Below are 288,358 nucleotides of genomic sequence, written 5' to 3' on the forward strand. Positions count from 1 at the left end.
GAGAGGGGTGCCGCTTGAGGAGGCTCCATTCACATCTGTCACCCACATGGAGGAGGAGGAGGCGGAGGAGGGTCAGGAGCAACCCATGGGCAGAGCAGCGGCTCACCTGGCTGCTCGTGAGGCCAGGAAGTCACTGATATGTGAACAGTTCTCCTAACATCAGACAGTGTGAAGAGTCCAGTCCTCACACCACCTGGACAGAGGAGCGGCCACACCAGCTCCACCCCCCACCCCTCCCTGCACGGAAGAGTCCTGCAACTACACATTCATCCACTGTAAAGTGACCCAATGGGTGGCATCAAGTGTCGCCATTCATGGTGAACCTCATGAAAGGGCCCTATTACAGAAGCCAGTCAAGAATGGCCAAGACGTGGCAGTAGTGGTGTCAGTAATAATATTTAATGTGCATTTAACAAAAAGCTAGTATAAATAAAAAACATGACCAACTGTCAAACACCCTTGTGCATCCCCTTCGTGTTTACAAAACCTTTGCCTTACACTTCTGACTACTCCTTCGTGGTGCTTCCCCTGTGGCTGCAGCAGAGGTAGTGGCAGGTTGCTCTTGTTCATGCCCTGACCAATTAGATGTTTTGGGCCTACGCCCTCTGGGTTTGGGTGTCCGTGAGGGCCCCTCCAAAGACTGCTCCACCTGCACCTTGACCACCTGGAGAGGAGAAAGCATTGCGGGTACTGGTTGAGAGGGGGGCAACGGGTGAGACGTGGGAGCACTTTGAGTGACGTCCCCACTTCCATGTCCCGTTTCGCCATCATCCTTCCCCTGTGCCAGGCCCACATCACTCTTACCACTCTGCTGGACAACAGTTTGGAGGACACGTGTGAAGCCTTGTAAGGCCAGTGCCTGCCTGTTTAAGGTGGCAGAATGTTGTTCACTGTGAGTCCGAATGGCCATTGTCAGGGCCTGAATGGACTCATCTGTGAGCCATGCTTGAAGCTCAATGGAGGCTAGCCTTCCCTCCATCGCAGACATTCCCGCACTTACCCGTGACAGTATCTCAGAGAGTTGCTCATGTCCCTGTGACACTATCTCAGAGATTCCCTCCCGTATCTGTGCCACCATTCCACTCATGCAGGAGTTGGACTCCTCCATCCTCTGCGCAATTGTGGAGAGTGTGCGTGGCACCTGTTCCTTGTAAACGTGCTGCTGCCCCTCGATCATTCTCCTTTTAAAGGATTGCCCCCAGGGTTCAGCTCTCCGTAGCTGCCCCTACCACCAGTGTCTGCTCGTGCTCACGTGTGTGGTAACTCACCAGGTGCCAACCCAACTAAATGAGGACTAGGACCCACCGAGGTATTAGTATCCGCACTGGTGGATGGCTCGTTCAGATGTGACTCTGAGGAATTGCTCTCTGCCGTCACAGCGGTCGCTGAAGACCCTGTAAGAGAACAGAAGGCAATATTAAACACGATCACAGATGTGTCAGGTTGCGATGAGCATACTGAGGTGCTGAAGATGGCAAGGCATGGCAAAATCAATTCATATTGTGTGTGCTGAATGTTAAATTTATGTCACCAGACGTTTGTCGGGTGCCAGTCTTGGCATCCCCGAGGGACAGGCACTTGAGGGGTCGGCTGAGCTCCAGTGCATCCTGCTCCGCATCTGTGAGGACGATGATTTGTTGCGGCCCCCCGCCGTTCCTCGCCCTCTCCCGTGCATTCTGGGCTCTCTTCTCCCATAAGGGGAGAAAGTACAGACGTGTGAGTGAGGGATGGTGACGTGGCCAATCGATGAATGCATTGGTTTGGGTGAGGTTGACCGTGAAAGAGATGCATCAGAGGGTGAGTATGAGACAGAGCCATGACATTGGATGAGGATTGGGTTGAGTGGTAGTGGTGGGGTGGTGGGGTGAGTACTGGGGAGGTGAGGAAGTGCAGGTAAGTTGAGGATGAGGTTTGAGTGGGTGTGAGGAGTGATGGGATAGAGTAGTGTTGGCAGTGCATAAGGAGTTGGGAGTGGGTTCAGTGATGTGGAAGATGGAGTGTAGGAGAATGAGTAAGTGTACTCACTTTGGCTGACCTAGTTAGGTCATTGAAGGGCTTCCTGCACTGGATCCAGGAGCGGGAGTTTTTGCTGCTGCTGGTGACCTCCTCTGCCACCTCGAGCCAGGCCTTCTTGGTGGCAGAGACAGGCCACTTCCTCCCGTCCGTGGGGTAGAACACATCCCTCCTCCTCCTCACCCCATCCAGTAGCACCTGGAGTGAGGCATCGTTGAATTTTGGAGCAGCCTTTCCCCTCTGCTGCTTCATTGTGTTGTGTGGGTGTTTGCTCCAGGAGCAGCCATTGGTGGACTGCCCCGTTAAATGGAGCTCCTCCAGCTGACAGCCTGTGATGCGGGTGCGCAGTCCGCCCGCTGCACAGCTTTTGGACGGCAAACCGGGAAGCCACGTTAAGTGACTCCAATTGACTCGCGATCGCGTGGGAAACGGACATTTTTTATTGGGTGGGTTACTCACGTGCCCAATCACCGCCCCCCCCGCTGCCATCCTGCCGCCACGCTAATATCGAGGCCATACAGTACAAAAGTATGGAAATCATAAAACACTGGTTCGACCACAACTGGAGGATTGTGTCCAGTTCTGGGCACCGCACTTTAGGAAAGATGTGAAGGCCTTAGAGAAGGTGCAGAAGAGATTTACTAGAATGATTCCAGGGATGAGGGACTTTAGTTATGTGGATAGACTGGAGAAGCTGGGGTTGTTCTCCTTAGAACAGAGAAGGTTGTGAGGAGATTTGATAGAGGTATTCAAAATCAAAATCATGAAGGGTCTGGACAGAGTAGATAGAGAGAAACTGTTCCCATTGGTGGAAGGGTCAAGGACCAGAGGACATAGATTTAACGTGATTGGCAAAAGAACCAAAGGTGACATGAGGAAAATCTTTTTTACACAGCGAGTGGTTAGGATCTGGAATGCACTGCCCGAGGGGGTGGTGGAGGCAGATTCAATCATGGCCTTCAAAAGGGAACTGGAAAAGTACTTGAAAGGAAAATAATTGCAGGGCTATGGGGATAGGGCGGGGGAGTGGGACGAGCTGGATTGCTCTTGCATAGAGCCGGCGTGGACTCGATGGGCCGAATGGCCTCCTTCCGTGCAGTAACCTTTCTATGATTCAATGATTCTAAGAAAACAACTGCAGCCTATCCGAAATAAGAACAGAAAATTCTGGAGAAGCTCAGCAAGTGAGGCAGCATCTGTGGAGAAAGAAACAGAGTTAACGTTTCAGGTCAAAGACCCTTTGTCAGAACTGGAAGATGTTAAAGTTTTTGAGCAAGTACAGAGCCAGGGAAAGGGGGGTGAGGGGAGAGAAGGAAAGAACAAAAGGGAAGGTCTGTGATAGGGTGTATGGCAAGAGTGATGAAATGACAAAAGGGATGATGGTGCAAGGCAAGGAAGGTGGTAATGGGACAGGTTAAGAAACAAAAGATTGGTTTAGAGTCGCTGTAAATGGCAACAGCAGAACCATAACCAGCAGCTGCGGTCCAATAAATAATAATTTTTTAAAATGGGAGCAGTGGTTATGATCTGATGTTACTGAAATCAGTGTTGAGTCCGGCAGGTTGTAAAGTGCCTAATCGAGAGATGAGGTGCTGTTCCTCGAGCTTACATTGAGCTTTATTGGAACAGTGTAAGTGGCCGAGGACAGAGGTCAGAGTGGGAGTGGGATGGGGAATTAAAATGGCAAGCGACCAGCAGGTCAGGGTTACGCTTGCGGACAGAGCGGAGGTGTTCAGCAAAGCGATCACCCAATCTGAGTTTGGTCTCCCCAGTGTAGAGGAGACCGTATTGTGAGCAGCGGATACAGGATACTACATTGAAAGAAGTACAAGTAAATTGCTGTTTCACCTGGAAGGAGTGTTTGGGGTCCTGGGCGGTGGGGAGGGAGGAGGTGAAGGGGCAGGTGTTGCATCTCCTGTGCTCGCACGGGAAGGTGCCGTGGGGAGGAGAGCAGATGTTGGGGGTGGTGGAAGAGTGGACCAGGGAGATCGCTTTGCTGAACACCTCCTCTCTGTCCACAAGCGTGACCCTGATCTGCCGGTCGCTTGCCATTTTAATTCCCCGGCCCACTCCCTCTCTGACTTCTCTGTCCTCGGCCTCCTACACTGTTCCAATGAAGCTTCAGATCATAATCACTGCTCCCATTTTTTCGGACAGCAGGTGCTGGTAATGGTTCTGCTGTTGCCATTTACTCCAGCTCCTCTAGACCCATCTTTTGTTTCTTAACCTGTCCCATTCCCACCCTCCTTGCCTTGCACCATCATCCCTTTTGTCATTTAATCAGTCGTACCCTCCACCCTTTCACAGACCTTTCCTTTTGTTCTTCCCTTCCCTCCCCCTCCCCCCCTTTCCCTGGCTCTGTACTTGCTTAAAAACTTTAACTCTTTATCATCTTCCAGTTCTGATGAAAGGTCTTTGATCTGAAACGTTAACTCTGTTTCTTTCTCCACAGATGCTGCCTCACTTGCTGAGTTTTTCCAGCATTATCTGTTTTTATTTCAGATTTCCAGCATCCGCAGTATTTTGCTTTTGACCCAGCCTATCCAATCTTTCTTCATGGAGAAAATTCTCCAGTCCTGGTAACACCCTTGTAAATCTCCTCTGTACCCTCTCTAGTGCAATCACATTTTTCCTTTTTTTTTATTCGTTCATGGGATGTGGGTGTCGCTGGCGAGGCCGGCATTTATTGCCCATCCCTAATTGCCCTTGAGAAGCTGGTGATGAGCCGCCTTCTTGAACAGCTGCAGTCTGTATGGTGACCAGAACTATACTCAGTACTCAAGCTGTGGCCTAACCAGTGTTTTATACAGTTCCAGCATAACCTCCCTGCTCTTATATTCTATGCCTCGGCTAATAAAGGAAAGTATCCCATATGCCTTCTTAACCATCTTATCAACCTGTCCTGCTACCTTCAGGGATCTATGGACATGCACTCCAAGGTCCCTCACTTCCTCTACACCTCTCAGTATCCTCCCATTTATTGTGTATTCCCTTGCCTTGTTTGCCCTCCCCAAATGCATTACCTCACACTTCTCCAGATTGAATTCCATTTGCCACTTTTCTGCCCACCTGACCAGTCCGTTGATATCTTCCTGCAGTCTACTACTTTCCTCCTCACTATCAACCACACGGCCAATTTTTGTATCATCTGCAAACTTCTTAATCATGCCCCCTTAAAAACACCCGTCGGGGCACAGATAGGATGGATACTAAGGAGCTTTTTCCCTTCGTTGAGGGTTCTATAACAAGGGGACATAGATTCAAGGTAAAAGGCGGGAGGTTTAGAGGGGATTTGAGAAAGAACTTTTTCACCCAGAGGGTGGTTGGAGTCTGGAACTCACTGCCTGAAAGGGTTGTGGAGGCAGGAACCCTCACAACATTCAAGAAGCATTTGGATGAGCACTTGAAATGCCATAGCATACAAGGCTACGGACCAAATGCTGGAATATGGGATTAGAGTAGACAGGGCTGATGGCCGGCGCGGACACGATGGGCCGAAGGGCCTCTATCCGTGCTGTATAACTCTATGACTCTATGACTCTATGACCATTACCCTTTGTTTCCTGCCGCTGAGCCAATTCTGGATCCAACTTGCAACTTTCCCTCGGATCCCATGGGCTTTTACTTTTCTGACCAGTCTGCCATGTAGGACCTTGTCAAAAGCCTTGCTAAAATCCATGTAGACAACATCAAATGCGCTACCCTCATCAACCCTCCTTGTTACCTCCTCAAAAAATTCAATCAAGTTAGTCACACACAACCTTCCCTTAACAAATCCATGCTGACAGTCCTTGATTAAGTTGAGTATAATGGGCCTATACTCTCTGAGGTGATCTCATTGAAACATATAAGATTATAAGAGGGCTCGACAGGGTCGATGCTGAGAGGATGTTTCCCCTGGCTCGAGAATCTACAACTAGAGGGCATAATCTTAGGTTAAGGGGTCGGACATTTAGGACTGAGATGAGGAGGAATTTCTTCACTCAGAGGGTTGTGAATCTTTGGAATTCTCTACCCCAGAGGGCTGTAGATGCTCAGTCGTTGAATATATTCAAGGCTGAGATCGATAGATTTTTGGACTCTAAAGGAATCAAGGGCTATGGAGATCGGGCAGGAAAGTGGAGTTGAGGTCGAAGATCAGCCATGATCTGATTGAATGACGGAGCAGCTCGAGGGGCCGTATGGCCTACTCCTGCTGCTACTTATATTCTTATGTTCTAATAGACTTCAAGAGGACTTAGACAGACTGGTGAAATGGGCAGGCTCATGACAGATGAAATTTAATGCAGAGAAGTTTGTAGTGATACATTTTGGCAGGAAGAGTGAGGAGAAGCAATGTCACTTGAAGGGTACAATTCTCAAGGGGGCTCAGGAACAGAGATCTGGGGGTATATGTGCACAAATCTTTGAAGGTGGCAGCACAGGTTAAGAAAGCGATTAAAAAAGCAAAGGGGATCCTGGGCTTTATAAATAGAGGCACAGAGTATAAAAGCAAGTAAGTTATGTTGAATCTTTATAAAACACTGGTTCGGCCATAGCTGGAGTATTGTGTCCAATTCTGGGCACCGCACTTTAGGAAGGATGATAAGGCCTTGGAAAGGATGCAGAAAAGATTTACTAGAATGGTTCCAGGGATGAGGGACTTCAGTTACATGGATAGACTGGAGAAGCTGGGGTTGTTCTCCTTAGAGCAGAGAAGATCTGATGGAAGTGTTCAAAATAATGAAGGGTTTAGATAAAGTACATAAAGAGAAACTGTTCCCATTGGCGGAAGGGTCGAGAACCAGGGGATACAGATTTAAGGAGATTGGCAAAAGAACCAAAGGCGACATGAGGAGAAACTGTTTCATGCAGCGAGTAGTTATGATCCGGAATGCTCTGCCTGCAAGGGTTGTGGAAGCAGATTTAATCGTGGCTTTCAAAAAGGAATTGGATAAATACTTGAAGGGAGAAAATCTGCAGGACCACAGGGAAAGAGTGGGGGAGTGGAACTAACAGGATTGCTCTTACAAAGACCGGCACGGGCTCAATGGCCTTCTTCTGTGCTGTAACGATACTATGATTATATGATTCTTTGACGCAGCCGCACTGCTGACACTGATCCTTCCCCACCCACACTTCTGACCCTGACACTGACCCAGCCACACTCCTGACCCTTACCCTGACCCACCCACACTCCTGACCCTTACCCTGACCCACCCACATTCCTGACCCTTACCCTGACCCACCCACACTCCTGACCCTTACCCTGACCCACCCACATTCCTGACCCTTACCCTGACCCACCCACACTCCTGACCCTTACCCTGACCCACCCACACTCCTGACCCTTACCCTGACCCACCCACACTCCTGACCCTTACCCTGACCCACCCACACTCCTGACCCTTACCCTGACCCACCCACATTCCTGACCCTTACCCTGACCCACCCACACTCCTGACCCTTACCCTGACCCACCCACATTCCTGACCCTTACCCTGACCCACCCACATTCCTGACCCTTACCCTCTCCCACCCACACTCCTGACCCCGATACTGTCCCACCCACACTCCTGACCCCGATACTGACCCACCCACACTCCTGACCCCGATTCTGACCCACCCACACTCCTGACCCTGACCCTGTCCCACCCACACTCCTGACCCTGACCCTGTCCCACCCACACTCCTGACCCTTACCCTCTCCCACCCACACTCCTGACCCCGATACTGTCCCACCCACACTCCTGACCCCGATACTGACCCACCCACACACCTGACCCCGATTCTGACCCACACACACTCCTGACCCTGACCCTGTCCCACCCACACTCCTGACCCTTACCCTGTCCCACACACACTCCTGACCCTGACCCTGTCCCACCCACATTCCTGACCCTTACCCTGACCCACCCACATTCCTGACCCTTACCCTGACCCACCCACACTCCTGACCCTTACCCTGACCCACCCACATTCCTGACCCTTACCCTGTCCCACCCACACTCCTGACCCTTACCCTGTCCCACGCACATTCCTGACCCTTACCCTGTCCCACCCACACTTCTGACCCTGACCCTGACCCACCCACACTCCTCAACCCGATTCTGACCCACCCACACTCCTGACCCTTACCCTGTCCCATCCACACTCCTGACCCCGATACTGACCCATCCACACTCCTGACCCTTACCCTGTCCCACCCACACTCCTGACCCCGACCCTGTCCCACCCACACTCCTGACCCCGATACTGACCCACCCACACTCCTGACCCCGATACTGACCCACCCACACTCCTGACCCTTACCCTGTCCCACCCACACTCCTGACCCCGATACTGACCCACCCACACTCCTGACCCTCACCCTGTCCCACCCACACTCCTGACCCCGACCCTGTCCCACCCACACTCCTGACCCGGACTCTCTCCCAGCCACACTCCTGACCCTTACCCTGACCCACACACACTCCTGACCCTGACCCACACACACTCCTGACCCTGACCCTGACCCACCCACACTCCTGACCCGGACTCTCTCCCACCCACACTCCTGACCCTTACCCTCTCCCACCCACACTCCTGACCCTTACCCTGTCCCACCCACACTCCTGACCCCGATTCTGACCCACCCACACTCCTGACCCCGATTCTGACCCACACACACTCCTGACCCTGACCCTGACCCACACACACTCCTGACCCTGACCCTGACCCACACACACTCCTGACCCTGACCCTGACCCACCCACACTCCTGACCCGGACTCTCTCCCACCCACACTCCTGACCCTTACCCTCTCCCACCCACACTCCTGACCCTTACCCTGTCCCACCCACACTCCTGACCCCGATTCTGACCCACCCACACTCCTGACCCCGATTCTGACCCACACACACTCCTGACCCTGACCCTGTCCCACCCACACTCCTGACCCTGACCCTGACCCACACACACTCCTGACCCTGACCCACCCACACTCCTGACCTCGACTCTGACCCACACACACTCCTGACCCTTACCCTGACCCACACACACTCCTGACCCTGACCCTGACCCACCCACACTCCTGACCCTGACCCACCCAAATTCCTGACCCTGACCCTGACCCACCCAAATTCCTGACCCTGACCCTGACCCACCCAAATTCCTGACCCGTCCCCCGGCCACACCCCTGACCCTGACCCTGACCCACACACACTCCTGACCCTGATACTGACCCACCCACACTCCTGACCCCAACTCTGACCCACACACACTCCTGACCCTGACCCACCCAAATTCCTGACCCTGACCCTGACCCACCCACACTCCTGACCCTGACCCACCCAAATTCCTGACCCATCCCCCGGCCACACCCCTGACCCTGACCCTGACCCACACACACTCCTGACCCTGATACTGACCCACCCACACTCCTGACCCCGACTCTGACCCACACACACTCCTGACCCTTTCCCTGACCCACACACACTCCTGACCCTTACCCTGTCCCACCCACACTCCTGACCCCGACTCTGACCCACACACACTCCTGACCCTGACCCACCCACACTCCTGACCCTGACCCACCCACACTCCTGACCCTGACCCACCCACACTCCTGACCCTGACCCTGTCCCACCCACACTCCTGACCCCGACTCTGACCCACACACACTCCTGACCCTGTCCCACCCACACTCCTGACCCTTACCCTGCCCCACCCACACTCCTGACCCTGACCCACCCACACTCCTGACCCTGACCAACCCACACTCCTGACCCTGACCCTGTCCCACCCACACTCCTGACCCCGACTCTGACCCACACACACTCCTGACCCTGACCCACCCACACTCCTGACCCTGACCCACCCACACTCCTGACCCTGACCCACCCACACTCCTGACCCTGACCCACCCACACTCCTGACCCTGACCCACCCACACTCCTGACCCTGACCCACACATACTCCTGACCCTGACCCACCCACACTCCTGACCCCGTCCCCCGAGCCGAGCGGAGGGAGCGTCCGATAAAAGGCGGGATTTCAGAGCGCTGAGAGGAGCCGAGCCGAGCGGAGGGAGCGTCCGATAAAAGGCGGGATTTCAGAGCGCTGAGAGGAGCCGAGCCGAGCGGAGGGAGCGTCCGATAAAAGGCGGGATTTCAGAGCGCTGAGAGGAGCCGAGCCGAGCGGAGGGAGCGTCCGATAAAAGGCGGGATTTCAGAGCGCTGAGAACAGCTGAGAGGAGCCGAGCGGAGGGAGCGTCCCATAAAAGGCGGGATTTCAGAGCGCTGAGAACAGCTGAGAGGAGCCGAGCCGAGCGGAGGGAGCGTCCGATAAAAGGCGGGATTTCAGAGCGCTGAGAACAGCTGAGAGGAGCCGAGCGGAGGGAGCGTCCCATAAAAGGCGGGATTTCAGAGCGCTGAGAACAGCTGAGAGGAGCCGAGCCGAGCGGAGGGAGCGTCCGATAAAAGGCGGGATTTCAGAGCGCTGAGAACAGCTGAGAGGAGCCGAGCGGAGGGAGCGTCCGATAAAAGGCGGGATTTCAGAGCGCTGAGAACAGCTGAGAGGAGCCGAGCCGAGCGGAGGGAGCGTCCGATAAAAGGCGGGATTTCAGAGCGCTGAGAACAGCTGAGAGGAGCCGAGCCGAGCGGAGGGAGCGTCCGATAAAAGGCGGGATTTCAGAGCGCTGAGAACAGCTGAGAGGAGCCGAGCCGAGCGGAGGGAGCGTCCGATAAAAGGCGGGATTTCAGAGCGCTGAGAGGAGCCGAGCGGAGCTGCGACCGAGTTCGAAGTGACGTCAGGAATCAGATCGGGACGCGACACAGGGGAGGCACCTGATTGGTGAGTAGGTTCAGGTGAGTATTTCTCCTTATCTACAGTCACTGAAGTAAAAGGAAAGGGAAGGTCTGCAGGTCTTATAGGAAGTAGCGTTTATTTTTTAGTGAATCAAGGTCCCCAGTGTAGTTAACATTCTCTAAATTGAGAACAATTTAAAGGAGTAAACTCCTTAAAGGGAGTGGTAAGTAGTTTTTCTTTCCTTTTTTTTTCTCTTGACATTGTAGTTGTTCTTAAGCTAATTTAAGGGTTAAGTCATGGCAGGAGATCCCAGCACCGTGTCATGTTCCTCTTGTGGGATGTGGGAATTCAGGGCTCCTTCCTGTATCCCTGATTCCTTCACCTGCGGGAAGTGTGTCCAGCTGCAGCTATTGTTTGACCGCTTGACGGCTCTGGAGCTGCGGATGGACTCACTTTGGAGCATCCGCGATGCTGAGAAAGTCGTGGATAGCACGTTCAGTGAGTTGGTCACACCGCAGATAAAAATTACTGAGGGAGATAGTGAATGGGTGACCAACAGACAGAGGAAGAGTAGGAAGGCAGTGCAGGGGTCCCCTGCGGTCATCTCCCTCCAAAACAGGTATACCGTTTTGGATACTGTTGGCGGAGATGGCTCACCAGGGGAAGGTGGCAGTGGCCAGGTTCATGGCACCGTGGCTGGCTCTGCTGCACAGGAGGGCAGGAAAAAGAGTGGCAGAGCTATAGTGATAGGGGACTCGATTGTAAGGGGAATAGACAGGCGTTTCTGCGGACGCAACCGAGACTCCAGGATGGTATGTTGCCTCCCTGGTGCAAGGGTCAAGGATGTCTCGGAGCGGCTGCAGGACATACTGGAGGGGGAGGGTGAACAGCCAGTTGTCGTGGTGCATATAGGCACCAACGATATAGGTAAAAAACAGGATGAGGTCCTACAAGCTGAATTTAGGGAGTTAGGAGTTAAACTAAAGAGTAGGACCTCAAAGGTAGTAATCTCAGGATTGCTACCAGTGCCACGGGTTAGTCAGAGTAGGAATGACAGGATAGCTAGGATGAATACGTGGCTTGAGAGATGGTGCAAGAGGGAGGGATTCAAATTCCTGGGCCATTGGAACCGGTTCTGGGGGAGGTGGGACCAGTACAAATTGGACGGTCTGCATCTGGGCAGGACTGGAACCAATGTCCTAGGGGGAGTGTTTGCTAGTGCTGTTGGGGAGGGTTTAAACTAATGTGGCAGGGGGATGGGAACCTATGCAGGAAGTCAGTGGGAAATAAAGTGGTGACAGAAACAAAAGGCAGTAAGGGAGAGTGTACAGAACATGACCGGACAGATGGTCTGAGAAAGCAGGGCAAAGACCAAGGGAAGACTAGATTAAACTGCATTTATTTCAATGCAAGAAGTCTGATGGGCAAGGCAGATGAACTCAGGGCATGGATGGGTACATGGGACTGGGATGTTATAGCTATTACTGAAACATGGCTAAGGGAGGGGCAGGACTGGCAGCTCAATGTTCCAGGGTACAGATGCTATAGGAAAGATAGAGCAGGAGGTAAGAGAGGAGGGGGAGTTGCGTTCTTGATTAGGAAGAACATCACGGCAGTAGTGAGAGGGGATATATCCGAGGGTTCGCCCACTGAGTCCATATGGGTAGAACTGAAAAATAAGAAGGGAGAGATCACTTTGATAGGATTGTACTACAGACCCCCAAATAGTCAACGGGAAATTGAGGAGCAAATATGTAAGGAGATTACAGACAGCTGCAAGAAAAATAGGGTGGTAATAGTAGGGGACTTTAACTTTCCCAACATTGACTGGGACAGCCATAGCATTAGGGGCTTGGATGGAGAGAAATTTGTTGAGTGTATTCAGGAGGAATTTCTCATTCAGTATGTGGATGGCCCGACTAGAGAGGGGGCAAAACTTGACCTCCTCTTGGGAAATAAGGAAGGGCAGGTGACAGAAGTGTTAGTGAGGGATCACTTTGGGACCAGTGATCATAATTCCATTAGTTTTAAGATAGCTATGGAGAAGGATAGGTCTGGCCCAAAAGTTAAAATTCTAAATTGGGGAAAGGCCAATTTTGATGGTATTAGACAGGAACTTTCAGAAGTTGATTGGGAGAGTCTGTTGGCAGGCAAAGGGACGTCTGGTAAGTGGGAGGCTTTCAAAAGTGTGTTAACCAGGGTTCAGTGTAAGCACATTCCTTATAAAGTGAAGGGCAAGGCTGGTAGAAGTAGGGAACCTTGGATGACTCGGGAGATTGAGGCACTAGTCAAAAATAAGAAGGAGGCATATGACATGCATAGGCAGCTGGGATCAAGTGGATCCCTTGAAGAGTATAGAGATTGCCGGAGTAGAGTTAAGAGAGAAATCAGGAGGGCAAAAAGGGGATATGAGATTGCTTTGGCAGATCAGGCAAAGGTGAATCCAAAGAGCTTCTACAAATACATAAAGGGCAAAAGGGTAACTAGGGAGAGAGTAGGGCCTCTTAAGGATCAACAAGGTCATCTATGTGCGGAACCACAAGAGATGGGTGAGATCCTGAATGAATATTTCACATCGGTATTTACGGTTGAGAAAGGCATGGATGTTAGGGAACTTGGGGAAATAAATAGTGATGTCTTGAGGAGTGTACATATTACAGAGAGGGAGGTGCTGGAAGTCTTAACGCGTATCAAGGTAGATAAATCTCCGGGACCTGATGAAATGTATCCCAGGACGTTATGGGAGGTTAGGGAGGAAATTGCGGGTCCCCTAGCAGAGATATTTGAATCATCCACCGCTACAGGTGAGGTGCCTGAAGATTGGAGGGTAGCAAATGTTGTGCCTTTGTTTAAGAAGGGCGGCAGGGAAAAGCCTGGGAACTACAGACCAGTGAGCCTGACATCTGTAGTGGGTAAGTTGTTAGAGGGTATTCTGAGGGACAGAATCTACAGGCATTTGGAGAGGCAGGGACTAATTAGGAACAGTCAGCATGGTTTTGTGAGAGGAAAATCATGTCTCACGAATTTGATTGAGTTTTTTGAAGGGGTAACCAAGAAGATAGATGAGGGCTGTGCAGTAGACGTGGTCTACATGGACTTCAGCAAAGCATTTGACAAGGTACCGCATGGTAGGTTGTTACATAAGGTTAAATCTCATGGGATCCAAGGTGAGGTAGCCAATTGGATACAAAATTGGCTTGACGACAGAAGACAGAGGGTGGTTGTAGAGGGTTGTTTTTCAAACTGGATGCCTGTGTCCAGCGGTGTGCCTCAGGGATCGGTGCTGGGTCCGCTGTTATTTGTTATTTATATTAATGATTTGGATGAGAATTTAGGAGGCATGGTTAGTAAGTTTGCAGATGACACCAAGATTGGTGGCATTGTGGACAGTGAAGAAGGTTATCTAGGATTGCAACGGGATCTTGATAAATTGGGCCAGTGGGCCGATGAATGGCAGATGGAGTTTAATTTAGATAAATGTGAGGTGATGCATTTTGGTAGATCGAATCGGGCCAGGACCTACTCCGTTAATGGTAGGGCGTTGGGGAGAGTTATAGAACAAAGAGATCTAGGAGTACAGATTCATAGCTCCTTGAAAGTGGAGTCACAGGTGGATAGGGTGGTGAAGAAAGCATTCAGCATGCTTGGTTTCATTGGTCAGAACTTTGAATGCAGGAGTTGGGATGTCTTGTTGAAGTTGTACAGGGCATTGGTGAGGCCACACTTGGAGTACTGTGTACAGTTCTGGTCACCCTATTATAGAAAGGATATTATTAAACTAGAAAGAGTGCAGAAAAGATTTACTAGGATGCTACCGGGACTTGATGGTTTGACTTACAGGGAGAGGTTAGACAGACTGGGACTTTATTCCCTGGAGAGTAGGAGGTTAAGGGGTGATCTTATAGAAGTCTATAAAATAATGAGGGGCATAGATAAGGTCGATAGTCAAAATCTTTTCCCAAAGGTAGGGGAGTCTATAACGAGGGGGCACAGATTTAAGGTGAGAGGGGAGAGATACAAAAGGATCCAAAGGGGCAGTTTTTTCACTCAAAGGGTGGTGAGTGTCTGGAACGAGCTGCCAGAGGCAGTAGGAGAGGCGGGTACAATTTTGTCTTTTAAAAAGCATTTGGACAGTTACATGGGGAAGATGGGTATCAAGGGATATGGGCCAAGTGCAGGCAATTGGGACTAGCTTAGTGGTATAAACTGGGCGACATGGACATGTTGGGCCGAAGGGCCTGTTTCCATGTTGTAACTTCTATGATTCTATGATTCTATGATTCCTTCAGGAGCTGGTAGAAGGTGGAAGCCCTCAGGTCTCATTTTTCCCCTCTTTGATCCTTACCTTGCACCACCACTTCCTTGAGTCCCAGGTGATGTTGCACTCGCTTTACTGAAGAAAAACCCCTTCTTCACCAGCAACCACGTGATTAAGCTCACAATCGGCAGTGTCAAAGCTGGAGCCATGATTGCAGCGGTCAACATAGTCAGGTCAGGCACAACTAGGGGAAGGAAGGAGAGATGGGTCAGACTGCAGCGTACCCAACTCTAGTGTCCAGGCACCTGCCCAGGTAGCAATATCCTTCCTGTGATTAGGTAATGGAGCTGCACACAGTGCTTCAGATGGGGCCTTATCAGTGCCTTACATATCAACTGTCAACCTCTTTAGATCTGTACCCCGCGCCGCTTCTAATGGAACCCACAAACTTATTTGCCTTTTTGAATGGCAATTAAGTAGATATTTAACCACGATAATCCCTCATCTCTTTCCTAATCACTCACTGCGCCACTATTCCATTTAACACAAGATACAACCCTATGATCTCTCTCCTGATGAACACACTGTCCACTATCCCATTTCACACACACGAAAACCCCTACATTACAACAGTGACTACACTTCAAAAGTACTTCTTCGGCTGTAAAGCGCTTTGGGATGTCCTGAAGTCGTCAAATGGGCCATATGCCCATTCTTCCATTTTTCTGTAACACACACTATAACCCTATGATTTATCTCCTGATCACACCCTGTCCCACTCAACACACACGAAAACCCCGAGAGCTCGCTCCTGATTGGCGCACTGTCCAACACATCCCATTACAGTGAGTGCAGTAAGGAACATTTCCCATTACAGTGATTGCAGTATGGAACATAATTCATTACAGTGAGTGCAATAAGGAACATTTCCCATTACAGTGATTGCAGTATGGAACATAATTCATGACAGTGAGTGCAATAAGGAATATTTCCCATTACAGTGAGTGCAGTATGGAACATATCTCATTACAGTGAGTGCAGTATGGAACATACCTCATTACAGTGAGTGCAGTATGGAACATATCGCATTACAGTAAGTGCAGTATGGAACATATCGCATTACAGTGAGTGTAGTATGGAACATATCTCATTACAGTGAGTGCATTATGGAACATATCTCATCACAGTGAGTGTAGTATGGAACATATCTCATTACAGTGAGTGCAGTATGGAACATATCCCATCACAATGCGTGCAGTATGGAACATATCCCATTACAGTGAGTGCAGTATGGAACATATCCCATTACAATGAGTGCAGGAAGGAACAGATCCCATTGCAGCAAGTGCAGTATGGAACATAACCCATGACAGTGAGTGCAGTATGGAACATATCGCATTAGAGTGAGTGTAGTATGGAACATATCTCATTACAGTGAGTGCAGTATGGAACATATCTCATTACAGTGTGTGCAGTATGGAACATATCCCATTACAATGAGTGCAGCACAGAACATATCCCATTACAGTGAGTGCAGTAAGGAACATATCCCATTACATCAAGTGCGGTATGGAACATATACGTTACAGCAAGTGCAGTAAGGAACATATCCCATTACATTGAGTGTGGTATGGAACATATCCCATTAGAGTGAGTGCAGTATGGAACATATCCCATTGCAGTGAGTGCAGTGTGGAAAATATCCCATTACAGTGAGTGCAGTATGGAACATATAGAATCATCGAAATTTACAACATGGAAACAGGCCCTTCGGCCCAACATGTCCATGTCGCCCAGTTTATACCACTAAGCTTGTCCCAATTGCCTGCACTTGGCCCATATCCCTCTATACCCATCTTACTCATGTAACTGTCCAAATGCTTTGTGAAAGACAAAATTGTACCCGCCTCTACTACTGCCTCTGGCAGCTCGTTCCAGACACTCACCACCCTTTGAGTGAACAAATTGCCCCTCTGGACCCTTTTGTATCTCTCCCCTCTCACCTTAAATCTGTGCCCCCTCGTTATAGACTCCCCCACCTTTGGGAAAAGATTTTGACTATCGACTTTATCTATGCCCCTCATCACTGTAATATCCCATTGCAGTGAGTGCAGTATGGAACATATCTCATTACAGTGAGTGCAGTATGGAACATATCCCATTAAAGTGAGTGCAGTATGGAACATATCTCATTACAGTGAGTGCAGTATTGAACATATCCCATTACAGTGAGTGCAGTACGGAACCTATCCCATTACATCAAGCGCAATAAGGAACAAATCCTATTACAGTGATTGCAGTATGGAACATATCCCATTACAGTGAGTGTAGTGTGGAACATAGTCCATTACAGTAAGTGCAGTACAGAACATATCGCATTGCAGTGTGTGCAGTAAGGAACATATCCCATTACATCAAGTGCGGTATGGAACATATACGTTACAGCAAGTGCAGTATGGAACATATCCCATTATATTGAGTGTGGTATGGAACATATCCCATTGGAGTGAGTGCAGTATGGAACATATCCCATTGCAGTGAGTGTTGTGTGGAAAATATCCCATTACAGTGAGTGCAGTATGGAACATATAGAATCATCGAAATTTACAACATGGAAACAGGTCCTTCGGCCCAACATGTCCATGTCGCCCAGTTTATACCACTAAGCTGGTCCCAATTGCCTGCACTTGGCCCATATCCCTCTATACCCATCTCACCCATGTAACTGTCCAAATGCTTTTTGAAAGACAAAATTGTACCCGCCTCTACTCCTGCCTCTGGCAGCTCGTTCCAGACACTCACCACCCTTTGAGTGAAAAAATTGCCACTCTGGACCCTTTTGTATCTCTCCCCTCTCACCTTAAATCAATGTCCCCTCGTTATAGATTCCCCTACCTTTGGGAAAAGATTTTGACTATCTACTTTATCTATGCCCTTCATCACTGTAATATCCCATTGCAGTGAGTGCAGTATGGAAAATATCCCATTACAGTGAGTGCAGTATTGAACATATCCCATTACAGTGAGTGCAGTATGGAACATATCCCATTGCAGTGAGTGCAGAATGGAACATATCGCATTACAGTGAGTGTAGTATGGGACATATCCCATTGCAGTGAGTGCAGTATGGAACATATCGCATTACAGTGAGTGTAGTATGGAACATATCCCATTACAGCAAGTGCAGTATGGGACATATCCCATTGCAGTGAGTGCAGCATGGAACATGTACCATCACATCAAGTGCAATATGGAAAATATCCCATTACAGTGAGTGCAGTAAGGAACATATCCCATTACAGCGAGTGCAGTACGGAACCTATCCCATTACAGTGAGTGCAGTATTGAACATATCCCGTTACAGTGAGTGCAGTATGGAACATAACCCATCACAGTGAGTGCAGTATGGAACATATCCCATTACAGTGAGTGCAGAAAGGAACAGATCCCATTACAGTGAGTGCAGTACGGAACATACCCCATTACAGTGTGTGCAATACGGAACCTATCCCATTACAGTGAGTGCAGTATGGAACATATCCCATCACAGTGCGTGCAGTATGGAACATATCCCATTAAAGTGAGTGCAGTATGGAACATATCCCATTACAGTGAATGCAGTAAGGAAAATATCCCATTACATTGAGTGTAGGATGGAACTTATCCCATTACACTGAGTGCAGTATGCAATATATCCCATGACATTCAGTGTAGTAAGGGACATATCCCATTACAGTGAGTGCAGTATGGAACATATCCCATTACAATGAGTGCAGTGAGGAACAGATCCCATTGCAGTGAGTGTAGTATGGAACATATCTCATTACAGTGAGTGCAGTATGGAACATATCCCATTAAAGTGAGTGCAGTATGGAACATATCCCATTGCAGTGAGTGCAGTATTGAACATATCCCATTACAGTGAGTGCAGTACGAAACCTATCCCATTACATCAAGCGCAATAAGGAACAAATCCTATTGCAGTGATTGCAGTATGGAACATATCCCATTACAGTGAGTGTAGTGTGGAACATAGTCCATTACAGTAAGTGCAGTACAGAACATATCGCATTGCAGTGTGTGCAGTAAGGAACATATCCCATTACATCAAGTGCGGTATGGAACATATACGTTACAGCAAGTGCAGTATGGAACATATCCCATTATATTGAGTGTGGTATGGAACATATCCCATTGGAGTGAGTGCAGTATGGAACATATCCCATTACAGTGAGTGCAGTATGGAACATATAGAATCATCGAAATTTACAACATGGAAACAGGCCCTTCGGCCCAACATGTCCATGTCGCCCAGTTTATACCACTAAGCTTGTCCCAATTGCCTGCACTTGGCCCATATCCCTCGAGACCCATCTTACCCATGGAACTGTCCAAATGCTTTTTGAAAGACAAAATTGTACCCGCCTCTACTCCTGCCTCTGGCAGCTCGTTCCAGACACTCACCACCCTTTGAGTGAAAAAATTGCCCCTCTGGACCCTTTTGTATCTCTCCCCTCTCACCTTAAATCAATGTCCCCTCGTTATAGACTCCCCCACCTTTGGGAAAAGATTTTGACGATCTACTTTATCTATGCCCTTCATCACAGTAATATCCCATTGCAGTGAGTGCAGTATTGAACATATCCCATTGCAGTGAGTGCAGTATTGAACATATCGCATTACAGTGAGTGTAGTATGGAACATATCCCATTACAGCAAGTGCAGGATGGGACATATCCCATTACAGTGAGTGCAGAATGGAACATATCGCATTACAGTGAGCGTAGTATGGAACATATCCCATTACAGCAAGTGCAGTATGGGACATATCCCATTACAGTGAGTGCAGCATGGAACATGTACCATTACATCAAGTGCAATATGGAAAATATCCCATTACAATGAGTGCAGTAAGGAACATATCCCATTACAGAGAGTGCAGTACGGAACCTATCCCATTACAGTGAGTGCAGTATTGAACATATCCCATTACAGTGAGTGCACTCTGAAACATATCCCATTCCAGCAAGTGCAGTATGGAAGATATCCCATTGCAGTGAGTGCAGTATGGAACATACTCCATTACGGTGAGTGCGGTATGGAACATATCCCATTACAGTGAGTGCAGTATGGAACATATCCCATTACAGTGAGTGCAGTAATCTTCAGGCGAGACAGAGGGGGAGGTATAAGAGGTATAAGAGGAGGGGGGGGGTCGCAATATTAATTAAAGAATCAATTACTGCCATAAGGAGGGATGATATATTCGCAGGTTCCTCTAATGAGGCCATATGGGTGGAGCTTATAACCAAAAAGGGGGCAAGCACTTTGATGGGAGTGTACTATAGGCCCCCAAACAGTCAGGGGGAGATAGAGGAACAGATATGGAGGCAAATCTCAGAAAATTGTGCAAATAATAGGGTAATAATAGTGGGGGATTTCAACTTCCCCAATATTAACTGGGATACTCAGAGTGTAAAAGGCTTAGAGGGTACAAAATTCTTAACGTGCATCCAGGAGAGCTTTTTGAGCCAGCATGTAGAAAGTCCTACAAGAGAGGGGGCGGGACTGGACCTTATTCTTGGGAATGTGGCCGGCCAAGTGGAAGAAGTGCTAGTCGGTGAGCACTTTGGTGACAGTGACCATAATTCGGTGAGATTTAAGGTGGTCATGGAAAAGGATAGGGAGGGGCCGGAAATAAAGGTTCTAAATTGGGGGAAGGCCGATTTTAATAGGATAAGGCAGGATCTGGCCAAAATGGACTGGGATCAGCTGCTTGTAGGAAAATCCGCATCGGAGCAATGGGAGTCTTTCAGAAGGGAGATTGAGACCATACAATGGCAACATGTTCCCGTAAAGGTCAAGGGTGGTTCCAAGAACTCCAGGGAACCTTGGATGTCAGGGGATATACGAGAATGGATTCGGAAAAAAAGGAGGGCTTTTGGCAGATACTAAAGGCTAAAGACGGAGGAAGCCCTAGAGGAGTACAAAAAGTACAGGGGGATACTTAAAAAAGAAATTAGGAGATCAAGGAGGGGCCATGAAATAACACTGGCGAGCAAAATAAAGGAAAATCCTAAGATGTTTTATAAGTATAGTAAGGGTAAGAGGATGACTCGGGAAAAAATAGGGCCCATTAGGGACAAAAATGGCAATCTGTGTGTGGAGCCGGCAGATGTAGGAGGGGTTCTAAATGAATTTTTTGCATCTGTTTTCACCATGGAGAAGGATGATGCAAACATAGAAATACGGCAGGGGGACTGTGATATCCTCGAACATATTAACATCGAGCGGGAGGAGGTATTGGCGGTTTTAGCAGGACTAAAAATGGAAAAATCCCCAGGCCCGGACGAAATGTATCCCAGGCTACTGTGTGAGGCAAAGGAGGAGATTGCGGGGGCTCTAACACATATATTCAGAACCTCTCTGGCCACAGGGGATGTGCCAGAGGACTGGAGAACCGCTAATGTAATACCATTATTCAAGAAGGGGAGTAGGGAAAAACCGGGGAACTACAGGCCAGTGAGCCTAACATCAGTGGTAGGAAAATTATTGGAAAAAATTCTGAAGGACAAAATTAGTCTCCACTTGGAGAAGCAAGGATTAATCAGGGATAGTCAACATGGCTTTGTCAAGGGAAGATCATGTCTGACTAATTTGATTGAATTTTTTGAGGGGGTGACTAGGCGTGTGGATGAGGGTAACGCAGTGGATGTGGTATACATGGATTTCAGTAAGGCCTTCGATAAAGTCCCCCACAGGAGACTGGTCAAGAAGGTACGAGCCCATGGAATCCAGGGTGCCTTGGCACTTTGGATACAAAACTGGCTTAGTGGCAGAAGGCAGAGGGTGATGGTCGAAGGTTGTTTTTGTGACTGGAAGCCTGTGGCCAGTGGGGTACCACAGGGATCAGTGCTGGGTCCCTTGCAGTTTGTGGTCTACATTAATGACTTGGATATGAATGTAAAAGGTATGATCAGTAAGTTCGCTGATGATACAAAGATTGGTAGGGTGGTAAATAGCGAGGAGGATCGCCTCAGTCTGCAGGACGATATAGATGGGTTGGTCAGATGGGCGGAACAGTGGCAAATGGAATTTAACCCGGAAAAGTGCGAGGTGATGCACTTTGGAGGGACTAACAAGGCAAGGGAATACACAATGAATGGGAAGACCCTAGGCAAGACAGAGGGTCAGAGGGATCTTGGTGTGCAAGTTCACAGATCCCTGAAGGCGGCGGAACAGGTAGATAAGGTGGTAAAGAAGGCATATGGGATACTTGCCTTTATTAGCCGAGGCATAGAATATAAGAGCAAGGAGGTTATGATGGAGCTGTATAAAACACTGGTTAGGCCACAGCTGGAGTACTGTGTGCAGTTCTGGTCGCCACACTACAGGAAGGATGTGATCGCTTTGGAGAGGGTGCAGAGGAGATTCACCAGGATGTTACCAGGGCTGGAGCGCTTCAGCTATGAAGAGAGACTGGGAAGATTGGGTTTGTTTTCCTTGGAGCAGAGGAGGCTGAGGGAGGACATGATTGAGGTGTACAAAATTATGAGGGGCACAGATAGGATGGATACTAAGGAGCTTTTTCCCTTCGTTCAGGATTCTACAACAAGGGGACATAGATTCAAGGTAAAAGGCGGGAGGTTTAGAGGGGATTTGAGAAAGACCTTTTTCACCCAGAGGGTGGTTGGAGTCTGGAACTCACTGCCTGAAAGGGTTGTGGAGGCAGGAACCCTCACAACATTCAAGAAGCATTTGGATGAGCACTTGAAATGCCATAGCATACAAGGCTACGGACCAAATGCTGGAATATGGGATTAGAGTAGACAGGGCTTGATGGCTGGCGCGGACACGATGGGCCGAAGGGCCTCTATCCATGCTGTATAACTCTATGACTCTATGACTCTAGTATGGGACATATCCCATTACTGTGAGTGCAGTATGGAACATATCCCATTACAGTGAGTGCAGTGTGGAAAATATCCCATTACAGTGAGTGTAGTATGGAACATATCCCATTACAGTGAGTGTAGTATGGCACATATCCCATTACAGTGAGTGTGGTATGGAACATATCTCATTACAGTGACTGTGGTATGGAACATATCCCATTACAGTGAGTGCAGTATGGAACATATCCCATTACAGTGAGTGCAGTCCAGAACATATCGCATTACAGTGAGTGCAGCAAGGAACATATCCCATTACATCAAGTGCGGTATGGAACTTATCCCATTACATTGAGTGTAGTATGGAACATATCCCATTGCAGTGAGTGCGATATGGAACATATCCCATTGCAGTGAGTGCAGTATGGAAGATATCCCATAACAGTGAGTGCAGTATGGAACATATCCCATTACAGTGAGTGTAGGAAGGAACATATCCCATTACAGAGAGTGCAGTATGGAACATATCCCATTGCAGTGCGTGTTGTATGGAAAATATCCCATTACAGTGAGTGTAGTATGGAACATATCCCATTACAGTGAGTGCAGTATGGAACATATCGCGTTACAGTGAGTTCAGTATGGAACATATCCGCAGTCAGGAACATATCCCATTACAGTGAGTGTCGTAAGGAACATATCCCATTGCAGTGAGTGCAGTAAGGAACATATCCCATTACAGTGACTGTGGTATGGAACATATCCCATCACAGTGAGTGCAGTATGGAACATATCCCATTACAGTGAGTGCAGTAAGGAACATATCCCATTACATCAAGTGCGGGATGGAACATATCCCATTACAATGAGTGTAGTATGGAACATATCCCATTACAGTGAGTGCAGTATGGAACTTAACCCATTACAGTGAGTGCAGTATGGAACATATCCCATTACAGTGAGTGCAGTATGGAACATATCCCATTACAGTGAGTGCAGGATGGAACATATCCCATTGCAGTGAGTGCAGTATGGAATATATCCCATTACAGTGAGTGTACTATGGAACATATCCCATTCAAATGAGTGCAGTCAGGAACAGATCCCATTACAGTGAGTGCAGTATGGAACATATCCCATTACAGTGAGTGCAGTATGGAACATATCCCATTACAGTGAGCGTGGTAAGGAACATATCCCATTACAGTGAGTGCAGTATGGAACATATCCCATTACAGTGAGTTCAGCATGGAACATATCGCGTTACAGTGAGTTCAGTATGGAACATATCCCATTACAGTGAGTGTTGTAAGGAACATATCCCATTACAGTGACTGTAGTAAGGAACATATCCCATTACAATGAGTGTCGTAAGGAACATATCCTCTTACAGTGACTGTAGTATGGAACATATCCCATCACAGTGAGTGCAGTATTGAACATATCCCATTACAGTGAGTGTACTATGGATCATATCCCATTAAAATGAGTGCAGTAAGGAACAGTTCCCATTACATTGAGTGCAGTACGGAACCTATCCCATTACAGTGAGTGCAGTATGGAACATATCCCATTACAGTGAGCGTGGTAAGGAACATATCCCATTACAGTGAGTGCAGTATGGAACATATCGCGTTACAGTGAGTTCAGTATGGAACATATCCGCAGTAAGGAACATATCCCATTACAGTGAGTGTCATAAGGAACATATCCCATTACAGTGAGTGTAGTATGGAACATATCCCATTACAGTGAGTGCAGTATGGAACATATCGCGTTACAGTGAGTTCAGTATGGAACATATCCGCAGTAAGGAACATATCCCATTACAGTGAGTGTCGTAAGGAACATATCCCATTACAGTGAGTGCAGTAAGGAACATATCCCATTACAGTGAGTGCAGTATGGAACATATCCTATTTCAGTAAGTGCAGTATGGAACATATTCCATTACAGTGAGTGCAGTATGGAACATGTCCCATTACAGTGAGTGCAGTAAGGAACATATCCCATTACATCAAGTGCGGTATGGAACATATCCCATTACAATGAGTGTAGTATGGAACATATCCCATTACAGTGAGTGCTGTATGGAACTTAACCCATTACAGTGAGTGCAGTATGGAATATATCCCATTACAGTGAGTGCAGTATGGAACATATCCCATTACAGTGAGTGCAGTATGGAAAATATCGCATTACAGTGAGTGTAGAATGGAAAATATCCCATTGCAGCAAGTGCAGTATGGAACATATACCATTACAGAGAGTGCAGCATGGAACATGTACCATTACATCAAGTGCAATATGGAAAATATCCCATTTCAGTGAGTGCAGTACGGAACCAATCCCATTACAGTGAGTGCAGTATTGAACATATCCCATGGCAGTGAGTGCACTATGAAACATATCCCATTACAGCAAGTGCAGTATGGAAGATATCCCAGAACAATGAGTGCAGTATGGAACATATCCCATTACAGTGAGTGCAGTATTGAACATATCCCATTACAGTGAGTGCAGTACGGTACCTATCCCATTACAGTGAGTGCACTATGAAACATGTCCCATTACAGTGAGTGCAGTATAGAACATATCCCATTACATCAAGTGCGGTATGGAACTTATCCCATTACATTGAGTGTAGTATGGAACATATCCCATTGCAGTGAGTTCAGTATGGAACCTATCCCATTGCAGTGAGTTCAGCATGGAACATATCCCATTACAGCGAGTGCAGTATGGAATATATCCCATTACAGTGAGTTCAGTATGGAACATCTCCCTTTACAGCGAGTGCAGTAAGGAACATATCCCATTACAGTGAGTTCAGTATGGAACATATCGCGTTACAGTGAGTTCAGTATGGAACATATCCGCAGTAAGGAACATATCCCATTACAATGAGTGTCGTAAGGAACATATCCCATTGCAGTGAGTGCAGTAAGGAACATATCCCATTACAGTGACTGTAGTATGGAACATATCCCATTACAGTGAGTGCAGTAAGGAACATATCCCATTACAGTGAGTGCAGTAAGGAACATATGCCATTCCATCAAGTGCGGTATGGAACATATCCCATTACATTGAGTGTAGTATGGAACACATCCCATTACAGTGAGTGCAGTATGGAACATACCCCATTACGGTGAGTGCAGTCTGGAACATATCCCATTACAGTGAGTGCAGTATGGAACATAACCCATTACTGTGAGTGCAGTATGGAACATATCCCATTGCAGTGAGTGCAGTGTGGAATATATCCCATTACAGTGAGTGTAGTATGGAACATATCCCATTGCAGTGAGTGTAGTTTGGAACATATCCCATTGCAGTGAGTGCAATATGGAACATATCCCATTACAGTGAGTGCAGTATGGAACATACCCCATTACGGTGAGTGCAGTATGGAACATATCCCATTACGGTGAGTGCAGTATGGAACATATCCCATTGCTGTGAGTGCAGTATGGAACATATCCCATTACTGTGAGTGCAGTGTGGAATATATCCCATTGCAGTGAGTGCAGGATGGAACATATCCCATTGCAGTGAGTGCAGTATGGAATATATCCCATTACAGTGAGTGTACTATGGAACATATCCCATTAAAATGAGTGCAGTCAGGAACAGACCCATTACAGTAAGTGCAGTACGGAACCTATCCCATTACAGTGAGTGCAGTATGGAACATATCCCATTACAGTGAGCGTGGTAAGGAACATATCCCATTACAGTGAGTGCAGTATGGAACATATCCCATTACAGTGAGCGTGGTAAGGAACATATCCCATTACAGTGAGTGCAGTATGGAACATATCCCATTACAGTGAGCGTGGTAAGGAACATATCCCATTACAGTGAGTGCAGTATGGAACATATCCCATTACAGTGAGCGTGGTAAGGAACATATCCCATTACAGTGAGTGCAGTATGGAACCTATCCCATTGCAGTGAGTGCAGTATGGAACATATCCCATTACAGTGAGTGCAGTAAGGAACATATGCCATTCCATCAAGTGCGGTATGGAACATATCCCATTACATTGAGTGTAGTATGGAATATATCCCATTACAGTGAGTTCAGTATGGAACATATCGCGTTACAGTGAGTTCAGTATGGAACATATCCGCAGTAAGGAACATATCCCATTACAGTGAGTGTCGTAAGGAACATATCCCATTGCAGTGAGTGCAGTAAGGAACATATCCCATTACAGTGACTGTAGTATGGAACATATCCCATTACAGTGAGTGCAGTAAGGAACATATCCCATTACAGTGAGTGCAGTAAGGAACATATGCCATTCCATCAAGTGCGGTATGGAACATATCCCATTACATTGAGTGTAGTATGGAACACATCCCATTACAGTGAGTGCAGTATGGAACATACCCCATTACGGTGAGTGCAGTCTGGAACATATCCCATTACAGTGAGTGCAGTATGGAACATAACCCATTACTGTGAGTGCAGTATGGAACATATCCCATTGCAGTGAGTGCAGTGTGGAATATATCCCATTACAGTGAGTGTAGTTTGGAACATATCCCATTGCAGTGAGTGTAGTTTGGAACATATCCCATTGCAGTGAGTGCAATATGGAACATATCCCATTACAGTGAGTGCAGTATGGAACATACCCCATTACGGTGAGTGCAGTATGGAACATATCCCATTACGGTGAGTGCAGTATGGAACATATCCCATTGCTGTGAGTGCAGTATGGAACATATCCCATTACTGTGAGTGCAGTGTGGAATATATCCCATTGCAGTGAGTGCAGGATGGAACATATCCCATTGCAGTGAGTGCAGTATGGAATATATCCCATTACAGTGAGTGTACTATGGAACATATCCCATTAAAATGAGTGCAGTCAGGAACAGACCCATTACAGTAAGTGCAGTACGGAACCTATCCCATTACAGTGAGTGCAGTATGGAACATATCCCATTACAGTGAGCGTGGTAAGGAACATATCCCATTACAGTGAGTGCAGTATGGAACATATCCCATTACAGTGAGCGTGGTAAGGAACATATCCCATTACAGTGAGTGCAGTATGGAACATATCCCATTACAGTGAGCGTGGTAAGGAACATATCCCATTACAGTGAGTGCAGTATGGAACATATCCCATTACAGTGAGCGTGGTAAGGAACATATCCCATTACAGTGAGTGCAGTATGGAACCTATCCCATTGCAGTGAGTGCAGTATGGAACATATCCCATTACAGTGAGTGCAGTAAGGAACATATGCCATTCCATCAAGTGCGGTATGGAACATATCCCATTACATTGAGTGTAGTATGGAACATATCCCATTACAGTGAGTGCAGTATGGAACATATCCCATTACAGTGAGCGTGGTAAGGAACATATCCCATTACAGTGAGTGCAGTATGGAACATATCCCATTACAGTGAGCGTGGTAAGGAACATATCCCATTACAGTGAGTGCAGTATGGAACCTATCCCATTGCAGTGAGTGCAGTATGGAACACATCCCATTACAGTGACTGTAGTATGGAACATATCCCATCACAGTGAGTGCAGTATGGAACATATCCCATTACAGTGAGTGTCGTAAGGAACATATCCCATTACATTGAGTGCAGTATTGAACATATCCCATTACAGTGAGTGTACTATGGATCATATCCCATTAAAATGAGTGCAGTAAGGAACAGATCCCATTACATTGAGTGCAGTACGGAACATACCTCATTACAGTGAGTGCAGTACGGAACCTATCCCATTACAGTGAGTGCAGTATGGAACATATCCCATTACAGTGAGTGCAGTATGGAACATATCCCATTGCAGTGAGTGTTGTGTGGAAAATATCCCATCACAGTGAGTGCAGTATGGAACATATCCCATTACAGTGAGTGCAGAATTGAACATATCCCATTACAGTGAGTGCTGTATGGAACATATCCCATTACAGTGAGTGCAGAATTGAACATATCCCATTACAGTGAGTGCTGTATGGAACATATCCCATTACAGTGAGTTCAGCATGGAACATCTCCCTTTACAGCGAGTGCTGTATGGAACATATCCCATTGCAGTGAGTTCAGTTTGGAACATCTCCCTTTGCAGTGAGTGTCGTAAGGAACATATCCCATTACAGTGACTGTAGTATGGAACATATCCCATTACAGTGACTGTAGTATGGAACATATCCCATCACAGTGAGTGCAGTATGGAACATATCCCATTACAGTGACTGTAGTATGGAACATATCCCATTACAATGACTGTAGTATGGAACATATCCCATTACAGTAAGTGCAGTATGGAACATATTCCATTACAGTGAGTGCAGTATGGAACATATCCCATTACAGTGAGTGCAGTCAGGTACATATCCCATTACAGTGAGTGCAGTATGGAACATATCCCATTACAGTGACTGCAGTGTGGAACATATCCCATTACAGTAAGTGCAGTATGGAACATATCCAATTACAGTGAGTGCAGTAAGGAACATATCCCATTACATCAAGTGCGGTATGGAACATATCCCATTGCATTGAGTGTAGTATGGAACATATCCCATTACAGTGAGTGCACATACCCCATTACGGTGAGTGCAGTATGGAACATATCCCATTACAGTGAGTGCAGTGTGGAATATATCCCATTCCAGTGAGTGTAGTATGGAACATATCCCATTGCAGTGAGTGCAATATGGAACATATCCCATTGCAGTGAGTGCAATATGGAACATATCCCATTACAGTGAGTGTAGTATGGAACATATCTCATTACAGTGACTGTGGTATGGAACATATCTCATTACAGTGACTGTGGTATGGAACATATCCCATTGCAGCAAGTGCAGTATGGAAGATATCCCATAACAGTGAGTGCAGTATGGAACATATCCCATTACAGTGAGCGCAGTATGAAACATATCGCATTGCAGTAAGTGTTGTATGGAAAATATCCCATTACAGTGAGTGCAGTATTGAACATATCCCATTACAGTGAGTGCAGAATTGAACATATCCCATTACAGTGAGTGCAGAATTGAACATATCCCATTACAGTGAGTGCAGAATTGAACATATCCCATTACAGTGAGAGCAGTATGGAACCTGTCCCATTGCAGTGAGTTCAGTATGGAACATCTCCCTTTACAGCGAGTGCAGTATGGAACATATCCCATTACAGTGAGTGCAGAATTGAACATATCCCATTACAGTGAGTGCAGTATGGAACATATCCCATTACAGTGAGTTCAGTATGGAACATCTCCCTTTACAGCGAGTGCAGCATGGAACATATCCCATTACAGTGAATGCAGTATGGAACCTATCCCATTGCAGTGAGTTCAGGATGGAACATCTCCCTTTACAGCGAGTGCAGTATGGAACATCTCCCATTACAGTGAGTTCAGTATGGAACATATCGCGTTACAGTGAGTTCAGTATGGAACATATCCGCAGTAAGGAACATATCCCATTACAGTGAGCATAGTGGTTATGTTACTGGACTAGTAATCTAAGAGGCCTGGACTGATATTCTGGAGTCATGCGTTCAAATCCCACCACAGCAGCTGTGGAATTTAAATTCAATTAATTAAATAAAAATCTGGAATTAAAAAAAAACACTACTATCAGTAATGGTGGCCATGAAACTACCGGATTGTTGTAAAAACCCATCTGGTTCACTCATGTCCTTTCGGGAAGGAAACCTGCCGTCCTTACCCGGTCTGGCCTATATGTGACTCCAGACCCACAGCAATGTGGTTGATTCATAATCACCCTCTGAAATGGCCGAGCAAGCCATTCAATTGTTCAAGAAGGCGGCTCACCACCACCTTCTCAAGGACAATTAGGGATGGGCAATAAATGCCGGCCTCGCCAGCATCGCCCACATCCCATGAACGAATAAATTTTTAAAAAAAATCCCATTACAGTGAGTGCAGTAAGGAACATCTCCCATTACAGTGACTGTAGTATGGAACATATCCAATTACAGTGAGTGCAGTATGGAACATACCTCATTACAGTGAGTGCAGTATGGAACGTATCCCATTTCAGTGAGTGCAGTATGGAACATAACCCATTACAGTGAATGTAGTGTGGAACATATCCCATTACAGTAAGTGCAGTATGGAACATATCCCATTACAGTGAGTGCAGTATGGAACATATCCCATTACAGTAAGTGCAGTATGGAACATATCCCATTACAGTAAGTGCAGTATGGAACATATCCCATTACAGTGAGTGTAGTATGGAACATATCCCATTACAGTGCATGCAGTATGGAACATATCCCATTACAGTGAGTGCAGTATGGAACATATCCCATTACATTGAGTGTTGTATGGAACTTATCCCATTACAATGAGTGCAGTACGGAACCTATCCCATGAAAGTGAGTGCAGTACGGAACATATCCCATTGCAGTGAGTGTACTATGGAACATATCCCATTAAAATGAGTGCAATGCGGAACATACCGGGACTTGATGGTTTGACTTACAGGGAGAGGTTAGACAGACTGGGACTTTTTTCCCTGGAGAGTAGGAGGTTAAGGGGTGATCTTATAGAAGTCTATAAAATAATGAGGGGCATAGATAAGGTCGATAGTCAAAATCTTTTCCCAAAGGTAGGGGAGTCTATAACAAGGGGGCACAGATTTAAGGTGAGAGGGGAGAGATACAAAAGGATCCAGAGGGGCAATTTTTTTCACTCAAAGGGTGGTGAGTGTCTGGAACGAGCTGCCAGAGGCAGTAGTAGAGGCAGATACAATTTTGTCTTTCAAAAAACATTTGGACAGTTACATGGGGAAGATGGGTATCGAGGGATATGGGCCAAGTGCAGGCAATTGGGACTAGCTTAGTGGTATAAACTGGGCGACATGGACATGTTGGGCCGAAGGGCCTGTTTCCATGTTGTAACTTCTATGATTCTATGATTCTATACCCCATTACAGTGAGTGCAATACGGAACCTATCCCATTACAGTGAGTGCAGTATGGAACATATCCCATTGGAGTGAGTGCAGTATGGAACATATCCCATTGCAGTGAGTGTCGTGTGGAAAATATCCCATTACAGTGAGTGCAGTATGGAACATATGGAATCATAGAATCATAGAAGTTTACAACATGGAAACAGGCCCTTCGGCCCAACATGTCCATGTCGCCCAGTTTATACCACTAAGCTAGTCCCAATTGCCTGCACTTGGCCCATATCCCTCTATACCCATCTTACCCATGTAACTGTCCAAATGCTTTTTAAAAGACAAAATTGTACCCGCCTCTACTACTGCCTCTGGCAGCTCGTTCCAGACACTCACCACCCTTTGAGTGAAAAAATTGCCCCTCTGGACCCTTTTGATTCTCTCCCCTCTCACCTTAAATCTATGTCCCCTCATTATAGACTCCCCTACCTTTGGGAAAAGATTTTGACTATCTACCTTATCTATGCCCCTCATTATTTTATAGACTTCTATAAGATCACCCCGAAACCTCCTACTCTCCAGGGAAAAAAGTCCCAGTCTATCTAACCTCTCCCTATAAGTCAAACCATCAAGTCCCGGTAGCATCCTAGTAAATCTTTTCTGCACTCTTTCTAGTTTAATAATATCCTTTCTATAATAGGGTGACCAGAACTGTACACAGTATTCCAAGTGTGGCCTTACTAATGTCTTGTACAACTTCAACAAAACATCCCAACTCCTGTATTCAATGTTCTGACCAATGAAACCAAGCATGCTGAATGCCTTCTTCACCACCCTATCCCCTGTGACTCCACTTTCATAGAATCATAGAATCATAGAAGTTACAACTTGGAAACAGGCCCTTCGGCCCAACATGTCCATGTCGCCCAGTTTATACCACTAAGCTAGTCCCAATTGCCTGCACTTGGCCCATATCCCTCTATACCCATCTTACCCATGTAACTGTCCAAATGCTTTTTGAAAGACAAAATTGTACCCGCTTCTACTGCTGCCTCTGGCAGCTCGTTCCAGACACTCACCACCCTTTGAGTGAAAAAATTGCCCCTCTGGACCCTTTTGTATCTCTCCCCTTTCAAGGAGCTATGAACCTGTACTCCTAGATCTCTTTGTTCTCTAACTCTCCCCAATGCCCTACCGTTAACGGAGTAGGTCCTGGCCCGATTCAATCTACCAAAATGCATCACCTCACATTTATCTAAATTAAACTCCATCTGCCATTCATCGGCCCCGGCCCAATTTATCAAGATCCCGTTGCAATCCTAGATAACCTTCTTCACTGTCCACGATGCCACCAATCTTGGTGTCATCTGCAAACTTACTAACCATGCCTCCTAAATTCTCATCCAAATCATCAATATAAATAACAAATAACAGCGGACCCAGCACCGATCCCTGAGGCACACCGCTGGTCACAGGCCTCCAGTTTGAAAAACAACCCTCTACAACCACCCTCTGTCTTCTGTCGTCAATCCAATTTTGGATCCAATTGGCTACCTCACCTTGGATCCCGTGAGATTTAACCTGATGTAATTATGTCATCGGCAAATTTCGATATGAGACTTTCTATGCCTTCATCTAAGTCGTTAATAAATATTGTGAATAATTGAGGCCCCAAGACAGATCCCTGCGGGACTCCACTCGTCACATCCTGCCAATGTGAGTACCTTCCCATTATCCCTACTCTCTGTCACCTTTCGCTCAGCCAACTTCCGAACCAAGTCCGTACTTTTCCCTCGATTCCATGGGCTTCTATCTTAGCTAACAATCTTTTGTGTGGGACCATATCAAATGCCTTCTGGAAGTCCATATAAATAACATCCATTGACATTCCCCTGTCCACTACTTTAGTCACCTCTTCAAAAAATTCAATCAGGTTTGTCAGGCACGACCTACTCCTGTATTCAATGTTCTGACCAATGAAACCAAGCATGCTGAATGCCTTCTTCACCACCCTATCCATGCTGGCTCTCCCTGATTAACTGAAAATTCTCGAGGTGTTCAGTCACCCTATCCTTAATTATAGACTCCAGCATTTTCCCCACAACAGATGTTAGGTTAACTGGTCTATAATTCCCTGGTTTCCCTCTCTCTCCTTTCTTAAAAAGCGGAGTGACATGTGCAATTTTCCAATCCAGAGGGATAGTTCCTGAATCTAGAGAACTTTGAAAGATTATTGTTCGGGCATCTGCAATGTGCTCACCTACTTCCTTTAAAACCCTGGGATGGAAACCATCTGGTCCTGGGGATTTGTTACTCTTTAGTGCTGTTATTTTCTTCATTACTGTTGCTTTACTTATGTTAATTTTATCGAGTCCCTGTCTCCCATTCAATATTAGTTTTCTTGGGATTTCCGGCATGCTATCCTCTTTTTCTACTGTAAATCCTGACGCAAAGTAATTGTTCAACATGTCCGCCATTTCCCCATTGTCAATGACAATATCCCCACTTTCAGTTTTTAAGGGGCCAACACTGCTCCTGACCACCCTCTTTTTCCTAATATATCTATAAAAGTTCTTCGTATTGGTTTTGATATCCCTTGCAAGTTTCTTTTCATACTCTCTTTTTGTTGCTGTTCCTATCTGTTTTGTGACCCTTTGTTGATCTTTGTATCTTTCCCATTCGCCAGGATCTGTGCCATTTTTTGCCTTTTTGTATGTCCTTTCCTTATGTCTTATACTGTCCCTTACCTCTTTAGTTGTCCATGGCTGTTTTTTTTGGTAAGTAGAGTTCTTGCCCCTCAGGGGTATAAACCGATTCTGTATCATGTTAAATGTTTCTTTTAACTTTTCCCACTGATCATTAGTCGTTTTACCCATTAACAGATTTGCCCTGTTTACTGTGGACAGTCTCTGTCTCATCCCATTGAAGTCGGCCTTACCCAAGTCCAGAATCTTAGCAGCTGACTCACTTTTTTCCCTTTCAAACATTACATTGAACTCGATCATGTTATGATTGCTATTGGATAGATGTTCGCGTACAGTTAAGCCGATAACTAAATCTGGTTCATTACTCATTACTAAATCTAGTATGGCTTGCCCCCTTGTTGCCTCCAGGATATACTGCTGTAGAAAACTATCCCGGACACACTCAAGAAATTCACTACCTTTCCGACAGTTGCTGGTCTGCTTTTCCCAATCTATGTGAAGGTCAAGGTCCCCCATTAAGACCACTATGCCTTTCTTACACGCTTGTCTAATCTCTGCATTTATACAATCCAGCACTTCAGAGCTGCTGCCAGGGTTCCTATACACAACTCCCACTATAGTCTCAGATCCTTTCCTATTTCTCAATTCAACCCATAAGGTCTCTGTTGGCTGCTTACCTCTCATTATATCCTCCTTTATCATTGAAGTGATTTCATCTCTAATCATTAAGGCTGCTCCTCCCCCTCTTCCATTTTCCCTATCTCTCCTGTAGACCTTATAACCTGGTATATTTAGTTCCCAATTCTGACCATCCCGCAGCCAAGTCTCAGTAATAGCTGTCATGTCGTACCCTCCAATTTGAATTTGAACCTGTCGTTCATTTAATTTATTCCTTATACTCCATGCATTTGTATATAGAACTCTTAGTTGGGCCACACACCCTAGCCTGACCTTCAGCTTTGATGTTGGGTTAATTGCCTTACACCTTCTAGTTTTCACTTTATCTGTCGTGTCTGAAGTACACTTTCTTTCTGCTGCTCTACGCTTTTCCCTTTCATTTGTTCTTGAACAACTGTTTGTACTATTTGTATTGTAAATTTCCCCTGGGTCTTCCCCTCTCTTGCTGCTCTCAACTTTACTCCCTTCTGACTCCCCGCTCAGGTTCCCATCCCCCTGCCACTCTTGTTTAAACAGCACGAGCAAACACCCCCGCGAGGACATTGGTCCTGGTCCTGCTCGGGTGTAACCCGTCCCGCTTGTACAGGTCTCACCTTCCCCAGAACTGGTCCCAATGTCCCAGGAATCTAAATCCCTCCCTCCTACACCATCCCTGCAGCCACGCATTCATCCTGTCTATTCTCCTGTTCCTATACTCACTGGCATGTGGCACTGGTAGTAATCCTGAGATCACTATCTTTGAAGTCCTGCTTTTTAATTTTTCTCCTCACTCCTTAAATTCACCTTGCAGGATCTCATCCTTTTTTTTACCTATGTCGTTGGTACCAATATGGACCACGACTACTGGCTGTTCACCCTCCCCCTCCAGAATGTCCTGCAGCCGCTCCGCAACATCCTTGACCCTAGCACCAGGGAGGCAACATACCATCCTGGAGTCACGTTTGCGGGCACAGAAACGTCTATCTGTTCCCCTTACAATTGAATCCTCTATCACTATAGCCCTGCCACTCTTCTTCCTCCCCTCCTGTGCAGCTGAGCCACCCATGGTGCCATTAACTTGGCTCTTGCTGCTTTCCCCTGATAAGCCATCTCCCCCAACAGTATCCAAAGTGGTATATCTGTTTGAGAGGGAGATCGCCCCAGGGGACTCCTGCTCTACCTGCCTAGTCCTTTTACTCTGTCTGGCAGTCACCCATTTCCTTTTTACCTGTGGTGTGACCACCTCACTGAACGTGCTATCCATGATAGTCTCAGCATCACGGATGCTCCACAGTGAATCCACCCGCAGCTCCAGCTCTGAAATGCGTTTCGCCAGTAGCTGCAGCTGGACACACTTCCTGCACACATGGTCACCAGGGACACCTGTAGTGTCCATGACTTCCCACATAGTGCAGGAGGAGCATATCACAGGTGCGAGCTGTGCTGCGATGACTTGCCTTAGATTTACCCTGCGTTCACCTCTCAAACTCCCAAACTGACAGTGAATGGGTCACATCTGCACCATTCACTGTCAGGGTAGAGAAGATTTGGTTTTACAAGTACCAACGGTTAGTTTGAAGCAGTGAAACAGAGTTGTTGACTCTTTGGAAACTCTGGTCAAGTCGCGTGAAGTGAGAGGAGCAAAGGATTTTGAGCTACAATACTATGCCAATGTGAACTTAGGAACAGGAGGAGGCCATTCAGCCCTTCGAGCCTGCTCCATCATTCAATTGGATTATTTCTGATCTGTATCTTAACTCCATTTATCTACCTTTGTTCCATATCCCTCGATACCCAACAAAAATCTATCGATCTCAGTCTTGAAAGCTCCAATTAACCCCCAGCATCCACAGCCTTTTGGGGCAGACAATTCCAGATTTCCACTCCCCTTTGTGTGAAGAAGTGATTCCTGATTTCACCCCTGAACGACCTGGCTCTAATTTTAAAATTATGCCCCTTGTTCTTGATTCCCCCAACAGAGGAAATAGTTTCATCACACCTACTCAGTCGAATCCTTTTCACATGTTAAACACCTTGATCAGATCACCCCTCAATTTTCTAAACTCATGGGAATGCAAGCCAAGTTTGTGCAATCTATCCTCATAATTTAACCCTGTAAGCCCTGACATTATTTAGAAGCAAGACACAAGAGATGGATAAATCGTTAACGCCGGAGTGATCAACGGGAGATGCCCCAGAAACAAGGTTATGTGAGACTTGTGATAGACAATGTCTAGCATGTAATGGCCTGAATAAGTCATCAACATATTACTCAACCAACATGAATTTATGCTCCCTTCATTGTTGGCACCATCATGCTCGAGTACGAGGGACACACTCGTAACGTCTCCATAGGTCAGCAATGCAGCATGCCTGCAAAGAGGTGGAGGGAGGCTGGAGTCTGCAGCTGACCATTACAGTCACTGGCTGTGATACCCCCGTGTGGTAGGGTAGTAAAGTTAAGTGTTCGCAACACGTGAAAATTCTGCAGTAAAGTCACACAGGTGAAACCAAGTCTGGACATGAATATAATAATTACTTCATGACCTTGCTTAGATGCAGAGTAAGCGAACCACAAAACCAGAAGAACTTGTACTATTCACCTCTGCTGCTCGTTGTGATAGACACAGTCGCGCTTAGTTCCGAGCTCTGTCTTCTCAGTTTACCTCATTTGGAGTTGTTTTTTGTCTTCTTGACATAATTTTGTGATGAGCATATGCACCGAGTTAACCGTTAAGGGGTTAACCGTTAACCTCTACAGTCTGTGTGGTGAGGGTGCTCCCACAGTGCTGTTAGGGAGGGAATTCCAGGACTCAGTGGCAATGAAGGAACAGCAATTTCTGTCCAAGTCAGGATGGTGTGTGACTTGGAGGGGAACTTGAGGTGATGATGTTCCCATGTACCGTCGTGAGACAGGTTAATTTTACCCTACTGATGATGTGTTGTTGCAATAGTAATCCTGCTCAGTACGAGAGGAACTGCAGGTTCAGACATTTGGTGTATGTGCTTGGCTGAGGAGCCAATGGTACGAAGCTACCTTCTGTGGGATAATCGCTAAACGCCTCGAAGTCAGAATCCCCCCTAAATGGATATCCTAGCGCCGCGGATCACCGGTTGGCCTGGGATAGCTGATTCTGGTCGGTGTGTAGTGCCGCTTGTTTCGGGGCTGGAGTGTGGACGGATGGGCACCGCCTCTCTCCTGTTAACATATAGCATGTTCGTGGAGAACCTGATGCTAAATCATTCGCAGATGACCTGATTCTGGGTCAGGATTTCGTTCGTAGCAGAGCAGCTCAAGGGATATGGGGATAGGGCGGGAAAGTGGAGTTGAGGTTGAAGATCAGCCATGATCTGATTGAATGGTGGAGCAGGCTCGAGGGGCCATGTGGCCTACTCCTGCTCCTATTCCTTATGTTCTTCTGTTCATATGTTCTTTCCTGCTGCCCTTGTCCTTCTAGGCGATGGAAGTCGTGGGTTTGGGAGAGGTAGGTGTCTCATTTGTACTGGGTCAGGACAATAAATGGAGCACCTCAAGCATTTCTATCTGCCTTATCAATATTCCCACACAGCTGAGGAAGGCATTTCCATCCTGAAAAAATGAAGTTGTACCTCTGGCCGTACTTGGATCAAAGTCCTCGTACCCTGAATGGTGATGTGAAAAGTGACTACAACTGTTCTTAATCTCAGATGGAGGACACATGGTGGTGAGCAGCACAGAGAAAGACAGAGCAGGGAGAAAAATGACCATGAGTAAAACCACAATAAACAACTGAATCTACTACCTTTGTGTGTGTCAATCACAGGTCCGCTGTCGATACTGCCACCTTCCCCACGGGAAGTACAATTGGGAGGAGCCCAGCCAATGTCACAATGACACCGATCATTATTGTTACAAACCTGAAACAAAATCCACAGCATTTAAAATTCCTTCTGTGGTATTAAACAGATTGACATAAAAGGAAATGGTGAAGGTTTTTATAAACACATAAAAAGTAAAATGGGGGTCAAGGGGAAAACCGTCCAATAGCTGAAGTAATACCTGACATATCGGAAGATGGTTGTGGTTGGTGGAGGCCAACCATCACAGCTCCAGGACACCACTGCAGGGAAGTGTCCGAGGCCCAACCATCTTCAACAGCTTCATCAATGACCTTCCCTCCATCATAAGAGCAGGGGTGGGACTGTTCACTGACTATTCCACTGTGTTCAGCTCCACTCACAAACCCTCTGATCATGAAGCAGCCCATGCCATCCTACAACAGGCTCTGGATATTATCTAGACATGGACTGACAAGTGGCAGGTAACAGAGAAGAGCTACACGGATGATCCCAGAACTTAAGGAATGACGTATGAGGAAAGATTGACAACTCTGGGTCTTTTCTCTCTTGAGGGGGGACTTCATAGTATCATATTATCACAGTAGGTACAGCACAGGAGGAGGCCATTTGGCCCATCAGCCTCACATTTGCCCCCTGTCTGATCCCTCCTATTTCTGAACTATTCTTTACTCTCGTGCAATTTGCCTCTCCCAGTCCTCTGTGCACCTTGTTTCTCCTCTCTAATGTTTCATCCTGGTGCCCATCCCCCTGCCAAATTAGTTTAAACCCTCCCCCACAGCACTAGTTAACCTCCCCACGAGGACATTGGTCCCAACTCTGTCGAGGTGCAACCCGTCCATCTTAAACAGATCCCTCCCGACCCAGAACTGGTCCCAAAGCCTCAGGAATCTGAAGCCTTCCCTCTTGCACCATTGCTCCAGCCACACATGGATTAGGAAAAAAAGGAGGGCTTTTGGCAGATACAAAAGGCTAAAGACGGAGGAAGCCCTAGAGGAGTACAAAAAGTGCAGGGGGATACTTAAAAAAGAAATTAAGAGATCAAGGAGGGGCCATGAAATAACACTGGCGAGCAAAATAAAGGAAAATCCTAAGATGTTTTATAAGTATATTAAGGGTAAGAGGATGACTAGGGAAAAAATAGGGCCCATTAGGGACAAAAATGGCAATCTGTGTGTGGAGCCGGCAGATGTAGGAGGGGTTCTAAATGAATTTTTTGCATCTGTTTTCACTATGGAGAAGGACGATGTAGACATAGAAATACGGCAGGGGGACTGTGATATACTCGAACATATTAACATCGAGCGGGAGGAGGTATTGGCGGTTTTAGCAGGCCTAAAAATGGATAAATCCCCAGGCCCGGACGAAATGTATCCCAGGCTACTGTGTGAGGCAAAGGAGGAGATTGCGGGGGCTCTGACACATATATTCAGAACCTCTCTGGCCACAGGGGATGTGCCAGAGGACTGGAGAACCGCTAATGTAATACCATTATTCAAGAAGGGGAGTAGGGAAAAACCGGGGAACTACAGGCCAGTGAGCCTAACATCAGTGGTAGGAAAATTATTGGAAAAAATTCTGAAGGACAAAATTAGTCTCCACTTGGAGAAGCAAGGATTAATCAGGGATAGTCAACATGGCTTTGTCAAGGGAAGATCATGTCTGACTAATTTGATTGAATTTTTTGAGGGGGTGACTAGGCGTGTGGATGAGGGTAACGCAGTGGATGTGGTATACATGGATTTCAGTAAGGCCTTCGATAAAGTCCCCCACAGGAGACTGGTCAAGAAGGTACGAGCCCATGGAATCCAGGGTGCCTTGGCACTTTGGATACAAAACTGGCTTAGTGGCAGAAGGCAGAGGGTGATGGTCGAAGGTTGTTTTTGTGACTGGAAGCCTGTGGCCAGTGGGGTACCACAGGGATCAGTGCTGGGTCCCTTGCAGTTTGTGGTCTACATTAATGACTTGGATATGAATGTAAAAGGTATGATCAGTAAGTTCGCTGATGATACAAAGATTGGTAGGGTGGTAAATAGCGAGGAGGATAGCCTCAGTCTGCAGGACGATATAGATGGGTTGGTCAGATGGGCGGAACAGTGGCAAATGGAATTTAACCCGGAAAAGTGCGAGGTGATGCACTTTGGAGGGACTAACAAGGCAAGGGAATACACAATGAATGGGAGGACCCTAGGCAAGACAGAGGGTCAGAGGGATCTTGGTGTGCAAGTTCACAGATCCCTGAAGGCGGCGGAACAGGTAGATAAGGTGGTAAAGAAGGCATATGGGATACTTGCCTTTATTAGCCAAGGCATAGAATATAAGAGCAAGGAGGTTATGATGGAGCTGTATAAAACACTGGTTAGGCCACAGCTGGAGTACTGTGTGCAGTTCTGGTCGCCACACTACAGGAAGGATGTGATCGCTTTGGAGAGGGTGCAGAGGAGATTCACCAGGATGTTACCAGGGCTGGAGCGCTTCAGCTATGAAGAGAGACTGGGAAGATTGGGTTTGTTTTCCTTGGAGCAGAGGAGGCTGAGGGGGGACATGATTGAGGTGTACAAAATTATGAGGGGCACAGATAGGATGGATACTAAGGAGCTTTTTCCCTTCGTTGAGGGTTCTATAACAAGGGGACATAGATTCAAGGTAAAAGGCGGGAGGTTTAGAGGGGATTTGAGAAAGAACTTTTTCACCCAGAGGGTGGTTGGAGTCTGGAACTCACTGTCTGAAAGGGTTGTGGAGGCAGGAAACCTCACAACATTCAAGAAGCATTTGGATGAGCACTTGAAATGCCATAGCATACAAGGCTACGGACCAAATGCTGGAATATGGGATTAGAGTAGACAGGGCTGATGGCCGGCGCGGACACGATGGGCCGAAGGGCCTCTATCCGTGCTGTATGACTCTATGACTCTATGACATTAACCTGGGGAGTAATCCAGGGATTAGTGCCTTTGAGGTCCTGCTTTTTAACTTCCTCCCTAGCTCCTGAAACTCTGACTGCAGGACCTCAATCCTTTTTCTTCCTATGTCATTGGTTCCCACATGGACCACGGCTTCTGGCTTTGCCCCCTCCCCCCTCAAAATGTTCTGCATCCTCTCAGTGATCATAGAATCATAATAAAAACAGAAAATGCTGGAGAATCTCAGCAAGTCAGACAGCATCTGTGGAGAAAGAAACAGAGTTAACCTTTCAGGTCAGTAAGCTTTTGTTAGAACTGGAAGATGTTAAAAGAATTAAAGTTTTTGAGAAAGTACAGAGCCAGGGAAAGGGGGGAGGGAGGGAGGGAGGGAGGGAGGGAAGGAAAGGACAAAAGGGAAGGTCTCTGATAGGGTGGAAGGCACAAATGATTAAATGACAAAAGGGATGATGGTGCAAGGCAAGGAAGGTGGTAATGGGACAGGTTAAGAAACAAAAGATTGGTCAGCAATAGCTGTAAATGGCAGCAGCAGAACCAGGCAGCGCTGACCGAAAAAATGGGAGCAGTGGTTATGATCTGAAGTTATTGAAATCAATGTTGAGACCAGAAGGTTGTTGACAACATGCTGACAAGGGCGGCGCTGTTGTCGTTGTGGCGAACAGACCTCTACCTTGCAGATGCTGAACGCCAACTCTCCAACACTTCCGACTACCTCCCCCTGGCCCATGACCCCACCTCCAAACATCAAGCTATAGTTTCCCAGATCGTCACTGACCTCATCTCCTCTGGAGATCTTCCCTCCCACAGCCTCCAATCTCATAGTCCCCCATCCCCGCACTGCCCACTTCTACCTCCTTCCCAAGATCCACAAACAGGACTGCCCTGGGAGACCCATTGTTTCGGACTGTTCTTGCCCCATGGAACTTATTTCTTCCTTTTGTGACACTATTTTTTCTCCCCTTGTCCAGTCTCTTCCGACCTACATCCGCCACTCTTCTGTCGCCCTCTCCACTTTATCAGTTTCCAGTTCCCCGGCCTTAACCGTCTCCTTTTCACCTTGGGCGTCCAGTCCCTCTACACCTCCATCCCCCACCAGGACGCCTTGCAGGCCCTCTGCTTCTTCCTTGAACGGAGGCCCAACCAGTCTCCATCCACCACCGCCCTCCTCCGCCTGGCTGAACTTGTTCTTACATTGAACAACTTCTCCTTTGACTCCACTCACTTCCTCCAAATAAAAAGTGTCGCTGAGGGAACCTGCACGGGCCTAGCTATGTCTGCCTTTTTGTGGGTTACGTAAGAACATAAGAACATCAGAAATGGGAGCAGGAGTAGGCCGTCCGGCCCCTCGAGCCTGCTCCGCCATTCAACAAGATCCTGGCTGATCTTCTACCTCAATGCCATTTTCCTGCAACATCCCCATATTTCTTGATGCCTTTAATATCTAGAAATCTATCGATCGCTGTTTTGAATGTACTCAATGACTGAGCCTCCACAGCCCTCTGGGGTAGAGAATTCTAAAAATTCACCACCCTCTGAGTGAAGAAATTTCTCCTCATCTCAGTCCTAAATGGCCGACCCCTTATTCTGGGACTATGACCCCTGGTTCGAGACTCCCCAGCCAGGGGAAACATCCTCCCTGCATCTACCCTGTCGAGCCCTGTAAGAATTTTGTATGTTTCAATGAGATCACTTCTCATTCTTCTAAACTCTAGAGAATACAGGCCTAGTCTACTCAATCTCTCCTCATACGACAATCCTACCAACCCAGGAATCAGTCTGGTGAACCTTCGTTGCACTCCCTCGATGGGAAGTATATCCTTTCTTAGGTAAGGAGACCAAAATCGTACACAATACTCCAGGTGCGGTCTCACCAAGGCCCTATATAATTGTAGTAAGACATCTTTACTCCTGTACTCAAATCCTCTTGTAATAAAGGCCAACATACCATTTGCCTTCCTAACTGTTTGCTGCACCTGCATGTTAGCTTTCAGTGACTGGTGTACAAGGACACCCAGGTCCCTTTGAACATCAACATTTCCCAATCTCTCACCATTTAAAAAATACTCTGCATTTCTGTTTTTCCTACCAAAGTGGATGACATCACATTTTTCCACATTATATTCCATCTGCCATGTTCTTGCCCACTCACTTAGCCTGTCTATATCCTCTTGAAGCCTCTTTGCATCCTCCTCACAACTCACATTCCCACCTAGTTTTGTGTCATCAGCAAACTTGGAAATATTACATTCGGTCCCCTCATCCAAATCATTGATATATATTGTGAATAGCTGGGGCCCAAGCACCGATCCCTGCGGTGCCCCACTAGCCACAGTCTGCCAACCTGAAAAAGACCCGTTTACTCCTATTCCCTGTTTTCTGTCTGTTAACCAATTCTCAATACATGACAGTATAATACCCCCAATTTCATGTGCTCTAACTTTGTTCACCAACCTCCTGTGTGGGACCTTATTGAAAGCTTTCTGAAAATCCAAATACACCACATCCACTGGTTCCCCCTTATCTATTCTACTAGTTACATCCTCAAAGAACTCCCGATAGGTTTGTCAAACATGACTTCCCTTTCATAAATCCATGTTGACTCTGCCAAATCCTATTATTATTTTCTAAGTGTCCTGTTATCACATCCTTTACAATAGATTCCAGCATTTTCCCTACTACTGATGTCAGGCTGACAGGTCTGTAGTTCCCTGTTTTCTCTCTCTCTCCTTTGTTAAATAGTGGGGATACATTTGCTACCCTCCAATTTGCAGGGCCAGATGGCCTCCTTCTGTGCTGTAATCGTTCTATGATTCTATCTTGGAGGGCTGTAGGGCTGGAGGAGGTTACAGATATAGTGAGAGGCGAGGCCCTGGAGGGCTTTGAAAACAAGGATGAGAATTTTAAAATTGAGGCGTCCCTGGACCGGGAGCCAATGTAGGTCAGTGAGCACAGGGGTGATGGATGAATGGGACTTGGTGCCAGTTGGGATATGGGCAGCGGAGTTTTGGATGAGCTCAAGTTTATGAAGGGTGGAAGATGGGAGGCCGGCCAGGAGAGCAATGGAATAGTTGAGTCTAGAGGTAACAAAGGCATGGATGAGGGTTTCAGCAGCAGATGAGCTGAGGCAGGGTCGGAGACGGGCGATGTTACGGAGGTGGAAGTAGGCAGTCTTGGTGATGGAGCGGATATGTGGTCAGAAGCATATCTTAGGGTCAAATAAGACACCACCATGGTCTGGTTCAGCCTCAGACAGTGGTCAGGGAGAGGGATGGAGTTGGTGGTGAGGGAACGGAGTTTGTGGCGGGGGAACGGAGTTTGTGGCGGAGACCAAAAACAATGGCCTCGGTCTTCCCAATAATTAGTTGGGGGAGATTTTTACTCATCAAGTACTGGATGTCGGACAAGCAGTGTGACAAATGAGAGACAGTGGAGGGGTCGAGAGATATGGTGGCGAGGTGAGGCAATATAAACTAAATGGTACAATTTTAAAGGGAGTGCAGGAACAGAGGGACCTGAGGGTGTGCGTACACAACTCTTTTTAAGTTGAGAATGCTCTTAAAAAAGCCTACGGATACTTGACTTTATAAACAGAGGCACAGAGTACAAAAGCAAGGACGGTATGCTAAACCTCTATTAATTACTGGTTAGACCCCAGCTGGAGCATTGTGTCCAATTCTGAGCACCACACTTTCGGAAGGATCTCAAGGTATTAGAGAGAGCGCAGAGGAAATTTATGAGAATGGTACCATGGATACGGAACTTCAGTTACTTGGAGAGATTGGAGAAGCTGGGATTGTTTGCCTTAGGGCAGGGAAGGTTAAGGGGAGATTTGATAGAGGTGTTTAAAGTCATGAAGGGTTTTGAAAGAGTAAACAAGGAGAAACTGTTTCCAATGGTAGAATGGTAACCAGAGGACACAGATTTAAGGTAATTGGCAAAAGAACCAGAGGTGAGATGAGGAGAATTTTTTTTACGCAGCAAGAGGATATGATCTGGAATGTACTGCCTGAAAGGACGGTGGAAGCAGATTCAATAATAATTTTTAAAAGGGAATTGGATAAATACTTGAAGGGTAAAAAATTGCACAGCTATGGAGAGAGGGCAGGGGAGTGGGACTAATTAGAGAGCTCTTTCAAAGGGCCAGTACAGGCAGATGGGCCGAATGGCCTCCTTCTGTGCTGTATCATTCTGTGATTTTATGGTAGAGTGTTTAAAATGATGAAAGGTTTGGACAAATTGGATCCAAGTAAACTTTTCTGTCAGCTATAGAATTTAAGCATATGGGGTAATATTTGCAAAAGTTTTTTTTGAGTAAAACGATGGTAAGTATGTTGAACAGATTACAGGTATAGGTGGTGGAACAAGGACCTTAAATGGCTTTCATGAAGGAACTAGGCAGGTTCTTGTCAACGAATGGGATTTGGCCGTATTAGAAATGTACCAAAGGAATACTGTAGATAGATGGGCTAGATGGACCGAAGGGCTTCCGCTGCCTGAAACTCTCACTAAAGATTCTCACCATATAAGTACCAATTAATGACTGCTCTTTCCCCTTTGGGCCTGGGTTGAAACCCACCCAGATGGATGGAATGAAAATTTCTTCTCTCTGATGGCTGTAAGGAACGCTGATGGGCAATTAACCGACTCAGGGAGAGAGGGAGGGAGGGTGGAGGTGATAAATCCATCAGCTCTGCAGTGGAGTTGAACCAAAAGAACACTGTAAAAGGAGGGGAAAGACACTCTTCTCGCCTTGGCTTGTGAATGGCCTCCAGTGATCCCTTCTGTTAATTGTACCCATGTGATTTATATCGGTTATAGTTAATTGTATTCAGGTGGTGTGGATCAATTGGGAACTCTCTTGTATCCATTGAGAAGAGAGCTGATCGAGGGCGTGGTGTGGGTGTAAATGTGGAGCTTTATGAATAAAGGCTGGGAAACAATGTAAGACCAGGCCCTAGTATTCTAACCTTCACCACTGGGCAATCCAATTTATAACATGGTAGCAGAGAATGGTTGCCAAAAGGTGGAAGTTGGAAACTACATTTTGTTTTGGACTAAAAACAAACCATGAAAGCCGAGTGGCCATTGCAGAAAATGGCAGAAAGTAAGTTCAAATCAGCGAGGTATGGTTTCCCTCCGATGTTCTTGGAGTTTGAACCATTTGAGCAGTGGAAGAATGAGGTTTATATGTGGACACGGGTTACTACTCCACCAAAAAGAAAACAAGGCATAGCCTTGGGACTATTGTTTCCTGAACAAAGTAAAATCAGAAGTACAGTATTTTCTGAGATGGATACAGATCTCTTGGACAATGATGGGCGAAGGGACAGGAAACAGAGAGTAATGGTGAACGGTTGTTTTTTGGACTGGAGGGAAGTTTACAGTGGTGTTCCCCATGGGTCGGTGCTGGGACCACTGCTTTTGTTGATATGTATGAATGACTTGGACTTAAGTGCACAGGGCACAATTTCCAAATTTGCTGATGATGCAAAACTTGGAAGGGCAGTAAACAGGGTGGAGGATAGTGATAGACTTCAAGAGCAGTACCAGGCATAACGAAACATGAGGTGCCAACCTGGTGAAGCTACAACTCAGGACCACATGCATGCAAAACAGCAGAAGCAGCCTGCTACAGACAGAGCGAAGCGATTCCACAACCAATGGATCAGATCAAAGCTCTGCAGTCCTGCCATATCCAGTCGTGAATGGTGGTGGACAATTAAACAACTAATGGGAGGAGGAGGCTCTGGAAACATCCCCATCCTCAATGATGGCGGAGTCCAGCACGTGAGTGCAAAAGACAAGGCTGAAGCGTTTGCAACCATCTTCAGCAAGAAGTGCCGAGTGGATGATCCATCTCAGTCTCCTCCCGATATCTCCACCATCACAGAAGCCAGTCTTCAGCCAATTCGATTCACTCCACATGATATCAAGAAACGGCTGAGTGCACTGGATACAGCAAAGACTATGGGCCCCGACAACATCCCGGCTGCAGTGCTGAAGACTTGTGCTCCAGAACTAGCCGCACCTCCAGCCAAACTGTTCCAGTACAGCTACAACACAGGCATCGACCCGACAATGTGGAAAATTGCCCAGGGATGTCCTGTCCACAAAAAGCAGGACAAATCCAATCCGGCCAATTACCGCCCCATCAGTCTACTCTCAATCATCAGCAAAGTGATGGAAGGTGTCGTCGACAGTGCTATCAAGCGGCACTTACTCACCAATAACCTGCTCACCGATGCTCAGTTTGGGTTCTGCTCCAGATCTCATTGCAGCCCAGGTCCAAAAATGGACAAAAGAGCTGAATTCCAGAGGTGAGATGAGAGTGACTGCCCTTGACATCAAGGCAGCATTTGACCAGATGTAGCACCAAGGAGCCCTCGTAAAATTGAAGTCAATGGAAATCAGGGGCTGGAGTCATACCTAGCACAAAGGAAGATGGTAGTGGTTGTTGGAGACCAATCATCTCAGCCCCAGGACATTGCTGCAGGAGTTCCTCAAGGCAGTGTCCGAGGCCCAACCATCTTCAGCTGCTTCATCAATGACCTTCCCTCCATCATAAGGTCAGAAATGGGGATGTTTGTTGATGATTGCACAGTGTTCAGTTCCATTCGCAACCCCTCAGAAAATGAAGCAGTCCGTGCCTGCATGCAGCAAGGCCTGGACAATATCCATGCATGGGCTGATAAGTGGCAAGTAACATTCGTGCCAGACAAGTGTCAGGCAATGACCATCTCCAACAAGAGAGAGTCTAACCAGCTCCCCTTGACATTCAATGGCATTACCATTGCCGAATCCCCCACCATCAACATCCTGGGGGTCACTATTGACCAGAAACTGAACTGGACAAGCCACATAAATACTGTGGCTACATGAGCAGGTCAGAGGGTGGGTATTCTGCAGCGAGTGACTCACCTCCTGACTCCCCAAAGCCTTTCCACCATCTACAAGGCACAAGTCAGGAGTGTGATTTTTAAAAAATTATTCGTTCATGGGATGTGGGCGTCGCTGGCGAGGCCGGCATTTATTGCCCATCCCTAATTGCCCTTGAGAAGGTGGTGGTGAGCCGCCTTCTTGAACCGCTGCAGTCCGTGTGGTGACGGTTCTCCCACAGTGCTGTTAGGAAGGGAGTTCCAGGATTTTGATCCAGCGACAATGAAGGAACGGCGATATATTTCCAAGTCGGGATGGTGTGTGACTGGGAGGGGAACGTGCAGGTGGTGTTGTTCCCATGTGCCTGCTGCTCTTGTCCTTCTAGATGGTAGAAATCGCGGGTTTGGGAGGTGCTGTCGAAGAAGCCTTGGCGAGTTCCTGCAGTGCATCCTGTGGATGGTACACACTGTTGTTGGAGCTGCACTCATCCAGGCAAGTGGAGAGTATTCCATCACACTCCTGACTTGTGCCTTGTAGATGGTGGAAAGGCTTTGGGGAGTCAGGAGGTGAGTCACTCGCCTCAGAATACCCAGCCTCTGACCTGCTCTCGTAGCCACAGTATTTATATGGCTGGTCCAGTTAAGTTTCTGGTCAATGGTGACCCCCAGGATGTTGATGGTGGGGGATTCGACGATGGTAATACCGTTGAATGTCAAGGGGAGGTGGTTAGACTCTCTCTTGTTGGAGATGGTCATTGCCTGGCACTTATCTGGCGCGAATGTTACTTGCCACTTATGAGCCCAAGCCTGGATGTTGTCCAGGTCTTGCTGCATGCAGGCTTGGACTGCTTCATTATTTGAGGGGTTGCGAATGGAACTGAACACTGTGCAATCGTCAGCGAACATCCCCATTTCTGACCTTATGATGGAGAGAAGGTCATTGATGAAGCAGCTGAAGATGGTTGGGCCTAGGACACTGCCCTGAGGAACTCCTGCAGCAATGTCCTGGGGCTGAGATGATTGGCCTCCAACAACCACTACCATCTTCCTTTGCGCTAGGGATGACTCTAGCCACTGGAAAGTTTTCCCCCTGATTCCCATTGACTTCAATTTTACTCGGGCTCCTTGGTGCCACACTCGGTCAAATGCTGCCTTGATGTCAAGGGCAGACACTCTCACCTCACCTCTGGAATTCAGCTCTTTTGTCCATGTTTGGACCAAGGCTGTAATGAGGTCTGGAGCCGAGTGGTCCTGGCGGAACCCAAACTGAGCATCGGTGAGCAGGTTATTGGTGAGAAAGTGCCGCTTGATAGCACTGTCGACGACACCTTCCATCACTTTGCTGATGATTGAGAGTAGACTGATGGGGTGGTAATTGGCTGGATTAGATTTGTCCTTCTTTTTGTGGACAGGACATACCTGGGCAATTTTCCACATTGGCGAGTAGATCCCAGTGTTGTAGCTGTACTGGAACAGCTTGGCGAGAGGCGCAGCCAATTCTGGAGCACAAGTCTTCAGCACTACAGCTGGGATGTTGTCGGGGCCCATAGCCTTTGCTCTATCCAGTGCACTCAGCCGTTTCTTGATATCACGTGGAGTGAATCGAATTGGCTGAAGACTGGCTTCTTGATGGTGGGGATATCGGGAGGAGGCCGAGATAGATCATCCACTCGGCACTAAGAATCATGGAATCATAGAAGTTTACAACATGGAAACAGGCCCTTCGGCCCAACATGTCCATGTCGCCCTGTTTATACCACGAAGCTAGTCCCAATTGCCTGCACCTGGACCATATCCCTCTATACCCATCTTACCCATGTAACTGTCCAAATGCTTTTTAAAAGACAAAATTGTACTGGCCTCCACTACTGCCTCTGGCAGCTCATTCCAGACACTCACCACCCTTTGAGTGAAAAAATTGCCCCTCTGGACCCTTTTGTGTCTCTCCCCTCTCATCTTAAATCTATGCCCCCTCGTTATAGACTCCCCGACCTTTGGGAAAAGATTTTGACAATCTACCTTATCTATGCCCCTCATTATTTTATAGACTTCTATAAGATCACCCCTAAACCTCCTACTCTCCAGGGAAAAAAGTCCCAGTCTATCTAACCTCTCCCTATAAGTCAAACCATCAAGTCCCGGTAGCATCCTAGTAAATCTTTTCTGCACTCTTTCTAGTTTAATAATATCCTTTCTATAATAGGGTGACCAGAACTGTACACAGTATTCCAAGTGTGGCCTTACTAATGTCTTGTACAACTTCAACAAGACATCCCAACTCCTGCATTCAATGTTCTGACCAATGAAACCAAGCATGCCGAATGCCTTCTTCACCACCCTATCCACCTGTGACTCCACTTTCAAGGAGCTATGAACCTGTACTCCCAGATCTCTTTGTTCTATAACTCTCCCCAACGCCCTACCATTAACGGAGTAGGTCCTGGCCCGATTCGATCTACCAAAATGCATCACCTCACATTTATCTAAATTAAACTCCATCTGCCATTCATCGGCCCACTGGCCCAATTTATCAAGATCCCATTGCAATCCTAGATAACCTTCTTCACTGTCCACAATGCCACCAATCTTGGTGTCATCTGCAAACTTACTAACCATGCCTCCTGAATTCTCATCCAAATCATTAATATAAATAACAAATAACAGCGGACCCAGCACCGATCCCTGAGGCACACCGCTGGACACAGGCATCCAGTTTGAAAAACAACCCTCTACAACCACCCTCTGTCTTCTGTCGTCAAGCCAATGTTGTATCCAATTGGCTACCTCACCTTGGATCCCGTGAGATCTAACCTTATGTAACAACCGACCATGCGGTACCTTGTCAAAGGCTTTGCTAAAGTCCATGTAGACCACGTCTACTGCACAGCCCTCATCTATCTTCTTGGTTACCCCTTCAAAAAACTCAATCAAATTTGTGAGACATCATTTTCCTCTCACAAAACCATGCTGACTGTTCCTAATCAGTCCCTGCCTCTCCAAATGCCTGTCGATCCTGTCTCTCAGAATACCCTCTAACAACTTACCCACTACAGATGTCAGGCTCACCGGTCTGTAGTTCCCAGGCTTTTCCCTGCCGCCCTTCTTAAACAAAGGCACAACATTTGCTACCCTCCAATCTTCAGGCACCTCACCTGTAGCTGTCGATGATTCAAATATCTCTGCTAGGGGACCCACAATTTCCTCCCTAACCTCCCATAACGTCCTGGGATACATTTCATCAGGTCCCGGAGATTTATCTACCTTGATGCGCGTTAAGACTTCCAGCACCTCCCTCTCTGTAATATGTACACTCCTCAAGACATCACTATTTATTTCCCCAAGTTCCCTAACATCCATGCCTTTCTCAACCGTAAATACCGATGTGAAATATTAATTCTGGCTGAAGATGGAATACTCTCCACTTGCCTGGATGAGTGCAGCTCCAACAACACTCAACAAGCTCGACACCATCCAGGACAAAGCAGCCCGCTTGATTGGCAACCCATCCACCACCCGAAACATTCACTCCCTTCACCACCGGCGCACAGTGGCTGCAGTGTGTACCATCCACAGGATGCACTGCAGCAACTCGCCAAGGCTTCTTCGACAGCACCTCCCAAACCCACGACCTCTACCACCTGGAAGGACAAGGGCAGCAGGCACATGGGAACAACACCACCTGCACGTTCCCCTCCAAGTCACACACCATCCCGACTTGGAAATATATCGCGTTCCTTCATCGTCGCTGGGTCAAAATCCTGGAACTCCCTTCCTAACAGCACTGTGGGAGAACCTTCACCACACGGACTGCAGTGGTTCAAGAAGGCGGCTCATCACCACCTTCTCAAGGGCAATTAGGGATGGGCAATAAATGCTGGCCTGGCCAGTGACGCCCATGAATGAATAAAAAAAAGAGGATATAGACAGGCTGGTGGAATGGGCGGACACGTGGCAGATGAAATTTAATGCAGAAAAATGCGAAGTGATACATTTTGGTGGGAAAAACGAGGAGAGGCAATATAAACTAAAGGGTACAACTCTAAAATGGGTGCAGGAACAGAGAGATCTGGGGGTATATGTGCACAAATCATTGAAGTGGCAGGGCAGGTTGAGAAAGCAGTTAATAAAGCATACGGGATCCTGGGCTTTATAGATAGAGGCATAGATACAAAAGTATGATGATGAACTTTTATAAAACACTGTTTCAGCCACAACTGGAGTATTGTGTCCAGTTCTGGGCACCGCACTTCACGAAAGATATGAAGGCCTTAGAGAGGGTGCAGAAGAGATTTACTGGAATGATTCCAGGGATGAGGGACTTTAGTTACGTGGATAGACTGGAGAAGCTGGGGTTGTTCTTCTTGGAACAGAAACAGTTGTGAGGAGATTTGATAGAGGTATTCAATGCCATGAAGAGACTAGACAGAGTAGATAGAGAGAAACTGTTCCCATTGGCAGAAGGGGCAAGGACCAGAGGACACAGATTTAAGGTGATTGGTAAAAGAACCAAAGGTGATATGAGGAAAAACTTTTTTTACGCAGCGAGTGGTTAGGAACTGGAATGCACTGCCTGAGGGGGTGGTGGAGGCAGATTTAATCATGGCCTTCAAAAGGGAACTGGAAAAGTACTTGAAAGGAAAAAATTTGCAGGGCTACAGGGGAAAGGGTGGTGGAGTGGGACTAGCTGGATTGCTCTTGCATAGAGCCAGCGTGGACTCGATGGGCTGAATGGCCTCCTTCCATGCTGTAACCTTTCTATGATTCTATGTTTTACTTTTCTAATAGAATTTCTGGATCAAATCTACAAGAAAGATGACCTGTTAAGTGCCTATGAGACCTGGTCAGCGTTTGATAGACTTCAGAAAACGGACGGTCATTCAATGGAAGATAATATCATGGACTTTAACAATTGTACAGGAGGTTGACAAAGTTCAAATTGTGAACCCCTAGATCGGTACTAGCGTTTAAATTACTAGATTGTGCGAAGGTGTCTTCTCTGGACAGGCAACTGGTCCTAACTGGCGTCCAGTTCTTGGAAAAGGAGACTCTGTTGGATCAATGTCTGCTGCCTTAAAAAAATTCCTGGGGAGACAGCCAATCCCTTCAGCCTTGATGGAACAAATGAGACCTTCCGCTGTGACACAAAGAATGGACGATTCGATGGTAATTAGGTTTCGAAATGTTCCAGATACTAAAAGCAGGTGCCAGTCCAGGTTTCAAAATTTTCAAGAGTCCGGATGCAGGGGTCAATATGACGGAAGGATTAGAGATCGCCAGATTGGTGATGAAAGCAGGTACAGAAAATCCAGTTATATCAACAGAAGACAAAACTGGGACAGTAATAACGGGCGAATGAATTCCAGGAATGCCGAAGGAAAAATCAGGAGCTGCTTTAGATGTGACTCTAAGTATCATTATGAGGCGAATAGCCCAGAGTGAAGATACAGGGTCTTTGAAATGACGCAGGAAGAAAGTAGTTCTGAGGGAGAGGATGGAGAGAATGATGAACATGAACAGATTATACTGATCACAAGGAGTTTTAATCCTGTGATGAATGTATTAGGCGCGGATTCCTTTAATTGTGTGGTGTTAGATAGTGCATGTATTTTAACTGTATGCGGGGTAGATTGGTTAAAATGTTATCTTGATTCACTAAGTAGAGAGGATCAATGCACGGTTAAGGAATATAAAAGCTCTACATGTTTTAGATTTGGAGATGACAACACCTTGAGGTCACTCAAGAGAGTGGTAATTCCACGTAAGATAGCTGGATTAAGCCATTTTATAAATACGGGTGTAGTCTCTAGTGAGATACCTACGCTTTTGGGTGAACCTTCCATGAAAAAGGCAAAACTGAAACTAGACATGGAACACGATGAGGCAATCAGATCTGCACTTTACCCAGTCAGGGCATTATTGTATCCCCTTAATAAAACCTGATGTTTCTCATCAGTGTGTTAGACAAGTATTAATGGCATCAGGCGATAAGGATAAGCTTGGAAAAAAACAAATTGTCTTAAAGTTACAAAGACAATTTGCCCGCCCTACTTGTCAACATTTAAAGATCCTGCTAAAAGATGCAGCTGTAGTTGATCAGGAATATACGAGGCTAATAGAAGAGATTATTGATAACGTAAAATCTGTAAGAAGTATGGACTGATGTTCCCGCGTCCTATTGTAAGTGTTCCATTAGCACGTGAATTTAACAAGGTAGTTGCCATGGATCTAAAGGTATGGGATAAAGACAGAAATGTTTTCATCTTACATTTTATTGACCTGACTATGAGATTTAGTATTTCTACACTAATATATAGTAAGGAGGAGGAGGTTATTTTCGATAAAATTATAGAAAAATGGATAGGAACGGGCCTTGGGACACCAGCAAAGTTTTTAACCAATAATGGAGGTGAATTCACTAACACGGAGTTCAGAGATATGTGTGAGAATATGAATATAATTGTCATGAATACAGCAGCTGAGAGCCCTTTGAGCAATGGTCTTTGTGAAAGGAATCATGCTGTGATTAATAGCATGGTGCATAAAATGTTGGCTGATCGACCAGGGTGTAAATTGTCAACTGCCCTAGCATGGGCAGTTCATGCAAAGAATTCTCTCCAGATGGTTGGAGGATATGGTCCTTACAAACTAGTTTATGGGCGCAATCCCAAATTACCTTCTGTTCTTTGTGACAATCCTCCTGCTCTAGAAGGTACTACAATTAGTGCCATTTTCTCTGAGCATTTAAATGCTATGCATGCAGGGAGACAGGCTTTTATCAAGGCTGAGGTATCAGAGAAAATTCATAGAGCTGTGAGGCATCGTATTCGACCATCTGAGGCAGAGTTCAATTCAGGAGATTTGGTATATTATAAAAGAGGGTCATAGGGAATGGAATGGTTCCAGGTAAGATAATAGGTCGTGATGGTAAGGCAGTATTTGTCCAATAGGCAATCAAACTGTGACGGTTCATTCTTTTTTGCATTAATTAGAATTAATTATAAAATCTCAGACTCTGAGCAGTTGCTGGAAGTAAACGAGGCACCTTGTGCCTCAGATGTTCATGATTTTTTTGATGAGGTTCCTGAGGGACAGACTGAGGGAGATCAAGGACTGGACAGTGATTATGTTAGCGATCATGGAATCATCGAAAAGTTACAGCACGGAAGGAGTCATTTCAGCCCATCGAGTCCGTGCCGGCTCTATGCAAGAGCAATCCAGCTAGTCCCACTTCCCCGCCCTATCCCCGTAGCCCTGCAAATTCTTTCCTTTCAAGTACTTATCCAGTTTCCTTTTGAAGGCCATGATTGAATCTGCCTCCACCACCCCCTCGGGCAGTGCATTCCAAATCCTAACCACTCGCTGTGTAAAAATGTTTTTCCTCAGGTCACCTTTGGTTCTTTTACCAATCAACTTAAATCGATGCCCTCTGATTCTTGACCCTTCTGCCAATGGGAACAGTTTCTCTCCATCTATTCTGTCAAGAACATAGAAACAAAGAACAGCCATTCAGCCCTTCGAACCATTCAATATGATCATGGCTGATCCTCCATCTCAATACCATATTCCCGCTCTCTCCCCATACCCCTTGATGCCTTTTGTGTCTAGAAATCTATCCAACTCCTTCTTAAATATATTCAGTGACTTGGCCTCCACAGCCTTCTGTGGTAGGGAATTCCACAGGTTCACCACCCTCTGAGTGAAGAAATTTCTCCTCATCTCAGTCCTAAATGTCCTACCCCGTATCCTGAGACTGTGACCCCTTGTTCCGGACCCCCCAGCCAGGGGAAACATCCTCCCTGCATCCAGTCTGTCTAGCCCTGTCAGAATTTTATATGTTTCAATGAGATCGCCTCTCATTCTTCGAAACTCCAGTGAGTACAGGCCGAGTCGACCCAATCTCTCCTCATACGACAGTCCTGCCATCCCAGGAATCAGTCTGGTGAACCTTCGCTGCACTCCCTCTATGGCAAGTATATCCTTTCTTAGGTAAGGAGACCAAAACTGCACACAATACTCCAGGTGTGGTCTCACCAAGGCCCTGTATAACTGCAGTAAGACATCCTTGCTCCTGTACTCAAATCCTCTTGCCATGAAGGCCAACATACCATTTGCCTTCCTAACTGCTTGCTGCACCTGCACCTGCCTGTTTGCTTTCAGTGACTGGTGTACAAGGACACCCAGATCCCTTTGCACATCAACATTCCCCAATCTATCACCATTTAAATAATACTCTGCCTTTCTGTTTTTCCTTCCAAAGTGGATAACTTCACATTTATCCACATTGTACTGCATCTGCCATGTATTTGCCCACTCACTCAACTTGTCTAAGTCACCTTGAAGCCTCTTTGCATCCTCCTCACAACTCACAATCCCACCTAGTTTTGTGTTGTCAGCAAACTTGGAAATATTACATTTGGTTCCCTCATCCGAATATATTGTGAATAGCTGGGGCCCAAGCGGTACCCCACTAGTCACCCTGAAAAAGACCCATTTATTCTTACTCTCTGTTTCCTGTCTGTTAACCAATTTTCAATCCATGCCAGTATATTACCACCAATCCCATGTGCTTTAATTTTGCACACTAACCTCTTATGTGGGACTTTATCAAAGGCCTTCTGAAAATCTAAATAAACCACATCCACTGGTTCTCCCTTATCTATTCTACTAGTTACATCCTCAAAAAACTCCAGTAGGTTTATCAAACCTGATTTCCCTTTCATAAATCCATGTTGACTTTGTCTAATCCCATTGATATTTTCTAAGTGTCCTGTTATCACATCCTTTATAATAGACTCTAGCATTTTCCCTACTACTGATGTTAGGTTAACCGGTCTGTACTTCCTTGTTTTCTCTCTCCCTCCTTTTTTAAATATTGGGGTTACATTTGCCACCCTCCAATCTGCAGGAACTGTTCCCTAATCTATAGAATTTTATATCTATAGAATGCATCCACTATTGTTTGACCGCTTGACGGCTCTGGAGCTGCGGATGGACTCACTTTGGAGCATCCGCGATGCTGAGAAAGTCGTGGATAGCACGTTCAGTGAGTTGGTCACACCGCAGATAAAAATTACTGAGGGAGATAGTGAATGGGTGACCAACAGACAGAGGAAGAGTAGGAAGGCAGTGCAGGGGTCCCCTGCGGTCATCTCCCTCCAAAACAGGTACACCGTTTTGGATACTGTTGGCGGAGATGGCTCACCAGGGGAAGGTGGCAGTGGCCAGGTTCATGGCACCGTGGCTGGCTCTGCTGCACAGGAGGGCAGGAAAAAGAGTGGCAGAGCTATAGTGATAGGGGACTCGATTGTAAGGGGAATAGACAGGCGTTTCTGCGGACGCAACCGAGACTCCAGGATGGTATGTTGCCTCCCTGGTGCAAGGGTCAAGGATGTCTCGGAGCGGCTGCAGGACATTCTGGAGGGGGAGGGTGAACAGCCAGTTGTCGTGGTGCATATAGGCACCAACGATATAGGTAAAAAACAGGATGAGGTCCTACAAGCTGAATTTAGGGAGTTAGGAGTTAAACTAAAGAGTAGGACCTCAAAGGTAGTAATCTCAGGATTGCTACCAGTGCCACGGGCTAGTCAGAGTAGGAATGACAGGATAGCTAAGATGAATACGTGGCTTGAGAGATGGTGCAAGAGGGAGGGATTCAAATTCCTGGGCCATTGGAACCGGTTCTGGGGGAGGTGGGACCAGTACAAATTGGACGGTCTGCATCTGGGCAGGACTGGAACCAATGTCCTAGGGGGAGTGTTTGCTAGTGCTGTTGGGGAGGGTTTAAACTAATGTGGCAGGGGGATGGGAACCGATGCAGGAAGTCAGTGGGAAATAAAGTGGTGACAGAAACAAAAGGCAGTAAGGGAGAGTGTACAGAACATGACCGGACAGATGGTCTGAGAAAGCAGGGCAAAGACCAAGGGAAGACTAGATTAAACTGCATTTATTTCAATGCAAGAAGTCTGATGGGCAAGGCAGATGAACTCAGGGCATGGATGGGTACATGGGACTGGGATGTTATAGCTATTACTGAAACATGGCTAAGGGAGGGGCAGGACTGGCAGCTCAATGTTCCAGGGTACAGATGCTATAGGAAAGATAGAGCAGGAGGTAAGAGAGGAGGGGGAGTTGCGTTCTTGATTAGGGAGAACATCACGGCAGTGGTGAGAGGGGATATATCCGAGGGTTCGCCCACTGAGTCCATATGGGTAGAACTGAAAAATAAGAAGGGAGAGATCACTTTGATAGGATTGTACTACAGACCCCCAAATAGTCAACGGGAAATTGAGGAGCAAATATGTAAGGAGATTACAGACAGCTGCAAGAAAAATAGGGTGGTAATAGTAGGGGACTTTAACTTTCCCAACATTGACTGGGACAGCCATAGCATTAGGGGCTTGGATGGAGAGAAATTTGTTGAGTGTATTCAGGAGGAATTTCTCATTCAGTATGTGGATGGCCCGACTAGAGAGGGGGCAAAACTTGACCTCCTCTTGGGAAATAAGGAAGGGCAGGTGACAGAAGTGTTAGTGAGGGATCACTTTGGGACCAGTGATCATAATTCCATTAGTTTTAAGATAGCTATGGAGAAGGATAGGTCTGGCCCAAAAGTTAAAATTCTAAATTGGGGAAAGGCCAATTTTGATGGTATTAGACAGGAACTTTCAGAAGTTGATTGGGAGAGTCTGTTGGCAGGCAAAGGGACGTCTGGTAAGTGGGAGGCTTTCAAAAGTGTGTTAACCAGGGTTCAGTGTAAGCACATTCCTTATAAAGTGAAGGGCAAGGCTGGTAGAAGTAGGGAACCTTGGATGACTCGGGAGATTGAGGCACTAGTCAAAAATAAGAAGGAGGCATATGACATGCATAGGCAGCTGGGATCAAGTGGATCCCTTGAAGAGTATAGAGATTGCTGGAGTAGAGTTAAGAGAGAAATCAGGAGGGCAAAAAGGGGATATGAGATTGCTTTGGCAGATCAGGCAAAGGTGAATCCAAAGAGCTTCTACAAATACATAAAGGGCAAAAGGGTAACTAGGGAGAGAGTAGGGCCTCTTAAGGATCAACAAGGTCATCTATGTGCGGAACCACAAGAGATGGGTGAGATCCTGAATGAATATTTCACATCGGTATTTACGGTTGAGAAAGGCATGGATGTTAGGGAACTTGGGGAAATAAATAGTGATGTCTTGAGGAGTGTACATATTACAGAGAGGGAGGTGCTGGAAGTCTTAACGCGCATCAAGGTAGATAAATCTCCGGGACCTGATGAAATGTATCCCAGGACGTTATGGGAGGTTAGGGAGGAAATTGCGGGTCCCCTAGCAGAGATATTTGAATCATCCACCGCTACAGGTGAGGTGCCTGAAGATTGGAGGGTAGCAAATGTTGTGCCTTTGTTTAAGAAGGGCGGCAGGGAAAAGCCTGGGAACTACAGACCAGTGAGCCTGACATCTGTAGTGGGTAAGTTGTTAGAGGGTATTCTGAGGGACAGAATCTACAGGCATTTGGAGAGGCAGGGACTAATTAGGAACAGTCAGCATGGTTTTGTGAGAGGAAAATCATGTCTCACGAATTTGATTGAGTTTTTTGAAGGGGTAACCAAGAAGATAGATGAGGGCTGTGCAGTAGACGTGGTCTACATGGACTTCAGCAAAGCATTTGACAAGGTACCGCATGGTAGGTTGTTACATAAGGTTAAATCTCATGGGATCCAAGGTGAGGTAGCCAATTGGATACAAAATTGGCTTGACGACAGAAGACAGAGGGTGGTTGTCGAGGGTTGTTTTTCAAACTGGATGCCTGTGTCCAGCGGTGTGCCTCAGGGATCGGTGCTGGGTCCGCTGTTATTTGTTATTTATATTAATGATTTGGATGAGAATTTAGGAGGCATGGTTAGTAAGTTTGCAGATGACACCAAGATTGGTGGCATTGTGGACAGTGAAGAAGGTTATCTAGGATTGCAACGGGATCTTGATAAATTGGGCCAGTGGGCCGATGAATGGCAGATGGAGTTTAATTTAGATAAATGTGAGGTGATGCATTTTGGTAGATCGAATCGGGCCAGGACCTACTCCGTTAATGGTAGGGCGTTGGGGAGAGTTATAGAACAAAGAGATCTAGGAGTACAGATTCATAGCTCCTTGAAAGTGGAGTCACAGGTGGATAGGGTGGTGAAGAAAGCATTCAGCATGCTTGGTTTCATTGGTCAGAACATTGAATGCAGGAGTTGGGATGTCTTGTTGAAGTTGTACAGGGCATTGGTGAGGCCACACTTGGAGTACTGTGTACAGTTCTGGTCACCCTATTATAGAAAGGATATTATTAAACTAGAAAGAGTGCAGAAAAGATTTACTAGGATGCTACCGGGACTTGATGGTTTGACTTACAGGGAGAGGTTAGACAGACTGGGACTTTATTCCCTGGAGAGTAGGAGGTTAAGGGGTGATCTTATAGAAGTCTATAAAATAATGAGGGGCATAGATAAGGTCGATAGTCAAAATCTTTTCCCAAAGGTAGGGGAGTCTATAACGAGGGGGCACAGATTTAAGGTGAGAGGGGAGAGATACAAAAGGATCCAGAGGGGCAATTTTTTCACTCAAAGGGTGGTGAGTGTCTGGAACGAGCTGCCAGAGGCAGTAGTAGAGGCGGGTACAATTTTGTCTTTTAAAAAGCATTTGGACAGTTACATGGGGAAGATGGGTATCGAGGGATATGGGCCAAGTGCAGGCAATTGGGACTAGCTTAGTGGTATAAACTGGGCGACATGGACATGTTGGGCCGAAGGGCCTGTTTCCATGTTGTAACTTCTATGATTCTATTCTATGATTCTATTTCCATGGCTGCCTCTTTTAGTATTCTGGGATGCAGATTATCAGGCCCTGGGGATTCATCAGCTTTCAGTCCCATTAATTTCTCCAGCACTATTTTTTTTTACTAATACTAATTTCCTTTAATTCCTCCTTCTCACTAGTCCCTTGGTTCCCTGGCATTTCTGGGAAGTTATTTGTGTCCTCCTTTTACAGTCCACTTTTATGTTTCTTGCAAGTTTACTCTCATATTCTATTTTTCCCCTCTTAATCAATCTCTTGGTCCTTTTTTGCTGAATTCTAAACTGCTCCCAATCCTCAGGCTTGTTACTTTTTCTGGCAACTTTATATGACTCCTCTTTGGATCGAATACTATCCTTAATTTCTTTGTTAGCCATGGTTGAGTCGCTTTTCCTTTTGTGTTTTTGCGTCAGAAAGGAATGTATAATTGTTGCAATTCATGCATTCGTTCCTTAAATGTTAGCCATTGCCTATCCACCGTCATGCCTTTTAATGAAGTGTCCCAATCTATCATAACCAACTCACTCCTCATACCTTCATAGTTTCTTTTGTTTCGATTTAGGACCCGAGTTTTGGATTGGACTACTTTACTTTCCATCTTAATGAAGATTTCACTCCATCGGGATCCTCCCCGAGCGACCCTTCATGATTTTGAATACCTCGATCAAATCTCCTCTCAACCTTCTTTGTTCCAAGGAGAACAACCCCAGCTTCTCCAGTCCATCCACGTAACTAAAGTCCCTCATCCCCGGAATCATTCTAGTAAATCTCTTCTGCACCCTCTCTCAGGCCTTCAAATCTTTCCTAAAGTGCGATGCCCAGAACTGGACACAATACTCCAGTTGTGGTCGAACCAGTGTTTTATAAAGTTTCAGCATGACTTCCATACTTTTGTACTCTAAGCCTCTATTTATAAAGCCCAGGATCCCTGTGCTTTTTTAACATAGGGTCCAGAACGAGGGGTCACAGTCTCAGGATATGGGGTAGGACATTTAGGACTGAGATGAGGAGAAATTTCTTCACTCAGAGGGTGGTGAACCTGTGGAATTCAACCTGTGGAAAGGCTGTGGAGGCCAAGTCACTGAATATATTTAAGAAAGAGATAGATAGATTTCTAGACACAAAAGGCATCAAGGGGTATGGGGAGAGAGCGGGAATATGGTACTGAGATGGAGGATCAGCCATGATCCTCCATCTCAATACCAAAATTAGTCTCCACTTGGAGAAACAAGGATTAATCAGGGATAGTCAACATGGCTTTGTCAAGGGAAGATCATGTCTGACTAATTTGATTGAATTTTTTGAGGGGGTGACTAGGCGTGTGGATGAGGGTAACGCAGTGGATGTGGTATACATGGATTTCAGTAAGGCCTTCGATAAAGTCCCCCACAGGAGACTGGTCAAGAAGGTACGAGCCCATGGAATCCAGGGTGCCTTGGCACTTTGGATACAAAACTGGCTTAGTGGCAGAAGGCAGAGGGTGATGGTCGAAGGTTGTTTTTGTGACTGGAAGCCTGTGGCCAGTGGGGTACCACAGGGATCGGTGCTGGGTCCCTTGCTGTTTGTGGTCTACATTAACGACTTGGATATGAATGTAAAAGGTATGATCAGTAAGTTTGCTGATGACACAAAAATTGGTAGGGTGGTAAATAGCGAGGAGGATAGCCTCAGTCTGCAGGACGATATAGATGGGTTGGTCAGATGGGCGGAACAGTGGCAAATGGAATTTAACCCGGAAAAGTGCGAGGTGATGCACTTTGGAGGGACTAACAAGGCAAGGGAATACACAATGAATGGGAGGACCCAAGGCAAGACAGAGGGTCAGAGGGATCTTGGTGTGCAAGTTCACAGATCCCTGAAGGCGGCGGAACAGGTAGATAAGGTGGTAAAGAAGGCATATGGGATACTTGCCTTTATTAGCCGAGGCATAGAATATAAGAGCAAGGAGGTTATGATGGAGCTGTATAAAACACTGGTTAGGCCACAGCTGGAGTACTGTGTGCAGTTCTGGTCGCCACACTACAGGAAGGATGTGATCGCTTTGGAGAGGGTGCAGAGGAGATTCACCAGGATGTTACCAGGGCTGGAGCGCTTCAGCTATGAAGAGAGACTGGGAAGATTGGGTTTGTTTTCCTTGGAGCAGAGGAGGCTGAGGGGGGACATGATTGAGGTGTACAAAATTATGAGGGGCACAGATAGGATGGATACGAAGGAGCTTTTTCCCTTCGTTGAGGGTTCTATAACAAGGGGACATAGATTCAAGGTAAAAGGCGGGAGGTTTAGAGGGGATTTGAGAAAGAACTTTTTCACCCAGAGGGTGGTGGGAGTCTGGAACTCACTGCCTGAGAGGGTTGTGGAGGCAGGAACCCTCACAACATTCAAGAAGCATTTGGATGAGCACTTGAAATGCCATAGCACACAAGGCTACGGACCAAATGCTGGAATATGGGATTAGAGTAGACAGGGCTTGATGGCCGGCGCGGACACGATGGGCCGAAGGGCCTCTATCCGTGCTGGAAAACTCTATGACTCTATGAATGGCCGAATGGCCTACTCCTGCTCCTATTTTCTATGTTTCTAACCACTTTCTCAAACTGCCTTGCCACCTTCAATGATTTGTGCACATATAACCCCAGATCTCTCTGTTCCTGTACCCCTTTTAGAATTGTGCCCTCTCGTTTCTTTTGCCTCTCCTCGTTCTTCCTACCGAAATGTATCACTTCGCATTTTTCTGCATTAAATTTCATCTGCCATGTGTCCACCCATTCCACCAGCCTGTCTATATCCTCTTGAAGTCTATAACTATCCTCCGCACTCCTTACTACCCTACCAAGTACCAACCAACGGATCAGATCAAAGCTCTGCAGTCCTGCCACATCCAATTGTGAATGGTGGTGGACAATTAAACAACTAATGGGAAGAGGAGGTTCTGTAAACATCCCCATCCTCAATGATGACAGAGCCCAGCACATGAATGCAAAAGACAAGGCTGAAGCGTTTGCAACCATCTTCAGCCAGAAGTGCCGAGTGGATGATCCATCTCGGCCTCCTCCCGATATCCCCACCTTCACAGAAGCCAGTCTTCAGCCAATTCGATTCACTCCACGTGAGATCAAGAAACGGCTGAGTGCACTCGATACAGCAAAGGCTATGGGCCCCGACAACATCCCGGCTGTAGTGCTGAAGACTTGTGCTGCACAACGAGCTGCGCCTCTAGCCAAGCTGTTCCAGTACAGCTACAACACTGTGGCATCTACCCAACAATGTGGAAAATTGCCCAGGTATGGCCTGTCCACAAAAAGCAGGACAAATCCAATCCGGCCAATTACTGCCCCATCAGTCCACTCTCAATCATCAACAAAGTGATGGAAGGTGTCGTCGACAGTGCTATCAAGTGGCACTTACTCACCAATAACCTGCTCACCGATGCTCAGTTTGGGTTCCGCCAGGACCACTCGGCTCCAGACCTCATTACAGCCTTGGTCCAGACATGGACAAAAAAGCTGAATTCCAGAGGTGAGGTGAGAGTGTCTGCCCTTGACATCAAGGCAGCATTTGACCGAGTGTGGCACCAAGGAGCCCGAGTAAAATTGAAGTCAATGGGAATCAGGGGGAAAACTCTCCAGTGGCTGGAGTCATACCTAGCACAAAGGAAGATGGTAGTGGCTGTTGGAGGCCAATCATCTCAGCCCCAGGGCATTGCTACAGGAGTTCCTCAGGGCAGTGTCCTAGGCCCAACCATCTTCAGTTGCTTCATCAATGACCTTCCCTCCATCATAAGGTCAGAAATTGGGATGTTCGCTGATGATTGCACAGTGTTCAGTTCCATTCGCAACCCCTCAAATAACGAAGCAGTCCAAGCTCGCGCGCAGCAAGACCTGGACAACATCCAGGCTTGGGCTGATAAGCGGCAAGTAACATTCGCGCCAGACAAGTGCCAGGCAATGACCATCTCCAACAAGAGAGAGTCTAACCACCTCCCCTTGACATTCAACGGCATTACCATCGCCGAATCCCCCACCATCAACATCCTGGCGGTCACCATTGACCAGAAACTTAATTGGACCAGCCACATAAATACTGTGGCTACAAGAGCAAATCAGAGGCTGGGTATTCTGCGGCGAGTGACTCACCTCCTGACTCCCCAAAGCCTTTCCACCATCTACAAGGCACAAGTCAGGTCTCTGATGGAATACTCTCCACTTGCTTGGATGAGTGCAGCTCCAACAACACTCAAGAAGCTCGACACCATCCAGGACAAAGCAGCCCACTTGATTGGCACCCCATCCACCACCCTAAACATTCACTCCCTTCATCACTGGCGCACATTGGCTTCAGTGTTGTACCATCCACAGGATGCACCACAGCAATTCGCCAAGGCTTATTCGACAGCACCTCCCAAACCCGCGACCTCTACCACCTCGAAGGACAAGAGCAGCAGGCACATGGGAACACCACCACCTGCACGTTCCCCTCCAAGTCACACACCATCCCGACTTGGAAATATATCGCTGTTCTTTCATCGTCGCTGGGTCAAAATCCTGGAACTCTCTTCCTAACAGCACTGTGGGTGAACCTTCACCACACAGACTGCAGCGATTCAAGAAGGCGGCTCACCACCACCTTCTCAAGGGCAATTAGGGATGGGCAATAAATGCCGGCCTCGCCAGCGACGCCCACATCCCATAAACGAATTGGATACTAAGGAGCTTTTTCCCTTCGTTGAGGGTTCTATAACAAGGGGGCATAGATTCAAGGTAAAAGGCGGGAGGTTTGGAGGGGATTTGAGAAAGAACTTTTTCACCCAGAGGGTGGTTGGAGTCTGGAACTCACTGCCTGAGAGGGTTGTGGAGGCAGGAACCCTCACAACATTCAAGAAGCATTTGGATGAGCACTTGAAATGCCATAGCATACAAGGCTACGGACCAAATGCTGGAATATGGGATTAGATTAGACTGGGCTTGATGGCCGGCGCGGACACGATGGGCCGAAGGGCCTCTATCCGTGCTGTATAACTCTATGACTCTATGAATTAAAAAAAAGTTTTGTGTGAACTGCAAATTTTGAAATTATGCCCTGTACACCCAAGTCTCGGTCATTAATGTATATCAAGAAAAGCAGTGGTCCTAGTACCGACCCCTGGGGAACACCACTGTACACCTCCCTCCAGTCCGAAAAACAACCGTTCACCACTACTCTCTGTTTCCTGACCCTCAGCCAATTCTGTATCCATGTTGCCACTGCCCCCTTTATTCCATGGGCCGCAATCTTGATGATAAGCCTACCGTGCTGCACTTTATCAAACGCATTTTGAAAGTCCATATACACATTGACTGCATTGCCCTCATCTACCCTCTTTGTTACCTCATCAAAAAACTCTATCAGGTTAGTTAAACACGATTTGCCTTTAACAAATCCGTGCTGGCTTTCCCTAATCAATCCACCCTGATCCACGTGACTGTTAATTCTGTCCCGGATTATCATTTCTAAAAGTTTCTCCGCCACTGAGGTTAAACTGACTGACCTATAGTTGCTGGAAGAAACACATGACAGAGCGATCACATCCACGGAACAATTACCCAAAGTGGATTCAGAAGACAGAGGGTGGTTGTAGAGGGTTGTTTTTCAAACTGGAGGCCTGTGACCAGCGGTGTGCCTCAGGGATCGGTGCTGGGTCCGCTGTTATTTGTTATTTATATTAATGATTTGGATGAGAATTTAGGAGGCATGGTTAGTAAGTTTGCAGATGACACCAAGATTGGTGGCATTGTGGACAGTGAAGAAGGTTATCTAGGATTGCAACGGGATCTTGATAAATTGGGCCAGTGGGCCGATGAATGGCAGATGGAGTTTAATTTAGATAAATGTGAGGTGATGCATTTTGGTAGATCGAATCGGGCCAGGACCTACTCCGTTAATGGTCGGGCGTTGGGGAGAGTTATAGAACAAAGAGATCTAGGAGTACAGGTTCATAGCTCCTTGAAAGTGGAGTCACAGGTGGATAGGGTGGTGAAGAAGGCATTCAGCATGCTTGGTTTCATTGGTCAGAACATTGAATACAGGAGTTGGGATGTCTTGTTGAAGTTGTACAAGACATTATTAAGGCCACACTTGGAATACTGTGTACAGTTCTGGTCACCCTATTATAGAAAGGATATTATTAAACTAGAAAGAGTGCAGAAAAGATTTACTAGGATGCGACCGGGACTTGATGGTTTGACTTATAGGGAGAGGTTAGACAGACTGGGACTTTTTTCCCTGGAGAGTAGGAGGTTAAGGGGTGATCTTATAGAAGTCTATAAAATAATGAGGGGCATAGATAAGGTAGATAGTCAAAATCTTTTCCCAAAGGTAGGGGAGTCTATAACGAGGGGACATAGATTTAAGGTGAGAGGGGAGAGACACAAAAGGGTCCAGAGGGGCAATTTTTTCACTCAAAGGGTGGTGAGTGTCTGGAACGAGCTGCCAGAGGCAGTAGTAGAGGCGGGTACAATTTTGTCTTTTAAAAAGCATTTGGGCAGTTACATGGGTAAGATGGGTATAGAGGGATATGGGCCAAGTGCAGGCAATTGGGACTAGCTTAGTGGTATAAACTGGGCGACATGGACATGTTGGGCCGAAGGGCCTGTATCCATGTTGTAAACTTCTATGATTCTATGAAATCTTGAAAATTAAATGGCTGGATTCAAGCCTTCGAATGTCGGATTGTTTTAATAAAAGAAATACATGTACGAAGAAATTATTAGGGACCCTGTAGAAGGGTTGCCTCACAATATATCGCTGGGGATTGTTTAAGTTGTGCAGAGTATGGAAGTTTTTGACTTTTGAAATTTTTGTTTGTATTGTATATATAAAGTTTAATTTTGCTATTTAAAAAGAGAGAAGGGAATCTGTTAATTGTATCCATGTGATTTATATCAGTTATTATTAATTGTATTCAGGTGGTGTGGATCAATTGAGAATTCTCTTGTATCCATTTGTCAGAGAGCTGATCTATGGTTGGTGTGGGTGCAGTGTGGAGCTCTGTGAATAAAGGCTCTAGTCTTCTATCCTTCCCCACTGGGCTATCCAATTTATAACACCTTCAAGTCTTGATAGAAATGGGTAGAACATTTGTGGCTGTCCACTTGCAGGTTTGCCTGAAAAATGCATTGTGTGGACGGGTGGTCCAGGGGCAGACTCCCGTTGAATAGTTCCCCAAGAGTCTCTTCATCACAACCTCCTGTTTTGCACACCATCAATCCCTGTGTGGACGCTGAAGTTAAATGATATAATTACCCCATCCACCCCTCAGTGAATATATCAGCCCAACTGAAAGGAGAGAGATTAATTTCTTACCCCCTTGTTATTGCAGGTGTTGTCACACTTTTGTACTTTGAACAGCGTCACATCCTGACACTTGGTATCAACGCAGGCCTACGGAGTAGAGAATTCAACATTATCGTCATCACTGTCATTAAGTTTTAAAAATGAGCCAATCACGGTTGGGGCGATTTGACTCCAAACACTTTATGGATCAACTGTTGCTGCTGGTACTGGACGGCAAAAAATTGCCTTCCGTGGGTGCTGTGCATCAGGCTAATCAACAGACTGAGTCCATGGATTACACACTGGTCAGTCCCACTCCTCCTCACTCAATGGATTACACACTGGTCAGTCCCACTCCTCCTCACTCAATGGATTACACACTGGACAGTCTCACTCCTCCTCACTCAATGGATTACACACTGGACAGTCCCACTCCTCCTCACTCAATGGATTACACACTGGACAGTCCCACTCCTCCTCACTCAATGGATTACACACTGGACAGTCCCACTCCTCCTCACTCAATGGATTACACACTGGACAGTCCCACTCCTCCTCACTCAATGGATTACACACTGGACAGTCCCACTCCTCCTCACTCAATGGATTACACACTGGACAGTCCCACTCCTCCTCACTCAATGGATTACACACTGGACAGTCCCACTCCTCCTCACTCATTGGATTACACACTGGACAGTCTCACTCTTCCTCACTCAATGGATTACACACTGGACAGTCCCACTCCTCCTCACTCATTGGATTACACACTGGACAGTCCCACTCCTCCTGAGTCAATGGATTACACACTGGACAGTCCCACTCCTCCTGAGTCAGGGGATTACACACTGGACAGTCCCACTCCTCCTCACTCAATGGATTACACACTGGACAGTCCCACTCCTCCTGAGTCAGGGGATTACACACTGGACAGTCCCACTCCTCCTCACTCAATGGATTACACACTGGACAGTCCCACTCCTCCTGAGTCAGGGGATTACACACTGGACAGTCCCACTCCTCCTCACTCAATGGATTACACACTGGACAGTCCCACTCCTCCTCACTCAATGGATTACACACTGGACAGTCTCACTCCTCCTCACTCATTGGATTACACACTGGACAGTCCCACTCCTCCTCACTCAATGAATTACACACTGGACAGTCCCACTCCTCCTCACTCAATGGATTACACACTGGACAGTCTCACTCCTCCTCACTCATTGGATTACACACTGGACAGTCCCACTCCTCCTCACTCAATGGATTACACACTGGACAGTCCCACTCCTCCTCACTCAATGAATTACACACTGGACAGTCCCACTCCTCCTCACTCAATGAATTACACACTGGACAGTCCCACTCCTCCTCACTCAATGAATTACACACTGGACAGTCCCACTCCTCCTCACTCAATGGATTACACACTGGACAGTCCCACTCCTCCTCACTCAATGAATTACACACTGGACAGTCCCACTCCTCCTCACTCAATGAATTACACACTGGACAGTCCCACTCCTCCTCACTCAATGAATTACACACTGGACAGTCCCACTCCTCCTCACTCAATGAATTACACACTGGACAGTCCCACTCCTCCTCACTCAATGAATTACACACTGGACAGTCCCACTCCTCCTCACTCAATGAATTACACACTGGACAGTCCCACTCCTCCTCACTCAATGAATTACACACTGGACAGTCCCACTCCTCCTCACTCAATGAATTACACACTGGACAGTCCCACTCCTCCTCACTCAATGAATTACACACTGGACAGTCCCACTCCTCCTGAGTCAATGGATTACACACTGGACAGTCCCACTCCTCCTCACTGAATGAATTACACACTGGACAGTCCCACTCCTCCTCACTCAATGGATTACACACTGGACAGTCCCACTCCTCCTCACTCAATGGATTACACACTGGACAGTCCCACTCCTCCTCACTCAATGAATTACACACTGGACAGTCCCACTCCTCCTCACTCAATGGATTACACACTGGACAGTCCCACTCCTCCTCACTCAATGGATTACACACTGGACAGTCCCACTCTTCCTCACTCAATGAATTACACACTGGACAGTCCCACTCCTCCTCACTCAATGGATTACACACTGGACAGTCCCACTCCTCCTCACTCAATGGATTACACACTGGACAGTCCCACTCCTCCTCACTCAATGGATTACACACTGGACAGTCCCACTCCTCCTCACTCAATGGATTACACACTGGACAGTCCCACTCCTCCTCACTCAATGGATTACACACTGGACAGTCTCACTCCTCCTCACTCAATGAATTACACACTGGACAGTCCCACTCTTCCTCACTCAATGAATTACACACTGGACAGTCCCACTCCTCCTCACTCAATGGATTACACACTGGACAGTCTCACTCCTCCTCACTCAATGGATTACACACTGGACAGTCCCACTCCTCCTCACTCAATGGATTACACACTGGACAGTCTCACTCCTCCTCACTCAATGGATTACACACTGGACAGTCTCACTCCTCCTCACTCAATGGATTACACACTGGACAGTCCCACTCCTCCTCACTCAATGGATTACACACTGGACAGTCCCACTCCTCCTCACTCAATGAATTACACACTGGACAGTCCCACTCCTCCTCACTCAATGAATTACACACTGGACAGTCTCACTCCTCCTCACTCAATGGATTACACACTGGACAGTCCCACTCCTCCTCACTCAATGGATTACACACTGGACAGTCTCACTCCTCCTCACTCAATGGATTACACACTGGACAGTCCCACTCCTCCTCACTCAATGGATTACACACTGGACAGTCCCACTCCTCCTCACTCAATGAATTACACACTGGACAGTCTCACTCCTCCTCACTCAATGGATTACACACTGGACAGTCCCACTCCTCCTCACTCAATGGATTACACACTGGACAGTCTCACTCCTCCTCACTCAATGGATTACACACTGGACAGTCCCACTCCTCCTCACTCAATGGATTACACACTGGACAGTCCCACTCCTCCTCACTCAATGAATTACACACTGGACAGTCTCACTCCTCCTCACTCAATGGATTACACACTGGACAGTCTCACTCCTCCTCACTCAATGGATTACACACTGGACAGTCTCACTCCTCCTCACTGAATGAATTACACACTGGACAGTCCCACTCCTCCTCACTCAATGAATTACACACTGGACAGTCTCACTCCTCCTCACTCAATGGATTACACACTGGACAGTCTCACTCCTCCTCACTCAATGGATTACACACTGGACAGTCCCACTCCTCCTCACTCAATGAATTACACACTGGACAGTCCCACTCCTCCTCACTCAATGGATTACACACTGGACAGTCTCACTCCTCCTCACTCATTGGATTACACACTGGACAGTCCCACTCCTCCTCACTCAATGAATTACACACTGGACAGTCCCACTCCTCCTCACTCAATGAATTACACACTGGACAGTCCCACTCCTCCTCACTCAATGAATTACACACTGGACAGTCCCACTCCTCCTCACTCAATGAATTACACACTGGACAGTCTCACTCCTCCTCACTCAATGGATTACACACTGGACAGTCCCACTCCTCCTCACTCAATGAATTACACACTGGACAGTCCCACTCCTCCTCACTCAATGAATTACACACTGGACAGTCCCACTCCTCCTCACTCAATGGATTACACACTGGACAGTCCCACTCCTCCTCACTCAATGAATTACACACTGGACAGTCCCACTCCTCCTCACTCAATGAATTACACACTGGACAGTCTCACTCCTCCTCACTCAATGGATTACACACTGGACAGTCCCACTCCTCCTCACTCAATGAATTACACACTGGACAGTCCCACTCCTCCTCACTCAATGGATTACACACTGGACAGTCCCACTCCTCCTCACTCAATGAATTACACACTGGACAGTCCCACTCCTCCTCACTCAATGGATTACACACTGGACAGTCTCACTCCTCCTCACTCAATGAATTACACATTGGACAGTCCCACTCCTCCTCACTCAATGGATTACACACTGGACAGTCTCACTCCTCCTCACTCAATGGATTACACACTGGACAGTCTCACTCCTCCTCACTCAATGGATTACACACTGGACAGTCTCACTCCTCCTCACTCAATGGATTACACACTGGACAGTCCCAGTCCTCCTCACTCAATGAATTACACACTGGACAGTCCCACTCCTCCTCACTCAATGGATTACACACTGGACAGTCCCACTCCTCCTCACTCAATGGATTACACACTGGACAGTCCCACTCCTCCTCACTCAATGGATTACACACTGGACAGTCCCACTCCTCCTCACTGAATGAATTACACACTGGACAGTCTCACTCCTCCTCACTCAATGGATTACACACTGGACAGTCCCACTCCTCCTCACTGAATGAATTACACACTGGACAGTCCCACTCCTCCTCACTCAATGGATTACACACTGGACAGTCCCACTCCTCCTCACTCAATGAATTACACACTGGACAGTCCCACTCCTCCTGAGTCAATGGATTACACACTGGACAGTCCCACTCCTCCTGAGTCAATGGATTACACACTGGGCAGTCCCACTCCTCCTGAGTCAATGGGGATAGGGAGGGAGGAAAGTTATGGGGCGAGGGAAGGGAAGAAATGAAAATGATGGGGAGAGGAATGGAGGCAACTGAATGGGAGACAGAAGGGGGAAAGTGAAAGTGGAGAGGGAAGGGGAAAGTGATGGAGAGAGGGAAGGGGAAAGTGATGGAGAGAGGGAAGGGGAAAGTGATGGAGAGAGGGAAGGGGAAAGTGATGGAGAGAGGGAAGGGGAAAGTGATGGGGAGAGGGAAGGGGAAAGTGATGGGGAGAGGGAAGGGGGAAAGTGAAAGTGGAGATGGAAGGGGAAAGTGAAAGTGGAGAGGGAAGGGGAAAGTGAAAGTGGAGAGGGAAGGGGGAAAGTGAAAGTGGAGAGGGAAGGGGAAAGTGATGGAGAGAGGGAAGGGATAAGTGATGGGGAGAGGGAAGGGGGAAACATAGAAACATAAAAAATAGGAGCAGGAGTAGGCCGTTCGGCCCTTCGAGCCTGCTCCGCCATTCATTATGATCATTATTCTCGATCTCAAAACCATATTCCCGCTCTCTCCCCAGACCCTTTGATGCCTTTTGTGTCTAGAAATCTATCTAGCAACCTTTCAAATATATTCAGTGACTTGGCCTCCACAGCCTTCTGTGGTCGAGAATTCCACAGGTTCACCACCCTCTGAGTGAAGAAATTTCTCCTCATCTCAGTCCTAAATGTCCTACCCCATATCCTGAGACTGTGACCCCTCGTTCTGGACCCCCCAGCCAGGGGAAACATCCTCCCTGCATCCAGTCTGTCTCGCCCTGTCAGAATTTTATATGTTTCAATGAGATCCCCTCTCATTTTTCTAAACTCGAGACACAGCCATACTCACAGAATCATATCTTTCAGCCAAAGTCCCAGACTCTTCCATCACCATCCCTGGGTATGTCCTGTCCCACCGGCAGGACAGACCCACCAGAGGTGGCGGTACAGTGATATACAGTCAGGAGGGAGTGGCCCTGGGAGTCCTCAACGTTAACTCTGGACCCCATGAAATCTCATGGCATCAGGTCAAACATGGGCAAGGAAACCTCCTGCTGATTACCACCTACTGTCCTCCCTCAGCTGATGAATCAGTCCTCCTCCATGTTGAGCACCACTTGGAGGAAGCACTGAGGGCAGCAAGGGCACAAAATGTACTCTGGGTGGGGGACTTCAATGTCCATCACCAAGAGTGGCTCGGTAGCACCACGACTGACCAAGCTGGTCGAGTCCTGAAGGACATTGCTGCCAGACTGGGCCTGCGGCAGGTGGTGAGCGAACCAACACGAGGGAAAAACTTACTTGACCTTGTCCTCACCAATCTACCTGTCGTAGATGCATCTGTCCATGACAGTATTGGTAGGAGTGATCACCGCACAGTCCTCGTGGAGACGAAGTCCCGTCTTCGCACTGAGGACACCATCCAACGTGTTGTGTGGCACTACCACCGTGCTAAATGGGATAGATTCAGAACAGATCGAGCAGCTCAAAACTGGGCATCCATGAGGCGCTGTGGGCCATCAGCAGCAGCAGAATTGAATTCCAGCACAATCTGTAACCTCATGGCCCGGCATATTCCTCACTCTACCATTACCAACAAACCAGGGGATCAACCCTTATTGAATGATAAGTGTAGAAGAGCATGCCAGGAGCAACACCAGGTGTATCGAAAAATGAGATGCCAACCTGGTGAAGCTACAACTCAGGACTACATGCATGCGAAACAGCGGAAGCAACATGCTATGGACAGAGTTAAGCGATTCCACAAACAACGGATCAGATCAAAGCTCTGCAGTCCTGCCACATCCAGTCGTGAATGGTGGTGAACAATTAAACAACTAACGGGAGGAGGAGGCTCTGTAAACATCCCCATCCTCAATGATGGCAGAGTCCAGCACGTAGAACCATAGAAAAGACACAGCACAGAAGGGGGGCCATTCGGCCCATCGTGTCCGCGCCGGCTCGAAGAACAACCAGGTGCCCATTCTAATCCCACCTTCCAGCACCCGGTCCGTAGCCCTGCAGCTTACAGTACTTTAGGTGCAAGTCCAGGGACTTTTTAAAAGAGTTGAGGGTCCCTGCCTCTACCACCAATTCGGGCAGTGAATTCCATACACCCACCACCCTCTGGGTAAAAATGTTTTTCCTCATGCCCCCTCTATTCCTTCCGCCAATCAGCTTAAATCTATGTCCTCTAGTTCTTGAACTCTCTGCTCGGGGAAACAGGTACTTCCTGTCTACTCTATCTGGGCCCCTCATAATTTTGTATACCTCAATCAAGTCACCCCATAGCCTCCTCTGCTCCAAGGAAAACAACCCCAGCCAATCCAATCTCTCCTCGTAGTTACAATTTTGAAGCCCTGGCAACATTCTTGTAAATCTTCTCTGCACTCTCTCCAGAGCAATTACGTCCTTCCTGTAATGTGATTACCAGAACTGCGTACAATACTCCAGCTGTGGCCTTACCAGCGTTTTATACAGTTCCATCTTTACATCCCTGCTTTTGTATTCTGTACCTCGGCTAATAACGGAGAGCATTCCGTATGCCTTCTTCACAACCTTATCTACCTGTACTGCCACCTTCAGGGACCTGTGCACATGCACTCCAAGGTCTCTCACTTCCTCTACCCCTCTCAATATATTCCCGTTTACTGCGTATTCCCTTTTACTGTTTGCCCTCCCTGAGTGCATTACCTCACACTTCTCCGGGTTGAACTCCATTTGCCACTTTTCCGCCCACTCCACCAACCCATTGATATCTTCTTGGAGTCTACAGCTATCCTCTTCACTATCAACTACACGGACAATTTTTGTGTGTCTGCAAATTTGCCAATCATGCCCCCAACATTCAAGTCCAAATCATTAATATATACACAAACAGCAAGGGACCCAACACAGAGCCCTGTGGCACACCACTGGAAACAGATTTCCATTCGCAAAGACATCCATCGACTTTAACCCTTTGTTTCCTGTTACGGAGCCAATTTTGGATCCAATTCACCACATTTCCCTGTATCCCATGGGCTTTTACCTTTCTGACCAGTCTGCCATGTGGGACCTTGTCAAATGCCTTACTAAAATCCATGTAGACAACATCCACTGCACTACCCTCATCAATCCTCCTTGTCACTTCCTCAAAGAATTCAATCAGATTTGGAAGACATGACCTTCCCTGAACAAATCCATGCTGACTATCCCTGATTAATTACCATCGCCGAATCCCCCACCATCAACATCCTGGGGGTCACCATTGACCAGAAACTTAACTGGACCAGCCATATAAATACTGTGGCTACGAGAGCAGCTCAGAGGCTGGGTATTCTGCGGCGAGTGACTCACCTCCTGACTCCCCAAAGCCTTTCCACCATCTACAAGGCACAAGTCAGGAGTTTGATGGAATACTCTCCACTTGCCTGGATGAGTGCAGCTCCAACAACACTCAAGAAGCTCGACACCATCCAAGATAAAGCAGCCCGCTTGATTGGCACCCCATCCACCACCCGAAACATTCACTCCCTTCACCACCGGCGCACTGTGGCTGCAGTGTGTACCATCCACAGGATGGGCACTGCAGCAACTCGCCAAGGCTTCTTCGACAGCACCTCCCAAACCCACGACCTCTACCACCTAGAAGGACAAGAGCAGCAGGCACATGGGAACAACAACACCTGCACGTTCCCCTCCAAGTCACACACCATCCCGACTTGGAAATATATCGCCTTTCCTTCATTGTCGCTGGGTCAAAATCCTGGAACTCCCTTCCTAACAGCACTGTGGGAGAACCTTCACCACACGGACTGCAGCGGTTCAAGAAGGCGGCTCACCACCACCTTCTCGAGAGCAATTAGGGATGGGCAATAAATGCTGGCCTCGCCAGTGATGCCCACATCCCGTGAACGAATAAAAAAAAAATTAAACCATGCATCTCCAAGGGACAGTTTATCCTATCTCTCAGTATTGATTCTAATAGTTTGCCCACCACCGAGGTAAGACTGACCAGCCTATAATTGTTCGGCCTTTCCCTCGTACGCTTTTTAAACAATGGTACTATGTTTGCAGTCTTCCAGTCCTCCGGTACCTCCCCTGTATCCAGTGAGGATTCGAAAATGATCCTCAGAACATCCGTTATTTCCTCCCTGACTTCCTTCAATAGCCCAGGAAACAATCCATCCGGCCCTGGTGACTTATCAACTTTCAAGGATTCCAGTCCCTCTAGGACTTCCTCTCTTGTTATGTTTACCTTATCCAATATTTCACACCTCTCCTCTTGAACTACCACGTTCAGATCATCCCTTTCCTTTGTGAATATGGAGACAAAATATTGATTTAAAACCCTGCCCACATCCTCTGCTTCTACACACAAGTTACCCTTATCATTCCTGATAGGTCCCACCTTTTCCTTAGCTATCCTCTTCGCCTTAATGTACTGATAAAACATGAGTGCAAAAGACAAAGCTGAAGTGTTTGCAACCATCTTCAGCCAGAAGTGTCGAGTGGATGATCCATCTCAGTCTCCTCCCGATATCCCCACCATCACAGAAGTCAGTCTTTAGCCAATTCGATTCACTTCACTTGATATCAAGAAACGGCTGAGTGCACTGGATACAGCAAAGGCTATGGGCCCCGACAACATCCCGGCTGTAGTGCTGAAGACTTGTGCTCCAGAACTAGCTGTGCCTCTAGCCAAACTGTTCCAGTACAGCTACAACAATGGCATTTACCCGACAATGTGGAAAATTGCCCAGGTATGTCCTGTCCACAAAAAGCAGGACAAATCCAATCCGGCCAATTACCGCCCCATCAGTCCACTCTCAATCATCAGCAAAGTGATGGAAGGTGTCGTCGACAGTGCTATCAAGCGGCACTGACTCACCAATAATCTGCTCACCGATGCTCAGTTTGGGTTCCGCCAGGACCACTCGGCTCCAGACCTCATTACAGCCTTGGTCCAAACATGGACAAGAGAGCTGAATTCTAAGGTGAGGTGAGAGTAACTGCCCTTGACATCAAGGCAGCATTTGACCAAGTGTGGTACCAAGGAGCCCTAGTAAAATTGAAGTCAATGGGAATCAGGGGGAAAACTCTCCAGTGGCTGGAGTCATACCTAGCAGAAAGGAAGATGGTAGTGGTTGTTGGAGGCCAATCATCTCAGCCCCAGGACATTGCTGCAGGAGTTCCTCAGGGCAGTGTCTGAGGCCCAACCATTGCAGTTGCTTCATCAATGACCTTCCCTCCATCATAAGGTCAGAAATGGGGATGTTCACTGATGATTGCACAGTGTTCAGTTCCATTCGCAACCCCTCAGATAATGAAGCAGTCCGTGCCCGCATGCAGCAAGACCTGGACAACATCCAGGCTTGGGCTGATAAGTGGCAAGTAACATTCGCACCAGACAAGTGCCAGGCAATGACCATCGCCAACAAGAGAAAGTCTAACCACCTCCCCTTGACATTCAACTGCATTACCATCGTCGAATCCCCCACCATCAACATCCTGGGGGGTCATCATTGACCAGAAACTTAATTGGACCAGCCACATAAATACTGTGGCTCCAAGATCAGGTCAGAGGCTGGGTATTCTGCGGCGAGTGACTCACCTCCTGACTCCCCAAAGCCTTTCCACCATCTACAAGGCACAAGTCAGGTCTCTGATGGAATACTCTCCACTTGCCTGGATGAGTGCAGCTCCAACAACACTCAACAAGCTCGACACCATCCAGGGCAAAACAGCCCGCTTGATTGGCACCCCATCCACCACCCTAAACATTCACTCCCTTCACCACCGGCGCACAACGGCTGCAGTGTGCACCATCCACAGGATGCACTGCAGCAACTCGCCAAGACTTCTTCGACAGCACCTCCCAAAACCACGACCTCTACCACCTAGAAGGACAAGGGCAGCAGGCACATGGAACAACACCACCTGCACGTTCCCCTCCAAGTCACACACCATCCCGACTTAGAAATATATCGCCGTTCCTTCATCGTCGCTGGGTCAAAATCCTGGAACTCCCTTCCTAACAGCACTGTGGGAGAACCTTCACCACACAGTCTGCAGCGGTTCAAGAAGGTGGCTCACCACCACCTTCTCAAGGGCAATTAGGGATGGGCAATAAATGCTGCCCTTGTCAGCGACGCCCACATCCCATGAACAAATGAAAAATAAAATACAGGCCGAATTCACCCAATTTCTCCTCATACGACAGTCCTGCCATCACAGGAATCAGTCTGGTGAACCTTCGCTGCACTCCCTCGATGGCAAGTATATCCTTTCTTCGGTAAGGAGACCAAAACTGCACACAGTACTCCAAGTGTGGTCTCAACAAGGCCCTGTATAACTGCAGTAAGACATCCTTGCTCCTGTACTTAAATCCTCTTGCAATGAAGGCCAACATCCCTCTGTGGCAAGTATGGGAACAACACCACCTGCACGTTCCCCTCCAAGTCACACACCATCCCGACTTGGAAATATATCGCCGTTCCTTCATTGTCGCTGGGTCAAAATCCTGGAACTCCCTTCCTAACAGCACTGTGGGAGAACCGTCACCACACGGACTGCAGCGGTTCAAGAAGGCGGCTCACCACCACCTTCTCGAGGGCAATTAGGGATGGGCAATAAATGCCGGCCTTGCCAGCGACGCCCACATCCCGTGAACGAATAAAGAAAATTTAAAAAAATCCCATTCGCCTTCCTAACTGCTTGCTGCACCTGCGTACAAGGCCACCCAGGTCCCTTTGTCCATCAACATTTCCCAATCTATCACCATTTAAATAATACTCTGCCTTTCTGTTTTTCCTTCTGAAGTGGATAACTTCACATTTATCCACATTATACTGCATCTGCCATGTATTTGCCCACTCACTCAACTTGTCTGAATCACCCTGAAGCCTCTTTGCATCCTCCTCACAACTCACGATCCCACCTAGTTTTGTGTCGTCAGCAAACTTGGAAATATTACATTTGGTTCCTTCATGTAAATCATTGATACAAATTGCGAATAGCTGGGGCCCAAGCACTGATCCCTGCGGTACCCCACTAGTCACTGCCTGCCATCCCGAAAAAGACCCATTAATTCCTACTCTCCGTTTCTTGTCTGTTAACCAATTTTCAATCCATGCCAGTATATTATCACCAATCCAATGTGCTTTAAGCAGTGAAGGGGAGAGGGAAGGGGGAAAGTGCTGGGGAGAGGGAATGGGGAAAGTGATGGAGAGAGGGAAGGGGGGAAATCAATGAGGAGAGTGAAGAGGCAAAGGAAAGGGGAGAGGGAAGGGGGAAAGTAAAGGGGAGAGGGGAGGGGAAAAGTGAGGTGGAGAGGGGTGGGGGAAAGTGATAGGGAGATGGAAGAGGAAGTGATGGGTAGAGGGAGGTGGAAAGCGATAGGAAGGGGGAAGGGAAAAGTGGTCGGGAAAGGGAAGGGGAAAGTGATGGTGAGAGGGAAAGGGAAAATGATGGAGAGATGGGAAGGGGGTAAGTGAAGAGGAGAGGGAAGTGGGAAAGTGAAGGGGAGAGAGAAGGAGGAAAGTAAAGGGGAGAGAGAAGGGGGAAGTGATGGGGAGAGGGAAGGGGGAAGTGATCGGGAGAGGGAAGGGGGGAAGTGATGGAGAGAGGGAAGGGGGAAGTGATGGGGAGAGGGAAGGGGGAAATTGATGGGGAGAGGGAAGGGGGAAGTGATAGGGAGAGGGAAGGGGGGAAGTGATAGGGAGAGGGAAGGGGGGAAGTGATGGAGAGAGGGAAGGGGGAAAGTGATAGGGAGAGGGAAGGGGGAAAGTGATGGAGAGAGGGAAGGGGGGAAGTGATAGGGAGAGGGAAGGGGGGAAGTGATGGAGAGAGGGAAGGGGGAAAGTGATAGGGAGAGGGAAGGGGGAAAGTGATGGAGAGAGGGAAGGGGGGAAGTGATAGGGAGAGGGAAGGGGGGAAGTGATGGAGAGAGGGAAGGGGGAAAGTGATGGAGAGAGGGAAGGGGGAAATTGATGGGGAGAGGGAAGGGGGAAATTGATGGGGAGAGGGAAGGGGGAAATTGATGGGGAGAGGGAAGGGGGAAAGTGATGGAGAGAGGGAAGGGGGAAAGTGATGGAGAGAGGGAAGGGGGAAATTGATGGGGAGAGGGAAGGGGGAAATTGATGGGGAGAGGGAAGGGGGAAAGTGATAGGGGAGGAAAGGGGGAAATTGATGGGGAGAGGGAAGGGGGAATGTGATGGGGAGAGGGAAGGGGGAAATTGATGGGGGGAGGAAAGGGGGAAAGTGATGGGGAGAGGGTTGGGGGAAAGTGATGGAGAGAGGGTTGGGGGAAAGTGATGGGGAGAGGGTGGGGGAAAGTGATGGGGAGAGGGTGGGGGAAAGTTTTGGGGATGCGAGGGGGAAGTGAAGGGGAGAGGGAGGGGTGAAAGTGATGGGGAGAGGGAAGGGGTAAAGTGATGGGGACAGGGGAGGGGTAAATGATGGGGAGAGGGAAGCAGGAAAGTAATGGGGAGCGGACAGGGATAAGGGAAGGGGAGAGGGAAGGGGGATGTCAAAGGGGAGCGGGAAGGCAGAAGTGATGGGGAGAGCAAAGGGGGTTGTGAAGATGAGTGGGAACGGGGACAGTGAAAGGGAGAGGGAAGGGAGAAAGTAAAGGGGAGAGTGGAGGGGGAAAGTAAAGGTGTGATGGAAGGGGGAAAGTGAGATGGGGAGAGGGAAGGGGGAAATAGATGGGGAGAGAGGAGGAAATTGATGGGGAGAGGGAAAGTGGAAAGTGATTGGGGGAGAAAAGGGGGAAAGTGAAGGGGGGAGGCAAGGGGGAAAGCGAAGGGGGGAGGCAAGGGGGAAAGTGACCAGCAGTGGTCAGGGAAAAGTAATGGTGAGTGGAATCGGAAAATTTTAGACAGAGGGAAGTGGGAAAGTGATAGGGATATGGAAGATGCAAGTGAAGGGGAGTGGGAACAGTGATGTGAAGTGGAATGGGAAGAGGGAAAATGATGGAGAGAGGGAAGGGGGAAGTAAAGGGGAGTGGGAAGAGGGATGTGAAGGGGAGTGGGAAGAGGGAAAATGATGGAGAGATGGGAAGGGGGTAAGTGATGGGGAGAGGGAAGGGGAAAAGTGATGGGGAGAGGGGAGGAGGAAAGTGATGGGGAGAGGGGAGGGAGAAATAAAGGGGAGAGGGAAGGGGGGAAGTAAAGGGGAGAGGGAAGGGGGAAGTAAAGGGGAGAGGGAAGGGGGAAGTGAAGTGGAATGGGAAGAGGGAAAATGATGGAGAGATGGGAAGGGGGTAAGTGATGGGGAGAGGGTAGGGGGAAGTAAAGGGGAGAGGGAAGGGGGAAAGTGATGGGGAGAGGGAAGAGGGAAGTAAAGGGGAGAGGGAAGTGGGGAAGTAAAGGGGAGAGGGAAGGGGGAAGTGATGGAGAGAGGGAAGGGGGAAGTGATGGGGAGAGGGAAGTGGGAAAATGATGGGGAGAGGGGAGGAGGAAAGTGATGGGGAGAGGGGAGGGAGAAATAAAGGGGAGAGGGAGGGGGAAAGTAAAGGTGTGAGGGGAGGGGTAAAGTGAGGTGGAGAGGGGTGGGGGAATGTGATAGGGAGAGGGAAGGGGGATATTGATCGGGAGAGGGAAGGGGAAAGTGATGGGGAGAGGGAAGGGGGATATTGATCGGGAGAGGGAAGGGGAAAGTGGTAGAGAAAGGGAAGGGGAAAGTGATGGGGAGAGGGGAGGAGGAAAGTGATAGGCGGAGGTAAGGGGGAATGGGGAAAGTGAAGGGGAGTGGAAAGGAGAAAGAGATGGGAGAGGGAAGGGTGATAGATAAGGGGCGAGGGGAGGGGACAGTAATGGGGAGAGGGAAGGGGTAAAGAAAAGAGGAGAGGGGAGGGTGAATGAGATGGGGAGAGGGAGGGGGAAAGTTAAGGGGAGAGTGAAGGGGTTAGTGATGGGGAGAGGGAAGGGGGAAAGTGATAGTCGGAAGGAAGGGGAAGTGAAGGGGAGAGGAAAGGGTTAAGTGATGGGGAGAGGGAAGGGAGAAAGGAAAGTGGTGAGGGAAAGGGGAAGGTAAAGGGGAGAGGGAATGGGGAAAGCAAAGATGAGTAGGAAGGGGGGAGAGGGAAGGGGGAAAGTGATGGGGAGAGGGAAGGGGGAAATTAAGGGGAGAGGGAAGGGGGAAAGTGATGGGGAGAGGGAAGGGGGAAAGTGATGGGGAGAGGGAAGGGGGAAAGTGATGGGGAGAGGGAAGGGGAAAAGTGATGGGGAGAGGGAAGGGGGAAAGTGATGGGGAGAGGGAAGGGGGAAATTAAGGGGAGAGGGAAATTGGAAGTAACGGGAAGAGGGAAGGTGGAAGTGATGGGGTGGGGGAAGCAGGAAAGTGATGGGCAGAAGGCAGGGGAAAGTGATGGGGAGAAGAGGGGTAAAGTAAAGGGGAAGGGAATGGGAAAGGTAAAGGGGTTAGGGAAGGGGGAAAGTGATGGGGACAGGGGAGGGGTAACTGATGGGGAGAGGGAAGGGGGAAAGTGATGGGGACAGGGGAGGGGTAACTGATGGGGAGAGGGAAGCGCGAAAGTGATGGGGAGCGGGAAGGAGGAAAGTGGGGGAGAGGGAAGCAGAAAATTGATGGGCAGAAGGAAGGGGAAAGTGATGGGGAGAGTTAAGGGGGGAGAGTGGTGGGAGAGGGAAGGGGAAAGTGATGGGGAGAGTTAAGGGGGGAGAGTGGTGGGAGAGGGAAGGGGAAAGTGATGGGGAGAGGGGTCAGAGAAAGTTATTAGGGAGATGGAAGGGGGAAGTGAAGGGGAAAGGGGTGGGGGAAAGTGATGGGGAGAGGGAAGGAGAAAATGATGGGGAGAGGGGAGGAGGAAAGTGATGGGGAAAGGGAAGGAGAAAATGATGGGGAGAGGGGAGGGGGGATGTAACGGGGAGAGGGAAGGGAGAAAGTGATGGGGGAGGGGAGAGGAAAAGTGATAGGGAGAGGGGCGAGGGAAAGAGGTCGGGGAAACTGATGGGGAGAGGGAAGAGGAGAGCGACCGTGGAAATTAATGACAATGAACGCGAGGGAGCATAGAATCATAACCTCTTACAGCACAGAAGGGGGCCACTCAGCTCATTGTGCCTCACATTGGAAAGAGCTGTCCAATGTTGTCCCACACCCCAGCTTTTTCCCCATACCCTTGCAAATTTTTTTTTTATTCGTTCATGGGATGTGGGCGTCGCTGGCGAGGCCGGCATTTTTTATTGCCCATCCCTAATTGCCCTTGAGAAGGTGGTGGTGAGCCGCCTTCTTGAACCGCTGCAGTCCGTGTGGTGAAGGTTCTCCCACAGTGCTGTTAGGAAGGGAGTTCCAGGATTTTGACCCAGCGACGACGAAGGAACGGCGATATATTTCCAAGTCGGGATGGTGTGTGACTTGGAGGGGAACGTGCAGGTGGTGTTGTTCCCATATGCCTGTTGCTCTTGTCCTTCTAGGTGGTAGAGGTCGCGGGTTTGGGAGGTGCTGTCGAAGAAGCCTTGGCGAGTTGCTGCAGTGCATCCTGTGGATGGTACACACTGCAGCCACAGTGCGCCGGTGGTGAAGGGAGTGAATCATAGAGTCATAGAGTCATAGAGTTATACAGCACGGATAGAGGCCCTTCGGCCCATCGTGTCCGCGCCGGCCATCAGCCCTGTCTAATCTAATCCCATATTCCAGCATTTGGTCCGTAGCCTTGTATGCTATGGCATTTCAAGTGCTCATCCAAATGCTTCTTGAATGTTGTGAGGGTTCCTGCCTCCACAACCCTTTCAGGCAGTGAGTTCCAGACTCCAACCACCCGCTGGGTGAAAAAGGTCTTTCTCAAATCCCCTCTAAACCTTCCGCCTTTTACCTTGAATTTATGTCCCCTTGTTATAGAACCCTCAACGAAGGGAAAAAGCGCCTTAGTATCCATCCTATCTGTGCCCCTCATAATTTTGTACACCTCAATCATGTCCCCCCTCAGCCTCCTCTGCTCCAAGGAAAACAAACCCAATCTTCCCAGTCTCTCTTCATAGCTGAAGCGCTCCAGCCCTGGTAACATCCTGGTGAATCTCCTCTGCACCCTCTCCAAAGTGATCACATCCTTCCTGTAGTGTGGCGACCAGAACTGCACACAGTACTCCAGCTGTGGCCTAACCAGTGTTTTATACAGCTCCATCATAACCTCCTTGCTCTTATATTCTATGCCTCGGCTAATAAAGGCAAGTATCCCATATGCCTTCTTTACCACCTTATCTACCTGTTCCGCCGCCTTCAGGGATCTGTGAACTTGCACACCAAGATCCCTCTGACCCTCTGTCTTGCCTAGGGTCCTCCCATTCATTGTGTATTCCCTTGCCTTGTTAGTCCCTCCAAAGTGCATCACCTCGCACTTTTCCGGGTTAAATTCCATTTGCCACTGTTCCGCCCATCTGACCATCCCATCTATATCGTCCTGCAGACTGAGGCTATCCTCCTCGCTATTTACCACCCTACCAATTTTTGTATCATCAGCGAACTTACTGATCATACCTTTTACATTCATATCCAAGTCGTTAATGTAGACCACAAACAGCAAGGGACCCAGCACCGATCCCTGTGGTACCCCACTGGCCACAGGCTTCCAGTCACAAAAACAACCTTCGACCATCACCCTCTGCCTTCTGCCACTAAGCCAGTTTTGTATCCAAAGTGCCAAGGCACCCTGGATTCCATGGGCTCGCACCTTCTTGACCAGTCTCCTGTGGGGGACTTTATCGAAGGCCTTACTGAAATCCATGTATACCACATCCACTGCGTTACCCTCATCCACACGCCAAGTCACCCCCTCAAAAAATTCAATCAAATTAGTCAGACATGATCTTCCCTTGACAATGTTTAGGGTGGTGGATGGGGTGCCAATCAAGCGGGCTGCTTTATCCTGGATGGTGTCGAGCTTCTTGAGTGTTGTTGGAGCTGCACTCATCCAGGCAAGTGGAGAGTATTCCATCACACTCCTGACTTGTGCCTTGTAGATGGTGGAAAGGCTTTGGGGAGTCAGCCCTCTCCAAGTACATGTCCATGTAGCATCATGGTTATGTTACTGAAATAGTAATCCAAAGGCCTGGACTAATAATCCGGAGTCATGAATTCAAATACCTGCCACGGCAGCTGGAGGAATTTAAATTCTATTAATTGAATAAAAAATCTGGAATTAAAATACTAGCACAGTAATGGTGGCCATGAAACGACCGGATTGTCGTAAAAACCCATCTGGTTCACTAATGTCCTTTCGGGAAGGAAACCTGCCGTCCTTACCCGGTCTGGCCTATATGTGACTCCAGACACACAGCAATGTGGTTGATTCTTAATTGCCCTCTGAAATGGCCTAGCAAGACACTCAGTTGTAAAATCTTGCTTAAACAAAGTCACAAAAGGAATAAAACCGGTCAGACCACTAGGCACTGGACACGACAAAGGCAAACCAAGCCCAGTTGACCCTGCAAAATCCTCCTCACTAACATCTGGGGACTTGTGCCAAAATTGAGCATTTTTTATTGCCCATCCCTAATTGCCCTTGAGAAGGTGGTGGTGAGCCGCTGCAGTCCGTGTGGTGAAGGTTCTCCCACAGTGCTGTTAGGAAGGGAGTTCCAGGATTTTGTCCCAGCGACGAAAAGAAAAAAGAGCTGTCCCACAGACGAGTCAAGCAACAGCCTGACATCGCCATACTCACAGAATCATACCTTTCAGCCAACATCCCAGACTCGTCCATCACCATCCCTGGGTATGTCCTGTCCCACCGGCAGGACAGACCCACCAGAGGTGGTGGTACAGTGATATACAGTCAGGAGGGAGTGGCCCTGGGAGTCCTCAACATTGACTCTGGACCCCATGAAATCTCATGGCATCAGGTCAAACATGGGCAAGGAAACCTCCTGCTGATTACCACCTACCGCCCTCCCTCAGCTGATGAATCAGTCCTCCTCCATGTTGAACACCACTTGGAGGAAGCACTGAGGGTAGCAAGGGCACAGAATGTACTCTGGGTGGGGGACTTCAATGTCCATCATCAAGAGTGGCTCGGTCGCACCACTACTGACCAAACTGGCCAAGTCCTGAAGGACACAGCTGCCAGACTGGGCCTGTGGCAGGTGGTGAGCTACCAACACGAGGGAAAAACTTACTTGACCTCGTCCTCACCAATCTACCTGTCGCAAATTCATCTGTCCATGACAGTATTGGTAGGAGTGACCACAGCACAGTCCTCATGGAGACGAAGTCCCATCTTCGCACTGACTAGTCAAGCAACAGCCTGACATAGCCATACTCACAGAATCATACCTTTCAGCCAACATCCCAGACTCTTCCAGCACCATCGATCGACAGTTCCGACGGGCTACAGCGAAAAATCGCACAGACCTCCTCAGAAGACTAACACGGGACGCAACCAACAGACTACCCTTTGTCGTCCAGTACTTCCCCAGAGCGGAGAAACTACGCCATGTGCTCCGCAGCCTTCAACATGTCATCGATGACGACGAACACCTCGCTAAGGCCATCCCCACGCCTCCACTACTCGTCTTCAAACAGCCACCTAACCTCAAACAGACCATCGTTCACAGCAAATTACCCAGCTTTCAGGAGAACAGCGTCCACGACACCACACAACCCTGCCACGGCAACCTCTGCAAGACATGCCAGATCATCGACACGCATACCACCATCACATGAGAGGACACCACCCACGAGGTACATGGTTCATACTCCTGTGACTCGGCCAACGTTGTCTACCTCATACGTTGCAGGAAAGGATGCCCCGGAGCATGGTACAGTGGCGAGACCATGCAGACACTGCGACAACGGATGAACGGACACCGCGCAACAATCGCCAAACAGGAGGGTTCCCTCCCAGTCGGGGAACACTTCAGCAGTCAAGGACATTCAGCCACCGATCTTCGGGTAAGCGTTCTCCAAGGCGGCCTTTGAGACACACGACAACGCAAAATCGTCGAGCAGAAATTGATAGCCAAGTTCCGCACCCATGAGGATGGCCTCAACCGGGATCTTGGGTTCATGTCACACTACACGTAACCCCACCAGCGAAAAAAAGTTATCTGTTTTTAATACAACGGGTCATTCTCTCTCTTTCTCTTCCTTTCGGATTTTCTCTCTCTCTCTCTCTCTCTCTCTGTCTTTTGTTCTGGCCGTTTGTATATTCAGTGGTCCTGTATGTAACATCTCTCTGTCTGAACACTTTGATTGCCTTGACAACGGGCAGTTGGAAAGATTATCTGTAATCCCCAGGCATTGTTCTCTGACGAAAGATGCGGTAGACTTCAAGGAATCCCACACTTCACGTGACGAAGGAGAAAGCCTCCGAAAGCTTGTTATTTTCAAATAAAACTGATGGACTATAACCTGGTGTTGTAAGATTCCTTACATTTGTCAACCCCAGTCCATCACCGGCATCTCCACATCACAGTAATTGGTGGAGTGACCACTGCACCGTCCTCGTGGAGACGAAGTCCTGTCTTCACATCAACGTGTTGTGTGGCACCACTGTGCTAAATGGGATCGATTCAGAACAGATCTTGCAGCTCAAAACTGGGCATCCACGAGGCACTGTGGGCCATCAGCAGCAGCAGAATTGTATTCCAGCACAATGTGTAACCTCATGGCCCGGCATATTCCTTACTCTACCATTCTGGTTCAATGAGGAGTGTAGAAGAGCATGCCAGGAGCAGCACCAAGCGTACCTAAAAATTAGATGCCAACCTGGTGAAGCTACAACACAGGAACTACATGCATGCTAAACAGCGGAAGCATCATGCTATAGACAGAGCTAAGCGATTCCACAACCAATGGATCAGATCAAAGCTCTGCAGTCCTGCCACATCCAGTTGTGAATGGTGGTGGACAATTAAACAACTAACAGAAGGAGGAGGCTCTGCAAACATCCCCATCCTCAATGATGGCGGAGTCCAGCACGTGAGTGCAAAAGACAAGGCTGAAGCGTTTGCAACCATCTTCAGCCAGAAGTGCAGAGTGAATGATCCATCTCGGCCTCCTCCAGATATCCCCACCATCACAGAAGCCAGTCTTCAGCCAATTCGATTCACTCCACGTGATATCAAGAAACGGCTGAGTGCACTGGATACAGCAAAGGCTATGGGCCCCGACAACATCCCGGCTGTAGTACTGAAGACTTGTGCTCCAGAACTAGCTGCACCTCTAGCCAAGCTGTTCCATTACAGCTACAACACTGGCATCTACGACAATGTGGAAAATTGCCCAGTTATGTCCTGTCCACAAAAAGCAGGACAAATTGGGGAGGGGAGGGTTTAAACTAAAGTGGCAGGGGGTTGGGAACCTGAGCAGGGAGAGAGAGGAAAGCGTAACAGGAAGGGACAGAAGGCATGGAGTAATAGGTAAAGTGTTAAAAAAGGAAAAAGCAGGAACTAAGCGTCACAAAACAGATTTGAAAGTTCTTTATCTGAATGCACGTAGCATTCGTAATAAAATGGACGAGTTAACGGCACAAATAACTACGTATGGGTATGATCTTGTGGCCATTACAGAAACATGGCTGCAGGGTGACAACGACTGGGAATTAAATATGCCAGGGTATTTAACAATCAGGAAGGACAGGCAGGAAGGAAGGGGAGGTGGGGTGGCTATGTTAATAAAGGAAGGAATCACTGTAATACAGAGAAATGATATTGGGACAAAGCATCAAGATAATGAAACAGTTTGGGTGGAGATAAGGAATAATAAGGGAAAAAAAACATTAGTGGGCGTAGTATATAGGCCTCCTAATAGTTGCAACTCTGCTGGAAGAAGTATTAATCAGGAGATAGTCGGGGCATGTAATAAGGGAACAGCCATAATTATGGGGGATTTTAATTATCATATTAACTGGACAAATCAAATTGGGCAGAGCAGCCTTGAGGACGAGTTCATTGAGTGCATCAGGGATGGATTTCTTGAGCAGTATGTAACTGATCCTACAAGGGGGCAGGCAACCTTGGACCTGGTCCTGTGTAATGAGTCAGGATTAATTAATAATGTCCTAGTTAAGGATCCACTTGGAACGAGCGACCACAACATGGTTGAATTCCATATCCAATTAGAGGGTGAGAAGGTTGATTCTCAAACAAGCGTACTGAGCTTGAATAAAGGAGACTATGATGGTATGAGAGCGGAATTGATTAAAGTGGACTGGGAAAATAGATTAAAGGGTAAGACGGTACATGAGCAGTGGTGTTCATTTAGGGAGTTATTTTACAACTTTCAAAATAAATATATTCCACTGAGGAAAAAAGGGTGTAAAAGAAATGACAGCCACCCGTGGCTAAGTAAAGAAATCAAGGATAGTATCCGACTAAAAACAAGGACATATAAGGTAGCCAAACTTAGTGGGAGGATAGAAGATTGGGAATTCTTCAAAAGACAGCAAAAAGTAACTAAAGGATTGATTAAGAAAGGGAAGTTAGATTATGAAAAGAAATTAGCAAAAAATATAAAAACAGATAGCAAAAGAAAAAGGGTGGCTAAGGCAAACATAGGTCCCTTAGAGGATGAGACCGGGAAATTAATGGTGGGAAACATGGAGATGGCAAAAATGCTGAACAAATATTTTGTTTCAGTCTTTACAGTAGAGGACACTAAGAATATCCCAACACTGGACAAACAGGGGACTCTCGGGGGGGAGGAGCTAAATACGATTAAAATCACTCAGGAGATGGTACTCAGTAAAATAATGGGACTCAAGGCGGATAAATCCCCTGGACCTGATGGCTTCCATCCTAGGGTCTTGAGGGAAGTGGCAGTAGGGATTGTGGATGCTTTGGTGATAGTTTTCCAAAATTCCCTGGACTCAGGAGAGGTCCCGGCAGATTGGAAAACTGCTAATGTAACACCGTTATTTAAAAAGGGTAGTAGGCAGAAGGCTGGAAATTATAGGCCAGTTAGCTTAACATCTGTGGTGGGTAAAATTTTGGAGTCTATTATTAAGGAGACAGTAACGGAACATTTAGATAAGCATAATTTAATAGGACAAAGTCAGCATGGCTTTATGAAGGGGAAGTCATGTCTGACAAATTTGCTTGAGTTCTTCGAGGATATAACGTATAGGGTGGATAAAGGGGAACCAGTGGACATAGTGTATTTAGACTTCCAGAAGGCATTCGACAAGGTGCCACATAAAAGATTATTACTTAAGATAAAAAATCACGGGATTGGGGGTAATATTCTGGCATGGGTGGAGGATTGGTTATCGAACAGGAAGCAGAGAGTTGGGATAAATGGTTCATTTTCGGACTGGCAACCAGTAACCAGTGGTGCTCCACAGGGGTCGGTGCTGGGTCCCCAACTCTTTACAATCTATATTAACGATTTGGAGGAGGGGACCGAGTGCAACATATCAAAATTTGCAGATGATACAAAGATGGGAGGGAAAGTAGAGAGTGAGGAGGACATAAAAAACCTGCAAGGGGATATAGACAGGCTGGGTGAGTGGGCGGAGATTTGGCAGATGCAATATAATATTGGAAAATGTGAGGTTATGCACTTTGGCAGGAAAAATCAGAGAGCAAGTTATTTTCTTAATGGCGAGAGACTGGAAAGTACTGCAGTACAAAGGGATCTGGGGGTCCTAGTGCAAGAAAATCAAAAAGTTGGTATGCAGGTGCAGCAGGTGATCAAGAAAGCCAACGGAATGTTGGCTTTTATTGCTAGGGGGATAGAATATAAAAACAAGGAGGTATTGCTGCAGTTATATAAGGTATTGGTGAGACCGCACCTGGAATACTGCATACAGTTTTGGTCTCCATACTTAAGAAAAGACATACTTGCTCTCGAGGCAGTACAAAGAAGGTTCACTCGGTTAATCCCGGGGATGAGGGGGCGGACATATGAGGAGAGGTTGAGTAGATTGGGACTCTACTCATTGGAGTTCAGAAGAATGAGAGGCGATCTTATTGAAACATATAAGATTGTGAAGGGTCTTGATCGGGTGGATGCAGTAAGGATGTTCCCAAAGATGGGTGAAACTAGAACTAGGGGGCATAATCTTAGAATAAGGGGCTGCTCTTTCAAAACTGAGATGAGGAGAAACTTCTTCACTCAGAGGGTGGTAGGTCTGTGGAATTTGCTGCCCCAGGAAGCTGTGGAAGCTACATCATTAGATAAATTTAAAACAGAAATAGACAGTTTCCTAGAAGTAAAGGGAATTAGGGGTTATGGGGAGCGGGCAGGAAATTGGACATGAAGCTGAGTTCGGATCGGTCAATGCCCTGTGGGTGGCGGAGAGGGCCCAGGGGCTATGTGGCCGGGTCCTGCTCCGACTTCTTGTGTTCTTTAGATTTGTGGTTGGGATCAGATCAGCCATGATCTTATTGAATGGCGGAGCAGGCTCGAGGGGCCGATTGGCCTACTCCTGCTCCAATTTCTTATGTTCTTATGTTCTAAATTCAATCCGGCCAATTACCGCCCCATCAGTCCACTCTCGATCATCAGCAAAGTGATGGAAGGTGTCGTCGACAGTGCTATCAAGCGGCACTTACTCACCAATAACCTGCTCACCGATGCTCAGTTTGGGTTCCGCCAGGACCACTCGGCTCCAGATCTCATTTCAGCCTTGGTCCAAACATGGACAAAAGAGCTGAATTCCAGAGGTGAGGTGAGAGTGACTGCCCTTGACATCAAGGCAGCATTTGACCGAGTGTGGCACCAAGGAGCCCTAATAAAATTGAAGTCAATGGGAATCAGGGGGAAAACTCTCCAGTGGCTGGAGTCATACCTAGCAGAAAGGAAGATGGTAGTGGTTGTTGGAGGCCAATCATCTCAGCCCCAGGACATTGCTGCAGGAGTTCCTCAGGGCAGTGTCCGAGGCCCAACCATCTTCAGCTGCTTCATCAATGACCTTCCCGCCATCATAAGGTCAGAAATGGGGATGTTCACTGATGATTGCACAGTGTTCAGTTCCATTCGCAACCCCTCAAATAATGAAGCAGTCCGAGCCCGCATGCAGCAAGACCTGGACAACATCCAGGCTTGGGCTCATAAGTGGAAAGTAACATTCACGCCAGACAAGTGCCAGGCAATGACCATCTCCAACAAGAGAGAGTCTAACCACCTCCCCTTGACATTCAATGGCATCACCATTGCCGAATCCCCCACCATCAACATCCTGGGGGTCACCATTGACCAAAACCTGAACTGGACCAGCCATATAAATATTGTGGCTACAAGCGCAGGTCAGAGGCTGGGTATTCTGCAGCGAGTGACTCACCTCCTGACTCCCCAAAGCCTTTCCACAAGTCAGGAGTGTGATGGAATACTCTCCACTTGCTTGGATGAGTGCAGCTCCAACAACACTCAAGAAGCTCGACACCATCCAAGATAAAGCAGCCCGCTTGATTGGCACCCCATCCACCACCCTAAACATTCACTCCCTTCACCACCGGCGCACAGTTGCTGCAGTGTGTACCATCCACAGGATACATTGCAGCAACTCGCCAAGGCTTCTTCGACAGCACCTCCCAAACCAGCAACCTCTACCACCTGAAAGGACAAGGGCAGCAGGCACATGGGAACAACACCACTTGCACGTTCCCCTCCAAGTCACACACCATCCCGATTTGGAAATATATCGCCGTTCCTTCATCGTCACTGGGTCAAAATCCTGGAACTCCCTTCCAAACAGCACTGTGGGAGAACCTTCACCACACGGACTGCAGCGGGTCAAGAAGGCGGCTCACCACCACCTTCTCAAGGGCAATTAGGGATGGGCAATAAATACCGGCCTTGCCAGCGACACTCACATCCGATGAACGAATAAAAAAAAAATTGCCTTTTGAAAGTTCCCATGGAATCTGCTTCCTCCACCCTTTCAGGTCGCACATTCCAGATCTTCACAACCCTCTATGTGAAAACATTTCTCCTCATTTCCCCTCCAGTTCTTTTGCCAATTATTTTAAATCTATGATCTCTGGTTACCGACCCACTTCCCAAAGGAAACAGTTTCTCCCTATTTGCTCTCTCAAAACCCCTCATTATTTTGAATACCTCTATCAAATCTCCCCTTAACTTTCTCTGCTCTAAGAAGAACTAACCCAGCTTCTCCATTCTCTCCACATAACTGAAATCCCTCATCCCTTTTATCATCCTGGTAAACCTCCTTTGAATCTCTCCAAGGCCTTGACATTTTTCCTAAAGTGCGGTGCCCAGCTGAGACCTAACCAGTGTTTTATAAAAAATGACTTCCTTGTTTTTGCCCCTATTCACAAAGCCAAGTATCCCATACGCTTTCTTATCTGCCTTATCAACTTATAGAATCATAGAATCGTTACAGCACAGGAGGAGGCCATTCGGCCCGCTCTTTGTAAGAGCAATCCAGTTGGTCCCATTTCCCCGCTCTTTCCCTGTAGCCCTGCAAACTTTTTCTCTTCAAATATTTATTCAATTCCTATTGAAGGCCACGATTGAATCTGCCTCCACCACCCCCTCAGGCAGCGCATTCCAGATCATCACAACTCACTGCGTAAAAAAGCTTTTCCTCATGTCGCCTTTAGTTCTTTTGCCACTCACCTTAAATCTGTGTCCTCTGGTTCTCGACCCTTCCACCAATCGGAACAGTTACTCTTTATTTACTTTATCTAAACCCTTCATGATTTTGAACACCTCTATCAAATCTCCTCTCAACCTTCTCCTCTGAGGAGAACAATCCCAGCTTCTCCAGTCTATCCACGTAACTGAAGTCCCTCATCCCTGGAACCATTCTAGTAAATTTTTTCTACACCCTCTCTAAGGCCTTGCCTTGCCCTGCCATCTTCAGACATCTGTGAATATGCACCCCCGGGTCCCACTGCTCTAGCACCCCCCCTCAAAATACCATTTAGATTATACTGCCTCTCCATGTTGTTCCTCCCAAAGTGCATCACTTCACACTTATCTACTTTAAATTGCAACTGCCATGTGTCTGTCCATTTCACCAGTCTATGTCCTCTGTTACTATCCTGCTCACTATTTATTACTTTGCCAAGTTTTGTATCATCCGCAAAGTTAAAAATTGTACCCAAATACCCAAATCCAAGTAATTTATAGATAACAAGAAAAGCAATGGGACCCCACTGCATACTTCTCTCCAGTCAGTAAAACATCCATTCACCACTACTCTCTGCCTCCTATCCCTTAAGCAATTCGTAGGTGGTAGAATTTGGGTGTGGTAGTGTGGGGAAAGGAAGTGAGGTTGGGAGCAGTGTGAAGGAGAATATACATCTTTAACTGTGGAATAGGGAGAGAGAGTGCCAACGTGAACTCTGGAAGGGAAGGAACAGTATAAGCTTGAACAGAGTTAATATTACTTTTATTGTGATTGTGAATCGATTACCTTGTTGTCTGCACACTTGGTTCCTTCTCGAATTAGGTCTGCACTGTTTGCATCACCATAAAGAACAAATGTCCCTCGACATTCATACCTCACACCCTGAAAAACGATGGAGTTGGTCAAAACGTTCAAATTTCCTCCTCGGATAGGTTTCGCATTTCCACCCTTACACTGGAGTTTTCCACACTTTATATTCCTGTAAGGGAAACACAAACAACTTGGACCTTCTACATTCATGATTCAGTGGGGTCACTATCGCTGTAAGGACTGTCAGTCTGAATGTGTGGGAGTATTATCCCTGTGTCTGTTTGCATGTCTGAACATCTGTCTGCTTCACTGTGTCAATGTCTGGGCTTATGTGTTTCTATATTTCACAAGGTATGGGAGGCCATTCATAGGAACAGGAGTAGGCCATTCAGCCCCTCGAGCCTGCTCCGCCATTTGATAAGATCATGGCTGATCTGTGATCTAACTCCATATACCTGCCTTTGGCCCATATCCCTTAATATCTTTGGTTGGCAAAAAGCTATCTACCTCACATTTAAAATTAACAATTGAGCTAGTATCAATTGCCGTTTGCGGAAGAGAGTTCCAAACTTCTACCACCCTTTGTATCTAGAAGTGTTTTCTTATCTCACTCCTGAAAGGTCTGGCTCTAATTTTTAGACTGTGCCCCCTACTCCTAGAATCCCCAACCAGCGGAAATAGTTTCTCTCTATCCACCCTATCTATTCCCCTTAATATCTTATAAACTTCGATCAGATCACCCCTTAACCTTCGAAACTCAGCCCAGCTAGCTCATCCGTCCATAGAACCAATGGTGCCACCTGGCAACCGGCTGGCTGTTGAATGATTCAAGAGTTTCTGCTTCCACAACTTACTCAGTGACCAATCGCGGTATTCAGCACCCTTCTTTGTGAGGGAATACTTCCTGACATTAGTCCTGAACTTGTCCTTTATCAGTTTGTACCTGTATTGCACTCAATGTTTAATTTGAAATGGTGCTCAAGATTAACTCTTTCTATGCCATTTAGTTTCATCTACTCCTCTCTCATTCAACTAATTTCAAGGCTCAAGAGTCTGAATTTTCCTTGCCTACTGACATTAGGGATCAGCCTTCTCTTCATCACTTTCAAGGTTTGTGCCTTGGTAATTGAACTGAAGGTGCTGTCCGACCTGAGCACTTATAGTTTCAACATGCTTGAGTATTGTGTCCAATTCTGGGAACCACACTTTAGGAAGGATGTCAAGGCCTTGGAGAGGGTGCAGAGGAGACATACCAGAATGATATCAGGGATGAGGGACTTCAGTTATGTGGGGGGACTGGAGAAACTGGGATTAAGGTTAAGGGGAGATTTAATGGAGGTGTTCAAAATTATGAGGGATTTTAATAGAGTAGATAAGGAGAAACTGTTTCCACTGGCAGAAGGGTCGGTAACCAGAAGATACAGAATTAAGGTAATTGGCAAAAAAGCTAGGGGCGAAATGAGGAGAATTTTTTTACGTGACGATCTGGAATGCACTGCCTGAAATAGTGGTGCAAACTTTCAAAAGGATAAATACTTGAAAAGGAAAAATTTGCAGAGCTATGGGGAAAGAGCAGGGGAATGGGACTAATTGGATAGCTCTTTCAAAGAACCGTCACAAATACGACGGGCCGAATGGCCACCTTCTGTGTTGTATGATTCTATGATGGCCTGAGAATTACACTCTCATGATTTGGCGATATAGCTCAGCAATCTTTGCATTGCTCATTGCTGCTATGAAATGACGACATGGTGGTGTGGGAATTAGTTATTGTCCATATTTGGACCTACAACTAGCAATGCACCAAAAGTGCACGCCCCAACCGGGTGGCCCGAGGATGGCCTGGAATTGATTCTTGGGCCTCATTAACATTATTTGGGTGAGCTACCAGCACCTGTCATGCCTCCACAGGCAGCTCACATATCTGGCGGTGTTCCAGCCAATATTTATCCCTCAACTAACATCACTAAAACAGATGATCTGGTCATTTATCTTATTGTTGTTTGTGAACTTTGCTCTGCGCAAATTGGCTGCTGCATTTCCTACATCACAATAGTGACTACACTTCAAAAGTATTTAATTGGCTGTAAAGCCCTTTGGGATGTCCTGAGATCGTGAAAGTTACTGTATAAATGCAAGTTATTTCTTTCTTTCACTCCTTGTAAAAAGGGAGAGAAATCAGGGAGTAGTGGTGAACGGTTGTTTTTCAGATGGAGGGAAGTATACAGTGGTGTTCCCCAGGGGTTGGTATTAGGACCACTGCTCTTTTTGATGTATATTAATGACCTGGACTTGTGTTTGGACTTGCAGATGACATGAAACTCGGAAATCTAGTGAACAATGTGGAGGATAGTAACAGACTTCAGGACATAAACAGGTTGGTGAAATGGGCAGATACATGGGGGATGAAATTTAACACAGAGAAGTGTGAAGTGATGTATTTTGGTAGGAAGAATGAGGAGAGACAATATAAACTAAATGGTACAATTTTAAAGGGGGTGCAGGAACAGAGAGACCTGGGGGTGCACATACACAAACCTTTGAAGGTGGCAGGACAAGTTGAGAAAGCTGTTAAAAAAGCACATTTTTTAACAGCTTTATTAATAGAGGCATAGAGTGCAAAAGCAAGGAAGTTATGCTAAACCTTTTTAAAACACTGGAGTACTGTGTTCAACTCTGAGCACCGCACTTTAGGAAGGATGTCAAGGCCTTAGAGAGGGTGCTGAAGAGATTTACTAGAATGGTACCAGGGATGAGGGACTTTAGTTATGTAGAGAGACTGGAGAAGCTGGGATTGTTCTCCTTAGAACAGAGAAGGTTAAGGGGAGATTTGATGGAGGTGTTCAAGATCATGAACGGTTTTGTCAGAGTAAATAAGGAGAAACTGTTTCCAGTAGCAGAAAGGTCGGTAACCAGAGGACACAGATTTAAGGTGATTGGCAAAAGAGCCAGAGGCGACATGAGGAAACATTTTTTTACGCAGCGAGTTGTAATGATCTGGAATGCACTGTCTGAAAGGGTGGTGGAAGCAGATTCAATAATAACTTTCAAAAGGGAATTGGATAAGTACTTGAAAGGAAAAAAATTACAGGGATATGGGGAAAGAGCAGGGGAGTGGGACTAATTGGATAGCTCTTTCAAAGAGCCGGCACAGGTATGATGGGTCGAATGGCCTCCTCTTGTGTTGCACCGACTATGTTAAAGGAGCTATATAAATGAAAGTTGACGTTATGTAGATTAGAAACAGTAGGGACGGCGGCACCAATCCCTGGAATAGTCCACACAGTACATTTCTGCTAGAGTATCCTCTGCTTTCTTTCTCAAGTTTCACAGAGGATATCTACTTGCTTTCAGCTTGTGCTGCAGTCTTTCATTCTGGACTTTATCAAAGATTGTCATGTAGGGCTTTGCAACATCCATTTGGAACCTCAGGGAGATTTGTCAGGGAAGATCTGTCCCTTCTGAAACCATGTTGGTTATCACTTACAAGGTTATTGTCCACGAATCTTCAACCTTGTTCCTAGTGGTTGATTTGCCAGTTACTTGTGTGAGACTAGGTCTGTAGTTAGGTCTTTATTTTGTTGCCTTTTTTTGAAAATATTTGGCTTGTTTCCAAACTAGTGGGACCTTCCCTATATCCATTGACTCTCTCGTGATCACCATTATCACTTCATGGATCAGTCCCCAGTCTCACTTTAACACCCTGGGGCATTTGTCCTTGGGGATTTATTGGTTTCAAACCCTTTAATGTTGTCTAGGATGTGTGTGTAGGTGATAATGGAGTCAGAAGTCTAGACATAGCTCCTATTATTTGTGGCATTCGACTACAAGTATGGCTATTTTTATTTGATTTTATATTTACATCATTAACAGGTTTCAGTTCTCCTTTAGTAATCCTCTTTCTGATGGTACTGGAGGAATTTCTTGATGTTGTGTATTGCTCATTTCTAGTCCTTCTTTGCTACTCTGACCTTTTTTATATTTTACTCATCTTCCTAGTGGTTCCCTTAACCTTTCTCCCTACAGGGTATGTAGGATCTGTATGTGGCCCCTGTAACTACACCTGTACCTGCGCTTGTGTCCATCCGTCTCCTTCAATATGTCACTGACGGATGTTTAAAGTAATTAACACCAATGGTTTGAAATTCCACGGTACGTCTGGAGCACTCCCACTAAAAATCCAGGGGAAGGGCCGGAAATGGTTCCCAAAGCTCTCCACCACTGGGTGTTTTGTTGTAGACTAACTGATAGAGATCGGTTAAAATGATAAGTCAACCACTTCATTATTGTTGCAACATATAACTACCAGGATGGCAGAAGATGAGCTAGATGGATCCTGTACTTCTTTCATCCAGCAATTCCTTTGTTTCTACGTAACAGGTGAATCAGCTTAGGTTAGTGAGCTTAGGCCAACAACTTCTCTACTACTTAAAAGCAGCAGGAACCCCACGTACAAACATGCAATGCCAGGTTCCCCTTCCAGGGTGACACATTCTACTAATTCCAGTCTCCCTGCTATAGTTACATAAAAATACATCACGGAAACAGGCCATTCGGGCAAACCAGCCCATGTTGGCGTTTACCCTCCACGTGAGCAAATATTCCTAATCACATTTACCCGCCCTTTTGCACATCCCTTCATCCCCTTTTCCTTTATCACTCTATCCAATCTAACCTTGAATATAGCAGTAGGGGAAGTGACCAACAATCTCCTCTCGGGTGTACCTGGAGTGTCAGGCAGCCCTGGAACTCCAGCCTGTGCCCAGAGGGAGTCCCTGTATCACTGGAAAAGCACTTGGCCCAAACATAAGCACAAAGTCATGGATAAAAAAAGCAATTCATTAGTGGCTCAATCAGGGCAGGTTATTCATTTATTTCTTAGTCACAATATTAATGCTGGTTGGATTACAGTAGGTTATTTATTTACTCATTAATCACAACCTTAATGGGCTTGAATCCAACTGCAGCATTCTGCAAGATACAAGATAATCGGCCCTTCACAAAGAAAGCCTCAGAATCTTAACAGAAATCACAGCGACTAAACCTCAAATGGTCCATGGTTTTATATCCCCTCTAACAACATGGCTGCTTCCAACAGCCAGAGCATCACAGTGGCTGCCCTGCAGTGAAACGTCTCCTCAGACCCGAGTTAAACAGGGTCCACTGGCAGCAGTCAGTGGGCTGAGTTAGTGCCTGGCAGAAAATGACACTTGGCCAGCATAGGGTTAACCCGGACTTCAGGGGTTAAGTTACGAGGAGAGATTACACAAATTGGGGTTGTATTCTCCAGAGTTTCGAAGGTTAAGGGGTGATCTGATCGAAGTTTATAAGATATTAAGGGGAATAGATAGGGTGGATAGAGAGAAACTATTTCCGCTGGTTGGGGATTCTAGGAGTAGGGGGCACAGTTTAAAAATTAGAGCCAGACCTTTCAGGACTGAGATTAGAAAACATTTCTACACACAAAGGGTTGTAGAAGTTTGGAACTCTGTTCCACAAACGGCAATTGATACCAGCTCAATTGCTAAATTTAAATCTGAGATAGATAGCTTTTTGGCAACCAAAGGTATTAAGGGATATGGGCCAAAGGCAGGTATATGGAGTTAGATCACAGATCAGCCATGATCTTATCAAACGGCGGAGCAGGCACGAGGGTCTGAATGGCCTACTCCTGTTCCTATGTTCCTATGTATGGTTAATGCCACCCAAAAACCCAACGGCCCCAGTGACTTAGAGAATGTGTGATTTGTTTTAGGTGTTAGATATTTAAACAATCCAGACCTCTCCCAGTAACACACACAAACTGACACACACACACACACACACAGACTGACACACGCACACATAGGAACAGGAGTAGGCCATTCAGCCCCTCGTGCCTGCTCCGTCATTTGATAAGATCATGGCTGATCTGTGATCTAACTCCACATACCTGCCTTTGGCCCATATCCCTTAATACCTTTGGTTGGCAAAAAGCTATCTATCTCAGATTTAAATTCAGCAATTGAGCTAGTATCAATTGCCGTTTGCGGAAGAGAGTTCCAAACTTCTACAACCCTTTGTGTGTAGAAATGTTTTCTAATCTCAGTCCTGAAAGGTCTGGCTCTAATTTTTAGACTGTGCCCCCTACTCCTAAAATCCCCAACCAGCGGAAATAGTTTCTCTCTATCCACCCTATCCGTTCCCCTTAATATCTCATAAACTTCGATCAGATCACCCCTTAACCTTCGAAACTCTAGAGAATACAACCCCAATTTGTGTAATCTCTCCTCGTAATTTAACCCTTGAAGTCCAGGTATCATTCTAATAAACCTATGCTGCACTCCCTCCAAGGCCAATATGTCCTTCCGAAGGTGCGGTGCCCAGAACTGCTCACAGTACTCCAGGTGCGGTCTAACCAGGGTTTTGTATAGCTGCAGCATAACTTCTGCCCCCTTGTACTCCAGTCCTTTAGATATAAAGGCCAGCATTCCATTAGCCTTCTTGATTATTTTCTGCACCTGTTCATGACACTTCAATGATCTGTGTACCTGAACCCCTAAGTCCCTTTGGACATCCACTGTTATTAACTTTTTACCATTTAGAAAGTACCCTGTTCTATCCTTTTTTGATCCAAAGTGGATGACCTCACATTTGTCTACATTGAATTCCATTTGCCACAGTTCTGCCCATTCACCTAATCTATCAATATCCCTTTGTAATTTTATGTTTTCATCTGTACTGCTTACAATGCCACCTATCTTTGTGTCATCGGCAAACTTAGATATGAGACTTACTATGCCTTCATCTAAGTCGTTAATAAATATTGTGAATAATTGAGGCCCCAAGACAGATCCCTGCGGGACACCACTAGTCACATCCTGCCAATATGAGTACCTACCCATTATCCCTACTCTCTGTCGCCTTTCGCTCAGCCAACTTTCCTAACCAAGTCCGTACTTTTCCCTTGATTCCATGGGCTTCTATCTCAGCTAACAGTCTCTTATGTGGTACCTTATCAAATGCCTTCTGGAAGTCCATATAAATAACATCTATTGACATTCCCCTGTCCACTACTTTAGTCACCTCTTCAAAAAACTCAATCAGGTGTGTCAGGCACGACCTACCTTTCACAAATCCATGCTGGCTCTCTCTGATTAACTGAAAATTCTCGAGGTGTTCAGTCACCCTATCCTTAATTATAGACTCCAGCAATTTCCCCACAACAGATGTTAGGCTAACTGGTCTATAATTCCCCGGTTTCCCTCTCTCTCCTTTCTTAAAAAGCGGAGTGACATGTGCACAGACTGACACACACACACACACACACACACACAGACTGACACACACACACAGACTGACACACACACAGATGTAGGTGGACACACACAGACACAAACATGCATTCAGACACAAACATGCATTCAGACACACACGAACACAGGCACACAAAGAAACAGACACACACACGCGCACACACAGAAACACCTCTCCCAGTGACAACACAGACACACACACACAAATACAAACTCACAGATACACAAACACACACACATTCAGATACACACACACGCACAGATACACACACAGAGAAACAGACACATTCAAACACACACATGCACACAGACACACACACAGACACACACACACATACAAACAAACACATGCAGACGCACACACAAACACAAACACACACACACATGGGCCATTATCAATGAGCCATTCGGGAAGGCCCCATGTTGTTGATTCAATTTGCTTTTATGTTGTGACAGGGTGTCACTGATTTCTCCATGTGATGCTTCAATACATGATTTATTTAGAACAACATAAAACAGCACAATCTTTTCAATTACTCTTAGTATAAAATTCCTGCATTAGCACAGGCAGTTCTAAACGAGCTGGTATTTTACTGCAAAACTTACTCATCAGTGCACCTCATGTATTCGTTATTTTCATTCTGGCCGCAGTGCCCAAATTTATCTCCTTGTTTATTTGTAAGTTTATAACAAAGATCTTCAGCAGACACTGCACCTATCAGAAAGAAAGTGGGAGAATTACAGAGAGTCTACAGCACAGAAACAGGACATATGGCCCAAATGGTCCATCCTCCACATGAGCATCCTCCCCAGCCTGCCCCTGAGTGAGAAGGAAAGGGAGTGTGGGAGAATGTGTGAGGGACAGAGAAACAGAAAGTGTGAAATTGAGAGAACAAGGGAGACAGAGATTGTCTAAAATACAGACTCTGGAAGTAAAATGGATACCCTTTCAAGCCAACACTAAGAACCACTCATTTCCACTCCACCAGTTTGGCACTTCCATTCCCCTTTCTGGCTCGTGCCAACAGACTGCCAGCTGCAAGTGTTTTGATTTTTCTTCAGCCCGTCCATTATAAGCAGGTAGGTATGGTCTTTACCAGTGCCAACCTTGACCCAGTCACGATGAAGTGTGTGAGTGAGATCAGGAGTGAGGGCCTGCCCTCTGATGTCAGCTGTTCCCCTCTGGGGAAGTTCCATGCTCTCACTCTCGTGCAGACTCTGTTGGCAAGATCAGGATCGTGGATTCGCAGGGAATTGTGGGTGTAACTCATCATCTGCTTTGCAGTTCAGGGCATCCATCCAATCACATTCATTCACTTGACAAAGCTCATATTCAGTGTGTGAGTGGGACTGTGCTGTAATAGTATGGAGGATTCTGGTAGCCTGTACTCACCGTTACCCCAGATCTCCTGGCACTGTTTATCCGCGGACTGACACACCCCATTGCTGCAGTACAAGTTTCCGTTACTGCACGGGTTGCCATCTTTCAGATACATATTGTTGGGGCAATCTGCGGAGCTGCCTCTACAGAACTCTGGCAAGTCACATTCTCCCATCGGCGGTCTACAAATCGTGCCCACTGAAACAAACTGCAGACAAAGGTAGCAATGAAATGCGCTGACATTTTAATTGGGCAATTTTTCTGGTGGGGGAGGAGTGAGTTCAAAGTAAATCTAGAAATTCCTGGTCATCCAGGTGTTATATGTGACGTGTCTGGGTGTACAGTATGTACAAAGTATTTGGGGTGAGGTTCATAAATTGTATTCAGGGATCAGGAATGTACAAGGTGCTCAGGGTACCGTAGCCGAGTGGTTCTGGCACTGGACTAGCAACTCAGATCATGTGTTCAGGTGACAATTTCTGAAACTGAATTCAGTAAATCTGGTAATCTGGGGCCTGGCACCTGAAAAGATTACCTTGAAAGCTGCAGGGTTTTCATTAAAAACCCAACTGGTTCATTAATAATCCAACATGTCTTTCAGGGAAGGGAACCTGCCACCCCTACATGTGACTCCAGTCCCACCCCCACCCGGTCTGGGCCTACACGTGACTCCAGTCCCACCCCTACCCGGTCTGGGCCTACACGTGACTCCAGTCCCACCCCCACCCGGTCTGGGCCTACACGTGACTCCAGTCCCTCTCCGTACCCGGTCTGGGCCTACACGTGACTCCAGTCCCACCCCCACCCGGTCTGGGCCTACACGTGACTCCAGTCCCACCCCTACCCGGTCTGGGCCTACAAGTGACTCCAGTCCCTCTCCGTACCCGTTCTGGGCCTACACGTGACTCCAGTCCCTCTCCGTACCCGGTCTGGGCCTACAAGTGACTCCAGTCCCACCCCTACCCAGTCTGGGCCTACAAGTGACTCCAGTCCCTCTCCGTACCCGTTCTGGGCCTACAAGTGACTCCAGTCCCTCTCCGTACCCGGTCTGGGCCTACACGTGACTCCAGTCCCACCCCTACCCGGTCTGGGCCTACACGTGACTCCAGTCCCACCCCTACTCGGTCTGGGCCTACACGTGACTCCAGTCCCACCCCTACCCAGTCTGGGCCTACACGTGACTCCAGTCCCTCTCCGTACCCGGTCTGGGCCTACACGTGACTCCAGTCCCTCTCCGTACCCGGTCTGGGCCTACACGTGACTCCAGTCCCTCTCCGTACCCGTTCTGGGCCTACACGTGACTCCAGTCCCTCTCCGTACCCGGTCTGGGCCTACACGTGACTCCAGTCCCACCCCTACCCGGTCTGGGCCTACACGTGACTCCAGTCCCACCCCTACCCGGTCTGGGCCTACACGTGACTCCAGTCCCACCCCTACCCGGTCTGGGCCTACACGTGACTCCAGTCCCCACCCCTACTCGGTCTGGGCCTACACGTGACTCCAGTCCCACCCCTACTCGGTCTGGGCCTACACATGACTCCAGTCCCCACCTATGTGTTTGACTCGTGGTGCTCTCGGCAACTAGGGATGGGCAATAAATATTGACCTTACAAGTGTCTCCGATATCCCAAGAAAAAAAATTAAAATTCAAGAATGAGGCACGTGCAAGGTGTTCATGGTTTAGAATTCCTGGACATGCAACAGAAGGGCTTCTTCAGGCCTCTCGTGTTTCTGAGAATGTCAATTTAGCAGTAGATTATGGACAGTTTAGCGTTTGGGGAGAATAAGGATCCTTCCGGCCAGCTGTGAGGAGAAACTTTCATCCCATCCTATCCCATTTTAACCCAGACCCGAAGGTGAAAGAGCAGTGTTTCAGCTGTGATATCACCCAATCCCCTAATACCCTCTTTGTATCCAGACATGCTCTGTGTGGCACATAGTGACCCAGTGAGATCTTACTCTGCAGTCCTTACAGCAGGCACCAAGAGATGAACATTTTGCACCAGGTTTGAGTTTACAAGTCGATGGCTCACAGCAGGAGTCTAAACATTCCTGAGAGTAAAACAAAAACAGAAAATACCGGTTACGGAAGTGACATCTCAACATGGTAAGAGAAGCTTCACTGACTTTAAGTCAAAACATTTAAAGTGACGCTCAGCGGTAGCACTCTTGCCTCTGAGTCAGGAGGTCATGGGTTCAGGTTCCACTTAGGCCTTGAGCACAAAATCAAGGCTGACACTCCATTGCAGTGCTGAGGGAGTGCTGCACTGTTAAACCGAGACTCCATCTGCCCTCTCAAGTGGACGTAAAAGATCCCATGGCACTATTTCGAAGAAGAGCAGGGGAGTTCTCCCCAGTGTCCTGGCCAATATTTATCCCTCAACCAACATCAATAAAACAGATTATCTGGTCACTATAACATCTCTGTTTGTGGGATCTTGCTGTGCACAAATTGGCTGCCCCGTTTCCTACATTACAACAATGACTACACTTCAAACTACTTCATTAGCTGTAAAGCGCTTTGGGACGTCATGTGTTCATGAAAGGTGCTATAGAAACACAAGTTCTTCCTTTGTTGCAAGGTTCGTATTGGTAAAAGAAAAATGGCCTGTCCGCACTAAACCAAATTATCCCGGTTAGGATTTGAAATTGAATTCGGAACCAATCCTACACTTACACGAAGCCTCTGTTCTTTAGCAAATAAAAATACAAGTTTATAGTCTACCACGACATTCAGGCTTCGCATCAGCTCTAAAGATGTCATCTGTAGGCCCCCCACATTGAGCTCTTCCACATTACCAGACTCATCTGGCTCCTTCCTACCTCAGGCTTGCCGCAGTCACACTCCTCATTTGTCTCCACGTACATATTGCCACACACGGGGCCCCCGACCAGCATGTCCAGTCTCGGCAGGTTGAAGAGACACATCCCAATACCTTGGAGCAGGCTTGACCTCAAGTCCTCTCGGCTACAGCTGCTGAACATTGTTGGTGGTATGAAACTAAAGATAAGGATGCACAAGAGTGTCAAAGGGGAGAAGGAAAAAAGCAGGAAAGCAGAGAGAATTGAAACACCAAAGGAACACCTAGGTAAAACAGTAAATCAGCAATGGGAGGCCTTCAAAGAGGAGATAGTTCAGGTACAGACTCGACACGTTCCCACGAAGGGGAAAGGAAGGACATCCAAGGCTGGAGCTTCCTGGATGACGAAAGATATAGAGATTAAAATTGGCAGACTGTAACTAGTGGGGTGCTGCAAGGGTCAGTGCTTGGGCCTCAGCTTTACAGTCTATATTAATGACTTAGATGAAGGGACCGAGTGTAATGTATTCAAGTTTGCTGACGATACAAAGCTAGGTGGGAAAGTAAGCTGTGAGGAGGACACAAAGAGTCTGCAAAGGGATATAGACAGGTTAAGTGAGTGGGCGAGATGGTGGCAGATGGAGTATAATGTGGGGAAATGTAAGGTTATTCACTTTGGTCGGAAGAATAGAAAAACAGAATATTTTTTAAACAGTGAGAAACTATTAAATGTTGGTGTTCAGAGAGATTTGAGTGTCCTTGTACAAGAAACACAGAAAGTTAGCATGCAGGTACAGCAAGCAATTAGGAAGGCAAATGGCATGTTGACCTTTATTGCAAGGGGGTCGGAGTACAAGAGTAAGGAAGTCTTACTACAATTGTACAGGGCTTTGGTGAGACTACACCTGTGTACAGTGTACAGTTTTGGTCTCCTTATCTAAGGAAGGATATACTTGCCTTAGAGGCAGTGCAACAGAGGTTCACCAGATTGATTTCTGGGATGAGAGGGTTGTCCTATGAGGAGAGATTGAGTAGAATGGGCCTATACCCTCTGGAGTTTAGAAGAATGAGAGGTGATCTCATTGAAACATATCAGATTATGAGAGGGCTTGACAGGGTAGATGCTGATAGGATGTTTCCCCTGGCTGAAGAGTCTAGAACTAGGGGGCATCGTCTCAGGATAAAGGGTCAGCCATTTAAGACTGAGATGAGGAGGAATTTTCTTCACTCAGAAGGTTGTGAATCTTTGGAATTCTCTACCCCAGAGGGCTGTGGATGCTGAGTCATTGAGTATATTCAAGGCTGAGATCGATAGGTTTTTGGACTCGAGGGGAATCAAGGGATATGGGGATCGGGCAGGAAAGTAGAGTTGAGGTCGAAGATCAGCCATGATCTGATTGAATGGCAGAGCAGGCTATGGGCTACTCCTGCTCCTATTTCTTATGTTCTTATGTAGAAATAGGAGACTTATGATAAATGTCAGACTCATAATATAGTAGCAAACCAAGCTGAACACAGAAAGTATAGAGGAGATCTGAAAAAGGAAATAAGAGGCCAAAGAGAGAGAATGAAAATAGATTAGTGGGTAACATAAATGGGAACCCAAAAGTCTTCTATTGACATAAAAATAGTAAAAGGGTAGTTAAAGGAAGAGTGGGATCAATTAGGGACAAAAAAAGAGACCTTGTTGTGGAAGCAGAGGGCATGGCAGAGGTATTAAATGAATACTTTGCATCTATCTTCACTAAAGAAGAGGATGCTGCCAATATCCCAGTAAAAGAGGAGTTAGTAGAGAAATTGGAGAGGATAAAAATAAAGAGGAGGTACTTAAAAGATTGGCAGTGCTCAAAGTAGAAAAGTCACCTGGTTCAGGTGGGATGCATCCGAGGTTACTGAGGGAAGTAAGGGTGGAGATAATGGAGGCTCTGACCACAATCTTTCAATCCTTTTAAGATATGGGAGTGATACTCAGTCAACTGCCTGTCAGCCTGTTAGCCATTATTCTCTATCCATAAGAAGATTGGAACAAGCTTTTGACAAGGTGCCACATCAAAGGCTACTACACAAAATAAGAGCTCATGGTGTAGGGAGTAACATATTAGCATGGATAAAAGATTGGTTAGCTAACAGGAAACAGAGAGTTGGCGTAAATGGGTCATTTTCAGGTTGGCAAGATGTAACGAGTGGAGCGCCACAGGAATCAGTGCCTGGGCCTCAACTATTTACAATCTATATCAATGACTTGGATGAAGGGACCGAATGTATGGTTGCTAAATTTGCTGATGACACAAAGGTAGGTAGGAAAGTAAGTTGTGAAGAGGACATAAGGAGTCTGCAAAGGGATATCGATAGGTTAAGTGAGTGGGCAAAAATTTGGTAGATGGAGTATAATGTGGGAAAATGTGAACTTGTCCAGTTTGGCAGGAGGAATAGAAAAGCAATATATTATTTATATGGAGAGAGATTACAGAACTCTGAGGTACAGAGGGATCTGGGTGTCTTAGTACATGAATCACAAAAAGTTAGTATGCAGGTACAGCGAGTGATTAGGAAGGCAAATGGAATGTTGTCATTTATTGCAAGGGGAATGGAATATAAAAGTTGAGATGTTTTGCTGCAGTTGTACAGGGCGTTGGTGAGACCACATCTGGAATACTGTGTGCAGTTTTGGTCTCTTTATTTAAGAAAGTACATAATTGCTTTGGAGGCGGTTCAGAGAAGGTTCACTCGACTGATTTCTGGGATGAGGGGGTTATCTTATGAGGAAAGGTTGGACAAGTTGGGCCTGTATACACTGGAGTTCAGAAGAATGAGAGGTGATCTTATTGAAACATTTAAGATCCTGAGGGGATTAGAAGGGGTAGATGCTGAGGGGATGTTTCCCCTTGTGGGAGAGACTAGAACTCGGGGCCACAGTTTAAAAATAAGGGGTCTCCCACTTAAGACGGAGATGAGGTGAATTTTTTTCTCTCAGAGGGTCATGAGTCTGTGGAACTCCCTTCCCCAGAGAGCGGGGGAGGCAGGGTCATTGAATATTTTTAAGGCTGAGTTGGAGAGATTCCTGATTAATAAGGGAGTCAAAGGTTATAGTAGGTAGATGGGAAAGTAGGGTTGAGGTCACAATCAGATCAGCCATGATCTTATCAAATGGCAGAGAGGCTCGAGGGGCTGAATGGCCTACTCCTGCTCTTAATTCGTATGTTCATATGTACGAACAGGAGTAGGCCATTCAGCCCCTCATGCCTGTTCTGCCATTCAATGAGACCAGGGCTGATCTGTATCCTAACTCCAGTGACCTGCCTTGGCTCCATATCCCTTGATATTCTTGGGTAGCAAAAATCTACCAATCTCAGATTTAAAATTATTGATTGAGCTCGCATCTACTGCTTTTTGTGGGAGAGCGTTCCACACTTCTACCACCCTTTGTGTGAAGAAGTGTTTCCTAACTTCTCTCCTGATTGGCCTGGCTCTGATTTTAAGTTAATGTCCCCTTGTTCTAGACTCCCCCACCAGCCGAAAAAGTTTCCCTCTATCTACCCCATCAATTGCTTTCAAAATCTTAAAAGCCTCAATCAAATCACCACTTAACCTTCCATATTCCAGGGAATACAAGCCGAGTTTATGTGATCTCTCCTCAAAATCTAACCCTTGGAGCCCTGGTAACATTCTGGTGAATCTGTGCTGCACTCCTTCCAAGGCCAATATATCGTTTCTAAGGTGCCCAGAACTGTACACAGTACTCCAGATGTGGTCTAACCAGGGCTTTGTATTTTTAAAAATTCATTCATGGGATGTGGGCATCGCTGGCGAGGCCAGCATTTATTGCCCATCTCTAATTGCCCTTGAGAAGGTGGTGGTGAGCCGCCTTCTTGAACCGCTGCAGTCCGTGTGGTGAAGGTTCTCCCACAGTGCTGTAAGGAAGGGAGTTCCAGGATTTTGACCCAGCGAAGATGAAGGAATAGCGATATATTTCCAAGTCGGGATGGTGTGTGACTTGGAGGGGAACGTGCAGGTGGAGTTGTTCCCATGTGCCTGCTGCTCTTGTCCTTCTAGGTGGTAGAGGTCGCGGGTTTGGGAGGTGCTGTCAAAGAAGCCTTGGCGAGTTGCTGCAATGCATCCTGTGGATGGTACACACTGCAGCCACTGTGCGCCGGTGGTGAAGGGAGTGAATGTTTAGGGTGGTGGATGGGGTGCCAATTAAGCGGGCTGCTTTGTCCTGGATGGTGTCGAGCTTCTTGAGTGTTGTTGGAGCTGCACTCATCCAAGCAAGTGGAGAGTATTCCATCACACTCCTGACTTGTGCCTTGTAGATGGTGGAAAGGCTTTGGGGAGTCAGGAGGTGAGTCACTCACCACAGAATACCCAGCCTCTGACCTGCTCTCATAGCCACAGTATTTATATGGCTGGTCCAGTTAAGTTTCTGGTCAATGGTGACCCCCAGGATGTTGATGGTGGGGTATTCGGCGATGGTAATGCTGTTGAATGTCAAGGGGAAGTGGTTAGACTCTCTCTTGTTGGAGATGGTCATTGCCTGGCACTCATCTGGCACGAATGTTACTTTCCACTTATCAGCCCAAGCCTGGATGTTGTCCAGGTCTTGCTGCATGCGGGCTCGGACTGCTTCATTATTTGAGGGGTTGCGAATGGAACTGAACACTGTGCAATCATCAGCGAACATCTCCATTTCTGACCTTATGATGGAGGGAAGGTCATTGATGAAGCAGCTGAAGATGGTTGGGCCTCGGGCACTGCCTTGAGGAACTCCTGCAGCAATGCAAAACTTCCTCCCCTTTATATTCTAACCCTCTAGATATAAAGGCTGACATTCCATTAGCCTTTTTAATTATTTTTTGTACCTGACTACTACATTTTAGTGATCTGTGTACGTGGACCCCTAAATCTCTTTGGACCTCTACTGTTTCTGGCTTTTCAACATTTAAAAAATAATTGGATCGCTCATTTTTTGGTCCAAAATGGATGATCTCACATTTACCTGCGTTGAAATCCATCTGCCACAGTTTTGCCCATTCACTTAATCTATCAATGTCTCTTTGTAATGTTACGATCTTGTCGACACTTACACTTACTATGCCACATATCTTTGTGTGATCTGTCTTGGGGCCTCAATTATTCACAATATTTATTAACGATTTAGATGAAGGCATAGAAAGTCTCATATCTAAGTTTGCCGATGACACAAAGATTGGTGGCATTGTAAGCAGTGTGGATGAAAACATAAAATTACAAAGCGATATTGATAGATTAGGTGAATGGGCAAAACTGTGGCAAATGGAATTCAATGTAGACAAATGTGAGGTCATCCACTTTGGATCAAAAAAGGATAGAACAGGGTACTTTCTAAATGGTAAAAAGTTAAAAACAGTGGATGTCCAAAGGGACTTAGGGGTTCAGCTACATAGATCATTGAAGTGTCATGAACAGGTGCAGAAAATAATCAAGAAGGCTAATGGAATGCTGGCCTTTATATCGAGAGGACTGGAGTACAAGGGGGCAGAAGTTATGCTGCAGCTATACAAAACCCTGGTTGGACCGCACCTGGAGTACCGTGAGCAGTTCTGGGCACCGCACCTTCGGAAGGACATATTGGCCTTGGAGGGAGTGCAGCGTAGGTTTACTAGAATGATACCCGGACTTCAAGGGTTAAGTTATGAGGAGAGATTACACAAATTGGGATTGTATTCTCCAGAGTTTCGAAGGTTAAGGGGTGATCTGATCGAAGTTTATAAGATATTAAGGGGAACAGATAGGGTGGATAGAGAGAAACTATTTCCGCTGGTTGGGGATTTTAGGAGTAAGGGGCACGGTCTAAAAATTAGAGCCAGACCTTTCAGGAGTGAGATTAGAAAACATTTCGACACACAAAGGGTGGTAGAAGTTTGGAACTGTCTTCCGCAAATGGCAATTGATACTAGCTCAATTGCTAAATTTAAATGTGAGATAGATAGCTTTTTGGCAACCAAAGGTATTAAGGGATATGGGCCAAAGGCAGGTATATGGAGTTAGATCACAGATCAGCCATGATCTTATCAAATGACGGAGCAGGCACGAGGGGCTGAATGGCCTACTCCTGTTCCTATGTGATCGGCAAACTTGATGTTGAGGGCAGCTACTCCCACCTCTCCCCTGCATTCAGGTCATATCCATATCTGGATCAAGACTGGGATGAGGTCTGGAGCTGAGTGGTCCTAGTGGATTCTGAACTGAGTGTTGCTGTGCAGGTTATTGGTCAGTAAACTTTGCTTGAAGGCTTGACGACTCCTTCCATCACTTTACTGATGACTGGGAGGAGGCTGATAGGATGGTAATTGGCCGGATGAGATTTATCCGATATCATTCAATAGTGGATGCATTGGTTGTGATCTTCCAAAATTCTCTAGATTCTAGAATGGTTCCTGTGGATTGGAAGGTAGCAAATGTAACCCTGCTAGTCAAGAAAGGAGGGAGAGAGAAAACAGGGAACTACAGTCCAGTTAGCCTGACATCAGCCGTCGGGAAAATGCTGGAATCCATTATTAAGGAAGTGGATAGGTGGTACCTGGGCAATCTTACACATTGTCAGTTCGATGTCAGTGTCAGAGCTTTACTGGAACAGCTTGGCACAGGTGTTCAGCACTACAGCCGAGATATTATCAGGGCCCGTAGCCCTTGCCATCTCCAGTGCACTCAGCCACCTCTCAGTGTCACGTGGAGTGAACCGAATTGATGGGACGCTGACACCTAGGATGGAGGAGACCTCGAGAAGAGGCCCAGTAGGATCACCCACTCAGCACTTTTGGTTGAGGACATTTGCAAACACTTCAATCTTGTTTTGAAGAAGGGTACACACACTTGAAATGTCAATTTTTCTCTTCTCTCCCAGATGCTGCCCGACAGGCAGGCTGTTTCCAGCATTTTCTCTTTTTTATTTCAGCCTTGCCTTTTGCATTCACATGCGATTGAAGAGGGAAATGTTTGTGGAGCCTCTTCCTCTCATTAGTTGCCTAACCTGTAACATTGCAATCGTGATGTAACATGCCCAATTAAATTACATCCACAGACTATGTCCCTTCAGGAATGCAGATTATCCCATCAGCCCTGTGTTAGTGGGTAGGGAGGCTTTACTCCTAGTTTTAGATGACGCAGTGGGAATGAGATCTACCAATACCAGCCATACTGTTTGAATGTGTTTCTCACCCCTGTGCTTCTTCCATGATGCAGCCGACATTGCGGTTTGGTTCTGGACAGTTACAATTCCGTGATTCAATGTCGTGTGAGAATCCCAGATTGTGTCCCATCTCATGGGCGAGCGTAGCAGCAAGAGACAAAATGTTCGACTGGTAGTCCTAAGACGGAACGGAAGAAGCATTTTTTGAACACGTTCCAATATCATCCGATATCATCCAATAATGGATGCATTGGTTATGATCTTCCAAAATTCTCTAGATTCTAGAACGGTCCCAGTGGATTGGAAGGTAGCAAATGTAACCCTGCTAGTCAAGAAAGGAGGGAGAGAGAAAACAGGGAACTACAGTCCAGTTAGCCTGACATCAGTCGTTGGGAAAATGCTGGAATCCATTATTAAGGAAGGGGTAACAGGGCACTTGGAAAATCATAATATGATTAGGCAGAGTCAACATGGGTTTATGGAAGGGAAATCGTGTTTGACAAATTTATTAGAGTTTTTTGAGGATGTAACTAGCAGGGTGGATAAAGGGAACCAGTGAATGTAGTATATTTGGACTTTCAAAAGGTATTTGATAAGATGCCACATAAAAGGTTGTTACACAAGGTAAGGGTTCATGAGGTTGGGGGTAATATATTAGCATGGATTGAGGATTGGTTAAAGGACAGAAAACAGAGAGCAGAGATAAACAGGTCATATTCTCAGGCTGGCAGGCTATAACTCAAGCATCGGTGCTTGGGCCTCAACTATTTACAATCTATGTTAATGACTTAGATGAAGGGACCGAGTGTAATGTATCCATGTTTGCTAATGATACAAAGCTCAGTGGGAAAGTAAGCTGTGAGGAGGACACAAAGAGTTGGAAAAGGGATATCGACAGGTTAAGTGAGTGGGCAAGAAGGTGGCAGATGGAGTATAATGTGGGGAAATGTGAGGTTATTCACTTTGGGAGGAAGAATAGAAAAACAGAATATTTTTTAAATGGTGAGAAACTATTAAATGTTGGTGTGCAGAGAGATTTGGGTGTCCTCGTACAAGAAACACAAAATGTAAGTAAGCAGGTACAGCAGGCAATTAGGAAAGCAAAGGGCACGTTGGCCTTTATTGCAAGGGGGTCGGAGTACAACAGCCAGGTGGTCTTACTACAGTTATACAGGGCTTTAGTGAGACCTCACCTGGAGTACTGCATAGAGTTTTGGTCTCCTTATAGAATCATAGAAGTTACAACATGGAAACAGGCCCTTCGGCCCAACATGTCCATGTCGCCCAGTTTATACCACTAAGCTAGTCCCAATTGCCTGCACTTGGCCCATATCCCTCTATACCCATCTTACCCATGTTACTGTCCAAATGCTTTTTAAAAGACAAAATTGTACCTGCCTCTACTACTGCCTCTGGCAGCTCGTTCCAGACACTCACCACCCTTTGAGTGAAAAAATTGCCCCTCTGGACCCTTTTGTATCTCTCCCCTCTCACCTTAAATCTATGCCCCTCGTTATAGACTCCCCTACCTTTGGGAAAAGATTTTGACTATCTACCTTATCTATGCCCCTCATTATTTTATAGACTTCTATAAGATCACCCCTTAACCTCCTACTCTCCAGGGAAAAAAGTCCCAGTCTATCTAACCTCTCCCTATAAGTCAAACCATCAAGTCCCGGTAGCATCCTAGTAAATCTTTTCTGCACTCTTTCTAGTTTAATAATATCCTTTCTATAATAGGGTGACCAGAACTGTACACAGTATTCCAAGTGTGGCCTTACTAATGTCTTGTACAACTTCAACAAGACATCCCAACTCCTGTATTCAATGTTCTGACCAATGAAACCAAGCATGCTGAATGCCTTCTTCACCACCCTATCCACCTGTGACTCCACTTTCAAGGAGCTATGAACCTGTACTCCTAGATCTCTTTGTTCTATAACTCTCCCCAACGCCCGACCATTAACGGAGTAGGTCCTGGCCCGATTCGATCTACCAAAATGCATCACCTCACATTTATCTAAATTAAACTCCATCTGCCATTCATCGGCCCACTGGCCCAATTTATCAAGATCCCGTTGCAATCCTAGATAACCTTCTTCACTGTCCACAATGCCACCAATCTTGGTGTCATCTGCAAACTGGGCCTATACTTCTGGAGTTTAGAAGAATGAGGGGTGATCTCATTGAAACATATAAGATTATGAGAGGGCTTGACAGTGTAGATGATGAGAGATCGTTTCCCCTGTCGAGAGAGTCTGGAACTAGGGGACATAGTCTCAGGATAAGGGGTCGGGCATTCAAGACTGAGAAGAGGAGGAATTTATTCATGCAGAGGGTTGTGAATCTTTGGAATACTCTGCCCCAGAGGGCTGTGGATGCTGAGTCATTGAATATATTCAAGGCTGAGATCGATAGATTTTTGGACTCGAGGGGAATCAAGGGCTATGGAGATCGGGCAGGAAAGTGGAGTTGAGGTCGAAGATCAGCCATGATCTGATTGAATGGTGGAGCAGGCTCGAGGCGCTGTATGGCCTACTCCTGCTCCTATTTCTTATGTTCTTATCGTCTAACGCCACTAATAAGGCAATGCACTGATTGGTTAACACTCACACAAAACCTTCGTACTGCCTTAAACTCAGTCAGGCAGCCTTTTCACATTCATACACTCTCACCTACATAATCACATGCGTTTGCAGTCATGGAGGGGGAATTTTAACTCCCGGGCAGGAAAGTGGCCTCGCGAGCCGCAGGCCCATCCAGGAACGGCAGCCATTTAAAAAAATTTGTTCATGGGATGTGGATGTCGCTGGCAAGGCCAGCATTTATTGCCCATCCCTAACAGCTGGGCCTCATTAAAATGCTGCTGACCAACATCCTGACCGTAGGCGGCAAGCAGTGGCATGTTGGGCCCAAGGTAAGTGTGGGGATGGGTGGGGGGGCAGTAGGGGGTTCTGGGGCTGTCAGCGGTTTGTGATCGGGGGAAGTCCGGACAGGAGACACTCCTGCTCCTCCTGGCTCCACAAAGGGAAGTTTTAAACTCAATTTACAGGGACTCTTCGCTGCTCCGACCAGGTTGTTGCTGCTGGCCCCCCGCTTCCTTCCGAGTCAACATGGAGTTGTGCCCTACTGGTGTAACAGGACCCCGATTCACGTAAATGTAAGAGGCTCCCACTTGACTCAGGTGTAAAAATGCCAGCCAAGTGGGAACTGGCCAGGTATTTCACCTGCTCCATTTTAACTGGATTTAAAATTCCCCCATAATCTGACCCTCTGTTTCTCACAGGGGGTCAGTTTCTCTGGGGTCTTCGCTCACTCCACAGCTGTAACTTCAGCGGAGCTTTAGCGGCTGACAGCTAGAGCAGGAGCAAGCTGGAGAAGATTCACCCCACAATCTCACTCACACTCGCTGACGCTGCTACGATGGCTGAGATCAGATAATTCGGTGCAGACCGGGTATCAGCCTGGCACTTTGTGGTCTGTAATACTCAGTAACATTCTACTTTACCAACTGAATTGGGAAAACTTGGTTGAGGCCTCTTATGTGCAATGTTGTTCACAGTCACACTCATACTCGCCGACATTCAATCTTGTTCACGGTTTCACTCACACTCTCCGACGTTCAGACCATAAGAGATAGGAGCAGGAGTAGGCCATTCGGCCCCTCGAGCCTGCTCTTCTATTTAATGAGATCGTGGCTGATCTGATTTTTACCTCAACTCCACTTTCCCGCCCTTTCCCCATATCCTTTGACTCCCTTGCTGATCAAAAATTTGTCGAACTCAGCCTTGAATGTATTCAATGACTCAGCCTCCACAGCTTTTTGGGGTAAAGAATTCCAAAGATTCACGACCCTCTGGGAGAAGAAATTCCTCCTCATTTCCATCTTATACGGGCGACCCCTTATTCTGAGACTTTGCCCCCTGGTTTTAGATTCCCCCATGAGGGGTAACATCCTCTCAGCATCTACCCTATCGAGTCCCCTCAGAATCTTGCATGTTTCAATAAGATCTCCTCTCATTCTTCTAAACTCCAATGAGTATAGACCCAACCTGTTCAATCTTTCCTCATAAGACAACCCTTCCATACCCGGAATCAACCTAGTGAACCTTCTCTGAACTGCCTCCGATGCAAGTATGTCCTTCCTTAAATAAGGGCACCAGAACTGTACGCAGTACTCCAGGTGTGGTCTCACCAGCACCCTGTACAGTTGGAACATGACTTCCCTGCTTTTATACTCCATCCCCCTAGAAATAAAGGCCAATATTCCATTTGCCTCCCGGATTACTTGCTGCACCTGTATGTTGACTTTTTGTGTTTCATGTACGAGGACACCCAGATCCCTCTGTACCGCAGCATTTTGTAGTATTTCTCCATTCAAATAATATTTTGCTTTTTTATTTTTCCTCCCAAAGTGGATGACTTCACATTTTCCCACATTATATTCCATCTGCCAAATTTTTGCCCACTCACTTAACCTGTCAATATCCCTTTGCAGACACTTTGGGCCCGATATTACCAGGGTGGCGGTTTCACGGCGGGGGGTCGATTGGGTGCGTGGGTAACGCGCCCGGTGAAATCAGTCTGCCCTGCGCGCAATCGCAGGTTGATTGGATCCACTTACCTCTTGTTCCGGGTTCCCCGCTGCTGAGCTGCGCGGCGGGCGGACTGAGCATGTGCAGTAAGGTCTGTCAGCTGGAGGAGCCCTATTTAAAGGGGCAGTCCTCCACTGACTGATGCTGCAAGAAATAGGAAAAAATACAGCATGGAGCAGCCCAGGGGGAAGGCTGCTCCCAGTTTAATGATGCCTCACTCCAGGTATCATCAAATGGGGTGAGGAGGAGGGGGAGGACAGAGATCTTCCCCCCGGTGGGCGGGAGGAAGCGGCCTGCCTCTGCCACCAGGAAGGCCTGGCTCGATGTGGCAGAGGAGGTCACCTGCACCACCAACATATCGCCCACCTGCATACAGTGCAGGAGGCGCTGCAATGACCTAAGTCGGTCAGCCAAAGTGAGTACACTTACTCATTCCCCTACACTCCATCTGCCACATCACTGCCCCCACCCCACATCTCCTTCTGCACCGCCAACACTACTCTGTCACATCACCCCTCACACCTACTCAAAGCTCATCCTCATCTTACCTGCACTTACTCACCTCGCCAGTACTCATCCTGTCACTACCACTCAACCCAATCCTCATACAATCTCATGGCTCTATCCCATACTCACCCTCTCATACATCTCTTTCACGGTCAGCCTCACCCAACCTGCCACTACCTGTGCTGCAGCCACAGGGCATGCATCACATATGTGCAGTAGGCAGCGTAAGGTAAACGTGTCGTGAGCATGAAGGGGATGTACAAGGGTGTTTGAGGGTTTGTCATGGTTTTTACTTGTATTTAATTTCTGATCAACTCACATTACATATTATATTGGCACCACTACTGCCACGTCTTTGCGAATCTTGTCTGGTTTGAGCAATAATGCCCTTTCCTGAGGATCACAATGAAGACCCACACCTGATGCCACCCATTGTGTGACTGCAGAGTGAGTGTAGGTGTATTTGCAGGGCTCTTTTGTGCAGACGACTGAGAGACGTCGGCGATGTCCCCGGTGGCACCCTGGAAGGATGTGGAGGAGAAGTTGTTGAGGGCAGTGGTGACTTTGACAGCGACAGTTAAGAAGATGGTGCTCGGTCCAGCCAGGAGCAGCTCGGCATGAAGGAGGCTGCAGATGTCCACAACTACATGTCGAGTGACTCTGAGCCTCCGTGTGCACTGCTGCTCAGAGAGGTCCAGGAAGCTGAGCCTCGGTCTGTGGACCCTGTGGCGAGGGTAGTGCCCTCTGCGACGCATCTCTCTCTGCGGTAGCCCTCCCTCCTGCTGTGCAGGTGGATGTGTCACAGCACTGTGTTGTGGAGCTCCACGTGTCAGAGGTGGACGGTGTGGCTGGTGAGGCTGATGATGCTGTTCGCCCTCCGAGGAGGTCATGACTGCAGCTATGGTGGCCCCCATCCGGAAGATGCACATCTGAGGGGGTCCGCAAGGTAGGTACATGTGTCTGGACACTGGGGTGAGTGTGCAGGTTGGTGAATTTTATTGTTAGGAGGAGGGTGGTGGAGGCCAAACTTTGTCCAAGGTGACAGAGTGGCCTCCTGCAATGAGTGAGGGTCTCCCCCCCGCACCTGGCAAATGGACCTTTGCAGCTGCCACAGGCTGGTGGCTGCAACACGTCCATTTGAACTGGGAGTGTTTCCCCCAGTACGGGAAACAGTCCCAGTTGTTTGTAAAATCCCAACCCTCCTAAAATGTCATGTTAATCAGGTCTCTGAACGACCTGAAATACCAAAATAAATACCTTAAGTGGCACCCCGCCGGCTTTAATTGCCGGCGGGAGTCCCACATGCGGGGGCTGCGCGCACATGTCAGCGCTTCTGTGGGGAACCCGGAAATGGGGCGGGTTGGAGCCGGGCTCCCGACTCACCCCGGGAATCCCCGATTTTCGTAGCCCCCCCCCGCCAGGAATGCACCCGATCGCGGGTGCTAAAATCGAGCCCTTTGTGTCCTCCTCGCAACTTGCTTTTCCATCTATCTTTGTATCATCAGTCTTGTGCACCGTCTCACTCACACTCGCCGACGTTCAGTCTTACTCACAATCTCACTCACACTCGCTGACTGTCAGTCTTGTTCACAGTCACACTCTCATTCACTGTTCAGTCTTGTTCATAGTCTCACTCACACACGCCGACCTCCAGCCTTGTTCACAGTCTCACTCACTCTCGTCGATGTTCAGTCTTATTCGCAGTCTCACTCATATTCGCTGACGTTCAGTCTTGTTCACAGTTTCACTCACACTCGCTGACTTTCAGCCTTGTTCACAGTCTCATTCACACTCGCCGATGTTCTGTCGTGTTCACAGTCACACTCACACTCGTCGACGTTCAGTCTTGCTCAGTCACACTCACACTTGCCGACGTTCAGCCTTGTTCACAGTCTCACTCTTGCTCGTTAATGTTCAGTCTTGTTTCCAGTCACTCACACTCACCGACGTTCAGTCTTGTTCACGGTCTCACACACTCGTTGACTGTCAGTTGTGTTCACAGTCACACTCATATTCGCTGCTGTTCAGTCTTGTTCACAGTTTCACTAACACTCACCAACATTCAGTCCTGTTCACAGTTACAATCACACTCACCAACATTCAATCTTGGTCCCAGTCTCACATTTGCCAGCGTTCAGTCTTGTTCACAGTCACACACACACTCGCCGACGTTCAGTCTTGTTCATACTTTTTTTATTTGTTCTTGGGATGTGGGCATTGCTGGCAAGGCCAGCATTTATTGCCCATCCCTAATTGCCCTCGAGAAGGTGGTGGTGAGCTCAAGCCTGGATGTTGTCCAGGTCTTGCATGCGGGCACAGACTGCTTCATTATCTGAGGGGTTGCGAATGGAACTGAACACTGTGCAATCATCAGCGAACATCCCCATTTCTGACCTTATGATGGAGGGAAGGTCATTGATGAAGAAGCTGAAGATGGTTGGGCCTAGGACACTGCCCTGAGGAACTCCTGCAGCAATGTCCTGGGGCTGAGATGATTGGCCTCCAACAACCACTACCATCTTCCTTTGTGCTAGGTATGACTCCAGCTACTGGAGAGTTTTCCCCCTGATTCCCATTGACTTCAATTTTACTAGGGCTCCTTGGTGTCACACTCGGTCAAATGCTGCCTTGATGTCAAGGGCAGTCGCTCTCACCTCACCTCTGGAATTCAGCTCTTTTGTCCATGTTTGGACCAAGGCTGCAATGAGGTCTGGAGCCGAGTGGTCCTGGCGGAACCCAAACTGAGCATCGGTGAGCAGGTTATTGGTGAGTAAGTGCCGCTTGATAGCACTGTCGACGACACCTTCCATCACTTTGCGATGATTGAGAGTAGACTGATGGGGCGGTAATTGGCTGGATTGGATTTGTCCTGCTTTTTGTGGACAGGACATATCTGGGCAATTTTCCACATTGTCGGGTAGATGCCAGTGTTGTAGCTGTACTGGAACAGCTTGGCTAGAGGCGCAGCTAATTCTGGAGCACAAGTCTTCAGCACTACAGCCGGGATGTTATCGGGGCCCATAGCCTTTGCTGTATCCAGTGCACTCAGCCGTTTCCTGATATCACATGGAGTGATTCGAATTGGCTGAAGACTGGCTTTTGTGATGGTGGGGATATCGGGAGGAGGCTGAGATGGATCATCCACTGGCTGAAGATGGTTGCAAACGCTTCAGCCTTGTCTTTTGCACTCACGTGCTGGACTCTGCCATCATTGAGGATGGGGATGTTTACAGAGACTCCTCCTCCCGTTAGTTGTTTAATTGTCCACCACCATTCACGACTGGATGTGGCAGGACTGCAGAGCTTTGATCTGATCCGTTGGTTGTGGAATCGCTTCGCTCTGTCTATAGCATATTATCACTCACAATCACCGACGTTCAGTCTTGTTCACAATCTCACTCACACTCGCCGATGTTCGGTCTTGTTCACAATCTCACTCACACTCGCCGATGTTCAGTCTTGTTCACAATCTCACTCACACTCGCCGATGTTCAGTCTTGTTCACAATCTCATTCACACTCCCCGATGTTCAGAATCTCATTCACACTCCCCGATGTTCAGTCTTGTTCAGAATCTCATTCACACTCGCCGATGTTCAGTCTTGTTCACAGTATCACTCACACTCGCCGAATTCAGTCTTGTTCACAGTCTCACTCACACTCGCTGACTTTCAGTCTTGTTTGGAGTCTCACACACATACTCGCTGACGTTCAGTCTAATTCACAGTTTCACTCACATTCGCCGACGTTCAATCTTGTTCAAAGACTCACTCACACTCGTCGACGTTCAGCCGTGTTCAGTCACACTCACACTCTCCGATTTTCAGTCTTGTACACTGTCTCACTCACACTCGCCGACGTTCAGTCTTGTTCACTGTCTCACTCACACTCGCCAATGTTCAGTCTTATTAACAGTCACACACATACTCGCCGACGTTCAGTCGTATTCACGGTCTCACTCAAACTCACCAGCATTCAATCTTGTTCACATTATCAGTCACACTCACCGACGTTCAGTCTTGCTCACAGTCTAACTCACACTCGCTGACTGTCAGTCTTGTTCATAGACACACTCTCATTCACTGTTCAGTCTTGCACACAGTCTCACTCACACTCGCAGACGTTCAGTCTTATTTAGAGTCTCACACACACATACTCGCAGACATTCAGTCCAGTTTAGAGTCTCTCACACACATACTCGCTGACGTTCAGTCTTGTAGACATTATCACTCACACTAGCTGACGTTCAGTCTTGTTCACTGTCTCACTCGCACTCGTCGATGTTCAGTCTTGTTCACTGTCTCACTCACACTCGCCGACGTTCAGTCTTGTTCACTGTCTCACTCACACTTGCCGACGTTCAGTCTTCTTCACTGTCTCACTTACACTTGCCGATGTTCAGTCTTCTTCAAAGTATCACTCACACTCGCCGACGTTCAGTCTTGTTCACTGTCTCACTCACACTCGCCGACGTTCAGTCTTGTTCACTGTCTCACTCACACTCGCCGACGTTCAGTCTTGTTCACTGTCTCACTCACACAAGCCGACTTTCAGTCTTCTTCAAAGTATCACTCACACTCGCCGACGTTCAGTCTTGTTCACTGTCTCACTCACACTCGCCGACGTTCAGTCTTGTTCACAGACTCACTCACACTCGCCGACGTTCAGTCTTGTCACACTCTCTTTCACACTTGTCGACGTTCAGACTTATTCAGTCTGTCTCGCACACTCGCCGACGTTCATCTTGTTCACAGTTTCAGTCACACTCGCCGCCGATGTTCAGTCTTGTTCACAATCTCACTCACACTTGCCGACGTTCAGTCTTGTAGACATTATCACTCACACTAGCTGACGTTCAGTCTTGTTCGCAGTCTTACTCACTCGCTGACGTTCAGTCTTGTTCAAATTTTCACTCACACGCACCGATGTTCTGTCTTGTTCGGTCACACTCACACTCGCTGATGTTGTCATGTCCACAGACTCAATCACACTTGCCGACGTTCTGTCTTGTTCTCAGTCTCACTCACACTCACTGATATTCAGTCTTGTTCTCAGTCTCACTCACACTCACTGATGTTCAGTCTTGTTCACAATCTCACTCACACTTGCCGACGTTCAGTCTTGTTCACAGTCTCACTCACACTCGCCGATGTTCAGTCTTGTTCACAGTCTCACTCACACTAGCTGACGTTCAGTCTAGTTCACAGTCTCACTCACTCGCCGACGTTCAGTCTTGTTCACAGTCTTACTCACACTCGCCGATGTTCAGTCTTGTTCACTGTCTCATTCACACTCGCCGACGTTCAGTCTTGTTCACAGTCTCACTCACACTCGCCGACGTTCAGTCTTGTTCACTGTCACACACATACTCGCCGACGTTCAGTCTTGTTCACAGTCTCACTCACACTCGCCGACGTTCAGTCTTGTTCACTGTCTCACTCACACTCGCTGATGTTCAGTCTTGTTCACTGTCTCACTCACACTCGCCGACTTTCAGTCTTGTTTGGAGTCTCACACACATACTCGCTGACGTTCAGTCTTGTAGACATTATCACTCACACTAGCTGACGTTCAGTCTTGTTCGCAGTCTTACTCACTCGCTGACGTTCAGTCTTGTTCAAATTTTCACTCACACGCACCGATGTTCTGTCTTGTTCGGTCACACTCACACTCGCTGATGTTGTCATGTCCACAGACTCAATCACACTTGCCGACGTTCTGTCTTGTTCTCAGTCTCACTCACACTCACTGATATTCAGTCTTGTTCTCAGTCTCACTCACACTCACTGATGTTCAGTCTTGTTCACAATCTCACTCACACTTGCCGACGTTCAGTCTTGTTCACAGTCTCACTCACACTCGCCGATGTTCAGTCTTGTTCACAGTCTCACTCACACTCGCCGATGTTCAGTCTTGTTCACAGTCTCACTCACACTCGCCGACGTTCAGTTTTGTTCAATGTCTCACTCACACTCGCCGACGTTCAGTCTTGTTCACAGTCTCACTCACACTCGCCGACGTTCAGTTTTGTTCAATGTCTCACTCACACTCGCCGACGTTCAGTCTTGTTCACTGTCTCACTCACACTTGCCGACGTTCAGTCTTCTTCAAAGTATCACTCACACTCGCCGACGTTCAGTCTTGTTCACTGTCTCACTCACACTCGCCGACGTTCAGTCTTGTTCACTGTCTCACTCACACTCGCCGACGTTCAGTCTTGTTCACTGTCTCACTCACACTCGCCGACGTTCAGTCTTGTTCACAGTCTCACTCACACTTGCCGACGTTCAGTCTTGTTCACTGTCTCACTCACACTCGCCAACGTTCAGTCTTGTTCACTGTCTCACTCACACTCGCCAACGTTCAGTCTTGTTCACTGTCTCACTCACACTCGCCGACTTTCAGTCTTGTTTGGAGTCTCACTCACATACTCGCTGACGTTCAGTCTTGTTCACTGTCTCACTCACACTCGCCGACGTTCAGTCTTGTTCACTGTCTCACTCACACTCGCCGACGTTCAGTCTTGTTCACAGTCTCACTCACACTTGCCGACGTTCAGTCTTGTTCACTGTCTCACTCACACTCGCCGACGTTCAGTCTTGTTCACTGTCTCACTCACACTCGCCGACGTTCAGTCTTGTTCACTGTCTCACTCACACTCGCCGACGTTCAGTCTTGTTCACTGTCTCACTCACACTCGCCGACTTTCAGTCTTGTTTGGAGTCTCACTCACATACTCGCTGACGTTCAGTCTTGTAGACATTATCACTCACACTAGCTGACGTTCAGTCTAGTTCACAGTCTCACTCACTCGCCGACGTTCAGTTTTGTTCACAGTCTTACTCACACTCGCCGATGTTCAGTCTTGTTCACTGTCTCACTCACACTCGCCGACGTTCAGTCTTGTTCACTGTCTCACTCACACTCACCGACGTTCAGTCTTGTTCACTGTCTCACTCACACTCGCTGACGTTCAGTCTTGTTCACTGTCTCACTCACACTCGCCGACGTTCAGTCTTATTCACAATCTCACTCACACTTGCCAATGTTCAGTCTTGTTCACAGTCTCACTCACATTCATCGACAGTGAGTCTTGTTTGCAGTCACACTCACGCTGGCTGACATTCAGTCTTGTTTACAGTTCACTCACACTGGTCAATGTTCAGCGGTAGCAACGCACGTAGCGATGAAAATGTAAGTGGGTCGCAACAACGTCATTTGACCCCCATTTGCGTAAAGCAACGAGGCCCGCGCCTGTTTCAAGCAGGGACGCTGACTCCTGAACCAAGATCCGTCTGATAATCAGGGCGGGCGGGCCTACAGCCGTACATCAGCTCGACGGTTTCTCCATTTTCACCGCTATTGCTCCATTTACGGCTAAAAACCGGGCGAGAGTGAGATGAAAATCAGCCACTCGGTCTCCCTCGCTCTCTCGCTTGCACTCAGTCTCTCTCGTTGACACTACCAGGTTTGCCTTTCCTGGGCCTATAGGTGTGCAGTTTCTCAGCCACTGATGCCAATCGCCTGTGACAGAAAACATATGTAGAAGCTACCACATGGAAAGCCAGTGAGCAACTTCTCACACGTCATCTGAGCCCATGTAACCTGGTAACACTTCAATATTGTACATTTGGAATCTCTCCTAGAAGAGTACCTTTAGCTGAACTTATATCCAGATGAGCCAACCTGGCCTGATTCCCATACACAACATATATCGCACTCACCACCTTGAAGTTCAGTGAGTGAGGCCAACTTGCATTTAAACTGCAGCTGTGTTAAAACACTGCATGAAATAATGACACAAACATCCTTATTTCCTTCAGAGTGGAGACATCCTCCCATCAAACTTACTGGTCAGTGTTAGCATTGAGATCATCAGTGGTCTGAGGCTCTGGCCATTTCACCTGAGCGAGGCCAGAGCCCAAGAGGAGTGGGGTAATAGAAGGAAGAATGGGTGCTCACCAAGTTTACTCCTCCAGACCAGTCCGGTGAACATATGGAGCCAAGTGGTGCCTTACCTGCAGTGCCACCTGTAAAAATGCCACCTCTGCAAAAAAGAAATCAATATTAATGAAGAAGAACATGTTAGAATCAAAGGATGACCGACTCAATCTCTCGTGGAGGGAATAAACAGGCAATTTTTATAAAGAACGCTGAACCACCTCCACTTTCTCTGCATTAGTCTGTGCACAATATGGAATTGGCACAGAGCCGGGCCATGGAGCTGAGCCCTTGTCCCAGGGGACTGAGTTATGAGAAAATGTGAGAAGAAGTTAGACTCATCAATCTCGAAAGGGTGTGAATAAGAGTGGGCCTTACCGAGATATCGGGCTGGATTCCATTCCACCATCCCACCCAAAATCGGGTCTGATCTTAGACTTCCACTTGGCCCTCGGACATATTACAATCCACACCCGGTGTACTGGGTCAGGGTTCATCACAGATCATTACAATCCACACCCGGTGTACTGGGTCAGGGTTCATCACAGATCATTACAGTCCACACCCAGTGTACTGGGTCAGCGTTCATCACAGATCATTACAATCCACACCCAGTGTACTGGGTCAGGATTCATCACAGATCATTACAATCCACACCCGGTGTACTGGGTCAGGATTCATCACAGATCATTACAATCCACACCTAGTGTAATGGGTCAGGGTTCATCACAGATCATTACAATCCACACCCGGTGTACTGGGTCAGCGTTCATCACAGATCATTACAATCCACACCCGGTGTACTGGGTCAGCGTTCATCACAGATCATTACAATCCACACCCAGTGTACTGGGTCAGGATTCATCACAGATCATTACAATCCACACCTAGTGTACTGGGTCAGGGTTCATCACAGATCATTACAATCCACACCCGGTGAACTGGGTCAGCGTTCATCACAGATCATTACAATCCACACCCAGTGTACTGGGTCAGCGTTCATCACAGATCATTACAATCCACACCCGGTGTACTGGGTCAGGGTTCATCACAGATCATTACAATCCACACCCAGTGTACTGGGTCAGCGTTCATCACAGATCATTACAATCCACACCCAGTGTACTGGGTCAGGGTTCATACAGATCATTACAATCCACACCCAGTGTACTGGGTCAGCGTTCATCACAGATCATTACAATCCACACCCGGTGTACTGGGTCAGGGTTCATCACAGATCATTACAATCCACACCCAGTGTACTGGGTCAGCGTTCATCACAGATCATTACAATCCACACCCAGTGTACTGGGTCAGGGTTCATCACAGATCATTACAATCCACACCCGGTGTACTGGGTCAGCGTTCATCACAGATCATTACAATCCACACCCAGTGTACTGGGTCAGGGTTCATCACAGATCATTACAATCCACACCCGGTGTACTGGGTCAGGGTTCATCACAGATCATTACAATCCACACCCGGTGTACTGGGTCAGCGTTCATCACAGATCATTACAATCCACACCCAGTGTACTGGGTCAGGGTTCATCACAGATCATTACAATCCACACCCGGTGTACTGGGTCAGCGTTCATCACAGATCATTACAATCCACACCCGGTGTACTGGGTCAGGGTTCATCACAGATCATTACAATCCACATCCAGTGTACTGGGTCAGGGATTATCACAGATCGTTACAATCCACACCCAGTGTACTGGGTCAGGGTTTATCACAGTTCTGGACTGTACCGGTGACGTTGTGGCATTGACTGAAACTGTGAACACCCTCACCAAATCTTTGAACAAGAGACATCCTGAGGCATCTAGCCCTGGTCTTCAGGTCACCTGGAACAAGACAAGGTTCAATTGCCAGGGCGCGATATCATTCCAGCTGTCTTCCTAACAGATACTGATCCATCCCAGATGGTGGAATCAGGCCTGTGAGGACCCAGCTACAGCCTGCTGCACCTCAACTGCTGTCAGGGCAATCTAGCCCAGCTGACTTCCTGGCACCATGGCGGGTATTGGTTGAGGGATTGGCGAAGGAGCAGACGTGCTAACATCGTGGGAGAGGGAAACACGAACTGCTCTCATAGGGTCACTGGCACTCCCATAGGACCAGGGCTCATCACTTCCACTGCTCTGTGGGGAGTGCAGACTGCGATAGATAAGTGACTCCTTGAAAGCCCCCATCGACTCGGTCCATCAATCTGTCCCAGTTGGACACCTGTCTCTCCAATGTGGAGTCCAGAGTGTGTATGGCAGCCTTTTGAGCTTCCACCGGAGCTGCAAAGACTGGTAACATTGACTCCCTTTATCAAGGCCCGGATGCAGTGTCCCTGGAGATGGCCACACCCTTAGGGTCGACTGCAGACTACTGATGCCATGTGAGATGGCACCACACAGGCTGGAAGCGGACTCTTCCAAACTTTCAGGCATAGTGCTGGAACGCCTTGGCAAGCTTTTCCAATGCCTGGTATAACTGCTTGCAAGAAGCCAGCAGTTTTCTTTTCATGGCTGGGCCCCTGAAGTCCACATCTCTGTTCTCCTCAGCAGAGCTAGTAGAGAACCTCGCCCTCCAGCGAGCTGCCTCCTGGGCTGTCCCTGCCCACCAGTACCTGCTGTTACCCACCATGTGCAGACCCCTCTGGTTCACTATCTAACTATCTAAGGGTGTGAATGCTGGTTGTTCAAGTGGCAGTGTGTGAGAAGAGAATGTGATAGTGTGTGGTGTGAAGAGAGAAAAGGAAGAGGTGAGTGTGGTTGGATTGAGAAAGGGAGGTGATGCAGTTTGCCCCTGTGATTTCTGTTGAAGGATGTGATGGAGGGGAGGGGTGAGGAGTGTTGTGAGGTGCTGTTGAGAGGGGTGGAGGGATGAAGAGCTGCGCTTACCCTTGAGGTCATTGAACCTCTTTCCATACTGAGCTCAGGTCATCATGGGGGTGGTGCTGGTGACAGTGACCCTATCAGTCACCTCTGTTCAGGCCTGTTTCGTCAATGCCTAGGGGAAGCTCTCGCAGATTCTGGGGAACAGCTGCTCCCTCCTTAGTTCTGCGACATATCTCTTTTGGCAAAGAGAATTCCAGAGTCGTGCAGTGAAAAATCCAAGCAAAGGATTCTTCCCCGTTTTATACAGTGGTGCCGGTAATTGTGCGGGAGGTGGTCGGGCTGCTTGATTTGCGATTGTAAAGAATCTTACAACACCAGGTTATAGTCAATTTTATTTGAAAATCACAAGCTTTCGGAGGCTTTCTCCTTCGTCAGGTGAATGTGGGAATCCTTGAACGTTTCGCATTTATATTCAGAGAACAATACCTGGTGATTACAGATAATCTTTCCAACTGCCCGTTGTCAAGGCAATCAAAGTGTTCAGACAGAGAGGTGTTACCTACAGGACCACCGAATATACAAATGGCCAGAACACAAGACAGAGAGAGAGGGAGAAACATCCGAAAGGAAGAGAAAGACAGAGAATGACCCGTTGTATTAAAAACAGATAACTTTTATTCGCTGGTGAGACACACGACAATGCAAAATCGTCGAGCAGAAATTGATAGCCAAGTTCCGCACCCATGAGGATGGCCTCAACCGGGATCTTGGGTTCATGTCACGCTACACGTAACCCCACTAGCGAATAAAAATTATCTGTTTTTAATACAACAGGTCATTCTCTGTCTTTCTCTTCCTTTTGGATATTTCTCCCTCTCTCTCTCTGTCTTGTGTTCTGGCCGTTTGTATATTCGGTGGCCCTGTAGGTAACACCTCTCTGTCTGAACACTTTGATTGCCTTGACAACGGGCAGTTGGAAAGATTATCTGTAATCACCAGGTATTGTTCTCTGAATACAAATGCGAAACGTTCAAGGATTCCCACATTCACCTGACGAAGGAGAAAGCCTCCGAAAGCTTGTGATTTTCAAATAAAATTGTTGGACTATAACCTGGTGTTGTAAGATTCTTTACATTTGTCAACCCCAGTCCATCACCGGCATCTCCACATCATGATTTGCGATGGGAGAGATGTTTCAGGAACACGTTGTCTGTCTCCTGCCCCAGGCTTAATTTTGATTTGAGAGAATTGGGTGTCATGTACTCACAGGATGAGATGGGCGTTGTCATTGTATAGTCGCGGTAGAAGATTACTCTTCCTCCACTGGAGGAACCGCCTCAAGGTTCCCGTTGCATCCATGTCCACTGTGATTTGATTTCTGGTCCACACCTCGACTCCAATCAGAGCGATGCGAATTTTAAGTGGTCTGTAGTACTGCAGAAGGGAGAGGTGTTAGGAACTCAGGTGATTGTATTTACCTGAAACTGATGGGCCCTGAGGGATGGAAGAGTAAATTCAACTAAACTGCTCATTTAAACTAAAATTGCACCCAATCCAGAACAACAGCAGAGGAGGACATGCTGTGTGTGTCACTATTGGCTCTGTGGTACAGTGCCCCTGGTCTGCAATTCACTGGCAGTGAAGGGGTAGGTGTCACAGCACAAACTAGAATCATACAATCATAAAATGGTTACAGCACAGAAGGAGGCCATTCAGCCCATCAAATCTGTGCCGGCTCTTTATAAGAGCAATCCAATTAGTCGCATTTCCCCGCTCTTTACCCATAGCCCAGCAAATTTGTTCCCTTGAAGTATTTATCAAATTTCTTTTTGAAGGCCATGATTGAATCTGCCTCCACCACCCCCTTGGGCAGTGCATTCCAGATGATAACCACTCGCTGCATTAAAAAGGTTTTCCTCATGTCGTCTTTGATTCTTTTGCCAATCACCTTAAATCTATGTCCTCTGGTTCTCGACCCTTCCGCCAATGGGAACAGTTTCTCCTTATTTACTTTATCTAAACCCTTCATGATTTTGAACACATCCATCAAATCTCCTCTCAACCTTCTCTGCTCTAAGGAGAACAACCCCAGCTTCTCCAGTCTATCCATGTAACTAAAGCCCCTCATCCCTGGAATCATTCTAGTAAATCTCTTCTGCACCCTCTCTAAGGCCTTCACATCTTTCCTAAAGTGCGGTGCCCAGAACTGGACACAATACTCCAGGTGTGGCCGAACCAGTGTTTTATAAAGGTTTAACATAACTTTCTCGCTTTTCTACTCCATGGGCATGATTTTAGCCTGGAAAAAAGGGTGGGTTGGGGGCAGGGGGCAGTAACAATTGCAAAAATCTAAAACGCGCCTCCAACCCGCCCATTTCCGGTTTTCATGGGGGCGGGACGAGGGGTGGGTGAGCAACCCACTCTCAGAGGGTGAGTCAGACATTAAAAGCTTTAAAGGAGGCTGCGGGCATTCATCTTCAAAGCTTTTTTGATTTTAGCCCTGGGGGGGCTGAGATTCCCGGGCCTTCTCCTTCACGCCACCTAAGAGGAGGCGAGAAGGCCCGAAACAGCAGGTAAGTGCCTTTCTGGCACGGTTTGTAGGCCTGGAGGAGCAGGACTGCTTCCCCAAGGCCCAACAGGCCTACCTGCAGCGACCACACCCCCCAAATGATCGTTGATGCCCCCAATGATCGTCGACCCCCCCCGCAACGGTCGGCGAACCGCCCATGATCTCCGACCACCCCCTTAGATCTCCACCTCCACCTACGATATCCGATCCCCCCAAGATCTCCGAGCCCCCCTACGATTTCCGACCCCGTGATGACCTCCGAATCCGACTCCCCCCGATGACTGACCGCCTCTATCGATGACACCCGACCTCCCCCCACCGGTGACACCCGACCCCCCCGTGACCCCTGACACCCCGCCCCCTCCATGACGCCCAACCCCAATCTATCTCTTACCTGATCATGTCCCCTTCCTGGCTCTTCTCACATCCAACTGAGAGCAGCCTGTCAATCAGGCCGACCTGTCAGGTGGGAATCCGGCAAAAAAGTAAAAAAACGACATCCTTATGTCAAAATCGTAAGGACATCCGGGGAACCTGTACTTTCCGTCAGGAATTCCATTCACTCACCCCCATCCCCGGACTTAAATCATGCTCTATGCCTCTATGTATAAAGCCCAGGATCCCGTATGCTTTTTTAAACTGCTTTCTCAACCTGTCCTGCCACCTTCAAAGATTTGTGCACATATGCCCCCAAGTCTTTCTGTTCCTGCACCCACTTTAGAATTGTACCCTTTAGTTTACATTGCCTCTTTTCGTTCTTCCTGCCAAAATGTATCACTTTGCACTTCTCTGCGTTAAACTTCATCTGCCACGTGTCCGCCCATTTCACCACTCAGTCTTTTCTTTTCTAGAGATAAAAGCCCCAGCCTGTTCAATCTTTCCTGATAAGTTCATCCTCTCAGTTCTGGTATCATCCTAGTAAATCTTTTTGCACCTTCTCCAGTGCCTCTATATCCTTTTTATTATACGGAGACCAGAGCTGTTCACAGTACTGCAAGTGTGGTCTAACCAAGGTTCTATACAAGATTAACATAACTTCCCTGCTTTTCAATTCTGTCCCTCTAGAAATGAACCCCAGTGCTTGGTTTGCTTTTTCTATGCTCTTATTAACCTGCGTCGCTACTTTTAATGATTTGTGTTTCTTTACCCCCAGATCCCTCTGCTCCTCCACCCCATTTAGACTCTTATTATCCAATCAGTATGTGGCCTCCTTATTCTTCCTACCAAAATGTAATACCTCACACTTATATATATTAAAATTCATTTGCCAATTACACACCCATTCTGCAAGTTTGTTGATGTCTTCCTGTATTTTGTCGCAGTCCTCCTCGGTATTAACTATACACACCAATTTGGTGTCATCCGCAAATTTTGAAATTGTACTTCCGATTCCAGAGTCCAAATCATTTATGTAAATGGTGAACAACAGTGGTCCCAGCACCGATCCCTGTGGAACGCCACTTCCCATCTTTTGCCAGTCTGAGTAACTATCTTTAACCCCTACTCTCTGTTTTCTGTTTTGTTGCCAGCTTGCTATCCATTCTGCTACTTGTCCCCTGAGTCCACATGCTCTGACCTTAGTCATGTGTCCACTATGTGGTACCTTATCAAAGGCTTTTTGAAAATCCAAATATATTACATCTACTGCATTATCTACTCTCTGTTACATCTTCAAAAAACTGAATAAGGTTGGTCAAACATGACTTTCCCTTCTAAAATCCATGCTGACCATTCTTTATTATATTTTTGGTTTCTAGAAGTTTCTCCATTACATCTTTGAGTAAGGATTCCATTATCTTTCCTCCCACCGACATTAAACGAATCGGTCTATAGTTCCCGAGACTGTATCTCCCATTTGCTCTTTTAACAACCTTCTCAACTCGTCCTGCCACCTTTAAAGATTTGTGTCATTTTGTACCATTTAGTTTATTTGCCACACCTCATTCTTCCTACTAAAATGTATCACTTCACACTTCTCTGCATTAAATTTCAACTGCCATGTGTCTGCCCATTTCACCAGTCTGTCTATGTCCTCCTGAAGTCTGTTACTATCCTCTACATTGTTCACTACATTTCCGAGTTTCGTGTCATCTGCAAACTTTGAAATTATACCCTGTATACCAAAGTCCAGGTCATTAATATATGTAAGAGCAGTGGTCCTAATACTGACCCCTGGGGAACATCACTTTATACTCACTCCAGTCTGAAAAGCAACCGTTCACCACTACTCTCTGCTTTCTGTCCCTTTGCCAGTTCTGTATCCATGCTGTCACTGACCCTTTAATCCCAGGGGCTTTAATTTTGCTAACAAGTCTATTATGTGGTACTTTATCAAATGCCTTTTCAAAGTCCATATACACATCAACCACACTACCCTCATCAACCCTCTCCATTACTTCATCAAAGAACTCAATCAAGTTAGCCAAACACGATTTTCCTTTAACAAATCTGTGCTGACGTTCATTTATTAACCCAGACTTTTCCAAGTGACGATTAATTTTATCCCGGATTATTGTCTCTAAAAGTTTCCTGACCACCATTAGGCTGACTGGCCTGTAATTGTCGGGTTTATCTCTCTCCCCCTTTTTTGAACAGGGGTGTAACATTTGCAAATCTCCAGTCCTATGACACCACTCCCATATCTGAGGAGGATTGAAAGATTGTGGCCAGAGCCTCCGCAATTTCTATCCTTCCCTCAGTAACCTCGAACTCATCCCATCAGGACCGGGTGACTTTTCTACTTTGAGTACTGTCGACCTTTTTATCCTATCCAAAATCATTACCACCTCCTCCTTTACTGCTACAATGGCAGCACCCTCTTCTTTAGTGAAGTCCATAGTGATAGAGGGAGACACAGCACAGCAGGAGAGAGGGAGGGAGAGGGAGACAGAGCAGAACAGGAGAGGGAGACAGAACAGAGCAAGAGAGGAGACAGCACGGCAAGAGAGGGAGACAGAGCACAGCAGGAGATGGAGAGGGAGACAGAGCACAGCGGGAGAGGGAGAGGGAGACAGAGCACAGCTGGAGAGGGAGAGGGAGACAGAGCACAGCTGGAGAGGGAGAGGGAGACAGAGCACAGCGGGAGAGGGAGAGGGAGACAGAGACGGGCGGGAGAGGGAGAGGGAGACAGAGCACAGCTGGAGAGGGAGAGGGAGACAGAGCACAGCGGGAGAGGGAGAGGGAGACAGAGCACAGTGGGAGAGGGAGAGGGAGACAGAGCACAGCGGGAGAGGGAGAGGGAGACAGAGAACAGCGGGAGAGGGAGAGGGAGACAGAGCACAGCTGGAGAGGGAGAGGGAGACAGAGCACAGCTGGAGAGGGAGAGGGAGACAGAGCACAGCTGGAGAGGGAGACAGAGCACAGTGGGAGAGGGAGAGGGAGACAGAGCACAGCGGGAGAGGGAGAGGGAGACAGAGCACAGCGGGAGAGGGAGAGGAAGACAGAGCACAGCGGGAGAGGGAGACAGAGCACAGCGGGAGAGGGAGACAGAGCACAGCTGGAGAGGGAGACAGAGCACAGCTGGAGAGGGAGAGGGAGACAGAGCACAGCGGGAGAGGGAGAGGGAGACAGAGCACGGCGGGAGAGGGAGAGGGAGACAGAGCACGGCGGGAGAGGGAGAGGGAGACAGAGCACGGCGGGAGAGGGAGACAGAGCACGACGGGAGAGGGAGACAGAGCACGGCGGGAGAGGGAGACAGAGCACGGCGGGAGAGGGAGACAGAGCACGGCGGGAGAGGGAGACAGAGCACGGCGGGAGAGGGAGACAGAGCACGGCGGGAGAGGGAGACAGAGCACGGCGGGAGAGGGAGACAGAGCACGGCGGGAGAGGGAGACAGAGCACGGCGGGAGAGGGAGACAGAGCACGGCGGGAGAGGGAGACAGAGCACGGCGGGAGAGGGAGACAGAGCACGGCGGGAGAGGGAGACAGAGCACGGCGGGAGAGGGAGACAGAGCACGGCGGGAGAGGGAGACAGAGCACGGCGGGAGAGGGAGACAGAGCACGGCGGGAGAGGGAGACAGAGCACGGCGGGAGAGGGAGACAGAGCACGGCGGGAGAGGGAGACAGAGCACGGCGGGAGAGGGAGACAGAGCACGGCGGGAGAGGGAGACAGAGCACGGCGGGAGAGGGAAACAGAGCACGGCGGGAGATGGAGAGGGAGACAGAGCACGGCGGGAGAGGGAGACAGAGCACAGCGGGAGAGGGAGACAGAGCACAGCGGGAGAGGGAGAGGGAGACAGAGCACAGCTGGAGAGGGAGAGGGAGTCAGAGCACAGCTGGAGAGGGAGAGGGAGACAGAGCACAGCGGGAGAGGGAGAGGGAGACAGAGCACAGCGGGAGAGGGAGACAGAGCACAGCTGGAGAGGGAGAGGGAGACAGAGCACGGCGGGAGAGGGAGAGGGAGACAGAGCACGGCGGGAGAGGGAGAGGGAGACAGAGCACGGCGGGAGAGGGAGACAGAGCACGGCGGGAGAGGGAGACAGAGCACGGCGGGAGAGGGAGAGGGAGACAGAGCACGGCGGGAGAGGGAGACAGAGCACGGCGGGAGAGGGAGACAGAGCACGGCGGGAGAGGGAGACAGAGCACGGCGGGAGAGGGAGACAGAGCACGGCGGGAGAGGGAGACAGAGCACGGCGGGAGAGGGAGACAGAGCACGGCGGGAGAGGGAGACAGAGCACGGCGGGAGAGGGAGACAGAGCACGGCGGGAGAGGGAGACAGAGCACGGCGGGAGAGGGAGACAGAGCACGGCGGGAGAGGGAGACAGAGCACGGCGGGAGAGGGAGACAGAGCACGGCGGGAGAGGGAGACAGAGCACGGCGGGAGAGGGAGACAGAGCACGGCGGGAGAGGGAGAGGGAGACAGAGCACGGCGGGAGAGGGAGAGGGAGACAGAGCACGGCGGGAGAGGGAGAGGGAGACAGAGCACAGCTGGAGAGGGAGAGGGAGACAGAGCACAGCTGGAGAGGGAGAGGGAGACAGAGCACAGCGGGAGAGGGAGAGGGAGACAGAGCACAGCGGGAGAGGGAGACAGAGCACGGCTGGAGAGGGAGAGGGAGACAGAGCACGGCGGGAGAGGGAGAGGGAGACAGAGCACGGCGGGAGAGGGAGACAGAGCACGGCGGGAGAGGGAGACAGAGCACGGCGGGAGAGGGAGACAGAGCACGGCGGGAGAGGGAGACAGAGCACGGCGGGAGAGGGAGACAGAGCACGGCGGGAGAGGGAGACAGAGCACGGCGGGAGAGGGAGACAGAGCACGGCGGGAGAGGGAGACAGAGCACGGCGGGAGAGGGAGACAGAGCACGGCGGGAGAGGGAGACAGAGCACGGCGGGAGAGGGAGACAGAGCACGGCGGGAGAGGGAGACAGAGCACGGCGGGAGAGGGAGACAGAGCACGGCGGGAGAGGGAGACAGAGCACGGCGGGAGAGGGAGACAGAGCACGGCGGGAGAGGGAGACAGAGCACGGCGGGAGAGGGAGACAGAGCACGGCGGGAGAGGGAGACAGAGCACGGCGGGAGAGGGAGACAGAGCACTGCGGGAGAGGGAGACAGAGCACTGCGGGAGAGGGAGACAGAGCACAGCGGGAGAGGGAGACAGAGCACAGCGGGAGAGGGAGACAGAGCACAGCGGGAGAGGGAGACAGAGCACAGCGGGAGAGGGAGACAGAGCACAGTGGGAGAGGGAGACAGAGCACAGCGGGAGAGGGAGACAGAGCACAGCGGGAGAGGGAGACAGAGCACAGCGGGAGAGGGAGAGGGAGACAGAGCACAGCGGGAGAGGGAGAGGGAGACAGAGCACAGCGGGAGAGGGAGAGGGAGACAGAGCACAGCTGGAGAGGGAGAGGGAGACAGAGCACAGCGGGAGAGGGAGAGGGAGACAGAGCACAGCGGGAGAGGGAGAGGGAGACAGAGCACTGCTGGAGAGGGAGAGGGAGACAGAGCACAGCTGGAGAGGGAGAGGGAGACAGAGCACAGCGGGAGAGGGAGAGGGAGACAGAGCACAGCAGGAGAGGGAGACAGAGCGGAGAGGGAGACAGAGCACAGCGGGAGAGGGAGACAGAGCACAGCGGGAGAGGGAGACAGAGCACAGCGGGAGAGGGAGACAGAGCACAGCGGGAGAGGGAGACAGAGCACAGCGGGAGAGGGAGAGGGAGACAGAGCACAGCGGGAGCAAGATACAGAGGACAGCAGGAGCAGGAGGTAAGTAAGGAAAGGAGACACAGCAATCAAAGAAAATGGTGCTTATAGGCTTTTGAAGGGTGCGAGGAGCACAGTGACAAAACGCAGGGTGGCAATACCTGAGCTTTTCTGTAATGAGAGAGCAGGGAACAAGCAGTTATCCAGATTCAGAGTCTGGACGATACAGCTATAGAAGATCACTCAAATATAGAGGGGTCAGAGCACAGAGGTATTTCAAACCGAGAGTGAGGGCCTCGCCGATTTTCTGAGGACCTGAGAGCCGGTGAGTGGGCATACCCGAGGTGAAAGGTTTCAAGTATTTAATACCATTTTCATTCTGCCCCGACTGTTAACAGGAGCATGGCAGAGAAAGGCTATCCTGCCATGACTGTGAACGCAGTCTCCATACTCACCTTGTCCACCACATTTGCAGCATTGAGCACTCTCCGCACTACAGCATCTCTATTATGCCTCATAGTCTGATACTGAAAGGAAACCAAACAATTGGGTAGATTAATAAACGTAACAGCACCAATCCTCCCCACGATCCCCCCACACTCCCCACGATCCCCTCACATTCCCATTATCCCCCACCACCCCACAATCCCCCCACTATCACCCCACACTCCCCACGGACCGCCCCACACTCCCCACTATCACCCCACACTCCCCACTATCACCCCACACTCCCCACTATCACCCCACACTCCCCACTATCACCCCACACTCCCCACTATCACCCCACACTCCCCACTATCACCCCACACTCCCCACTATCACCCCACACTCCCCACGGACCACCCCACACTCCCCACTATCACCCCACACTCCCCACAATCCACCCCACACTCCCCACTATCACCCCACACTCCCCACGGACCGCCCCACACTCCCCACGGACCGCCCCACGCTCCCCACTGTCTATCGGTCTACCCCAGTGTCTATCGGTCTACCCCACTGTCTATCAGTCTATCGGTCTACCCCAGTGTCTATCAGTCTACCCCACTGCCTATCCGTCTGCCTCACTGTCTATCAGTCTACCCCACTGTCTATCGGTCTACCCCACTGTCTATCGGTCTACCCCAGTGTCTATCAGTCTACCCCAGTGTCTATCGGTCTACCCCACTGCCTATCGGTCTACCCTACCCCAGTGTCAATCAGTCTACCCCAGTGTCAATCAGTCTACCCCAGTGTCAATCAGTCTACCCCAGTGTCTATCGGTCTACCCCAGTGTCTATCGGTCTACCCCAGTGTCTATCAGTCTACCCCACTGTCTATCAGTCTACCTCACTGCCCATCAGTCTACCTCACTGCCCATCAGTCTACCTCACTGCCCATCAGTCTAGCCCTCTATCTATCGGTCTAGCCCTCCCTCAATCAGTCTACCCGAATCACTATAAGTCTACCCCACTGTTTACCAGTCTACCCCACAGTCTATCAATCTACCCTACTTTCTATTATCTACCCAACTGTTTATGAGTCTATCAAACTGTCTATCAGCCTTCCCCACTGTCTATTAGACTATCACACCCTCTATCAGTCCACCTTACTGTCGATCAGTCGACCCCACTGTCCATCATTCTACCAACTCTCTATCAGTCTAACCCAGTATCTATGAGTTCACCCCTCTGTCTTTGAGTCTATCGGACTGTCTATCAGTCTACCCCAGTATCTATCAGTCTATCCCACTTTCATTCAGGCTACCCCACTGTCCATCAGTCTACCCCACTGTTTATGAGTCTATCGCTCTGTCTATCAGTTCACCCCACTCTCTATCAGTCTACCTCACCGTCTATGAGTCTATCGCACTGCCTATCAGTCTACCTCACCGTCTATGAGTCTATCGCACTGCCTATCAGTCTACCTCACCGTCTATGAGTCTATCGCTCTGCCTATCAGTCTACCTCACCGTCTATGAGTCTATCGCTCTGCCTATCAGTCTACCTCACCGTCTATGAGTCTATCGCTCTGCCTATCAGTCTACCTCACCGTCTATGAGTCTATCGCTCTGCCTATCAGTCTACCTCACCGCCTATCGGTCGACCCCACTCTCTATCGGTCGACCCCACTCTCTAACGGTCGACCCCAGTGTCTATCGGTCGACCCCACTCTCTAACGGTCGACCCCACTCTCTAACGGTCGACCCCACTGTCTATCGGTCTACCCCACTGTCTATCGGTCTACCCCAGTGTCTATCGGTCTACCCCAGTGTCTATCGGTCTACCCCAGTGTCTATCGGTCTACCCCAGTGTCTATCGGACTACCCCACTGTCTATCGGTCTACCCCAGTGTCTATCGGTCTACCCCACTGTCTATCGGTCTACCCCAGTGTCTATCGGTCTACCCCAGTGTCTATCGGTCTACCCCACTGTCTATCGGACTACCCCACTGTCTATCGGTCTACCCCAGTGTCTATCGGTCTACCCCAGTGTCTATCGGTCTACCCCAGTGTCTATCGGACTACCTCACTGTCTATCGGTCTACCCCAGTGTCTATCGGTCTACCCCACTGTCTATCGGTCTACCCCAGTGTCTATCGGTCGACCCCACTGTCTATCGGTCGACCCCACTGTCTATCGGTCTACCCCAGTGTCTATCGGTCTACCCCAGTGTCTATCGGTCTACCCCAGTGTCTATCGGACTACCCCACTGTCTATCGGTCTACCCCAGTGTCTATCGGTCTACCCCAGTGTCTATCGGTCTACCCCAGTGTCTATCGGTCTACCCCACTGTCTATCGGACTACCCCACTGTCTATCGGACTACCCCAGTGTCTATCGGTCTACCCCACTGTCTATCGGACTACCCCAGTGTCTATCGGACTACCCCAGTGTCTATCGGTCTACCCCACTGTCTATGGTCTACCCCACTGTCTATCGGACTACCCCAGTGTCTATCGGTCTACCCCACTGTCTATCGGACTACCCCAGTGTCTATCGGTCTACCCCAGTGTCTATCGGTCTACCCCAGTGTCTATCGGTCTACCCCACTGTCTATCGGTCTACCCCAGTGTCTATCGGTCTACCCCAGTGTCTATCGGTCTACCCCAGTGTCCATCGGCCTACTCTACTGTCTATCGGTCTACCCCACTGTCTATCGGTCTACCCCAGTGTCTATCGGTCTACCCCAGTGTCTATCGGTCTACCCCACTGTCTATCGGTCTACCCGAGTGTCTATCGGTCTACCCCACTGTCTATTGGACTAGCCCAGTGTCTATCGGTCTACCTCACTGTCTATCGGACTACCCCACTGTCTATCGGTCTACCCCAGTGTCTATCGGTCTACCCCAGTGTCTATCGGTCTACCCCAGTGTCTATCGGTCGACCCCAGTGTCTATCGGACTACCCCAGTGTCCATCGGCCTACTCTACTGTCTATCGGTCTACCCCAGTGTCCATCGGTCTACCCCACTGTCCATCGGTCTACCCCAGTGTCTATCGGTCTACCCCACTGTCTATCGGTCTACCCCAGTGTCTATCGGTCTACCCCAGTGTCTATCGGTCTACCCCACTGTCTATCGGTCTACCCCACTGTCTATCGGTCTACCCCACTGTCTATCGGTCTACCCCACTGTCTATCGGTCTACCCCATTCTCTATCAATCTATCCCATTCTCTCTCAGTCTACCCAACTCTCTCTCAGTCTACCCCACTGTCTATGAGTCTATTGCACTGTCTATCAGGCTACCCCACTCTCAATCAGGCTACCCCATTGTCATTCAGGCTACCCCAATGTCTATCAGGCAACCCCACAGTCTATCAATCTACCCCATGATCTATCAGTCTACCACACTGTCTATCAGTCTACCCCACTGTCTATGAGACTACCCAACCGACCATCATTCGACCTCATTCTCTATCAGTCTACCCCACTCTCTATGAATCTACCCCACTGTCTATTAGTCTATCTCACTGTCTTCAGTCCACCCCACTGTCTATCGGTCTACCCCAGTGTCTATCGGTCCACCCCACAGTCTATCGGTCCACCCCACAGTCTATCGGTCCACCCCACTGTCTATCGGTCCACCCCACTGTCTATCGGTCCACCCCACAGTCTATCGGTCCACCCCACAGTCTATCGGTCCACCCCACAGTCTATCGGTCCACCCCACTGTCTATCGGTCCACCCCACAGTCTATCGGTCTACCCCACTGTCTATCGGTCCACCCCACAGTCTATCGGTCCACCCCACTGTCTATCGGTCCACCCCACTGTCTATCGGTCTACCCCACAGTCTATCGGTCTACCCCACTGTCTATCGGTCCACCCCACTGTCTATCGGTCCACCCCACTGTCTATCGGTCCACCCCACTGTCTATCGGTCCACCCCACAGTCTATCGGTCCACCCCACAGTCTATCGGTCCACCCCACTGTCTATCAGTCTACCACACTGTCTATCAGTCTACCACACTGTCTATCAGTCTACCACACTGTCTATCAGTCTACCACACTGTCAATCAATCAGTCTACCACACTGTCTATCAGTCTACCACACTGTCTATCAGTCTACCACACTGTCAATCAATCAGTCTACCACACTGTCTATCAGTCTACCACACTGTCTATCAGTCTACCACACTGTCTATCAGTCTACCACACTGTCTATCAGTCTACCACACTGTCTATCAGTCTACCACACTGTCTATCAGTCTACCACACTGTCTATCAGTCTACCACACTGTCTATCAGTCTACCACACTGTCCATCAGTCTATCCCACTCTCTATTAGTCCACCTCACTCTCTATCAGTCTACCCCACAGTCTATCAGGCGACTCCACTGTCTATCAGTCTATCCCACTGTCTATCAATCTCCCCCACTGTTTATGAGTCTATTGCACTGACACGGACTACCCCACTGTCTATCAGGCTACCCCACAGTCTATCAGTCGACCCCAATGTTTATGAGTCTATCGCATTGTCTGTCGGTCTACCCCACTGTCTATCGGTCCACATAACTGCCCATCAGTCTACCCCATGTCCATAAGTCTAATTTTTTTTTAATGCGTTCATGGGATGTGGGCATCGCTGGCGAGGCCGGCATTTATTGCCCATCCCTAATTGCCTTGAGAAGGTGGTGGTGAGCCGCCTTCTTGAACCACTGCAGTCCGTGTGGTGAAGGTTCTCCCACAGTGCTGTTAGGAAGGGAGTTCCAGGATTTTGACCCAGCGACGATGAAGGAACGGCGATATATTTCCAAGTCGGGATGGTGTGTGACTTGGAGGGAAACCGTGCAGGTGGTGTTGTTCCCATGTGCCTGCTGCTCTTGTCCTTCTAGGTGGTAGAGGTCGCGGGTTTGGGAGGTGCTGTCGAAGAAGCCTTGGCGAGTTACTGCAGTGCATCCTGTGGATGGTACACACTGCAGCCACGGTGCGCCGGTGGTGAAGGGAGTGAATGTTTAGGGTGGTGGATGAGGTGTCAATCAAGCAGGCAGCTTTGTCCTGGATGGTGTCGAGCTTCTTGAGTGTTGTTGGAGCTGCACTCATCCAGGCAAGTGGAGAGAATTCCATCACACTCCTGAAAGGCTTTGGGGAGTCAGGAGGTGAGTCACTCGTTGCAGAATACCCAGCCTCTGACCTGCTCTTGTAGCCACAGTATTTATATGGCTGGTCCAGTTATGTTTCTGGTCAATGGTGACCCCCGGGATGTTGATGGAGGGGGATTCGGCGATGGTAATGCCATTGAATGTCAAGGGGAGGTGGTGGTTAGACTCTCTCTTGTTGGAGATGGTCATTGTGTGGCACTTGTCTGGAGCGAATGTTACTTGCCACTTATAAGCCCAAGCCTGGATGTTGTCCAGGTCTTGCTGCATGCGGGCACAGACTGCTTCATTATTTGAGGGGTTGTAGACAGTGGGGTAGACTTGCTTGGATGAGTGCAGCTCCCACAACACTCAAGAAGCTCGACACCATCTAAGATAAAGCAGCCCGCTTGATTATCACCCCATCCACCACCCTAAACATTCACTCCCTTCACCACCGGTGCACAGTTGCTGCAGTGTGTACCATCCACAGGATGCACTGCAGCAACTCGCCAAGGTTTCTTCGACAGCACATCCCACACCCGCGACCTCTACCACCTAGAAGGACAAGAGCAGCAGGAACATGGGAACAACACCACCTGCATGTTCCCCTCCAAGTCACACACCATCCCGATTTGGAAATATATCTCCGTTCCTTCATCGTCGTTGGGTCAAAATCCTGGAACTCCCTTCCGAACAGCACTGTGGGAGAACCTTTACCACACGGACTGCAGCGGTTCAAGAAGGCGGCTCACCACCACCTTCTCAAGGGCAATTAGGGATGGGCAATAAATGCCGGCCTCGCCAGCAACGCCCACATCCCATGAACGAATAAAGAAAAAAAATGTCTACCCCACTGCCTCTCGGTCTACCTCACTTGTCCATCGATCTATCCCACTGTCTATCATACGCACATACGAATTAAGAGCAGGAGTAGGCCATTCGGCCCCTCAAGCCTGCTCTGCCATTTGATAAGATCATGGCTGATCTGATTGTGACCTCAACCCTACTTTCCTGTCTACCTACTATAACCTTTGACTCCCTTGTTAATCAGGAATCTATCTTACTCAGCCTTAAAAATATTCAGTGACCCTGCCTCCACCGCTCTCTGGGGAAGGGAGTTCCACAGACTCATGACCCTCAGAGAAAAAATTTCTCCTCATCTCTGTCTTAAATGGGAGACCTCTTATTTTTAAACTGTGGCCCCTAGTTCTAGTTTCTCCCACAAGGGGAAACATCCCCTCAGCATCTACCCTTCTAGTTCTCTCAGGATCTTATATGTTTCAATAAGATCACCTCTCATTCATCTAAACTCCAGTGTATACAGGCCCAACTTGTCCAACCTTTCCTCATAAGAAAACCCCCTCATCCCAGGAATCAGTCGAGTGAACCTTCTCTGAAACGCCTCCAAAGCAATTATGTCCTTTCTTAAATAAGGAGACCAAAACTGCACATAGTATTCTAGATGTGGTCTCACCAACGCCCTGTACAACTGTAGCAAAACATCTCTACTTTTATATTCCATTCCCCTTGCAATAAATGACAACATTCCATTTGCCTTCCTAATCACTTGCTGTACCTGGATACTAACTTTTTGTGATTCATGTACCAGGACACCCAGATCCCTCTGTACCTCAGAGTTCTGCAATCTCTCTCTACTTAAATAATATATTGCTTTTCTATTCCTCCTGCCAAAATGGACAAGTTCACATTTTCCCACATTATACTCCATCTGCCAAATTTTTGCCCACTCACTTAACCTATCTCTAGCCCTTTGCAGACTCCTTATTGTCCTCTACTCCACTGTCCATCGGCCTACTCCACTGTCCATCGGCCTACTCCACTGTCTATCGGCCTACTCCACTGTCTATCGGTCGACCCCACTGTCCATCGGCCTACTCCACTGTCTATCGGTCGACCCCACTGTCCATCGGCCTACTCCACTGTCTATCGGCCTACTCCACTGTCTATCGGCCTACTCCACTGTCTATCGGTCGACCCCACTGTCTATCGGCCTACTCCACTGTCTATCGGTCGACCCGACTGTCTATGGGCCTACCCCACTGTCCATCGGCCTACCCCACTGTCTATCGGCCTACCCCACTGTCTATCGGCCTACCCCACTGTCTATCGGCCTACCCCACTGTCTATCGGTCGACCCCACTGTCTATCGGCCTACCCCACTGTCTATCGGTCGACTCCACTGTCTATCGGCCTACTCCACTGTCTATCGGCCTACCCCACTGTCTATCGGTCGACCCCACTGTCTATCGGCCTACCCCACTGTCTATCGGTCGACTCCACTGTCTATCGGCCTACCCCACTGTCTATCGGCCTACCCCACTGTCTATCGGTCGACTCCACTGTCTATCAGCCTACTCCACTGTCTATCGGCCTACTCCACTGTCTATCGGCCTACTCCACTGTCTATCGGCCTACTCCACTGTCTATCGGCCTACTCCACTGTCTATCGGCCTACTCCACTGTCTATCGGCCTACTCCACTGTCTATCGGCCTACTCCACTGTCTATCGGCCTACTCCACTGTCTATCGGTCGACCCCACTGTCTATCAGCCTACTCCACTGTCTATCGGTCGACCCCACTGTCTATCGGCCTACTCCACTGTCTATCGGCCTACTCCACTGTCTATCGGCCTACTCCACTGTCTATCGGTCGACCCCACTGTCTATCAGCCTACTCCACTGTCTATCGGCCTACTCCACTGTCTATCGGTCGACCCCACTGTCTATCGGCCTACTCCACTGTCTATCGGCCTACTCCACTGTCTATCGGCCTACTCCACTGTCTATCGGTCGACCCCACTGTCTATCAGCCTACTCCACTGTCTATCGGCCTACTCCACTGTCTATCGGCCTACTCCACTGTCTATCGGCCTACTCCACTGTCTATCGGTCGACCCCACTGTCTATCGGTCTACCTATAGAGAGTCTCACAAGAAGAATGGTGGGGAGGGGAGGTTAGAACAAATGTTTAACACAGACGATCAGTAGAACATTGATTTTTATAATTTATTCTTGGAATGTATTTCTTGCCCACTCCTCTGTGCCCTGAACCACACAGTGTGGGACTGGAGTCATGTGTCGGCCAGACTGGTAGGAGTGGCAGTTCTCTTCCTTGAAGGACATTAGTGAACCAGTTAGATTTTTACATTTTTAAAAATATTTATTTATTGAATTCAATTTTACAACTTGCCATGGTGGGATTTGAACTCCCAACATGTGAGTTGTTAGTCCAGTAGCAGAAGCACTAGGTCACTGTACCTTGCACCACAAGGGGCTATTGATACAGAGACTAAAGCATCATTTAACAGGGAAATGGATAAAAATCTGAAAAGAAAGAAAGAGGATGGGAAAAGGGCATTGGGGTAAAAAGCTCCAGTAGGAATGTTGGCAATCGGACAGATACAGAGGGTGGAATGGCCTCCTTCTGTGCTCTAATTTCTATGATGTTATAGAATACCTGTTACCAATCTTTCCTTCCTTTCTATGTGTTAAATTTCCTCTACCGCTGTTCTGTCCACTTACATATTTCATTTTAGTCATTATGTAAGTTCCTGGCTGCCTCTTCAGATTTTACTCCCTTCTCCAGGGTTTGCATCATCTTCAAACTTAAATGATTGAACTTTTGAAACAAAAGGGGATAAATTGGATCGGGCCTATTATTGGGCGGGGGTACCTCGATCGGCTATTACCCTGCGCCCAATGGCCCCTGCGCAGGCAGGATGAGACCTTTGTGAGGCCTGAGGACTTATCTGAAAACTGCCCAGTTGGAAATCAGTGTTGACACGAGGATTCAATGCAATTCGCACTTCCCACCAGCAGGGGAGCCCAATCTCTTTAACGGAGGATGTCTCTCAAAATCTCTTAAAGGTAGCCTGAGTTTATACCAGGCCTGCGAGAGTGCATGCACCAAGGTTCTCTGATAATGCACTAGAGACCTTGGTGCAAGAGGTGGACAGAAGGAAGGACATCCTATATCTGTCGGGGGGGGGGGGCGTCCAAGAGGCCCTCCAGACATAAACCCAAAGGCAGTGGGAGGCAGTGGGGGACAAAGTCAATGCCAGGCTCACAGCATCATGAACATTGATGCAGTGCAGGAAGAAGTTCAATGCTTTGACATGAGTGGTCAAGGTGAGTGAGATCAAGTGACATCTCCTACCAACGACACCACACACTACACCCCCATCCCCCACATACCAATAAACTCTTTCCATCAGTACTCAACTCTTCCAATCAGATGCTTCCTCTCACCCTTACACATTACCACTGTTGCAAGCCGTCCACCCACAACTCACAGGCCACACACACTGGCAGCTATTCAACCATGACAGGCACATCACCCAGACACACGTCCCACTTTCTGCAAGTGGCAGTGGCATTTAGCCCCTCGAGCCTGTTCCACCATTCAGTGAGATCAGGGTGGACCTGTGACCTAACTCCATATACCTGTCTTCCATGTAGCCCCATATCCCTTAATAGCCTTGGTTCACAGAAATCTATCAATCTCAGATTTAACATTCACAAGTGAGCTCACATCAACTGACATTTGCAGAAGAGCGTTCCAAACGTCTCCCACCCTTTGTGTGTAGAGTCATTTCCTAACTTCACTCCTGCATGTCCTGGCTCTAAATGTTAGGCAATGTCCCCACGTCCTAGTATTCAAGTCTAGGAGACCTCCAAAAACAGTTACAAATGCATCAGCAGCCAGAAGCAATAATCCAGCCATGAACCTGTAAATCCTGCACGGTCCCTTCAAATAGCGCTGGTGGGGGGTCCTCCAGGCACTCTACGACACGTTCAGATGGCCGGGGTTAAGACTGTGCGTTGAGTTGAGCGTTAAGTCCCAAAATGGTGTCTATCACTTTAAATCAGCGTTGCACACAGATTGAAGCCATTTTCTCCTGACTTTACATGTCGCCGGGGTTCGGTATTTGTGCCTGCGCTAACCCCTATACCAAGATGGTGTCTGGCGCATGTCACGCTGGAAACGTGTGTGCGCAACCAAGACGCCATCTTGGATGTTCGAGAGGCCATGTAGCACCAAAACAACGGGCGCTACATGGCCCAATTTATCGCCCCAAGTCACTTAATAGAAACAATGGCGTTCCTCAAACCCAAACCTAACATCACCTAACTCCTAGCTCCTGATTCACCTCCTCCCTTTCTGCTTGTTCTGTACCGTGGGCCCTGGTTCTAGACCTTAGTCACTCTGGACATATTCAGAGAAGCCACCCACCATTGCATTGTCTGCCACAAGCACCAGCTCGAGGTGCTTCATCTCTTGTAGCACATCCCTTTTCATCTGGAAAAAGAGAAATCCTCAGTCAGTTTGAGGTGAAATTGTACAGCGAGCCCTGGCTGGGAGCGAGCCAATTACAAGCAAAATCACATGGGCCCTACCTACTTTTTATTTTATACCGTTGTTTTATCCTGTCCCGATGTCACTCTTTTTCTGTTGCTCCTGTTCGATGATGTGAGACCCCTCTCCCAACCTCTGATGTTGAATTGAATGTCAAAAGAGCCTCATTCCACAAATAACAAAGGTCTTTTCATCTATCAGTTATTTCCTCACACTCTCCTTTCCCCGCCCTCCCTCCCTTCCCCTGCCCTCCATCCCTTCCCCTGCCCTCCATCCCTTCCCCTGCCCTCCATCCCTTCCCCTGCCCTCCATCCCTTCCCCTGCCCTCCCTCCCTTCCCCTGCCCTCTCCATCCCTTCCCCTGCCCTCTCCATCCCTTCCCCTGCCCTCTCCATCCCTTCCCCTGCCCTCTCCATCCCTTCCCCTGCCCTCTCCATCCCTTCCCCTGCCCTCTCCATCCCTTCCCCTGCCCTCTCCATCCCTTCCCCTGCCCTCTCCATCCCTTCCCCTGCCCTCTCCATCCCTTCCCCTGCCCTCTCCATCCCTTCCCCTGCCCTCTCCATCCCTTCCCCTGCCCTCTCCATCCCTTCCCCTGCCCTCTCCATCCCTTCCCCTGCCCTCTCCATCCCTTCCCCTGCCCTCTCCATCCCTTCCCCTGCCCTCTCCATCCCTTCCCCTGCCCTCTCCATCCCTTCCCCTGCCCTCTCCATCCCTTCCCCTGCCCTCTCCATCCCTTCCCCTGCCCTCTCCATCCCTTCCCCTGCCCTCTCCATCCCTTCCCCTGCCCTCTCCATCCCTTCCCCTGCCCTCTCCATCCCTTCCCCTGCCCTCTCCATCCCTTCCCCTGCCCTCTCCATCCCTTCCCCTGCCCTCTCCATCCCTTCCCCTGCCCTCTCCATCCCTTCCCCTGCCCTCTCCATCCCTTCCCCTGCCCTCTCCATCCCTTCCCCTGCCCTCTCCATCCCTTCCCCTGCCCTCTCCATCCCTTCCCCTGCCCTCTCCATCCCTTCCCCTGCCCTCTCCATCCCTTCCCCTGCCCTCTCCATCCCTTCCCCTGCCCTCTCCATCCCTTCCCCTGCCCTCTCCATCCCTTCCCCTGCCCTCTCCATCCCTTCCCCTGCTCTCCATCCCTTCCCCTGCCCTCTCTCCCTTCCCCTGCCCTCTCCATCCCTTCCCCTGCCCTCTCTCCCTTCCCCTGCTCTCCATCCCTTCCCCTGCCCTCCCTCCCTTCCCTCATTCCATTCCCTCCACTTGCTTCCCTCACTCCCCTTCCTTTTCCCTCCCTTGGTCCCTGCCCCTATTCTCCCCTCCCATCACCGGCCTCCCTTCCCTCCTCTGCCTCCTTTCTCCTGCCCTGCTCCGTTCGCTCCACCATGCCCCCCTCCCCTCCCCAGATGTCGGAAGGTTGTTCAATCACAGGGCATCACAGTTGCACCCAGACCTGTTCTTACCCAACAACCATACTGATGAACATTCAGCAATAAGGAGCAGGAATCCCTGATAACTTTTTTCCCTCTCCAGCCCACGAAAGATCAGTTAACTCAGCACAGACTGGGGATCAAACCCAGCACCTTCCTGACTTGTATGGCTCAGATACACAGTGAATAAAGTCACTGGGGTAGATTTACTGTGCGCAAATTGGCTGCCATATTTCCTACATCACAACGGTGACGACACTGATTAGAAGAAGTGCAGAGAGGAAGTGAAAAAGGAAATATGAGGGGCAAAGGGAGAGTATTAGAACAGACTGGCGGCCAACATAAAAGGGAATCCAAAGTCTTCTTAAATAGTAAACGGGTAGTAAGAGGAGGGATGGGCCCGATCAGTGACCAAAAAGGAGATCTGCTCATGGAGGCAGAGGGCAAGGCCAAGGTACGATTTGCATCTGTCTTCACCAAGGAAGAAGATGCTGCCAGAGTCTCAGTAAAGGAAGATATAGTTGAGATACTGGATGGGCTAAAAATTGATAAAGAGGAGGTACTAGAAAGGCTGGCTGTACTTAAAGTAGGTAAGTCACCCGATACGGATGGGATGCATCCTAGGTTGCTGAGGGGAGTAAGGGTGGAAATTATGGAGGTACTGGCCAACTACAGGATGCATTGCAGCAACTCGCCAAGGCTTCTTGGACCGCACCTCCCAAACTTGCAACCTCTACCACATAGAGGCCAACCATCTCAGCACCAGGACATTGCTGCAGGTGTTCATAAGAACATAAGAACAGAAGAACATAAGAAATTGGAGCAGGAGTAGGCCAATCGGCCCCTCGAGCCTGCTCCGCCATTCAATAAGATCATGGCTGATCTGATCCCAACCACAAATCTAAAGAACACAAGAAGTAGGAGCAGGACCCGGCCACTCAGCCCCTGGGCCCTCTGCGCCACCCACAGGGCATTGACCGATCCGAACTCAGCTTCATGTCCAATTTCCTGCCCGCTCCCCATAACCCCTAATTCCCTTTACTTCTAGAAAACTGTCTATTTCTGTTTTAAATTTATCTAATGATGTAGCTTCCACAGCTTCCTGGGGCAGCAAATTCCACAGACCTACCACCCTCTGAGTGAAGAAGTTTCTCCTCATCTCAGTTTTGAAAGAGCAGCCCCTTATTCTAAGATTATGCCCCCTAGTTCTAGTTTCACCCATCTTTGGGAACATCCTTACTGCATCCACCCGATCAAGCCCCTTCACAATCTTATATGTTTCAATAAGATCGCCTCTCATTCTTCTGAACTCCAATGAGTAGAGTCCCAATCTACTCAACCTCTCCTCATATGTCCGCCCCCTCATCCCCGGGATTAACCGAGTGAACCTTCTTTGTACTGCCTCGAGAGCAAGTATGTCTTTTCTTAAGTATGGAGACCAAAACTGTATGCAGTATTCCAGGTGCGGTCTCACCAATACCCGATATAACTGCAGCAATACCTCCCTGTTTTTGTATTCTATCCCCCTAGCAATAAAAGCCAACATTCCGTTGGCTTTCTTGATCACCTGCTGCACCTGCATACCAACTTTTTGATTTTCTTGCACTAGGACCCCCAGATCCCTTTGTACTGCAGTACTTTCCAGTCTCTCGCCATTAAGAAAATAACTTGCTCTCTGATTTTTCCTGCCAAAGTGCATAACCTCACATTTTCCAATATTATATTGCATCTGCCAAATCTCCGCCCACTCACCCAGCCTGTCTATATCCCCTTGCAGGTTTTTTATGTCCTCCTCACTCTCTACTTTCCCTCCCATCTTTGTATCATCTGCAAATTTTGATATGTTGCACTCGGTCCCCTCCTCCAAATCGTTAATATAGATTGTAAAGAGTTGGGGACCCAGCACCGACCCCTGTGGAACACCACTGGTTACTGGTTGCCAGTCCGAAAATGAACCATTTATCCCAACTCTCTGCTTCCTGTTCGATAACCAATCCTCCACCCATGCCAGAATATTACCACCAATCCCGTGATTTTTTATCTGAAGTAATAATCTTTTATGTGGCACCTTGTCGAATGCCTTCTGGAAGTCTAAATACACTATGTCCACTGGTTCCCCTTTATCCACCCTGTACGTTATATCCTCAAAGAACTCAAGCAAATTTGTCAGACATGACTTCCCCTTCAAAAAGCCATGCTGACTTTCCTCAGGGCAGTGTCCTTGGCCCAACCATCTTCAACTGCTTCATCAATGACCTTCCCTCCATCATAAGGTCAGAAATGGGGATGTTCGCTGATGATTGCACAGTGTTCAGTTCCATTCGCAACCCCTCAGACAATGAAGCAGTCTGTGCTCGCATGCAGCAAGACCTGGGCATAGGAACATAGGAACAGGAGGAGGCCATTCAGCCCCTCGTGCCTGCTTCATCATTTGATAAGATCATGGCTGATCTGTGATCTAACTCCATATACCAGCCTTTGGCCCATATCCCTTAATACCTTTGGTTGCCATCTCACATTTAAATTTAGCAATTGAGCTAGTATCAATTGCCGTTTGCGGAAGAGAGTTCCAAACTTCCACAACACTTTGTGTGTAGAAATGTTTTCTAATCTCTAAGGTCTGGTTCTAATTTTTAGACTGTGCCCCCTACTCCAAGAATCCCCAACCAGCGGAAGTAGTTTCTCTCTATCCACCCGATCTATTCCCCTTAATATCTTATAAACTTCGATCAGATCACCCCTTAACCTTCGAAACTCCAGAGAATACAACCCCAATTTGTATAATCTCTCCTCGTAACTTAACCCTTGAAGTCCGGGTATCATTCTAGTAAACCTGCGCTGCACTCCCTCCAAGGCCAATATGTCCTTCCGAAGGTGCGGTGCCCAGAACTGCTCACGGTACTCCAGGTGCGGTCTAACCAGGGTTTTGTATGGCTGCAGCATAACTTCTGCCCCCTTGTACTCCAGTCCTCCAGATATAAAGGCCAGCATTCCATTTGCCTTCTTGATTATTTTCTGCATCTGTTCAAGAAACTTAAACGATCTATGTACCCCTAAGTCCCTTTGGACATCCACTGTTTTTAACTTTTTACCATTTAGAAAGTACCCTGTTCTATCCTTTTTTGATCCAAAGTGGATGACCTCACATTTGCCGACACAGAATTCCATTTGCCACAGTTTTGCCCATTCACCTAATCTATCAATATCGCTTTGTAATTTTATGTTTTCATCGATACTGCTTACATTGCCACCAATCTTTGTGTCATCGGCAAACTTAGATATGAGACTTTCTATGCCTTCATCTAAGTCGTTAATAAATATTGTGAATAATTGAGGCCCCAAGACAGATCCCTGCGGGACTCCACGAGTCACATCCTGCCAATGTGAGTACCGACCCATTATCCCGACTCTCTGTCGCCTTTCGCTCAGCCAACTTCCTAACCAAGACCGTACTTTTCCCTCGATTCCATGGGCTTCTATCTTAGCTAACAGTCTCTTATGTGGGACCTTATCAAATGCCTTCTGGAAGTCCATATATATAACATCCATTGACATTCCCCTGTCCACTACTTTAGTCACCTCTTCAAAAAATTCAATCAGGTTTGTCAGGCACGGCCTACCTTTCACAAATCCACGCTGGCTCTCTCTGATTAACTGAAAATTCTCGAGGTGTTCAGTCACCCTATCCTTAATTATAGACTCCAGCATTTTCCCCACAACAGATGTTAGGCTAACTGGTCTACAATTCCCCAGTTTCCCTCTCTCTCCTTTCTTAAAAAGCAGAGTGACATGTGCAATTTTCCAATCGAGAGGGACAGTTCCTGAATCTAGAGAACTTTGTTAGGGCATCTGCAATGTGCTCACCGACTTCCTTTAAAACCCTGGGATGGAAACCACCTGGTCCTGGGGATTTGTCACTCTTTAGTGCTATTATTTTCTTCAATACTGTTGCTTCACTGATGTAAATTTTATCGAGTCCCTGTCCCCAATTCAATATTAGTTTTCTTGGGATTTCCGGCATGCTATCCTCTTTTTCGACGGTAAATACTGACGCAAAGTAATTGTTCAACATGTCCGCCATTTCCCCATTGTCAGTTTTTAAGGGGCCAACATTGCTCCTGACCACCCTCTTTTGCCAAATATAACTATAAAAGTTCTTCGTACTGGTTTTGATATCCCTTGCAAGTTTCTTTTCATACTCTCTTTTTGTAGCTCTTACTATCTGTTTTGTGACCCTTTGTTGATCTTTGTATCTTTCCCATTCACCAGGATCTGAGCCATTTTTTGCCTTTTTGTATGCCCTTTCCTTATGTCTTATACTGTCCCATACCTCTTCAGTTGTCCATGGCTGTTTTTTTTGGCAAGTAGAGTTCTTGCCCCTCAGGGGTATAAACCGATTCTGTATCTCGTTCAATGTTTCTAAACATTTCCCACTGATCATCAGTTGTTTTACCCATTAACAGATTTGCCAAGTTTACTGTGGACAGTCTCTGTCTCATCCCATTGAAGTCGGCCTTACCCAAGTCTAGAATCTTAGCAGCTGATTCACTTTTTTCCCTTTCAAACATTACACTGAACTCGATCATGTTATGATTGCTATTGGATAGATGTTCACGCACAGTTAAGCCATTAACTAAATCTGGTTCATTACTCATTACTAAATCTAGTATGGCTTGCCCCCTTGTTGCCTCGAGGACATACTGCTGTAGAAAACTATCCCGGACACACTCAAGAAATTCGCTACCTTTCTGACAGTTGCTGGTCTGCTTTTCCCAATCTATGTGAAGGTTAAAGTTCCCCATTAAGACCACTATGCCTTTCTTACACGCTTGTCTAATCTCTGCATTTATACAATCTCGCACTTCAGAGCTGCCGCCAGGGCTCCTAGATACAACTCCCACTATAGTCTAAGATCCTTTCCTATTTCTCAATTCAACTCATAAGGTCTCTGTTGGCTGCTTACCTCTCGTTATATCCCCCTTTATCATTGAAGTGATTTCATCTCTAATCATTAAGGCTACTCCTCCCCCTCTTCCATTTTCCCTATCTCTCCTGTAGACCTTATAACCCGGTATATTTAGTTCCCAATCCTGACCATTCTGCAGCCATGTCTCAGTAATAGCTATCATGTCATACCCTCCAATTTGAATTTGAACCTGTCGTTCATTTAATTTATTCCTTATACTCCGTGCATTTGAATATAGAACTCTTAGTTGGGCCACACACCCTAGCCTGACCTTCAGCTTTGATGCTGGGTTGATCGCCTTACGGCTTCTAGTTGTTACTTTATCTGTAGTGCCTAAAGTACACTTTCTTTCTGCTGCTCTATGCTTTTCCCTTTCACTTGTTCTTGAACAACTGTTTGTACTATTTTTATTGTAAATTTCCCCTGGGTCTTCCCCTCTCTTCCTGCTCTCAACTTTACTCCCTTCTGACTCCCCGCTCAGGTTCCCATCCCCCTGCCACTCTAGTTTAAACCTTCCCCAACAGCACAAGCAAACATCCCCGCGAGGACATTGGTCCCGGTCCTGCTCGGGTGTAACCCGTCCCGCTTGTACAGGTCCCACCTTCCCCAGAACCGGTTCCAATGTCCCAGGAATCGAAATCCCTCCCTCCTACACCATCCCTGCAGCCACGCATTCATCCAGTCTATTCTCCTGTTCCTATACTCACTAGCACATCCAGGCTTGGGCTCATAAGTGGCAAGTTAAATTCACGGCAGACAAGTGCCAGGCAATGACCATCTCCAACAAGAGAGAGTCTAACCACGTCCCCTTGACATTCAACGGCATTACCATCACCGAATCCCCCACCATCAACATCTTGAGGCGTCACCATTGACCAGAAACTTAACTGGACCAGCCATATAAATACTGTGGCTCCAAGAGCAGGTCAGAGGCTGGGTATTCTGTGGCGAGTAACTCACCTCCTGATTCCCCAAAACCTTTCCACCATCTACAAGGCACAAGTCAGGAGTGTGATGGAATACTCTCCACTTGCCTGGACGAGGGCAGCTCTAACAACACTCAAGAAGCTCGACACCATCCAGGACAAAGCAGCCCGCTTGATTGGCACCCCATCCACCACCCTAAACATTCACTCCCTTCACCAACGGTGCACTGTGGCTGCAGTGTGTACCATCCACAGGATGCACTGCAGCAACTCGCCAAGGCTTCTTCGACAGCACATCCCAAACCCATGACCTCTACCGCCTAGAAGGACAAGAGCAGCAGGCACATGGGAACAACACCACCTGCACGTTCCCCTCCAAGTCACACACCATCCCGACTTGGAAATATATCGCCGTTCCTTCACCGTCGCTGGGTCAAAATCCTGGAACTCCCTTCCTAACAGCACTGTGGGAGAACCTTTACCACACGGACTGCAGCGGTTCAAGAAGGCAGCTCACCACCACCTTCTCAAGGGGCAATTAGGGATGGGCAATAAATGCCGGGCTCGCCAGCGACGCCCACATCCCATGAACGAATAAAAAAAAACACTTGTCGAAACGTTAATCCGGGTCAAAATTAGCATCACTTGGATGAGTGTGGATTAATTAGGGAAAGCCAGCACGGATTTGTTAAAGGCAAATCGTGTTTAACTAACATGATAGAGTTTTTTGATGAGGTAACAGAGAGGGTCAATGAGGGCAATGCGGTTGGTTTGGTGCTTATGGACTTTCAAAAGGCGTTTGATAAAGTGCTGCATATAGGCTTGTCATCAAGATTGAAGCCCATGGAATAAAGGGGGCAGTAGCAGCATGGATACAAAATTGGCTAAGTAACAGGAAACAGAGAGTAGTGGTGAATGGTTATTTTTTGGACTGGAGGGAGGTGTACAGTGGTGTTCCCCAGGGGTCGGTACTAGTACCACTGCTTTTCTTGATATATATTAAAGACTTGGACTTGGGTGCTCAGGGCACAATTTCAAAATTTGCAGGTGACACCAAACTTGGAAGTGTAGTGAACAAAGAGGAGGATAGTGATAGACTTCAAGAGGATATAGACAGGCTGGTGGAATGGGCGGGCACGTGGTAGATGAAATTTAACGCAGAAAAATGTGAAGTGATACATTTCGGGAGGAAGAACGAGGAGAGGCAATATAAACTAGAGGGCACAATTCTAAAAGGGGCACAGAAACAGAGAGATCTGGGGCTATATGTGCACAAATCGTTGAAGGTGGCAGGGCAGGTTGAGAAAGTTGTTTACAAAAGCACACGGGATCCTGGGCTTTTTTAATAGTGGCATAGAGTACAAAAGCAAGGAAGTCACGATGAACCTTTATCAAACACTGGTTCAGCCACAACTGGAGTATTGTGTCCAGTTCTGGGCACCGCACTTTAGGAAAGATGTGAAGACATAGGAACAGGAGTAGGCCATTCAGCCCCTCGTGCCTGCTCCGCCATTTGATAAGATCATGGCTGATCTGTGATCTCACTCCATATACCTGCCTTTGGCCCATATCCCTTAATACCTTTGGTTGCCAAAAAGCTATCGATCTCAGATTTAAATTTAGCAATTGAGCGAAAAAGATTTACTGGAATGATTCCAGGGGCGAGGGACTTTAGTTACATGCATTGAACCTGGGCTTGTTCTCCTTGGAACAGAGGCAGTTGCGAGGAGATTTGATAGAGATATTAAAATCATGGAAGGGCCTAGACAGAGTAGATGGAGAGAAACTGTTCCCATTGGCGGAAGGGTCAAGGACCAGAGGGCATAGATTTAAGGTGACTGGCAAAAGAACCAAAGGTGACCTGAGGAAAAACTTTTTTACGCAGTGAGTGATTCGGATCTGGAATGCACTGCCTGAGGGGGTGGTGGAGGCAGATTCAATCATGGCCTTCAAAAGGGAACTGGATAAGTACTTGAAAGGAAAAAAATTGCAGGGCTACGGATATTGGGCAGGGGAGCGGGACTAACTGGATTGCTCCTGCATAGAGCCAGCGCGGACTCGATGGGCCGAATAGTCACCTTCCATGCTGTTACATTTCTATGATTTTATGACTTCAAAAAGTACTTAATTGGCTGTAAAGCACTTCGGGATTTTGAAAGGCTCTGTCGAAATGCAGGTTTCTCTTTTCTCACTGAGTCTTTCGGAACCCCCTGGGAGTTAATCTGTTTATTACACATCCCACTACCAGGTGGTGATGCACAGGCACCACACACATTACTGTGATCACCACAGAACCCTGTCTGCCTTATAGGAAGGCACCCAGCCTCAGATAGACAATCAATGTGACAAAACCAGAAATAGACACACTGAAAAAATATATCTTTAAACCCTCTAGCTCTTGACAGGTTATCTATTGATTTTATGTGGTTGCCATGTCAACCTTGGTTAATCAGTGCAGAAAGTAAGACTACTGCTCAGTTAGCCCAGAATAGTGACTTGGGCTGAGCTGTGTTCACATCCTATGTCAATAAATCGAGGGTCGAGGGCCTTCTGAATAAAAGGACTAACACAGGGCTCCCCATCGCAAATAGTGAATAACTAAAGATGATTATAAAACCCAGCCCCAAATCCAACATCGGTATGGCCCCCACAGAATGAGCCCCGGGAGAAATCTTCATAGTATCATAGTAGGTACAGTGCAGGAGGAGGCCATTTAGCCTATTCTGCCTGTGCCAGCTCTTTGAAAGAGCTAGCCAATTAGTCCCACTCCCCTGCTCTTTCCCCATATCCCTGTAAGTTTTTTCCCTTCAAGTATTTATCCAATTCCCTTTTGAAAGTTATCACTGAATCTGCTTCCACCACCCTTTCAGGCAGAGCATTCCAGATCATTACAATTTGCTGCATAATGAAATGTTTCCTCATGTCGCCTCTGGCTCTTTTGCCGATCACCTTAAATCTGTGCCCTCTGGTTACTAACCCTTCTGCCAGTAGAAACAGTTTCTCCTTATTTACTCTCTCAAAACCGTTCATGATTTTGAACACCTCTATCAAATCTCCCCTTAACCTTTTCTGCTCGAAGGAGAACAATCTCAACTAATCCAGTCTCTCCAAGTAACTGAAGTTTCTCATCCCTGGCACCATTCTTGTAAATCTCTTCTGCACCCTCTCTAAGCCCTTGACATCCTTCCTAAAGTGTGGTGCTCAGAATTGAACACAATACTCCAGCTGAGGCCGAACCAGTGTTTTATAAAGGTTTACCATAACTTCCTTGCTTTTGTACTCTATGCCTCTACTAATAAAGCCCAGGATTCCATATGCTTTTTTAACAGCCTTCTCAACTTGTCCTACCATCTTCAAAGATTTGTGAACATACACCCCAAGGTCTCTCTGTTCCTGCATCCCTTTTAAAATTGTACCACATCGGTTATATTCTCATTCTTCCTTCCAAAATGTATCACTTCACACTTCTTGGCGTTAAATTTAAACTGCCATGTTTCTTCCCATTTCACCAGTCTTGTCTGTGTCCTCCTGAAGTCTGTTACTATTCTCCACATTGTTGACTATATTTCCGAGTTTTGTGTCATCTGCAAACTTCAAAATTATACCCAAGTCCAGGTCATTAATATATATCAAAAAGAGCAGTGCTCCTAATAGGGACCCCTGGGGAACACACAGTATAGACTGGGACAGTAACAGTGTAAAGGGAAATAAGGGGGAGGAATTCCTGAAATGTGTTCAAGAGAACCTTTTGGTACAGTGTGTTTCCAGCCCAACAAGGAAGGAAACATTGCTGGATCTAGTTCTGGGGAATGAAGTGGGGCAGATGGAGCATGTTTCAGTGGGGGAGCATTTGGGGAACAGTGATCATAATATCATTAGGTTTAGAATAGTTATGGAAAAGGACAATCAAATGTGAAAATGCTTAATTGGATGGAGGCTAATTTCAGTGAGTTAAAAAGGGATCTAACCCAGGTGGATTCAAATCAAAAATTGGTAGGCAAAATAGTAGAGGAGCCGAGCCGAGCGGAGGGAGCGTCCGATAAAAGGCGGGATTTCAGAGCGCTGAGAACAGCTGAGAGGAGCCGAGCCGAGCGGAGGGAGCGTCCGATAAAAGGCGGGATTTCAGAGCGCTGAGAACAGCTGAGAGGAGCCGAGGGAGCGTCCGATAAAAGGCGGGATTTCAGAGCGCTGAGAACAGCTGAGAGGAGCCGAGCCGAGCGGAGGGAGCGTCCGATAAAAGGCGGGATTTCAGAGCGCTGAGAACAGCTGAGAGGAGCCGAGCCGAGCGGAGGGAGCGTCCGATAAAAGGCGGGATTTCAGAGCGCTGAGAGGAGCCGAGCCGAGCGGAGGGAGCGTCCGATAAAAGGCGGGATTTCAGAGCGCTGAGAACAGCTGAGAGGAGCCGAGCCGAGCGGAGCTGCGACCGAGTTCGAAGTGACGTCAGGAATCAGATCGGGACGCGACACAGGGGAGGCACCTGATTGGTGAGTAGGTTCAGGTGAGTATTTCTCCTTATCTACAGTAACTGAAGTAAAAGGAAAGGGAAGGTCTGCAGGTCTTATAGGATTGTAAACAATTTTACAACACCAAGTTATAGTCCAGCAATTTTATTTTAAATTCTTATAGGAAGTAGCGTTTATTTTTTAGTGAATCAATTTAAAGGAGTAAACTCCTTAAAGGGAGTGGTAAGTAGTTTTTCTTTCCTTTTTTTTTCTCTTGACATTGTAGTTGTTCTTCAGCTAATTTAAGGGTTAAGTCATGGCAGGAGATCCCAGCGCCGTGTCATGTTCCTCTTGTGGGATGTGGGAATTCAGGGCTCCTTCCTGTATCCCTGATTCCTTCACCTGCGGGAAGTGTGTCCAGCTGCAGCTATTGTTTGACCGCTTGACGGCTCTGGAGCTGCGGATGGACTCACTTTGGAGCATCCGCGATGCTGAGAAAGTCGTGGATAGCACGTTCAGTGAGTTGGTCACACCGCAGATAAAAATTACTGAGGGAGATAGTGAATGGGTGACCAACAGACAGAGGAAGAGTAGGAAGACAGTGCAGGGGTCCCCTGCGGTCATCTCCCTCCAAAACAGGTATACCGTTTTGGATACTGTTGGCGGAGATGGCTCACCAGGGGAAGGTGGCAGTGGCCAGGTTCATGGCACCGTGGCTGGCTCTGCTGCACAGGAGGGCAGGAAAAAGAGTGGCAGAGCTATAGTGATAGGGGACTCGATTGTAAGGGGAATAGACAGGCGTTTCTGCGGACGCAACCGAGACTCCAGGATGGTATGTTGCCTCCCTGGTGCAAGGGTCAAGGATGTCTCGGAGCGGCTGCAGGACATTCTGGAGGGGGAGGGTGAACAGCCAGTTGTCGTGGTGCATATAGGCACCAACGATATAGGTAAAAAACAGGATGAGGTCCTACAAGCTGAATTTAGGGAGTTAGGAGTTAAACTAAAGAGTAGGACCTCAAAGGTAGTAATCTCAGGATTGCTACCAGTGCCACGGGTTAGTCAGAGTAGGAATGACAGGATAGCTAAGATGAATACGTGGCTTGAGAGATGGTGCAAGCTGGAGGGATTCAAATTCCTGGGCCATTGGAACCGGTTCTGGGGGAGGTGGGACCAGTACAAATTGGACGGTCTGCATCTGGGCAGGACTGGAACCAATGTCCTAGGGGGAGTGTTTGCCAGTGCTGTTGGGGAGGGTTTAAACTAATGTGGCAGGGGGATGGGAACCGATGCAGGAAGTCAGTGGGAAATAAAGTGGTGACAGAAACAAAAGGCAGTAAGGGAGAGTGTACAGAACATGACCGGACAGATGGTCTGAGAAAGCAGGGCAAAGACCAAGGGAAGTCTAGATTAAACTGCATTTATTTCAATGCAAGAAGTCTGATGGGCAAGGCAGATGAACTCAGGGCATGGATGGGTACATGGGACTGGGATGTTATAGCTATTACTGAAACATGGCTAAGGGAGGGGCAGGACTGGCAGCTCAATGTTCCAGGGTACAGATGCTATAGGAAAGATAGAGCAGGAGGTAAGAGAGGAGGGGGAGTTGCGTTCTTGATTAGGGAGAACATCACGGCAGTAGTGAGAGGGGATATATCCGAGGGTTCGCCCACTGAGTCCATATGGGTAGAACTGAAAAATAAGAAGGGAGAGATCACTTTGATAGGATTGTACTACAGACCCCCAAATAGTCAACGGGAAATTGAGGAGCAAATATGTAAGGAGATTACAGACAGCTGCAAGAAAAATAGGGTGGTAATAGTAGGGGACTTTAACTTTCCCAACATTGACTGGGACAGCCATAGCATTAGGGGCTTGGATGGAGAGAAATTTGTTGAGTGTATTCAGGAGGAATTTCTCATTCAGTATGTGGATGGCCCGACTAGAGAGGGGGCAAAACTTGACCTCCTCTTGGGAAATAAGGAAGGGCAGGTGACAGAAGTGTTAGTGAGGGATCACTTTGGGACCAGTGATCATAATTCCATTAGTTTTAAGATAGCTATGGAGAAGGATAGGTCTGGCCCAAAAGTTAAAATTCTAAATTGGGGAAAGGCCAATTTTGATGGTATTAGACAGGAACTTTCAGAAGTTGATTGGGAGAGTCTGTTGGCAGGCAAAGGGACGTCTGGTAAGTGGGAGGCTTTCAAAAGTGTGTTAACCAGGGTTCAGGGTAAGCACATTCCTTATAAAGTGAAGGGCAAGGCTGGTAGAAGTAGGGAACCTTGGATGACTCAGGAGATTGAGGCACTAGTCAAAAAGAAGAAGGAGGCATATGACATGCATAGGCAGCTGGGATCAAGTGGATCCCTTGAAGAGTATAGAGATTGCCGGAGTAGAGTTAAGAGAGAAATCAGGAGGGCAAAAAGGGGATATGAGATTGCTTTGGCAGATCAGGCAAAGGTGAATCCAAAGAGCTTCTACAAATACATAAAGGGCAAAAGGGTAACTAGGGAGAGAGTAGGGCCTCTTAAGGATCAACAAGGTCATCTATGTGCGGAACCACAAGAGATGGGTGAGATCCTGAATGAATATTTCACATCGGTATTTACGGTTGAGAAAGGCATGGATGTTAGGGAACTTGGGGAAATAAATAGTGATGTCTTGAGGAGTGTACATATTACAGAGAGGGAGGTGCTGGAAGTCTTAACGCGCATCAAGGTAGATAAATCTCCGGGACCTGATGAAATGTATCCCAGGACGTTATGGGAGGTTAGGGAGGAAATTGCGGGTCCCCTAGCAGAGATATTTGAATCATCCACCGCTACAGGTGAGGTGCCTGAAGATTGGAGGGTAGCAAATGTTGTGCCTTTGTTTAAGAAGGGCGGCAGGGAAAAGCCTGGGAACTACAGACCAGTGAGCCTGACATCTGTAGTGGGTAAGTTGTTAGAGGGTATTCTGAGGGACAGAATCTACAGGCATTTGGAGAGGCAGGGACTAATTAGGAACAGTCAGCATGGTTTTGTGAGAGGAAAATCATGTCTCACGAATTTGATTGAGTTTTTTGAAGGGGTAACCAAGAAGATAGATGAGGGCTGTGCAGTAGACGTGGTCTACATGGACTTCAGCAAAGCATTTGACAAGGTACCGCATGGTAGGTTGTTACATAAGGTTAAATCTCATGGGATCCAAGGTGAGGTCGCCAATTGGATACAAAATTGGCTTGACGACAGAAGACAGAGGGTGGTTGTCGAGGGTTGTTTTTCAAACTGGATGCCTGTGTCCAGCGGTGTGCCTCAGGGATCGGTGCTGGGTCCGCTGTTATTTGTTATTTATATTAATGATTTGGATGAGAATTTAGGAGGCATGGTTAGTAAGTTTGCAGATGACACCAAGATTGGTGGCATTGTGGACAGTGAAGAAGGTTATCTAGGATTGCAACGGGATCTTGATAAATTGGGCCAGTGGGCCGATGAATGGCAGATGGAGTTTAATTTAGATAAATGTGAGGTGATGCATTTTGGTAGATCGAATCGGGCCAGGACCTACTCCGTTAATGGTAGGGCGTTGGGGAGAGTTATAGAACAAAGAGATCTAGGAGTACAGATTCATAGCTCCTTGAAAGTGGAGTCACAGGTGGATAGGGTGGTGAAGAAGGCATTCAGCATGCTTGGTTTCATTGGTCAGAACATTGAATGCAGGAGTTGGGATGTCTTGTTGAAGTTGTACAGGGCATTGGTGAGGCCACACTTGGAGTACTGTGTACAGTTCTGGTCACCCTATTATAGAAAGGATATTATTAAACTAGAAAGAGTGCAGAAAAGATTTACTAGGATGCTACCGGGACTTGATGGTTTGACTTACAGGGAGAGGTTAGACAGACTGGGACTTTATTCCCTGGAGAGTAGGAGGTTAAGGGGTGATCTTATAGAAGTCTATAAAATAATGAGGGGCATAGATAAGGTCGATAGTCAAAATCTTTTCCCAAAGGTAGGGGAGTCTATAACGAGGGGGCACAGATTTAAAGTGAGAGGGGAGAGATACAAAAGGATCCAGAGGGGCAATTTTTTCACTCAAAGGGTGGTGAGTGTCTGGAACGAGCTGCCAGAGGCAGTAGTAGAGGCGGGTACAATTTTGTCTTTTAAAAAGCATTTGGACAGTTACATGGGTAAGATGGGTATAGAGGGATATGGGCCAAGTGCAGGCAATTGGGACTAGCTTAGTGGTATAAACTGGGCGACATGGACATGTTGGGCCGAAGGGCCTGTTTCCATGTTGTAACTTCTATGATTCTATGATTCTATGATTCAAGGAGGAGTTGATTCAGGTACAGAGTGGACACATTCCCACAAGGGGGAAAGGAAGGGCTTCCTGGATGACTAAAGATATAGAGATTAAAATGGAACAGAAAACGGAGGCTTATGATGAATGTCAGGTTCATGATACAGTAGAGAATCAAGCTGAATACAGAAAGTACAGAGGAGATCGGAAAAAGAGAATGAGGGGCAAAGAGAGAGTATGAGAATAGATTAGCGGCTAACATAAAAGGGAACCCAAAAGTCTTTTATAAACATATAAATAATAAAAGGGTAGTCAAAGGAAGGGTGGGACCGATTAGGGACCAAAAAAGATCTTCTTATGGAGGCAGAGGGCATGGCTGAGGTACGAAATGAATACTTCGCATTTGTCTTCACGAGAGAAGAGGATGCTGCCAAACGAGAAAGGCTGGCTGTACTTAAAGTAGAAAAGTCACCCGGTCCATCTCTGCCTCCTCCCAATATCCCCATGATCTTATTGAATGGCGGAGCAGGCTCGAGGGGCCGATTGGCCTACTCCTGCTCCTATTTCTTATGTTCTTATACACCCATCTTACCCATGTAACTGTCCAAATGCTTTTTAAAAGACAAAATTGTACCCGCCTCTACTACTGCCTCTGGCAGCTCGTTCCAGACACTCACCACCCTTTGAGTGAAAAAATTGCCCCTCTGGACCCTTTTGTATCTCTCCCCTCTCACCTTAAATCTATGCCCCCTCGTTATAGACTCCCCTACCTTTGGGAAAAGATTTTGACTATCTACCTTATCTATGCCCCTCATTATTTTATAGACTTCTATAAGATCACCCCTTAACCTCCTACTCTCCAGGGAAAAAAGTCCCAGTCTGTCTAACCTCTCCCTTGTCAAAGGCTTTGCCCAGGTATGTCCTGTCCACAAAAAGCAGGACAAATCCAATCTGGCCAATTACCGCCCCATCAATCTACTCTCAATCATCAGCAAAGTGATGGAAGGTGTCGTCGACAGTGCTATCAAGCAGCACTTACTCACCAATAACCTGCTCACCGATGCTCAGTTTGGGTTCCGCCAGGACCACTCGGCTCCAGACCTCATCACAGCCTTGGTCCAATCATGGACAAAAGAGCTGAATTCCAGAGGTGAGGTGAGAGTGACTGCCCTTGATATCAAGGCAGCATTTGACCGAGTGTGGCACCAAGGAGCCCTAATAAAATTGAAGTCAGTGGGAATCAGGGGGAAACTCTCCAGTGGCTGGAGTCATACCTAGCACAAAGGAAGATGGTAGTGGTTGTTAGAGGCCAATCATCTCAGCCGCAGGACATTGCTGCAGGAGTTCCTCAGGGCAGTGTCCGAGGCCCAACCATCTTCAGCTGCTTCATCAGTGACCTTCCCTCCATCATAAGGTCAGAAATGGGGATGTTCGCTGATGATTGCACAGTGTTCAGTTCCATTCGCGACCCCTCAGATAATGAAGCTGTCCGTGCCCGCATGCAGCAAGACCTGGACAACATCCAGTCTTGGGCTTATAAGTGGCAAGTTAAATTCACGCCAGACAAGTGCCAGGCAATGACTATCTCCAACAAGAGAGAGTCCAACCACCTCCCCTTGACATTCAACGGCATTACCTCCGCCGAATCCCCCAACATCAGCATCCTGGGGGTCACCATTGACCAGAAACTTAACTGGACCAGCCGTATAAATACTGTGGCTACGAGGGCAGGTCAGAGGCTGGGTATTCTGCGCCGAGTGACTCACCTCCTAACTCCCCAAAGTCTTTCCACCATCTACAAGGCACAAGTCAGGAGTGTGATGGAATACTCTCCACTTGCCTGGATGAGTGCAGCTCCAACAACACTCAACAAGCTCGACACCATCCAGGACAAAGCAGCCCGCTTGATTGGCACCCCATCCACCACCCTAAACATTCACTCCCTTCACCACCGGTGCATAGTGGCTGCAGGATGCACTGCAGCAACTCGCCAAGGCTTCTTCGACAGCACCTCCCAAACCCGCGACCTCTATCACCTGGAAGGACAAGGGCAGCAGGCACATGGGAACAACACCAAGTTCCCCTCCAAGTCACACACCATCCCGACTTGGAAATATATCGCCGTTCCTTCATCGTCGCTGGGTCAAAATCCTGGAACTCCCTCCCTAACAGCACCGTGGGAGAACCTTCACCACACGGACTGCAGCGGTTCAAGAAGGTGGCTCACCACCACCTTCTGAAGGGCAATTAGGGATAGGCAATAAATGCCGGCCTCACCAGCGACGCCCACATCCCATGAACGAATAAAAAAAACGAAACATATAAAATTCTTCGGACGGCTTGACAGGATAGATGCTGAGAGGCTGTTTTCCCTGGCTGGAAATTCCAGAACTCGGAGGCATAGTCTCAAGATAAGGGGTCGGACATTTAGGACTGAGACGAAGAGGAATTTCTTCACTCAGAGGGTTGTGAATCTTTAGAATTCTCTACCCCAGAGGGCTATGAATGCTCATTCGTTGAGTTTTTTGAAAACTGAGATTGATACATTTTTGGACACTAAAGGAATGAAGGGATATGGGGATCGGGCGGGAAAGTGGAGTTGAGGTAGAAGATCAGCCATGATCTTATTGAATGGTGGAGCAGGCTCAAGGAGCCATACGGTCTACTCCTGCTCCTATTTCTTATGTTCTTAAACTGTTTCCAGTTGCAGGTGGGTTGGTAACTACCAGACACAGATGTAAGGTGATGGGCAAAAGTCCACAGGCGATATGAGGAAACATTTCTTTACACAGTGAGTTGTTATGATCTGGAACGCACTGCCTGAAAGGGTGATGGAAGCAGATTCAGTTACAACTTTCAAAAGGGAATTGCATAAATGTTTGAAGGGAAAAAAATTACCGGGCTATGGGAAAGAGAAGGGGAATGGGACTAATTTGACAGCTCTTTCAAAGAGCCGGCACAGGCACGATTGGCCAAATGGCCTTCTCCTCTACTGTACCTACTATGATACTATGATAAAGCCCCGAAAAAAACCACAGTATAAACCACGGAATAAATGCAGGATAGAATTGTAATACCATAGAATCTTACAGCACAGAAGGAGGCTATTCAGCCCACCGGCACTTTGAAAGAGCTGTCCGATTTAGTCCCACATCCCAGCTTTATCCCCATAAGCCTGCAAATTAGGGCTCTTCAAGTACATGTCCAATTGCCTTTTGAAAGTTCCCATGGAATCTGCTTCCTCCACCCTTTCAGGTCGCACATTCCAGATCTTCACAACCCTCTGTGGGAAAACATTTCTCCTCAATTCCCCTCCAGTTCTTTTGCCAATTATTTTAAATCTGTGACCTTTGTTTACCGACCCAGTTGCCAAAGGAAACAGTTTCTCCCTTATTGCTCTTTCAAAAACCCTCATAATTTTGAACACCTCTGTTATGTCTCCCCTTAATCTTCTCTGCTCTAAGGAGAACCCATCTTCTTCAATCTTTCCACATAACTGAAGTCCCTCATCCCTGGTATCATCCTGTGGAGATGCCGGTGATGGACTGGGGTGGACAAATGTAAGGAAGAACGGATGAACGGACACTGCGCAACAATCGCCAGAGAGGAGGGTTCCCTCCCAGTTGGGGAACACTTCAGCAGTCAAGGACATTCAGCCACCGATCTTCGGGTTAGCGTTCTCCACAGTGGCCTTCGAGACACACGACAACGCAAAATCGTCGAGAAGAAATTGATAGTCAAGTTCCGCACCCATGAGGACGGCCTCAACCGGGATCTTGGGTTCATGTCACACTACACGTAACCCCACCAGCAGGAAAAAAAAGTTATCTGTTTTTAATACAACTAGAAATATTCTCTCTCCACTCTCTCTCTCTGTGCCTTTCGGGTCTCTTTCTCTCTGTCTGTGTAATTTGACCCATTGTGTATTCAGTATACTGGGACCTACTGTTTTCCATGGCTAACCTGTCTGAACACCAACGACACCTTTGATTGGTGTGATGGTGTCCCAGCCTAATATAAGATATGCGATTTGAGAACCTCTCATTCACTCACTCACCTGACGAAGGAGATAATCTCCGAAAGCTTGTGATTTTAAAATAAAATTGTTGGACTATAACCTGGTGTTGTCAGATTCCTTACACTGGTATCATCCTGGTCAACCTCCTCTGCACCCTCTCCAAGGCCTTGACATCCTTCCTGAACTGTGGTGCCCAGAACTGTACACAATACTCCAGCTGAGACCTAACCAGTGATTTGTAAAGGTTTAGAATGACTTCCTTGTTTTTGTATTCAATGCCCCTATTCACAAAGCCAAGTATCCATACACTTTCTTAACAGCCTTCTCAACTTGCCCTGTCACCGTCAAAGATTTGCGAATATGCACCCCCAGGACGTCCTCAAGTGCTTTACAGCCAATGAAGTACTTTTTAAAGTCCTAGAATCGTAGAATCATAGAAAGGTTACAGCACGGAAGGAGGCCATTCAGCCCATCGAGTCCATGCTGGCTCTATGCAAGAGCATACTAGCTAGTACAGGCATGTAAACAGTTAATGGGTAGTAAATGGAGGGGCGGGGCCAATTAGGGACCATAAGGGAGATCTACTCATGGAGGCAGAGGGGATGGCTGAGGTACTGATTGAGTATTTTGCATCTGTCTTTACCAAGGAAGAAGATGCTGCCAGAGTCTCAGCAAAGGAAGATACAGTTGAGATACTGGATGGGCTAAAAGTTGATAAACAAGAGGTACTAGAAAGGCTAGCTGTACTTAAAGTAGATAAGTCACCCGGTCCGGATGGGATGCATCCTAGGTTGCTGAGGAAAGTAAGGATAGAAATTGAAGAGATACTGGCCATAATCTTCCAAACATCCATAGATACGGGGGTGGTGCCAGAAGACTGGAGAATTGCAAATGTTACAACCTTGTTCAATAAAGGGTGTAAGGATTACCTCCACAATTTCCACCCTACTTTAAACCTAATTATATTATGCAGAATTACATAGAATGTACAGCATGTATCCTTTTCATAATTTAAGTGTGGTCCAACCAAAGTTCTGTACAAGTTTAACATAACTTACAATAGTACATGGAAAATTCCTTGTTCCAGTCCTACTCAGATCCCCTCCCTCACCTCTTTGGGTATAGAGGGATATGGGCCAAGTGCAGGCAATTGGGACCAGCTCAGTGGTATAAACTGGGCGACATGGACATGTTGGGCCGAAGGGCCTGTTTCCATGTTGTAAACTTCTATGATTCTATGATTCTATGATTCTTTTTCCGGTACATTGATGACTCCATCGGTGCAGTTTCCTGCTCTCACCCCGAACTGGAAAATTTCATTAACTTTGCTTCTAATTTCCACCCTTCCCTCGCCTTCACATGGTCCATCTCCGACTCTTCCGTTCCCTTTCTCGACTTCTCTATCTACATTTCTGGGGATAGGCTGTCATCCAATATCTATTATCAGCCCACCGACTCCCATGGCTACCTTGAATACACTTCCGCCCGCCCCTTCTTCTGTAAGCACTCTATTTCCTTCTCCCACTTTCTCCGTCTCTGTCGCATCTGTTCTGTTGATACCACCTTCCACACCAGTGCTTAGGTATGTCTTCCTTTTTCCTCAACGGAGGATTCCCCTTCACCGTAGTTACATACGAACATACGAAAATACGAATTAAGAGCAGGAGTAGGCCATTCGGCCCCTCAAGCCTGCTCTGCCATTTGATAAGATCATGGCTGATCTGATTGTGACCTCAACCCTACTTTCCCGTCGACTTACGATAACCCTTGACTCCCTTGTTAATCAGGAATCTCTCTAACTCAGCCTTAAAAATATTCAATAATCCTGCCTCCCCCGCTCTCTGGGGAAGGGAGTTCCACAGACTCACGACCCTCAGAGAAAAAATTTCTCCTCATCTCTGTCTTAAATGGGAGACCTCTTATTTTTAAACTGTGGCCCCTAGTTCTAGTTTCTCCCACAAGGGGAAACATCCCCTCAGCATCTACCCCTTCTAGTTCTCTCAGGATCTGATATGTTTCAATAAGATCACCTCTCATTCATCTAAACTCCAGTGTATACAGGCCCAACTTGTCCAACCTTTCCTCATAAGAAAACCCCCTCATCCCAGGAATCAGTCGAGTGAACCTCCTCTGAACTACCTCCAAAGAAATTATGTCCTTTCTTAAATAAGGAGACCAAAACTGCACACAGTATTCTAGATGTGGTCTCACCAATGCCCTGTGCAACTGTAGCAAAACATCTCTACTTTTATATTCCATTCCCCTTGCAAAAAATGACAACATTCCATTTGCCTTCCTAATCACTTGCTGTACCTGCATACTAACTTTTTGTGATTTGTGTACCAGGACACCCAGATCCCTCTGTCCATAAGATAAGTCCATAAGAGATAGGAGCAGGAGTAGGCCATTCAGCCCTTCGAGCCTGCTCCGCCATTCAATGATATCATGGCTGATCTGATTTTTACCTCAACTCCATTTTCCCGCCCTTTCCCCACATCCTTTGACTCCCTTGATGACCAAAAATTTGTCCAACTCAGCCTTGAATGTATTCAATGACTCAGCCTCCACAGCTTTTTGGGGTAAAGAATTCCAAAGATTCACGACCCTCTGGGAGAAGAAATTCCTCCTCATTTCCATCTTAAATGGGCGATCTCTTATTCTGAGACTATGCCCCCCAGTTTTGGATTCCCCCATGAGGGGTAACATCCTCTCAGCTTCTACCCAACGAGTCCCCTCAGAATCTTGTATGTTTCAATAAGATCTCCTCTCATTCTTCTAAACTCCAATGAGTATGGACCCAACCTGTTCAATCTTTCCTCATAAGACAACTCTTCCATACCTGGAATCAACCTAGTGAACCTTCTCTGAACTGCCTCCAATGCAAGTATGTCCTTCGTTAAATAAGGGCACCAGAACTGTACGCAGTACTCCAGGTGTGGTCTCACCAGCACCCAGTACAGTTGTAGCATGACTTCCCTGCTTTTATACTCCATCCCCCAAGAAATAAAGGCCAATATTCCATTTGCCTTCCGGATTACCTGCTGCACCTGTATGTTGACTTTTTGTGTTTCATGTACGAGGACACCCAGATCCCTCTGCACCGCAGCATTTTGCAGTATTTCTCCATTCAAATAATATTTTGCTTTTTATTTTTCCTCCCAAAGTGGATGACTTCACATTTTCCCACATTACAAAGCGATATTGATAGATTAGGTGAATGGGCAAAACTGTGGCAAATGGAATTCAATGCAGACAAATGTGAGGTCATCCACTTTGGATCAAAAAAGGATAGAACAGGGTACTTTCTAAATGGTAAAAAGTTAAAAACAGTGGATGTCCAAAGGGACTTAGGGGTTCAGGTACACAGATCATTGAAGTGTCATGAACAGGTGCAGAAAATAATCAAGGCGGCTAATTGAATGCTGGCCTTCATATCTAGAGGACGAGAGTACAAGGGGGCAGAAGTTATGCTGCAGCTATACAAAACCCTGGTTAGACCGCACCTGGAGTACTGTGAGCAGTTCTGGGCACCGCACCTTCAGAAGGACATATTGGCCTTGGAGGGAGTGCAACTTAGGTTTACTAGAATGATACCCGGACTTCAAGGGTTAAGTTACGAGGTGAGATTACACAAATTGGGGTTGTATTCTCTGGAGTTTCGAAGGTTAAGGGGTGATCTGATCGAAGTTTATAAGATATTAAGGGGAACGGATCGGGTGGATAGAGAGAAACTATTTCCGCTGGTTGGGGATTTTAGGAGTAGGGGGCACAGTCTAAAAATTAGAGCCAGACCTTTCAGGAGCGAGGTTAGAAAACATTTCTACACACAAACGGTGGTAGAAGTTTGGAACTCTCTTCCTCAAACGGCAACTGATACCAGCTCAATTGCTAAATTTAAATCTGAGATAGATAGCTTTTTGGCAATCAAAGGTATGAAAGAATATGGGCCAAAGGCAGGTATATGGAGTTAGATCACAGATCAGCCATGATTTTATCAAATGGCGGCGCAGGCACGAGGGGCTGAATGGCCGACTCCTGTTCCTATGTACCTATCTGCCAAATTTTTGCCCATTCACTTAACCTGTCAATATCCCTTTGCAGACACTTTGTGTCCTCATCACAACTTGCTTTTCCACCTATCTTTGTATCATCAGCAAGTTTGGCCACAAGACACTCTGTTCCTTCATCCAAGTCATTGATATATATTGTAAATAGTTGAGGCCCCAGCACTAGTTACAGATTGCCATTTTGAAAATGACCCTTTTATCCTGACTCTTTGTTTACTGTTAGTTAGCCAATCCTCTATCCATGCCAATATATTACCCCCAACACCATGAGCTCTTATCTTGTGCAGTAATCTTTTATGTGGCACCTTATCGAATGCCTTTTGGAAATCCAAATATACCGCATCCACTTTTTCACAATGATAGTGATTATTTTTAGTTCCTCCCTCCCCTTTGCCCCTTGATTTTCTACTATTATTGGTATAATATTAGTGTCTTCTACTGTGAAGACAGATACAAAATATCTGTTCAATTCCTCTGCCATTTTCTTGTTTTCCATTATTATTTTCCTAGTCTCATCCTCTAAGGGACCAATGTTTACTTTAGCTACCCTCTTCCTTTTTATATACTTGTAGAAGCTTTGACTGTCAGTTTTTATATTTCTTGCTAGTTTACTCTCATAATTTATTTTCTCCCTCTTTATTATTCTTTTAGTCATCCTTTGCTGGTTTTTAAAGTTTTCCCAATCTTCGGGCTTACCAGTAATCTTTGCCATGTTGTATGCTTTTTCTTTTAACCTGATACCATCCTTGACTTCCTTGGTTAGCCATGTGGGTTCACCCTTTTTGTGGTGTCTTTCCTCCTCACAGGGATATATTTTTGTTGCGAGTCATAAAATATCTTTTCAAATGTTTGCCACTGCTTATCCACCATCATACCATCTAATCTGTTTACCCAGTCCACTTTAGCCAATTCCGCCCTCATTCCTTTATAATTCCCCTTATTTAAGTTTAATACAGTAGTTTCAGACCCAAGATCCTTGCTCTCAAACTGGACGTGAAATTCTATCATGTTATGATCACTGCTTCCCAAAGGATCCTTTACTTTGAGATCATTAATTAATCCTGTTTCGTTACCCATTACCAGATCCAAAATGGCCTGTTCCCTGGTTGGTTCCCCGACGTATTGGTCTAAGAAACAGTCCCTAATACACTCTATGAACTCCTCCTCAGGGCTATTTTTGCCAATTTGATTTGTCCAATCTATGTGAAGGTTAAAATTGCCCATGATTATTGCATTACCTTTTTTACAAGCCCCCCTTATTTCCTGATTTATATTTTGCCCTACAGTGTAGCTACTGTTCGGGGGCCTATGTACTACTCCCACCTGTACCTCAGAGTTCTGTAATCTCTCTCCATTTAAATAATATACTGCTTTTCTATTCCTCCTGCCAAAGTGGACAAGTTCACATTTTCCCACATTATACTCCATTTGCCAAATTTTTGCCCACTCTCTTAACCTACCTCTATCCCTTTGCAGACTCCTTGAACTCGATTTTACCACCCGCTATCGGGTGCGTTCTCGGCGGCGGGGCCCCGAAAATCGCGAAATCCAGGAGTGGGACGGATCCCGCCTCGATCCCGCCCACTTCCGGGTTCCCCGCTGACGCGCCGGCGTGCGCGCACAGCCCCCGCTGGTGGGAATCCCGCAGGCAATTAAAGCCAGCGGGATGCCACTTGACAATATTTAGTTTGGTATTTCAGGTCATTAACTGACCTGATTAAGGGACTGTGTGTGATTTTTGATCAACATGGGACTGTTTCCCACACTGGGGGAAACACTCCCAGCTCGAATGGACGTGTTGCAGCTGTCAACCTGTGGCAGCTGCAAAGGTCCATTTGACAGGTGGGGGGTGGGGGGAGACCCTCACCCATTGCAGGAGGCCACTCTGTCACTTGGGACAAAGTTTGGCCTCCACCACCCTCCTCCTGACGGTCAAAGTCACCAACCTGCACACTTAGCCCGGGGTCCGGAGACATGTACCTACCTTGCGGACCCCCTCAGATGTACATCTTGCGGATGGGGACCGCCGTAGCTGCAGTCATGACCTCCTCGGAGGGCGAACAGTATCACCAGCCTCACCAGCTTCGCCATCCACGCCGTCCACCTCTGACACGTGGAGCTCCACAACAGAGTGCTGTGACGCATCCACCTGTACAGCAGGAGGGAGGGCTACCACAGAGAGAGACGTGTCGCAGAGGGCACTACCCTCGCCACAGGGTCCACAGACCGAGGCTCAGCCTCCTGGACCTCTCTGAGCAGCAGTGCACACGGAGGCTCAGAGTCACTCGACATGTAGCCGTGGACATCTGCAGCCTCTTTCATGCCGAGCTGCTCCCGGCTGGCCCTTGCACCATCTTCCTACCTGTCGCTGTCAAAGTCACCACTGCCCTCCCGAACTTCTCCTCCACAGCCTTCCAGGGTGCAACCGGGGACATCGCCGATGTCTCTCAGTCGTCTGCGCAGAAGAGCCCTGCAAATACACCTACACCCACTCTGCAGTGACACAACGGGTGGCATCAGTGGTGGGTCCTCATAGTGATACCCAGGAGCGGGCATTATTGCACAAACCAGACAGGATTCGCGAAGACATGGCAGTAGTGGTGCCAATATAATGTGTGATGTGAGTTGTTCTGAAATTCAATATAAGTAACACCCATGACAAACCCTCAAACACCCTTGTGCATCCCCTTCATGCTCACGACACGTTTGCCTTACTATGCCTACTGCACATATGTGATGCATGCCCTGTGGCTGCAGCACAGGTGGTGGCAGGTTGAGTGAGGCTGGCCGTGAGAGAGATGCACGAGAGGGTGAGTATGGGATAGAGTCATGAGATTGTATGAGGATTGGGTTGCGTGGTAGTGGCAGGATGAGTACTGGCGAGGTGAGTCGGTGCAGGTAAGATGAGGATGGGGTTTGAGTGGGTATGAGGGGTGATGTGACAGAGTAGTGTTGGCAGTGCCGAAGGAGATGTGGGGTGGGGGCAGTGATGTGGCAGACAGAGTGTAGGGGAAAGACTACGTGTACTCACTTTGGCTGACCTACTGAGGTCATTGGACCGCCTCCTGCACTGTGTGCAGGTGGGCGATATGTTGGTGGCGCAGGTGACCCCCTCTGCCACCTCGAGCCAGGCCTTCCTGGTGGCGGAGGCGGGCCGCTTCCTCCCGCCCGCCGGGTGGAAGATCTCTGTCCTCCCCCTCCTCCTCACCCCATGTATTGATACCTGGGGTGAGGCATCATGAAACTGGGAGCAGCCTTCCCCCTGGGCTGCTCCATGCAGTCATCTTTGCTATTGGTTGCAGCATCTGTCAGTGGAGGACTGGTCCTTTAAATAGAGCGCCTCCAGCTGACAGATCTTACTGCGCATGCGCAGCCCGCCCGACGCACAGATCAGCAGCAGGGAACCCGGAGGAGCAGGTAAGTGAATCCAATTAGTGGGTTGCCTGCTACGATCGCGCGGGAAACCCACTAATTTCACCGGGCGCGTTACCCATGCGCCCGCTTGCCCATCCGCCGAGAACCCGCATCCCTGCTAAAATCGGGCCCCTTATGTCCTCTTCACAACTTACGTTCCTACCTACCTTTGAGTCATCAGCAAATTTAGCAACCATACATTCGGTCCCTTCATCCAAGTCATTGATATAGATTGTAAATAGTTGAGGCCCAAGCACTGATTCCTGTGACACTCCACTCGTTACATCTTGCCAACCTGAAAATGACCCATTTATGCCAACTCTCTGTTTCCTGTTTATAGTTGACAGGACCCTCGACCGTGTCTGTCCTATTTCTTGCACTTCTGCCCTCACCCCTTCCCTTCCCTCCCAGAACCATGATGGGATCCCTCTTGTCCTCACTTTCAACCCACCAGCCTCCACATTCAACGTATCATCCTCCTCCATTTCTGCCACCTCCAGCGTGATCCCACCACCAAACACATCTTCCCCTCCCCTCCCCTTTCAGCATTCCAAAGGGACCGTTCCCTCCGCGACACCCTGGTCCACTCTTCCATCCACCCACGGCACCTTCCCGTGCGAGCACAAGAGATGCGACACTTGCCCCTTCACCGTCAAGGGCCCCAAACACTCCTTCCAGAGAAAGAGCAATTTACTTGTACTTCTTTCAATGTAGTATACTGTATCCACTGCTCACAATGCTATCTCCTCCACATTGGCGAGACCAAATGCAGATTGGGTGATCGCTTTGCTGAACACCTCCGCTCTGTCCATAAGCGTGACCCTGACCTGCCGGTCGCTTGCCATTTTAATTCCCCTTCCCATTCCTAATCTGACCTCTTTGTCCTCGGCCTCTTACACTGTTCCAATGAAGCTCAATGGAAGCTCGAGGAACAGCAGCTCATCTTTCGTTTAGGCACTTTACAACCTTCCGGACTCAACATTGATTTCAGTAACTTCAGACCATAACCACTGCTCCTATTATTTCGGTCAGCTAGTGCTGGTAATGGTTCTGTTGCTGCCATTTACAGCTGCCACTGACCAATCTTTTGTTTTTGGCTCTGTACTTGCTCAAAAACTTTAACATATTCCAGTTCTGACAAAAGGTCTTCGCCCTGAAACGTTAACTCTGTTTCTTTCTCCACAGATGCTGCCTGACTTGCTGAGCTTCTCCAGCATTTTCTGTTTTTATTTAACATAACTTCTTTGCTTTTCAATTCTATCCCTCTGGAAATGAACCCCAGTGCTTGGTTTGCTTTTTTATGGCCTTTATTAACCCACATCGCTACTTTTAGTGATTTATGTATCTCTACCTCAGATCCCTCTGCTACTCGACCCCATTTAGACTCTTATTATCCAAGCAGTATGTGGCCCCCTTATTTTTCCTACCAAAATGTAATACCTCACACTTATCTATATTGAAATTCATTTGCCAATTACACGCCTATTCTGCAAGTTTATTAATGTACTCCTGTATTTTGTCGCAGTCCTCCTTGGTATTAACTACACCCCCCAATCTGGTGTCATCTGCAAATTTTGAAATTGTACTTCTGATTCCCGAGTCTAAATCGTTTATGTAAATGGTGAACAACAGTGGTCCCAGCACCAGTCCGTGTGGAACACCACTTCCCACCTTTTGCCAGTCTGAGTAACTACCTTTAAAACCCCTACTCTCTGTTTTCTGATCACCATTACCCAGATGTTCTCCCACTGAAATACACTCCACTAGAAATATACTGATCAAGAAAGTTCTCGTGTGCACACTTAAGGAATTCCTCACCTTCCTTGCCCTTTACACTGTTTATTCCCCAGTCTATATTCAGGTAATTGAAGTCCCCAAGTATTACTGCTCTATTATTTTTACATTTCTCTGACATCTGCCTGCAGATTTGCTCCCCTATCTCCTTCTCACTATTTGGGGATCTCTAGTAAACTCCCAGCAATGTAACAGCTCCTTTTCTGATTCTTTATTCCAACCAATAGATTCAGTCTTTGAACTCTAGTGTATTGTCCCTCTGTAGAACTATAATATTAACCTTGATCAATGCTACCCCCCCCATCCTTTCTTTATTCCTTCCCTGTCCCTTCTGAACACATTGTAGCCAGGAATGTTTAGTTCCCATTCCTGCCCATGTCTAAGTCTGGTCTCCATTATTGCCACTATATCATAACCTATATCATGTGGCAACTTGTGCCTGCAGCTCACCAACCTTATTTGTAACACTCCTTGCATTAACACACATGCATTCCAACACCATGCTAGTTGGCTTTGCTTTTTCCTCCATCTAATTCCTGCTCTTTCTACACCATTCTTTATTCTGTTACTATTTGTCCCTTCTCGTTTTCTATGCAACTTGTCTCTCCTCTCTGCTGCTGCGTCCTGGTTCCCCTCCCTCTGCCAAATTAGTTTAAACCCAACCCCACAGCACTGGTTAACCTTCCCACAAGGATATTGGTCCCAGCCCTGTTCACGTTCCAGCCGTCCGGCTTGTACAGGTCCCTCCTGTCTCAGAACTGGTCCCAATGCCCCAGGAATCTGAAGCCCTCCCTCCTGCACCATTTCTCCAGCCACGCATTCATCTGCACTATCTTCCTGTTTCTGTACTCACTAACACATAGCACTGGGAATAATCCAGCAATTACCACCTTTGAGGTCCTGTTCTTTAATCTTTTTCCGAGCTCCTGAAACTCTGACTGCCAGACCTCATCCCTTTTCCTTCCTATGTCATTGTTTCCCACATGGACCACGACGTCTGGCTGTTCCCCTTTCCCCTGCACCCTCTCATGATGTCCTTTACCCTGGCACCAGGAAGGCAACACACCTCGCGGGATTCACGTCGACAGGTTCAGAAACTCCTGTCTATCCCCCTGACTATTGAATCCCCTATAACAACTGCATTTCAACACTTTCTTGTGCCCTCCTGTGCAGTCGAGTCTCCCACGGTGCCGTGGATTTGCTGCTGACTGCACTCCCCCGAGGTGTCATCGTCCTCACTGGTATTCAACACTGAATGCTGGTTTGTGAGTGCCACACTCCCAGGAGATTCCTGCACTGCCTCCCTGTTCCTCCTAGTCTGGTCACCCACACACTCTCCTCCTAAACTCTCAGTAGCTACAGAGTGACCACCTCATGCTATCCACGAAACTCTCAGCTTCCTGTATGCACTGTAGTGACACCAGCCGCCCCTCAAGCTCAGAAACTCTGAGCTCGAGCTCGAGCAGTTGGCGGCACTTCCTGCACATGTGGTTTTCCAGGACACACAGGATGTGCTTGCGATGGACCCGGCTGTCCTGCCATGTTAGCTACAATTATTTAAAAGGATACACCTAGGGATAAACCCCAGGAAAAACCTTCGGATAAATTTAGGGATAAGCCTCTGGAAAAATCTGAGGATAAACCCCAGGAAAAACCTTGGGATAAATCCACCCACAGGTTCAACCCCTGGATAAGACCCCGGATTAACTCCGGGAGACTGTTTGCTCGCCCAGTAGAAAATACAGGCCAGAACTCTGCAGCCCAGGGCTGTTGGATTAGTGTCATCCCTTCCTGACTTCATTTTCTAATGTTCCCAGACTGGAAGAAAGAAGTTGTTTTGAAATGTGAAACTATTTCAATTGGCAGCGTGTGATGTCCGTGCGCAGGGTTTGGTGAAGCTTTCTCCATTAAGTGAAGCTTTAAGTTGCAGCACTATTCAGCACTTCGATTTCTCACTGCAAAAAGCTCCACACTATAGGAAGAATATTGAAGGTTTAGTGAGGAGAAAACACAGATTCACGAGCACACTGCCTGATATGAGGAAATACAAATAAATCGTGTTTGTTGTTAGAACAGCACAGTTTACAGGGTAATATTACATAGAATTAACAGCACAGAAACAGGCCATTCGGCCAAACTGATCTTTGCCGATATTTATGCTCCACATGAGCCTCCTCCCTCCCTACTTCATCTCACCCTATCAGCATTTTCTTCTATTCCTTTCCCCCTCATATGTTTATCTAGCTTCCCTTAAAATGCATCTATGCTATTCGCCTCAACTACTCCTTGTGGTAGCGAGTTCCACATTCTAACCACTCTCTGGGTGAAGACATTTCTCCTGAATTCCCTATTGGATTTATTAATGACTATCTTATATGTATGGCCCCTAGATTCGGTCCCCCTGCATGTGGAAACATCTCTACATCTACTCTATGAAACCCCTTTCAAAATCTTAAAGACGTCTATCAGGTCACCCCTTAGCCTTCTCTTTTCTAGAAAAAAGAGCCCCAGCTGTTCAATTTTTCCTGATTGACAAGACCTCTCAGTTCTGGTATCATCCTTGTAAATCTTTTTTGCACCTTCTCCAGTGCCTCTATATCCTTTTTATAATACGGAGACCAGAGCTGTTCACAGTACTCCAAGAGTGGTCCAACCAAGGTTCTATACAAGTTTAACATAACATCTCTGCTTTTCAATTCTATCCCTCTACAAATGAACCCCACTGCTTGGTTTTCTTTTTTTATGGCCCAGTTAACCTGCGTTGCTACATTTAGTGATTTGTGTATCTGTACCCCCCAATCCCTCTGCTCCTTTACCCTATTTAGACTCTTATTTTCCAAGGTGTATGTGGCCTCCTTATTCTTCCTACCAAAATGCATCACCTCACATGTATTGAAATTCATTTGCCAATAACACGGTCATTCTGCAAGTTTATTAATGTACTCCTGTATTTTGTCGTAGTCCTCCTTGGTATTACCTACACCCCCCAATTTGGTGTCATCTGTAAATTTTGAAATTGTACTTCCGATTCCAGAGTCCAAATCATTTATGTAAATGGTGAACAACAGTGGTCCCAGCACCGATCCTCGTGGAACACCACTTCCCATCTTTTGCCAGTCTAAGTAACTACCTTTAACCCCTACTCTCTGTTTTCTGTTTTCTAGCCAGCTTGCTATCCATTCAGCTATTTGTCCCCTGCTCTGACCTCAGTCATGAGTCTACAATGCAGTACCTTATCGAAGGCCTTTTGAAAATCCAAATATATTACATCTACTACATTACCCTGGTCTATTCTTTCCGTTACTTCTTCAAAGAATTCAATGAGGTTGTTCAAGCATGACTTTTCCTTTTGAAATCCGTGCTGACTATTCTTTATTAGAAGATTAGCCATGATCTAATTGAATGGCGGAACAGGCTCGAGGGGCTGAATGGCCTATTCGAGTTCCTATGTTCCAATTATATTTTCGGTTTCAAGATGTTTTTCTGTTACATCTTTGAGTAAAAATTCCATTATCTTTCCCACCACCGACGTTAAGCTAATTGGTCTATAGTTCCCTGGACTGGTTCTATCTCCCTTTGTAAAAATAGGAATCAAAATAGCTGCCCACCAGTCCTCTGGCACTATTCCCTTTTCTAATTAATTTTATATATATATATATATATATATATATGTATATATGTAATAGTGCCTCTGCTATGTCTTCCCTAACCTCTTTTAATATGTGTGAATGCAATCCATCCGGACATGGGGTTTTATCCTCTCTAAGTTTGATTATCTCCCCCACTTTCGATCTTAAATGTCTTTATATCTTTTTTGATCTCTTCTTCTAATGTCCTGCCCACCATGTTAGTCTCCCCGATAAATACTGAGGCAAAGTAACTATTCAACATTTCTGCCATTTCGCTGTCATTACCTGTGAGTTTATCATGTGTATCCCTTCGTGGCCCTGTACCTATCCTGATTTTTCTTTTGTTATTTATGCATCTGTAGAATACTTTACTATTTCTTTTTGTATTCTTTCATAATTTAATTCCATAGTTCCTCTTTGCCTTTGTAACTGTTTTTTGACTTCTTTCCTAACCTCTTCATATTCCCTTTTGTCATCCTCTCCTTTAATGTCTATGTACTTAGACTATGCCTTTTTCTTTAGTTTCAATTTTACCCTTACATCTTTATTCATCCATGGTGTCTCATCATTGGCTAGTCTGTTCTTGCTTTTCAGCTGAATATATTTCTCCTGAACTCTATTGATCATAAGACCATAAGAGACAGGAGCAGGAGTAGGCCATTCAGCCCCTCGAGCCTGCTCCGCCATTCAATGATATCATGGCTGATCTGATTTTTTCCTCAACTCCACTTTCACGCCCTTTCCCCATATCCTTTGACTCCCTTGCTGATCAAAAATTTGTCTAACTCAGCCTTGAATGTATTCAATGACTCAGCCTCCACAGCTTTGTGGGATAAAGAATTCCAAAGATTCATGACCGTCTGGGAGAAGAAATTCCTCCTCATTTCTGTCTTAAACGGGCAACCCCTTATTCTGAGACTATGCCCCCATGAGGGATAACATCCTCTCAGCATCTACCCTATCGAGTCCCCTCAGAATCTTCTATGTTTCAATAAGATCTCCTCTCATTCTTCGAAATTCCAATGAGTATAGACCCAACCTGTTCAATCTTTCCTCATAAGGCAACCCTGCCATACCTGGAATCAACCTAGTGAACTTTCTTTGAACTGCCTCCCATGCCAGTATATTACCCCCAACACCATGAGCTCTTATCTTGTGCAGTAATCTTTTATGTGACACCTTATTGTTTGCCTTTTGGAAATCCAAATATACTGCATCCATTGGTTCCCCTTTATCCACCCTACCCGTTACTTCCTCAGAGAACTCTAATAAATTTGTCAGACACGATTTCCCCTTCATAAAACTATGTTGACTCTCCTTGATTGTATTATATGAGTCCCCAATGTCCTGCTACTACTTCCTTAATAATCAATTCTAGCATTTTCCCAATGACAGATGTTCGGCTAACAGGTCCATAGTTACCTGCTTTCTGTCTCACTCCCTTCTTGAATAGGGGTGTTATGTTTACGGTTTTCCAATCCACTGGGACCTTTCCAGAATCTAGTGAATTCTGGAAGATTACAACCAATGCATCCACTATCTCTGTAGCCACTTCCTTTAAGACCCTCGGATGCAAGCCATCAGGTCCAGGGGACTTGTCAGCCTTTAGACCCATTAGTTTACCTAGTACTTTTTATCTAGTGATAGTGATTGTTTTTAGTTCCTCCCTCCCCTTTGCCCCTTGATTATCTACTATTATTGGTATATTATTGGTGTCTTCTACTGTGAAGACAGATACAAAATATCTGTTCAATTCCTCTGCCATTTCCTTGTTTTCCATTATTATTTCCCCAGTCTCATCCTCAATGTTTACTTTAGCTACCCTCTTCCTTTTTATATACTTGTAGAAGCTTTGAATGTCAGTTTTTATATTTCTTGCTAGTTTACTCTCATAATTTATTTTCTCCCTCTTTATTATTCTTTTAGTCATCCTTTGCTGGTTTTTAAAGTTTTCACAATCTTCAGGCTTACCAGTAATCTTTGCCATGTTGTATGCTTTTTCTTTTAACCTGATACCATCCTTGACTTCCTTAGTTCGCCATGTGGGTTCACCCTTTTTGTGGTGTCCTTCCTCCTCACAGGGATATATTTTTGTTGCAAGTCATAAAATATCTTTTTAAATGTTTGCCACTGCTTATCCACCATCATACCATCTAATCTGTTCACCCAGTCCACTTTAGCCAATTCCGCCCTCATTCCTTTATAATTGCCCTTATTTAAGTTTAATACAGTAGTTTCATACCCAAGATCCTCGCTTTCAAACTGGATGTGAAATTCTATCATGTTATGATCACTGCTTCCCAAGGGATCCTTTACTTTGAGATCATTAATTAATCCTGTTTCGTTACCCATTACCAGATCCAAAATGGCCTGTTCCCTGGTTGGTTCCCCGACGTATTGGTCTAAGAAACGATCCCTAATACACTCTATGAACTCCTCCTCAGGGCTACTTTTGCCAATTTGATTTGTCCAATCTATGTGAAAGTTAAAATCGCCCATGATTATTGCATTATCTTTTTTACAAGCCCCCTTTATTTTCTGATTAATATTTTGCCCTACAGTGTAGGTACTGTTAGGGGGCCTATATACTACTCCCACCAGTGATTTCTTTCCCTTGCTATTTCTTACCTCCACCCAGAAGATCAAGATTTGACATCTTGATCTTCTGAGCCAAGATCATTTCTCACTAAAATTATACCAATTTTATCCTTTATTAACAGAGCTACCCCACCATGTTTACCTTTTTTCCAATCCTTCAAAAATGTTAAATAACCCTGAATATTTAGTTCCTAACCTTGGTCACCTTGCAACCACGTCTCTGTAATGGCCACGAGATTATACCCATTTGTTTCTATTTGTGCCGTCAATTCAACAGCATTGGAAACAGCACTGCTGTTCTGTCTCTTTGTTTGTCAACAATTTTTTCCAGTAAATATGATCGAAGTGTTTAAAATGGTGAAAGGATGGGACAGGTAGATAGAAGCAGATTGTTTCCAGCAGTTGAGGGTCTAGAACGAGGAGCCAGAGATACAAGATTAAATGTAAGAGATTCAGAGCAGAGCAGGAGAACCCATTTCACACAGAGGGTTGTGAGGCTGTGGGATTCACGTTCAGGGTTAGTGATTGAGGCAGAAACAATATCAACATTGAAGATTAGATTGGATGGGGGAGTGGAGGGGGGGAAATGAAGGAAAAGGGAATGGGAACAGGGAGGGTAAATGTCATTGGGACTATTTGCTTGTGTGATGGGTAAATCCCGACACAGGCTGGTTGGACCGAATGGCCTGTTTTCATGTTGAAATATCTATGTATTTCTATGTAAGTCCTTTGATGCTTTTAGTCAGTTAGCTGCTGTGCTCAATACTCACCCTCTGTGATCGCTGAAGGTGCTCAGTCAGGGTTAGCTCAGGGGAGGAATTTATGACTCCACACCTACTTGGTACTGACTTGAGATCTTCAGGTCTGTATATCAAATGTCGTCCAAGTTTATCTCCCTCAAGATGTTCAATGACGTAAGTTCGATTGCTGAGAACAACCAGAGCACTGGAGGAGAGAGAGAGCATTTAATGGCCTGTCACATAAACCATGGTGACAACAAGAAGCACCATGTGGAATCAACAGCACAACCTGATGATTAGAAGTGTGAACTATTACCCTGCTGAATAGGAAGCAAGTCTGTAGTTACACAGTGAGTAACTATTACCCTGCTAAATAAACAACTTCCAAGCACATTTACTGAGTGAATAAGCCTTGCCCTGCTGGATTAATAACTTCCCAGGTGAGTCACACAGTGAGTAATTCTTGCCCTGCTGAATAGATAACTTCCCAGCTGAGTTACACAGTGAACAATCCTCACCCTGCTGAGTGGACAACTTCCCAATACAGTTACACAGTGAATAAGCTGAACAAATAACTTCCCAACACCATGACATGGGGCTCGATTTTAGGAGGGAGGCGGGTAGGCAGCGGGGGGTTGACTGGGCGCGTGGGTAACGCGCCCAATGAATTCGGGGTGCTCCGCACGCGATTGCAGCCTAATTAAAGGCACTTACCTTGGCTTCCGGGTTTCACGCTGGAAAGCTGCGCAGCGGGCGGACTGCGCAGCCGCATCATAGGCTGTCAGCTGGAGGAGTCCTATTTAAAGGGGCAGTCCTCCACTGACTGATGCTGCAGAAAGGAGCCAAAATTACAGCATGAAGCAGCCCAGGGGGAAGGCTGCTCCCAGGTTTAATGATGCCTCAATCCAGGTCCTACTGGATGGGGTGAGGAGGAGGAGGAGGAGGACAGAGATCTTCTCCCCAGCGGACAGGAGCAAGTGGCCTGCCTCTGCCACCACGAAGGCCTGGCTCGAGGTGGCAGAGGAGGTCACCAGCACCACCAACATATCATGCACCTGCATACAACGCAGGAGGCGCTTCAATGACCTAAGTAGGTCAGCCGAAGTGAGTACACTTACTCATTCCCCTACACTCCGTCTGCCACATCACTGCCCCCACCCCACATCTCCTTCTGCACTGCCAACACTACTCTATCACATCACTCCTCACACCCACTCAAAGCTCATCCTCACCTTACTTGCACTTACTCACCTCGCCAGTACTCATCCCGTCACTACCACTCAACCCAATCCTCATACAATCTCATGGCTCTATCTCATACTCACCCTCTCATGCATCTCTTTCACAGTCAGCCTCACTCAACCTGCCACTACCTGTGCTGCAGCCACAGGGCATGCATCACATATGTGTAGTAGGAAGCGTAAGGCAAACGTGTCGTGAGCATGAAGGGTGTTTGAGGGTTTGTCATGGTTTTTACTTCGATTGATTTCTGACCAACTCACATCACATATTATATTGTCACCACCACTGCCACGTCTTTGCAAATCTTGTCTGGTTTGTGCAATAATGCCCTTTCCTGAGGATCACCATGAAGACCCACACCTGATGACACCCATTGTGTGACTGCAGAGTGGGTGCTGGTGTATTTGCAGGGCTCTTTTGTGCAGATGACTGAGAGACGTCGGCGATGTCCCCGGTGGCACCCTGGAAGGATGCGGAGGAGAAGTTGTTGAGGGCAGTGGTGACTTTGACAGCGACAGGTAAGAAGATGGTGCTCGGGCCAGCCGGGAGCAGCTCAGCATGAAGGAGGCTGCAGATGTCCACGACTACATGTCGAGTGACTGAGTCTCCGTGTGCACTGCTGCTCAGAGAGGTCCAGGAAGCTGAGCCTCGGTCTGTGGACCCTGTGGCGAGGGTAGTGCCCTCTGCGACGCATCTCTCTCTCTCTGCGGTTGCCCTCCCTCCTGCTGTGCAGGTGGATGTGTCACAGCACTGTGTTGTGGAGCTCCACGTGTCAGAGGTGGACGGTGTGGCCGGCGAGGCTCGTGATGCTGTTCATCCTCCGAGGAGGTCATGACTACAGCTACGGCGGCCCCCATCTGGAAGATGGACGTTTGAGGGGGTCAGCAAGGTAGGTAAATGTGTCTGGACACCAGGGTTGAGGTTGCAAGGTTGTGAATTTTATTGTTCGGAGGAGGGTGGTGGAGGCCAAACTTTGTCCAAAGTGACAGGTTGGCCTCCTGCAATGAGTGAGGGTCTCCCCCCGCCAACCTATCAAATGGACCTTTGCAGCTGCCACAGGCTGGTAGCTACAACACGTCCATTTCAACTGGGAGTGTTTCCCCCAGTACGGGAAACAGTCTCAGTTTAGTTGAAAATCCCACCCCTCCTAAAATATCATGTCAATCAGGTCTGCAAATGACCTGCAGTATCTACTTAATTGGTTTAAGTGGGATCCCGCCGGCAATTAAAGCCGCATGCGGGGACTGCGCGCGCATCTAAGCGCGTTACTGGGGAACACGGAAGTGGGCGGGTTGGAGCCGGGCTCCGGACCCGCCCCGGGAATACCCGATTTTCGGTGCCCCCCCGCCACGAACCTGCCGGCTCGGACGTCCGAAAGTCGAGCCCATGGTGAGTAATCCTTACTCTGCTGAATAAACACCACTACTGGACCATCCAAAGTAAAAATACTCAATTGGAGGAGGACCAATTTCAAAGGGATGAGAACAGATCTGGCCCGGGTAAATTGGAATCAAACATTGGGAGGCAAAACTGTAATTGAACAATGGGCGGCCTTTAAAGAGGAGATAGTTCGGGTACAGTCTCGGTATATTCCCACGAGGGGGAAAGGTAGGGCAACTAAAGCCAGAGCTCCCTGGATGACAAAAAAATAGTGAATAAGATGAAGCAGAAAAAAGGGGGGTATGACAGATGTCAGGTTGATAATACAAGTGAGAACCAGGCAGAAGATAGAAAGTTCAGAGGGGAAATGAAAAGGAAATAAGAGGGGCAAAGAGAGAGTATGAGAATAGACTGGCGGCCAACATAAAAGGGAATCCAAAAGTCTTCTACAGGCATGTAAACAGTAAATAGGCAATAAGAGGAGGGGTGGGGCCGATCAGCGACCAAAAAGGAGATCGACACATGGAGGTAGAGGGGATGGATGAGGTACTAAATGACTACTTTGCATCTGTCTTTACCAAGGAAGAAGATGCTGCCAGACTCCCAGCAAAGAAAGATATGGTTGAGATACTGGATGGGCTAAAAATTGATAAACAAGAGGTACTAGGAAGGCTAGATGAACTTAAAGTAGATAAGTCACCCAGTCCAGATGGGATGCATCCTAGGTTGCTGAGGGAAATAAAGGTGGAAATTGCGGAGGTACTGGCCATAATCTTCCAAACATCCTTAGATACGGGGATGGTGCCTGAGGACTGGAGAATTGCAAATGTTACACCGTTGTTCAAAAAAGGGTGTAAGGATAAACCCAGCAACTACAGGCCGGTCAGTTTAACCTCAGTGGTAGGGAAACTTCTAGAAACGATAATCCGGGACAGAATTAACAGTCACTTGAATGAGGGTGGATTAATTAGGGAAAGCCAGCACGGATTTGATAAAGTCAAATCATATTTAACTAAATTGATAGAGTTATTTGATGAGGTAAATGTAAAGAGTCTGACAACACCAGGTTATAGTCCAACAGCTTTAGAATCATAGAATCATAGAAGTTTATAACATGGAAACAGGCCCTTCGGCCCAACATGTCCATGTCGCCCAGTTTATACCACTAAGCTAGTCCCAATTGCCTGCACTTGGCCCATATCCCTCTATACCCATCTTACCCATGTAACTGTCCAAATGCTTTTTAAAAGACAAAATTGTACCCGCCTCTACTACTGCCTTTGGCAGCTCGTTCCAGACACTCACCACCCTTTGAGTGAAAAAATTGCCCCTCTGGACCCTTTTGTATCTCTCCCCTCTCACCTTAAATCTATGTCCCCTCGTTATAGACTCCCCTACCTTTGGGAAAAGATTTTGACTATCTACCTTTTCTATGCCCCTCATTATTTTATAGACTTCTATAAGATCACCCCTTAACCTCCTACTCTCCAGGGAAAAAAGTCCCAGTCTGTCTAACCTCTCCCTGTAAGTCAAACCATCAAGTCCCGGTAGCATCCTAGTAAATCTTTTCTGCACTCTTTCTAGTTTAATAATATCCTTTCTATAATAGGGTGACCAGAACTGTACACAGTATTCCAAGTGTGGCCTTACTAATGTCTTGTACAACTTCAACAAGACATCCCAACTCCTGTATTCAATGTTCTGACCAATGAAACCAAACATGCCGAATGCCTTCTTCACCACCCTATCCACCTGTGACTCCACTTTCAAGGAGCTATGAACCTGTACTCCTAGATCTCTTTGTTCTATAACTCTCCCCAACACCCTACCATTAACGGAGTAGGTCCTGGCCCGATTCGATCTACCAAAATGCATCATCTCACATTTATCTAAATTAAACTCCATCTGCCATTCATCGGCCCACTGGCCCAATTTATCAAGATCCCGTTGCAATCCTAGATAACCTTCTTCACTGTCCACAATGCCACCAATCTTGGTGTCATCTGCAAACTTACTAACCATGCCTCCTAAATTCTCATCCAAATCATTAATATAAATAACAAATAACAGCGGACCCAGCACCGAATAACAGCGGACCCAGCTTTATTTGGAATCACAAGCTTTCGGAGCTTTCCTCCTTCGTCAGGTGAGTGTAGGATTCCGTAAATGCACAGCATATATAGTCAGAGAACAATGCCTGGTGATTACAGATAATCTTTCCAACTGCCCGTTATCACACCTCGGCATAGATATAATCAAAGCAATCAAAGGAGCGGATGGTGTTCAGACAGAGAAACATTTCATCCCAGACTACTGAATACACAAGTGGTCATAACACAAAGACAGAGAGAGAGAGAGACACCCGAAAGGCAGAGAAAGAGAGAGAATGACCAGTTGTATTAAAAACAGATAACTTTTTTTTGCTGGTGGGGTTACATGTAGCGTGACATAACTCTATCAAATCTCCTCTCAATGTTCTCTGTTCCAAGGGGAACAACCCCAGCTTCTCCAGTCTATCCATGTAACTAAAGTCCCTCATTCCTGGAATCATTTGAGTAAATCTTTTCTGCACCGTCTCTAAGGCCTTCACATCTTTCCTAAAGTGCGGTGCCCAGAACCGGACACAATATCTTTTGAAAGTTATGATTGAATCTGCTGGGCTTCATAATTTATAAATAGAGGCATAGAGCATGGAAGTCATGATGAACCTTTATAAAACATTGGTTCAGCCTCAACTGGAGTATTGTTTCCTGTTCTGGGTACCGCACTTCAGGAAAGATGTGAAGGCCTTAGAGAGGGTGCAGGAGACATTTACTACAATGATTCCAGGGATGAGGGTCTTTAGTTACATGGATAGACTGGAGAAGCTGTGGTTGTTCTCCTTGGAACAGAGAAGGTTGTGAGGAGATTTGATAGAGGTATTCAAAATCACGAAGGGTCTAGACAGAGTAGATAGAGAGAAACTGTACACCTCCCTCCGGTCCGAAAAACAACCGTTCACCACTACTCTCTGTTCCCTGTCCCTTAGCCAATTCTGTATCCATGCTGCTACTGCCCCCTTTATTCCCTGGGCCACAATCTTGATGATAAGCCGACCATGCGGCACTTTATCAAACGCCTTTTGAAAGTCCATATACATCACATCAACTGCGTTGCCCTCATCTACCCTCTCTGATACCTCATCAAAAAACTCTATCAGGTTAGTTGAACACAATTCGCCTTTAACAAATCTGTGCTGACTTTCCCTAATCAATCTATCCTCATCCAAGCGACTGTTAATTCTGTCCTGGATTATCGTTTCTAAAAGTTTCCCCACCGCTGACTGGCATATAGTTGCTGGATTTATCCTTACACCCTTTTTTGAACAAGGGTGTAACATTTGCAACTCTCCAGTCCTCTGGCACCACCCCCGTATCTATGGATGTTTGGAAGATTATGGCCAGTACCTCCGCAATTTCCACCCTTACCTCTCTCAGCAACCTGGGATGCATCCCATCCGGACCAGGTGACTTATCTACTTTAAGTAACTCAAGTCCCTCCTCCCTCGAATCATTCTAGTAAATCTCTTCTGCACCCTCTCTAAGGCCTTGACATCTTTCCTAAATTGTGGTGCCCAGAATTGGACACAATGCTCCAGTTGCAGCCGAACCAGTTTTTTTTTAAGGTTCATCATTTAGAAAGGCACAGGTTAATCAAGGACAGTCAGCATGGATTTGTTAAGGGAAGGTCGTGTCTGACTAACTTGATTGAATTTTTTGAGGAGGTAATAAAGAGGGTCGATGAAGGTTACGCTTTTGATGTAGTCCACATGGATTTTAGCAAGGCTTTTGACAAGGTCCCACATGGCAGACTGGTCAAAAATGTGACAGCCCATGGGATCCAAGGGAAAGTGGCAAGTCTGCTCCAAAATTGGCTCAGTGGCAGGAAGCAAATGGTAATGGTTGACGGGTGTTTTTGCGACTGGAAGGCTGTTTCCAGTGGGGTCCCGCAAGGCTCAGTACTAGGTCCTTTGCTTTTTGTGGTATATATTAACGATTTGGACTTGAATGTGGGGGGCTTGATCAAGAAGTTTGCAGATGATACAAAAATTGGCCGTGTGGTTGATAGTGAGGAGGAAATTTGTATACTGCAGGAAGATATCAATGGATTGGTCAGGTGGGCAGAAAAGTGGCAAATAGAATTCAATCCAGAGATGTATGAGGTAATGCATTTGGGGAGGGCAAACAAGGCAAGGGAGTACACAATAAATGGGAGGATACTGAGAGGTGTAGAGGAAGTGAGGGACCTTGGAGTGCATGTCCACAGATCCCTGAAGGTAGCAGGACAGATAGATAAGGTGGTTAAAAAGGCATACGAGATACTTTCCTTTATTAGCTGAGGCACAGAATATAAGAGCAGGGAGGTTATGTTAGAACTGTATAAAACATTAGTTAGGCCACAGCTTGAGTACTGTGTACAGTTCTGATCACCACATTACAGGGAAGATGTGATTGCACTGGAGAGGGTACAGAGGAGATTTACGAGGATGTTGCCAGGACTGGAGAATTTTAGCTATGAGAAAAGATTGGATGAGCTGGGATTGTTTTCTTTGGAACAAAGGAGGCTGAGGGGAGTTTTAATTGAGGTATATAAAATTATGACGGGACTAGATAGAGTGGATAGGGAGGACCTATTTCCTTATCAGAGGGGTCAGTGAAGGGGGGGCATAGATTTAAAGTAATTGGTAGAAGGATTAGAGGGGAGCTGAGGAGAATTTTGTTCACCCAGAGGGTGGTGGGGTTCTGGAACTCACTGCCTGAAAGGGTGGTAGAGGCAGAAACCCTCAACTCATTTAAAAAGTACTTGGATGCGCACTTGAAGTGCCGTAACCTACAGGGCTACGGACCAAGTGCTGGAAAGTGGAATTCAGCTGGACAACTCTTTTACGGCTGGCACGGACACAATGGACCAAATGGCCTCCTTCTGTGCTGTAACTTTCTATGATTCTATCATGACTCCCTTCCTTGCTTTTGTACTCTATGCCTCTATTTATAAAGCCCAGGATCCTGTATGCTGGGCTTTATAAAAACTTCCCAGTATAGTTTAACCCTTATCCTACTTATTAAACAACTTTCCAGCTGAGTTACACAGTGAGTAAGTCTTACCCTGCTGAATAAACAACCTCCCACTACAATTATACTGAGCACCCCTCACCCTGCTGAATAAATATCTTCCCAGCACAGTTACATAAGAAAATAAGAAATAAGAGCAGGAGTGGGCCCTACGGCCCCTCGAGCCTGCTCCGCCATTCAATAAGATCTAGGCTGATCTTCAACCTCAACTCCACTTTCCCACCTGATCCCCATATCCCTTGATTCCCCTAGAGTCCAAAAATCTATCTATCTCAGCCTTGAATATATTTAATGACTCAGCATCCACAGCCCCCTGGGGTAGAGAATTCCAAAGATTCACAACCCTCTGAGTGAAGAAATTCCTTCTCATCTCAGTCTTAAATGGCCGACCCATTATCCTGCGATGATGCCCTCTAGTTCTGGACTGTCCAGCCAGGGGAAACTACCTCTCAGTCTCTACGCTGTCAAGCCCCCTCAGAATCTTCTATGTTTCAATGAGATCACCTCTCATTCTTCTAAACTCCAGAGAGTACAGGCCCATTCTACTCAACCACTCCTCATAGGACAACCCTCTCATCCCAGGAATTAATCTGGTGAACCTTTGCTGCACCACATCCAAGGCAAGTGCATCTTTCCTTAGATAAGGAGACCAAAACTGTACACAGTGCTCCAGGTGAGGTCTCACCAAAGCCCTGTATAACTGTAGTAAGACTTCCTTACTATTGTACTCCAATCCCCTTGAGATAATGGCCATTATGCCATTTGCTTTCTTAATTGCTTGCTGTACCCGCACACTAACTTTTTGTATTTCTTGTACCAGGACACCCAATTCTCTTTGGACACCAACATTTAATAGTTTCTCACTGTTTAAAAAATATTCTGTTTTTCTATTCTTCCTACCAAAGTGAATAACCTCACATTTCCCCACATTATACTTCACCTGTCATCTCCTTGCCCACTCACTTAACCTGCCTATATCCCTTTGCAGACTCTTTGTGTCCTCCTCACAGCTTATTTTCCCACCGAGCTTTGTGTCATCAGCAAACTTGGATAGATTACACTCGGTCCCTTCATCTAAGTCATTAATATAGATTGTAAATAGCTGAGGCCCGAGCACCAATCCTTGCGGTATCCCACTAGTTATAACCTGCCAACCTGAAACTGACCCGTTTATCCCTTCTCTCTGTTTTCTGTCCATTAACCAATCCTCTATCCATGCTAATAGAAATATAGATGGTTACAGCACGGAAGGAGGCCATTCGGCCCATCGAATCCGTGCCGGCTCTCGGCATGAGCAATCCAGCTAGTCCCACTGGCCCGCCCTATCCCCGTAGCCCTGCACATTTTTTTCATTTCAAATACTTATCCAGTTCCCTTTTGAAGGCCATGATTGAATCTGCCTCCACTACTCCCTTGGACAGTGCATTCCAGATCCTAACCACTCACTGTGTAAAAAGGGTTTTCCTCATATCACCTTTGGTTCTTTTGTCAATCACCTTAAGTCTATGCCCTCTGGTTCTTCACCCTTCCTCCAATGGGAACAGTTTCTCTCTATCCACTCTCTGGACTTTTCATGGCTTTGAACACCTCTACCAAATCTTCTCTCAACCTTCTCTGTTCCAAGGAGAACAATCCCAGCCTCTCCAGTCTATCCATGTAATTAAAGTCCCTCATCCCTGGAATCATTCTGGTAAATCTCCTCTGCACCCTCTCTAAGGCCTTCACATCCTTCCTTAAGTGCTGTGCCCAGAACTGGACACAATACTCCAGTTGTGGCCAAACCAGTGTTTTATAAAGGTTCATCATGACTTCCTTGCTTTTGTACTCTATGCCTCTATTTATAAAGCCCAGGACCCCGTATGCTTTTTTAACTGCTTTCTCAACCTGCCCTGCCATCTTCAACGATTTGTGTACACATAGCCCCAGATCTCTCTGTTCCTGTACCCCTTTTAGAATTGTGCCCTCTAGTTTATATTGCCTCTCCTCATTCTTCCTACCAAAATGCATCACCTCAAATTATTCTGCATTAATCTTCATCCACCAGCCTGTCTATATCCTTTTGAAGTCTATCACTATCCTCCTCACTGTTCACTACCCTTCCAAGTTTTGTGTCGTCTGCAAATTTTGAAATTGTGCCCTGCACACCCAAATCCAAGTCATTAATATATATCAAGAAAAGCAGTGGTCCCAGCACTGACCCCTGGGGAACACCACTGTACACCTCCCTCCAGTCCAAAAAACAACCATTCACCACTACTCTGTTTCCTGTCATTTAGCCAATTCTGTATCCATGTTGCTATTGCCCCCCTTATTCCATGGGATGCAATCTTAATAGCAAGCCTACCGTGTGCACTTTATCAAACGCTTTTTGCAAAACCATATACACCACTTCATTGCCCTCATCTACCCTCTCTGTTACCTCATCAAAAAACTCAATTAAGTTGGTTAAACACGATTTGCCTTTAACAAATCTGTGCTGGCTTTACCTAATCAATCCACACTCGTCCAAGTGACTGTTAATTCTGTCCCGGATTATCGTTTCCAAAAGTTTCCCCGCCACTGAGGTTAAACTGACTGGCCTATAGTTGCTGGGTTTATCTTTACACCCTTTTTTGAACAAGGGTGTAACATTTGCAATTCTCCAGTCCTCTGGCACCACCCCCCCCCATATATCTAAGGATGTTTGTAAGATTATGGCCAGTACCTCCGCAATTTCCCCTCTTACTTCCCTCAGCATCCTAGGATGCATCACATCCGGACCGGGTGACTTATCTATTTTAAGTACACCTATCCTTTCTCGTACCTCTTTATAAATTTTTAGCCCATCCAGTATCTTAACTATATCTTCTTTACCGAGACTCTGGCAGCATCTTCTTCTTTGGTAAAGACCGAGCAAAGTACTCATTTAATACCTCAGCCATGTCCATTGCCTCCATGAGCAGATCTTCTTTATGGTCCCTAATCGGCCCCACCCCTCCCATTACTACCTGTTTACTGTTAACATGTCTGTAAAAGACTTTTGGATTCCCTTTTATGTTGGTCGCTAGTCTATTCTCATACTCTCTCTTTGCCCCTCTTATTTCCTTTTTCACCTCCCCTCTGAACTTTTTATATTCTGCCTGGTTCTCACTTGTATTATCAACCTGTCACTTGTCATAAGCCACTTTTTTCCACTTCATCTTATTCTCTATCTCCCTTTGTCATCCAGGGAGCTCTGGCTTTAGTTGCCCTACCTTTCCCCCTCGTTGAAATGTACTTTGTCTGTATCCTCTTTAAAGGCCGCCCACTGCTCAATTACAGTTTTGCCTGCCAATCTATGATTCCAATTTACCCGGGCCAAATCTGTTCTCATTCCACTGAAATTGGCCCGTCCTCCAATTGAGTATTTTTACTTTAGAGTGGACAGAGTCCTTTTCCATAGCTATTCTAAACCTTAGGATACGATGATCGCTGCTCTCTTAATGCTCTCCCACTGACACTTGCTCCACTTGGCCCATCTCATTCCCCAGAACCAAGTCCAGCAATGCCTCCTTCCTTGTGAACCCTTATCTTGTGTAATAATCTTTTATGTGGCAGCTTATCGAATGCCTTTTGAAAATATACTACATCCACTAGTTCCCCTTTATCTACCCTGCAAGTTACATCCTTAAAAACTCTAATAAATTTGTCAAACAGGATTTCCCTTTCATAAAACCATGTTGACTCTGCCTAATCATATTATGATGTTCTAACTGCCCTGTTACCACTTCCTTAATAATGGATTCCAGCATTTTCCCAACGTCAGGCTAACTAGTCTGTAGTTCCCTGTTTTCTCTCTCCCTCCTTTCTTGAACAGCAGGGTCACATTTGCTACCTTCCAATCCACTGGGATCGTTCTAGAATCTTGGGAATATTGGAAGATCGTAACCAATGCATCCACTATCTCTGCAGCCACCTCTTTTAGAACCCTAGGATGAAGGCCATCGGGTCCAGGGGGTTTGTTGGCTTTTAGTCCCATTAGTTTCTCAAGTACTTTTTCTCTACTGATAATAATTACTTTAAGTTCCTCACTCTCATTTACCCCTTGGTTCCCCACTATTTCTGGTATGCTTTTTGTGTCTTCTATTGTGAAGACAGATACAAAATATTTGTTTAACGCATCTGCCATTTCCTGATTCCCCCATTATAATTTCTCCTGTCTCAGCCTCTAAGGGACCAACGTTTACTTTCTCTACTCTCTTCCTTTCGACAGACTTGTAGAAGCTCTTACAATCCATTTTTATATTTCTTGCTAGTTTACTTTCATATTCTATTTTCTCCCTTTTTATCAAATTTTTGTTCGTCCTTTGCTGGTTTCTAAAACTCTCCCAATCTTCAGGCTCACTACTCTTTTTGGCAATATTAAAGGCCTCTTCTTTTAATCTAACACTCTCCTTAACTTATTTAGTTATCCACGGATGCATCACTTTTCCCGTGGCGTTTTTATTTCTCAATGGAATGTATATTTGTTGAGAATATTGAAATATTTCTTTAAATGTTTGCCATTGCTTTTCAACCGTCATACCCTTAAATTTAATTTCCCAATCTACCTAAGGCTATTCGCCCCTCATACCTGTGTAATTGGCTTTATTTAAGTTAAAGACTCTAGTTTTGGACTTAAGTACGTCACTCTCAAACTCAATGTGAAATTCTATCATATTATGATCACTCTGCCCCAGAGGATCCTTTACTGTGAAATTACTAATTAACCCTGTCTCATTATACAATACAAGTTCTAAAATAGCTTATTCCCTGGTTGGTTCCATGACAGTGAGTACAGAGTGAGTAACCCTTACACAGTGAGTAACCATTGTCCTGCCAATTAAACAACTTCCCAGTACAGTTACACAGTGAGTAAGACTTACATACAAAATGAACAAATTCCCAGGACAGTAACCAAGTGAGTAACCCTTATGCTGCTGAATAAACATCTTCCCAGTACAGTTACACAGTGAGTAACCCTGATCCGGATGAACAAACATCTTCCCAGCACAGTTACACTTTTAGTAATCCTTATCCTGCTGAATAAATAACTTCCCAGTACAGTTACACAGTGAGTAACCCTTATCCTACTAAATGAACAATTCCTAAAACAGTTACACAGTGAGTAATCCTTAACCTGCAAAATGAACATTATCCACTACAGTTACATAGTGAGCAATTCTTACCCTGCTCAATATACAATTCCCAATATAGTTGTACAGTTTGTAATCCTTAGTCTGCTAAATAAACATTTCTCAGTACAGTTACACAGTGAGCAATCCTTACCCTGCTAAATAAGCATTTCCCAATATAGTTACATAATAAGTGATCCTTGCCCTGCAAAATAAACAATTACCAATACAGTTACACAATGAGTGGTCCTTACCCTGCTAAATGAACAATTCCCTATATAGTTACACAGTGACTCATCCTTACCCTGATAAATAAACAATTCCCAATACAATTACAGAGTGAGTAACCATAACCCAACTGAGATAACAGGATACTGATTAAAAACTTGAATATTTAAGCCCAGGTTTCAGTAAGATGAATAACAATCTGAGAAAGAATCATTTTTTTTACCTGAGTCCTGAACAGGTGCTGGCAGAGACCTGGGATCCAGGGAATCTTCTAACGGAGCCCTCATAGTAACAGTGATACTGTAGGAAGATAGTTAAACCTCAGCATAAAGCATCCTGCTACTCATAACATCCCAAGAGAACGCAATGACAAGCACTCATCCATATATTACATGTCTTTACAGGCAGGGTACGAACAACAGCCAATATTCCCATCATCGAATCCCTCACCATCAACATCCTGCGGGTCACCATTGGCCAGAAGCTGAACAGGGCCAGCCACATAAATACTGTGGCTACAAGAGCAGGTCAGAGGCTGGGTATTCTGCAGCGAGTGACTCACCTCCTGATTCCCCAAAACCTTTCCACCATCTACAAGGCATAAGTCAGGAGTGTGATGAAATATTCTCCATTTGCCTGGATGAGCGCAGCTCCAACAACACTCAAGAAGTTCGACACCATCCAGGACAAAGCAGCCCGCTTGATTGGCACCCCATCCACCACCCTAAACATTCACTCCCTTCACCACCGGCGCACAGTGGCTGCAGTGTGTACCATCCACAGGATGTACTGCAGCAACTCGCCAAGGCTTCTTCGACAGCACCACCCGAACCAGCGACCTCTACCACCTAGAAGGACAAGGGCAGCAGGCACACGGCAACAACACCACCTGCACGTTGCCCTCCAAGTCACACACCATCCCGACTTGGAAATATATCGCCGTTCCTTCATCGTCGCTGGGTCCATAGCTTTTCGGGGTAAAGAATTCCAAAGATTCACGACCCTCTGGGAGAAGAAATTCCTCCTCATTTCCATCTGAAATGGGCGAGCCCTTATTCTGAGAATATGCCCCCTAGTTTTAGATTCCCCCATGAGGGTAACATCCTCTCAACATCTACCCTATCGAGTCCCCTCAGAATCTTGTATGTTTCAATATGATCTCCTCTCATTCTTCTAAACTCCAATGAGTATAGACCCAACCTGTTCAATCTTTCCTCATAAGACAACCCTTCCATCCCGGAATCAACCTAGTGAACCTTCTCTGAACTGCCTCCAATGCAAGTATGTCCTTCCTTAAATAAGGGCACCAGAACTGTACACAGTACTCCAGGTGTGGTCTCACCAGCACCCAGTACAGTTGTAGCATGACTTCCCTGCTTTTATACTCCATCCCCCTAGAAATAAAAGCCAATATTCCGTTTGCCTTCCGGATTACCTGCTGCACCTGTATGCTGACATTTTGTGTTTCATGTACGAGGACACCCAGATCCCTCTGTACTGCAGCATTTTGTAGTTTTTCTCCATTCAAATAATATTTTGCTTTTTTATTTTTCATCCCAAAGTGGATGACTTCACATTTTCCCACATTATATTCCATCTGCCAAATTTCCGCCCATTTGCTTAATCTGTCAATATCTCTTTGCAGACACTTTGTGTCCTCATCACAACTTGCTTTTCCACCTATCTTTGTATCATCAGCAAATTTGGCCACAAGACACTCTGTTCCTTCATCCAAGTCATTGATATATATTGTAAATAGTTGAGGCCCCAGCACTGAGCCCTGCGGCACCCCACTAGTTACAGATTGCCATTTTGAAAATGACCCTTTTATCCTGACTCTTTGTTTTCTGTTAGTTAGCCAATCTTCTATCCATGCCTGTATATTACCCCCAACACCATGAGCTCTTATCTTGTGCAGTAATGTTTTATGTGGCATCTTATCGAATGCCTTTAGGAAATCCAAATATACTGCATCCATTGGTTCCCCTTTATCCACCCTGCCCGTTACTTCCTCAAAGAACTCTAATAAATTTGTCAGACATGATTTCCCCTTCATAAAACCATGACGACTCTCCTTGATTGTATTACGAGTCTCCAAATGTCCTGCTACTACTTCCTTAATAATGGATTCTAGCATTTTCCCAATGACAGATGTTAGGCTAACTGATCTATAGTTATCTGCTTTCTGTCTCACTCCCTTCTTGAATCGGGGTGTTACGTTTGCGGTTTTCCAATCCGCTGTGACTTTTCCAGAATCTACTGAATTCTGGAAGATTACAACCAATGCATCCACTATCTCTGTAGCCACTTCCTTTAAGACCCTCGGATGCAAGCCATCACGTCCAGGGGACTGGTCAGCCTTTAGACCCATTAGTTTACCTCGTACTTTTTATCTAGTGATAGTGATTGTTTTTAGTTCCTACCTCCCCTTTGCCCCTTGATTTTCCACTATTATTGGTATATTATTAGTGTCTTCTACTTTGAAGACAGATACAAAATATCTGTTCAATTCCTCTGCTATTTCCTTGTTTTCCATTATTATTTCCCCGGTCTCATCCTCTAAAGGACCAATGTTTACTTTAGCTACCCTCTTCCTTTTCATATACTTGTAGAAGCTTTGAATGTTAATTTTTATATTTCTTGCTACTTTACTCTCATAATTTATTTTCTCCCTCTTTATTATTCTTTTAGTCATCCTTTGCTGGTTTTTAAAGTTTTCCCAATCTTCGGGCTTACCAGTAATCTTTGCCATGTTGTATGCTTTTTCTTTAACCTGATACCATCCTTGACTTCCTTCGTTAGCCATGGTTGGTTCACCCTTTTTGTGGAGTCTTTCCTCCTCACAGGGATATATTTTTGTTGCGAGTCATAAAATATCTTTTTAAATGTTTGCCACTGCTTATCCACCATCATACCATCTAATCTGTTTACCCAGTCCACTTTAGCCGATTCCGCCCTCATTGTTTTATAATTGCCCTTATTTAAGTTTAATATAGTGGTTTTAGACCCAAGTTCCTCGCTCTCAAGCTGGATGTGAAATTCTATCATGTTATGATCACTGCTTCCCAAGGGATCCTTTACTTTGAGATCATTAATTAATCCTGTTTCGTTACCCATTACCAGATCCAAAATGGCCTGTTCCCTGGTTGGTTCCCCGACGTATTGGTCGAAGAAACAGTCCCTAATACACTCCATGAACTCCTCCTCAGGGCTATTTTTGCCAATCTGATTTGTCCAATCTATGTGAAAGTTAAAATCGCCCATGATTATTGCATTACCTTTTTTACAAGCCCCCTTTATTTCCTGATTTATATTTTGCCCTACAGTGTAGCTACTGTTAGCGGGCCGATATGCTACTCCCACCAGTGATTTCTTTCCCTTGCTATTTCTTACCTCCACCCAAATTGATTCGACACCTTGATCTTCTGAGCCAAGATCATTTCTCACTATTATATCAATTTCATCCTTTATTAACAGAGCTACCCCACCACCTTTACCTTTTTTCCTATCCTTCCGAAATGTTAAATACCACTGAATATTTAACTCCCAACCTTGGTCACCTTGCAACCACGTCTCTGTAATGGCCTCGAGATCATACCCATTTGTTTATATTTGTGCCGTCAATTCATCTATCTTATTACGAATGCTGCATGCATTCAGTTAGAGAACATTTGCTAGTGCACTCTTATGTTTGTACGCTCTGTCGCTTCCTGACACACTCTGTTCATCATTACCCCCATGTTTGTTGTCTACATTAATGACTTAGATATGAATGTAAAAGGTATGATCAGTAAGTTCGCTGATGATACAAAAATTGGTAGGGTGGTAAATAGCGAGGAGGATAGCCTCAGTCTGCAGGACGATATAGATGGGTTGGTCAGATGGGCAGAACAGTGGCAAATGGAATTTAACCCGGAAAAGTGCGAGGTGATGCACTTTGGAGGGACGAACAAGGCAAGGGAATACACAATGAATGGGAGGACCCTAGGCAAGACAGAGGGTCAGAGGGATCTTGGTGTGCAAGTTCACAGATCCCTGAAGGCGGCGGAACAGGTCGATAAGGTGGTAAAGAAGGCATATGGGATACTTGCCTTTATTAGCCGAGGCATAGAATATAAGAGCAAGGAGGTTATGATGGAGCTGTATAAAACACTGGTTAGGCCACAGCTGGAGTACTGTGTGCAGTTCTGGTCGCCACACTACAGGAAGGATGTGATCGCTTTGGAGAGGGTGCAGAGGAGATTCACCAGGATGTTACCAGGGCTGGAGCGCTTCAGCTATGAAGAGAGACTGGGAAGATTGGGTTTGTTTTCCTTGGAGCAGAGGAGGCTGAGGGGGGACATGATTGAGGTGTACAAAATTATGAGGGGCACAGATAGGATGGATACCAAGGAGCTTTTTCCCTTCGTTGAGGGTTCTATAACAAGGGGGCATAGATTCAAGGTAAAAGGCGGGAGGTTTAGAGGGGATTTGAGAAAGAACTTTTTCACCCAGAGGGTGGTTGGAGTCTGGAACTCACTGCCTGAAAGGGTTGTGGAGGCAGGAACCCTCACAACATTCAAGAAGCATTTGGATGAGCACTTGAAATGCCATAGCATACAAGGCTACGGACCAAATGCTGGAATATGGGATTAGAGTAGACAGGGCTTGATGGCCGGCGCGGACACGATGGGCCGAAGGGCCTCTATCCGTGCTGTATAACTCTGTGACTCTATGACTTACCTGTACTACTTTCTTGTCTTTTCTGTTTATCAATCTAAACTTCGCCCCACCTGAGCCCTACCCCCCTCTATTTAGTTTAAAGCCTTCTCTACCGCCCCAGTTATTCGGTTTGCCAGAACACTGGTCCCAGCATGGTTCAGGTGAAGCCCGTCCCAACGGAACAGTTCCCTCTTTCCCCAGTACTGGTGCCAGTGCCCCATGAATCGAAACCCACTTCTCCCACACCAATCTTTGAACCACGCATTCATCTCTCTGATCTGATTTACCCTGTGCCAATTTGCTCGTGGCTCAGGTAATAATCCGGAGATTATCACCTTTGTGGTTCTGCTTTTTAATGTAGTCTCTACCTGTTCAAATTCCCTCAGCAGAACCTCTTTCTTCGTCCTACCTATGTCGTTGGTACCTACGTGAACCATGACAACTGGATCCTCCCCCACCCACTCCAAGTTTCTCTCCAGCCCTGAGAAGATGTCCTTAACCCTGGCACTGGGTAGGCAACACAGCCTTTGGGACTCTCACTAATAAGAAGAGAAAATGCTGGAAATACTCAGCAGGTGAGGTAGCGTCTGTGGAGAGAGGAGGGTAGGGTCAACGTTTCAGCTCGATGACCCTCGTCAGAAGCCCGACCGTGTCCTCACACTATACCCACACTGACACTTTCCAGCCGGACTCATCAAACACAGCAAACACTCATCCTGCTGAGACCAGCTGGAGTTGCTGGCATTCACCCCAGGGTGCTCAATGAAACGGGAGATGTGTTAAGTGAGCCCCTGCTTTATATATTTAACAGCTGACTAGAGGTGGAGACTGTCCCTGTGGACTGGATGGAGGCTAATGTAGAACCAACAAATTCGAATCAGGAAACTATAGGCCCATTAGCTTAACATGAGCCATTGTAAAGTTGTTAAAAAGGACCGAGATATATTGTGTGACCACCTGGACGGAGTAGGGGTTATTAAAGACTCTCATGACTCGGCTTCTGGAAAAGAAAGTCATGCCTCACCAACATGCTTGAATTTTTTAAGGAGGTAACCAGGTCGACGTTGTATATTTGGACTTTCAGAAAGCTTCTGACAAGGTGCCAATGAAGAGGGAATTGGTTACATTACACACAGGTAGAGGGTTGTTATTAATGGAAGTGATTCTGTGTGGAGTCCCATATGGGTCCGTGTTGGGACCATTCCAGTATTGATGATTTGGATGAAGGTATTATGGGTACTCTCCACAAGGTAGCAGACGACATTAAGATTTGTGCTAGCGATAGGCCCTGTACATTCCTGTGATGTTGGAAATGCAGTAGCCAATTTGCGCACAGCAAGGTCCCACAAACAGCATTGAGATAATGACCAGATAATCTGCTTTTTCGGTGTTGGTTCAGGGATAAATATTGGCCAGAACATTGGGCAGAACTCCGCTCTCTTCTTCGTCTGGTACCATGGGATCTTTTACGTCCACGGGGCCTCGGCTTAACGTCTTAGCCAAAAGACAGCACCTCCAACAGTGCAGCACTCCCTCAGTACTGCACTGGAGTGTCAGCCTAGATTATGTGCTCAAATCTTTGCAGTGGGGCTTGAACCTATGACCTTACGACTCAGAGGCGAGAGTGCTTCCACTGAGCCACGGCTGACACCTATAGAGTTAACACACCTATCTGTCCTGCATCCTCTGATCTTCCTCCTGCAGAACCTGCAGGTGGAGAAGTGTGTTAGAGGAATACCCATAGCTGTATGCAACCGGACTCACCATTAGCCTCGGCTGTGCAGTCACTCATAAAAGGTGCAGTACAGCTTTAAAAAGCTGTCAGGAAGATATCTGGAAGTTCCCTGTAACTTTTTCTTTTCAAGACCAATATAGCACAGAAAAGTCCATTGCTAAGAGATGGAGGAAGAAGAGAAGTGTGCCTTCAACAAGGACCCAACTAAAGGGAACAGGTCTCCACTGCAATGCTTGTTTAGTCTGGGTGCTCAGCCTATTGGCTGTTGCTAAGGCCCTTGGATTGGATAGAATCAGAGAATCTGACAACACAGGAGAAGGCCATTTGGCCTGTGCTGGCTCTTTGAAAGAGCTATCCAATTAGTCCCAATCCCCTGCTCTTTCCCCATCGCCCTGCACATTTTTCCTTTTCAAGTATTTATCCAATTCCCTTTTGAAAGTTATCATCGAATCTGCTTCCACCGCCCTTTCAGACAGTGAATTCCAGGTCATCACAACTCGCTGCTGAAAAAAAATTCTCCTCATGTCGCCTTTGGTTCTTTTGCAGGGAAAATCCCCTCACTTAAATAAAATTTACCCTTTATTTTTTTTAAATTATTGTTTATTTTCAGGATGTGGGTGTCGTTGGCAAAGCCAGCATGTATTGCCCATCCCCAGCTGCCTTGTTTGATACTGAGGGTTTAACTCAACTGGCAGTAAGGTGTGTTCATCGGCAACCGCGTGTTGGTCGTGAGTACGTTGGTTCATTTCATTTTTAATAAACCTCCAAGCGTTTGACTATGTGTTTGAATTCATTATTAATACAGGCACAGGACTGCACATTTTTCTGTGTACGAAAAAATACCTTCCCAACGGTTGAGAACAGGATCAGGCTCGGTTGCGATGCCTTTGTTGTTGAATAGCATGCTGACAGTCAGTGTCTAGGCTAAGGTCTGAGGAATGGTGACTTGGGCAAGGTATGGGAGTGACCCTGACACCTGTGGAGCTCGACAGAATCAGCAAGATGGGCGGGGAGGAAATTAGCAGAAAAAAGAAAGAGCAAAATGTATTCACAATCAATGCATTTTAAAAGCAATGGGCTTCAACCTGGCCTCAGTCTGCCCAGAGATTGCTCACCAGTTCAGTGTCCTGCTCTGTCACCAGTGTCCCATTCGAATCATAGTGCGATACCTGGAACCCTCTCGGCAAGAAGAATCTGTGAAAAAAGGAATATGGTGCGACTAACTTAGAGTGAATGGCAAACACTGGCAGAGTCCACCAGCACTGGTATCATAGAATCATAGAATCATAGAAGTTACAACATGGAAACAGGCCCTTCGGCCCAACATGTCCATGTTGCCCAGTTTATACCACTAAGCTAGTCCCAATTGCCTGCACTTGGCCCATATCCCTCTATACCCATCTTACCCATGTAACTGTCCAAATGCTTTTTAAAAGACAAAATTGTACCCGCCTCTACTACTGCCTCTGGCAGCTCGTTCCAGACACTCACCACCCTTTGAGTGAAAAAATTGCCCCTCTGGACCCTTTTGTATCTCTCCCCTCTCACCTTAAATCTGTGCCCCCTCGTTATAGACTCCCCTACCTTTGGGAAAAGATTTTGACTATCGACCTTATCTATGCCCCTCATTATTTTATAGACTTCGATAAGATCACCCCTTAACCTCCTACTCTCCAGGGAAAAAAGTCCCAGTCTGTCTAACCTCTCCCTGTAAGTCAAACCATCAAGTCCCAGTAGCATCCTAGTAAATCTTTTCTGCACTCTTTCTAGTTTAATAATATCCTTTCTATAATAGGGTGACCAGAACTGTACACAGTACTCCAAGTGTGGCCTCACCAATGCCCTGTACAACTTCAACAAGACATCCCAACTCCTGCATTCAATGTTCTGACCAATGAAACCAAGCATGCTGAATGCCTTCTTCACCACCCTATCCACCTGTGACTCCACTTTCAAGGAGCTATGAATCTGTACTCCCAGATCTCTTTGTTCTATAACTCTCCCCAACGCCCTACCATTAACGGAGTAGGTCCTGGCCCGATTCGATCGACCAAAATGCATCACCTCACATTTATCTAAATTAAACTCCATCTGCCATTCATCGGCCCACTGGCCCAATTTATCAAGATCCCGTTGCAATCCTAGATAACCTTCTTCACTGTCCACAATGCCATCAATCTTGGTGTCATCTGCAAACTTACTAACCATGCCTCCTAAATTCTCATCCAAATCATTAATATAAATAACAAATAACAGCGGACCCAGCACCGATCCCTGAGGCACACCGCTGGACACAGGCATCCAGTTTGAAAAACAACCCTCGACAACCACCCTCTGTCTTCTGTCATCAAGCCAATTTTGTATCCAATTGGCTACCTCACCTTGGATCCCATGAGATTTAACCTTATGGTATGTCCATGTAGGGCACACATTGTCTGAACCTGTGAGTAAGATGCTGACCGTTACACCAGGATAAAGCACAAAGCACTAATACAGCAAAGGAAGAACAGAACGAGGGTGATTTTTCAAATAGAAATTTTCCTTAAAACAAACTTCAGATTCCAAGCTCCTGATCCAGGACAAGCTCCCATTTTAGCTCCCATATCTGTAAAAAGCAGGACAAATCCAATCCAGCCAATTACCGCCCCATCAATCCACTCTTAATCATCAGCAAAGTGTTGGAAGGTGTTGTCAACAGTGTGATCAAGCAGCTATCTAATCCACAACTAGCTGCGCCTCTAGCCAAACTTTTCCAGTACAGCTACAACACTGGCACGACCCAACAATATGGAAAATTGCCCAGGTATGTCCTGTCCACAAAAAGCAGGACAAATCCAATCCGGCCAATTACCGCCCCATCAGTCTACTTCTGGACAGTTTCCAAGAAGTAAAGGGAATTAGAGGTTACGGGGAGCGGGCAGGAAATTGGACATGAATTTAGATTTGAGGTTAGGATCAGATCAGCCATGATCTTATTGAATGGCGGAGCAGGCTCAAGGGGCCGATTGGCCTACTCCTGCTCCTATTTCATATGTTCTTATGTTCTTATGTACTTGCAATCATCAGCAAAGTGATGGAAGGTGTTGTCGACAGTGCTATCAAGCAGCACTTACTCACCAATAACCTGCTCACCGATGTTCAGTTTGGGTTCCGCCAGGACCACTCGGCTCCAGACCTCATTACAGCCTTGGTCCAAACATGGACAAAAGAGCTGAATTCCAGAGGTGAGGTGAGAGTGACTGCCCTTGACATCAAGGCAGCATTTGACCGAGTGTGGCACCAAGGAGCCCTCGTAAAATTGAAGTCAATGGGAATCAGGGGGAAAATTCTCCAGTGGCTGGAGTCATACCGAGCACAAAGGAAGATGGTAGTGGTTGTTGGAGGCCAATCATCTCAGCCCCAGGACATTGCTGCAAGAAGTCCTCAAGGCAGCGTCCAAGGCCCAATCATCTTCAGCTGCTTCATGAATGACCTTCCCTCCATCATAAGGTCAGAAATGGGGATGTTCGCTGATGATTGCACAGTGTTCAGTTCTATTCGCAACACCTCAGATAATGAAGCAGTCCGTTCCTGCATGTAGCAAGACCTGGACAACATCCAGGCTTGGGCTCATAAGTGGAAAGTAACATTCGCGCCAGACAAGTGCCAGGCAATGACCATCTCCAACAAGAGAGAGTCTAACCACCTCCCCTTCACATTCAACGGCATTACCATCGCCGAATCCCCCACCATCAACATCCTGGCGGTCACCATTGACCAGAAACTTAATTGGACCAGCCACATAAATACTGTGGCTACAAGAGCAAATCAGAGGCTGGGTATTCTGCGGCGAGTGACTCACCTCCTGACTCCCCAAAGCCTTTCCACCATCTACAAGGCACAAGTCAGGAGTGTGATGGAATACTCTCCACTTGCTCGGATGAGTGCAGCTCCAACAACACTCAAGAAGCTCGACACCATCCAAGATAAAGCAGCCCGCTTGATTGGCACCCCATCCACCACCTTAAACATTCACTCCCTTCACCACCGGTGCACTGTGGCTGCAGTGTGTACCATCCACAGGATGCACTGCAGCAACTCGCCAAGGCTTCTTCGACAGCAGCTCCCAAACCCGCGATTTCTACCACCTAGAAGGACAAGGGCAGCAGGCACATGGGAACAACACCACCTGCACGTTCCCCTCCAAGTCACACACCATCCCGACTTGGAAATATATCACCGTTCCTTCATTGTCGCTGAGTCAAAATCCTGGAACTCCCTCCCTAACAGCACTGTGGGAGAACCTTCACCACACGAACTGCAGCGGTTCAAGAAGGCAGCTCACCACCACCTTCTCAAGGGCAATTAGGGATGGGCAATAAATGCTGGTCTTGCCAGCGACGCCCACATCCCATGAGTGGTCTGACGTAGAGTGAAAGATTCAATATTCGATCTGACTGCACAGTTCTGAGTTGCTGCATGTGTACATCTTCGAGGGCTTGACATGGTAGGTGCTGACAGGCTGTTTCCCTGGAAAGACGAGAACGAGGGGTCATATTCTCAAGATAAGGGGTTGGCCATTTAGGACCAAGATGAGGAAAACTTTCTTCACTCAGAGGGTTGTGAATCTCGAATTCTCTACCCCAGAGGACTGTGGATGCTGAGTCGTTGACTATATTCAAGACTGAGAAAGAGAGATTTTTGGACTCAAGAGGAATCAAGGGATATGGAGATCGGGCAGGAAAGTGGAGTTGAGGTCGAAGATCAGCTATGATCTCATTGAATGGTGGAGCAGGCCTCGAAGGGCGAAATGGCCTACTGCTGCTCCTATTTCTTAGGTGATGTAATGGTGCTAACAAGCCCTTCATGAGTAAAATCAGATTACTCTCAACTTTCACCATGGTACCTTGACTCTGTTTTTGGAGCAATAGCATTGCTGGGAGCTGAGAGTTCTTTCTTACAAACACACCTTTTACCATGCAAGTTTTGCTAAAATTAGAGAAATATTATCCAGTGGGTGGGGTTTTATGTGTGGCTCGGTTCTATATGCTGCATAGGATTATGTCTGGTGTGTGGGATTATATCCGATGGGTGCAGTGGGTCCAGTAAGTGGGGCAGAGTAAAGCTCCCTCTAAACTGTCCCATCAAACATTCCCAGGGCAGGTACAGTATGGGTTAGATACATAAGAACATAAGAAATAGGAGCAGGAGTAGGCCAATCGGCCCCTCGAGCCTGCTCCGCCATTCAATAAGATCATGGCTGATCTGATCCTAACCTCAAATCTAAATTCATGTCCAATTTCCTGCCCGCTCCCCGTAACCCCTAATTCCCTTTACTTCCAGGAAACTGTCTATTTCTGTTTTAAATTTATTTAATGATGTAGCTTCCACAGCTTCCTGGGGCAGCAAATTCCACAGACCGACTACCCTCTGAGTGAAGAAGTTTCTCCTCATCTCAGTTTTGCAACAGCAGCCCCTTATTCTAAGATTATGCCCCCTAGTTCTAGTTTCACCCATCCTTGGGAACATCATAGAGTCAGAGAGTTATAGAGTCATAGAGTTATACAGCACGGATAGAGGCCCTTCGGCCCATCGTGTCCACGCCGGCCATCAAGCCCAGTCTAATCTAATCCCATATTCCAGCATTTGGTCCGTAGCCTTGAATGCTATGGCATTTCAAGTGCTCATCCAAATGCTTCTTGAATGTTGTGAGGGTTCCTGCCTCTACAACCCTTTCAGGCAGTGAGTTCCAGACTCCAACCACCCTCTGGGTGAAAAAGTTCTTTCTCAAATCCCCTCTAAACCTCCCGCCTTTTACCTTGTATCTATGCCCCCTTGTTATAGAACCCTCAATGAAGGGAAAAAGCTCCTTAGTATCCATCCTATCTATGCCCCTCATAATTTTGTACACCTCAATCATGTCCCCCCTCAGCCTCCTCTGCTCCAAGGAAAACAAACCCAATCTTCCGAGTCTCTCTTCATAGCTGAAGCGCTCCAGCCCTGGTAACATCCTGGTGAATCTCCTCTGCACCCTCTCCAAAGCGATCACATCCTTCCTGTAGTGTGGCGACCAGAACTGCACACAGTACTCCAGCTGTGGCCTAACCAGTGTTTTATACAGCTCCATCATAACCTCCTTGCTCTTATATTCTATGCCTCGGCTAATAAAGGCAAATATCCCATATGCCTTCTTTACCACCTTATCTACCTGTTCCGCCGCCTTCAGGGATCTGTGAACTTGCACACCAAGATCCCTCTGACCCTCTGTCTTGCCGAGGGTCTTCCCATTCATTGTGTATTCCCTTGCCTTGTTAGTCCCTCCAAAGTGCATCACCTCGCACTTTTCCGGGTTAAATTCCATTTGCCACTGTTCCGCCCATCTGACCAACCCATCTATATCGTCCTGCAGACTGAGGCTAACCTCCTCGCTATTTACCACCCTACCAATTTTTGTATCATCAGCGAACTGACTGATCATACCTTTTACATTCATATCCAAGTCGTTAATGTAGACCACAAACAGCAAGGGCCCCATCACAGATCCCTGTGGTACCCCACTGGCCACAGGCTTCCAGTCACAAAAACAACCTTCGACCATCACCCTCTGCCTTCTGCCACTAAGCCAGTTTTGTATCCAAAGTGCCAAGGCACCCTGGACTCCATGGGCTCGTACCTTCTTGACCAGCCTCCTGTGCGGGACTTTATCGAAGGCCTTACTGAAATCCATGAAGACCACATCCACTGCGTTACCCTCATCCACACGCCTAGTCACCCCCTCAAAAAATTCAATCAAATTAGTCAGACATGATCTTCCCTTGACAAAGCCATGTTGACTATCCCTGATTAATCCTTGCTTCTCCTTACCGCATCCACCCGATCAAGTCCCTTCACAATCTTATATGTTTCAATAAGATCGCCTCTCATTCTTCTGAACTCCAATGAGTAGAGTCCAAATCTACTCGACCTCTCCTCATATGTCCACCCCCTCATCCCCGGCATTAACCGAGTGAACCTTCTTTGTACTGCCTCGAGAGCAAGGATGTCTTTTCTTAAGTATGGACACCAAAACTGTATGCAGTATTCCAGGTGCGGTCTCACCAATACCTTATATAACTGCAGCAATACCTCCCTGTTTTTATATTCTATCCCCCCAGCAATAAAAGCCAACATTCCATTGGCCTTCTTGATCACCTGCTGCACCTGCATACTAACTTTTTGATTTTCTTGCACGAGGTCCCCCAGATCCCTTTGTACTGCAGTACTTTCCAGTTTCTCGCCATTAAGATAATAACTTGCTCTCTGATTTTTCCTGCCAAAGTGCATAACCTCACATTTTCCAATATTGTATTGCATCTGCCAAATCTCCGCCCACTCACCCAGCCTGTCTATATCCCCTTGTAGGTTTTTTATGTCCTCCTCACTACTTTCCCTCCCATCTTTGTATCATCTGCAAACTTTGATATCTTACACTCGGTCCCCTCCTCCAAATCGTTAATATAGATTGTAAAGAGTTGGGGACCCAGCACCGACCCCTGCGGAACACCACTGGCTACTGGTTGCCAGTCCGAGAATGAACCATTCATCCCAAGTCTCTGCTTCCTGTTAGATAACCAATCCTCCACCCATGCCAGAATATTACCCCCAATCCAGTGATTCTTTATCTTGAGCAATAATCTTTTATGTGGCACCTTGTCGAATGCCTTCTGGAAGTCTACGTCCACTGGTTCCCCTTTATCCACCCTGTACGTTATGTCCTCAAAGAACTCAAGCAAATTTGTCAGACATGACTTCCCCTTCATAAAGTCATGCTGACTTTGTCCCATTAAATTATGTTTATCCATATGTTCCGCTACTGTCTCCTCAATAATAGACTCCAAAATTTTACCCACCACAGATGTTAGGCTAACTTGTCCATAATTTCCAGCCTTCTGCCTACTACCCTTTTTAAATAAGGGTGTTACATTAGCAGTTTTCCAATCTGCCGCGACCTTTGCAGAGTCCAGAGAATTTTGAAAAATTATTACCAAAGCATCCACAATCCCTACTGCCACTTCCCTCAAGACCGTAGGATGTAAGCCATCAGGTCCAGGGGATTTATCCGCCTTGAGTCCCATTATTTTACTGAGTACCAATTCCTTAGTGATTTTAATCGTATTAGAGCCCCCTGTTTGTCCAGTGTTGGGATATTCTTAGTGTCCTCTACCGTAAAGACTGAAACAAAATATTTGTTCAGCATTTTTGCAATCTCCATTTTTCCCACCATTAATTTCCCGGTCTCATCCTCTAAGGGACCTACGTTTGCCTTAGCCACCCTTTTTCTTTTTATATAACTATAGAAACTCTTGCTATCTGTTTTTATATTTTTTGCTAATTTATTTTCATAATCTATCTTCCCTTTCTTAATCAATCCTTTCGTTACTTTTTGCTGTCTTTTGAAGACTTCCCAATCTTCTGTCCTCCCACTAAGTTTGGCTACCTTATATGTCCTTGTTTTTAGTCGGATACTATCCTTAATTTCTTTACTTAGCCACGGATGGCTGTCATTTCTTTTACACCCTTTTTTCCTCAGTGGAATATATATTTTTTGAAAGTTGTAAAATAACTCCTTAAATGAACACCACTGCTCATGTACCGTCTTACCCTTTCATCTATTTTCCCAGTCCACTTTAATCAATTCCGCTCTCATACCATCATAGTCTCCTTTATTCAAGCTCAGTACGCTTGTTTGAGAACCAACCTTCTCACCCTCTAATTGGACATGGAATGTAACCATGTTATGGTCACTCATTCCAAGGGGATCCTTAACTAGGACATTATTAATTAATCCTGGCTCATTGCACAGGACCAGGTCCAAGGTTGCTTGCCCCCTTGTAGGATCAGTTACATACTGCTCAAGAAATACATCACTAATGCACTCAATAAACTCTTCCTCAAGGCTGCCCTGCCGAATTTGATTTGTCCAGTTAATATGATAGTTAAAATCCCCCATAATTATCGCTGTTCCGTTATTACATGCCCCGACTATTTCCTGATTAATACTTCTTCCAGCAGAGTTGCAATTATTAGGAGGCCTATATACTATGCCCACGAGTGTTTTTTTCCCCTTATTATTGCTTATCTCTACCCAAACTGTTTCATTGTCCTGATCCTTTGTCCCAATATCATTTCTCTGTATTACAGTGATTCCTTCCTTTATTAACATAGCCACCCCACCTCCCCTTCCTTCCTGCCTGTCCTTCCTGATTGTTAAATACCCTGGCATATTTAATTCCAAGTCATTGTCACCCTGCAGTTATGTTTCTGTAATGGCCACAAGATCATACCCAGACGTAGTTATTTGTGCCGTTAACTCGTCCATTTTATTACGAATGCTACGTGCATTCAGATAAAGAACTTTCAAATATGTTTTGTGACACTTCGTTCCTGCTTTTTCCTTTTTTAACACTTTACCTTTTACTCCATATTTTCTGTCCCTTCCTGACACGCTTTCCTCTGTCTCCCTGCTCAGGATCCCGACCCCCTGCCACAGCTTTGATGCTGGGTTAATCGCCTTACGCTTTCTAGTTTTTATTTTATCTGTCGTGCCTAAAGTACACTTTCTTTCCGCTGCTCTACGCTTTTCCCTTTCACTTGTTCTTGAACAACTGTTTGTATTATTTCTATTGTAGATTTCCCCTGGGGCTTCCCCTCTCTTGCTGCTCTCAACTTTATTCCCTTCTGACTCCCCGCTCAGGTTCCCATCCCCCTGCCACTCTAGTTTAAACCTTCCCCAACAGCACTAGCAAACACCCCCGCGAGGACATTGGTCCTGGTCCTGCTCGGGTGTAACCCGTCACGCTTGTACAGGTCCCACCTTCCCCAGAACCGGTCCCAATGTCCCAGGAATCTAAATCCCTCCCTCCAACACCATCCCTGCAGCCACGCATTCATCCTGTCTATTCTCCTGTTCCTATACTCACTAGCACGTGGCACCGGTAGTAATCCTGAGATAACTACCTTTGAAGTCCTGCTTTTTAATTTATCTCCTAACTCCTTAAATTCACCTTGCAGGACCTCATCCCTTTTTTTACCTATGTCGTTGGTACCAATATGGACCACGACTACTGGCTGTTCACCCTCTCCCTCCAGAATGCCCTGATACGGAGTAAAGTTCCCTCTACACTGTCCCATCAAACACTCCCAGGGCAGGTACAGCACGGGTTTGATACAGAGTAAAGCTCCCTCTACACTGTCCCATCAAACACTCCCAGGGCAGGTACAGCACGGGTTAGATACAGAGCAAAGCTCCCACTACACTATCCCATCAAACACTCCCAGGGCAGGTACAGCACGGGTTAGATGCAGAGTAAAGCTCCCTCTACATTGTCCCATCAAACACTCCCAGGGCAGGTACAGCATGGGTTAGATGCAGAGTAAAGCTCCCTCTACATTGTCCCAACAAACACTCCCAAGGCAGGTAAGCATAGGTTAGATACAGAGTAAAACTCCCTCTACACTGTCCCATCAAACACTCCCAGGGCAGGTACAGCACGGGTTAGATACAGAGTAAAGTTCTCTTTGCACTGTCCCATCAAACACTCCCAGGGCAGGTACAGCACGGGTTCGATACAGAGTAAAGCTCCCTCTATATTGTCTCAACAAACACGCCCAGGACAGGTGCAGTATAGTTTAGATAAAGAGTAAAGCTCCCTCTTTCCTGTCCCAGCAAACATTCCCAAGGCAATTACAGCACGAGTTAGATACACAGAAAATTTACAGCAAAGAAGGAGGTCATTCGGCCCATCGTGTCCGTGCCGGTCGAGCAAGAGCTAACCAGCCTAATCCCTAATTCCAGCACTTGGTCCATAGCCTTGTAGGCTATCAGAAGGGGTTAATTAATAATCTTGTTGAGCGGGGTCCTTGAGGGAAGACTGACCATAACATGATATAATTCTTCATTAAGATGGAAAGTGAAGTAGTCCAATCCGAAACTAGGGTCCTAAATCTAAACAAAGGAAACTACAAAGGTACGAGGAGTGAGTTGGCTATGACAGATTGGGAAGCTTCATCAAAAGGCATGATGGTAGATAGGCAATGGCTAACATTTAAGGAACGAATGCATGAATTGCAACAATTATACATTCCTTTCTGGGGCAAAAACACAAAAGGAAATGCGGCCCAACCATGGCTGACAAAAGAAATTAAGGATAGTATTAGATCCAAAGAGCCATTATATAAAGGTACCATAAAAAGTCGCAAGCCTGAGGATTGGGAGCAGTTTAGAATTCAGCAAAAAAGGACCAAGAGATTGATTAAGAGGGGAAAAATAGAGAATGAGAGTAAACTTTCAAGGAACATAAAAGTGGACTGTAAAAGCTTTTACGAGTATGTAAAAAGAAAAAGATTAGTGAAGACAAATGTCGGTCCCTTACAGTCAGAAACGGGAGAATTTATAATGGGGAACCGGGAAATGGCAGAGCAATTAAACAAATACTTTGGTTCTGTCTTCACGGAAGAGGACACAAATAACTTCCCAGAAATGCTAGGGAACCAAGGGACTAGTGAGAAGGAGGAATTAAAGGAAATTAGTATTAGTAAAAAAATAGTGCTGGAGAAATTAATGGGACTGAAAGCCAATAAATCCCCAGGACCTGATAATCTGCATCCCAGAGTACTAAAAGAGGTAGCCATGGAAATAGTGGATGCATTAGTAGTCATCTTCCAAAATTCTATAGATTATGGAACAGTTCCTGCAGATTGGAGGGTGGCAAATGTAACCCCACTATTTAAAAAAGGAGGGAGAGAAAAAACAGGGAACTACAGACCAGATAGCCTAACATCAGTCGTGGGGAAAATGCTGGAGTCTATTATAAAGGATGTGATAACAAGACACTTAGAAAATATCAATGGGATTAGACAAAGTCAACATGGATTTATGAAAGGGAAATCATGTTTGACAAACCTGCTGGAGTTTTTTCAGGATGTAACTGGTAGAATAGATAAGGGAGAACCAGTGGATGTGGTTTATTTGGATTTTCAGAAGGCCTTTTATAAAGTTCCACAAAAAAGAGGTTAGTGTGCAAAATTAAAGCACATGGGATTGGTGGTAATATACTGGCATGGGTTGAAAATTGGTTAACAGACAGGAAACTGAGAGTAGGAATAACTGGGTCTTTTTCGGGGTCGCAGGCAGTGACTAGTGGGGTACCGCAGGGATCAGTGCTTGGGCCCCAGCTATTCACAATATATATCAATGATTTGGATGAGGGAACCAAATGTAATATTTCCAAGTTTGCTAATGACACAAAACTCGGTGGGATTGTGAGTTGTGAGGAGGATGCAAAGAGGCTTCAAGGCGATTTAGACAAGTTGAGTGAGTGGGCAAATACATGGCAGATGTAGTATAATGTGAATAAATGTGAAGTTATCCACTTCGGAAGGAAAAACAGAAAGGCAGAGTATTATTTAAATGGTGATAGACTGGGGAATGTTGATGTACAAGGGGACCTGGGTGGCCTTGTACACCAGTCACTGAAAGCAAACATGCAGGTGCAGCAAGCAGTTGGGAAGGCAAATGGTATGTTGGCCTTCATTGCAAGAGCATTTGAGTACAGGAGCAAGGATGTCTTACTATAGTTATACAGGGCCTTGGTGAGACCACATCTGGAGTATTGTGTGCAGTTTTGGTCTCCTTACCTAAGAAAGGATATACTTGCCATAGAGGGAGTGCAGCGAAGGTTTACCAGACTGATTCCTGGGATGGCAGGACTGTCGTATGAGGAGAGATTGGGTCGACTCGGCCTGTATTCACTCGAGTTTAGAAGAATGAGAGGGGATCTCATTGAAACATGTAAAATTCTGACAGGGCTAGACAGACTGGATTCAGGGAGGATATTTCCCCTGGCTGGGGGGTCCAGAACGAGGGGTCACAGTCTCAGGATACAGGATAGGAAATTTAGGACTGAGATGAGGAGAAATTTCTTCACTCAGAGGGTGGTGAACCTGTGGAATTCTCTACCACAGAAGGCTGTGGAAGCCAAGTCACTGAATATATTTCAGAAGGAGCTGGATAGATTTCTCGACACAAAAGGCATCAAGGGGTATGGGGAGAGAGCGGGAATATGGTATTGAGATAGAGGATCAGCCATGATCATATTGAATGGCGGAGCAGGCTCGAAGGGCCGAATGGCCTACTGCTGCTCCTATTTTCTATGTTTCTATGTCTATGGCCTTCAAGTGCACATCCAAGTACTTTTTAAATGAGTTGAGGGTTTCTGCCTCTACCACCCTTTCAGGCAGTGAGTTCTCGATACCCACCACCCTCTGGGTGAAAAAACCTTTCTTCAGCTCCCCTCTAACCCTTCTACCATCATTTTAAATCTACGCCCCCTGATTACTGACCTCTCTGCCAAGGGAAATAGTTCCTTCCTATCGACTCTATCCAGGCCCCTCATAATTTTGTACACCTCAATCAAATCACCCCTCAGTCTCCTCTGTTCAAAAGAAAACAACCCCAGCCTATCCAATCTTTCCTCATAGTTAAAATTCTCCAGTCCTGGCAACATCCTCATAAATCTCCTCTGTACCCTCTCTAGTGCAATTCCATCCTTCCTGTTGTGTGGTGACCAGAATTGTGTGCAGTACTCAAGCTGTGGCCTAACCAGTGTTTTATACAGTTCTAGCGTATCCTCCCTGTTCTTATATTCTATGCCTCGGCTAATAAAGGAAAGTATTCCATATGCCTTCTTAACCACTTTATCAACCTGTCCTGCTGTCTTCAGGGATCTGTGGACATGCATTCCAAGGTCCCTCATTTCCTCTCAGTATGCTCCCATTTATTTTGTATTCCCTATACTAAATAAAGCTCCCTGTATATTGTCCCAAAGACCTCCAGGGCAGGTACAGCACGAATTAGATACAGAATAAAGCTCCCTCTACATTGTCCCATCAAACACTCCCAGGGCAGGTCCGGCACGTGTAAGAAAATACAGGTTTTAGGTTTTGAAAGGTATTTAGAGGAACTAGGCTCAAAAAGGGTTAATTAGTTAAAACTTTAGTTGAAGGAACCGTACTATAACATGAATTGCTTTTAAATTAACTTACTGCAATTGCAGGTAATAAAAGCCATTAGAATTTTGTTGTTACAAACTAAGGGAAGAACATATGGGTAATCCCCCACTGCTTCAGACACTGTGGAATGCTGAAACTAGGTAAGTCTTGTCACTTTCGGAGCCTTTCGGGTGATTTATCAACCGTAGGGTCTGCAACCAAGTTAAACAAAGAGAGATTAAAGGTCTCCAATGTAGAAGGAGGTAATCCTTGGATATGTGAACATCACCAGCCCAGGGCCCATTGTTGGCAGGCCCCCATTGGCCCACTGAGTAATTAAGAGATGAGGGAAAGTGACCTGAATGGGTTAATGCCTGTCAATCATTCGGCATCATTTCAGCTGTAAAGAAGATCCCAAAACTCATGCTTGTCGTCGAGGACAGGAAGAAGGTACCTCGTGGGTAAATGAGAATGAGAGTGAGGGAACGTGGAACGAAGTCATGGCCTCTCGCCAAAGAACAACGGAGTAACAACTACTGCTTAAATACTGTAATGTATTGATTCTGACTTGTGCTAAATAAAATCATATGGCTATTAACCATTATGGTGTCAGTCTTGAACATTGAATAGAGAGTCAAAATTGACTACACATGGGTTAGATAAACCTGTTAGATAAAAGCTCCCTCCACACTGCCCATCTAACACTCCCAGGGCAGGTACAGCATGGGTTAGATACAGAGTAAAGCTCCCTCTACACTGTCCCATCAAACACTCCCAGGGCAGGTACAGGGTTAGATACAGAGTAAAGCTCCCTCTACACTGTCCCATCAAACACTCCCAGGGCAGGTACAGCACGGGTTAGATACAGAGTAAAGCTCCCTCTACACTGTCCCATCAAACACTCCCAGGGCAGGTACAGCATGGGTTAGATACAGAGTAAAGCTCCCTCTACACCGTCCCATCAAATGCTCCAAGGGCAGGTGCAGCACGGGATAGATACAGAGTAAAGCTCCCTCTACACTGTCCCATCAAACACTCCCAGGGCAGGTACAGCACGGGTTAGATACAGAGTAAAGCTCCCTCTACACTGTCCCATCAAACACTCCCAGGGCAGGTACAGCATGGGTTAGATACAGAGTAAAGCTCCCTCTACACCGTCCCATCAAATGCTCCAAGGGCAGGTACAGCACGGGATAGATACAGAGTAAAGCTCCCTCTACACTGTCCCATCACACACTCCCAGGGCAGGTACAGCACAGGTTCGATACAGAATAAAGCTCCCTCTACACCGTCCCATCAAACACTCCCAGGGCAGGTACAGCATGGGTTAGATACAGAGTAAAGCTCTCTCTACACTGTCCCATCAAATGCTCCTAGGAGAGTGGTGATAGAGCTTTGTTCCACTTTATGTGAAGCAAGATTTACTCACTTATTTTTCGTGAGATCCAGCGTTAAGTCCTCTCCCTCCAGCTCCACCAAGATGCTGACATGGTTTGGATAGCTCCTCTGCGCAGGGCACAAGGAAGCACTCATTATTACACTGCGATGTGTTCACTGAAGCCCCCACAACACCTCACAACACAGAAATTCCTTTCAAGAGTAAAGGACTATAGCGGGAAAGCTGAATGAATCCATGACTACCTCCATCTTTAGTATCTCTACAAAATTCTATGAAGGTGGTAGCTATCTCCTAGTCCAGCCGACATGTAACTCCAGTCTCACACTGTGTGTATTGTAGCAGGTACAGCAAGCAATTAGGAAGGCAAATGGTGTGTTGGCCTTTATTGCAAGGGGATGGAGTATAAGAGTAAGGAAGTCTTACTGCAATTGTACAGGGCTTTGGTGAGACCTCACCTGTGTACAGTTTTGCTCTCCTTATCTAAGGAAGGATTAGATGGGCCTATACTTTCTGGAGTTTAAAAGAATGAGAGGTGATCTCATTGAAACATATAAGATTCTGAGGGGGCTTGACAGGGTAGATGCTGAGAGGATGTTTCCCCTGGCTGGACAGTCCAGAACTAGGGATCATAGCCTCAGGATAAGGGGTCGGCCATTTAAGACTGAGAAGAGGATGAATTTCTTCACTCAGGGTTGTGAATCTTTGGAATTCTCTGCCCCAGAGGGCTGTGGATGCTGAATCGTTGAATATATTCAAGGCTGAGATAGATAGATTTTTAGTCTCTAAGGGAATCAATCGATATGGGGATAGGGCGGGAAAGTGGAGTTGAGGTTGAAGATCAGCCATGATCTGATTGAATGGCGGAGCAGGCTCGAGGGGCCGTATGGCCTACTCCTGCTTCTTATGTTCTTACAGTATCATAGTAGGTACAGCATGGGAGGAGGCCATTCAGCCCATCATGCCTGTGCGGGATCTTTGAAAGAGCTATCCAATTAGTCCCATTCCCCTGCTCTTTCCACATAGCCCTGTAAAATTTTCACCTTCAAGTATTTATCCAATTCCCTTTTGAAAGTTACTGTTGAATCTGCTTCCACCTCCCTTTCAGCAACAACATTCCAGATCATAACAACTTGCTGCGTAAAGAAATGTTTCCTCATGTCACCTTTGGCTTGTTTGCCAATCACCTTAAGTCATAGAATCATAGAATCGTAGAATGGTTAGAACACAGAAGGAGACCATTCAGTCTATCGTGCCTGTGCCGTCTGTTTGTAAGAGCAATCCAGTTAGTCCCATTCCCCCGCTCTTCCTCCATAGCCCTGAAAATTTTTTCCCTTCAAATATTTATCCAATTCCTTTTTGAAAATTTGTGTCCACTGGTTACCGACCTTTCTGCCACTGGAAACAGGTTCTCCTTATTTACTCTGTCAAAACCGTTCATGATTTTGAACACCTCTATCAAATCTCCCCTTAACCTTCTCTGTCTAAGGAGAACAATCCCAGTTTCTTCAGTCTCTCCACACAACTCAAATCCCTCATCTCTGCCACAACTCTAGTAAATCTCTTCTGTACTCTCTCTAAGGCCTTGATATCCTTCCTGAAGTGTGGTGCCCAGAAATGAACACAATACTCCAGCTGAGGCCTAACCTTTATAAAGGTTTCTGGAACTCATTTCAGGAATTCCTCCCCTCTTTGCCTTTACACTATTACTGTCCCAGTCTATGTTGGGATAATTGAAGTCCCCCATTATCTACAGTTCTTGCATCTTTCTGCAATTTGTCTGCAAATGTTCTCCTCTATCTCCTTCCTGCTATTTGGCGGCCTATAGAATACACCCAGTAGTGTGATAACTCCTCTATTGTTGTTTAATTCTAACCAAATCGATTCTGTCTTTGACCCCTCAACTATATCATCCCTTTCCAGTGCTATAATAGTTTCTTTGATTAATACTGCCACCCCAACACCCCCTCCTTTCTTTCCTTCCCTATCTTTCCTGAATACTTTGTAGCCAGGAATATTAATTACCCAATCCTCCCCTTCTTTGAGCCCGGTCTCTGTTATTGCCATTATATTACAGCCCCATGTGGCTGCTTGAGCCTGCAACTCACCAATTATTTACCCTGCTACGTGCATTTACGCACATGTACTCAATCTCATAGACTGCCTCGCATTTGCCCCCTGTCTGATCCCTCCTATTTCTGAATTATTCTTTACTCTAGTGCTACTCGTCCCTCCCAGTTCTCTGTGCACCTTGTTTCTCCTCTCTAATGTTTCATCCTGGTGCCCATCCCCATGTCAAATTAGTTTAAACCCTCCCCCACAGCAACTCGTTAACCTCCCCGCGAGGACATTGGTCCCAGCTCTGTTGAGGTGCAGCTTGTCCATCTTGAACAGATCCCTCCTGCCCCAGGAATGGTCCCAATGCCCCAATGCCTCCCTCCTGCACCATTTCTCCAGCCATGCATTAACCTGTCTTATCCTACTATTCCTATAATTACTAGCACGTAGCACTGGGAGTAATCCAGATGTTACTACCTTTGAGGTCCTGCTTTTTAACTTCCTCCCCAGCTCCTGAAACTCTGATTGCCGGATCTCGACTCTTTTCCTTCCCTAGGTCATTGATTCCCACATGGACCATGGCTTCTGGCTGTTCCCCTTCCCCCTCAAAATGTTCTGCATCCTCTCAGTGATGTCCTTTACCCTGGCACCAGGGAGGCAACACTCCATGTGGGACTCACGTCAGCGGTTGCAGAAACGCCTGTCTATCCCCTGACTGTCGAATCCCCTATAACAACTGCATTTCTTTTGCCCCCGTGCGGCCGAGTCTCCCACGGTGCGGTCGATTTGCTACTGACTGCACTCCCCCGAGGTGTCAACACCCTCACTGGTATTCAAGAACTTATTACTGGTTTGTGAGTGCCACACTCCCAGGGGACTCCTGCACTGCCTGCCTGTTTCTCCTAGTCTGTCTGATGGTCACCCACTCCCTCTCCGCATGAACTCTCTGTACCTGTGGGGTGACCACCTCCTGAAACATGCTATCCACAAAACTTTCAGCTTCCTGTATGCACTGTAGTGACGCCAGCCGTCCCTCAAGCTCAGAAACTCAGCTCAAGCAGTTGGAGGCACTTCCTGTACATGTGGTTTTCCAGGACGCACAGTGTTCTGGGGTTCCCACGTGGCACAGGATGTGCATGCGATGGGCCCCAGCTGTCCTGCCATGTTAATTACAGTTATTTAAATTGTTTATTTAGCTTCAAGGCACTTTATCTGACACTAAAAAACACTAACCAACCACTAAAAAACACTAACCAATGAACTAAATACTTACTGACGTACCCTCGGTACTCCTCCTTGCCTTGTTTTGATTCCTCATGGAGCTCCCTTTATGCTTCGCTCAGTCTTCGTCTATAGTTCCTTGGTTTAAATCACTTAGAACTTCCTTCCCCCTCCGCATCTAATTCCCACACTCACCAAGTTCCCAGCTGAAAGTCCTCACTCTGTTAGCAATTCACTCCTTTAGAGGCTCGCTCCTTGTCTTTACCAATCTCTGGGCTCAAACTTAGTTTAATTCCCTCGGGTCCCACCGCTCCCCACTCTGTGCTGACTATCACCTCACCTTTTGAGATTTTTCCCCTCTGTTTGTTTAACTGCTCTGGTTTCCCGCCCTCTTAAACTGTTTGTTTAGCTTTAAGGCTTTTTAACTATCACTAATACGCTAACCACTAAAAATACTACCAGCCACTAAAGACACTAACCACTAAACACAATATCCACGAATAACACTTACCAATAGACTAAATACTTACACTGACTTACCCTCGGCACTAAAGGATATTATGCTCTTAATACTTACGATAAATGATAAATTCAACAATTAGCTCTAATTCCTTGGCTCCACCGCTCCTCACTCTGTGCTCACTGTGACGTCACTTTTTGAGTTTTCCCCTCTGTTTGTTTCCAAACTGAGTTTGGCTCTGAGTCTCCTAATAAGCTCTGGCGCTGCCCTCGGGCTCTGTTTAAATCTGCCACTCTGGGTCTCCCAATAGTCTGATTCTTTTACACAGAAATTACAACATGAAAACAGACCGTTCCAGTCCATGTTGGTGTTTGTCCTCCACACGAGTAGTATCCTAATCCCATGCCCGCACTAGTCCTATATACCTTTATTTTCCATCCCTTCACCCACCTATCTAACCTATTCTTAAATGTTGACATGGTTTCTGCTTCAGTCACTAACTCCAGTAGTACATTCCAGTCTCACAACCCTCTGTGTAAAAAAGGTTTTGCCTGATCTCTGTCCTAAACCTCTGACATTTAATCTTATATCTATGTCCCCTTGTTCTGGACCCTCAACCACTGGAAACAGTGGGTGGAAATTTCAATATCGGCAGGAGTGTAAAACTGTTGATATCGGTTTGGCCTCATGTTATACACCCCCCGATTTTCCTCCTGGAAAGTTAACAGAAAGGAAAATCGGCGGGTATGTAACAGGTGGCCGATCCGATATCGCCAGTTTTACACTCCTGCCGCTGTTGAAAGTTCCGCTCGGTCTGTTTCCAGCTACTGTGTCCTGTTACTTCATTATTGTACACCTCTCTACAAAAGCACTCCATAATCACCTCTGTTCTAACAAAAACAGTCCCAATTTTTCAAGTTGATGCCCGTGTCAGCATTCCCTCAGACCCGGCAGCATCCAAGTGAATCTATGCTGTTCCCCCACTGTTGTCTCAACATCCATCCTATAGTGTGCAGCTCACAACTGCACACTGTGGGCTTACTAAGGTTTTATATCGATTTACCATTGTGACTCGACTCTTGTATTCTATACTCTTGCCATATAATCCAATATTCCATTACCTTTTTTATGACCTTATCCACTCGAGATGCTGCTTTTAAAGTCTCTGCTCTTCCACATCACCAGCTTTGCATTCCCCTTTCTAAAAATATCCCATTACATCGAGTTACATCAAAACTACAGCATAGAAACAGGCCATTCGGCCCAACAGGTGCACGCCAGTGTTTGTGCTCCACACGAGCCTCCTCCCTCCCGACTTCATCTCACCCTATCAGGATATCCTTCTATTTCTTTCTCTCTCATGTGTTTATTTAGCTTCCCCTTAAATGTATCTATACTATTCGCCTCAATTACTCCTTGTGGTAGCGAGTTCCACGTTCTAACCACTCTCTGGGTAAAGAAGTTTCTCCTGAATTTCCTATTGGATTTATTAGTGACTATTTTATAAGACCTCTAATTTTGGACTCCCCCATAAGTGGAAACAATTTCTCTACGCCTACCCTATCAAACCCTTTCATTATCTTGAAGACCTCTATCAGGTCACCCCTCAGCCTTCTCTTTTCTAGAGAAAAGAGTCCCAGTCTGTTCAGCCTTTTCTGATAAGGATATGGAGCCCGATGTTACCAGGGCTGCGGGTTCTCGGCAGGGGGGCTATCGGGTAACGCGCCCGGTGAAATCAGTGTGATTCACGCACAATTGTGGGCTAATTGGAGCCACTTACCTCCGGCTCCGGGTTTGCCGCTGCTCAGCTGCGTGCCGGCGGACTGCGCATGCGCAGTGACGTCTGAGAGCTGGTGGAGCTCTATTTAAAGGGAGGGTCCACCAATGCTCCTCCTGCTGCAACCAATGACTTGGAGAACATGGAGCACCCCAGGGGGAAGGCTGCCCCAAGGTTTTCAGACTCCTCACTCCAACTGCTGCTGGACGGGGTGAGGAGGAGGAGGGAGACGTTGTTCCCATCCGATGGCAGGAAGTGCCCTCCCTCCACCACCAGGAAGGCATGGTCGGAGGTGAGCAGCAGCGGCAACATCACCAGGACCTGGATCCAGTGCCGCAAGGGATTTAATGACCTAACCAGGTCCGGCAAAGTGAGTACACTTATGCATTCTCCCACACTCCGTCCTCCACATCACCTCCACCACCGCACAACCCCTTCTGCACTGCCACCACAACCCTCTCGCATCACTCCTCATATCCACCCAGCTATCACCCTCACCGTGCTGGCACGTACTCACCGCCCCTGTCCCCATTCAAACACTACCACACACCCCAATCCCCATACAATGGCATGGCCATGTGGCACACGCACCCTCCCATCTATCTCCCTCACGCTCAACCCACCCACACCAATGCTTGCAGCGTCTCACCATGCAAGCAGCACTCAATCACGCCTCTGCGTTTTGCCTTGACAGGAGAAGAGATGCAAGAACGCCCGGGAGAGGGCCCGGACCGGAGGGGGCCCTCCACACGAGGTGCTGCTAATGGACGCGGAGCAGGAGGCTTTAGAGCTCAGCCACACGCTGGAGTGCCTGTCCGTGGCGGATGGCGAGGCTGGGGTTGCAGAAACGGCCGGTGACAGAAAGCTGACACTCAGCACTCATGATAGCGAATGATCTTAGCATCACTTGGCATCTGCCGCACCCCAACATCTGTCCACGTGCCTAATATTGCTTTCTGTTCTCTTGCAGGGCCGTCTGCGAGCGCCGTGACCTTGGAGGGCGATTCCTCAGAGGACCTGCCGGCCTGAGGGTCCATCGTCACATCTGAGCCATGCATCCACCAGCGCAGATACACAAACCTCGGCGGGTCCCCGTCCTCCCTTAGTTGGGCTTGCACGTGGTGAGTCACCACGCACGTGAGCATGAGCAGACCCTGGTGGCAGGGGCAGCCGTGGAGAGCTCGCGTCGGTGGGAGCACTCTTCTCCAGGCTCTGCTCAGCCGGACCCAAATGCTGAACCCTGGGGGCCAGCCGTGAAAAGGAGAGTCATCGAGGGGCACGAGCACATTGCTGAGGTGCTGGAACAGGTGCCACGCGCACTCTCCACAATCGTGCAGGTGATGGAGGAGTCCAACTCCTGCATGAGGGGAATGGCAGCACAAGTACAGGAGGGTATCTGCAAGATAGTGTCGCGGGTAGGTGCGGGAACGTCTGCGATGGAGGAAAGGCTAGCCTCCCTCGAGCGTTACGCACAGCTCAACATTGAGTCCATCCAGGCCCTGACAACGGCCATTCGGATTCAGGGTGAGCAACATTCTGCCGCCTTAGACAGGCTGACAGATACATTACAGGTGGCCTTCCAAGGCCTCACACAGGTCATCCGAACTGCCGCCCAGCAGGGTGGAAGGAGTGATGTGTGCCTGGGCTACGAGAGGGATGATGGTGAAAGGGGACATGGAAGTGGGGGCGCCACTCAAAGTGCCCCCAGGTCTCACCCGTTGCCCCCCTCTCAACCAGTACCCACAATGCTGCCTCCTCTCCAGGTGGCCGAGTCTGCCCCTGCACAGGTGCAGGAGGAGCAGTCTTTGGAGGGGCCCTCACGGGCACCGAAACCCAGAGGGCGTTGGCCCAAAGCATCTACCCGGTCAGGGCATCAACAAGAGCAACCTGCCACTACCTCTGCTGGAGCCACAGGGGTAGCACCACGTAGGGGTTCCCGGAAGCGTAAGGCGAAGGTGTTGTGAACACAAAGGGAATGCACGAGGGTGTATGACTATCTGTGATGTTTTAATTTATAATTGTTTAGTGCACATACCCAATAAACCCCATAGTTCTCACCACTACTGCCACGTCTTGTCCATTCTTGGCCGGCCTGTGCAATAGGTCCCTTTCGTGGGGCTCAGCATGCAGACGAACGCCTGGCCCCACCCATTGGGTCACATTACAGTGGGTGCAGGAGTAATTGCACCACTGTTCCGTGCAGGGGGCAGGGGAGGGGGCTGGTATGGCCGCTCCTCTGTCCACGTGGGGAGGTCTGGACGCTTCGGACAGTCTGCTGTTAGGAGAACCGTTGACATATCAGTGCCTCCATGGCCTGACGAGCAGCCAGGTGAGCCGATGTTCGCCCCATGGGTCGTTCCTCCTCCTCCTCCTCCTCATCCTCATCGTCGTCAATATGGGTGGTGGATGTGGATGGGGCCTCCTCCAGTGGCACCCCCCTCTGTTGTGCCATGTTGTGCAGGGCACAATAGACAACTACAATGCGTCCCACTCTGCGTGGCGCGTATTGGAGTGCTCCCCCAGAACGATGAAGGCACCTGAAGCGCATCTTGAGCAGCCCTATAGCCTGCTCAATTGTAGACCTGGTAGCGATGTGGCTGTCGTTATATCGACGCTGTGGCTTGGTGGTGGGGTTCCTCAGAGGTGTCATAAGCCACGTGTGCAGGGGATATCCCTTGTCACCGAGGAGCCAGCTGTTGCCGGTGTTGGGAGCGTGGAAGAGGGGCGGCACGGTGGACTCCCTGAGGATGAAGGAATCGTGGCAGCTGCCAGGGTATCTGGCGCACACGTGTAGGAATCTCTTGCGGTGGTCACAGATGAGCTGGGCGTTCATGGAGTGATACCCCTTGCGGTTGATGAACAGTCCTGGCTCGTGTGGAGGTGCCCATATTGCTATGTGGGTGCAATCGATTACACCCTGCACCCGTGGGAAGCCAGCCACAGCATGGAATCCAACCGCCCTCTCCATCCGGCTGCGGTCATCCATGGCGAAGTTGATGTAGTGCGAGGCCCTGTGAAACAAGCCGTCGGTAACCTGCCTTATGCACTTGTGTGCAGACGACTGACAGACCCCGGTGATGTCCCCGGTGGCACCCTGGAAGGATCCGGAGGCGAAGAAGTTGAGGGCAGTGGTGACTTTGACGGCGACAGGTAAGAAGATGCTGCTTGGTCCGTCCGGGAGCAGCTCGTCATTAAGGAGGCTGCAGATGTCGGCGACTACCTGGCGACTGACTCTGAGCCTCTGTATGCACTGCTCCTCAGAGAGGTCCAGGAAGCTGAGCCTCGGTCTGTAGACCCTGTGGCGAGGGTAGTGCCTCCTGCGACGCATCTCTCTCTGCGGTTGCCCTCCCTCCTGCTGTGCGGGTGGATGTGCCACAGCACCGTGTTGTGGAGCTCCACGTGTCAGAGGTGGATGGAGTGGCCGGCGAGGCTGGTGATGCTGTTCGTCCTCCGAGGAGGTCATGACTGCAACTACCGCGGCCCCCATCTGGAAGGTGTAGGTCTGAGGGGGTCCGCAAGGTAGGTAAATGTGTCCCCACACCAGGGTTGCGGTTCCAGGTCGGTGAGTTTTCTTGTTAGGAAGAGGGTGGTGGAGGCCAACCTCTGTCCAATGTGACGGAGTGGCCGCCTGCGATGGTGAAGAGTCTCCCCCACCTGTCGAATGCACCTTTGCAGCTGCCACAGGCTGCTGGCTGCAACACCTCCGTTTGGACTGGGAGTGTTCCCCCAGTGTGGGAAACAGTCTCGGTTCACTGTAAAATCCCACCCCTCCTTATAAAACAGCTCAATCAGGTCTGTAAACGACCTGAACGAGCAGGATAAATAGTTTCAAGTGGCATCCCGCTGGCTTTAATTGCCTGCGGGATTCCCACCAGCGGGGGCTGCGTGCGCACGCTGGCGCGTCAGTGGGGAACCCGGAAGTGCGCGGGTTCGAGGCGGGCTCCGATCCCGCTACGGGATTTCCAGATTTTCGGGGCCCCCCCGCCAGGAACGCACCCGATAGCGGGTGCTAAAATCATGCCTATGCTCTCAGTTCTGGTATCATCATTGTGAATCTTTTTTGCACCCTCTCCAATGCCTCTATATCCTTTCTATAATATGGAGACCAGAACTGTGCACAATACTCTAAGTGTGGTCTAAACAGTGTTCTATTATGGCCTTATTAACCTGTGTCGCTAGTTTTAATGATTTGTGTATCTGTACCCCAGATCCCTCTGCTCCTCTATCCCATTTAGACTCTTATAAACCAAGTAGTATGTGCCATCCTTATTTTCTCCACCAAAATGCACCACCTCACACTTATTTACATTGAAATTCATTTGCCAATTGCACGCCCAGTCTGCAAGTTTATTAGTGTCCTCTTGCATTTTGACAAATTCTTCCTTTAGAATCATAGAATCACAGAATGGTTACAGCAAAGAAGGAGGCCATTCAGCCCGTCGAGCCCATGTCAGCTCTCTGCAAGAGCAATCTAGCTAGTCCCATTCCCCCACCCTTTCCCCATAGCCCTGCAAATTTTTTCCCTTCAAGTACTTGTCCAATTCCCTGCTCTTTATCAATTTTTATCCCATCCAGTACCTTAACTACCTTTTCTTTTACTGTGACTTTGGCAGCATCTTCTTCCTTGGTAAAGACAGATGCAAAGTATTCATTTAGTACCTCAGCCATGCCCACTGCCTCCATGAGCAGATCTCCTTTATGGTTCCCAACCGGTCCCACCCCTCCTCTTTTTTTTAATTCATTCATGGGATGTGGGCGTCGCTGGCGAGACCAGCATTTATTGCCCATCCCTAATTACCCTTGAGAAGGTGGTGGTGAGCTGCCTTCTTGAACCACTGCAGTCCGTGTGGTGAAGGTTCTCCCACAGTGCTGTTAGGGAGGGAGTTCCAGGATTTTGACCCAGAGACGATGAAGGAACGGCGATATATTTCCAAGTCGGGATGGTGTGTGACTTGGAGGGGAACGTGCAGGTGGTGTTGTTCCCATGTGCCTGCTGCCCTTGTCCTTCTAGGTGGTAGAGGTCGTGGGTTTGGGAGGTGCTGTCGAAGAAGCCTTGGCGAGTTGCTGCAGTGCATCCTGTAGGTGGTACACACTGTAGCCACAGTGCGCCGGTGGTGAAGGGAGTGAATGTTTAGGGTGGTGGATGGGGTGCCAATCAAGCGGGTTGCTTTGTCCTGTAAGCTACCTGTTTAGTATTTACATGCCAATACAAGACTTTAGGATTCCTTTTTATGTTGGCCGCCAGTCTATTCTCATGCTCTCTCTTTGCCCCTCTTATTTCCTTTTTCACTTCTCCTCTGAACTTTCTATATTCTGCCTGGTTTTCACTTGTATTATCACCCCCTTTTTCTGTTCCATCTTATTCTCTATCTCTTTCTTCATCCAGGAAGTTCTGGTTTTGGTTGCCCTACCTTTCCCCCTCGTGGGAACTGTACCCAAACCATCTCCTCTTTAAAGGCTGCCCCTTGTTCAATTATAGTTTTGCCTGCCTATCTTTGATTCCAATTTACCCGGGCCAGATCCGTTCTCAACCCACTTAAATTGGCCCTCTTCCAGTTAAGTATTTTTACTCTAGAGTGCTCCTTATCCTGAGCTATTCTAAACCTTATGATACTATGATCACTATTCCCTAAATGTTCCCCCACTGATACTTGCTCCACTTGACCCACCTCATTCCCCAGAACCAGATCCAGTAATGCCTCCTTCCTCGTTGGGCCGGAAATGTACTGATCAAGAAAGTTCTCCTGAACACATTTCAAAAATTCCTCCCTCTCTTTGTATTAACTACACCCCCCAATTTGGTGGCGTCCACAAATTTTGAAATTGTACTTCCGATTCCCAAGTCCAAATCGTTTATGTAAATGGTGAACAACAGTGGTCCCAGCATCAATCCTTGTGGAACACCACTTCCCACCTTTTGACAGTCTGAGTAACTACCTTTAACCCCTACTCGCTGTTATCTGTTTTGTAGCCAGTTTGCTATCCATTCTGCTACCTGTCCCGACTCCACATGCTCTGACCTTAGCCATGAGTCGACAGTATGGTACCTTATCGAAGGCCTTTAGAAAATCCAAATATATTACATCTACTACACTATCCTCGTCTACCCTTTCTGTTACTTCTTTAAAGAATTCACTAAGATTGGTCAAGCATGACCTTCCCTTTTGAAATCTGTACTGACTATTCTTTATTATATTTTCGGTTTCTAGATGTTTCTCTATTACATCTTTGAATATATAAAGTATAGGGTGGATAAAGGGGAACCAGTGGACGTAGTGTATTTAGACTTCCAGAAGGCATTCGACAAGGTGCCACATAAAAGATTATTACTTAAGATAAAAAATCACGGGATTGGGGGTAATATTCTGGCATGGGTGGAGGATTGGTTATCGAACAGGAAGCAGAGAGTTGGGATAAATGGTTCATTTTCGGACTGGCAACCAGTAACCAGTGGTGTTCCACAGGGGTCGGTGCTGGGTCCCCAACTCTTTACAATCTATATTAACGATTTGGAGGAGGGGACAGAGTGCAACATATCAAAATTTGCAGATGATACAAAGATGGGAGGGAAAGTAGAGAGTGAGGAGGACATAAAAAACCTGCAAGGGGATATAGACAGGCTGGGTGAGTGGGCGGAGATTTGGCAGATGCAATATAATATTGGAAAATGTGAGGTTATGCACTTTGGCAGGAAAAATCAGAGAGCAAGTTATTTTCTTAATGGCGAGAGACTGGAAAGTACTGCAGTACAAAGGGATCTGGGGGTCCTAGTGCAAGAAAATCAAAAAGTTGGTATGCAGGTGCAGCAGGTGATCAAGAAAGCCAACGGAATGTTGGCTTTTATTGCTAGGGGGATAGAATATAAAAACAGGGAGGTATTGCTGCAGTTATATAAGGTATTGGTGAGACCGCACCTGGAATACTGCATACAGTTTTGGTCTCCATACTTAAGAAAAGACATACTTGCTCTCGAGGCAGTACAAAGAAGGTTCACTCGGTTAATCCCGGGGATGAGGGGGCGGACATATGAGGAGAGGTTGAGTAGATTGGGACTCTACTCATTGGAGTTCAGAAGAATGAGAGGCGATCTTATTGAAACATATAAGATTGTGAAGGGTCTTGATCGGGTGGATGCAGTAAGGATGTTCCCAAAGATGGGTGAAACTAGAACTAGGGGGCATAATCTTAGAATAAGGGGCTGCTCTTTCAAAACTGAGATGAGGAGAAACTTCTTCACTCAGAGGGTGGTCGGCCTGTGGAATTTGCTGCCCCAGGAAGCTGTGGAAGCTACATCATTAGATAAATTTAAAACAGAAATAGACAGTTTCCTAGAAGTAAAGGGAATTAGGGGTTATGGGGAGCGGGCAGGAAATTGGACATGAAGCTGAGTTCGGATCGGTCAATGCCCTGTGGGTGGCGGAGAGGGCCCAGGGGCTATGTGGCCGGGTCCTGCTCCGACTTCTTGTGTTCTTTAGATTTGTGGTTGGGATCAGATCAGCCATGATCTTATTGAATGGCGGAGCAGGCTCGAGGGGCCGATTGGCCTACTCCTGCTCCAATTTCTTATGTTCTTATGTTCTTATGTAAGGCGATTAACCCAGCATCAAAGCTGTGGCAGGGGGTTGGGAACCTGAGCAGGGAGACAGAGGAAAGCGTGTCAGGAAGGGACAGAAAATATGGAGTAAAAGGTAAAGTGTTAAAAAAAGAAAAAGCAGGAACTAAGTGTCACAAAACATATTTGAAAGTTCTTTATCTGAATGCACGTAGCATTCATAACAAAATGGACGAGTTAACGGCACAAATAACTACGTATGGGTATGATCTTGTGGCCATTACAGAAACATGGCTGCAGGGTGACAACGACTGGGAATTAAATATGCCAGGGTATTTAACAATCAGGAAGGACAGGCAGGAAGGAAGGGGAGGTGGGGTGGCTATGTTAATAAAGGAAGGAATCACTGTAATACAGAGAAATGATATTGGGACAAAGGATCAGGATAATGAAACAGTTTGGGTAGAGATAAGGAATAATAAGGGGAAAAAAACACTCGTGGGCATAGTATATAGGCCTCCTAATAATTGCAACTCTGCTGGAAGAAGTATTAATCAGGAAATAGTCAGGGCATGTAATAAGGGAACAGCGATAATTATGGGGGATTTTAACTATCATATTAACTGGACAAATCAAATTGGGCAGGGCAGCCTTGAGGAAGAGTTTATTGACTGTGTTGGGGATGGATTTCTTGAGCAGTATGTAACTGATCCTACAAGGGGGCAAGCAACCTTGGACCTGGTCCTGTGCAATGAGCCAGGATTAATTAATAATGTCCTAGTTAAGGATCCCCTTGGAATGAGTGACCATAACATGGTTACATTCCATATACAATTAGAGGGTGAGAAGGTTGGTTTCCAAACAAGCCAACTGAGCTTGAATAAAGGAGACTATGATGGTATGAGAGCCGAACTGATTAAAGTGGACTGGGAAAATAGATTAAAGGGTAAGACGGTACATGAGCACTGGTGTTCATTTAAGGAGTTATTTTACAACTTTCAAAAAATATATATTCCACTGAGGAAAAAAGGGTGTAAAAGAAATGACAGCCATCCGTGGCTATGTAAAGAAATTAAGGATAGTATCCGACTAAAAACAAGGACATATAAGGTAGCCAAACTGAGTGGGAGGATAGAAGATTGGGAAGTCTTCAAAAGACAGCAAAAAGTAACGAAAGGATTGATTAAGAAAGGGAAGATAGATTATGAAAATAAATTAGCAAAAAATATAAAAACAGATAGCAAGAGTTTCTGCAGTTAAAGAAAAAGAAAAAGGGTGGCTAAGGCAAACGTAGGTCCCTTCGAGGACACTAAGAATATCCCAACACTGGACAAACAGGGGGCTCTGGGGGGTGGGGGGAGGAGCGAAATACGATTAAAATCACTAAGGAATTGGTACTCAGTAAATTAATGGGACTCAAGGCGGATAAATCCCCTGGACCTGATGGCTTACATCCCAGGGTCTTGAGGGAAGTGGCAGTGGGGATTGTGGATGCTTTGGTAATAATTTTCCAAAATTCTCTGGACTCGGCAAAGGTCCTGGCAGATTGGAAAACTGCTAATGTAACACCCTTATTTAAAAAGGGTAGTCGGCAGAAGGCTGGAAATTATAGACCAGTTAGCCTAACATCTGTGGTGGATAAAATTTTGGAGTCTATTATTAAGGAGACAGTAGCGGAACATTTAGATGAACATAATTTAATTGGACAAAGTCAGCATGGCTTTACGAAGGGGAAGTCATGTCCGACAAATTTGCTAGAGTTCTTTGAGGACATAACGTACAGGGTGGATAAAGGGGAACCAGTGGACGTAGTGTATTTAGACTTCCAGAAGGCATTCGACAAGGTGCCACATAAAAGATTATCGCTCAAGATAAAGAATCACTGGATTGGGGGTAATATTCTGGCATGGATGGAGGATTGGTTGTCTTCCAGGAAGCAGAGTGTTGGGATAAATGGTTCATTCTTGGACTGGCAACCAGTAGCCAGTGGTGTTCCACAGGGGTCGGTGCTGGGTCCCCAACTCTTTACAATCTATATCAACAATTTGGAGGAGGGGACCGAGTGTAACATATCAAAGTTTGCAAAGGTGGGAGGGAAAGTAGAGAGTGAGGAGGACATAAAAAACCTGCAAGGGGATATAGACAGGCTGGGTGAGTGGGCGGAGATTTGGCAGATGCAATACAATATTGGAAAATGTGAGGTTATGCACTTTGGCAGGAAAAATCAGAGAGCAAGTTATTATCTTCATGGCGAAAAACTGGAAAGTACTGCAGTACAAAGGGATCTGGGGGTCCTCATGCAAGAAAATCAAAAAGTTAGTATGCAGGTGCAGCAGGTGATCAAGAAGGCCAATGGAATGTTGGCTTTTATTGCTAGGGGGATAGAATATAATAACAGGGAGGTATTGCTGCAGTTATATAAGGTATTGGTGAGACCGCACCTGGAATACTGCATACAGTTTTGGTGTCCATACTTAAGAAAAGACATACTTGCTCTCGAGGCAGTACAAAGAAGGTTCACTCGGTTAATCCCGGGGATGAGGGGGCGGACATATGAGGAGAGGTTGAGTAGATTGGGACTCTACTCATTGGAGTTCAGAAGAATGAGAGGCGATCTTATTGAAACATATAAGATTGTGAAGGGGCTTGATCGGGTGGATGCGGTCAGGATGTTCCCAAGGATGGGTGAAACTAGAACTAGGGGGCATAATCTTAGAATAAGGGGATGCTCTTTAAAGTATTTGGACAGTTACATGGGTAAGATGGGTATAGAGGGATATGGGCCAAGTGCAGGCTATTGGGACTAGCTTAGTGGTATAAACTGGGCGACATGGGCATGTTGGGCCGAAGGGCCTGTTTCCATGTTGTAAACGTCTATGATTCTATGATTCTTTCAAAACTGAGATGAGGAGAAACTTCTTCACTCAGAGGGTAGTAGGTCTGTGGAATTTGCTGCCCCAGAAATAGACAGTTTCCTAGAAGTAAAGGGAATTCGGGGTTAAGGGGAGTGGGCAGGAAATTGGACATGAATTAAAATTTGAGGTTAGGATCAGATCAGCCATGATCTTATTGAATGGCGGAGCAGGCTCGAGGGGCCGATTGTCCTACTCCTGCTCCTATTTCTTATGTTCTTATGTTCTAGAACCGAGATGAGGTGGTGAACATGTGGAATTCTCTACCACAGAAGGCCAAGTCATTAAATATATTCAAGAAGGAGATAGATATATTTCTTAATGCTAAAGGGATCAAGGGATATGGGGAAAAATATGTTCTTATCCCTGTTCCTGTACTCAAATCCTCTTGTAATGAAGGCCAACATACCATTTGCCTTCCCAACTGCTTGCTGCACCTGAATGCTCGCTTTCAGCGACTGGTGTACAAGGACACCCAGGTCTCGTTGCACCTCCCCTTTTCCCAATCTATCACCATTCAGATAATAATCTGCCTTTCTGTTTTTACAACCAAAGTAGATAACCTCACATTTATCCACATTATACTGCATCTGCCATGTTCTTGCCCACTCACCCAACTTGTCTAAATCACAATGGAGCCTCTTTGCATCCTCCTCACAGCTCACATTCCACCCCAGCTTTGTGTCGTCTGCAAACTTGGAAATGTTACATTTAGTTCCCTCATCCAAATCATTGATATATATTGTGAATAGCTGGGGCCCAAGCACTGATCCCTGCGGTACCCCACTAGTCACTGCCTGCCACCTGGAAAAAGACCCATTTATTCCTACTCTCTGTGACCAATCTGTCAACCAATTCTCAATCCATGCCAGTATATTCCCCCCAATCCCATGTGCTTTAATTTTGCACACGAACCTCTTGTGTGGGACCTTATCAAAAGCCTTCTGAAAATCCAAATACACCACATCCACTGGTTCTCCCCTATCTATTCTACTAGTTACATCCTCAAAAAAACTCCAGTAGATTTGTTAAGCATGATTTCCCTTTCATAAACCCATGCTGACTTTGTCCAATCCCGTTAATGCCCTCCAAGTGTTCTGTTATCACATCTTTTATAATAGTCTCTAGCATTTTCCCCACTACTGATGTTCGGTGGAGCAAACTCGAGGGGCCGTATGGCCTACTCCTGCTCCTATTTCTTATGTTCTTAAAAAAAATCAGAGACAGAGCCTTTAGCCATCGGTCCAATGCTCTGGAACTCTGAAATAAAAACAGAAAATGCTCGAAAAGCTTAGCAAGTCAGGCAGCATCTGCGGAGAAAGAAACAGAGTTAACATTTCAGGTTGAAGAGCTTTTCCAGCATTTTCTGTTTTTATTTCAGATTTCCAGCATCTGCAGTATTTTGCTTCTGTTCTCTGGAATTCTCTTATTTGCTGCATCACTCTCGACCTTCAAAACCCATCTCATTGAACTCACTTTCAGCCACCTCCTGCTCATTATCTCCTCTGTAAAGGGGATGATTGGGAGAAAGGCACGATAGCAATGTGTTATTTTGCATTCTCTGTCTCTTTCTTTCGGTCTCTCTATCTCTATCTTGCTGTTCTGACTTTTAGCTGTCTGCTACGGGTCAATGGGCAGCCTCTCGCCTCTGAGTTAGAAGGTCACGGGTTCAAGACCCACTCCAGAGACTTGAGTCCATAATGTAGGCTGATTCTGCAGTGTAGTACTGAGGGGGTGCTGCACTGTCTTTCAGATGAGACATTAAATTGAGGCATTGTCTGCCCTCTCAGGTGGACGTTTCTGGTGTCCTGGCAAATATTTATTCCTCAACCAACATCACTAACACAGATTATCTGCTCACTATCTCATTGCTGTTTGTGGGACCTTGCTGTGTGCAAATTGGCTGACGCATTCCCTACATTACAACTGTGACTACACTTCCAAAGTACTTGGCTGTAAAGCACTTTGGGACGTCTTGAGGTCATGAAAGGCGCTTTATTTTTAATGACTTGGACTTGGGTATAGAAGGTATAATGTCAAAATTTGCAGATGACACGGACATGTAGTAAACAATGTGAAAGATAGCAACAGACTTCAGGAGGATGTCGACAAACTGGTGAAATGGGCAGATACACGGCAGATTAAATTTAACACAGAGAAATGCGAAGTGATGCATTTTGGTAGGAAGAATGAGGAGAGGCAATATAAACTAAATGGTACAATTTTAAAGGGGATGCAGGAACAGAGAGACCTGGGGCTGTACATACACAAATCATTGAAGGTGGCAGGACAAGTTGAAAAGGCTGCTAAAAAAGCATATGGGATCCTGGTCTTTATTAATAGAGGCATAGAGTACAAAAGCAAGGATGTTGTGCTAATCATTTATAAAACACTGGTTAGGCCTCAGCTGGAGTATTGTGTTCAATTCTGGGCACCACACTTTCGGAAGATGTCAAAGCCTTGGAGACGGCGCAGAGGAGATTTACCAGAATAGTTCCAGGGATGAGGGACTTCAGTAATGTAGAGAGACTGGAGAAGCTGCGATTGTTCTCCTTAGAACAGAGAAGGTAAAAGGGAGATTTGATAGAAGTGTTCAAAATCATTAACAGTTTTAATAGAGTAAATAAGGAGAAACTGTTTCCAATGACAGAAGGGTCGGTAGACAGAGGACACAGATTTATGGTAATTGGAAAAAGAACCAGAGGCGACATGAGGAAAACATTTTTTACACAGCAAGTGGTTATGCACTGTATGACAGGGTGGTGGAAGCAGATTCAATACTAACTTTCAAAAGGAAATTAGATAAATACTTGAAGGAAAAACATTTACAGAGCTATGGGGAAAGAGCAGGGGAGTGGGACTAATGGGCTAAAAATTGATAAAGAGGAGGTACTAGAAGGCTAGCTGTACTTAAAGTAGATAAATCACCCGGTCCGGATGGGTTGCATCCGAGGTTGCCGAGGGATATAAAGGTGGAAATTGTGGAGGTACTGGCCATAATCTTCCAAACATCCGTAGATATGGGGATGGTGCCAGAGGACTGGAGAATTGCAAATGTTACGCCCTTGTTCAAAAAAGGGTGTAAGGATAAACCCAAAGGATAGGCGAATCAGTTTAATCTCAGTGGTGGGGAAACTTTTATAAACGATAATCCGGGACAGAATTAACAGTCATTTGGACGAGGGTGGATTGATTAGGGAAAGCCAGCACCGATTTGTTAAAGGCAAATTGTGTTTAACTAACCTGATAGAGTTTTTTGATGAGGTAACAGAGAGGGTAGATGAGGGCAATGCAATTGATGTGGTGTAAATGAACTTTCAAAAGGCGTTTGATAAAGTGACACATTGTAGGCTTATCATCAAGATTGTGGCCCATGGAATAAAGGGGGAAGTAGCAACATGGCTAGAGAATTGGTTAAATGACAGGAAACAGAGTAATGGTGAACGGTTGTTTTTCGGACTGGAGGGAGGTGTACAGTGGTGTTTCCCAGGGGTCAGTGCTGGGACCACTGCTTTTCTTGATATATATCAATGACTTGGACTTGGGTGTACAGGGCACAAATTCAAAATTTGCAGAGGACACAAAACTTGGCAGGGTAGTAAACAGTGAGGAGGATAGTGATAGACTTCAAGAGGATATAGACAGGCTGGTGGAATGGGCGGACACGTGGCAGATGAAATTTAATGCAGAAAAATGCAAAGTGATACATTTCGGTAGGAAGAATGAGGAGAGGCAATATAAACTAGAGGGCACAATTCTAAAAGGGGTACAGGAACAGAGAGATCTGGGGCTATGTGTACACAAATCATTGAAGGTGGCAGGGCAGGTTCAAAAAGCGGTTAAGAAAGCATACAGGATCCTGGGCTTTATAAATAGAGGCATAGAGTACAAAAGTATGGAAGTCACGATGAACCTTTATAAAACATTGGTTCGGCCACAACTGGGGTATTGTGTCCAGTTCTGGGCATTGCACTTCAGGAAAGATGTGAAGGCCTTAGAGAGAGTGCAGAAGAGATTTACTAGAATGATTCCAAGGATGAGGGGCTTTAGTTACGTGGATAGACTGGAGAAGCTGGGGTTGTTCTCCTTGGAACAGAGATGGTTGCAAGGAGATTTGATAGAAGTATTCAAAATCATGAAGGGCCTAGACAGAGTAGATAGAGAGAAACTGTTCCCATTGGCGGAAGGGTCAAGAACCAGAGGACATAGATTTAAGGTGATTGGCAAAAGAACCAAAGGTGATATGAGGAAAAACTTTTTTACACAGCGAGTGGTTGTGATCTGGAATGCACTGCCCGAGGGGGTGGTGGAGGCAGATTCAATCATGGCCTTCAAAAGGGAACTGGATAAATACTTGAAAGGAAAAGATTTGCAGGGCTACGGGGATAGGGCGGGGGAGTGGGACTAGCTGGATTGCTCTTGCATAGAGCCGGTGCGGACTCGATGGGCCGAATGGCCCCCTTTGTGCTGTAACCTTTCTATGATTCTGTTATTCTATGAAATGGATAACTCTTTCAAAGAGCGGCACAGGCACGATAGCAGACTGGCCTCCTCCTATTCTGTACCTACTATGAACAGTAGAGATTCTTTCTGATCACCCCTTTAATTCTTTTTGTGATTACCTTAAATTTGCACATCTCACTGATCAGTGGAAACGATCTCTTGTGGATTTCGCTGGCAAGACTGGCATTTATTGCCCATCCTTAGTTGCCCTAGAATCATAGAATCATAGAAGTTACAACATGGAAACAGGCCCTTCGGCCCAACATGTCCATGTCGCCCAGTTTATACCACTAAGCTCGTCCCAATTGCCTGCAATAGAATCATAGATAGGAGTTTGATACGAGGCGACCACATTGGTGTGGGACATATAGACCACATTGGTGTGGGACATATAGACCAGACTGGGTAAGGACAGCAGATTTCCTTCCCTAAAGGATATTCATGAACTAGTTGGATTTTTACAAAAATCCGACAGCTTCATGGTAACTTTTTACAGATACCAGCTTTTTAATGCCACTTTTTTAAAATGGAATTCAAATTCTCAAACTGCCGTGGTGAGATTTGAACTCACGTTCTCTGGATTACTAGTTCAGTAATATAACCACAACATTACAATACTCTGGGTGAATTGGAACCATCTAGATCATTGCATCAGATAGGGATGGAGAAGTAGATTGGGTTGAGTCAATGCAATCAGACTGTAGATTGTCAGTACAGTATCTGGGAATCCTATCAGGTTAATTACCTGCGGCAGTAGGGCTAAACTCCGCTTCTGTTTTCCTGATAAGACATGTGGGAATACGAACTTGTAATCCTTGAGTTCTTCAAAGAGCTTTTCGTGATGAAATTGATCTGCTGCTTGAGATACACAGAGAGATTCAATGGCATTTCAATAAAGATGAGCTCACAGTATTTACATTTGTCAACATGCTGCACAGTTACTGTCTGCAATAGTGAGGTCTCCCAGCACCAGCAGGCCCCTGCACTGGGATCTCCCCCGCACTGGGATCTGCTGGGCCCCCCCGCCGGTCCCCAGTGCTGAGATCCACATCTCAATGACACACGGCAGAGTCAGAAGGTCGAGCATGCGAGTCCCACTCCAGAGATTAGCACATAATCCAGGATGACACTTCAGTGCCGTACTGAGGGAGCGCTGCTCTATCGGAGGTGTTTTCTGTCAGATTAGACGTTATATCCTCAGGTGGATACAAAAGATCCCATGGCACAATTCAAAGAAGAGCAGGGGAACTCTCCTGGCCAATATTTATATCTCAATCAACATCATTAAAACAGATTATCTGGTCATTATCTCATTGCTGTTTGTGGGACCTTGCTGTGTGCAAATTGGCTGCTGTTTTTCCTACCTTACAACAGTGACTACGCTTAATTGGCTGTGAAGCGCTTTGGGATGATTTACTATTTTTTTTAAATCGCCCTTTTGGTGGCAAAGTTTCCCTGACTACACAGCTTCCACCAGCCTCCCCTGTTTTAAACTTGTGTCCCGGGATTTGAACCCTTGGCTCAGGGAACAATTCACCTGGATCAGTTTTGTCAATCCCCTTCATAATATTGAGAGAAGACAAGGTCATGTGGGACTGATTTCAGTCATCCGTTCTGTTCGTCCTCCCACACTGCCCCCCTGCAGTCTTTCACCTCCCAGCTATCTCTATCTCTCCAGCATACATCACAAGTGCTTTATCCGCTATGTAAGATTTACACACCATTCCTCATTAAATTGATATTACTTTATTGCCCATGTTGAGCAGGAGGCCAAGGTCCAATCCTTCCTCTTGCGGGAGGGAGTGCCTTGGGTCCTTCTTTACCTCTATACAGCACTATTGGTTGTTATCAGTTTGTGCAATTCCATCTGACATCTGTAGTCAAAGAAAACCCCCTTATTCAGATAAACTCAGTGCAAAGCTCCGCTTCATAGAATCATGGAATCGTAAAATGGTTACAGCACGGAAGGAGGCCATTCAGCCCATCAAGTCCATGCCGGTTCTCTGCAAGAGCAATCCAGCTCGTACCCCTCCCCCACCCTTTGCCCATAACCCTGCAAATTTTTTACTTTCAACCACTTATCCAGTTCCCTTTTGAAAGCCACGATTGAATCTGCCTCCACCACCCCCTCAGGCAGTGCATTCCAGATCCTAACCACTCGCTGTGTAAAAAAGGTTTTCCTCATGTTGCCTTTGGTTCTTTTGCCAATCACCTTAAATCTATGTCCTCTGGTCCTTGACCCTTCTACCAATAGAAACAGTTTCTCTCTATCTACCCTGTCTGGAACCTTCATGATTTTGAATACCTCCATCAAATCTCCTCTCAAACTTCTCTGCTCTAAGGACAACAACCCCAGCTTCTCCAGTCAATCCATGTAACTGAAGTCCCTCATCCCTGGAACCATTCTAGTAAATCTCTTCTGCACCCTCTCTAAGGTCTTCACATCTTTCCTAAAGTGCGGTGCCCAGAATTGGACATAATACTCCAGTTGTGGCTGAACCAGTGTTTTATAAAGGTTCATCATAACTTCCTTGCTTTTGTACTCTATGCCTCTATTTATAAAGCCCAGGATCCCATATGCTTTTTTTAAACTGCTTTCTCAATCTCTCCTGCCACCTTCAGCGATTTGTGCACATATACCCCCAGGTCTCTCCTCATTCTTAGGAACATAGGAACAGGAGTAGGCCATTCAGCCCCTCGTGCCTGCTCTGCCATTTGATAAGATCATGGCTGATCTGTGATCTAACTCTATATACCTGCCTTTGGCCCATATCCCTTAATACCTTTGGTTGACAAAAAGCTATCTATCTCAGATATAAATTTAGCAATTGAGCTAGTATCAATTGCCGTTTGCGGAAGAGAGTTCCAAACTTCTACAACCCTTTGTGTGTAGAAATGTTTTCTAATCTCGCTCCTGAAAGGTCTGGCTCTAATTTTTAGACTGTGCCCCCTACTCCTAAAATCCCCAACCAGTGGAAATAGTTTCTCTCTATCTATTCTTCCTAGCAAAATGTATCACTTTGCACTTCTCTGCGTTAAATTTCAACTGCTACGTGTCTGCTCATTCCACCAATCTGTCCATGTCCTCCTGAGGTCTATTACTATCATCCACATTGTTTACTACACTTCCAAGTTTGTGTCATCTGCAAATTTTGAAATTGTGCCCTGTGCACCCAAGTCCAGTCATTACTGTATATCAAAAAAAGCAGTGGTCCCAGCATCGACCCCTGGGAAACAGCACTCTACACCTCCCTTCTGTCCGAAAAACAACTGTTCACACTACTCTGTTTCCTGTCACTTAGCCAATTTTGTATCCATGCTGCCACTGCCCCCTTTTATTCCCTGGGCTTCAACTTTGCTGACAAGCCTATTATGTGGCACTTTAGAAGTCCATATACACCACATCATCTGCATTGCCCTCATCATTCCTCTCTGTTACCTCATCAAAGTACTTATTTAGTACCTCAGCCATGCCCTCTGCATCCATGAGTAGATCTCCTTTTTGGTCCCTAACTGACCCCACCCCTCCTCTTACTACCCGTTTACTATTTATATTCCTTTCAAAGACATTTGGATTCCCTTTTATGTTAGTTGCCAGTCTATTCTCATACTCTCTCTTTGCTCCTCTCATTTCCTTTTTCACTTCCCCTCTGAACTTTCTATATTCAGCCTGGTTCTCACTTGTATTGTCAACCTGACATCTGTCATACGCCCCCTTTTTCTGCTACATCTTATTCTCTATCTCTTTCGTCATTCAGAGAGCTCTGGCTTAAGTTGCTCTACTTTTCCCCCTTGTAGGAATGTACCCAGACTGTACCCGAACCATCTCCTCTTTAAAGACCACCCATTCTTCTATTACAGTTTTGCCTGCCAATCTTTGATTCCAATTTATCTGGGCCAGATCCGTTCTCAACCCACTGAAATTGGCCCTCCTCCAATTGAGTATTTTACTCTAGACTGCTCCTTGTCCTTTTCCATAACTAATCTAAACCTTATGATAACATGATCACTGTTCCCGAAATGATCCCCCGCTGACACTTGCTCCACTTGACCCACCTCATTCCCCAGAACCAGATCCAGCAATGCCTCCTTCCTCGTTGAGCAGGAAACATACTGATCAAGAAAGTTCTCCTGAAATCACTTCAGAAATTCTTCCCCTCTATGCCCTTTTTACTATTACGACACCAGTTCATATTAAGATTATTGAAGTCCCCCATTATCACTACTCTATAGCTTTTGCACCTCTCTGTAATTTCTCTGCAAATTTATCCTCTTTCTTCTTCCCACTTGTTGCTGGCCAATAGATTAGACCCTGTAGTGTAATGGCACCTCTATTATTTCAAAGCTCTGCTGTCTTTGTACAGGGCTATGAGGAGAGAGTGGGGCAGTGGGATTAATTTTGGATTGATACAGGGCTATGGGATTAGCTTGGGATTGATACAGGGCTATGGAGAGAGAGAGCAGGGCAGTGGAATTAATTCTGGATTGATACTGGGCAATGAGGACTGCAGGCCAGTGGGATTAGTTTGGGATTGACACAGGACTATGGGGAGAGAGTGGGGCAGTGTCATTAGTTTTGGATTGATACAGGGCTATGGGGAGAGTGGGACAGTAGGATTAGTTTGGGATTAATACAGGACTATGGGGAGAGTGGGACAGTGGGATTAGTTTTGGATTGATACAGGACTTTGGGGAGAAAGTGGGGCAGTGCAATTGTTTTGGGAATTCAATGGGGTGAAGAATATGGCAGGAGGTGGAGGGTGGCATCAACACCAGCAAAACCGTCCCGGGGCTCTGTCTGCGGTGGGATAAAAAAGTCAATGACCTCAGCAGGAGGGGCGAAGTAGCTGCCTTTTGTGTGCTGTTTGCTCATTTATATCCCTCTGTAAGGTCACCTCTCACTCACCTCCTTTCAAGACTGTTCCCACTTCACTAAAACTCGTGGATAGATGTTTCCTATGTAAGCTGTTTTGTTTGCTTTAAGAGCACCTAGCATTTTGTAACAATTTCTGCCATTAATGCTGTGAATTTTTGGTTTTGTTTTAGATTTCCAACATTTGCAGTTTTTTTCCTGATGTTTAACAGCTCTATTATTTCCTCATCCCCCATTTCAGTTCCTTACGTTTCTTGTGGTCCAATACTTACACCCTTTCTTTACACTGTGTACCTTAAAACTCTTCAGGCCTGGAGATGTTTTCTGAAGTTTGATGTTCCATTCTATATTTTCCAAGCCTCTCTTTCCAGGGTTGATAATTGACCAGTCCTCCTCCCTACCTGTTTTAAGTATTTTCTGCATGTTACTTCTACTTAGATCTCAAACAGTATTTAATTGGCTGTAAAGAGCTTTGGGACATCCTGAGGTCATGAAAGGTGCTATATAAATCCAGGTTCTTCACTATTCTTTACATTGCTATTTAACCACATTAACCTCTTTGTCCTTCTAGCTGTGTTGACTTTACCGGGATGAAGTTTGCTTGCAGAGTTGGAGAATGCAGAGGGTTTATGTTGCTTGCTGTTCGGATTCCTTGGATTGTACTCATTACAAGTTCTGGTTGGATTAGTACACCGAGTGACAAATGATTGGAGCCAGTACAGTCATCAGCTGTGACTCATGTATTATCATAGTATATTACAGCACAGAAGGAGACCATTTGGCCCATCGTGCCTGTGTCGGCTCTTTGAAAGAGCTATCCAATTAGTCCCATTCTCCTGCCCTTTCCCCATAGCCCTATACATTTTTTCCTTTCAAGTATTTATTCAATTCCCTTTTGAAAGTTATTATTGAATCTGCTTCCACCGCCCTTTCAGGCAGTGCATTCCAGATCATTACAACTCGCTGCATAAAAAATGTCTCCTCATGTCGCCTCTGGTTCTTTTGCCAATTACCTTAAATCTGTGTCCTCTGGTTACCGACCCTTCCTGGCATTGGGAAATAAGAATGAAGTGTCTGAGTCTCAAGTTGCTTTGTATATTAGAATTCTGTGTGGGGTCGGGGGGTGTGGTGAGATGTACTGTAATTTATAATCTCCACCATCACAGTGACTCGGATCTCTTTGATTCACATCCTGCAATGTGCTCGTGCAGAAAAACATTTAAAAAAACAGAAGAATCCCAGTTTAGGTTTCTGGGTTTTGGGAGGTGCTCACTGTCTCCAAAGCAGAGGGAATGGTGATTCATTTCAGATAAGGTCTGATCCTTCAGATCCACGATACAAGTCCAGAATCAGAGGGTGATTCATTGGCTACTTGTGGATTGTTCCAAAAATAAGAGAGGATCATCAATGAATAATAGAATGATACAACACAGGAGGCCATTCGGCCCATCTTGCCTGGGCCGGCTCTTTGAAAGAGCTATCCAATTAGCCCACTCCCCTGCCCTTTCCCCATAGCCCTGCAAATATTTCCCTTCAAGTATTTATTCAATTCTCTTTTGAAAGTCATTATTCAATCTGCTTCCACCACTCTTTCAGGCAGCGCATTCCAGATCATAACCACTCACTGCGTAATAAATGTTTCCTTATGTTGCCTCTGGTTCTTTTGCCAATTACCTTAAATCTGTGTCCTCTGGTTACTGACCCCTCTGTCATTGGAAACAGTTTCTCCTTATTTACTCTATTAAAACCCTTCATGAGTTTGAATACCTCTATTAAATCTCCCCTTAACCGTCTCTGCTCTAAGGAGAACGACCCAAGTTTCTCGAACCTCTTCATGTAACTGAAGTCCCTCATCCCTGGTCCCATTCCAGTAAATCTCTTCTGCACGTTCTCCAAAGCCTTGACATCCTTCCTAAAGTATAGTGCCCAGAATTGACCACAATACTCCAGCTGTGACCTAACCAGTGATTTACAAAAGTTTAGCATAACTTCCATGCTTTTGTACTCTATGCCTCTACTAATAAAGCCCAGGATCCCATACGCCTTTTTAACAGCCTTCTCAACTTGTCCTGCCACCTTCAAAGACTTGTGCACATACACTCGGCTCCTGCACCTCCGTTTAAAATCATACCATTTAATTTATATTGCCCTTCAATATGAATCACTTCACACTTTGAACACAACTCGAGCACAGAGGTTGGTAAAGACAGAGAGTGGGCCTCTAACGGAATGAATTGCTAATAGACTGAGGGTTTTCAACTGGGAATTTGGTGAGTGTGGGAATTAGGTACAGAGGTGGAAGGAGGTACTAAGCAATTTTACCAAGGGATTATAAAATAATCTGGCAACTTTTAAAACTTAAATAAAAAATGCATCACATTTTTAAAAAGACTAAGTAATTACTAATCATTTTGAAATCAAGTTAAATCCATTTACTAAATATAATCCAGATCTCAAGTGATTCTATTAGTCCTAGAAATAAACTACTGATTAAATAAATAAAAACTAGAAATGGCAGTACAGGCTGTGTCGGGACTGTAATATGTGGGAGTTTGTGGACAGTGAGACTGTCCCGATTGCCAGATCTGCAGTAAACGTCTCCAGCTTGAAACTCTCTGGCTCAGAGTCTTTGAGCTGGAGTGTGAGTTAAAGACACTCTGACACATAAAGGAGGGGGAGGTAGAGAAGGAGGTCTGGCAGACACTGGTCCTGTCCAACAGGTACAAGGTCCTTGATACCTGTGAGGATAAGGATGAAGGCTACAGGGAGGATGTCCAGAATGCTAACCATGGCACCGTGGAGCAGAAGGCAATCCAAGATGCGGGGGGTGGCGGATTGTTGGTGGAGGATCAGAATAGAAAGATTGTAGTCATAGGGGATTCTATAATCAGGGGGATAGTTAGCATGCTCTGCAGTCAAGATCGAGAGTCCAGGAGGGCGTGTTGCCTACTGGTGCAAGGGTAAAGGGTATCTCGGAGCAACTGGAGAGGAACTTGGAAAGGGAAGGGGAGGATCCAGTTCTCATGGTCCATGTCAGCACCAATGACATAAGGAAGAACAAGGAGGAGGTCCTGCTAAGGGAATATCAGAAGCTAGAAACTAAATTAAAAAGCAGGGCCTCAGGGGTGGTAATCTCGCAATTACTACCCGAGCCACATGCTAATTGGCATAGGGATAGGCAGATCAGAAAGGTGAATATGTGGCTGAAAGACTGGTGTGGGAGAGAGGGGTTCCATTTCATGGGACACTGGCACCAGTACTGAGACGGGAAGGAGCTATACCACTGGAACGGGCTCCACCTGAACCGGAATGGGACCTGAGTCCGAGCAGAGAGGATAAATAGGGCAGTGGATAACGCTTTAAGCTAGCAAGATGGGGGGAGCGGTCTGGTATCAATAACAAAAGCATAAAGATAAAAGAAACAGGAGATAAATGTAAAGGTCAGACCAGGGTAAGGAATAAAGATAACCATAACATGGTTAAATTCCATATCCAATTAGAGGGTGAGAAGGTTGGTTCTAAAACAAGCGTACTGAGCTTGAATAAAGGAGACTATGATGGTATGAGAGCGGAATTGATTAAAGTGGACTGGGAAAATAGATTAAAGGGTAAGAGGGTACATGAGCAGTGGTGTTCATTTAAGGAGTTATTTTACAACCTTCAAAAAAATATATTCCACTGAGGAAAAAAGGGTGTAAAAGAAATGACAGCCATCCGTGGCTAAGTAAAGAAATTAAGGATAGTATCCGACTAAAAACAAGGACATATAAGGTAGCCAAACTTAGTGGGAGGATAGAAGATTGGGAAGTCTTCAAAAGACAGCAAAAAGTAACGAAAGGATTGATTAAGAAAGGGAAGATAGATTATGAAAATAAATTAGCAAAAAATATAAAAACAGATAGCAAGAGTTTCTATAGTTATATAAAAAGAAAAAGGGTGGCTAAGGCAAACATAGGTCCCTTAGAGGATGAGACCAGGAAATTAATGGTGGGAAACATGGAGATGGCAAAAATGCTGAACAAATATTTTGTTTCAGTCTTTACGGTAGAGGACACTAAGAATATCCCAACACTGGACAAATAGGGGGCTCTAGTGGGGGGGGGAGGAGCTAAATACGATTAAAATCACTAAGGAATTGGTACTCAGTAAAATAATGGGACGCAAGGCGGATAAATCCCCTGGACCTGATGGCTTACATCCCAGGGTCTTGAGGGAAGTGGCAGTAGGAATTGTGGGTGCTTTGGTAATAATTTTCCAAAATTCTCTGGACTCAGCAAAGGTCCCGCCAGATTGGAAAATTGCTAATGTAACACCCTTATTTAAAAAGGGTAGTAGGCAGAAGGCTGGAAATTATAAACCAGTTAGCCTAACATCTGTGGTGGGTAAAATTTTGGAGTCTATTATTAAGGAGACAGTAACGGAACATTTGGATAAACATAATTTAATAGGACAAAGTCAGCATGGCTTTATGAAGGGGAAGTCATGTCTGACAAATTTGCTTGAGTTCTTTGAGGACATAACGTACAGGGTGGATAAAGGGGAACCAGTGGATGTAGTGTATTTAGACTTCCAGAAGGCATGCGACAAGGTGCCACATAAAAGATTATTGCTCAAGATAAAGAATCACTGGATTGGGGGTAATATTCTGGCATGGGTGGAGGATTGGTTATCTAACAGGAAGCAGAGAGTTGGGATAAATGGTTAATTCTTGGACTGGCAACCAGTAGCCAGTGGTGTTCCGCAGGGGTCGGTGCTGGGTCCCCAACTCTTTACGATCTATATTAACGATTTGGAGGAGGGGACCGAGTGTAAGATATCAAGTTAGCAGATGATACAAAGATGGGAGGGAAAGTGGAGAGTGAGGAGGACATAAAAAAACTACAAGGGGATATAGACAGGCTGGGTGAGTGGGCGGAGATTTGGCAGATGCAATACAATATTGGAAAATGTGAGGTTATGCACTTTGGCAGGAAAAATCAGAGAGCAAGTTATTATCTTAATGGCGAGAAACTGGAAAGTACTGCAGTACAAAGGGATCTGAGGGTCCTCGTGCAAGAAAATCAAAAAGTTAGTATGCAGGTGCAGCAGGTGATCAAGAAGGCCAACAGAATGTTGGCTTTTATTGCTAGGGGGATAGAATATAAAAACAGGGAGGTATTGCTGCAGTTATATAAGGTATTGGTGAGAGCGCACCTGGAATACTGCATACAGTTTTGGTGGGTCCATGCTTAAAAGACATACTTGCTCTCGAGGCAGTACAAAGAAGGTTCACTCGGCTAATCCCGGGGATGAGGGGGTGGACATATGAGGAGTGGTTGAGTAGGTTGGGACTCCACTCATTGGATTTCAGAAGAATGAGAGGCGATCTTATTGAAACATATAAGATTGTGAAGGGGCTTGATCAGGTGGATGCGGTAAGGATGTTCCCAAGGATGGGTGAAATTAGAACTAGGGGGCATAATCTTAGAATAAGGGGCTGCTCTTTCAAAACTGAGATGAGGAGAAACTTCTTCACTCAGAGGGTAGTAGGTCTGTGGAATTTGCTGCCCCAGGAAGCTGTGGAAGCTACATCATTAAATAAATTTAAAACAGAAATAGACAGTTTCCTCGAAGTAAAGGGAATTAGGGGTTACGGGGAGCGGGCAGGAAATTGGACATAAAGCTGAGTTCGGATCGGTCAAGGCCCTGTGTGTGGCGGAGCGGGCCCAGGGGCTGAGTGGCCGGGTCCTGCTCCTATTTCATGTGTTCTTTAGATTTGAGGTTAGGATCAGATCAGCCATGATCTTATTGAATGGCTTATTGAATGGCCATCCCCACACCTCCACTACTCGCCTTTAAACAGCCACCCAACCTCAAACAGACCATCGTTCGCAGCAAACTACCTAGCTTTCAAGAGAACAGCGTCCACGACGCCACACAACCCTGCCACGGTAACCTCTGCAAGACATGCCAGATCATCGACACAGATACCACCATCACACGAGATGACACCACCCACCAGGTGCATGGTTCATACTCCTGTGACTCGGCCAACGTTGTCTACCTCATACGTTGCAGGAAAGGATGCCCCAGAGCATGGTACATTGGCGAGACCATGCAGACGCTGCGACAACGGATGAACGGACACCGCGCAACAATCGCCAAACAGGAGGGTTCCCTCCCAGTCGGGGAACACTTCAGCAGTCATGGACATTCATCCACCGACCTTCGGGTAAGCGTACTCCAAGGCGGCCTTCGAGACACACGACAACGCAAAATCGTCGAGCAGAAATTGATAGCCAAGTTCCGCACCCATGAGGACGGCCTCAACCGGGATCTTGGGTTCATGTCACGCTACACGTTACCCCACCAGCGAACAAATGTTATCTGTTTTTAATATAATGGGTCATTTGCTGGCTCTCTCTGCCTTCCGGATGTTTCTGCCTCTCTCTGTGTTTTTTTTTCTCTGTTTTTTTTCCCTGTTTGTGTTTTTGTTGAATGTGTATTCGGGGGTTCTGCAGATGACACCTCTCTGTCTGAACACGGTGATTGCCTTGGCAACGGGCAGTTGCAGGGGCAGTCTGTAAACACCATGTATTGTTCAATATGTATAAATGCGTAGGCTTCAAGGAGATCCTGAAACATTTGCCTGAGGAAGGAGAAAATCTCCGAAAGCTTGTGAATTTAAAATAAAATTGCTGGACTATAACTTGGTGTTGTAAAATTGTTTACAATTGTCAACCCCAGTCCATCACCGGCATCTCCACATTATTGAATGGCAGAGCAGGCTCAAGGGGCTGATTGGCCTACTCCTGCTCCTATTTCTTATGTTCTTATAACAAAAACAAGATAATATAAAGCAGAACTGTTAACAGGCTGTTAAAAATAAAGTAAAAGGAACAACTATTAAAGATGAATTAAACTGCCTGTACAGCAATGTACACAGCGTCCAAAATAAAACGGAGAATCTGGAGGCAATAATCCATGGCGAGGAACTAGATTTGGTCGGGATAACTGAAAAATGGCTACATAAAGAACAGGACTGGCAATTAAATATTGTAGGCTATAACATAATCATAAAGGATAGGGAAGGAAGAAGGAGGAGGTGGAGTGGCTGTACTAATTAGGGATAACATAATGGCAGTAGAGAAAAGGGACATAACTAACTGAATCCACATTGAGTTACATCGAAACTCAAGCAGACAAACACATCATTCGGCCCAACTGGTCTATGCCAGATATTATGCTCTATGCCAGAGATTGTGCTCTACAAAAACCCTCCGCCCTCCCTACTTCATTGAATCCTATCAGCAAGCCCTTTAATTCCTTTCTCCCTCATGTGCTTATCTAATTTTCCCATTAAATGCATCTATGCTATTTGCTTCAACTACGCCTTGTGGTAGGGTGTTCCACATTCTTACCACTCTTTGGGTAATGAAGTTTCTCCCGAAGTTCCTATTGGATTTATTCGCGACTTTTTTATATTTATGATCTCTAGTTTTGGGACTCCCCCACAAATGGAAACATTTTCTCTACATCTACCCTTTCATTATCTTAAAGACCTCTATCAGGTCACCCCTCAGCCTTCTCTTTTCTAGAGAAGAGCCAAAGCCTGTATAGCCTTTCCTGATAAGTACATCCTCTCATAAGAACATAAGAAATAGGAGCAGGAGTAGGTCATATGGCCCCTCGAGCTTGCTACATCATTCAATAAGATCATAGCTGATCTTTGACCTCAACTCCACTTTCCCGCCCGATCCCCATATACCTTCATTCTGTAGTGTCCAAATGTCCATCGATCTCAGTCTTGAATATACTCAATGACTGAGCTCCACAGCCCTCTGGGGTCGAGAATTCCAAATATTCACAACCCTCTAACTGAAGAAACTTTTCCTCATCTCCATTCTAAATGACTGACCCCTTATCTTGAGACTGTGACCTCTAGTTGTAAACTTTCCAGCCAAGGGAAACAGCCTCTCAGCATCTACCCTATCAAGCCCTCTAAATTTTATACGTTTCTATGAGATCACCTCTTATTCTTCTAAACTCCAGTGAATATAGGCCCAATCTCTCCTCATAGGACAACCCTCTCATCCCAGGAATCAATTGAGTGAACCTTCGTTGCACCCCCTCTAAGGAAAGTATATCCTTCCTTAGATAAGGAGACCAAAACTGTACACAGTACTCCAGGTGAAGTCTCACCAGAGCACTATATAATTGCAGCAAGGCTTCCTTACTCTTATACTCCAACCTCCTTGCAATAAAGGCTAACATATCATTTGCTTTCCTAATTGCTTGCTGTACCTGCATGTTAACTTTCTGTGATTCGTGTACAAGGACACTCAAATCTCTCTGAACACCAACATTTCTTAGTATCTCACCTTTTAAAAAATATTCTGTTTTTCTATTCTTCCTACCAAAGTGGATAATTTCACATTTCCCCACATTATACTCCATCTGCCACCTTCTCACCCACTCACTTAACCTGTCTATATATCCCTTTGCAGACTCTTTGTGTCCTCCTCACAGCTTACTTTCCCACCTAGCTTTGTACTGTCAGCAAACTTGGATATATTACCCTCATCCAAGACATTGATATAGATTGTAAATAGCTGAGACCCGAGCACTGATCCTTGTGGCACCCCACTAGTTACAACAAGCCAACCCGAAAATGACCCATATGTTCCTACTCTCTCTTTTCTGTCTGTTAACCAATCCTCAATCCATGCTAATATATTACCCCCAATCCCATGAGCCCTAATCTTGTGTAACAACCTCTTGTGTGGCACCTTATCGAATGCCTTTTGAAGATCCAACTATTCTACATCCGCTGGTTCCCCTTTATTATACCCTCCTAGTTACATCCTCAAAAAACTCGAATAGATTTGTCAAACACAATTTTCCTTTCATAAAACCGTGTTAACTCTGCCTAATCATATTATGATTTTCCAAGTGCCCTGTTACTACGTCCATAATAACAGGTTCTAGCATTTTCCCTACTACTGCTGTCAGGCTAACTGGCCTGTAGTTCCCTGTTTCCTCGCTCCCTCCTTTCTTGAATAGCAGGGTTATATTTGCTACCTTCCAATCCACGGGGACTATTTTAGAATCGAGGGAATTCTGGAAGGTTCATACCAATGCATCCACTATCTCTGCAGCCACCTCTTTTAGAACCCGATGATGTCGGCCATCAGGTCCAGGGGATTTGTCGGCTTTTAGTCCCATTAATTTCTCCAGTGATTTTCTTTACTAATCTTAATGACTTTAAGTTCCTCACTCTCATTAGACACTTGGTTCCACACTATTTCTGGTATGTTTTTTGTGTCCTTTACTGTGAAGACAGATACTTGTTTAACGTCTCTGCTATTTCCTTATTCCCCATTATAATTTCTCCAGTTTCTGCCTTTAATGGATCCACGTTTACTTTTGCTACTCTCTTCCTTTTTACATACTTGTAGAAGCTCTTACAATCTGTTTTCATATGTCTTGCTAGTTTTCTCTCATGTTCAATTTTCTCCCTTTATCAATTTTTTGGACATCCTTTGCTGGTTTCTAAAGCTCTCCCAATCTTCAGGCTTACTACTCTTTTTGGCAACATTGTAAGACTTTTATCATAGAATCATAGAAGTTACAACATGGAAACAGGCCCTTCGGCCCAACATGTCCATGTCGCCCAGTTTATACCACTAAGCTAGTCCCAATTACCTGCACTTGGCCCATATCCCTCTATACCCATCTTACCCATGTAACTGTCCAAATGCTTTTTAAAAGACAAAATTGTACCCGCCTCTACTACTGCCTCTGGCAGCTCGTTCCAGACACTCACCACCCTTTGAGTGAAAAAATTGCCCCTCTGGACCCTTTTGTATCTCTCCCCTCTCACCTTAAATCTATAGAATCATAGAATCATAGAAGTTACAACATGGAAACAGGCCCTTCGGCCCAACATGTCCATGTCGCCCAGTTTATACCACTAAGCTAGTCCCAATTGCCTGCACTTGGCCCATATCCCTCGATACCCATCTTCCCCATGTAACTGTCCAAATGCTTTTTAAAAGACAAAATTGTACCCGCCTCTACTACTGCCTCTGGCAGCTCGTTCCAGACACTCACCACCCTTTGAGTGAAAAAATTGCCCCTCTGGATCCTTTTGTATCTCTCCCCTCTCACCTTAAATCTGTGCCCCCTCGTTATAGACTCCCCTACCTTTGGGAAAAGATTTTGACTATCGACCTTATCTATGCCCCTCATTATTTTATAGACTTCTATAAGATCACCCCTTAACCTCCTACTCTCCAGGGAATAAAGTCCCAGTCTGTCTAACCTCTCCCTGTAAGTCAAACCATCAAGTCCCGGTAGCATCCTAGTAAATCTTTTCTGCACTCTTTCTAGTTTAATAATATCCTTTCTATAATAGGGTGACCAGAACTGTACACAGTACTCCAAGTGTGGCCTCACCAATGCCCTGTACAACTTCAACAAGACATCCCAACTCCTGCATTCAATGTTCTGACCAATGAAACCAAGCATGCTGAATGCCTTCTTCACCACCCTATCCACCTGTGACTCCACTTTCAAGGAGCTATGAATCTGTACTCCTAGATCTCTTTGTTCTATAACTCTCCCCAACGCCCTACCATTAACGGAGTAGGTCCTGGCCCGATTCGATCTACCAAAATGCATCACCTCACATTTATCTAAATTAAACTCCATCTGCCATTCATCGGCCCACTGGCCCAATTTATCAAGATCCCGTTGCAATCCTAGATAACCTTCTTCACTGTCCACAATGCCACCAATCTTGGTGTCATCTGCAAACTTACTAACCATGCCTCCTAAATTCTCATCCAAATCATTAATATAAATAACAAATAACAGCGGACCCAGCACCGATCCCTGAGGCACACCGCTGGACACAGGCATCCAGTTTGAAAAACAACCCTCGACAACCACCCTCTGTCTTCTGTCGTCAAGCCAATTTTGTATCCAATTGGCTACCTCACCTTGGATCCCATGAGATTTAACCTTATGTAACAACCTACCATGCGGTACCTTGTCAAATGCTTTGCTGAAGTCCATGTAGACCACGTCTACTGCACAGCCCTCATCTATCTTCTTGGTTACCCCTTCAAAAAACTCAATCAAATTCGTGAGACATGATTTTCCTCTCACAAAACCATGCTGACTGTTCCTAATTAGTCCCTGCCTCTCCAAATGCCTGTAGATCCTGTCCCTCAGAATACCCTCTAACAACTTACCCACTACAGATGTCAGGCTCACTGGTCTGTAGTTCCCAGGCTTTTCCCTGCCGCCCTTCTTAAACAAAGGCACAACATTTGCTACCCTCCAATCTTCAGGCACCTCACCTGTAGCGGTGGATGATTCAAATATCTCTGCTAGGGGACCCGCAATTTCCTCCCTAACCTCCCATAACGTCCTGGGATACATTTCATCAGGTCCCGGAGATTTATCTACCTTGATGCGCGTTAAGACTTCCAGCACCTCCCTCTCTGTAATATGTACACTCCTCAAGACATCACTATTTATTTCCCCAAGTTCCCTAACATCCATGCCTTTCTCAACCGTAAATACCGATGTGAAATATTCATTCAGGATCTCACCCATCTCTTGTGGTTCCGCACTTAGATGACCTTGTTGATCCTTAAGAGGCCCTACTCTCTCCCTAGTTACCCTTTTGCCCTTTATGTATTTGTAGAAGCTCTTTGGATTCACCTTTGCCTGATCTGCCAAAGCAATCTCATATCCCCTTTTTGCCCTCCTGATTTCTCTCTTAACTCTACTCCGGCAATCTCTATACTCTTCAAGGGATCCACTTGATCCCAGCTGCCTATGCATGTCATATGCCTCCTTCTTATTTTTGACTAGTGCCTCAATCTCCCGAGTCATTCAAGGTTCCCTACTTCTACCAGCCTTGCCCTTCACTTTATAAGGAATGTGCTTACCCTGAACCCTGGTTAACACACTTTTGAAAGCCTCCCACTTACCAGACGTCCCTTTGCCTGCCAACAGACTCTCCCAATCAACTTCTGAAAGTTCCTGTCTAATACCATCAAAATTGGCCTTTCCCCAATTTAGAATTTTAACTTTTGGGCCAGACCTATCCTTCTCCATAGCTATCTTAAAACTAATGGAATTATGATCACTGGTCCCAAAGTGATCCCTCACTAACACTTCTGTCACCTGCCCTTCCTTATTTCCCAAGAGGAGGTCAAGTTTTGCCCCCTCTCTAGTCGGGCCATCCACATACTGAATGAGAAATTCCTCCTGAATACACTCAACAAATTTCTCTCCATCCAAGCCCCTAATGCTATGGCTGTCCCAGTCAATGTTGGGAAAGTTAAAGTCCCCTACTATTACCACCCTATTTTTCTTGCAGCTGTCTGTAATCTCCTTACATATTTGCTCCTCAATTTCCCGTTGACTATTTGGGGGTCTGTAGTACAATCCTATCAAAGTGATCTCTCCCTTCTTATTTTTCAGTTCTACCCATATGGACTCAGTGGGCGAACCCTCGGATATATCCCCTCTCACTACTGCCGTGATGTTCTCCCTAATCAAGAACGCAACTCCCCCTCCTCTCTTACCTCCTGCTCTATCTTTCCTATAGCATCTGTACCCTGGAACATTGAGCTGCCAGTCCTGCCCCTCCCTTAGCCATGTTTCAGTAATAGCTATAACATCCCAGTCCCATGTACCCATCCATGCCCTGAGTTCATCTGCCTTGCCCATCAGACTTCTTGCATTGAAATAAATGCAGTTTAATCTAGACTTCCCTTGGTCTTTGCCCTGCTTTCTCAGACCATCTGTCTGGTCATGTTCTGTACACTCTCCCTTACTGCCTTTTGTTTCTGTCACCACTTTATTTCCCACTGACTTCCTGCATCGGTTCCCATCCCCCTGCCACATTAGTTTAAACCCTCCCCAACAGCACTGGCAAACACTCCCCCTAGGACATTGGTTCCAGTCCTGCCCAGATGCAGACCGTCCAATTTGTACTGGTCCCACCTCCCCCAGAACCGGTTCCAATGGCCCAGGAATTTGAATCCCTCCAGCTTGCACCATCTCTCAAGCCACGTATTCATCTTCGCTATCCTGTCATTCCTACTCTGACTAACCCGTGGCACTGGTAGCAATCCTGAGATTACTACCTTTGAGGTCCTACTCTTTAGTTTAACTCCTAACTCCCTAAATTCAGCTTGTAGGACCTCATCCTGTTTTTTACCTATATCGTTGGTGCCTATATGCACCACGACAACTGGCTGTTCACCCTCCCCCTCCAGAATGTCCTGCAGCCGCTCCGAGACATCCTTGACCCTTGCACCAGGGAGGCAACATACCATCCTGGAGTCTCGGTTGCGTCCGCAGAAACGCCTGTCTATTCCCCTTACAATCGAGTCCCCTATCACTATAGCTCTGCCACTCTTTTTCCTGCCCTCCTGTGCAGCAGAGCCAGCCACGGTGCCATGAACCTGGCCACTGCCACCTTCCCCTGGTGAGCCATCTCCGCCAACAGTATCCAAAACGGTATACCTGTTTTGGAGGGAGATGACCGCAGGGGACCCCTGCACTGCCTTCCTACTCTTCCTCTGTCTGTTGGTCACCCATTCACTATCTCCCTCAGTAATTTTTATCTGCGGTGTGACCAACTCACTGAACGTGCTATCCACGACTTTCTCAGCATCGCTCGTCCCCTCGTTATAGACTCCCCTACCTTTGGGAAAAGATTTTGACTATCTACCTTATCTATGCCCCTCATTATTTTATAGACTTCTATAAGATCACCCCTCAACCTCCTACTCTCCAGGGAAAAAAGTCCCAGTCTATCTAACCTCTCCCTATAAGTCAAACCATCAAGTCCCGGTAGCATCCTAGTAAATCTTTTCTGCACTCTTTCTAGTTTAATAATATCCTTTCTATAATATGGTGACCAGAACTGTACACAGTATTCCAAGTGTGGCCTTACTAATGTCTTGTACAACTTCAACAAGACATCCCAACTCCTGTATTCAATGTTCTGACCAATGAAACTAAGCATGCCGAATGCCTTCTTCACCACCCTATCCACCTGTGACTTCACTTTCAAGGAGCTATGAACCTGTACTCCTAGATCTCTTTGTTCTATAACTCTCCCCAACGCTCTACCATTAACGGAGTAGGTCCTGGCCCGATTCGATCTACCAAAATGCATCACCTCACATTTATCTAAATTAAACTCCATCTGCCATAACCTTCTTCACTGTCCACAATGCCACCAATCTTGGTGTCATCTGCAAACTTACTAACCATGCCTCCTAAATTCTCATCCAAATCATTAATATAAATAACAAATAACAGCGGACCCAGCACAGATCCCTGAGGCACACCGCTGGACACAGGCATCCAGTTTGAAAAACAACCCTCTACAACCACCCTGTCTTCTGTCGTGAAGCCAATTTTGTATCCAATTGGCTACCTCACCTTGGATCCCGTGAGATTTAACCTTATGTAACAACCTACCATGCGGTACCTTGTCAAAGGCTTTGCTGAAGTCCATGTAGACCACGTCTACTGCACAGCCCTCATCTATCTTCTTGGTTACCCCTTCAAAAAACTCAATCAAATTCGTGAGACATGATTTTCCTCTCACAAAACCATGCTGACTGTTCCTAATCAGTCCCTGCCTCTCCAAATGCCTGTAGATCCTGTCCCTCAGAATACCCTCTAACAACTTACCCACTACAGATGTCAGGCTCACCGGTCTGTAGTTCCCAGGCTTTTCCCTGCCGCCCTTCTTAAACAAAGGCACAACGTTTGCTCCCCTCCAATCTTCAGGCACCTCACCTGTAGCGGTGGATGATTCAAATATCTCTGCTAGGGGACCCGCAATTTCCTCCCTAACCTCCCATAACGTCCTGGGATACATTTCATCAGGTCCCGGAGATTTATCTACCTTGATGCGCGTTAAGACTTCCAGCACCTCCCTCTCTGTAATATGTACACTCCTCAAGACATCACTATTTATTTCCCCAAGTTCCCTAACATCCATGCCTTTCTCAACCATAAATACCGATGTGAAATATTCATTCAGGATCTCACCCATCTCTTGTGGTTCCGCACATAGATGACCTTGTTGATCTAATCCTATCCTTAGCTTCTCTTGTTAGCCACAGTTGGATCATTTTTCCCGTGGAGTTTATATTCCTCAATGGAATGTATATTTGTTGAGAATTATGAACTATGTCCTTAAATGTTCGCCATTTCTTATCTACCAACATATCTTTTAATCTAATTTCCCAATCTACCGTAGCCAACTCGTCCCTCCCCCTTATTAGTTTAAAGTCCTATATACCACTTTAGTTTTTCGATTCGCCAGGACCCTGATCCCAGCCCGGTTTAAGTGGAACCCGTCCCAATGGAACAGCTGCCTCTTTCCCCAGTACTGGTGCCAGTGCCCTATGAATTGAAACTCCTGTTTCCCACAGCACTCTCAGTTCTGGAGCATCCTTGTGAATCTGTCTTGCACCCTCTCCAATCCATCTATATCTTTTCTATAATATGGAGACCAGGACTGTTCACTGTACTCCAAGTGTGGTGTCGTCCGCAAATTTTGTCATTATACTTCTGATTCCCGAGTCCAAATCGTTGATGTAAATTGTGAACAACAGTGGTCCCAGCACCGATTCCTGTGGAACACCACTTCCCACCTTTTGCCAGTCTGAGTAGTTACCCTTAACCCCTAATCTCTGTTTTCTCTTTTGTAGCCAGCTTGCTATCCATTCTGCGACTTGTCCCCTGACTCCACATATAGACTGAAATAAAAGATTACACGGGATCGATCATGCTAATAAGGGTACCTAATAGTGGAAAGGAGGTGGAGGATGAAATATGTAAACAAATGTGTGAAATGAGTAAAGAACATAGAATAATAATGGGAGATTTTAACTATCCCCAAATTGGCAAGAAGTAGTAGGTGAAGGGTTACAGGGAATGGAGTGCAGGGCTCCTTTCTTACCCAGTGTGTAAAAAGCCCAACATGAGAGGAAGCACTGCTGGATCCAGTAATGGGAAAGGAACCAGAACAGATAAGAGCAGTAAGTGTAGGGGAACATCTAGGCAGTAGCGATTCGGCCCATCGAGTCCGTGCCGACTCTATGCAAGAGCAATCCAGCTAGTCCCACTCCCCCGCCCTTTCCCCGTAGCCCTGCAATTTTTTTCCTTTCAAGTACTTCTCCAGTTCCCTTTTGAAGGCCATGATTGAATCTGCCTCCACCAACCCCTCGGGCAGTGCATTCCAGACCCTAATCACTCGCTGTGTAAAAAAGTTTTTCCTCATGGCACCTTTGGTTCTTTTGCCAATCACCTTAAATCTGTGTCCTCTGGTTCTTGACTCTTCCACCAATGGGAACAGTTTGGGCTCGAATTTAGCAGGCCTGCGGGTTCCCAGCGGGTGGTCCTCCGGGAGCGTGGTCAACACGCTCGGTGAAATTAGTGGGTTTCCCGCGCGATCGTAGCAGGCAACACACTAATAGGAATCAATTACCTGCTCCTCCGGGGTCCGCGCTGCTGGTCTGCGCGTCGGGCGGGCTGCGCGTGCGCAGTACGATCTGTCAGCTGGAGGCTCTCTAGTTAAAGGGGCAGTCCTCCACTGACAGATGCTGCAACCAATGGAACAAATTGCAGCATGGAGCAGCCCAGGGGGAAGGCTGCTCCCAGTTTAATGATGCCTCACCGCAGGTATCATCAGATGGGGTGAGGAGGAGGGGGAGGACACATATCTTCCCCCCGGCAGGCGGGAGGAAGCGGCCTGCCTCTGCCACCAAGAAGGCCTGGCTCGAGGTGGCAGAGGGGGTCACCTGCACCACCAACATATGGCCCACCTGCATACAGTGCAGGAGGCGCTGCAATGACCGCAGTAGGTCAGCCACAGTGAGAACATGAAGTCTTTCCCCTACACTCCGTCTGCCACAACACTGCCCCCACCCCACATTTCCTTCGGCACCGCCAACACTACTCTGTCACATCACCCTTCATACCCACTCAAACCCCATCCTCATCTTACCTCCACCTACTCACCTCGCCAGTACTCATCCTGCCACTAACACGCAACCCACTCCTCATACAATCTCATTGCTCCATCCCATACTCACCCTCTCGTGCATCTCCCTCACGGCCAGCCTCACTCAACCTGCCACCACCTGTGCTGCAGCCACAGGGCATGCATCACATATGTGCAGTAGGCAGCGTAAGGCAAACGTGTCGTGAGCATGAAGTGGGTGCACAAGGGTGTCTGAGGGTTTGTCCTGGGTGTTACCAATATTGAATTTCAGAGCAACAAACAGCACACATTATATTGGCACCACCACTGCCATGTCTCGGCGAATCCTGTCCGTTGTGTCCAATAATGCCCGCTCCTGGGTATCACTATGAGGACCCACCACTGATGCCACCCATTGTGTTACTGCAGAGTAGGTGCAGGTGTATTTGCAGGGCTCTTCCGCGCAGACGACTGAGAGACATCGGCGGTGTAGCCGGCTGCACCCTGGAAGGATGCGGAGGAGAAGTTGTGGAGGGCAGTGGTGACTTTGCCAGCGACAGGTAAGCAGTTGGTGCTGGGGCCAGCCAGGAGCAGCTCGGCATGAAAGAGGCTGCAGATCTCCACGACTACATGTCGAGCGAATCTGCGCCTCCCTGTGCACTGCTGCTCGGAGAGGTCCGGGGAGCTGCGCCTCGGTCTGTGGACCCTGTGGCGAGGGTAGTGCCCGCTGCGATGCGTCTCTCCCTGCGGTAGCCCTCCCTCCTGCTGTGCAGGTGGGCGTGCAACAACACCATGTTGGGGGGCTCCACGTCTCTGTGGCGGACGGCGTGGACTGCGAGGCTGCTGGGGCTGGTCATGCTGTTCGTCCTCCGAGGGTGTCCACGCACCACCCATCTGGCAGGTGTTGGTCTGAGGGGTTGTGCAGGGTAGGTGGGTGGTTCCTCGGACTGGGGCTGCGGTTTCGTGTCGGTCTGTCCTCTGGCTTGGCGGGGGGTGGTGGAGGGCAGGGGTTGCCCTATGTGACGCGGTGGCCTCCTGCGTGGGTGAGGGCTCTCCCCCGTGGAGTGCACCTTGGCACCTGCCACAGGCTGCTGGCTGCAACATGCCTGGTTGGAGAGAGACTGTTTCCCTCAGTGTGTGAAACTCACTGCCTTGAACCTAAAATCCCACACTTCCTCTTTTGACAGCTGCTTCAGCTCATTAACTGACCTCAACAAGCAAGGTAAGGACAATCAAGTGGAACCCCGCTGGCTTTAATTGCCTGCGGGATTCCCACCAGCGGGGCTTGCGCGCGCAGCCCCGCATGTCAGCGCGGTACCCGGAAGTGGCCGGGATTTCGGCCCGATCCGGTCACGTGACCGGATATCGGGATTTTCGGGGCCCCCCCCGCTGGAAACCCGCAGGTAACTCGACGCGAAAATCGAGCCCTTTGTCTCTACTCTGTCTAGAACCTTCATGATTTTGAATACCTCTATCAAATCTCCCCGCAATCGTCTCTGTTCCAAGGAGAACACTGGCTTAAACATAGAAACATAGAAAATAGGATCAAGAGTTGGCCATTCGGCCCTTCGGGCCTGCTCCGCCATTCAAAATGATCATGGCTGATCGTCTAACTCAGTACCCTGTTCCCACTTTTTCCCCATAATCTCTTGATCCCTTTAGCATTAAGAAATATATCGATCTCCTTCTTGAATATATTTAATGACTTGACCTCCACTGCTTTCTGTGGTAGAGAATTCCACAGGTTCACCACCCTCTGAGTGAAGAAATTTCTCCTCATCTCAGTCCTAAATGGCATACCCCGTATCCTGAGACTGTGACCCCTGGTTCTGGACTCCCCAGCCATCGGGAACATCCTCCCTGCATCTAGTCTGTCTAGTCCTGTTAGAATTTTATATGTTTCGATGAGATCACCTCTCGTTCTTCTAAATTCTAGTGAATATAGGCCTACTCGAGATAGGCTTCTCCAGTCTATCCAGGTAACTAAAGTCCCTCATCCCTGGAATCATTCCAGTAAATCTCTTCTGCACCCTCTCTAAGGCCTTCACATCTTTCCTAAAGTGCAGTGCCCAGAACTGGAAACAATACTCCAGTTGTTGCTGAACCAGTGTTTTATAAAGGTTCATCATGACTTCCATACTTTTGTACTCTATGCCTCTATTTATATAGCCTAGGATCCCGTATGCTTTTTTAACCCTAGAAGGACAAGAGCAGCAGGCACATGGGAACAACACCACCTGCACGTTCCCCTCCAAGTCACACACCATCCCGACTTGGAAATATATCGCCGTTCCTTCATCGTCGCTGGGTCAAAATCCTGGAACTCCCTTCCTAACAGCACTGTGGGAGAACCATCACCACACGGACTGCAGCGGTTCAAGAAGGCGGCTCACCACCACCTTCTCAAGGGCAATTAGGGATGGGCAATAAATGCCAGCCTCGCCAGCGACGCCCACATCCCATGAACGAATAAAAAAAACGCTTTCTCAACCTGCCCTGCCACCTTCAATGATTTGTGTACATATGCTCCCAGATCTCTCTGTTCCTGTACCCCTTTTAGAATTGTGCCCTCTAGTTTATATTGCCTCTCCTCATTCTTCCTACCAAAATGTATCACTTTGCATTTTTCTGCATTAAATTTCATCAGCCACGTGTCCGCCCATACCACCAGCCTGTCTATATCCTCTTGAAGTCTATCACTATCCTCCTCACTGTTTACTGACCTGCCGAGCTTTGTGTCAACTGCAAATTTTGAAATTGTGTCCTATACACCCAAGTCCAGGTCATTAATATATATCAAGAAAAGCACTGACCCCTGGGGAACACCACTGTACACCTCCCTCTAGTCCGAAAAACAACCGTTCACCACTACTCTCTGTTTCCTGTCCCTTAGCCAATTCTCTATCCATGTTGCTACTGCCCCCTTTATTCCATGGACCGCAATCTTGATGATAAGCCTATTATGCGGCACTTTATCAAACGCCTTTTGAAAGTCCATATACACCACATCATCTGAATTGCCCTCATCTACCCTCTCTGTTACCTCATCAAAAAACTCTATCAGGTTAGTTAAACACAATTTGCCTTTAACAAATCCGTGCTGGCTTTCCCTGATCAATCCGCCCTCGTCCAAGTGACTGTTAATTTTGTCCCGGATTATCGTTTCTAAAAGTTTCCCCACCACTGAGGTTAAACTGACTGGCCGATAGTTGCTGGGTTTATCCTTACATCCTTTTTTGAACAAGGGTGTAACATTTGCAATTCTCCAGTCCTCTGGCACCACCCCCGTATCTACGGATGTTTGGAAGATTATGGCCAGTACCTCTGCAATTTCCACCCTTGCTTCCCTCAGCAACCCAGGATGCATCCCATCCAGACCGGGTGACTTATCTACTTTAAGTACAGTTAACCTTTCTTGTACCTCTTCATAAATTTTTAGCCCATTCAGTATTTCACCTACATCTTTCTTTACTGAGACTCTGGCAGCATCTTCTTCCTTGGTAAAGACAGATACTAAATGAGTATTTTGCATCTCGGCCATGCCCTCTGCCTCCAGGAGTAGATCTCCTTTATGGTCCCTAATCGGCTCCACCCCTCCTCTTACAACCCGTTTACGGTTTACATGCCTGTAGATGACTTTTGGATTCCCTGTTATGTTGGCCGTCAGTCTATTCTCACACCCTCTTTGCCCCTCTTATTTCCTTTCTCACTTCCCCTCTGAACTTTCTATATTCTGCCTTGTTCTCACTTGTGTTATCAACCTGACATCCGTAATATGCCCCTTTTTTCCATTTCATCTTACTCACTATCTCTTTTGACATCCAGGGAACTCTGGCTTTAGCTGCCTTACCTTTCTACCTCCTGTGGGAATGTGCTTAGACTGTACCCGAACCATCTCTTTAAAGGCCGCCCACCGTTCAATTACAGTTTTGCCTGCCAATCTTTGATTCCAATTTACCCGGGCCAGATCTGTTCTCATCCAATTGAAATTAGCCCTCCTCCAATTGAGTATTTTTACTTTAGAGTGGTCCATGTCCTTTTCCATAGCTATTCTAAACCTTATGACACTATGATTGCTGCTCCCTAAATGCTCCCCCACTGACCCATGCTCCACTTGGCCCACCTCATTCCCTAGAACAAATCCAGCAATGCCTCCTTCCTCGTTGGGCCGGAAACGTACTGGTTAAGAAAGTTATCCTGAATACATTTCAAAAATTCCTCCCCCTCTGTGCCCCTTATATTATTAATGTTATCCCAGTCTATATTAGGATAGTTGAAGTCCCCAGTTATCACTACTCTTATGGCTTTTGCACCTCTCTGTAATTTCCCTGCAAATTTGCTCTTCTATATCCTTTCCACTAATTGGTGCCTATAGAATACACCCAGTAGTGTAATGGCACCTCTTTTATTTCTTAACTCTAACCAAATAGATTCTGTCCTTGACCCCTCCAGGACATCCTCTCTCTCCAGTACTGCAATATTCTCCTCAATCAATACTGCCACCACCAACCACCCCCCACCCTGCTCCTTTCTTTCCTTCCCGATCTTTCCTGAACACCTTGTACCCAGGAATATTTAGAACCCAAACCTGCCCAATTAAATTATGAAGGAATATGAAACAGTAAAGTATTCCACAGACATATAAATAACTGTGATGAGGTAACAGAGAGAGTTGATGAGGGCAATGCAGTTGATGTGATGCATATGGACTTTCAAAAGGCGTTTGATAAAGTGCCGCATAATAGGCTTGTCAGCAAAGTTCAAGCCCATGGAATAAAAGGGGCAGTGGCAGCATGGATACGAAATTGGCTAAGTGACAGGAAACAGAGTAGTGGTGAACAGTTATTTTTCTGGAGGAAGGTATACAGTGGTGTTTCCCAGGGATCAGTACTAAGACCACTGCTTTTCTTGATATATATTAATGACTTGGACTTGGGTGTACGGGGCACAATTTCAAAATCTGCTGATGACACAAAACTTGGAAGTGTACTGAACAGTGAGGATAGTGATAGACTTCAAGAGGACTTAGAGAGGCTGGTGGAATGAGTGGACATGTGGCAGATGAAATGTAACACAGAAAAGTGCGAAGAGATTCATTTCGGTAGGAAGAACAAGGAGAGGCAATATAAACTAAAGGGTACTATTATAAAAGGGGCACAGGAACAGAAAGACCTGGCAGTATATGTGCACAGGTTGTTGAAAGTTACAGGGTAGGTTGAGAAAGCGATTGAAAAAGCATACGGGATGCTAGGCTTTATAAATAGAGGCATTGAGTACAAATGCAAGGAGGTTATGATGATCCTTTATAAAACACTGGTTCAGCCACAACTGGAGTATTGTGTCCAGTTATGGGCACTGCACTTCAGGAAGGATGTGAAGGCCTTGGAAAGGGTGCAGAAAAGATTTACTAGAATGGTTCCAGGGATGAGGAACTTTAGTTACGTGGATAGACTGGAGAAGCTGGGGTTGTTCTCCTTGGAACAGAGACGGTTGAGAGGAGATTTGATAGAGGTATTCAAAATCATGAGGGGTCTAGACAGAATAGATGGAGAGAAAATGTTCCCATTGGCAGAAGCGTCGAGAATCAGAGGACATAAATTTAAGGCAATTGGCAAAAGAACCAAAGGCAACATAGAATCATAGAACATTTATGGCACAGAAGGAGGCCATTCAGCCCATCGTGCCTATGCCCAGCCTAAACCCATTTTCCAGCACTTGGTCCGTAGCCTTGTAGGCTATGGCACTTCAAGCGTATATCCAAGTACTTTTTAAATGAGTTGAGGGTTTCTGCCTCCAGCACCCTTTCAGGCACTGAGTTCCAGACTCCCACCACCCTCTGAGTGAAAAAAATTTTCCTCAGCTCCCATCTAATCCTTCTACCAATTACCTTAAATCTATGTCCCCTGTTATTGACCTCTCTGCTAAGGGAAATAGGTCCTTCCTATCCACCCTATCGAGGCCCCTCAGTTTTATACACAATGAGGAAAAACATTTTTACGCAGCAAGTGGTTATGATCTGGAATGCACTGCCTGAAAGGATGGTGAAGGCAGATTCAATCGTGGCTTTCAAAAGGGAATTGGATAACTACCATAAAGAAAAAAATTGGCAGGGCTACAGGGAAAGAGCAGGGAGTGGGACTAGCTGGATTACTCTTGCAGAGAGCTGGCGCAGACTCGATGGGCCAAAAGGCCTCCTTCTATGCTGTAACCATTCAATGATTCATAAGAACATAAGAAATAGGAGCAGGAGGAGGCCAATCAGCCCCTCGAGCCTGCTCCGCCATTCAATAAGATCATGGCTGATCTGGTCCTAACCTCAAATCTAAAATCATGTCCAATTTCCTGCCCGCTCCCCGTAACCCCTAATTCCCTTTACTTTGAGGAAACTGTCTATTTCTGTTTTAAATTTATTTAATGATGCAGCTTCCACAGCTTCCTGGGGCAGCAAATTCCACAGACCTACCACCCTCTGAGTGAAGAAGTTTCTCCTCATCTCAGTTTTGAAAGAGTAGCCCCTTATTCTAAGATTATGCCCCCTCGTTCTAGTTTCACCCATCCTTGGGAACATCCTTACCGCATCCACCCGATCAAGCCCCTTCACAATCTTATATGTTTCAATAAGATCGCCTCTCATTCTTCTGAACTCCAATGAGTAGAGTCCCAATCTACTCAACCTCTCCTCAGATGTCCGCCCCCTCATCCCCGGGATTAACCGAGTGAACCTTCTTTGTACTGCCTCGAGAGCAAGTATGTCTTTTCTTAAGTATGGACACCAAAACTGTATGCAGTATTCCAGGTGCGGTCTCACTAATACCTTATATAACTGCAGCAATACCTCCCTGTTTTTATATTCTATCCCCCTAGCAATAAAAGCCAACATTCCATTGGCCTTCTTGATCACCTGCTGCACCTGCATACTAACCTTTTGATTTTCTTGCACGAGGACCCCCAGATCCCTTTGTACTGCAGTACTTTCCAGTTTCTCGCCATTGAGATAATAACTTGCTCTCCGATTTTTCCTGCCAAAGTGCATAACCTCACATTTTCCAATATTGTATTGCATCTGCCAAATCTCCGCCCACTCACCCAGCCTGTCTATATCCCCTTGCAGGTTTTTTATGTCCTCCTCACTCTCTACTTTCCCTCCCATCTTTGTATCATCTGCAAACTTTGATATGTTACACTCGGTCCCCTCCTCCAAATCGTTAATATAGATTGTAAAGAGTTGGGGACCCAGCATCGACCCCTGCGGAACACCACTGGCTACTGGTTGCCAGTCCGAGAATGTACCATTTATCCCAACTCTCTGCTTCCTGTTAGATAACCAATCCTACACCCATGCCAGGATATTACCCCCAATGCAGTGATTCTTTATCTTGAGCAATAATCTTTTATGTGGCACCTTGTCGAATGCCTTCTGGAAGTCTAAATACACAACGTCCACTGGTTCCCCTTTATCCACCCTGTACATTATATCCTCAAAGAACTCAAGCAAATTTGTCAGACATGACTTCCCCTTCGTAAAGCCATGCTGACTTTGTCCTATTAAATTATGTTTATCCAAATGTTCCGCTACTGTCTCCTCAATAATAGACTCCAAAATTTTACCCACCACAGATGTTAGGCTAACTTGTCCATAATTTCCAGCCTTCTGCCTAATACCCTTTTTAAATAACGGTGTTACATTTGCAGTTTTCCAATCTGCCGGGACCTTTGCCGAGTCCAGAGAATTTTGGAAAATTATTACCAAAGCATCCACAATCCCTACTGCCACTTCCCTCAAGACCCTGGGATGTAAGCCATCAGGTCCAGGGGATTTATCCGCCTTGAGTCCCATTAATTTACTGAGTACCAATTCCTTAGTGATTTTAATCGTATTTAGCTCCTCGCCCCCTCGAGCCCCCCGTTTGTCCACTGTTGGGATATTCTTAGTGTCCTCTACCGTAAAGACTGAAACAAAATATTTGTTCAGCATTTTTGCCATCTCCATGTTTCCCACCATTAATTTCCCGGTCTCATCCTCTAAGGGACCTACGTTTGCCTTAGCCACCCTTTTTCTTTTTATATAACTGTAGAAACTCTTGCTATCTGTTTTTATATTTTTTGCTAATTTATTTTCATAATCTATCTTCCCTTTCTTAATCAATCCTTTCGTTACTTTTTGCTGTCTTCTGAAGACTTCCCAATCTTCTATCCTCCCACTAAGTTTGGCTTCCTTATATGTCCTTGTTTTTAGTCGGATACTATCCTTAATTTCTTTACTTAGCCACGGATGGCTGTCATTTCTTTCTATGAAGATGTAATAGAAAAACATCTAGAAACCAAAAATATAATTAAAAAGTCAGTACGGATTTCAAAAGGGAAGGTCATGCTTGACCAACCATATTGAATTCTTTGAAGAAGTAGCGAAGTGTAGACAAGGGTAATGCAGTGGATATGATATATTTGAATTTTAAAAAGGCCTTCAATAAGGTACCGCATAATAGGCTCATGACTAAGGTCAGAACATTTTTTTATATTCGTTCATGGGATGTGGGCGTCGCTGGCAAAGCCAGCATTTCTTGAATTGCTGCTGTCCGTGTGGTGAAGGTTCTGTTAGGGAGGGAGTGCTGTTAGGGAGGGAGTTCCAGGATTTTGACCCAGCAACGATGAAGGAACGGCGATACATTTACAAGTCGGGGTGGTGTGTGACTTGGAGGGGAACGTGCAGGTGATGGTGTGCCCATGTGCCTGCTGCCCTTGTCCTTCTAGATGGTAGAGGTTGTGGGTGTGCCAGTTGTGAAGGGAGTAAATGTTTAGGGTGGTGGATGGGGTGCCAATCAAGAGGGCTGCTTTGTTCTAGATTGTGTCAAGCTTCTTGAGTGTTTTTGGAGCTGTACTCATCCAGGCAAGTGGAGAGTATTCCATCACACTCCTGACTTGTGCCTTGTAGATGGTGGAAAGGTTTTAGGGAGTCAGGAAATGAGTCACTCGCCGTAGAATACCCAGCCTCTGACCTGCTCTTGTAGCCACAGTATTTATGTGGCTGGTCCAGTTAAGTTTCTGGTCAATGGTGACCCCAGGATGTTGATGGTGGGGGATTCGGCGATGGTAATGCCATTGAATGTCAAAGGGAGGTGGTTAGACTCTCTCTTGTTGGAGATGGTCATTGCCTGGCATTTGTCTGGCTCGAATGTTACTTGCCACTTATCAGCCCAAGCCTGGATGTTGTCCTGGTCTTGCTGCATGCGGGCACGGACTGCTTCATTATCTGAGGGGTTGCGAATGGAACTGAACACTGTGCAATCATCAGCGAACATCCCCATTTCTGACCTTATGATGGAGGGAAGGTCATTGATGAAGCAGCTGAAGTTGGCTGGGCCTCGAACACTGCCCTGAGGAACTCATGCAGCATGTGGAGTCGGGGACGAGTAACAGAATAGATAGCAAGCTAGCTACAAATCAGAAAACAAAGAGTAGGAGTTAACAGTAGTTACTCAGACTGGCAAAAGTTGGGAAGTGGTGTTCCACAAGGATCGTGCTGGGACCAGTGTTGTTCACCATTTACATAAACAACGTGGAATCGGAAGTACAATTTCAAAATTTATGGACGACACCAAATTGTGTCGTTAATACCAAGGAGGACTGCAACAGAATAAGGAAGACATTAATAAACTTGCAGAATGGGTGTGTAATTGGCAAGTTAATTTCAATATAGACAGATGTGAAGTATTACATTTTGGTTGGAAGAATAAGGGAGCGACATACTGGTTCACTCCTATCTTCCCTCATGCCCTCTCCGAGCTCATCTTGACCATGAGACCCACCTTGTGCTCCCTCGACCCTATTCCCACCAAACTGCTGACCACCCAACTTCCCTTCCTGGCCCCCATGTTAGCTGATTTGGTAACATTTCCCTCTCCTCAGGTACTGTCCCCCTCCCCTTCAAATCTGCCGTCATCACCCCCCTAAAAAAAAAAACACCCTTCACCCCTCTGTCCTTGCAAACTATTGCTCCATCTCCAACATCTCTTTCCTCTCCAAAGTCCTTGACCATGTTTTCGCCTCCCAAATGCGTGCTCATCTTTCCCACAACTTCATGTTAAATCTCTCCAATCAGGTTTCTGCCCGTGCCACGGTACTGAAACGGCCCTAATCAAAGTCACAAATGACATCCTACGTGACTGTGACAGTGGTAAACTAGCCCTCCTCATCTTTCTCGACCTGTCCGCAGCCTTTGACACAGTTGACCACAGCATCCTCCTCCAACGCCTCTCCTCCCTCGTCCAGCTGGGTGGGACTGCCCTCGCCTGGTTCCATTCTTATCTATCCAGTCGTAGCCAAAGAATCACCTGCAATGGCTTCTCTTCCCGCTCCCGCACTGTAACCTCTGGAGTCCCCCAAGGATTTATCCTCGGCCCCTTCCTATTTCTCATCTACATGCTACCCCTCGGCGACATCATCCGAAAGCACAACGTCAGATTCCGCATGTACGCCGATGACACCTAGCTCTATCTCACCACCACCTCTCTCGACCCTCCACTGTCTCTCATTTGTCACACTGTTTGTCTGACAGTAAAAATTTCCTCCAACTAAATATTGGGAAGACAGAAGCCATTAACTTTGGTCCCCACTGCAAACTCTGTTCCCGAGCCACCGACTCCTTCCCTCTCCCTGGCCACTGTCTGAGGCTGAACCAGACCGTTCGAAACCGTGGCGTCCTATTTGACTTTGAGATGAGCTTCCGACCATATATCCACTCCATCATCAAGACCGCCTACTTCCACCTCCATAACATCGCCCATCTCCACCCGCCTCAGCTCATCTGTTGCTGAAACCCTCATCCATGCCTTTGTTACCTCCGAGTCTCGACTATTCCAATGCTGTCCTCACATCTTCCACCCTTCATAAACTTGAGCTCATCCAAAACTCTGCTGCCTGTATACTAACTCACACCAAATCCCATTCGACCATCAGCCCTGTACTCGCTGACCTACATTGGCTCCCAGTCCAGGAACACCTCGATTTTAAAATTCTCATCCTTGTTTTCAAATCCCTCCATGGCCTCACACCTCTCTCCTCCGGCCCCTCGAGATCTTTCCGCTCCTCCAATTCTTGAATCATGCGCATCCCCGATTTTAATCGCTCCACCATTGGTGGCTGTGCCTTCAGTTGCCAAGGCCTTCAACTCTGGAATTCCCTCCCTAAACCTCTTCGCTTCCCGACATCTCTCTCCTTTTAAGATGCTCCTTAAAACCTACCTCTTTGACCAAGCTTTTGGTCACCTGTCCTAATATCTCCTTATGTGACTCGGTGTCAAGTTTTGTTTAATAACGCTCCTGTGAAGCACCTTGGGATGTTTTACTACGTTAAAGGCAATACATAAATGCAAATTTAAGTCATTGTTCGATAATAAGAGTCTAAATGGGGTAGAGGAGCAGAGGGATCTGGGGGTACAGATACACATCCAGGCTTGGGCTGATAAGTGGCAAGTAACATTCATAAGAACAAAAGAACATAAGAAATAGGAGCAGGAGTAGGACAATCGGCCCCTCGAGCCTGCTCCGCCATTCAATAAGATCATGGCTGATCTGATCCTAACCTCAAATCTAAATTCATGTCCAATTTCCTGCCCGCTCCCCGTAACCCCTAATTCCCTTTACTTCTAGGAAACTGTCTATTTCTGTTTTAAATTTATTTAATGATGCAGCTTCCTGGGGCAGCAAATTCCACAGACCTACTACCCTCTGAGTGAAGAAGTTTCTCCTCATCTCAGTTTTGAAAGAGCAGCCCCTTATTCTAAGATTATGCCCCCTAGTTCTAGTTTCACCCGTCCTTGGGAACATCCTTACCGCATCCACCCGATCAAGCCCCTTCACAATCTTATATATTCGAGCCAGACAAGTGCCTGGCACCTCCCCTTGACATTCAACTGCATGACCATCGCCGAATCCCCCACCACCAACATCCTGGGGGTCACCATTGACCAGAAACTTAACTGAATCATCCAGATAAATACTGTGGCTACGAGAGCAGGTCAGAGGCTGGGTATTCTGCGGCAAGTGACGCACCTCCTGATTCCCCAAAGCCTTTCCACCATCTACAAGGCACAAGTCAGGAGTGTGATGGAATACTCTCCACTTGCCTGGATGAGTGCAGCTCCAACAACACTCAACAAGCTCGACACAATCTAGGACAAAGCAGCCCGCTTGATTGGCACCCCATCCACCACCCTAAACATTCACTCCCATCACCACCGGCGCACTGTGACTGCAGTGTGTACCATCCACACGATGCACTGCAGCAACTTGCCAAGGCTTCTTCGACAGCACCTCCCAAACCCGGCACCTCTACCACCTAGAAGGACAAGAGCAGCAGGCGCATGGGAACAACACCACCTGCACGTTCCCCTCCAAGTCACACACCATCCCGACTCGGAAATATATCGCCATTCCTTCATCGTCGCTGGGTCAAAATCCTGGAACTCCCTTCCTAACAGCACTGTGGGAGAACCTTCACCACACGGACTGCAGCGGTTCAAGAAGGCGGCTCACCACCACCTTCTCAAGGGCAATTAGGGATGGGCAATAAATGCTGGCCTCGCCAGCGACGCCCACATCCCATGAACGAATAAAAAAATAGAACCTCTGGGGAAGAGTAATCATAACATGATAGAATTTCACATTCAGTTTGCGAGTAACATACTTAAGTCAGAAACTAGAGTCTTAAATTTAAATAAAGCCAATTACATAGGTATGAGGGCTGAGTTGTCAAATGTAGATTGGGAAATTAAATTAAAGGATTTGACAGTTGAAAAGCAATGGCAAACATTTAAAGAAATATTTCAATATTCTCAACAAGTATACATTCCATTGAGAAATAAAAATTCCACAGGCAAAGTGATCCACACGTGGCTAACGAAAGAAGTTAAGGAGAGTATCAGATTGAAAGAAGAGGCCTATAATGTTGCCAAGGAGAGTAATAAGCCTGGGGATTGGGAGAGTTTTAGAAACCAACAAAGGACCACCAAAAAATTGATAGAAAGGGAGAAAACAGAATATGAAAGTAAACTAGCCAGAAATTTAAAAACAGATTGTAAGAGCTTCTACAAGTATGTAAAACCCACCTGGTTCACTAATGTCCTTCAGGGAAGGAAACCTGCCGTCCCTTACCCGGTTTGGCCTATATGTGACTCCAGACCCACAGCAATGTGGTTGATTCTTAATTGCCTGCTGAAATGGCCTAGCAAGACACTCAGTTGTACAATTTCGCTACAAAAAGTCATAATAAGAATAAAACCGGATAGACCACCCGGCATCGGACCACTAGGCACCGGACACGACAAAGGCAAACCAAGCCCAGTTGACCCTGCAAAGTCCTTCTCACTAACATCTAGGGACTTGTGACAAAATTGGGAGAGCTGTCCCACAGACTAGTCAAGCAACAGCCTGACATAGCCATACTCACAGAATCATACCTTTCAGCCAACGTCCCAGACTCTTCCATCACCATCCCTGGGTATGTCCTGTCCCACCGGCAGGACAGACCCACCAGAGGTGGCGGTACAGGAGGGAGTGGCCCTGGGAGTCCTCAACATTGACTCCGGACCCCATGAAATCTCATGGCATCAGGTCAAACATGGGCAAGGAAACCTCCTGCTGATTACCACCTACTGCCCTCCCTCAGCTGATGAATCAGTCCTCCTCCATGTTCAGCACCATTTGGAGGAAGCACTGAGGGTAGCAAGGGCACAGAATGTACTCTGGGTGAGGGACTTCAATGTCCATCACCAAGAGTGGCTCGGTAGCACCACTACTGACCGAGCTGGCCGAGTCCTGAAGGACATTGCTGCCAGACTGGTCCTTCGGCAGGTGGTGAGTGAACCAACAGGAGGGAAAAACCTACTTGACCTCGTCCTCACCAATCTACGTGTTGCAGATGCATCTGTCCATGACAGTATTGGCAGGAGTGACCACTGCACAGTCCTTGTGGAGACGAAGTCTTTGCACTGAGGACACCATCCATCGTGTTGTGCGGCCCTACCACCGTGCTAAATGGGATAGATTCAGAACAGATCCAGCAGCTCAAAACTGGGCATCCATGAGGCGCTGTGGGCCATCAGCAGCAGCAGAATTGTATTCCAGCACAATCTGTCATCTCATGGCCCGGCATATTCCTCACTCTATCATTGTCAACGAGCCAGGGGATCAACCCTGGCTCAATGAGGAGTGTAGAAGAGCATGTCAGGAGCAGCACCAGGCGTACCTAAAAATGAGGTGCCAACCTGGTGAAGCTACAACTCAGGAACTGCATGCATGCTAAACAGCAGAAGAAACATGCTATAGACAGAGCTAAGCGATTCCACAACCAACGGATCAGATCAAAGCTCTGCAGTCCTGCCACATCCAGTCGTGAATGGTGGTGGACAATTAAACAACAAACGGGAGGAGGAGGCTCTGTGAACATCCCCATCCTCAATGATGGCAGAGTCCAGCGTTTGAAACCATCTTCAGCCAGAAGTGCCGACTGGATGATCCATCCAGCCGGAACACTGGCATCCACCTGACAATGTGGAAAATTGCCCAGGTTATGTCCTGTCCACAAAAAGCAGGATAAATCCAATCTGGCCAATCACCGCCCCATCAGTCTGCTCTCAATCATCAGCAAAGTGATGGAAGGTGTCGTCGACACTGCTATCAAGCGGCACTTACTCACCAATAACCCAAACTGAGCATCGGTGAGCAGGTTCCGCCAGGACCACTCGGCTCCAGACCTCATTGCAGCCTTGGTCCAAACATGGACAAAAGAGCTGAATTCCAGAGGTGGGGTGAGAGTGACTGCCCTTGACATCAAGGCAGCATTTCATCGAGTGTGGCACCAAGGAGCCCTAGTAAAATTGAAGTCAATGAGAATCAGGGGGGAAACTCTCCAATGGCTGGAGTCATACCTAGCATAAAGGAAGATGGTAGTGGTTGTCGGAGGCCAATCATCTCAGCCCCAGGACATTGCTGCAGGAGTTCCTCAGGGCAGTATCCTAGGCCCAACCATCTTCAGCTGCTTCATCAAGACCTTCCCTCCATCATACGGTCAGAAATGGGGATGTTCGCTGATGATTGCACAGTGTTCAGTTCCATTCACAACCCCTCAGACAATGAAGCTGTCCGTGCCCGCATGCAGCAAGACCTGAGCATCCAGGTTTGGGCTGATAAGTGGCAAGTAACATTCACGCCAGACAAGTGCCAGGCAATGACCATCTCCAACAAGAGAGTCTAACCATCTCCCCTTGACATTCAACGGCATAACATCGCCAAATCCCCCACCATCAACATCCTGGGGGTCACCATTGACCAGAAACTTAACTGGATCAGCCAGATAAATCTGTGGTTAAAAGAGCAGGTCAGAGGCTGGATATTCTGTGGCGAGTGACTCACCTCCTGATTCCCCAAAGCCTTTCCAACACCTACAAGGCACAAGTCAGGAGTGTGATGGAATACTCTCCATTTGCCTGGATGACTGCAGCTCCAAAGACACTCAAGAAACTCGACACCATCCAGGACAAAGCAGCCCACTTGATTGGCACCCCATCCACCACCCTAAACATTCACTCCCATCACCACCGTGGCACCGTGGCTGCAATGTGTTCCATCTACAGGATGCACTGCGGCAACTCGCCAAGGCTTCTTCGACAGCACCTCCCAAACCCGCCACCTCTACCACCTAGAAGGACAACGACAGCAGGCACCTGGGAACAACACCACCTGCACGTTCCCCTGCAAGTCACACACCTTCCCAACCTGGAAATATATCGCCGTTCCTTCACCGTCGCTGGATCAAAATCCTGGAACTCCCTCCCTAACAGCACTGTGGGAGAACCTTCACCATGGGGTATCCAAGTTTGCTGATGATAAAAAGCTAGGTGGGAAAGTAAGCTGTGAGGAGGACACAAAAAGTCTGCAAAGGAATATAGACAGATTAACTGAGTGGGCAAGAAGGTGGCAGATGGAGTATAATGTGGGGAAGTGTGAGGTTATTCACTTTGTTAGGAAGAATAGAAAAACAGAATATTTTTAAAATGGTGATAGACTATTAAATGTTGGTGTTCAGAGAGATTTGGGTGTCCTGGTACAAGAAACATAAAAGTTAGCATGCAGGTGCAGCAGGCAATTAGGAAAGCAAATGGCATGTTGGCCTTTTTTGCAAGGGGATTGCAGCACAAGAGTAAGGAAGTCTTACTACAGTGGTACAGGGCTTTCGTGAGACCTCATCTAGAGTACTGCATACAGTTTTGATCTCCTTCTCTAAGGAAGGATACACTTGCCTTAGAGGCGGTTCAAAGAAGGTTCACGAGATTTATTCCTGGGATGAGAGGGTTGTCCTATGAGAATGGGCCTATTCTCTCTGGAGTTTAGAAGAATGGGAGGTGATCTCATTGAAACATATCAGATTATGATGGGGCTTGACAGGGTAGATACTGAGAGATTGTTTCCCCTGGCTACAGAGTCTAGAACTCGGGGGCATAGTCTCAGGATAAGGGATCGCCCATTTAAGACTGAGATGAGGAGGAATTTCTTCACTCAGAGGGTTGTGAATCTTTGGAATTCTCTACCCCAGAGGGCTGTGGATGCTGAGTCATTAAATATATTCAAGACTGAGATCGATAGATTTTTAGACTCTAGGGGAATCAAGGGCTATGGGGATTGGGCAGGAAAGTGGAGTTGAGGTCAAAGATCAGCCATGATTTTATTGAATGGCGGAGCAGGTCCAAGGGGCCGTATGGCCTACTCCTGCTCCTATTTCTTATGTTCTTATGAAGCATAATCTCCTCCCCTTTGTATTCCAGCCCTCTTTAGATGAAGGCCAACGTTCCATTCGCCTTTTTAATTTTTTTGTACATTTCCACTAGCTTTTAGTGATTTCTGTATTTGGACCCCTAAATCTCCCTGCTCATCCACAATACCTAGCTTCTCACCATTTCGATAATACTCGAATCTATATTTCTTTCTTTCTTTGGTCCAAAGTAGATAACCTCATACTTCCACACATTGAACTCCATCTGCCACAGTTTGCCCACTCACTTAAACCATCGATGTCCCTTTGCAACTTTCTGCTCCCATCTACACTATTTACTGTGCCACCTAACTTGGTGTCGTCTGCAAACTTAGATATACGGCTCACTATTCCTTCATCTAAGTCATTTATAAATAATGTGAAAAGCTGAGTCGCCAGTCCAGATCCCTGGGGGATCTGGTCATATCCTGCCAATTTGAGTACATACCCATTATCCCTACTCTCTGTCTCCTATCTCCTAACCAATTCCCTACCCAAGCCAATAAGTTGCCTCCAATGCCTACTGGCAGTGGAAACATTTTCTCCCCATCTACTCTACCAAAACCCCTCATAATTTTGAATACCTCTATTAAATCTTCCCTTGACCTTCTCTGCTCTAAGGAGAACAATCCCAGTTTCTCCACATAACTGAAGTCACTCATTCCTGGTACCATTCTAGTAAATCTCCTCTGTACCCTCTTCAAGGCCTTGACATCCTTTCTAGATGTGATGCCCAGAATTGGACACAATACTCCAACTGTGTCCAATTCTGGGCACCTCACTTTGTGTAGTAAAGAAAGAAAGACTTGCATTTATATTGCGCCTTTCACGACCTCAGGACGTCCCAAAGCACTTTACAGCCAATGAAGTACTTTTTTTTGAAGTGTAGTCACTAATGTAGGAAACGCGGCAGCCAATTTGCGCAAAGCCCCACAAACAGCAATGTATACAGATAATCTGTTTTTTTTAAGTGGTGTTGGTTGAGGGATAAATGTTGGCCAGGACACTGAGGAGAACTCCCCTACTCTTCTTCGAAATAGTGCCATGGAAACTTTTACGTCCACCTGAGAGTGCAGATGGGGCCTCAGTTTTAACGTCTCATCCGAAAGATGGCACTTCCGACAGTGCAGCACTCCCTCAGTACTGCACTGTTGTGTCAGCCTGGATTTTGTGCTCAAGTCCCTGGAGTGGGACTTGAGTACAAAATAACAAGTTACCAAACGTCCCCTGAGCTAACACATGCCATGTCACATATTGTCCTGCTCTTGTTAACCACTCTTGTAACAAATGAGGCATTCAATAAAGAAATCATTTATAAAATGTATCTGAACATCACAATATTCACAATATTTATTAACGACTTAGATGAAGGCATAGTAAGTCTCATATCTAAGTTTGCCGATGACACAAAGATTGGTGGCATTGTAAGCAGTGTAGATGAAAACATAAAATTACAAAGCGATATTGATAGATTAGGTGAATGGGCAAAATTGTGGCAAATGGAATTCAATGTAGACAAATGTGAGGTCATCCACTTTGGATCAAAAAAGGATAGAATAGGGTACTTTCTAAATGGTAAAAAGTTAAAAACAGTGGATGTCCAAAGGGACTTAGGGGTTCAGGTACATAGATCATTGAAGTGTCATGAACAGGTACAGAAAATAATCAAGAAGGCTAATGGAATGTTGGCCTTAAAATCTAGAGGACTAGAGTACAAGGGGGCAGAAGTTATGCTGCAGCTATACAAAACCCTGGTTAGACCGCACCTGGAGTACTGTGAGCAGTTCTGGGCACCGCACCTTCGGAAGGACATATTGGCTTTGGAGGGAGTGCAGCGTAGGTTTACTAGAATGATACCCGGACTTCAAGGGTTAAGTTACGAGGAGAGATTACACAAATTGGGGTTGTATTCACTAGAGTTTCGAAGGTTTCGGGGTGATCTGATCGAAGTTTATAAGATATTAAGGGGAACAGATAGGGAGGATAGAGAGAAACTATTTCCACTGGTTGGAGTAGGGGGCACAGTCTAAAAATTAGAGCCAGACCTTTCAGGAGTGAGATTAGAAAACATTTCTACACACAAAGGGTGGTAGAAGTTTGGAACTCTCTTCCACAAACGTCAATTGATACTAGCTCAATTGCTAAATTTAAATGTGAGATAGATAGCTTTTTGGCAACCAAAGGTATTAAGGGATATGGGCCAAAGGCAGGTATATGGAGTTAGATCACAGATCAGCCATGATCTTATCAAATGGCGGAGCAGGCACGAGGGGCTGAATGGCCTACTCCTGTTCCTATATTCCTATGTTCCTATAACACCATGCAGATTGCAACAATAACAGAAGAGTCTTGGGATGTGTGAACAAACCTGTCCTAAGCATTGGAGAGAGATTAACACAGATGAGTAACAATGAGGAGGCCATTCGGCCCATGGAGAACATCCTTCTATCACAGAGCACCTAAGTGCCTCTTGAATGAATCCCATGAAAAGGTATAGAATCAAAGAATCATAGAAAGGTTACAGCATGGAAGGATGCCATTCGGCCCATCGAGTCTGTGCTGGCTCTATGCAAGAGCAATCCAGCTAGTCCCACTCTCCCACCCTATCCCCGTAGCCCTGCATTTTTTTTCCTTTCAAGTACTTATCCAATTCCCTTTTGAAGGCCATGATTGAATCTGCCTCCACCACCCCCTCGGGCAGTGCACTCGCTGCGTAAAAAAGATTTTCCTCATGTCACCTTTGGTTCTTTTGCCAATCACCTTAAATCTATGTCCTCTGTTCTTGACCCTTCCGCCAATGGGAACAGTTTCTTTCTCGCTACTGTCGAGACCCTTCATGATTTTGAATACCTCTATCAAATCTCCTCTCAACCTTCTCTGTTCCGAGGAGAACAACTACAGCTTCTCCAGTCTATCCATGTAACTGAAGTCCCTCATCCCTGGAATCATTCTAGTAAATCTTTTCTGCACCCTCTCTAAGGCCTTCACATCTTTCCGAAAGTGCGGTGCCCAGAACTGGACACAATACTCCAGTTGTGGCCGAACCAATGTTTTATAAAGGTTCATCATAACTTCCTTGCTTTTGTACTCTATGCCTCTATTTATAAAGCTCAGGATCCCGTGTGCTTTTTTAACCACTTTCTCAACCTGCCCTGCCACTTTCAATGATTTGTGCACATATAGCCCCAGATCTCTCTGTTCCTGTACCCCTTTTAGAATTGTGCCCTCTAGTTTATATTGCCTCTCCTCAGTCTTCCTACCGAAATGTATCACTTCACATTTTTCTGCGTTAAATTTCATCTGCCACGTGTCCGCCCATGCCACCGGCCTGTCTGTATCCTCTTGAAGTCTAACACTATCCTCCTCATTGTTCACTACATTTCCAAGTTTTGTGTCATCTGCAAATTTTGAAATTGTGCCCTGTACACCCAAGTCCAAGTCATTAATATATATCAAGAAAAGCAGTGGTCCCAGCACTGACCCCTGGGGAACACCACTGTACACCTCCCTCCAGTCTGAAAAACAACCATTCACCACTACTCTCTGCTTCCTGTTACTTAGCCAATTTTGTATCCATACTGCTACTGCCCCCTTTATTCCTTGGGCTTCAATCTTGATGACAAATCTATTATGCGGCACTTTATCAAACACCTTTTGAAAGTCCACATACACCACATCAACCATATTGCCATCGTCGACCCTCTCTGTTACCTCGTCAAAAAACTCTCGTTAAACACGACTTGCCTTTAACAAATCAGTGTTGGCTTTCCCTAATCAATCCACACTTGTCCAAGTGACTGCTAATTCTGTCCCGGATTATCGTTTCTAAAAGTTTCCCCACCACTGAGGTTAAACTGACTGGCCTGTAGTTGCTGGATTTATCCTTGCACCCTTTTTTGAACAAGGGTGTAACATTTGCAATTCTCCAGTCCTCTGGTACCACCCCCGTATCTATGGATGTTTGGAAGATTATAGCCAGTACCTCTGCAATTTCCACCCTTACTTCCCTCAGTAACCTAGGATGCATCCCATCCGGACCAGGTGACTTATCTACTTTGAGTACAGCTAGCCTTTCCAGTACCTTCTCTTTATCAATTTTTAGCCCTTCCAGTATCTCAACTACATCTTCCTTTACTGAGACTCTGGCAGCATCTTCTTCCTTGGTAAAAACAGATGCAAAGTACTCATTTAGTACCTCGGTGACACCCTCTGACTCTGTCCTTTTTGGTCCCTGATAGGCCCCACCCCTCCCTTTACTATCTGTTTACTGTTTACGTGCCTATAGAAGACTTTTGGATTCCCTTTTATGTTTGATAGGGTAGACGTAAAGATGTTTCCATTTGGGGGGAAACCAGAACTCGGGGCCATAAATATAAGATAATCACTTGTAAATCCAATAGGGAATTCAGGAGAAACTTCTTCACCCAGAGACTGGTTAGAATGTGGAACTCGCTACCACAAGGAATAGTTGAGGCGAATAGCATAGATGCATTTAAGGGGAAACTAGATAAACACAAGAGGGAGAAAAGAATAGAAGGATATGCTGATAGAGTTACATGAAGTTGGAGGGAGGAGGCTTGTGTGGAGCATAAACACCAGCGTGGACCTGTTGGGCCGAATGGCCTGTTTCTGTGTTGTACATTCTATGTAATTCTATCTATGTAAATTACTGGTCCGTGAGTGGGCACACGATGTGGCTGGATGTTGACGTCAGATCAGTGGGGAGTTCGATACAGAATGACCCCAGACAGAGAGCCGAGAAAACAAGCAGTGTGCAGGTACAGGAAAACAGAGTTATATCAAAATTACAACACAGAAACGGGCCATTCCACCCAACCAGTCAATCTTGGTGTTCATCCTCCACACGAGCAGTAATCCTAATGCCATGTGTCCTCCCTGTTCTATATCCCTTTATTCCCCTTTCCTTCACCCACCTATCTAATTTATTCTTAATGAAATGGTCTCTGCTTCAGTCACTAACTTCAGTAGTGCATTCCACAACCTCACAACCATCTGTGTAAAAAAGGTTTTGCTTGATCTCTGTCCTAAATCTCTTACATTTAATCTTATATCCATGTCCCCTTGTTCTGGACCCTCAACCACTGGAAACATGGAGTCGGAAAGGCCATTCGACCGATCCACCCCATCGTGGACTCCACCCAGCTCATTTCATTTCCTGACAAGCATCTCCCTGCCCGACAGATAAATCACACGCCAGAACGCTGTGTATGTAACTGGCAGCCACGTTTGCCTACATAACAACAGTGACCACAATTCAAAAGTAATTGGCTATCAAGTGCTTTAGGATCTAAAGAGGATGTGAAAGGCACCATATAAATTCAAGTTATTTCTGTTTATTTACCTTTCTTTTTATTGAGCAGCCAGGTGAGGCCAAGAGCAGCCAGCAGCATTTGGGAGCACCCAGAAGGGGCACAGCACAGCAACTGACAGCAGACAACATCAGGCAACAGTTCCACAGCTAACCTGTCGGAGCCCACAGTTAACCTGTTAAGGGACTGCACAGTTAAAAGATGCGATGGTTTCCCTGTGGCAAAGCATTCTCTGTTCCAACAATTCTCTGCATAAAGAAATTTCTCCTAACCTTTCTCCCCACTCTCCCAGTGATCATTTTAAATTGATGATCCCTCATCACTGACTTCCCCAACCAGAGGCAATAGTCTTTCCATATTCATACCATCAAAACCCTTCATAATTTAAAAATTGTAATAAAGACTTCTCTGCTCCAGTGGAGACAGTTCCAGTATCTCAAGTCTCGCCTCATAACTATAGTTTCCCATCTCTGGCATCATCCTGGTGAATCTACGATGTATGCTCTCTATGGCTTTATAATGGAAGTGGATAAATGGTTGAAAAAGAAAAATATGAATGGGAGGGGAATGGGACTGAGCGGTGAGCTCGTTCAGAGAGCCAGCACAGGTGTAGTGGATTCCTCTATGCTGTAATATTCTATGATTCTCATGCTCTACTATGGATCCTCTCTCTCTCTCTTACTGTGCCCTCCTCATGCCCTGCTCCCTGTTACTACACTCTCCCAATGCCCTGCTCCCTGTTACTGTGCGCTCCCCATGCCCTGCTCTCTGTTACTGAACCCTCCTCATGCCCTGCTCCGTTATCGTGACCTCCCTATGCCCTGCTCTGTTACTGTGCGCTCCCTATGCCCTGCTCTGTTACTGTGCCCTCCTCATGCCCTGCTCCCTGTTATCGTGACCTCCCTATGCCCTGCTCTGTTACTGTGCCCTCCCCATGCCCTGCTCCCTGTTACTGAACCCTCCTCATGCCCTGCTCCCTGTTACTGAACCTTCCCCATGCCGTTCCCTGTTACTGTGCCCTCCTCATGCCGTTCCTTCGGTTACTCTGCCCTCCCCATGCCCTGCTCCCTGTTACTGTGTATTCCTCATGCCCTTCTCTCGGTTACTCTGCCCTCCCCATGCCCTGCTCTCTGTTACCGTGACCTCCTCATGCCCTGTTCTATGTTACTGTGCCCTCTCCATGCCCTGCTCCCTGTTACTGTGACCTCATGCCCAGTTCCCTGTTACTGTGCCCTCCCTATGCCCTGCCCCACTCTTAATAACTGGACCATTCCTTGTGACCCACCCTCAGTTGCTGTACCATTCCATTCCAGATTCTTCCTACTTTTTGGTGGTCCATAGTATACATCCAGCAGCATAACAGCTCCTTTTCTGTTCCCATGCCGTACCCCCTGACCGGTACCCGTGCCGTAACCCCGACCATTTCTTCATTGCACAGTGGTCTCAGTATTTATGGAAGTGTAGAGGTACTGAGGTTAAAGCTCTCACTGCTCCTCCTCACCTGCGGCAGTTCCTCGCCCACTTAAAGTAGCTCCGTTCATCTCGGTGACCTGATCAGCTCCTGGTGAATGACCGGTGGGTATCTGACCGGGATCAGCTAAAAACGTTCCACTTCTAGGAATCACATTGTCACCGGGAGTCTCCTCATTCTCTGCTGCTGCAGGGTTTAAAACCTGGGACCAGATCAGAAATACCAAACACAGACAGCTAGCAAACATTGTGAACAATTACAACCCGTTCCTCTCCAGCTCTGGTTACTCTCCCTCTATTAACACATTTTTCTCTGCCTTTCTTCCTCTTCACTCTCCCTTTCCTTCTTGCTGTTTCTCTGTCCTTCGTTCTCTGTCAATCTGCCTCTGTCTCAGCTCTCAGCTCAGCTTGTTTTTGATTCCGGTATCAGCCTGTGATCTATGAGAGAGACAACTTTGTAACCACCCCAGCCTTACCCAGGAAGCAGCAGGAGGGAAGTGAAACACTGAAACCCTAAACTGGAGACAGGTTGGAACAGGGCCCAGCACATGGACAGACAGTGCATTCTGCTGGTACATTGCAAACTCCAATAGCACAGATACGGAAAGCACAGAGGTCGGCTTCTGGCTTCCGACACATTACCAAGGGAGTGCTGCATTGAAGCTGGACATTGAGGTCGGGCTTTCCCTCTTTGGGACATTGACCCATCCCTCCGACCCCATAGAATCAGAGAAAGGTTAAAGCACAGAAGGAGGCCATTCAGCCCATCGAGTCTGTGCTGGCTCTATGCAAGAGCAATCCAACTAGTCCCACTCCCCTGCCCTATCCCCTTAGTCCTCAATTTTTTTCCTTTCAAGCACTTAGCCAATTCCCTTTTGAAGGCCATGATTGAATCTGCCTCCACCACCCACTCATTCCAGATCCTGACCACTCGCTGCGTAAAGTTTTTCCTCACGTCACCTTTGGTTCTTTTGCCAATCACTTTAAATCTGTGTCCTCTGGTTCTTGACCCTTCTGCCAATGGG

General features: G+C 46.8%; 1 protein-coding gene across 1 annotated transcript; it reads right to left on the bottom strand.

The window, feature by feature from the left end:
• Positions 1-54,832: 54,832 nt before the first annotated feature.
• Positions 54,833-221,608, bottom strand: LOC137308417 (disintegrin and metalloproteinase domain-containing protein 12-like). The gene is made up of 17 exons (XM_067977158.1): positions 221,603-221,608; positions 221,391-221,467; positions 207,070-207,148; positions 199,742-199,818; positions 186,456-186,630; positions 150,017-150,082; positions 139,658-139,729; positions 131,769-131,935; positions 127,687-127,771; positions 114,653-114,801; positions 107,481-107,658; positions 106,617-106,709; positions 104,670-104,865; positions 103,883-103,991; positions 95,958-96,150; positions 69,018-69,095; positions 54,833-54,850 (listed from the first exon to the last, which is right to left on the bottom strand). The coding sequence occupies exons 1-17, from the start codon at positions 221,606-221,608 to the stop codon at positions 54,833-54,835; spliced, it is 1,818 nt and encodes a 605-aa protein (XP_067833259.1).
• Positions 221,609-288,358: the final 66,750 nt, after the last annotated feature.

This window comes from Heptranchias perlo, chromosome 1 (assembly GCF_035084215.1).
Source record: "Heptranchias perlo isolate sHepPer1 chromosome 1, sHepPer1.hap1, whole genome shotgun sequence".
Classification (NCBI taxonomy): Eukaryota; Metazoa; Chordata; class Chondrichthyes; order Hexanchiformes; family Hexanchidae; genus Heptranchias; species Heptranchias perlo.

What these genes read in the sequence shown, in the direction of transcription:
- LOC137308417 (XM_067977158.1), bottom strand. An exon ending in CCAGGAGATCTGGGGTAACG is followed by an intron (nt 103,992 to 104,669) that starts GTGAGTACAGGC and finishes TCTTTCTGATAG; the next exon opens with GTGCAGTGTCTGCTGAAGAT. An exon ending in TACATGAGGTGCACTGATGA is followed by an intron (nt 96,151 to 103,882) that starts GTAAGTTTTGCA and finishes TTTCCCTTACAG; the next exon opens with GAATATAAAGTGTGGAAAAC.